General features: G+C 36.0%; 7 protein-coding genes across 31 annotated transcripts; 5 read left to right on the top strand and 2 right to left on the bottom strand.

Annotated features, from left to right (window-relative positions):
* Positions 1 to 8571: 8571 nt before the first annotated feature.
* LOC106056779 (protein inturned-like) lies at positions 8572 to 29235 on the top strand. Of its 8 annotated transcripts, none has more exons than XM_056038011.1 (21): positions 8572 to 8712; positions 9466 to 9569; positions 10578 to 10650; positions 11816 to 12402; positions 12504 to 12586; positions 13675 to 13872; positions 14179 to 14291; positions 14638 to 14727; positions 15136 to 15213; positions 15744 to 15924; positions 16038 to 16094; positions 16433 to 16495; positions 17852 to 18067; positions 18849 to 19000; positions 20161 to 20267; positions 21241 to 21303; positions 21473 to 21594; positions 22032 to 22135; positions 22844 to 23021; positions 23852 to 24012; positions 25181 to 29235. In XM_056038011.1, exons 3-21 carry the CDS (start codon positions 10622 to 10624, stop codon positions 25290 to 25292), a joined length of 2694 nt encoding a protein of 897 aa, XP_055893986.1. In that variant the 5' UTR covers positions 8572 to 8712; positions 9466 to 9569; positions 10578 to 10621; the 3' UTR covers positions 25293 to 29235. The 8 variants fall into 8 exon arrangements, with proteins under 8 accessions (XP_055893986.1, XP_055893982.1, XP_013069082.2 ...); XM_056038007.1 differs by having other exon boundaries at positions 10525 to 10650; XM_013213628.2 differs by having other exon boundaries at positions 9466 to 9605.
* Positions 29236 to 32141: 2906 nt separating this feature from the next.
* On the bottom strand, positions 32142 to 57424 carry LOC106056785 (magnesium transporter NIPA2-like). Of its 4 annotated transcripts, none has more exons than XM_056038014.1 (7): positions 46535 to 46664; positions 44014 to 44665; positions 40631 to 40865; positions 37185 to 37241; positions 36973 to 37063; positions 36340 to 36500; positions 32142 to 35576 (listed from the first exon to the last, which is right to left on the bottom strand). In XM_056038014.1, the coding sequence occupies exons 2-7, from the start codon at positions 44053 to 44055 to the stop codon at positions 34876 to 34878; spliced, it is 1287 nt and encodes a 428-aa protein (XP_055893989.1). In that variant the 5' UTR covers positions 44056 to 44665; positions 46535 to 46664; the 3' UTR covers positions 32142 to 34875. The 4 variants fall into 4 exon arrangements, with proteins under 4 accessions (XP_055893989.1, XP_055893988.1, XP_055893990.1 ...); XM_056038013.1 differs by having other exon boundaries at positions 46439 to 46661; XM_056038015.1 differs by lacking the exons at positions 44014 to 44665; positions 46535 to 46664 and adding an exon at positions 57269 to 57424.
* Positions 57425 to 58122: 698 nt separating this feature from the next.
* LOC106056786 (transcription initiation factor TFIID subunit 7-like) lies at positions 58123 to 70831 on the top strand. Its single transcript, XM_056039266.1, has 11 exons — positions 58123 to 58265; positions 63158 to 63292; positions 63449 to 63529; positions 63928 to 64024; positions 65437 to 65495; positions 65988 to 66116; positions 67002 to 67080; positions 67175 to 67357; positions 68252 to 68361; positions 68560 to 68619; positions 69642 to 70831. Exons 1-11 carry the CDS (start codon positions 58164 to 58166, stop codon positions 69672 to 69674), a joined length of 1068 nt encoding a protein of 355 aa, XP_055895241.1. The 5' UTR covers positions 58123 to 58163; the 3' UTR covers positions 69675 to 70831.
* Positions 70832 to 72732: 1901 nt separating this feature from the next.
* LOC106054877 (magnesium transporter NIPA2-like) lies at positions 72733 to 92711 on the top strand. 9 transcript variants are annotated; one of them, XR_008779413.1, is made up of 8 exons: positions 72733 to 72922; positions 77536 to 77874; positions 81146 to 81410; positions 84787 to 84843; positions 85054 to 85144; positions 86185 to 86345; positions 87990 to 90603; positions 90638 to 92711. XR_008779413.1 is itself a non-coding variant. In XM_056038670.1 (7 exons), exons 2-7 carry the CDS (start codon positions 77803 to 77805, stop codon positions 88697 to 88699), a joined length of 1356 nt encoding a protein of 451 aa, XP_055894645.1. In that variant the 5' UTR covers positions 72733 to 72922; positions 77673 to 77802; the 3' UTR covers positions 88700 to 92711. The 9 variants fall into 9 exon arrangements, 7 of the variants coding, with proteins under 7 accessions (XP_055894645.1, XP_055894641.1, XP_055894646.1 ...); XR_008779412.1 differs by having other exon boundaries at positions 87990 to 91385; positions 91420 to 92711; XM_056038670.1 differs by having other exon boundaries at positions 77673 to 77874; positions 87990 to 92711.
* A 121-nt stretch (positions 92712 to 92832) lies between these two features.
* Positions 92833 to 172831, bottom strand: LOC106056780 (transient-receptor-potential-like protein). Of its 5 annotated transcripts, none has more exons than XM_056038661.1 (19): positions 172651 to 172831; positions 134702 to 134904; positions 130855 to 131061; positions 129009 to 129167; positions 126995 to 127124; positions 123913 to 124075; positions 122085 to 122270; positions 112135 to 112346; positions 108320 to 108453; positions 106907 to 107046; positions 105593 to 105727; positions 105294 to 105463; positions 103434 to 103629; positions 99749 to 99967; positions 97410 to 97451; positions 96793 to 96828; positions 95075 to 95161; positions 94727 to 94842; positions 92833 to 93896 (listed from the first exon to the last, which is right to left on the bottom strand). In XM_056038661.1, exons 2-19 carry the CDS (start codon positions 134790 to 134792, stop codon positions 93371 to 93373), a joined length of 2949 nt encoding a protein of 982 aa, XP_055894636.1. In that variant the 5' UTR covers positions 134793 to 134904; positions 172651 to 172831; the 3' UTR covers positions 92833 to 93370. The 5 variants fall into 5 exon arrangements, with proteins under 5 accessions (XP_055894636.1, XP_055894635.1, XP_055894640.1 ...); XM_056038660.1 differs by lacking the exon at positions 172651 to 172831 and adding an exon at positions 163644 to 164299; XM_056038665.1 differs by lacking the exons at positions 134702 to 134904; positions 172651 to 172831 and adding an exon at positions 163644 to 164299.
* On the top strand, positions 149561 to 150478 carry LOC129927836 (uncharacterized). The gene has a single exon (XM_056039364.1). It carries the CDS (start codon positions 149561 to 149563, stop codon positions 150476 to 150478), a length of 918 nt encoding a protein of 305 aa, XP_055895339.1.
* Positions 172832 to 183167: 10336 nt separating the features above from the next.
* Positions 183168 to 225049, top strand: LOC106056796 (cyclic nucleotide-binding domain-containing protein 2-like). Of its 3 annotated transcripts, XM_056039539.1 has the most exons (15): positions 183168 to 183424; positions 191241 to 191568; positions 193064 to 193228; positions 205867 to 205934; positions 206448 to 206577; positions 207510 to 207676; positions 215101 to 215174; positions 216167 to 216255; positions 217594 to 217823; positions 218118 to 218257; positions 219682 to 219873; positions 222229 to 222305; positions 222430 to 222546; positions 223637 to 223780; positions 224309 to 225049. In XM_056039539.1, the coding sequence occupies exons 2-15, from the start codon at positions 191278 to 191280 to the stop codon at positions 224444 to 224446; spliced, it is 2022 nt and encodes a 673-aa protein (XP_055895514.1). In that variant the 5' UTR covers positions 183168 to 183424; positions 191241 to 191277; the 3' UTR covers positions 224447 to 225049. The 3 variants fall into 3 exon arrangements, with proteins under 3 accessions (XP_055895514.1, XP_055895515.1, XP_055895516.1); XM_056039540.1 differs by lacking the exons at positions 183168 to 183424; positions 191241 to 191568; positions 193064 to 193228 and adding exons at positions 195184 to 195552; positions 203529 to 203793; XM_056039541.1 differs by lacking the exons at positions 183168 to 183424; positions 191241 to 191568; positions 193064 to 193228 and adding an exon at positions 195187 to 195552.
* Positions 225050 to 233507: the final 8458 nt, after the last annotated feature.

Genomic DNA, 233507 nt, shown 5'->3' with positions numbered 1-233507 from the left:
TCCTCTGTTTGGGACCCCCATCATCTCTAGAAAACAAAACGAAACTAGCACAGACATAAAATAGAGCCGTGAGATTTATTATAACATACAAATATTCACATTAGACTTGAGTAACATCATTAGTAGAATCACTAACTTTAGTGACACTTCAGGACAGGGAGACATGAAAGTAAAGTAGCAATAATACATAAAACACTGAACCATAATTTACTAATCTTATCTTATCTTATATAATACAGACGTTACTTCAAAAAAGAATACAAAACACAACCTTATTAAAATACCCAGAAAGGGACAAAGATAAAGTTAAATTTCTTATTCAATATGCTAGTACAAATTCGTACAAGTTACCTTTGTTCCATAAGGTCATAATGGCATGGAATTTGTTTTCCCAAATCAGCCAGGAAAACCAATGACTTGGCAAAGTTAAGGTCTAATGTTTAACATGGTCGACTAGATGAAAACATTGATACGCACGAGTAGGATGTAATTATCTTCTTTTTTTTTTAATTAACGTCTGTAGTTTATAACATGTAATTAAGTAAGCTAAGTTTTTGTTATTATGCATGAGTAATTGTTATTACCATTAGCGTAGAAAGTTTGAATTCAATAATAAACTGGTAGACCACCATTCCGTAGGTTGAATGTGACAAAATGAAGTCTTCTACTAGATCTATATGTCGGGCCAGTTACTAAAAAGCATTCTAAGAACTAGCTTTCACAAGTAAAGAGTTCATTAATATAAACTAATGTCCTTTCAGACCTTGCGATCTATAGGATCTGTTTCTGTGGCCCACGGTTGTGGCCAGCACAACGACCAACCGCCTTTACTTTTCCCCAACTAATGTCAGGTATCCATTAGAGCTGGATGGACTCAGAGGCGCCCTAAAGAGCCCGTATCAAAAGTCCCAGTGTTCACCAGGATTCGAATCCGAGACTAGGCCTACTAAGTTCGAAAGTCAAGCGCTTTACCACTCAGCCACCGAGCTAGAAAGAGATCATTGCAATCAATTTAATCACGATTTCGTGTATTTGCTTTCAGAAATGTTAGCTTAGTTCTTCCTATGGGGTGTAAACCATCTTGTTACTTTAATTTCTTGTCATTTTTTTTGTTCCGAAAGCTGTGTTCATGAAACGTGACTCTTTGATAGCTAGAGGCTTTGCTTTAAGCTTCTTTGAGCGCTGCATATTAAGTGGTATCTATGTGGGCTCGATGAAAGAGGAGGCACCACATTAAAAACCATGTTTGTGGTTAAACAAACAAAAAAAAAAGGTCCCAGGCTGGTATGCGTGATGATGAGAAAGATACGTCCAATTTTGTTCTTGGTGTTGGCTTCAGTGAGACATTCGTACACAAGTATTTACAAGAGGAGATCGATATGTATTTCATTGAAACTGTCTACATTCACCCGGACCAACCAGATCATCAACACGCGTAGTCGAGAGAGGGGAATGGGGGGAGGGTGCTGTAAAGTCACGTGTCGATATTGCTTTCTGGCGCCTTTTAATCTCAGTATCGTTTGAATGTGTCCCTGGTAGCTCCTTTGATCGAAAATACCCATTTTTTTTTATTCTTTTTTTTTGCAATATACTTATTCACTTTCAATAATTATACAGAAATAAAAAGCAACAGAATTACAGTAAATTCTGAACACGTTATTTGTACAAATGACCATTCTCTGATCAAGTTGAAACTTTGTACAATTATTCATTTTTCATTTAAAAAAAAACTAGAATCAATCAAACAAAAAAAAAAAAGCAATAGTTTATTAAATAGTGGTAATTAAGGGAAATTCATCTTACAATATTGAGGTATTTGGTTGTAAATTTGGAGTTCTTCAATTATATAATTTAGTTTTATGGATTTTTGTTCATATATTTTCCTTGTAAAAGAAAGTTAGACAGATCGAAAGAAAAGGAGAAAGAGTTAGAGAGAGGGTATAAGAGAGAAGCAAGAGAGAGTGAAGGTGAGAGCACAAAATAAGAGAACGCAGAGAGTAAATTCAAGTGTACAAGAGAGAAAGAAAAATAGAAAGAAATAAAGATAAGAAAGAGAGAGCACGAAATAAAGAGAGTAAGAGAGACAGAGAGAGAGAGACAGCCAGAGAGAGAGACAGAGAAAGAGACAGAGAGAGACAGAGCGAGTAAGAAAGAACAAGGGAGACAGAAAAAAAAAGGAGAGAGAGAGAAAGAGTAAAGAGAGAAAGAGTGAGAGTGCCAGAGGGAGTAAGAGAGAGAGAGAGACATAAAATTCTTGGACTACGTTATGACCTTAAGAAAACAGTTCGACACATTTTATCACCTCTCAACATTTTAGAAATGTAGTCCCTGGTTTTAGCCAGAGTAGAATGCAGGCTAAAGGCCAAAAAAAAAAAAAAGATCAGACTAATGCGCTCCCTGGTCATGGCCACATTCTTATATGTTTGCTAGTCTTGGAAGCTGACTGCAAAGCTAGAGAGGAGAATCCTATCAATGGAAGTGAGATGCTACAGAAGGATCCTAGGTATCACATTTAAAGGCAGACAGAAAGCGATGTGAAGACATCTAGAAATGGACATGTCTGTCATTGAAAGATATTCTACCAAAGTAAAAGGGAGAAATACGGTCGACAAATCTTGCGTGGTGCTCCAACAGACTAAGTGATCGGTAAAGGATGCAGGTCCTATGAAAATAATGTCATACATGAGAAAATAGAACATTTTAAAAACTTTTTTTTATTAGCGCATCTTTCATACATTTGGCCTCTATATAATTATTAAATGAGGTGGAGAGGGTGGAAAGGGGGGGGGGCACAAATGCAAGTCAAACAATATTGAAGAGTTGAAGAAGTCTAAATAATTAATGATTCTTAAAATTATTTGTTTTTAGAATGAAGAAAATCTCATTTTCAAAATATCATTGACATAGACATAGCTATATATGATCATTGCCTTTAAATGAGCTGACATTGTGCGTTGAGATTGTATTGAATAGTGTTTTTCTACACATATTTAAAACTCTGTTCGGTATTATCCATAAAGATGCTTATGTTTTTATGTCATAATATAAAATGCATTCCTTTTTTGTTTTGTGTGTGTTTTTAACGGGGAGACAGTCTTTCCTGGCTTTCTTTTCCCACGTTAGGGTCCGGTCTGGTGTGTCATGATCACTTCCGCCAGGGGAGAGCAACATGTTAATTAGATTGTCTCGTGATCAACGTTCTACACAGCTGGGAACTCTGGGAGAAATGGATCTCTTTCTTTCTCTCTCTCTCTCTCTCTCTCTCTGCTGTTTTATATAGGGCAATTATTCTCAAGCTAACTTTCTCTCTATTTCCTGTCCCTTGTCTCTTTTTCTTTCTGGCTCCTTTCTTTTACACATCACATTCCCTCCTCTCTCTCTTTCAAACGCTGTCACGCATTAACATTACCTTTTCTTCACTTGCCTTTCATCCTCTCCCTGTCTCTCTCCCTCCCTCCCTTCCTCCCTCTCTCCCTCCCTCCCTTCCTCTCTCTCTCCCTCCCTCTCTCTCCTTCCATCTCTCTCCCTCCCTCTCTCTCCTTCCCTCTCTTTCTCCCTCCCCTCTTGCTCCTTCCCTCGCTCTCTCCCTCCCTCCCCCTCTCTCTCTCCCTCCCGTCCCTCTCTCTCCCTCCTCCACTCTCCCTCCCTCTCTCTCCCTCTCTTCCTCTCTCTCCCTCCTGCCCCTCTCTCTCCCTCCCTCTCCCCCTCCCTCTCTCTCCCTCTATCTTCCTTCCTCTCTCTTCCTTCCTCTCTCTTCCTCTCTCTCTACCTCTCTCTCTACCTCTCTCTCCCTCCCTCTCTCTCTCCCTCCCTTTCTCTCTTCCTATTTCTTCCCCACTATCTAAATGTGTATCTGAACTAAACATTAATTACAGTCCGATCAACCCAAGGCCAGTATGCATTATGCCCAGCTGTCTTTCTCTCTGTCTTAAGGCCAATATTATCTAAATGTCTCCCATATAGCGCTCTGAAAGTTCTTTGCTGGTACAACTACAGAACAGTGTTTCTCAACTTGCGACGCCCCCACTTAGTCCTAAATATACCCCAACAATAAGATTACTAGACATCAGCACGCCCAAAGTAAACAGAAAGGAAGACAGGAGGACAGAAAGGAAGGCAGAAGGGAAGACAGAAAGGAGGATAGAAAGGAGGACAGAAAGGAGGACAGAAAGTAGGATAGAAAGGAGGACAGAAAGGAAGACGAAAAGGAGGACAGAAAGATATGCAGAAAGGAAGACAGAAAGATATGCAGAAAGGAAGACAGAAAGATATGCAGAAAGGAAGACAGAAAGATATGCAGAAAGGAAGAAAGAAAGGAAGAATAGAAAAGAAGGCAGAAAGGAGGACAGAAAAGAAAACAGAAAGGAGGACAAAAAAGAAGGCAGAAAGGAGGACAGAAAAGAAGACAGAAAGGAGGACAGAAAGGAGGACAGAATGGAGGACAGAAAGGAGGACAGAATGGAGGACAGAAAGGAGGACAGAAAAGAAGACAGAAAGGAGGACAAAAAAGAAGGCAGAAAGGAAGACGAAACAATATAAGAAATGGTTACTTGAAGAAAGTGACTATTGGTTTTGCACATTAAGCACACATTAAGCACACATTAAGCACACAAATGTCGCAAATCATCACCCTTCCAAAGAAAGGCAATTTACAACTCTGTCAAAACTTTCGCACCATCAGCCTCATAAGCCATCCCAGCAAAGTGTTTTTAAAAATTATATTAAATCGACTAAAACCAATAGCTTACAAAATTATATCAGAAGAACAAGTGGGATTTAGACAAGGTCGCAGCACAACAGAACAAATCCTAAACCTCAGAATACTCTGTGAAAAATATCTCCAACACCAAGAGAATCTTTTCCGTGTCTTTATTGATTTCAAGAACGCTTTCGATCGAGTATAGCATGAGGCACTCTGGGCGACGATGGAAAACTACAACATAAATAAAAACATAATTAAACTTATCTACAACCTCTACAAACGACTTATGACCAATAGCCAACAGGGCTTTATAAGGGGCATCAGTATTGTAGGTGAAAAGCTGACTAGTGTTAGCAGCTTCAAATATCTCGGATCCATTGTCTCAGATGAGGGAACGAAACCTAAACTACTGGCCCGAATAGCACAGTCCACAGCTGCCCTTTCAAAACTTAAAATAATATGGAAAGACAAAGGCCAAGCCCTCGGCACCAAAATAAGACTGATGCGCTCCCTGGTCATGGCTACATTTTTTTATATGCTTATGAGTCTTGGACGCTGACTGTAGAGCTAGAGAGGAGGATCCTAGCAATGGAATAGAGGTGCTACAGAAGGATTCTAGGTATCACATTTAAGACCGCATCACAAACTAAGAGATTTGAGTCAGGGTTACTGCAGCGATTGGACCTCATGATGACCTGCTAACTATCGTAAAAAAACGCAAGCTAAAAATCTGTGGCCATATAACAAGATCTTCGGGGCTCGCAAAGACCTTCCTTAGGGAACAGTACCAGGAAAAAGAAGAAGAGGCTGACAGAGAAAGCGATGGGAAGACAACATAAAAGAATGGACGGCCTGCCATTGAAAGAGGTTCTAATTAAGGCAAAAGACAGAGAGGAATAGAGAAAGACGGTCGGCGAATCTTGCATGGTGTCCCAAAGGTCCAAAAGACTAAGGGATAGGTAAAGGTAAAAAAGTCGCAAATAATTAAATTACTTGTAAATCAATTTATATTTACAAAACATTCAGGCTAGTGGTACTTTCAATTGCCATCTAAGTGTGCATTTTGAAACTCTCATTTAAAAATGTGTAGGCCTATATTCACATAGTCCACACAAACTGAATAATTCAGTAATGAGATAATATTATATTATTTAGACACTTAGTTTAGTTTTATGAGCTTTGAATATAAAATACACGTGTAGACATTTCTTCATTACTTTGACTACCTCTACTCCCTTCAGGCCTATATACTATTTGCATTTATTTTCTCCTCTTTACTTCGAAGAGTTTTTTTTTTTCTTTTTAAGAATTGCAAATATCTGCCGGCATCACGACAATCCCTAAATAATGTTTCTACTTAAAAATGATGTTTGTGTTTTTAAACACATTAATGCAGATTAGATGGCATATTTTTATATTTTTGAGCACGACGAACATGGGGGTGAAGTTAGTGTTACAAATTTACAATTGCGCTTTTTACATGAATATTCGCTATATGTTACCTATTACCTATTATGGTAGTAATTTTTATAAGGGGCCTATAGCAAACTAAGCGTAACTTTGGGTTAACGAAAAGCCATAGAAAACCTTCATGGGTCACGATAAGTGTATGTCATTTTTAACTAGGAATCTAGCAAACTAACATAATAATAATAATAATAATAATAACCTCATGACCAAACACAAGAGGTCGGTCTACTCCCTGACTCGCACCCCACACAATTGAGAAGTGCTGTTGGTGGTAGAACAAGAGGAGCCAAAAGGATCAAATGGACGAGAGAAATGAATATAGACATTATCAAATCGTTCTTCCGTGTAAACATTTGTGATGATAAACCTCTCCCAGGTTATAGGCAAAAACTCTCCCTGGAATTTAACAAATTATATCCTAACCCCTGCAGAAATTGCCCTTAACATTCCTAGGAACATCTTCGTTGCCTGTCAGAGGGCGGTACTGCTGCAGACCTGCCACATCACCAGAAAATTCCTCAGTGGAAACTGTTAAAGGGACTACGATGAATTTTGTTTCTCTTTAGCGAAACTCGACCCTGGCAGCGCCAGAGAATGACTACTCGTTCATTTCTAACATAATAATAATAATAATAATAATAATAAGGCTTGTCTTCGAGTCCGAAGATTAGTGAGGAGTGCAGTATTCCCGTGGCTGCGCAGCTCCAGCTATGACTTTCATATTTTGTCACATCCAGGGCAAGCATAACAATTGTCCGCAGGTGGTCGATTTAGATTTTCTTTTCGCGTCTGCCCTCGGCAGCGAATGTTCTTTTGGTCTCAAATGTGTATCCCGCGGCCTTCGTGAGTGACCTCCAGTTGTCTCGTTCTGAGGCGCATGCAACCAGGTGCTCTCTTCTATGTCAGCCAAGGAAAGTTGTCTCCTAAGCAGGTTTAAGCTGGTCTTTGAAGCGTTTCCGTGGGACGCCTCTGTTATGTCAACCACCTTTTAGCTCACCAAAAAAGACTGCCTTTGGCATACGTTCGTCTCCCATACGGGATACGTGCCCTACCAAGCGTAACTGCCGGACCATAAGATAACTAACATAATAACGACAATACAACATATAAAATATAGACCTGCATTTAAAATAAGATTGACACATATCTCCTTGCAGGACAAGTGAAAATAATGCATGATCCCTGTCTGAATATGATGAGCAACGTGAACAATGCAGGATTTCGAATCTATACTAGACCTACATGCTGACAGAGCGAAGAACATATAATAATGATAAATATAAGCCTACTTTGGAAATACATATGCGTCATCTATTTAACATACCATCTACATAAATATTACAGTAAAAATATTTTTTAAAAATGTCTTTCTTTTTTATCATCTCTCTTTCTTAAATTATTACTATATTTTTTCTTAGTAGGCCTAAATATATAGGGCCTACTAATAAAGATTTTTTTCTAATTAAGTAGGCCTATTGTTCTAAAAATGAAGTATTTATTTGTTATTTATGGAAAAAAAAACGAACACTGCCTATATGAGGAATTTGGTTTATTAGTAGCGCTTTTTTATATTTAGCTTTGTGGATAGAAGTAAAAAGACTCAAAAAAGTAAAGTAGCAATTATACATAGAACACCGAACCATAATCTTCAAATACAAAAACAACATTTAATAAAATACTCAGAAAGACACAAAGATAAAGGCACATTCCTCGTTCCATATGCCAGGACAAATTTGTACAAATGCTCCTTCTTCCCTAGTGCTATTAGTGCAGGCAATAGGTTGCCTGAGCTATCCAGGAAAATCAGTGACTTGGCATAATTTAGGTCATTGGTTAATAATATGCATGACTAAATGCATGACGCGTAATATATGACGCGTAGGACGTAATCATCTTCTTTTTTTTTGAAGTAACGTCTGTATTATATAAGATGTAAGAAAGCGTAGGCCTAAATTATATAGACTGTTACAGACAAAAGGAAAGACTGATGACAGGGCTGGCCTTAGATAATTGGAGACCGTAGAGAAAATAGTTAGGTGTCCCCAAACGAAATATGAAAATTTAAAAAAAAAATGAAAAAAACGAAAGAAAAATAAAAAGAGACAATAACACTGAGGACTAGTTTCGCTATGTCTTCTCTATAGGTAAGTTGCAAAAAAACAAAAAAAAAAAAAAAAAAAAAAATTGCCTGATTGTACTTTTGTAAAAAGTAAATCAAGTAATTTAAATTTAGACACTTAGCAATAAAACAAAAGGAAGAAGGAAATACGTTAATAATAAATATACGTTTGATTTTTAAATTAAAATTTATGTAAAAATACTTTATAATGAAAAAAATTATCCAGTTATAGGTCTTGTGATTGAAGTCTTCCTGATGTGGAAAAAAAAAAGACAGGCACTTGGTATGTGTCATCGTAACAAATGTAAACAAGATGGCGAAAGCATTAGCTTTGAAATTTACAAAGATAAATCTATAGTAGATCTATTTATCATCTCAAATACTTTGATAGTATTTATTACTCGATCAATGACCAGATATTGTAACTACTTTAAATTCTAAATCTAGAGACTAATACCAACTCTATATGAAATATAGATCTAGATCTAGAATCGATATCTATTTATTAGACTTATTATTATTAATTAGACAAAATAAAGACATTCTAAGTCTCTAAGACTATTTGACTAAACTAATATAATGTCACTAATTTGTATAGATCTATATTAATATTGAATATTCAAGGAACTGACAGTAACTTAACATAAACATAACTTCAAAACTTGACATAAGTCAAATAAGACATGATAAGATGATAAGTGACTAAGACCGACTAAGTCATAAGTTAAGTGGTGAGTTCGTAAGACCCGTAAGTTAGGGCGTAAGTCGACGTAAGTTCAACACTTTTTTGTGTTACGAGTTTTGTAGTTACTATCTTACTAGATCTAAGTCTTAAAGTTAAAGTTACTAGAATCTAGATCTATGATAATGTACAGTAAAAGTACTACGACTTAGTTCTCTTAGACTTAGTCTTAGTACTAGATCTAGAAGTTTAGATTTAAATTTAACATTCATTATTTAAGTCCAGATTTAGATCATTAGATGGGTTCTACTAAATTCTAGGGATCTAGTCGATAGTAGATCTATTCTATTTCACACTAACTATTAAAAGTGAGTGAGTGACACTGTTGGATAAACTATTTCAACTAGGTCTACTCTATCAATCTATTCATTTGAATTATTCATCTCTTTAAATGAAGTTGTAGAATTATTTATACAGATTTATGATATTTAGATTCTAGTCTACTGAATTGAGACTACAGTGTCGTGAGGAACCAATTTAAGTTATATTGAAGTTGGAAGTTTTTATATATTACGAGTCTAGTAGGAGTCACTGCAGTGAGTTTGAGTGAATGATTTGAATTAAAATCAAAGGTAGTTGAATGTGATTAGATTTAGACTAGATCTAACAGTAACTCTAGATTTAGACTAACATACAACTGCAACTTTATCAGCTAATTAGGTTATTTAAAGTCATGAATCATTTCTCCATCTCTTAGGCTTTCATACTCACAGATACATCATGATCATACAGACAAACTTTTCTACTAAGTTACTAATGCAAGCACCGAAGCAGAAAACAATATTATTGAATAATTTTATTTAATTTATCTTCTTCTATCATATTATTACTATACAATATGCAATGCAATGGCAATGTCTTTGATTCTGAAGATTAAGGATGAGTGCAGTGTTTCACATGGCCACGCAAACCCACATCTGATGCAGGCAAAGTCTTGTCCAGCAGGGGTCTATTTTAATGGTCTTTTTACGCCTGTCTTTGGGCCTCACATGCATCCTTTGTGAGATCTTTTCAACTGTCTCTTTTAGAGACCATCTGCTTCCAGCTACTTTCCTCTATGCCAGTGAGGCAAAATGAGTAGATCTTTATAGTACTTATGGGTTGAACCTCTGTTATGCAATCCTCTTTTAAGATTGCTTTTGGCTTGCAGTTGTCCCCCATGCAGGATAAGAATCCAACTCAGCTCAACTGTAAAATGGCACAATATACAGAGACTTATACTCTACTGGCATGAAATGATGGGTCAGGCTGATTCTGTCAATGAATTAACAACATACTAATAAGTATTGCAAGAACAACCAAAAAAATATATGCTAATTTGACTGTTGGAGCAAGAGAGATTTTAAAAATCATATCATGAGGCTAACAGATCAGTATGTGTATTAATGCTATATAAGCATGAAAGTATTGCGCTATATAAAAGCTATAATTATTATTGTTGTAACCATTTAATTGTTTTCATTAAAATCACTTCTTATTTTTTTAACTTAGTTTTCAAAATGATGGCTTATGTGTGATCTCTTCTCTGCTCTCACTGTGAAAAGAACACAATAAAAAGAAAAACAATAACAGATGATGGAATAAGGTCATGAGTGGTTACAGTAACATTAAAAACAGGTAAGACACAGATACAAAGAGTAATGATTTTTGTTTTATTTAAATGTGATACTTATCTTTAACTCTAACCAACCTGACAATGAATTTAAAAAAATAAGATAGAGACAACTTAGATCTAATTTATTTGCAAACTTGACAACAGAAAGAAAGTTTGTTATTGTTTTATAAACAAATTAAGATTATTACCTCCTAGCCACACCTCCTGGAATCTGGAATGCATGTACCACAAATTAATACAAAAATCCCAATTACAAAACTTTGTGCACATTTTTGTGATGATTGATTTCTAGGGATAGAGATAAAAAAACAATAGCTTAGAATGTTAAAGAGGTTGTCTTCTTGTGTTTTTATTATACATACATGCCTTAATTTATAATCTGGAGCATCTTAATTATAATCAACATAGAGCATTTTGGAAAATAAACAGTTAGCTAATAATTAATAAACCATTTTTTTAGACTCTTGTAAAGTTACCAATAACCAATATTATGTAACTTAGTTGATGTACTTAATTAATTTTGAAACTGATTTAATTTTTTATATAGTATAACCACTTCAACCAGAAACATAACATTGAATCTCATTTCGCTAACTTAACAGGATTCCACTTATATATATATATATATATTATTATATAATAAATTTCTGTCAATTAATCTCTTTTAAAAAGTAAATTTATGTGAAAACAAGATTTTTAAATGAGGGTCTGGAGGGTTAATAAAATGTCACACTCTTCTGCATCCTCCTAAGCCTGCATGATTCTATGAAATAAATGTTATTCATCTGTTCATGTGGTATGTGTACTGGACTGTTCATCTGTTGTCTCGATGGTCGTGCGGGAGGTTTGGGCTAGGATGTAGATTATCTTTAACTCTGAAGGAACATCAGAAACATGTAAATGATTTTTCACAAACTTAGTAGTAGATTAATATTAGTGACTATATTATCATTACTATAAAAATATAATGCAGCAACAAAATTTAGTACTCATATTTTGGATAACTATTGTAAATTTCACTTTATTAATAACAAACCATGCTGTTTTTAAACAAGCATCCTTAAAACTGTATATAAAACATAGAGTTGGGATTTTTAGTATTTATTACAGAGACACATTTTTGTGGAAAATAATTTTTTAATACTGTAAAAATATTTATTTTTACAGCTACATTAGTAGTAGCAGTTGGAGCAACCATGTAACAAATACAGTTCAACATTTTACAGAAGCCCCAAATGAAGCCTTATACAATAATTACCAATCGCACGCAAGTAGTAAAAAACAAAGTAGCCAGCAAGCTGTTTTGAAAAGGAAAAGCCAAAATGTGTATACCACCAACTGGAACTCAGATTGTCTGGAAGATGATGTTACGAGCAACTCACAAAGTGAGCTTCTGCGTAGAAAAAGCAGAGAGATTCAGGAAGTATTAAAAAAGACAAGTAGCGGACTTATGTCTGCTAGTAACAATAAAAAAACATCAACATCTGCATTTAAAACTCAGGTAAACATTTTGAATGATGACAGTTTTGATGTGAAAAGGAGTCAATTAAAACATGTACTTCTGGCTCCGGATCGCAGATCACTTACTGGCAATGAAAGCTCAGGTGTAGAAATTTTTAAAAAATTATTTGGTATTACTCTCTTTGAATACAACAATGGCAAAGCTAAATGGAATCCTTCTAAAGATCGCAAACTTGTTGTGCAGGATGTAATAGAAGGTTCAATATCATATACGACAGGGAAGATTCACAGAGGTAATTAGCTAAAAAAAAATATAATAAAAAATACAGTTTCCCTCTTTATTTTAGCTATTAATGAAGTATTAGAAAATTATCTAATTAATATTTTTTTTCAGGTGATATGTTGGTATGTATAAACGATACAGAAGTTACCTGGCGTAATTTCACTCGTCTGATTCATTCTTTAAAGAAAAGAGAAGTAAGTGATATATTATTGTTTTCTTTTGCTTGCTTGTTTTGAATGTTTTTTCAGAATTGATTATTACATCCTAGATCAAACCTCCTGCAGGATGGGGGGTGGGCAGGTTTTAAATGTAAGACTATGAAATCAACAGTTCACACAGCATAGGGTCAATTATCCCTGGTCATTTCATCCTCTAATCCATCAAATAATAAGTGTAAAAGTATGAAATTACAAATATTTCGTATATTTATTTTTATTTACATTACAAAAAGAATTAACATTAATGAATAAGAATAGAATATAATGTCTTTAATAAAAATATTAACATCTATAGTTATAGAGCTAACGTTAAATTGCTAGTAGGTACAGAAGACGTTTCTTTTATTCGTATTGCTGTACATCATTTGTAATTTCTTGGCCTGTTTTGTGTATTTCTTGAAGTCAGCGTTTATTAAAATAAATTAAACGTTATATCAGGGTTTTGAAATGACAGGCTCATATTTAAGAAAGAACGATTGACGAATAAAGTGAAAGATGACCGTCAGGAGATAAGTTATCATCAGCAAGATCATAAGTATTCTAATCGTTCTCATCTCTCAAAATATTTTCCCTACTTCCACCACACCATGGCCTTTGATATGCGCAGGATAATATTGACAACAAACAGAAACAATAGAACTAAATACAAACTCTGCATTACAATATATCTACTTATTGATATATATTCTTTCATTTCTCAACAAGTATGAAGAGAGTAGGGGGAAGACTATAATAACATGTCCAAAATATCAAAAAGTATTCTAAATAAGCTTATTTATATATTAGATGAAATGAGGATTTAAAGGCAAAGCCTTAACAGCACAATTAAACAATAACTAAGTAAAAAATATTTATTTGGGGATAAAGGATGAAATGACAGGTCATCCAGCATGGCATATCTCACGAGTGATAGAAATAGGAACATTTTATCACTCTTTTAACATATAATGTATTCTAAATATCTAGTACTACTGGTTTTCAATACTAGGCTTTCAGTAATATAAAGATGTACATAAAACTAACTCTCAAGGTTTTATTTTTATTCATCCTTTTATTTATTCTAGCCTACAAAGCTCACTTTTCAATCTCCAAAGATCATTGGACCTAAACCAGCTAGTTCTATTCTTAAAGTTCCAGAAGGGGATCTTTGCTTAGCTGTACTTGGTAAACGATTAAGTCAAATCCAGTTTGAACTCTCTCAGTTCAAGTGTGTGGCAATGTTCTTGACTCTGGTACCAAGCGATAAGGAGGAAGACTGTAAGGTAATGTGACACAATTTATGCTGCATGGATAACATTAAAAAAAAATCAACTCTAAATATATTTTTTTCTTCCTTATTCTTCTCTAAATCTGAAATCATCTCAGGGAAAAAAAAATATAATAACCTAAATTGACACTCTAAAATATAAGTTGTTTTTGGCAGAAAATATTTAATATTATTTTGTTAAACTTTGCTTTTAAGAAGAAAACAAATTAAGATTGCTCAACGTTTATCTAATTTATTGTCAGTTATCTTGCATTATAAGATGAAATGTTTTTTAATTAGTTTTCTGTTTTGGCTGTCACAGGATGATATTGTTTACTTGTTTCCTCACGATGAAGAAAAGTTGACTTCACTAAGGGGTCTATTTATGACTATCTGTTCTTTTCTAGTAGATGTTGTTGATCAGCCTGCGACATGGTAAGAAAAGATAAGATTTAACTGAACACATAGGATGTAATAATCTTTGTAAATTTTAAAATGAGAGAGTTATGGACTTATCATCACCTTGTATTGTTTTTTTTTTTTTAAATAAATAGTTTTGTTGCAATCACAAAACTCTGCATACATAAATATTATCAAAGAACATTTTTTATTCCTTGTAACACAATATTTTTATTGTCATTGATATAAGTTCAGTTTATGAGACATTTTGCTTGAGACTGAATTTATTGTAGAAGGTCAATGATACTAATGCATGTTACAGTTAAAAAACAAAATCTTTGGTTCTCACTCAATTTTTATTGGACATCAATCTATTTCTTAGCTCACATTTAACTTTTCCTGATGGTGATGTAGCTGTTACTTACAAACAGTGTGGTCGTGATGTTTTAGTCTTTGCTATGCCAGAAAACAGGTAATGGTTGATTTTTTTTCATATTTATTTGTTTTTTGTCATATTTTTAAAAAAATATAGACCAAAATATGTTACATTTGAAATTTTAACAAATTTTTATAAAAATCTTTTACTATCCTTTTTTTTTTACTTTAAATTAATGTTAATTTTTTTTAGACCAAGACTGCGTTATTGATCATTATTGAAAATTTGTTGTAATTACAATGACTCTTTTTGTCAAATAAAACATTCACATAAATTGAATAGACACAACATAAAGATTACACAGACTCTTTAAGTTATTCTTAAATATAAAACAAGTCAATCCATTTTTTGTTTTACTGTGTTCATTAATAAAAACTGCCTAATGTTTTTGTCTATGTTTAAGTATTTGATCTGTAACTTTTATAAATATTTTTCTCTTTTAAGGATAAGATCCTTAGCATTACAGTCAGTGATAGAAGCTTTTGTTGCTTTAATGGTGCTATTATTTCAAGATGTTAAAAGGTATTCAGGCTTAATAATTTTTTTGGTATGAAATGAATAAATAACAGTTGCTTTTAAAGTTTTCTGAAGTTTTAGAAACAACCAACCATCTTTGTTTAAAGAAAGCTATGGCATGCTCACTTCTTATAGGAATATAAAATTTTGTATGATTGTTTTAAGAGAATACTTTGTGGGTTTTTTTTGTGTATTTTTTTCTGTATGTTTTTATTAATTTTTTTTTTTCAAGCATATTTTTCATTTCAAAAAAAAAATTCAATCAATTTTGGGAAAAAAGCCTGTATTATCAGCTTTTGAAAGTTAAAACAATAGCTTGTTTTACATAGTTGCCACTGGCACTATGTCACAAGAAACATGTTATCAGCATAATAAATCAAACTACAGATTATAATCTAATAATAACTTTAATTGGAACATTCCAATGTCTTATAATTGTTATACCATAATTAGTCTAATTTTTAAAAGAGATCTTTTATACTGATCCTTGTAAAAACTGTAAAAATGTATCATCAAATGTTTGTGATTGACTTCAGTGCATTCTCTGAGTGTGACAGTGTGTGTTTGGACAAAGTTCTTGCGCTGATGTTTCACCAAGCTCTTGGGCTCACTTCCAGTCTTTCACCACTTACTCACTCTGCCATGTATGACACGTCACTGATGACACTGCATGACTATCACACAGCTCGGCTTATCACTTTGTCGCATGAAAATCAGGTTCACATTTTGCTTTTGTTTATTTTGTAGTACAAGAGATTTCACATTGACATAATAATAATTCTAATAATCCATCGTTTGAATTATTAAAAATTTTTTTTTTTTATCTTTAGTTACTATGTGATGAAATTTTAACAGAGTTTGAGTCCATGGACTTTGATAATTACTTGGTGAGTTCATCCTAAGTGATTGGCATCTAATTAATTAATGGTGGAATATTAATTCAAATTTTTATTCTAAACTTGTGAATTCATCTCTATATGATCAAAAATTTGTCTAAATCTTGGACTTAAATTAATCTGATAAATTGATCTTTCAAAATTGTTTGTTACATAGTGAGAGCCGTTTTTAAACACAGACCAGGTTATTTTTTTTATCTAAAAAAAACACTATTTTATTAATACAAAAATAATTTCTAACACAAAAAAAAACCAACAAATTAAGTCAGATGATATTCTGTTTGTTTGTTTTTGTTTACTGTGTTGAAATATTTTAAATTTAATTTTAGGATGCAAAAGATCTCTTCTCCAAGAGACAATATGTAATTCAAGGGACATGTCTGTTTTATAAGGTAAACTTTATATCAAATGGTTTTTAAATAATTTTAAAAGAATATCTCCTGAAATATAGGGGCAATACAGATATCTAAAACAACATTCACAAACTGTTGACAAAGATTGGGGGAAAAACTGAGTAAAATAAAAACATGTTGAGACAGTAAGTTTGTTTTTTTTTAAATTCCACTTTCTTCACATTTCTTGTACACATTTACATCCTTGTGCAGGTCTTATTCCTAGTCTCATAATGTAGTACATCTTTGTGTTAAGGGTGCTATTTATAATTAAAACTATCTATTTTAGTTCTGAGTTTACTAGTTATGTGGTTGCTAGTTCTGTGGTTACTTTAGAGCAGTGTTTCCCAGACTGTGTTCTGTGAGACCTGAATAGATGTTCCATAAACTACTAGAATAATTAATTAGTTGGCCACCATGTGTTCTGCTAACTACTCAGAATGTGTGAAGTATTGTGTTAAGGAAAACGTTTGGGAAACACTGCTTTATAGGGTTAAAAAAATAATATATATTTTTTTTTTGGTGTTGTTTTTTTTACTTGACATAAACATTAATTTTCACCTGTCCTTTTGTCTTTTGATATGTTGGGGCACCACACATGATTTTTGCTGACCATCTCTCTCTCTCCATTCTTGTGTCTTATGCCAGGATTAGTCTTTTTCATTCCGTGATGTTATTTTCATATTGCTTCTTTTGTCTACTTCTCTTTGCTTTCCCTGGTACTGTTCCTTGCAGAAAGATCTTTGCAAACCCTGTAGATCTCAGAATATGGCCATACTGTCTTAGCCTGTGTTGTTATTTTTTACATAAACATATGTAAATACTAGATTAATCTTACTAGGATTTTGTATTATGTTAAATAGCTAGTTTAGTTAGTTGGGTTGCAAACTTTGTTAGACCGACAGTGAACGTACATTTTATAGTGACGACATAGACTTTGGGTTAGAGATTAGAATAGACTTTTAGAAATCAGTTACTGCTAGACTCTTGAGGGGTAAATATCGTTGTTAGTGAACGGTCTAGACTGTGGCCCATTCTACATTAAACATTGTTTGAAGTTCACCTTGAGTCAACTTGGTCATTTGATTCTTTGTTCCTGTTGGTACCTGTTTCTTCATTCTTGTGACAGATTAGCATGCTCCAAGAGCTCGCGATTGTAATACATCATACAAGGTACTCATGCACGTAGTATAATTAAGTAACGTTAGAAATACTTAAGTACATCTGATTTACACATGCATCCGTTACAATTATTCTTCATATGTTGTTTGTTTTTCTGTCTTGTCATCCTAGAAAACTTCAAAGAATATTTATCATACCATTTAATATCAACCTGTTTTTTTATATTTCCCCCAGGAATACATTGTGTGCAGCCATTTGTTGCCTCAGCAGCAGCGGCACATCAACCTGTTCATGAACTGCCATGGTCTTCTGACGTTGTCGGCCAGACGGGATGTTAGCGAGGTGATGGTTTGGCAGGAGCTGAAGTTGTACTCTTCCAAGGATGCCTCTGACTGCCCTGTGGGCTTCAAGCCCATCAGGTCCAACACTTACCTTATGATCATTGGTCAGGTAAGCTGCATGCACTAGGGCATGATAAATTATGTATTCTTACATTTCTTTTTTGTCAGCACTGACATTTCAGATTGTGATGTTGCGTCTTTTTTTTTTAACTTATTTGTTTTTAAACACAAGTGGAGCAGATTCAAAGACTTCACAGGATCATGAAAACTAAAATATTATTTATAAAATTTGCCATTTGTCAGGTAGACTATAACATGACAGCAGCACTGTTTCTAAGGGACATAATCACTACACCAAGCTCTCTTTTGAAGGTTTTGTATTTAACTTCACAAAATCTCCATGAAACAAATATCCATCAAGGAATTTTTAAAAAATATAATAAAGTACCCCTTTCATACCTTGCAATCTTTAGGGCAGATGATGTAAAAGTCATATGTTTGTTGATGGTTTAAAATGGTATTGTGTGGCCAGAAACAGATGACCTTTACATCATCTGCCCCCATAGATCGCAAGATCTGAAAGGGGAACTTTACTTTTATGTTTTTCATGTGGCCAGCACAATGACAAACCGCCTTTACTTTCCCCAACTAAAGTCAGTTATCCATTTGAGTTGGGTGGACTCAGGGGCATTCTAAAAATCTTGAAATTCAAAATCCCATTCTTGGAACCTAAGTGACCTCAATATCTCCTGCGGCTAAATTCTTTACCAGTCCAACTGCACACAGCTGCCTTCACAAAGTTGTAAAGTAAAAAGGAAGAAAAACTTGCACTTTGTTTATTTTTTAGTTGCTTGTAAATATTTTAATTCTCTTTTTTTTTTCGATATCAGAAGCATTATTATTTGGTTGTCATTGTGGAAGGAAGTGATCAGAGTGTACCATCAGGTGTTGGTCCTTCAAGTCTCTTAGAGAAACAAGCCAGGGTAACTTTGGATCAGCTTGACACTGAGGATGTTCACATGTCAGTCTGCTGTGAAGAAAGGTAAAACTATTGAAACAGAAAGAGGGGAAACAGAAAGTGTGAATGAGGGAATGAAAAGTAGTGTCACATGATTTATTGTCTGGGAGAACTTTTAAAGAAAGGATGTGATATTGTCTATTTTACATTATTGTTTTTTGTGATTGCTTTGTGAAAACTATTCGTCAGGATGTTATGTTATAAAATGAGGCTTTTTATGACTACTCTTACTAAAGATGAAGTCTCTATTAATTTATTATTGTGTTTGTCGTTTTTTTTAAACTCACCTTAACACACGACAAAATGAATTTGTATAAACTACTTTCTTTAATTGAATTTCTTTATAGAACAAGAAAGGTCCTGAAATTGAAATATATTGTCTATAATTGAGATTGTAATTTACTTTAAAAAATACAATTTTGTAAAGTTTTATTTTTTTTTAAATTACGTTAAAATACATACTTTCCTATTTTAAAGATGTTAAATAATAAGAAGTCAATTAGGTTATACTAATGTGATTTATATTAAGGTAGCAATTTCAAAGCTAAAGTCTGCATTGTATTTAAATTTTGATATATTCAACCAGTACGTAAATGCAGATGTAATGTAATCATGTTGACTCAATAATCTGTGTGTAAATTCTATGAAAACTCAAGCAAATTTGAATAACAAGTTAAGAATATATTCCAAATTTAAAAAGTACCCCTTTCAGACCTTGCATTGAACAGGGCAGATGATGTAAAGCTCAACTGAATCTATGGCTTACAGTTAGCAGTTAGAATGTCATGTGCACAGCACAACGACAATCTTGACTTTTCCCAACTAATAATAATAATAATAATAATCTTTATTATCCGTAAGGAAATTTGTCTTACAATTTGTGCATTACTAATATCAGGTACTCATTAGAGTTGGGTGGACTCAGGGGCATCCTAAAAATCCTGAATTTCAATCAAAAGCCCATAAAATTCAAACCTAAGATATCTCGATTCAAAAGCCAAACCCTTTACCCAACATTGCCAAATACATTTCAGTAATTAGTACCTAAGAGAAAGATGAATTAGAGAAACTGGCTGAAATGTAATTGTTTTTCTTTTCTTGAAATACAAAAGAAAGAATCAAAGTTTTTCCTGATCTTCAGTACAACAAGAGTTCCTTTAAATGAAGAGTATTTTGTCTTTCAGGTTGAATTCTTTATTAGATGGTGTGTTATTAAGTTCCGCAGAGCAACTAAGCTCAGTCAGCTCACCAAGAAGAAGATCAGAGGTCTCTCGCAACTCAAGATTATCTTGTAAGTTGTCTGGGATTTATTTTTCAAAGGAATTTTTAAATACATGTATTTGATTGGTTTGATGTAAATTTGTTTATGGTTATATTCTTGTCTTTGATTGAGCAGTTAAGCATAAAACTTCAATCAAATGAACTTGGACACTTTGTTACTGAAGTGTATGACTAAAAGAGCATGTGTTCCATTGAGAGACTATAACAACTCAAACAATATATATATATATATATCTCTTAGAAGAAATCACCACATTTAAATACAAACAATTCAGACTTTCAATAATGTTCTTTGCATTTATCAGTATTGACAAGTGTAGCTTTAACAAGACAATTTAATTGTAGTGAAGAGAATGTTTAATTATTTGTATAGGTTTCCTGTGTGTAACATTTTTACAATAATTTGTTTTCTTTGTTTTGAGTAGGCTTAGAAACTGGATATTAAGTTAGTTTGTTCCATTATCTTATTGTTGTGGGCACAATACATGATCTTCATGACTTTTTGGCCTAGTGTCACAATGATTCTAAAAGTTGTTAGCAAGGACTTAAAAATCTGTATATAATCCTGAGAGTAAAAAAGTCAAGTTTCCCTTTTAGACCTTGCTATCAATCTAGATGATTTAGAGGTCATCTTTTTCTGTGGCCCAATATTAACAAGGGTGACATGTGTCCTGCACAATGATCAACTGCCTTTACTTTTCCACAACTAATGTCAGGTACCCATTAGAGATGGGTGGACTCAAAGGCGCCCTAAAGTTCCCAAAATTAAAAATCCCAATCCTCACCAAGATTCGAACTTGGGACTCCTTAATTTGGAAGCCAAACACATTACCACTCAGCCACCACACTTTCCTGAGAATTTCTTTTTAATCCATTCTTATCAATGTCTCTTCTGTTTTGTCTCTTTTCATGATTGTAGGCTTATCAAGTCTTGTAGGATAATGAGTCAATAATTCTTTGCTTAATTAAAATTTCTATTTCAGCGTCTAGCAAGTCAGCAGCAGATAGTTTATTTCTATCACGGTCTAAATCAGCTGATAGAATGGGTAAGTAGAAACTGTAATAAATGCACAAACATATTGTATTGAAGTTAGGTCTGGTTCAATAGGAATTAGTGATCTGATTAACACATAGGCTTGTATGAAACATTTATTTTATGAAGAAAAATAAAAGTGGTATATTGCTAATTACTTTGGATTTATTTCCATTGAACAGAGAAAGAGTTACCTAATCTGGGTGATTTAAACGGTGGTGTAATGATGAGGCGACACGGCAGCAAATTATCCTATGGCTCAAATGATTCAGCCGGCAGCAGCAGCAGCACTGGACCTCCAAGAGTAATGCACATTCATTTCTGTTTCATCATGCCAAATTTTTTTGTTTATTTGCTCCTTAGGAGGTTTGGAGGCAGATGATATAAAGATCATCTATTTTTATGGCCATTGGTTAACAAGGTACCATATGGCCAGCACAAAAACCAACTGCCTTTACTTTCCCCAATCAAAGTCAGGTACTCATTAGAGTTGGGTGAAACTCAAAATCCTAAACTTCACATAGATTATTTGGACCTCTCTCTTGGATACCCTAACACTTTACCACTCAGCCCCTTAGTCATCTGTATGCTAAGATAAAACTTGATAATTACATAAAATGTATTCTGTCTGTTAAGTACTCCGAGCTATTTGAAACTTTACTTACACCCTATGTTATAAAACTGTCCTATATTTTATTTTATAACTTTTTTTTTTCTAATTTCTTGATCTTCATATCACAGAGTAAAGGCAGCAGAGTCAGTTCTATAACTGATCTCACAGGTATAGCCCGCAGCCTTTCATCTTATCAAATAGAAACACCTCTAGATATTTTCAAAAATTCCAGGTAAATTTGTCTTAATCTTTGTACTAATGTCATCTACTAAGTCTCTTGTCTTTCTGCTTTGTAATTAACCAGCTCTTTTATGTTTTCTTATTCTCCATTCAGCTTGACTTTTACATTCACTTAGGTCTTACTTGGTAACTTGTCAGCTAAGGTTTTTTGTTTTATTGTAATTACTCAAAGATATCTTTAATGACTGTTACTGCTGGTGTAGTATATGGTTATTAGATAAACATATTTCTAGAAATTAATGCAGTGACATACTTTCTAAGCATAGCTGGAGATCTGTGAAATTGTATTTAATCAACACAAATCAATAAAAAAAAATTAATGATTTAATTTCATAAATTTGAATCGTAAATTACACATAATACTTTACTTTTAAAGGCATAAATAAATGAATTGAAATGATTTATTTGCAAGTGGTGAAATTAAGCACAGTGAACTAAATTCCAATTTCCTTTCTGACCCTTTTTTACTCCTTGATTGAAGAATCTAGAAATATCTAGTTCCTGGTTGTTGTGAAGTCTAAGGTTTTAGCTCCCTTGGGATTTTATGAGCTATTTTTAGCTCTATCACATGTTCTTTCATTTTGAGAAAGAAAATTGGGCAAAAAAAACTTTGAAACATTTTATCTCATGAAAGCTTAATGAATAGTTATATGGATGCAGTGTACCATCACCTGATATCACTGTTTTGTTTCTTGGACAGGTTGGGTCGTGGTAAGGAGAACACATTGTTCAGCTACATTCATTTTGAATCTGGGGAGGGCATCATGATCTGCCCAACAGAGGTAGAGCTCAGTGAGGTTCACTCAGGTCTACAGGATCAAGTCATGAGTCGATTTATAGTGTCTTGCTGTCAAATAAAGGCTTTATTTACAGAGCAGGTATGTTCACAAGATTCTTATTCACACTTATTATTATCATTTTTTTTCAAGTTGATTATAATAAACCCAAAACTGGAATTATTTTAAAACAAGCATCACCCACCAATAATTTGTGCCCAGGCTAAATATATATTGTATTTTTTGGGCGGAACGCCCACCTTTTTTTTTCTTTTCTAATAAAAGGATCTACATTTAAAGTCTCCTCCTAAGATATTTTGTAGCCTAGAATTCTAGCATCTGTTATGTTTTCAATTGAATGGCCCGCATTTTTTACAATCCCCACTCACACACAGTTTTGGCCTGTGAATTATGTTATTACTTACCTCCCCCTCACACATACACACACACACACTACATAAATCTCTGACTATTGAATAATTTAATTGGCTCCTCCGAAAGAGAAAATAGTTTATTGGCAATATTTTCTTATCTTATCTTATATAATACAGACATTACTTCAAAAAAAGAAGATCAATACGTTTGGTTTGTTTGGCAGAGCTCCTCTCCTTTTTTTTTGTCACTTCTTATGGAATGGGACACATTAGAGCACTACCCACACCCTGAATAATAGTATCTCTTTTCTCCACCCACAAAAATTACATTAAGAAAAAAACTCCTACATTCATTTTGTTTCATTTTTGTTCATTTCATCTTGTTTTTGTATAACTTGAAACACATAAACCTACCTATTCATGCAGCTTTTTTTGTACTTTGGGTGAAACAAGGAAATATCACATTGTTTTTAATGAAGTGTTAACAACTGAGAGTTAGGCACCAAAGTTATTGAGTGCTTTAAAAAAGATGTTTCACTTTGAACTTTTGTCATGCAGACTCTAGAAGAAGATGCTTCCAAGCCAGTGGTTTTCAATGCAAATACTCTAACAGAGAAAACCTGTAGGGAAGCTGGAGTGATGTTTCAATGCATGTATCAACAGCCTTATGGTCCAGATAGAAAGCAGCAAATTTCTTCACTTTGTTTTTGGGTTGTTGGGTAAGTCATACTTGCTAAATGTATTTTTTGTTAAACCTTGACATACTAGCCATCTTAAGAACTCAAATAAAATGCAACCACACAATCAAAGCACTAGCACACTGGTTCATGCACTCAATTCTTCCTTTTGGTGTTGATAAAATATTTAAAATTTTAACCTGTTTTTACTTACCATATAAATGTAACAACAAAACACTCCTGATGTTTCAAAAGATTGAATTTTACTATATGCCACAGTAATCCTTATATTTTTTCATAAAGGCCAAATATGATAGAGAAGGATATATTTGATTTTAATCTAATTTTTTTTTTAACATAGTTTGAGTAATGTAATTCCTATTACAAATTTTTGTTTTGTTTTTTTATTTTACTTGTTTATATGAAAGTAAAAAAAGATACTTTCTAAACCATTGAATTGAGAACCATTAAAAAAATAACTATTGGACATCTGTGTGTGTGAGTACAAAATGATTAAAAAGAAGTAAAGACTCAATTGTAGAAAGGGTCGTCTCCCTTTCTAATTTGTATGGTAGAAACAGCAAGATATTTGTGTATGTCTGGGAAAAGAATTAAAATGAAGATGGTTCCTTTGAAGGATAAGGCAAAAGTTTGTAGTAAATTATTAGAATAAAAGAAAGAGAGAGATAAGAATTTATTTTTTTACAACTGCATTATTAATTCTAAGCTTTAAAAAAAAAACAGAAATAAAAGAAAAGGAAATAACATTAGAAGATGCTACATTTACTAACTTATATTTGGACCACTTTCTCTATTCTTTCCATTTGAGTGAAAGCTGTCCTCGTAATTGTAAGGGTACTTATTCTAATTAGTACTGATTGGGAAAAGATCATTGTTACGCCATATTTTCCTAATATCACATTTTATAATGTGAAAGCTTTTAGAACTAAAAATATAGTTGTAAAGTAAAAAACATTGGATTCTGGAACTTGACAAATTTCAAAGACTTTCCCTAGTACATATAATAATACCTTGTTGCTTTTTAAGGTTCAATCTTCTGTATTGCTTACTAGTTACAATCAAGATGGTGGTAGAAATGACTAATTAATCTACATCTAAACCTAACACCACAATATATTGTAATAGTGAACATTTTTTGTACAGTATTTCTATATTGATAGAAAATAAAGGAGTCATTTTTATTCCCTAGGAGGCGCTTGCAGTCTTCAAAACAAGTACAGCAAGAAATGTATGTATGTTTTCATGAGTCTACAAAGCAGTCAGTGGTTGAAATGGCGTTCTCACTAGGTTTTGGAAGCTGATTGGTTTCATTAGTTTTTTAATGTCCACAATGTTTCAAGTTCTATTTTAGGATTCTGTGTTTATTCTTCAGTATTACACAACACTTTTTTGGATGAAATGCTTTTGAAAATATTTAAGAAAAAACAACATTAGCTTACTAACAGATGATAATTTTGTTTTAAAAAAAACAATTTCTAAAATTGCATTTCATTTTAAATAGAAAAACATAGTTGTAACTTATGGGTCAAAGCCCCAGAATAATGTCTTAATACTTTAAATAGTTTTATAATGGCTTTTGGGATTTTACACACAGTCATAAAGAATATGTCGACATGTCATTGGACTTAGTGTTTTGTTTTGTATAGACATACTGATTTGGATTTGACTCTTAGTGCTGCATACTGATAGCCTGGGCTTCCATTGCTAGTTAAATTATTGTAGAGTGGTTAATTACAGCATCATAAACATTTGTTCAGCAGATGGGATAAAAGATGGGATCCCTAAGGAAATTTCTGTTAAGCTATAATAATGACCTAATGACAGTTGGTTAATGATGTGCTGGCCACAAAACAGTGGTATGAATTTAAAAACTTTGGCAAATTATCAATTTTACAATTGAATGTTTCCATTAACCAATTATGATCGAATTTACTATATTTAACTTAGTTCCTCCCACGCCCATTGGCTCATGGAGCAGCTAACTCTCCTCAGAGATCGGTCCACAGCCTCTTCACAGCTGGTTACCACAGATTTACAACATCGGGCAATGTTATCTAACTTTCTCATATAAGAAATATTATTGTACAGTTCAAATTAAATGAGAACTTTCATAGATTCCAATAGGCTTAAAGAGCAGCTATGCAGCTTTCTTACATTCCACATCTACCAGACATTGGTGAACCCTATGGTCAGCCATCTTGTCGACTTTATGTGCATTACATAGAATGGTGCAATAAAAAGGTTGTTGTATGTTTGTGTTTAAAATTTGAGATTTTTATTATCCTAAAATTTGTTTATGAAAATGTACTTGTTGCTTTTCTGAAACTTTTGTTTAAAGTGTTTTGTCACCTAAAGCCAACTTCAACATTCCATTACTTTGATTTGCCAAAATTTATATTTTATACCATAAAAAAATTTGCCTTCATTTTTACACATATTTTATCCAATCAATGCATTCTGTTTTTATTTGTAAATTTGAATATATTTAAATTGTGTCATTCTTTTTTTCTTTTTTTTTTTAAATTTGAAATTTGAGGAGAATTGGAGTATTTAAATTGCATTTCTACAATCTGTGACATTTGCCATACAAATTAGCAAGATCTAATAAATGTGCATTGCTCTTCCATAGCTGTAATTATAAGATAAATCTTGTTTTGAAATGTTCAAAAAACTTTCATTTTTGTTTATTTTACACTGTTGTAGGTGATGTCATTTTTTAATGTTTGGACACTGTTTCTTATACTCCATAATGTTACACTTAGGTTGTAAATGGTTTAAAGATGCTGTAACGAGCCTGTTTAAGGTGTACCATGTCCAGTTTATTCAAAACCTTATTTAAAGGTTGTGCCTTTTTTTTTTTACAAGCTTTTAAAGAAAACATGTTTTTTTTTCAGACGTGGTAGTTGCTAAAACATTTTTTTTGGTGCTATTTCTTTTTTTTTCTGGTGTGCTGTAAAATAAAAACACGGAAATGAAACATTTGAAAAAAACACTTTCTCCCTTTTTATTACAATTTAGGAGATGCAATAGTGTTGTTTTTTTTCATCACATTCATTTTACAGATACCTTTTTTTTTATTGTTTTTATTTAGCACATCTGTCATGATTATAGCATTCTTAGTGGTCTGTAGTCCAATCTCTTTTGTGGACCAGTGGGAGAAGCGGGTATCTAGCAAAATGTTTCCATGCTGCCTTTAGGCACTTAGCAAACAACTCTGCTGGAGTCAGGAAACACAACTCTGCTGGATTCAGGATTTGAACTTGAGCCCTCTTGTTAGACAGAAGTGGTTTTAGCCTCTTAGCCACACATCCCACAACTTAGCAAGTCATGAAAAATATCTTCATCTTAGTTTTGAAATATTTTGTATAGAGATTGACTAATGTGACTCATTCTTGTATTAGTAGTAAAAGTATCCATGTCATTGTTGGTTGGCTACTGTCAAACTAGCCGAAAAATATGATATGGATATTGTAGTTCATATACGATTCTCCAAATATTATATGCCAGGGACAAATATTTCTCGGGTGCTCTAAGTGTTGCCTTTAGTTAAATCCAGCCCTCTATCTGCATAGTGTAGTCTTAAGCTTTGTCTTTCCAAGTGTTTTCCTCTGTGTCCACCTCTTTTAAATCCCTTTTAATATAATCTATGTTAATGGGATGACCAGTTATTCCTCGTATCCAACACTGGCTGCCTATGGAGAATGATGTTAGGGATTCATTTGTTCTTTATATGCTGACACAACTAGTAGAGATTTATTAGTGAATATGGGGTGTGGTTTCATTGCATTTTTCAGGGAGAAATGAAACATTAGTAACTTCTCCTGCTTGTGTTATTCAAAATGCTTTTTGGAAATCCTTATGCAACTTTCAGAAATCAATGGCATAATAATGAATGAACATTTATTTTGTATTGTTTGACTACAAAATATTTTGATATTATTTTCTATAAACTTTTCAATGCTTTAAAATTAATTTCATGCACTCACAGAGACTTATGGACAAATTAGAAGTTTTTTTCTTATTTTATGAAACTCAATAATTTTCTCTAGTGTATTTCACACAGAAAGTTTCTATTTAGAGCTTCCTCTTGGGAGTTAGCCATTTTTTAAGGCAATAACAAGAAATTAAATACAATAAAACATTTTGTTTCATGCATGCTCTTTGTGTATTATTTATACTTTTGTATCTAGCACTTCATCTGTTTACAAATTAATTCTTACTATTTCATTTATAGCATTTATATCACTCCATAATCACTCATACCTCAGAATTGTAAGCTTTTATTGTTAAAACATTTTTAACCAGAATAGTGAATGCATGTTTGGAAAATTGGTTCTAAGGTCTCAGAGTCTGTTCTTAACATAATGTATGTGTGCACATCCTGTCTTTTGATTCAGCTATATCTAAGTTTTATTGTGGTTCATGATCAAACCTATATTGTAAAAACTGGAATGTATTGAACATAATTGTATTTATTAAATATTACATTCATAGTATGTATGTACTGCTGGTTGATCTAAGATTTTAAAAAATGATGGTATTACCTATGATCGAAACATCTTTGTAATGAAATGATTTTTTTTTACAAAATCGCCCACCTTAACTTACTACAATATATATTTTGTTATTACATTTCAATAGAAGAAATCCAATTTTTTAAAATTAAACTTAACCAAAATATGAATGCAGCCCATTGTTTGTACTTTAGTTGGACACCATCCTGTTGGTATATGACTAATCATTCTCAACCATTTTTTTGTATGATGGACAATTTTCTTGTAATTATAATCTTTAAAAAAATTCATTAAGCCCTTTACAAAAAAAAAAAAATATTATATTGGTGTTAGCACTGTTAGCTAGTGGTTCCTGTTGAGAATGACAGATATTTGCAATATTGTTTTGTTTTTTTAAACTGATTCCTTCCAGATTTTGTCAGGGTTACCAGTTCTTTGAAATGATACATTGTACAGGTACCTACAATAGTTCTGAGCATGTTTAGCAATAGGTGCAAGACTTAGATATGATCATGTGATTGTTCAGTGATATTGGTGTACACAAAGATCATTGGTTTTCTTATAACATTGTATTGTATTCATGTTTGTTTTTTTTTTACATTGTCTGTGAATATAAAACTGCTTTCTAGATGATGAGAATGTCCAAACTGTTGACAACTTGACTGGAATAAGAATAAAGTTTTAATAATTTGCTATTTCAATAAAAACTAAAAAAAAAAGAAAAATAGAACACTTAGTGTTGAATGTTTATCTTCAAATATTTTATTGCATTTTTTTTATACATAAAACAAAATACTGGCAACAAAGAGATTGAAGAAAAAAAAAAGATACCCACATTTGGTTATAATTAGTATATTAAACACAATAAAGAGTAAACTTTACTTTAAAAAAAAACAAACATTGTTAAGTATTCTTGCATTCATTTTCTAATCTACTGATCCTGTACAGTTTGAGTGTATCAGTCAGGCAGATATAGTCACAATGTCTTATAGATTAAAATACTTCATTGGCAACACCTGCATCACAGAGAGAGCATCCTGAAGGAGAGCTGCTAGTCACTATATAAGAAACTGGTCAAAGCAAAGAAATTAACTTTTTAATACATCTATAAAAATTGTCTTTGCAAGACATAGGGAATTAGGTGGCACAATAAAGAAATCTACTGACAACTTTTTGGGAGAGAACCAAAGACCTGTAGTGCAAGATATTAAAAGGGACAAAATGAAAATGGAATTGGATTAGACACACGCTGCGAAAACCAACTACCAATGTCGCAAGGCAGGCACTTGATTGAAATATGCAAGAAAAGAAAGAGGGCAGACCCAAACAAAACTGGAAGTGGCCAGTCATCAGTGAAGCTGAGGGTACTGGAATGACATGGTAGGAAATGAAGAAAGTGGGCAGACCCAAACAAAACTGGAAGTGGCCAGTCATCAGTGAAGCTATGGATACTGGAATGACATGGTAGGAAATGAAAGAGGGCAGACCCAAACAAAACTGGAAGTGGCCAGTCATCAGTGAAGCTGAGGGTACTGGAATGACATGGTAGGAAATGAAGAAAGTGGGCAGACCCAAACAAAACTGGAAGTGGCCAGTCATCAGTGAAGCTGAGGGTACTGGGATGACATGGTAGGAAATGAAGAAAGTGGGCAGACCCAAACAAAACTGGAAGTGGCCAGTCATCAGTGAAGCTGAGGGTACTGGGATGACATGGTAGGAAATGAAGAAAGTGGGCAGACCCAAACAAAACTGGAAGTGGCCAGTCATCAGTGAAGCTGAGGGTACTGGGATGACATGGTAGGAAATGAAGAAAGTGGGCAGACCCAAACAAAACTGGAAGTGGCCAGTCATCAGTGAAGCTATGGATACTGGAATGACATGGTAGGAAATGAAGAAAGTGGGCAGACCCAAACAAAACTGGAAGTGGCCAGTCATCAGTGAAGCTATGAATACTGGAATGACATGGTAGGAAATGAAGAAAACTGCTCAGAACCAAGTTCGGTGGAGAGGTATACTTTCAGCCCTATGCTACCTCACAGGAATAAGTAAGTCAACAGCTGGCCAGTACATCTTATTTTACTGGTCAAAGATGAAACTATGGGTAGCCTCTCCCCACCACTTCTTGAAGATATCCTCCTACCTATTATATTTTATTATAAGATCTTTTTTTTTCTTAACAGCAGGAAATAAAACGTCTGTTTACTTCACTGAAAAATATTAAAATATGCAGAAAGTGCTCACAGAAAAAAAAAAGATTTTTTTCAAGCTATAGGTATAATTGGTTACGAGGCGCGGTGGCTGAGTGGTAAAACGCTCGGCTGCCAAACTGAGGGTTCTGAGTTCAAATCCTGGTGAATACTGGAATTTTGCTGAGTTCACCCAGCTCTAATGGGTACCTGACATTAGTTGAGGAAAAGTAAAGTTAACCATAGGCCAAAGAAACAGATGACCTTAACATCGTCTGCCCTATAGACCACAAGGTCCTAAAGGGAAACTTATCTTATATAATTACTAGTTTTTTTCTTTTTCAATACTGTAATCCATTAATTACTTTATAACTGGTAGAAGTAGAAAGAACCTTTGATAAAAAATCAGGACATAATTTAATTATTTAGCGCTAACAAACATAATATAGGCTCAAGGTATTTTGAGAATATAAAAGAAACACAAAAGTTAAAATGGCCACATAAACTAAATAAATTTCAAAATAGGTAATTGGATGACCATTAATTGGGGGTTCAGAGATTAGAACTGTGTCAAGAGAAATTCATAGAATGCAGGCTGCCTAATGCCTAGTCTAGAGCATAACAGACTAATTAAATAAATATAAGAAAAAATATTAATGTTAAAGACCTAATGTTCACACAGATGAGCTACTTTGGTTCTGAAAATACACGAACAAAGAAAAAATAATAAACATGGCCAATAAATGTGAGTTCAACAAACAAATTAAAAGTAATGAAAGACAGTTATAATATTAACATCAATTCGTTCATATGGTATCTTTTTTGTTGAATTTCTGCATATCATAAAATTGTAAGAAACAAACATTTATTTTCAGATGGCTACCACAGATCTATATCACACCAGATATAAACAGCCATCTATGTTCAGATGGCTACCACAGATCTATATAACACCAGATAGTAACAGCCATGTCTCTTTCAGACATGTCAGTACAACATGAATGAGGCACCAGATGCTGGTGAATGAGAGGACGACAAGGCACAACCTTTACAGTGTGTGAGGGAAACTTTTTGGTTTGCTCAGCTCACAAAATTAATTTCCTTTGTTCACGCACAAAACTAAACAAGAAGCAAACATTGTTAGAACCGTTAGATATAAAAGTACTGAGGACTATAAGACACTGTGGCCAATGATGTGTATCTTTGAAATGAATACAGTTGCAACACTTATTTCAGCCTTCTGGTAACTCAAAAAACCTTTATTACAACCCATGTGTACAAATGGAGACAAAAGAAATCAAACATACTCTTTGTGAGGGCAACGCAAATTTCAAAGCTGATGTATTAAACATACAATAAAAGGTCATGTTTACTGTTACTATGGCTACGAAGAATCCATTGAAGGTTTTGTTAGAAAATGAAACTTAAAATCATTTCAATGTGCACTAACTTTACCTCAACTGCCCTATAGATCACAAGGTCTGAAAGTGGAACTTGACTTTTACTTTTGAAGTACCTCTTGTTTGTAAAATGATATACACAACATTTTTAAAAAATATTCACAAATATTGTGATTTTGGTAACTTTTGTCATTTATGAAAGTAACAAAATAAAGGTACTTAAAGACCTACTTTATGTTGATGTGTCATAAGCATTATTAACCAAGATGCAATGAACATTTTGATGTCCATACTTTATTGTGTGCATGGAATGTACATTTATACAATTTGATTTTTAATATAGCATAGTCTTTTATTTATTCAATTTCTTTTTTATCTTCAGAGATTTTCCGGAATGCGTCATATACGATTTGACCACAAAGTCATGATGCTTTGGTGATGGGAAGAGGGGGAGGGAGTGGGGAAGCTGCTGAATATTTTTTTATGATAAACACAAAAATTGGTTTAAAATACTTTTTTTTCCACAAAACTTTGCTACATAATTACATTACATAAACAAGAACAATGATGATATTTATTTATTGTTGATTAATTTTTATGTTTAATTTTACATATCACACATACAAGAATAAACTATCTGTATGTGTAGATAAGAAATAAATTCTATTTCAAAATAATTATTAACAATGGGACTTCAAGTGTAGCAAAAATAATTGTAGGGCATATTTGAAGACCAGACAAAATGTCTTCTGTACGAGCGTTTTAAAGCTACAAGTCTTAAGAAGGAGTGACAGTATTCTAGGTTTAGTAAGAAAGAAACAAAGTGTAACTTTTGGTGCTGTAAATATTTCTCATCATGTAGTTATTGAATATCCAGAATATCTGCCCAGGCAATTTTGTGTCTCAACATCATGTACATTACAGAGTAAACTACCCAATATAACATAAATATATAGTTAAATGCATAAATAATGTGTCATGATAAGATCTTACATAAGTTAACCAACATGCTAGTTTACAAAATACCCCACTGAATAAATATTCTAACAATGCAAGATTATTTACACACTAAACAACCATATTTTTATTACATTTTTATTACATGCAATCTTTTAAATGAATCTGTATTTGTCATTTAGTTGAGCTCCCTGCCTTAGTGAAATGACAAAAAAAAACATTTCCAGTGTCAATGGTCAGTGCGTTGATAAGTATAAATGTCCAATCTGACAATGGACATGGACCATTCTTTTCATTTTTTTGTAAGTTGGTTAGTAATTTACCATGTACAGCCACAGGGCATGTATTGTAAAGCTGGTATTGTATTTAAGATTAAACTTAAGACTGAAGGTATGCAATGTAAAGCTGGTATTTTCCAGCCAGAGGGCATGCAATGTAAAGCTGGTATTGTATTTAAGATTAAACTTAAGGCTGAGGGTATGCAATGTACAATTTCCAGCCAGAGGGTATGCAATGTAAAGCTGGTATTGTATCAATAGGATATGTGCAAGTAAGTGATCATTAGGAACTCAGATGATTTAGAAATGTCCCACAAGTTTAGGGTAACAATGATATGTTTGCACTACACATTTTAGTAGTCTTTACCAAATTAAAACAAACTTCTGAACATTTGCACTCATTCTTAAGTAGTCCATGGCGCCACTAGTATAATAAAACAAACAATAGGCTCCAAGTTGATAGATTAACAGTTGATTAAGTTACTCAAAGATTTTTGTTGAGATAATTACTAAGCCCAGTGATTGCAGCTTCTTTCATGAATACAGATTCTCAAAGTCACCATCACCCCAATAACAACAACTATTAGTGAGTAGTGATCAATAATATGGAACAAAATTTTAATAAATTAATTCCTACTTTATGTTCAGTTAATATAGTAAACTGAACATTTATATTTAAACTTTGTCATAACTTTGTAACAATTCAAATTAATTGATATAATAAATATCACAACACAATAGTGGTAAAGCAAATCTTTTCCTTGGATTTTCAATTTTCCTTTTGATATAACTGAAAAAGACAAAGAAATGGGTCAGTATGAAAATAAAACCCACAACATTCATATATTAGCATGATGCTCTAAACAAATTAACTAACTGGTCATACAACAAACTGTCATTAATACATAGATCCAGACTTATAAGTAACATCTATATGAATCATAAAATAAAATGGTTTCCAATTTGTAACATCTATATGAATCATAAAATAAAATGGTTTCCAATTTTTTACTTTTTCCCCATATAATGTATAAAAAAATTAGTTTTTATTAAATCAAGTAATCTTTCTGAAATTTTAATAAAATATGTAGTCGTACATCACATGTTTATGAGTGAAATTTCAGCTCGACAGGATAATGAAAAGTTACAAAAAAAGATTCAAATTTTCAAAATGTAAGTGAAACAAAAATTAAAATACACCTACACTTTATCACTGAGATAAAAAATAAAGTCTATAACAAAAGAGATTACTTCATGAAATGATAAAAACACTAACTCAAACATGATTAACATAAACTACTACAATGCATATTTTCTAAAACCTTAAGAACAACTAGGACACAAAGGATATCCTGCAACAGCTCTATGTATAAATTTCACAGTAAGTTTTGCACCAAATGTGGAGACTATTAAGTTGCGTGCCTATCACAAAAACCAATGTACACAGTAGAAATATGTGGTCAATGTTAAGAATGTTTTGCACCGGAATGATTACATTAACAGGTAAACAGGAATGATCACAAGACAGCTATTACATAGACTACACATATCAAATTTCATGAATGGGACTACTGCCATTATGTTTGTCAGTGGAATACTCATTTTCATTAGAGTCAGACTCCTCAGATATTGTTCTAGTAATACAATCGGCAGACATGTTCCTTGAAATGCGAGCTTCGATTTCTCGAATGTCAGCAAAGGTGGAATTGGTGACGCCAGTACTGCCTACAGAGTCTGTTTCTGGAATTTCAGGTTCTTTAGCAGCTTTGGGCAAATTCCTCCAAGAAATTTTCATGTCTTTGAAGGCGTTGAGTAAAAATATTCCAACAACTATGACCAGAAAGCCACAGAGGTCTCCAACAATGTCCAGAGCTGGCATTTTTTCAAATTCTTGAAACAAAATGGCTGAGCCGGTGATGACAAAAGAGGTGAAGAAAACGTAGTAGATGGGAGTCACCACAGCGGTGTTAAATGTATCGAGAGCCCTGTTTAAGTAGTTCAACTGGAGCAGAATACAGACAACGATGACCCCGATGAGAAAGTAGGTCATCCAATTGGTGAATTCGTTGTTGCCTCGAAGAGTGGCATTGATGGCTGTCCCAACTCCTTTGCAGCCCATGACTGTGAAGCAGCCTAATGATGAGCATATTGTTACATAGACAAGTACATTTTTCTGACCATATTTTGGTGCAAAGTAGACTATAGACACAATTGCAACAATGAGTAGAATAGCTCCAAAGACAATAAATGCTGAAAAAAAAAGAAAAGCAATGGATTAATATCACAATTTAATTAATATGCACAAACACTAGTTAGTACACAAGTAGTCTTTATTAGAATATCTTTGGTTAACTAGTAATACATATAACATTACAACTTTTTTTCTGCTAACACACTGTAAATTACTTATATCATGATTATTGCATGCATTCACTATGTTGCAAGGATTTGATCAGTAAGGCTCAAATTTAACACATTAATATAGGTCTTTAAGTAAAAAAAAAGAAAGAAAGGTACCCCTTTCAAATCATGTGATCTATGGGTCAGATGATGTAAAACTCATCTGTTTCTATTGCTGACAGTTAACGACGGTGTCAGTGTCCAGCACAACCACCAACCCCCTTTACTTCTCCAACATAATTATTTGAGTTGGCTGGACTCAGGGGCGTCTAAAAATCCACAATCATTGGTTAGGAAACCAAGCGTTTTACTTCTCTGCCATCACACCCCATCTTATAATCTTTAGCGAACAATTTATTCATCTTCTTAGCTAATTTAAAATTAGGTTAAAATTAAACAAATAAATGTGCAAAAAGGGAGGACAAATAGAGAGAAAATGAGGTATTGAGGAGAATTATTATGACCCCTTAAAAATTACTGATTAATGAAAGTAATTACATGTATTGTTTTCTTTATGACTGACAATACACATGTATCCAAATACTAAGTACGTAGATAGGTCTGAAGCTAAAAATTAGTACATAATTTAAAAAGATAAAATCCCAAATCTTACCAGGTTCTTTCATTTTCATCATCATGTCATAGACACTGTGTATTTCCTGTTCTTTTGGGGAGTGAATGACCATCATAGTAGAGCCTAGGACACAGAGCACACAGCCCACTTTACCAAGTATGTTGAGTTTTTCTTTCAGTATACGAGCTGACAGTACAGCACTACAATAAATGGAAACAGTAAGATTAAAAATCACAATAAAATTGTAGTTTTTTTTTTATGATCAGGCTTCCAAGAGAAAAAGACAATTTCAGGGCTACTGCCTATACCTAAACGCTTTAGCTTTATCATATATATATATATATATATATCATTTATGTCCTCTGTTGATTTGTTTTTTAAAAAGTCTTCACTTAATTTTTTCCGTAAAAAAGCAGATGAAAAAAAAGGTTTGGAGGCCGGGGGGTTTTAGGGGGGGGGAATGGAAGCTATATATATATCACATATACACATTTATTTGTATGTGTTTGTGTTGATGGTAACTCTTTACTCTTTAAAGAAGTGTATATTAAAAAAAAGATGTGAAACCTTTCAATATAACACTAAACAACAGAGCAGTCTAGCCTGACTATAACATTAAACATCACAGCAGTCCAAATTGACTATAACACTAAGGAATGAGAGCAATCTAACCTGACTATAACACTCAAAGCCCCCAGTGGAGTGACTAATGTTGCTGGGGCAAAAGCATATGCAGCAAAGTTGGCACATTCTCCAGAAGTCACTGATGATGTAAAACAGATAATTGGAAATGAAAAAGTTTCAAATATATACAGTTTGTTATTTATATAAAATAACAACTAATGTATATAAATCTAAAAATAAAAAAAATATATAAAACTCACTAAGAATCATCCCAGTCCACCACATCCATTCTTTGAGATAACCATAGCCACCTTGGCCTGAAACAATTATCAGTGCACAGTTTAGAAAAATACAATTAAGATTTAGCAATAACAGAAACAAAACATGTTTATCAGGTAAACAAAAAAGTAAAAAAAAAAACAACTTGTATGCACGCATAATTACATTTTGTTACCATTTAGCATAATAGATAAAAGTTACAACAAAAATTTGGACCACACAATTTTTTAAAAATTAGCTTTGCTTTTGTATGAAAGCATCCTCATTGAGTGTGTTCAGGTCCTATCTCTCTTGTGGACGTGTGGGGAAGGGACTATCTCCAAGAAGATATATACATGCTGCCTTTAAGCAGACAGTAAACTTAGCTCAAGTCAATTCAATATGTGTCTAGTAGTCCACATCAGGACTGAAACTTGAGATCCTCAGTTAGGTGCCTCTAAGCCACACATAACATAATCTTTTTTAGAAATAAGTCTCTCTATATCCCACAAGAAAATCATCATCTATCATGCTGTAGTTCTAATAGCCATTCTACAAAGAGAATTAGATGAATTACAGAAATGGGGATCAAATTGGAGCATGTCTTTCCACCCAGAAAAATGTCAGTTATTAATAGTAAAAAAAAATAAAAAAAATAATTATTCCACTTATCTTATTCATGGTAAACCAGTAACACAGACTAAAAATGCAAAATACCTAAAACTGTCATGGAATCCCCATTTGATGAAACTATCAAAAAATCTAACAAAGCATTAGGGTTTATTAAAAGAAATTTCTATAAATCAAATAAGAACATAAAACTAAAATGTTATTTAACCTTGGTTAGGCCAATAATAGAATATGCATCCTCTGTTTGGGACCCCTGAACTCAAGAAAACATTACGAAACTGGAACAGACACAAAATAGAGTAGTGAGATTCATAACAAACAAATATTCTCATTGGACTAGAGTAACACCTTTAGTAAACTCACTAAATTTAGAAAGCCTTCAGGATAGAAGACTTAAAGTAAAGTAGCAATTATACATAAAACACTGAACCATAATCTTCAAATACAAAAACAAAATCTAATAAAATTTTCAGAAAGACACAAAGCAAAAGGCACATTCCTCGTTCCATATGCTAGGACAAATTTGTACAAATGCTCTTCTTCCCTAGGGATATTAGAGCATTGAATGGGTTACCTGAGCTAGCCAGGAAAAACAGTGACTTAGCAGAATTTAGGTCATTGGTTAATATGCACGACTAAATGCATGACGCGTAGGACATAGTCATCTTCTTTTTTGAATTAACGTCTGTATTATATAAGATAAGATAAGAAAGATTCTCTAGGTTTTAAGACCTAGTGTAACTTAGAACAAATCAACGCTACAAGTACAGTTCCACCTAAAAAAGCCTACTGTGGCATTTTACATATCGAGAGACGATCTTTTCCCTTTGCAACTTCTTGTGTGACTAAAGAGGCCAATCCTTGATACACAGCTGCGATCGCAGGTTGGGCATATATAATCACCAGGCGCCATTGCATTTTCACCCTTCTTTCTGCTTCTGTTGTGTATGACATCTGCAATCCGAGACCCTTCCTTTATGCTCTCTCTCCATGTGGATCTGTCCAGTGCCACCTCTTCCCAGTTGCCTGTGTCGATTTTGAAGAGCTTCATGTCACGTTTGCAAACATCTGTATAACGTAAAAGTGGGCGACCAGCGGCTCTCCTGCCTTCTATTAGAACGCCATACAGGAGGTCCTGTGGAAGTCGACCTACTGGTATTCTACGAATGTGACCAAGCCAGCCAAGGCGTCTGCTGCTGATAAGAGAGCGGATGTCCTGGCACCCTGCTTTTTGTAGCACTTCCTCATTGGTTATCTTATCTTGCCACCTTATTTTAAAGATCCGCCTTAGGCATCGGAGTTGAATGATATTCAGCTTTTTTTCCTGGCATGAGTAGGTTGACCATGTTTCACTTCCGTACAGCAAGGTGCTCAACACAAAGGTCTGGTAGACTAGGGCTTTAGCACTGCTAATCAGCAATATGTTGTCCCAGACTCTTTTCTGCAACCGTGACATGGTGGCCATTGCCTTGGCTATCCTGTTGTTTAAGTCTTTATTCAGTAGAGTGTTGTTGGATATGATGGAGCCAAGGTAACAAAAGTGATCAATAATTTCTAGTGGTTGGCCATTAATGCTTACTTGAGGTGCAGTGTTTGTGTTTTGGACAAGTATCTTAGTCTTGCTTTGACTGATGTTTAAGCCAAACTTCTGGCAAGCAGCAGATAGTTTGTCAACCAGGGACTGTAGCTGAATATCAGAATCAGCCACAATAGCTGCATCATCAGCATACAGGAGTTCCCTGACGAGTAGCTTCCTAACCTTGGTTTTTGCCCACAGCCTTGATACATTAAATAGTTTTCCAGAGGATCTTGTATGGAGTGTTTTCACGAAGAAACTAAATGTACTGTCAAATTCAATGGAGCCCAATCAGCACCTTTTGAGGTTTGCAGTGGTGTCAAGCAGGGATGTGTGCTCGCACCTACTCTGTTTGGCATATTCATCTCCTGTCTACTGCATTATGCGTACAACAACATTAATGAAAAAAGCCAATACTTCATTAAAGCCACAAAAATATCAAGACTACAAATCAATAATTGGTTTTCTAAGAATTTCTTTGTCATCAAAGAAAAAAAAAAGCACTCATTTCCTTTAAACTTATTATTATTATGCACCCTAAAACTGAAGCAAAAGTCTTAGGGTCAGGATATTTACTGATGCTGTAAAGTGGTGTAAAATCATGAAAAGTAGAAAGAATAATTAATTAATAATAATTAAGAATAATTAGAGATGACAACATAAAAACTATAAAATGATGATTCCAATAGTCACCTATTATAGAATGGAAATACACAGGCCACTAACATACATAGGCCTACTATAGAACAGGATAATAAAAAAAATATATGCTCATAAACATAAGTTTACACATGACTGCCTGATCCTCTGGTATGGACATCGGACTGTAATCACGATATTCTTAAGTTCAATCCCTGCCCACTACCATCACCTACAGTCCTGCAGGAGATTGGGACTAGGACAAAATAATCATTTCTGGAGAAATGCCCAAAATGTATCAAACAAAACAAAACTTGATCTTCTAAGATTATGTGGTATTTATACAAAACTGTAATTAAAAGGCTATTTGCCAATCAAACTGACAAACATTCCTGCGACTGTAATTCAATACACAGACTTGGAGTTTCAATGATAAAATTGTTCAAAACTTGTAGGCCTACATGTAGCTGCAAGAGCAGATGTTTATAGAGGAAAGTAAATCTTGAAGTCAACAAAGTCTTATATTATAGAGACCAAGTTTTAAAATTATGCTTTGAAAATTACAAACAAAGCCCAACAACAGAGTAAGTCAATAAGTCTTACCAGCTCGCATGGCCTCTTTCCTGGCATAGCGCAGCAACCCCAACTTTTTCAGGATGAAGCTTGTCCCAATGAATATAGAAGACGCTATGGCGAGGCACAGACCTATCATGAAGTCCTGAAGGTCCTTGTCACTGGTGGACATTTTCTGCGCAGTCACATTGGTCAAGTTGTTGGTCGAGTTGTGAGTTGTAAAATTAAATGTGAAATTATGGGATGTAGTTGAGAAGCTCTGAGTCTGTAAAAGAAAATATAAACAGGATGAGCAAAAATAAATATTTTAAAAATGTTTCCTTCAGTAAAATGGGAAGAGATGAAGCAGCCTAAGTATTTACACCAGGTGTGCGTCTCTGTTAGAGAGATCGTCAAAAGAAAAAGGGAAAATAATCTACTACCATAGTAATACCAACAACAACAAAAATACATGTGACATCCATCTTCGGCTCTACTAGAATAAACGTGTGACATCCATCTTTGGCTCTCGAATAAACGTAAGTGAATGGATTCAGGAATTTCTATTTCTATCTCAGTCTACTAGAAGCTTAGCTAAGTACAATCATTAGTATTGGCCTCCTTAAGTCGTAGAACGACTATGGTTCATCTCGAACGCTGTTGAGCCCTATTTTGGAGAGACATGTCTTGCAGGTCAAGGTGGCTTTCACTTTGGTGGTAGAGGAGCCGAACATTTTTCTTATGGCACGCTTTTATTCAAGAGCTAAGGCCCACATTCTCTCGCTGTCCAGAGCTGGTCACAGCCTTAGAAAAGATACCAACAAAAGAGCTAGACAGGCCTTAGAGTAGAACCCCCAGGGCCCAAGACGTAGAGGAGGACCAAAAAGAACCTGGCGACGCAGTGTACTAGATGAGGCGGAGAGGACAGGAACGTGCTGAGAAGCCATTACAAAACTAGCAAGAGACCGTGGAGAGTGGCGTGTTTATACTGAGGCCCTATGTTCTATGAGGAACGCATAAGAAAATAGTATAAAGGAACCATGATAATCAATAGCAAATAAACTATAAACAAGTAAAATATATATTTTAAAAAAGCTTATATTACATCACATTACAACATTCTGAATTCAAACTCAAACCTCCATGATGGAAGGCCGACATGTTTTGCCACTGAGCTATTTAAGTATTTAAAAAAAAGAAAAAAAAAAAGGTTTTAGTCTATTGTTAGTTTAAAATTTTGGGCGAACGACCTAATTCTTTATTCAAGTCTAATTGATTAAAAAGTTGCTTAATTTTTTGACTGATTCATCTGTCATTGCCAATAAATAATTGTGTAAAGTTTCAACTTGATCCGGGAATGGGAAGTGGGCGAAATAACATGTACAAGAGTGGTACAAGACAGGCAGACGATGTAACGGATTTTTAAGGTTTTAGCTCAACTTGGCAGTAACTAACTCTCCAATGTGTGTGTGTTTGTTTGCCTGCAGAAGTGTTTTGTCCTCTCTTACCGTCTATATACAAGACAGCTAGAGACAATGGCATACACACACACACACAATTACTAGCCAATACATCACAGAACAAAGAGCAGACAGCTTCAATAAACCAGCAGACGTATCAACACGCCTAGCACACTGCTCAGTCATGGGCTCAACTCAAAACACAAAATCGTTCGAGTCAAAATTAAAAAAAAAAAATTAAGACATAGCCAAACAATGACCCATTCTAGTAGAATGAAATTTCATGCAATTGTCTTTATTAAGGAATTTGGTGGATAGAATTTGTAAAATTGTAAAGAGCCAGTCGTGTGAAAAGTTCCTCTTTGTAACGTGATATGTAAGAAAGTTTGGTGCATAATTGTATTTTCACATACTTAAGTAAGAGTCCAGTTTAATTTTTTTTTTAAATTACTAAGAAAGTTTGTGTTATGACACAAACTCAGAGGCGTCCTCCCAAATGGCGCGCATGGGACAACAGCATATTAGGTTGGCTTACAAAAAAAAAAAAACTGACTAAAATGGATTTGTGAAATTGTGGCTCACATTTCAAAACACAGCTAGTACTTAAAGCTCAACAGCCTCATGCATCCAAACGATGTGTGTGCTAGAGCGCTTGGATGAGAGCATAAGTTTCAACAGAGATGCAGGAAGTTTTTCTAGCGTGAAATTTCAAGACATTCAGAAGGAGCATGTACTTACGGCATGAACAGAAATAAATAAATATATATATACAAAATAATATAGATATTAAATGCTTTGTTTTCAGGTAGTATGATTTTTTTTTCTCTAAAAGTGGATAAAAATGCGCTCTGACAATGGTGCTACCACTGAGGCACTGACTTTCTAGTAAGAAGGCGTGCATACATATATGGTGTGATTCAAAGATTTAACTTTTTATCGATAACAAGACAATGTTTGACTACTTTAATAACCGACCCTTGCCAACCCCGGTACTCTCAAAATAAATGGTACTCTTCAATTTTGAAAATGGAATAATATCCTACATATTATGATACCGATTTCGTAGCATGTGCATAGAATATGCTATAATCAGAATACGCTACAATCAGACTATGCTACAGTCTTCTCTTGTAATGTAACTTTCTGTTGTCTAAACTACCACTCGATAAGTTCTTTGCATTTAAGTTTTGTAATAGAATGTAACAAGTTTCTTTTTTTTTATCGCTGCATCAAAAAATTATGCGGAAATACATCACAGAAATGTAGTTTCAATTTATTTGTGCATGACATTTTTTATAGAGTTTAAAGTCTCGCAACAATTTCAAGATCTACAAATATTTCATTCTTCCTTATGTCTCTTCATTATCTACTTGTTTTGGTCCATTGAGTTTTCTGAGCTAATTTCCCTTCCAGATAGTCGGATTTCAGCGTGGAAGTTTCACAGGCATACAGAAGCACTGCTCAACTTCCACACGTCATTGGACAGGGGGCCCATACCCTCGTGTCGTAATTTTTAAAAATACATTCACAAGTTTCTCATTAATCTCTTCCGTGATGATACAGATCGATAGAAAAGTGTGTGTGGGGGGCGGGGGGGGGGGGGAAGGAAGATCTGGATCCAATTATTCAAGAATTAATCATTTAGTATTTGTCGCTGGTAATGATGCGTACCTAATGAGTTATGCAAACATATAGGGGAGAGAGGACAGGCAATAATGACTCGAAATCTCATAACTATTCTATATATTCTTTCTGGTCAAAAATGTTCTTGCAAATCCGTACATTAACACATTTCAAACGAGACATTGTCAAGTCACTGGTAGGGATGGGCTGTTCATGACAAGATGTACAAGAACCAAAACAGCTTCAAAGGATAGCCAGAGTATCTAAAATGTATAGCTTTGAGCCCAATGTTACCGAGATGAATCAAATCAACATATGTGTGTACTTATAATGAAAATAGAAAGGGCTTACCATGGCAGTGACGTTGGGCGGGGAAGTGCCGGCAGCAGACATTTTTTTTAAAAATAAAAATGTACGAGTTTGCTCTCTTGCACTTGCAAAGTATCCTTGAATATTTTTATTTTTTTAAAGAATCAATGCAAATATCTTAATGATGATATCAAGTAACGGTATCCAATGATATTTTCTTTATGATAATATCAAGTATCCATGGCTATTTTATTTAGAATGGGAAAAAGTATTTGTGGATATTTTTCATTTCGTGAAATTGTTCGAGTCACATATCCAATTCTTTTTGAGAAAACAACAAACAACCAACTGCAGATGCTATGGTTAGGTATGCGTGGTGCATGCCACAAGTGAACTCCTCCTGGTCAGGTCTAATGTGGAGAACTGCATAAAGAAACCAGGCTCTGTCAATCAATCAATCAATCAATAATCGATGGTGATATAAAGGACCCGCTCTCTATTGTCTGATGACGCAAGAGAAGCAGGCGTCAATGTGAGCTTCTCGAGAACTGCTAAGGTGGCAGCACACTTCTGGCGGCTAGGGCTTGACTCGCTGACGTCTTTTATTGTTACTAAAAGTTTAAGATTCGATGCAATACTGTAGTTAATACTAGTTGGCAACACAACCATTCATCTCCTCCGTCTATGACAATTACTGCACAAATCAAACCACTCTAATTAAAAAAGCAAGTATATCACAAGATCACTGAACAATATCCCTTTCCAATCAAGAATGACAGTTCAATACAAAACGACTCTGTAAGTATAACAATGCCAATGATTGTGTTTAGCCAGCATTTCTTTTAATCACAATTATACTTATCAGATAAGCTTCAAGAGAATTTTTTTTCTCTCTCTCATAGCATAAAAGCAAGATAAAATCTTCCAATTACCTATTGATCTATAACCAAAAAAAAAAATGGCTGACAATCTGAATCAGTAATATAAAAAATCGATACAACAAATCTAGTCTAAAATATTAAAACGAATATTAAACAGTAATCTGAAATCTGATGAAACCGATGACAAGAGTCTTAGTTACGTGTAATATAGCACCTCATAACAAGCAGGCTATAGTACTCATACACTAGTAGGCCAAAGCGAATGAATGAAAGGCATACACACATATATTTAGGTAATCGTTACGCAGATAATTTCCATGGGGAGGTGGGTGTCTTAAAATGAAAAAAAAAAATGTTGCATAGCAGAGATTTTTCATTGTCAGAAGCACTCAAAGTCATACAGAAAAGGGGGGTGCGTTATGCATGACCAATTTTAGTATGAAATAGTCACGGGTCAATGCCCAACGTGACTAGGATGGAGCAAAAAGTAGAAGCAAGAAGTACACCTTGGAAAAAAATGTTACAGCTGCCCGTGACTGCCCACAATCTAAACAGTTTACTTGGCTCATGAGACACGTGACTGCCCACAATCTAAACAGTTTACTAGGCTCATGAGACACGTGACTGACCACAATCTAAACAGTTTACTTGGCTCATGAGACACGTGACTGACCACAATCTAAACAGTTTACTTGGCTCATGAGACACGTGACTGCCCACAATCTAAACAGTTTACTTGGCTCATGAGACAGAGTGTAGATGTCCAGGAAATTCAACATGTTTCGATGTGTGCAAGCAGGGAGGACGCGATCGGTGTATTTGTTGAATATGGGTTGACAAGGATGACATGCTGCGAAGTGCGCAAGTGTTTCCTACTCTTGAGTACCATACACGATGAGGAGGCCACAAGACGTCATTTGTTTAATGCGTGTTTGATGGAGACTCAATTGTTACAGTAGGCCTGGCTGCAAACCTGTGACGTTGCAACGAGCCATTGATCTCGACTGGCCACTGGTCGTGTCGAACAAAAGTTTGACATTTTCATATATTTATTTCTCAATAAGCCACTGAAAGTGATTCACTTGATCAAATTGCTTAGTCCGTTTATCTCTATTGGTGCCATGCTAACTGATGTTAAGTTTCAAATGATGTAAGTTGATTTAAAATGTCAGCTTAAATTGGACAGCGGTTAACACATTTTTCTGATGGTCTTTGATCTGATCACTACACATGTGCTCTATTGTCATCTACCCACGAGCTATTTTCTGTCTGGACAAAACCATCTTCATTAATGATTAATTACAAGTCACATGACACAGAATACTTCCACGTGAAGGTGACCATTAATTAGTCAACAACACTGACCTAGAAAATCAAAGTCAACTATTCATTACACACTTCTTTGGTGCAAATAATCAGATGTTATAAAACAAGAACTCAATACAAATGTAGGGCATCGATTGTAATTGAATGCAATTAGTTTCATGAACGATTTTTCTTTAAAATCTAGATCTATATTGAAAAAAAAAAGTATGAATCTATGTTAATTCAAAGTTGTTTTTTTTTTTACGTAGACCTATAATCACCTATTATTAAGTACACCATCTACTTTAGCACAGTAACGCATAGACTTTGTTGACCTGCAGTCTCTACAAAAAGAGTCAAGTAAATCTAGATTCTACCAGCAATGTAAAAATCACAACTGCGAACAGACTGTCCACTGACATCCGTAGAAAATTGAAACAACTGTGATCTACACAATGGTCGAAATAAGACCGTCAAACTTCGTAAGACACGAGGGTATGCCCCCCCCCCCTTCTCCTGTACAATGACGTGTGGAAGTTGGGAGGTAAGGATAAGGGGGGGGGGGGTAGAGCACAGTTGTCAATGGACCGACACGCCACCTAACTGGAACCATGAAGGGGAACCAATCAAAGAGAGGAACACGCCAAATGCCCCTCGTGCGACGCAGGTAATTTAAATTTCCCGGAGAGCCTTCCTGGCCTGGACAATGGGATCAGTGTGTCTCGTTTCCAGTGGCACACACACACACACAGTGACACACTCAAGAAATAAGAAAAGTAAGACACTACTGTATGCAACAATCCCCCCCCCCCAGGTTTATCTGAGCCTGCCAATACAAAACCCCCAGGTTTATCTGAGCCTGCCAATACGTGACATTGGATTGCTCCCAATGCTAAGACGGATTAAACATTCAGAATCCTCCCAGCAAGGAATGAAGTTAATATACAAGCCCTGGTTCACTTCAGTTTTGAGCAGTCTAGCCCCAAATGCAGCTCTAAATGCCCCTGACATGTTTTAATCACACGAACACATACAAAACATCCAATGAATTGCCTAACAACATTTAACTGGTCAAGTTTAATGCTCTACGGCTGCCTAGTTGTGTGGTATGCGCTCTGGATTGTCGTTCGGTGGTCTCGAAGGGTTTCGGGTTCAAACCCTGCCAGCTGCCATTCTTCCTGTGTGAGGTTTGTGCTAAGATTCAATTATATTCAGAATTGAAAAAAAAACATTTTAAACGTGTACCCAAAAAAAATACGGCTGCCATTCCAATAGCTTTGAGCGCAATTGAAACAAGGTGCGGGTCGATTGGTTCACAGTTTAAACATTTAATTATCCTGAACTTCAGCGTAGCCAGGATCCGGCGCCAAGTTTATTTCCTTGTAGTCGGAACTTCAAAAATGCATTTTCTGAAGTGTCTACAGCGCAATATCCTGCTATACTTGTAACAAAAAGAAAAGTAGAAGTCTAATAACTATTTTGCAGTTCATTGCACTTTATTTTTGAAAGTTGTTCTAATACTAAAAAAAGGTAATTTCTTTAGATAGTATTGGAGTAGTGACAGGTTTCCCCCCTTCATCCTGCAAGGAATTAGGGGGAAGGGCGCTTTAAGCTACCCCTCATCGGTGTATTAATTATTTTGGATCAGTCATTTGTAATAGATCTAGCCGACACACTAAAGCCTCTGCTAGTGAGGAGCATATGACTATAGAAGATTGTATAGATATGTATGGGGGGGGGGCGGACCACAGCTTGAGAAACGCTGATCTATGTAGCTTATTCCCTAACCAGGCTTAGTATTAATAAAAAAAAAATGTCCTAATGTGTTTCTGGCCCGGACCTGCTGCAAGGGAGAAAATGAAACTTTATTGATTTCTGAAATCGATTGAAAAATATGTCTAGAATACACAGCTATAATTAGAATATAGATGATCTTTTAAAACAATCAGAATGAAAAAAAAAAGTCTAAATAAATAATCAACGCAAGTTCGCCTACTGGTCCCACTAGACTTTAGAAACACTAAAGACAACTAGAGATCGATTATCCAAGGGAGATCAATCGTGGTATGTTGTCGGGTCCATAGATCTAATTAAAGACAAGGCATCGGGGGACACCGTTATGCCTGGCTGGAGAAAGACCCAAACACGGCCAAATAGCGGAGAGGTCTTGAGAGAGGACAGAGCCGTGGCTTTCCGTGGAATGGGTTTTTAGCACAATCAATAGTCTATTTAAGAGAAGAAAGAAAGGACGAAGGTGGACACAAGGGAGGAGAGAGGGGGGGGGCAAAAGTGCAAAACTGAACGCAGTAGGACAAAATACAAGCGTGGAACAGGTCAATCCAATACAACACGAATAGCTGACTCAATAATTTGGTAGTAAGAATCGAATCCGATCAATCTGGTCACATACAGTGTATATCTATACAAACTCAACATCCCGATTGTTTGCCGAAGTACTAATAGAAAGGGTTGTCTTTGAGCCAGAAGATTAATGAGGAATGCAGTATTTCACGTGGCTACGCAGTCCCAGCTGTGACCTACATATTTTGTCACATTCGGCATGAACTTTACCAATAGACTTCATATATCAATCTAAAAAGGCACCATTCCTAATTCAAAACTGGTTGGATTCATAGTGAATGTTGAATTCCCCTGCAGATAAAATTTGTAATATACTTCATAACAAACACTATATATTATTTCAGCATAGTACAGAGATGTCTCAACTATACACATACACACACCCTGTGTATTGCATTGTCGGCCAGATTGATCGGGTTCGATTATTAGTCACCATTTGGGCAGCCATTCGTGTATGTGTTTTTGTTTACTTGCCCTGACTTAGTACCACAGACCTTTCACTCCTGACACCACATCTGTCTTCTTCCACTTGTTAGGTCTGCACTTTAGCCTCTTACACTCTCACACACACACCCTCCAGACGCCTTTTTATTTCCCATCATCAACCTTTTGTTTTTAAGAGAGAGAGAGAGAGAGAGACTATTGATTGGAAATTGTTATTAGGCCTACGGTGCAATAATTGCATTCCACGAAAAGTCACGGATCTCTTCACTCTAAAAACAACTCCGTTATTTGGCCGTGTTTGGATTTTTCTCCAGCGAGACGTAGCGGGGTCTTTACTATGAACTTAATCGTCATTAACACTCAACAAATATACATAAGACGAGACGAAGCAAGAAAGTAGAATTTTTAATCTAAACCGGTATAAGATCAATTGTCAAAAAAAAGGAAATTAATAACAATAACTACAGTATAAGGATGCTGAAATTTCAGAGAGCGCTATGATCTGGGTGAAGTCACACTGAAGTCATTATCTAAAATTAGATCCTACAAATCATATAAATATAGACCAATGTGTCAATTAAAGTACGATTTATGAAATTATGAAATGTCTCCCTTTAAAAAGATTCCACATGTCTACGCAAACCCAGTTGCGACCCGCATTATTTTGATACATTTGATAAAGAAAAAGCCGTTCTCCACCGGGTGGGGGGGGGGGGGGGTATTTAAGTTTTCGTTTCGACTTCTGCGCTTTTCTTCAGTAAACGCTTTTCATTGGGTCTCAAATGTATGACCCGCGACCTTGCGACCTTCGTTAGAGCTCTTCGACTCTTTCAAAGGCTATTAGATGTCGTACCGGCGCCTGCATTACACATAGGCAATATAGGCAGCCGCCTAGGGCCTCCGATTGATGGAGGCCTCTCGCACAAGACTCGAAACAATTTTTTTTGGGGGGAAGAAATAGCGAAACTTATGTCCAATGTTGCTTTAGAGCTGCCTGAGCACATTTTGTTTTTTTAGCACTCTCGCTAAACATCTGCAGCATCCCTTCTGGACATACTGCAGTCGTAGAACTGTAGAGATAGGGTTAATAAAAGTTGCGATAGGGTGGCACACTCCAATAGATGTCATGGGGGAAAAACGAAAGCTTTCGCTTTCTATTCATATTGCTCGGGAGTAATAAGCTGTCCTTGAGGGCCTTGATACAATCTTTCAAGAAACCTCACGCCATTCGTCTACGACTTTTGAGCACACATCTTTGTGAGACATCTTAAAAGTATTTAAAAGGTGCCTTATATTCTTGAGTTACCAGAGACATTTTTGTTTTAAGACTGGCCTTAAAGTAAAGTTTTAAAATCCTAAACTTGTATTTATCACAGCACACACTTGCTGATGAATGAAAACTACAAACAATAAGGCATGTCGTATGTAACACACGTTGGTCCTGTATTGAACTATCAGCACACAACACACAAACACATGGTAATGAACACCTGTTGCAAATACACCACAAGGCTACCTGATGTTGAAATAAACCACAAGGCTGCCTGATGTTGAAATAACAATCAACAAAACGATAAAATACATTGAGCTCACAATTTCTAATTCTCTATGTACAGAATATATTTGACTGAATGTTTGGTCTATTTCTCAAAATGTTAAACTATGAACAATGTACTTTGAGACTAATAAATCATTGAATGAAAAAATGTTTTCAATAGGGAATTACAATAATAAATGTGTGGTTACAAGAAAGGGAAGTAATAATGTTAAATAGTATAACGTGAATAATTCCCATTGCTCTCCCCTGCTCAAACCAGAAGACAAAATTTTACAATTATTTTAGACTCACAAGGACAGCTACAAGACTTAATGACATGCACTAGAAGACAGAGTATTACTACTGTGCAGTATAAGACATAGTATTACCACTTTGTGCTAGAAGACACAGTATTACCACTTTGTGCTAGAAGACACAGTATTACCACTTTGTGCTAGAAGACCACTTTGTGCTAGAAGACACAGTATTACCACTTTGTGCTAGAAGACACAGTATTACTACGTCGTGCTAGAAGACACAGTATTACTACGTAGTGCAAGAAGACACAGTATTACTACGTAACGCTAGAAGACACAGTATTACTACTTAGTGCTAGAAGATACAATATTACTACCTAACGCTAGAAGATACATTATTACTATTTAGTGCTAGAAGATGCAATATTACTACGTAGTGCTAAAAGATACAGTATTACTACTTAGTGCTAGAAGACACAGTATTACTACTTAGTGCTAAAAGACACAGTATTACTACTTAGTGCTAAAAGATACAGTATTACTACTTAGTGCTAAAAGACACAGTATTACTACCTAGTGCTAGAAGACACAGTATTACTACGTAGTGCTAGAAGATACAATATTACTACGTAGTGCTAAAAGATACAGTATTACTACTTAGTGCTAGAAGATACAGTATTACTACTTAGTGCTAGAAGACACAGTATTACTACGTAGTGCTAGAAGACACAGTATTAAGAGACTAAGAGACTAAGACTAAGACTGCTTTATTGATCCTTACGGAAATTTGTTGTGATTACAAGGACTCGTTTCTCATATAAAGACAACACAACAGAAAAATACACATAAATACAACAGACAACATAAAGAGTTCATTCAGCGACTACACACAGGTATCTTGGTGCATTTCATGTTCCCTGATCAATGAGTGGCGGTGATAGAGTCTGGCCGAGTGAGGTACGAACGAGTTTTTGTACCGCTCCGTTCTTGTTTTGATTGACAGCAGTCGCCCACTTCGCGACGACCTGGCGTAGTTCTGATGGAGCGGGTGGCTGTTGTCTTCCAAGATTTTTTCGATTTTTCTTAGGCACGTTTGTTCAAAAAGTTCCTTTAAATGTGGTAATGTTGTGAGTGTAATTTTTGATGCTTTTTTAATGATATTTTCTAGACGTTGCAACAGTTTAGATGAGGCGTTGCCTTGCCAACAACTTATTCCGTATGTTAGCAGATTTTGTACAGTCGCGCCGTAAAATGTCTCAAGGATCTTCTTGTTTAATTTAAAACTGTTGAGTTTGTATAGAAAAAAGAGTCGCTGGGCTGTTTTCTTTGTCAGAGTTCCAAGGTGGTCTTCCCATGAAAGCTTGTTGTTGATGATAACGCCTAGATATTTATATGCCTTTACTTGTTCTATAGATGTAGTGTTTATTTGCAGTTCACGTATAGTTTGTTTTTTCTTTCTAAAATCTATTATAAGTTCTTTAGTTCTTTAGTTTTAGTTTTACTACTTAGTGCTAAAAGACACAGTATTACATCTTTGCATCAAAAGACACAGTATTACTACTTTGTGTTAGATACCCAGTGTTATAATTGGGCTAGAAGACTGAGATACAAGATACTGTTTACGCCAGGATCTGGCAGTATTGGGTCCTGGCAAGACCACACACAAAATTGTATTTGAAAGTTACTATTGTATTTGTGTTTTTTAATATTCAGAAAGAAAAAAACAAACGATACACAAACTGCAGATAAACGCTTTCGTGGGAAGATCACCTTGGAACTCTGGCAAAGAAAACAGCCCAGCGACTTTTTTAAAAATACAAACTCAATAGCTTTAAACTAAATAAAAAGATGCAACGCTTCATCTAAACTGTTGCGCCGTCTAGAAACCATAAAAAGAGCATCAAAAATTACACTCACAACATTACCATGTTTAAAGGAACTTTTTGAACAAAAATGTCTTAAAAAAATCAAAAACATCTTGGAAGACAACGGCCACCCGCTCCATCAGAACTACTTCAGGTGGTCGCGAAGTGGGCGACTGCTGTCAATCAAAACAAGAACTGAGCGGTACAAAAACTCGTTCGTACTTTACTCGGTCAGACTCTATCAACGCCACACGTTGATCACGAAACACGAAAAGGATCAAAATGTCTGTGTGTAGTCGCTGAATGAACTCTTTATGTTGTGTCTGTTATGTTTATGTGTATGTTTCTGTTGTATTGTCTTTATATGAGAAAAGAGTCCTTGTAACCGCAACAAATTTTCTTATGGATAAATTAAGCAGTCTTAGTCTTAAGGTGGATTGTGAGTTTACAGATCTAGTTATTCCATGTTCATTGCTATGTTATAAGAGCTTGAAGAACTTGTGAAAGTCCAGGCTCTCATTTTGTCCTCCACAAGATGAGCCATAGTTGACTTGTTACAGAAGGGGGCCAACAACATTGGTTAGAAAACAAGGTTTAAGATATATATGCGCCTCTTTCTTCTAAGCTATTTCAGAGCATGATACATTGTGAGACAGACAAGTTAAACCAACATTGAAAAGCCTGGCCAACAAAATTGTTATGAAAATTAAATTAAATCATCAACAATATTTGAAAATAACAGCTTAAATACAAAAATTAAAGTTTTTTTCTAGAAACTAGGGAGTCTCTGGCTCAGTGTATGATACTAATAAGATTTGACCTGTTGTTATTGATGAGTCGTCTGTCCTAACTAAGACCAAGCCATAACAATGCCACCTATCTTGCACCATTCACAACCAATCCCTAATCCCGCCATCACCATAGAAACACAGACATTCTATAACACCAGTCACTTAATTCTAGTTTCTGCTTTAGATTTCTATACTTTCTGTGTGAGCACCACCTATTGATAAATATTGGGCATGTTTTTTTAAGAGTATTGGTAGATACTCATCATACAAAAACTGTACATAAACTCTTTTTTTTTAAAGTTCCATTTTGTAAACGTAAAACTCTAACCTTTACTAAAAATTCTGCCAATATATTTAGTCGCTTTCACCTCCGTTATGTTGATGTGATAAAAAGGGACTTAAAATCAGTGAACATTGATACTGACCATTGGGAAGACATAGCCCTAGACCGCACTAGTTGGAGAGAGACGGTGACCAAGAAAGCTATAGAAAGCGAGAAAACATGGGCCTCGATTCTTGAAGAAAAGCGTGCCACACGGAAACTGGCCAGCTCCTTTACCACCAAAGCGAAAGCCACATTGACCTGCAATATATGTGGACGGGAGTGTCTCTCCAAAATAGGGCTCCACAGCCATATGAATAAGTGTTCGAGATGAACCATAGGCGTTTCACGACTGAAGGAGGCCAATGATGATGATGATATTTGCATGAACAAATTACATTTAATTTAAAACTACACTATTCAAAGACAATAAAAGAAAATAATTAAATTGAATATTATTAATGACAAATTGTTGTAAAATTTAAGGGTCTAAAAACAATAAAATAACTAAAAGTAAATAAAGTAGATACATTTCTTATCTGGTTATTATTATTATCATCCATGGTCCTAAAAGAATTGTCAGAAATGCTAACAAAAATAATGAGAATATAGATCTAGATAATATATATGCATCTAGTCATTTCCGGAAACTTGATAGAGTTACATCATCTTCTCTAGATCTAGATCTAATACTGTAGTCTAGCTATTGACCAGCTAGCCATTAGATATTTAGTCACTTATGGACTAATGGCAGTCAATGACCAGTAACACAGACTAAAAATGCAAAATACCTAGGTGTTTTAATAAATGAAAAACTGTCATGGAATCCCCATATTGACAAAACTATCAATAATCAAGCAAAGCATTAGGGTTTATTAAAAAAAATTATATAAATCAAATTAGAACTTAAAACTAAAATGTTATTTAACCTTGTTTAGGCCAATAATAGAATATGCATCCTCTGTTTGAGACCCCTCAACTCAAGAAAGCAATAAGAAACTGGAACAGACACAAAATAGAGTAGTGAGATTCATAACAAATGAATACTCACATTTGACTAGAGTAACTCCTTTAGTAAAATCACTAAATTTAGAAAGTCTTCAGGATAGAAGACTTAAAGTAAAGTAGCAATTATACATAAAACACTAACCATAATCTTCAAATACAAAAAACAAAATTTAATAAAATACTCAGAAAGACACAAAGATAAAGGCACATTCCTCATCCATATATGCTAGGACAAATCTGTACAAAAGCTCATTCTTCCCTAGTGCTATTAGAGCATGGAATGGGTTGCCTCAGCTAGCCAGGAAAACCAGTGACTTGGCAGAATTTAGATCATTGGTTAATATGTATGACTAAATGCATGACGCATAGGATATAATCATATCTTCTTTTCTGAATCATATCTTCTTTTTTGAAGTAACGTCTGTATCATATAAGATAATAAGCTAATAAGTTAACTATTTGGTTAATAGATACTAGATATATAGTGAAACAGATCTATTAATCTAGATTCTAGTTCTATTCTAGACAATCTAGATCAAAATTTATAATTAGATATAGATTCCATGGGCGTAGCCAGGATTTTTTTTCTGGGGGGTTCAACTCAAAACCCTTAGGCTACGCTCATAGAATATTGAGTGTGTAATTTGCTTTTTTTATATTGAATAGGGGGTTATAAAATCAAAATCTTCCTTAACTGTGCTCTTGGAATTTGGGGATAGTCGTTTCCTTTTTTTTTTGTTTTGTTTTTAGAAGAGAGGGATTTAACTGCAAAAAAAACCCTGGTAGGGGGTTTTAAACTCAAACCCCCCTGGTAGGGGATTTTAAACTAAAAAACCCCAGGTAGGGGTTTTAAACTCAAAACCCCCTGATAGTTTTTTTTTAACTCAAAACCCCTTGGCTGTGGTGGGGCAAGTGATGTTATAGTATTAAAATGTCACCCAAAATAAACAAAATCAAAGCACAAAATCAATTACTAAATCTGATCCCCCCCTCAAGGGGGGGGGGGATTTCATTTGAGAGCCCCCCCCCCCCCCCCACGCCCATGACAGATTCTACTATAGATTTAGATATCTAGAAATCTAAGTCTAGATTCTAGATTAATAATTTCTTAATAATCAAATAGTAATAATTATCCATAAGGAAATTTGTCTTACAATTTGTGCATGACACCAAACAAAACTGAATTTACATTTTACATGTGAAATGTTTATATATTTATAATAATTTATATCAACTAGATCTATAAATATAGATTCTAGATCTAGTTGATATTGACAATATTGATATTACTTATTACAATATTAGAATTAGATCTAGTATATATATTATATTATTATTTTACATGATTATGGTACATAGTTTAATCATAATTAAATTAATACAAATATAACTTAAACTTAATAAAAGTTCATTTAACTTATTTGATGACTTAAGTGTCTAAAGTAAAATTAGTCTATAAATATAAATATTACTAAATAATATTATAATGACTTATTACTGTCATTAGTCTTAGATTGATCTATCATGTAATATGTAAATATGATGTAATAATTAATAAATAGATCTAGACCTATTCAAGTGGAGGATATTCCAGCTACCGTCGCCTCAGTGTGGCACCTCCGTGGAATCACCCGCCTGGGAAAGTGGATAGGCTAAGTATGGTAGCTAACACAGCTCTCAGTGGGCTACCACATGTACCCTCTAGTGAGGGTATATTACACGTGGTAGGGATGTAAAAAAGGCTTGCTATACCAGTCCGAAACCACCATCAGCCCATTTCACAAAGGGGCCCATACATGTGGACAGTGTGATAATGGTCCCCCCACAGGTACGATGAGACAGTATAGGCTTAAGGATGGCCCCCACGTAGGGCTTGAGCTTCCCGCCACACATGAAAGGATAAATTCATGCAGAGATTCGGAAGAACGTGCCAAAACGGGTGTGAATAAATGATCACTTAGTCGACGGGGGCCTCCTGACAGAGAGATGGTGAAGAGCCAATTTCTCATCCTGGCCAAGAGATAAAAGCCTTTCTCTGGTCACATGGTTCATAAAAGGGGCGTGCTTGCCTCGAACTATTTGGACATCTGAATCAGATATATTCTAGATCTATCTTTAACTATCTATATAGATTTTATATAGTATTTTATACTTATTATTTATAGATATATTATGTATATATATAATTTATGAAATTGAAAATAATAAATAATGAATATTTAAATGATCATTCATAATAATGACATTCATTCAATCATCAATTATGAATAATGATCAATCATTCAATGATAATAAATATTAATCTTTATAATCAATAATTTTGAATAATAATCATAATGTAAATGTGTAATCTCTTCTGGATGATCTGACCTGCTAATAAAGTAATAAGCTAGAGGAGAGCGGAGAGTAGCTAGAGTCTAGAGTAGACCTAGAATCTAGCTGGATTTTATTTTAATTAATCTAGATCTAGATCTATAACAATTTAAACAATGTCTAAATCTAGATCTAGAATAAGTAGACTCTTACCTTTATCTTATCTTATATGATACAGACGTTACTTGTATACCAGATCTAAGCTGAGCAAAAGTTCTGATTGACAGTAAGATTCTAATATTAGTAATATCCTGCATCTTGTAAATGTAAATCTTATAAATCTGTTGTCTTGACTAAGAGAGATAACTAAGAAGTGTTTGTGTCATCATTGTAGTTAGAGTAGTGTTTCTTTTATCGGCCAATTTAGTAAAATTCCTTGATTCGATGAATATTATATATTTTTATCATATTGATTTTTTAAATGTCATTCAATAAGCTAGAGTCAAAAAATAAATTTGTAGTTTACAAATAGAAAAACAAAACATAGTAAAATACTCATAAATTTTACAACAAAAAGGCACTTTTCTTATTCCATAAGATAGGACAAATTCATACAAGTGCTCCTTAATTCTTTCTTAGTGCCATTAGAGAATGGAATGTGATGCCTGAATTATCCAGGAAAACCAACGACTTAATTAGCAGAGTTTAAGTCATCGGTTAACATGTAGGCTACTGCATTTCTAGATTGACACTTGTAGCCTATATATATGTAATGAGTCTCTGAAGAATTCTGATAATTAAGATAAGATAAGAAACAACTTTACGATAAATAGAAAGAATTACTCAATTATAAAGAAAGAAATTTAGATCTAGATCTAATTTTGTAAAATCTTTATTGACTTATATATATATATATATATATATATATATATATATATATATTAGTTTCAAATCTAGACTCTATTATATAGTTAGTTTATAAGCATGCTATTGTATCCTCTCTGAAAAAAAAAAAAAAAAACTTGTTTCGTTATGAAAACAGTTGGCAGCATTACATTTAGAATTCTAACTCTAAGCTGTGAGAGTTTCATATTTTGCATTGTAGAAAATGATCAAAATGTCAGGGAAGCCAAAGAAAAAGGAATTAATTAATGCATCAACACCTGAAATATTTGACTTAGAACAACAGTTTATATTGCGTTTGCCAACTGTATGTCATAGATCATTATATATCTATTTATAGACCTAGATTAAATCTACGATCTAATTTGCTTGTATTATTAAAACTGACAGCCACTACTCTAGAAATCTTAGAATCTAATGATTCTAGATTTAGAATTTAGAATCTTTATGACTTTATCTAGCTAGATTCTAGCTATCTAGGTCTAGATAACTATTATTACTAGTATAAAGTTAATAAAGTATACTATACATCTAGATCTAGATTAGGTAGTTGCACCAAAAAATTTAAATTGATCCTATACCAACAAATGTGTAATAGTCTATAGAATGAAAGGATGAAAAATGCTTTCCAACAACACCAAATTTATTATGCTAGCATTATTGGTTCAAAAGTTATTGTGAATTTAAGTTTGTCAGAGGCGTCCTGACATCCTATGCCTATGGCAATGCCTATGGACTTTAGACTCTATATAGAGAAATAAAAAAAAAAAAGTGAAGCAAATTTTGTTTAATGTGAATATTTCAAAAACTATTGTGAATACATATACAAAAGTATATATTATATCAAATTGTACAGTTTTAAAGGAGGAATTTTAATTTATAAGTGGCAAATCAAAATGAAATTAAAATTTTAAAATATCATTAGTAAATTACGAAAATATACAATTTTTTCTAATTTTCTTACAATAGTCTATAAAAAGAAAAATGCTCCTGGTTGTCAAGTTTTCAACACAAATAAGCTTTTAAATTGATCTAGATCTATCTAGTTATAAAACAATAGATAATGTAGATTAGAAAAAGAATCTTTAGTTTTAAGATTTAGATCTATTTAATTATATTTATTTTCTTCTTCTTCTTCTTCATCGTTCTCATTGTTATGTTGGAGTGTTCATATGACTAGACCAATACATGAGATGAACTGCGCAGTGGTTTCCAAATCAGGGAGCTCTCCATATAGTTTTCTTTCTATTGGGGTGATTTGGGGCCAATGTCTTATACGGGCCTCTTGGTAGAGAGAGCAGTTTTGGAGGACGTGGTCGGCATTTTCTGGTGATACTCCACATGGGCAGATTTCACTGGTTCCAATTTTGAGCTTCCGGAACATGTGTTGTCGCATTCTGTTGTGTCCGGTCCTGAGTCGAAAGATTAGACGTTGGTCTTGTCGGGATAGCTTATAGTAAGCATCATCTTTCTTGTGATTTGGATGGGAGCTCGTCCATTTCTCATTTATTTTATCTACAATTAATTTCTTCATTTCTTCTGGAAATTTATTTGAAAGAATGTTTTAGATACCTAGATTTACAGATTTTAGCTTCGACATCGACTGACAGAAAGAACTCCCAAGAATACAGATCTTTATTATATTTTATGTTAATAAGCAGTGATTCAATCAATTTTACATGTTTTAGTGTACACTAATTTTATTTTTCTTATGTAAAAAACGGATATTAATGATAAAAGGTCATCCCGACCTTATTGAAATTCTAGTACCTGAAAAAAGTGTGCTAAGTTTTAAAATATCGTTGACTCATTTAATCATAATAAATTTGGTATCATTGGAAAGCTGAATGAATTTTCTAAGTGTATGGTTTAAAACTAAAGATGTACGGAGACCCTTTATTTTTTTCCTTGTTATTTGAAAATTTCAAATTTTTCAGATTAAAATATTTTGGACATAGTAAGAGAAAAAAAATTTTTTTTTCCCACTAGCCATTAGAGGAACCTCTTATCTTTAGAATAAACTCAAGAAAATGTCATAAAAACACTCAGTTATAAAGCAATGTCTTTTCTTAGGACATACTTAATTTCAGTTTTGTAAAACCTGAACAGGAAATTGTTTTGATGTCAAGTGTGTTTTTAGATCCAATATGGCCGCCTGTGAGAGTACCTAATCTAGATCTATATCTAAGAGACTAAGTAACTTACGTTTATCGAACAAAACTCAGTCGCCGACATTTTTTATGTTTGAATTTTTGTATCTCCGTAAAAATTAGACCTAGAAAAAAACTGATTGTATCTATGAACCCCTCATCCATTTTTCTTTAAAAGTAGACATGTTTTATTCTATTACTACTCATAGTTAAACTTATATTTGATGTTAAAGTGGGTCAGGTCGATGCTTTCAAAAACTTAAATTATCGAACATCGTTTTAACGTTATCTTATCTTATCGAACATATTAAGAAACGATCCAACACACGAGAAGTATGGTGTTTTAAAAGTGTTATAATCTTAAAATTTTGTGAAAAGTATATGATATGGTGTTTCAAAAGTGTTATAATCTATATTTTTTTTTATTTATATCATTTTCTTTTTACGCCATGTCAAGACAGACAGATTTTAGTCATTTTCACATGTTCCACATCGAAGGAATATGTCACTGATCAGCTCTGCTTAGAAACTGACGGTGCTAAGCCCAGTAACGCATTACCGACACATTACTGTACCAGTACTTATTTAGGTCTAAGCTATTTTGAGATATAATGTAAGGCCATTAATAAATCCAGATATTATTTATTTGGGGGAGAGCCTAATAAGCTTTGGTAGCCAATAGATAATCCCGCCCTCCCCAAGTCATTGCAGGACACAACAGTTGACTTGGTTGACCTAAAAACAAAACATACACAGCCCTACGTAACTAGCAGCCGATTTAGCATGCTCAGTGTAACAGCCCAAAAATCAGTGCTAGATATTTTTCTATCGTGGCGGGGAAGGGAGGGGGCTGACAAGCTATGGTAGCTTACAAGCTGTGTTACCTATAGATGTAGACAGATCCGCCCTCCCTAAACCACCTGGTTGACCAAAAAAAACACACCGTATTTTAGAGCACGATTAGCATTTGTCACACACACACAAACAACATATCTATATATCTATCACGCCTAGTGTTTGTGAACTAATTAGTGGCTTGACTGTAGGTACTCGACAGATGGCTCCTCCCCCTTTCCCCTCAACATTGTTCTTACTAAAACTTGAACAATGTTTTGGGGCTGTGTTGGTGGCCTGGTTTACACCTGTATGTTGGGCTATCACTGACCTTTTTTTTTTTTATGTTAATCTGGTGGCTGCGTTTGGATTGAGTCTTGAAATTTACGTTGTTACTTTGCACTGAAAAGTGTGAATGTTGGAGAGTGAGAGTGTAAGAAGAAAACGCAGGTAAGGGGGTGTAGGCAGAATAAGAGTGGTTAAATGTGTTATTGTTATTATTTTGTGTATTTGTGATGTTTCAAAGGAGTGTCTTTGTTGCGCATTATGAGCTTTATCATACTTTATGGCAAAAAAAAATTTTAAAAAATAAATATTTATATATATAATTTTATAGACCCGGCGCCACACGTCTAGATCGAGAAGCACAACTGACTCTATGTATTTGAGGCTGACATCACATTTTAATGATAGATCAATTATTGATGATCTCTGGATATAGTGTCTTGACTGTTTCTCTCCCCCCCCCCCCTTTTTTTTTACCTGCCAAATACATTTTTATTTCAAAATACCATATGTATTCTATACCCCCCCCCCTTTTTTTTGCTCTTTCGTTTTATTAATATCTCTTCACATCAAACTAGGTATTGGTTTATAACACATAATTCAGAAGTTAATAGAATGGGGCATCTGAAAAAAAGACACAACTGAATAGATTACTATCCCGTGGTTCCACCTCGTAATAATGTTAATAGCATCAAACTATATGTCATAAAATCAAGCTTTTAAAATGGGTACAATTAGTGCATATCGATGTAAATCTATTTACTTAAAAAAAATATAGCACATTTACGGTAAACCACAAATTGTAATACATGAGTAATTTATATCTGTAGTTTGCATTACATTATTTTGAAAAGTAACAATTAAAAAAAATGTAATTTAATTATTTTGTCTTCTTTGGGTTATATCCCTTAAATGTTTATTTTTAACATTAAAATGGTGTTCGATATTTTACGAAGCTGAGATTGCTTATATAAAAACAGCAACTATCGAACACCTCTATTTAAACCTCAATTTTCATGTTTGGATAGGACACTTTAAACAAATAGTTGCAAATATTTCTCAGCCTAATTAGAAGCATATTATATAGGTTTTGTTGAGCTGAAGCATCATTGGCATTTAAAAATACCCTTAATCCGAGACTCACTTCACTTTTCTTAAGAGGTCAAAAAAAGTGACGTTTTTATACCAATATTACCAATGCACTTTGAATATAAGTAAAAAAAATTATCCTCAGGTAAAAATGAAACTAAATATAACTTAACTATAAAGAATATAGTCTATAATTTGAGTATAATACTATTACTATTAGGGGCTGCAATATGAGTGTTTTGAATTTGGAGCCAATGTCTTGCTAGCCTCTTCAGGCTATTGACAAGAAGATTGAGAATGCTGTTCAGGGTTCTTAGTGCTCCTAAAATCTCTTAAAAAATGAAAAGTCTTCTAAAATTCTCCTAAAATTGTCAGAATTCTCCTAATTTGTGAAGAACGACCTCATGATTGAAGATGGCCTTGGCTCAAGCAAGCATTTCACCTGGTATTATTTTTCTGAAGGCAGCTTAAAAATGGTTATTTCCTTTCATTATTACGACCAGCCTAATGCTCTAATTGGCATTCTCTGGTATCATTCACATGAATTGTGATGAATAGTGGGGTGGTTATTTATAGGAATATAACTGAGGGAATTCCCCTTAGTCATCGCTGCCTTCCGAGTCTAAATTATATATATATATTCTTATTTAATTAAAATATAGATCTATATAAAAAGAAGATTTATATTTTAGGGCTGTAATCTGGATTTAGTCCAAGATTTAGATTTAAACATCTAGACATCATGTCTAAATCTAGTGGTATGTTATAAAGAATCAAGTGTTAATAGAAGGGCTAACCTGTCTGTCCGTCAGATTGTTTCAAATTTCTGTTTTATTTGCAGGAAGCAGCAGCACAACTCCATGAAGATCTTAAAGAAACTTCCAATGTCCAGCTAAAAGATAAACTAAGCATAGATATGAAATCTGACATGCGAAAAGGTTATGTCAGATATGGTGTAGATATCTTTTCTGCTAAGGTAATCATTTTCATCTATTTTTTTTTTTTTACATTTCATTCAAACTGTTTTCTTTATAAACAATCTATTTGCACTTAATAAGTTTTTAACTGAATTGAAACTGTACACTGTATTATATTCTATATATGTATGTATATGTATTTATTCTTTCCCCAGCTGTTAGATTTGCCATGTATTATTGAATCTTTAAAGACAGTGGATAAAAAAACATTTTATAAAACTGCTGATATATGTCAGGTTTGTTCCTTTTTTTTTTTTCTTGCATTGTTAGTATTATGTTTGATGGCTGGCTGGTTTTGTGGTATGCGTTTTGGTCAATCATCTTGATGGTCCTGAGTTCAAACCTTGTCCTCTGCCATCTTAAGGGAAGTTTGGGCTAGGAAGTAAATAATGTTCATTTTAGAAGGAACGTCAAAATGCTTACTACATCAATTAATAGAAAATAAGAAAAACATGCATATATGTAACCCTGCCGGACCAAGTTAAACCAAGGATGTTTGGGCCAAGAGGCCTTCATCAGCAGTAAATCTTTGTTTTTTGAGTACATCAATTAATGAATCAGTTTTGCTTTTTTTTCCCTTGTTTCTTGTGATTTTGAAGGTGTTTTCATTAAATTGTGGATTGTTTGAATGTAGATGCTGGTTTGTAAAACAGACGAGGACTGGGCTCAAGAGGAGAGAGACAGTCCCAGGAAAAAAGACAAGGAGAAAAAGTTTTCATGGAATCATGGCAGTAAGTTTTGTATTTTTATTTACTTTTTTTTTTTTTTTTTTACAAATGGAGACACTAAATGTCATTTAATGTTAAATTTTGGCATACCTTAAGCAAAAGCTTATTGGCCAATTGTGAAGGAATATATAATATTGAGTTTTATGTCACAAGACGCAAGCAGTGTGATGGCAACTGGTGGCCCGACTATTGACACTGGAACTGTGTATTGATCTTTCGTGGCTTTAGCCCTGTCGCGATTTATCTCTACTTGGTGATATTGTATTTGTGTATATAACTCACGTACACATATAACACGGAACACCAGAATGATAATTAAAACAGCGTAGAAATTTATTAATGTAGAATCATCCACAACGTTGTATATTTAGATACATCAATGAAACTGACAAACAAAACTAAGATATCCAAATGACTTTAAACTTTAGATTTAAATTGAGTTTTCTTAAATGTAGAAGTTTAGTAGAAAATGTTAGAACAACAAGAAGCGGGAATACGACCCTCCACTGTAAAAAAAAAACAAAAAAAAAACACGCCGACTGCCGCTTTGTCCCCAAAAAACCCAGGTCATCCTACCTCGTTCAAGACCAGGTCACCTGGTCACGCGACAGTAAAATAAAAGGGAAAAATATACATGTATCTTTTTCCCTTCCCAATAATAAACTAAGTCTCATTTAATTCAATAAAATAGATTAGAAACACAAATAATTAAATTAGATTAGAAATAGAAGTACCAATAAAAAAAATAAAACATTCCAAAATAACTAAGGCCATGATGGCGGGTAAGAGGTCAGTTGGGTCAACATTCCATAGCCAGGCCCGTAGTGGAGTGTTGTTGTTCTGCTACGCAAACACAAACAGGTGTGGGCACACAGTGGTTTGTGACATTTGATATTATCTGAAGAAAAAAAAAAGTTTTCCTGTAACCCTCAGTGGTGACTGGGTGGAAGGTATTTAGGCACTACTGATGTCTTTCATCATTATGATGTGTCTTCAATCAGCTTTGCCTATTTTAACATCTATATATTGTCTTGTTTGATATTTTAATATTTTTCTATACATAAATAAACTGCAGTTTATAATTTTCTTTTTAAAATTACTCACCAGTAAGTTAAGATAATTTGTCACCATTGATTAATGTGGCTAATCAGATGAGTTCATGTCTCATTTCCAGATACAGTTAAGCAGAAAATAGCTAAGTGTTTAAATTAAAAATATAATAAAATCAACTTATTCATTTTCATGTGCACAGTTGCAATGATGCTGACTCCTTCAAACAAATTTCTGCCAAGTAAAATTATAGTAAATGGTGAACTGTTTACAATTATAAAAGTAAACATGTGGGTTTAAAAAAATAATTTTAAAATGTTAAATCTATAGCTACTTTTAAAATGTTTTTCAACCTGTTTTTCTAGTCACACCGTCTTTGAAGAATGTCAGAAAGAGAAGGTTCAGAAAAACTCTGAAGAAAAAGGTTTGTATTTGTAATCGGCATTGAAATTAAAAACTTTTACATGTTTATAAAATTTGTTAAATAGATAAATGTGCCATCTCATGGCACAACTATTTTTTTTTCTGTCACGCGCAAACTTTAGCTTTTTTTTTTTGTTGCCATTATTCACCTCCAAAACACTATTTCTTACATGTTGTTTTAAACATCCAAAAAAAAAAATTCAGTTATTCAATTTTGACTGGTAACATCTTAGCTAGATTATTTAAGCATTAATAATAAGATTTACTCATGAATCTCAATCACAGGTTTTACTTTCTTATAACTTGTTTTGTTTTGTTAACTTATATTATCAAAAGCATTTTTTTTTTTTCAATTTCAGATGTCATCTTTTTTTCACAATAACTCATCAATTAACTTAGATTTTCACACTGATTAATACTTTTGTTTGTTCCTGCATGGCAAGACAAAGTAACATTAATTTCAAAAATAAATTTTGTTCACTTTGTTTCACAGTACATGGATCAGCCAGAAGTGGAGAAAGAAGTCAGACGATTGTTTCGCTATGATGCAGAGGCCATTGATGTTAAGTATGAAATAATAGTGGATGATGAGAAATCACTCTCTGACTCAGGAACATCACAGGTCTGCAAAAAAAATGATTTACTTTTCCAATTTCTATTGAACATGATACCTAAAATATCAATTCCTCTTAGCAAATTTTTCTTCCAATAAGGTTGAAACAAGAGAATTTTAACATTGCACTTTATCTTTTGAGGAGGCTGGGTGATAAAGCACTAGGCATCCAACCCGGGGGTCCCGGATTCAAAGTCTGTGAATACAGGGATTTTGAATTTCATGACCTTTAGTGCGCCTCTGGGTCCAACCAGCTCTAATGGGTACCTGATGTTAGTTGGGGAAATAGTATAGTAAAGGTGGTTGGTTGTTGTGCTGGCCACATGACACTCTCGTTAACCATAGGCCACAGAAACAGATGACCTTTACATCATCTGTCCTATAGATAGCAAGGTCTGAAAGGGGAACTTTTACTTTTTACTTTATTATTTGACATTCTCCTAGAAATGAATGTAATGCCACTGAGAATGTAATCTACAGTTCTGTAATCTTTAAAGTTATAAGCTACTCGAAATTTAGATAATTAACATTTTCTTGTTTTTCCATTGTTAATTTTTATAAGACCTTAATTTTAATTTTAAAACTGACCCTAAAGCTCTTGTAGCTTTGTAATACACTATGACCTTTAGGTTAATCCCATTTTTATTGGCTTTGGAAAAAGCTGTTTTAAATTTGGCATACAGTTAAATACTAAAGTTGCACGAGCTTGTGTTTGATCATTTATTAAGGAATTTCAAAATGATTTTGAAATACTTTCTTCAATGTTAATTTTTCAAGTCACTTTGTCCCAGCCCGACAATCAATTTTAGTAACTCTGACATACAAAAAAAAAATCATTTTAAAAAATTCTTTGTTTAGCTTTTTTAATTTAATTTTTTTTTTTTTAAATTCCAGACACAAGATGCTGCAGCTTCAGCATCCAATTCTCAACAACATTTGATGAGGACAGAAACACAGACGTCAATGGACATTGGTATGTATCTTCATTCATTAGTTTTTTCATTAAGTACCTTATATTATTGAATGGACTTAAAATGACATCAGTTTTTTTATTATGTATTGTGCAGCCTCATTCTTTGGTGATATCAGTTCCTCCGAAGAGGAAGATGATGATGAAAAGGATGTTAACATAATGGACAGTGGTGAGGACGATGCCTCCCGTGACCCCAACACGCCACGTGGTGGAATGTCTGCATTAGACAATGGGGGAGCTGAGAGTCAAGAAAGAGGAATGACGGACAATGAAACAGGTATTTACCACAAGATTACTCTAGCTGTGCCAAAGACTAATAGCACTCACTCTGATTACTCTTTCTTTGAAGCACAGAATTAGTGATTATATTTTATGTGTTTAAAGTAATATTAGTGGTCTGGGCCTGATTTCAGTAAGTGAAAGTCCCTACACTTTAAAAATAAATTTAATAAAAACTCACTTATTAATAATAATACTTATATCTAAAAGCATTTTCTAGTTGTAAATGTAATGTAATTTTCCATTTCTTTTAAAAAACATTTAATATGTATATTTTAGTTTTTAAAAATATTTGTATTTTTGAATTTGTGGAGGGTAATGCCCTTGGTTGAAGCACTGGCATAAATCTGGAGCTTCATTTCAATATTACAAGCTGACATTTCTTAACCACGAGTGTTGCCAACATTAAGATTTAAAGTATTGTTTTGTTGGTAAAAAAGCTAAAAATGTAAAAAAGAAAAAATATGTTTAGAAAAAACGTCGAAAGGCTGAATTTTTTTTTTAAAGTCTCTATTTAGAATGCTCTTGTCTTGTGGAGGCCCCGGGGCAGTGGGGCACCTGCCCTTCCATAAATCCAGACTTGTTAGTAGTAGTATTTTTTTTCCTAGAACATCTCTATGCTCCTATTATCATCATTGTTTTTAATTATTATTATTTTCATCGTACTCTTTTAACATGATCATTGCACTGTGATTCATTGTCATTGTGGACCTTTGGGAGGGAGTACCGGGTAAATGTTTTCATTTCATGACTCACAAAGCTCAACTGATCTTGAGTTAGAGCTTCATTTAAAAATCCATAGTCCCAATAGAATTTGTCTCTCTTAAACCACTTGCTGCTTAATAATTTCTTTTTAATAATTTTTTTTTTTTACTTTTATTTATTTTTCTAGCTGAATTACAAGAAAAACTTAAAGAGCTAGAAAAACAATTAGATGAAATTCGTGAAAGACGTTCGCATCAAGAGGACCAGCTAGCCACCATGGAGGATGATTCTTTGAAGGTAAGTATTGTTAGATATATATTTTTTATGAAAGCATCCTCATAAGTAGTGGTATTTCAATTTGTATGTTAACTCTGCTAGCTACAAAATTTTAGGAAATAAAATCGACTCAACTTCAGTCCTTGGAGAAAAAAAAAGTTTTGTTGTTTTCAAGTAAAACAAACTGTCTATTTACAAATATTTTCTTTGTGTCGTCAGGGTGAATTGCAAGAAGCTTTGAATCAAGTTGTCCATGAGGAAAATGAAAAAGAGAGAGAGGTAAGCGTGTTCACTTTGAATTCTACAAGAACTTTTATTTAATTTCCAAGTTCACTGAGCCTATCAAAAATGTTGCATCGTCTTAAAAAATAAAATACCTGAATTGATACAGTCTCTGTTGTTAGTCTAAGTCTTAGCCAAAAAATGGATAAGGATTAATATTTTTTCAAAGTTTTCATTTTGTAGTTGCACTATTGAATTTGTATTTATATTTATACCAAAACCTGGTCCTGTAGTATGGAGGAATGTTATGGGCTCTAACCCTTCACACTCCATCCCCTTCCGGAAGCTTTTGGCTAGGACCTAATAATCTTCATTTTTTATTAACTCATGGCCTACATGTCTCAGCACAGAGTGCCTTACTCAGCTAACCATAGTGTGCTGCACAATTAATTGTTTGTTTAATGTTTTTATGGATGATTACATTTTTAATATGTTCAGATCACAGAAACAGTTGGATTCCTAAAATCATCACAAAATTATTATAGTTATTTAAATCAGATCCTATCCAGTTATTAAAAATTTGTTATGTTAAGGATTCATATTTGGAGAAAGCCAATAGATCTATTAAACACAGACAGCAGGTACACATTTAAGATATCCTCCCCTTTTTCCAGTACAAATTGTTAAAAAGTTGATAACTTTCCTTTGCGTTCCTCATGGAACATAGGGCCTCAGAAAAAACATGCCACTCTCCACTGTCTCTTGCTGGTCTTTTAATGGCTTCCCAGCTCTTGCTTGTCCTCTCAGCTTCATCCAGTACACTTTGCCACCATGTCTATTTTGTCTTCCTCTGCCTATGTGTACAAGTTATTAATTACAAATTTCAATCTGGGTAGTGAGCAGAAGAAAAAAATGTAAACAAATAAAATTAATGAAAGAATCTGGGAAATTTATTTTGTTTGTAATCTCCATGGTGAAATGTTAGACATTAGAACTTTTTTTTTTTCATTCTACAAACTAAAGTATTTGAATCAAATTTTCTTTCAAATTTATTTTTACATTTCTTTTTTTTTTTAAAGATGGAGATATTATCAGCCATGTTGAATCAATAGTGACATCAAATCAACTAACCAATCATTGTTTTGTTGGACAGACTGCTAAAGAGGAGATTATACATTTAGCTTTGATACTCAGCTATTGCTAAAATACACAATGACATTTGCTGGAGCTTACATCCCTGTAACCTGGCTTTGTCATCTCTAGTTGAGTTAAGGAAGTCATCCTATGCTCTTTGAAGAATTCATGGCTGCACTAAATCTCGTTCTGTACTCAGTGTTACAGCATTTTATGGCTGTTCTACATGTGGATACACTCTGAGTTATAAATTCTGAATGTAATGTTATTCCATGATCAAGGCTTAAGATAAATATATTAATACTCTCTACCATGAATCATCTCGCTTGTAAAATGTTCACAATGGTGAAGATCAATAGTGATTGTTGTACAGGTTTTGATTTTTTGTGGTGACTTTAATGCTAGGAAAATAAATATTTTTTTTTTGTTTGTTTTTTTTTTGTTTGAAAATCTGAGCAAGTAATTCAAAAATTGCTTTACTGATGAGTAAATAGTTCAAATTCTGATGTAAACAATGAATTGTTTTTTTCTCCAGAAGTAAGGGCATTCTAGTCATTATGTTAGCAGCATATTGCTTTTGTGAACTGTTGACCTTTACCTTCCCTTTAGATCTTATAATATTAAAGGTAAACTATACAAAAATGTACATGAATACCATTATGTGCTTGCTATGGTCACAAAGGTTCTCAACTTTTGAAATCAAGTGAGCTTACTATGGAAATATTTTTTCTGACATGTAGTGTGAAATACACTTGGACAGGATCAAAGAAGACAACAAAATTTTGTTGTAATTTTAATTTTTTAAAAATTGTCGTCTCATTTTGCTGACGATTTTAGACCAACTTGAGAAAACAAAAACATGTTCCACATTATTTTACATATGAAAGAAAGTGAAAGATTGTTTTGGGTGAATGTTTCCATCTCATAGTTAAAAAAACATTTTGGAAAAATGGTAAATTTGTGAAGCTTTTTTTTTTAATTATTTCATGTCACAAGTAGGAGATGATTGTTTAAATACAGTCAAAGAAGTACAAGATTTTATACGTTTTTTTTAAACTACGGATATTCCTGTGTGATATTTAAACAATTTGTTTAATTGTACACCTGAAAACTGGAATAAAACAAAAGAATGTAATTTGTGTCTCTGTGTTTCATGTCATGTCTTCACATACACAAACTCTTTCAATCTTGGTCTAGGTTTAATTCCTTCTGTAACCCGACTAGCTTAATTAGTCTGACAAGCTAAATTAGTCTGACGCTGTCAGTATAGACTTAATCTATGTTTTAAGTTGCTGTAGACCCATCAGTGAAGTAGTTTTACAGAGCTTATATGATTATATCAACTCACTCTGTCTGATAAAAAAAGTTTTTTCCCGTTATTTCTCACACATAATCTCGGATCAAGTTTTTTTTTTTTCTATATGCTACTTCTGTTATTGTGTGATTGAACAACAGAATGTTAAAACTGACCTAATCTAGGTGTGGATCTAATATTGAAATTACATGGAACTCTTAAAATCTAAAACGGTCAGAATCAGAATGAAATGTTTTAAAAAGTGTTTCAAAATCGTAATGAACAAAACAAAATATTGTACTATTGTTATTAAACTTGTTCTCATGGGGTGTGTCCAAACTTTGACTTGGTAAAACTTGGTATGTTAAGAATCATGTTTTATATCATCCTTTAGCCAGCCACACAAATATGTAGAGAAGTTTAGCAACTCAATCTGTTTGACGGGGCGGATCGGCTATATGGGCGACCGGTGGGGTCGCTGAATGGGCTGCTTTGAATCACAATAAGTACCGTAAAGTGTGATTGGTATTTTACATTCCATACAAGAACCCAGAGACGTAACTGCGTTAATACTAAAAACATTACTCTTGTAAAAACAAAATTACTTAGATCTATATTCATAGACCATGCTACTGGTGATATACAATCTTCTATATACACTAAGCGATTTAAAAAAAACATCAACAAAGGGTTTACATTTTGTATAGTCCTGTAGAAGTTGCCTAAGTTTGAACGTAATAATAATTGTATTATCCATGACTCTATAATGAGACGCTGGGCTTATAAATTAGTAACGAATTTCCGCCCCTGTCTGTAATGACACATACTGTGAAGACTTAAAAGTGATCTGTTGTGAATGCCTGTGATCTATTTATAGTGCCGAGACTCATCGCTTTTCTTACGCTGTTTACAGCTTCACGTGACATGCTTTGGCCCGATACCAAACGATGACCTAGTCTTTCTAATTGTATTGTCGGGTTTTTTGTTTTTCTTTTCTAGCTCGATTAGATGTAATAGAACTGTAATAGAACTGTGCTCTTCAGGCAGACATTCAATATCACTGTAGACGGTGCACTGTTCAACTACAGTCATGAATCTCTCTTCGTTTTTTGCGCAAGCTCAGTGAAGCGTGGAATATAACCTGTGTCACGCCAATCACCTGATACTGTATAGGTGATATTGATTGACGCACGCCATTATCGATCTATTAGTCCAGCGTTTTGATCTTAGTGCAGTTCTTTTTAGTATTGTTATTATTACATGCAATTTTGTAATACCACTTTTTTGTTGATAATTTCTATATGCATTAAGTAATTTTAGTCATATTCTTAATTGTAATAAGGCTAGGAGTTTCAGAAGGCTAATATTCTTCATAAGTATTTTAGGTGTTTTGAATAGGATATGGCTAAATAAGTGTGAATGCCACTTAGAGATCTGTTCCACTGACCGCTTTTCAAAATGACCCTCCTCAAAAATGTGGTGGAAATGAGAAAAAGAGGAGACTAGGGTTTGGCTCAAATAGATTTTTCAGCCGCCCATGCCCCGAAACCTCGCTGGACCCAAACACCATTGCCCGCTCCGTTATCTCCGCAAAGCCCATGTGTCTGGTGCACGTGAACTGATTGAAAGGTGAAGCTCGAATTGATTTTATTTAGAATCAACTGCACTGTCAAACATAACGTCACCATCGATTTTTGTATATGGAAATGCCATGACCTCATTGTTCTAGTCAGGTCATATGTCGGCCTATTGGCAGCGGTGTTCCACACACAGGCCAATCCAAGACTTCAACCACACAATCACCTTTATGTTAACGTGTGCTGTATGTCGCTTGCTAGAAGGCTATTGATTCAGTACATTTTGTCTTTTGTTACCTAAGGATAAAGCAAACTATTATTCTTGACTTGTTCTAATGTGTGCTGTTTCGTTGGGGTTGGTTTCAAACTTTTTCCAGTTTTATTTTCGTTCTCTTGTCAAACGTTGTGCTAAGACAAGCTTTGCTTATCCATACCGGTATATATATCTCCATATACAAGCTTTTATAAAAGAAAAATGATTTTCTTGACTTAACGTTCAGCAATTTCTGAAAATACATTTCGGACATTAATGTTAACATCCTGGCTCTTGCATGGCGGCAGAGGGGGTAAGCGGGCAAGGGTCAAACTCTCGTGGATCTCGTGTCAGCCGTCCGGAGAGCAAACTAAACGACCAGCCAGCCATACATCCAACATTTAATGTCCATAGTTTTAACCAAAATTAAAACGAAACATTACCACCGAGACGACAAGCCACACGTCCAGACTGCTTTACATTATAGAGATTCTAGAAGTGTTTTGTTGCTCTGATTAGGTTTTGAACCAGCATCCGTGCCTAGCTGAAAGTAGGCTGTGTAGGAAACTATTAATGAGATTCTAGAAGTTTTTTTGTGCTCTGATTAAGTTTTGAACCAGCATCCGTGCCTGGCTTGAAGTAGGCTGTGTAGGAAACTATTAATGAGATTTTAGAAGTTTTTTTTTGTGCTTTGATTAAGTTTTGAACCAACATCCGTGCCTGGCTTGAAGTAGGCTGTGTAGGAAACTATTAATGAGATTCTAGAAGTTTTTTTGTGCTCTAATTAAGCTTTGAACCAACATCCGTGCCTGGCTTGAAGTAGGCTGTGTAGGAAACTATTAATGAGATTCTAGAAGTTTTTTTGTGCTCTAATTAAGCTTTGAACCAACATCCGTGCTTAGCTTGAAGTAGGCTGTGTAGGAAACTATTAATGAGATTCTAGAAGTTTTTTGTGCTCTGATTAAGTTTTGAACCAACATCCGTGCCTGGCTATAAAGTAGGCTGTGTAAGAAACTATTAATGAGATTCTAGAAGTTATCACGGAGAAACAAATCTTATATTTTTATTGACACTAGTCGACCGGCAGCGCAGCATACGCCCCTGTTTGCAGGGCCGGCCTTAGGTGACTACAGTGGGCCACACACTTGCATAGGACCCGCGCTAATTCTAGGTGTATAAATTATTAAATTAAACCATTGTATAACTTATAACAGATTTCTCGCGGCCTCCTGTCAATTTACCAGGAGCTCCTGAAGATCTCCTGAAATTGCAAAATATACGAAAAAGTCTTGGAAATATCCGGAAATTATTAAAATCTTTAGAAAACTCATACGAATCTCCTGAAATATGTAGACAAAAATTGTCATTTTGGGGTGTAATCCAATAAGGAAAATGCCAATCCTACACGCGATAAAAAAAAACGGCATTATCCCTTAATTTTGGAATCTGGTGAAAGAAGCTTCTCATGCCTTAAACTAATGAAGACTTACTTTAGTTCAACAATTCTCGTAGATAGATTGAAACATTTGTTAATTCTTGCTATTGAGCGTGATTTATTTAGGAAATAGAATTCTTATGATATACTGTATGACTTCGCTACACGCAAGGCTCGTAAAGTTCGTGGGATAACTCTATCCGCAGAAATAAAAGAATGATCTTTCCTTTACTTCTTCTTCTCGTCCAAACTCTTGAGCGAAGAAGAGAATTATATAGATAGATACAAAAAACATGAAGTAATAACACATTGCGACATCGAAACAGTTTTCTAGCATCTATCGCTGGGCCCTACAATCTATTAGTGTAAACTTTTAGTTCTGAAGATTCTTGACATTTTTTTTGGGGGGGGGGGGGGGGGTGAGGATGAGAGAAATCCAACAATAGAGAAATATATTATGGTTTAATAAAACAGGTGCCAAATTTATCCTGCCATTGAAAGAGGTTCTTTCCAAGGCAAAAGACAGAGGAATGGAGAAAGGCGGTTGACAAATCATGTGTGGTGCCGAAACGGTCCGACAGTTTAAGGAATAGGTGAAGTTGATATATATATATATATATATTATATATATATATCATGGGCGTAGCCAGGATTTTTTTTCGGGGAGGGTTTTGGGCCCCCCCCCCGACCTCCCCCCCCCCCGCGAAAAAAAATTATATATATATATATATATATATGTGTGTGTGTGTGTACCTAATTAATCTTTATTACATTCTGACCCTTTCGGAAGACGTTTATTGTTTATTGTAGACTCCCCGCTCTTGCTAGCAAGGGGGTCTGGGGGAGTTCACAACGCTCCCCCAGCGCGGGGCGAAGCCCCGCCGCCGAGCACTATTTCTGGTATTGAAAGACAACAAAATGCATATTCTGAGGTATCTACAGTGCATTATCTTGCTATTAAAAAGTTTTATTTCAAAAACCTAATGTGCTATTCTTACTGACTTTAAACCCTCTCGCGCCGTTCGGCGCATTTTCCGGCAAGATGTTTCCGCAACTCTTATTTTGCGTAATTCATTTTGTCGGAAAACATGTCCCGCAAAACCTCATGCGACGCTCTGTCATAACCTTACTAAGGATTCGACTCCTAGTTCGGCATATGATTTCTTTGATTTAGACCCGATCTCTATGACTGACTCCTAAAATCTGTCTTAGCCATCTTTGTTGAGACACATTTAATGATTTTCAATTTCGGCAGAAGACTATTCACACTTAATTAATGGAGCCCAAGCCACTGGTAGAAATTTGTAACCTTTCTTAACTACGCTCTTGGAATTGCATGCCTGTATTTCGCTTTAGATTTTATATCGAAAAAGAAAGTTTTTTCGTCAAATCATCTGTTGAGGGGTTTTAAACTAAAAAATCTCTGGGTTTTTTTGTTTTGTTTTGTTTTTAATTCAAAACCCCATTTAGCTACGATCATAGAATTTGGTGACTGTAGTTTCCTTTAAAATAATATTGAAGAGAGAGGTTTTCAACTCTAAACGCTCTGTAGGGGAATTTTAAACTCAAAACCATCTGGAGGGGTTTTAAACTTTAAAGAAAAAGCCATCTGGAGGAGGGGGATTTAAACTCAAAACCCCTTAGGCTACGCTCATAGATTTTATAGTGTGTAATTTGCTATTTTTATATTGAAGATGGGGTTATCGTAAATTTTGGATGGGGTTTTAATAATCAAAATCTTCATCAACTGTGCTGTTGGAATTTGGGGATTGTTGTTTGCATTTTTTTTTTGTTTTGTTTTATAGAAGAGGGGGATTTAACTGCAAAAACCTCTGGTAGGGGGTTTAAAATTCAAAACCCCCTGTAGGGGGTTTTAAACTCAAAGCCTCCTGGTAGAGGGATTTGTATCTCAAAACCCCTTTATAGGGGTTTTTAAAATCTCAAAACCCCCTGGTAGGGGGATTTAAACTCAAAACCCCCTGGTAGAGAGTGTGTAACTCAAAACTGCCTCGGCTGTGCTGTGGTAAGTGATGATTTAGTATTAAAATCTCACCTAAAATAAACAAAATGAAAGCAAAAATCAGTCACTTAATTCCGCCCCCCCAGGGGGGGGGGGATTTCATTTCGGGGGGGGGGGGTTGAACCCCAAGAACCCCCCCCCTGGCTACGCCCATGATATATATATATATATATATATATATATATATATATATATATATATATATATATATATATATATGGTATAATCTTATTTTGAAACTGGAATACATCTTTTTCTCCATTAAAACTTTTTAAAATAAGAATAAGTATTTAGCTTATTAAATCAATTGAAAAAGATTTGCATGTTGAGTCCATATAAACCCAAAAGGATTCATAAATGAAAATGTCACTTTTATATTTTCTTATATATTTTTTGTTGTGTTTATTGTTACGGGTTTGTTGCACTGTTGGGTTAGTGTTAGCGTTACACTGTTGGGTTAGTGTTAGCGTTACACTGTTGGGTTAGTGTTAGCGTTACACTGTTGGGTTAGTGTTAGCGTTACACTGTTGTGTTAGTGGTAGCGTTACACTGTTGGGTTAGTGTTAGCGTTACAGTGTTGGGTTAGTAGTAGCGTTACACTGTTGGGTTAGTGGTAGCGTTACACTGTTGGGTTAGTGGTAGCGTTACACTGTTGGGTTAGTGGTAGCGTTACACTGTTGGGTTAGTGGTAGCGTTACACTGTTGGGTTAGTGGCAGCGTTACACTGTTGTAACATTGTTTTCCTGTCGTCAACTATTTAATATCAGCAGCATACTTCCGAGCGGCCTGAACATTCAAATATTGTTTTAATTTTAAATTTTCAATAATGATTTTTTTTTACATGTTTCAATTGTTCCTTAAGATTTGAAGAGAATTAAATCCTAGTCCAAACCTTACGCAAGATGGCTGGTTGGGGCGGCGGGACAATCGAGACAATCCAGAGCGCACACTACTCGACCAAGTAGCTAAATGAGCGCAAAGTTTAATGGGAAATTGACTCTTTAAATGCGGGCATTAAGTTTAATTAATTAGCTAATATCGGGTGATAAACATTAAAAAGATATTTTTCTCTAGAGTCTTTTCCCATATAAATTTAGTTGTAAACTTTTAGCTCTTGTGGTTCTTAGAGTAGCATTGAATCTGATGCATTTCTGTTCAGATTTGGCACACCTTTATGCCTATATGCTTAATTTCATGTTGTACGTTTAACTTAAAAATAAAATTACTAAAATGATGTCACTGTGTTATTTTTGCTGCTAGGTCTTGAAAACATAGACCCACTAAAGTGCTCTCTCCCGATTCATTCATCGATTTTCTATTGACTGATTGATTTTTTGGTGGTGTGTTTTTTCTTATTTTCTTCCAATCTCTTCTTGCTCCCTTTGGATAATACCAAGGAATCTTCCTATCTGATGATCAACGCTTATCGTTCTACAAATGTTATAAACAGTAAATCGCTCAATTTATATTGAGTGTTCAATCTGGCATATTAGTTCGAAGTATCTGTCAATTGCAATTACAAGGAAAATGACAGAAACACAGTTTGGACAAGGGTGGAGAAACCTGACTAGCCTGGCGTCACCTGACAACTCGAATGTGGTAATGTATCTCAACAATTCTTTTAGACAAATTACTGTCATTTACTTTGAGACTTATGACATACATTCAGAATATTGTAATGTAGATCACACTGAGATGAAGACATTGAAGCTATAGTTTTACGTAAGCAGGCCATTAACGTAACGAGAAATAAAAATAATCGATAAATCAATAGCTCTTTAAGAAATAGTCTGGTTCTTGTGTAAGTCACGTGTGTCGTGTCATCTTTAACGTAGCTTACGTTTAAAAACAAATAACTCTATTTAATGTAACCAACATGTTGATGTCTGCTTTAGAATTAATACAATATCATATCGATCTGTCTGTCACATCATTTTAGAGCTATATTTGTTTATCATGTCAATAAATAGTTACATATCGAGTACAGCAACAAGATAAAAGTAAATAGAAAAAAAAAATTCATTCACTAGATTTCAATCCATTAATTTCAGAGACCATACGAGCTCTACACCTTTAACTTGGCAAGTTAGATAGCCGGGCCCTACCTGAGTTGAATTCCTTAAAAGATTGGCACTAGCAATAGCCCTAATACAACCCGCCGATTACTTCAAAGGATCATCTCAGAGGTCACGGAGGAAGCTAACTCTTTTCCTTTCAGTCTAATACCAAAATGTGAAGTTCACATATTTCTCCACCAAATCTCGTACAGAAAAAAAATCTTAAAAATGTTTTTAAAAATGCACGTCATAGGCTCAAATTTAGCCAAAAAATAATTATGATAACCAGGGCCAAGCTTAGGCCGATTAGACATTGCTCGAAACTGGGCCCTTCGTAAGGCAAGTGTAACACCATTTACATTAAACATATCACAATCAGTCATGGCTCTTGTCACAAGCTTTTAAAAATGCAGGACGTAAAGGGTTAACATGTTTAGTGCATCGTACGATTGACTTAACTTTAATTTACCCACTGGCGCCTATAACGTTTGACTTGCTTCCTATGCATGTTGTATATACATATTAATATAACGATCTAATAAATAGTCGTTACTGTAAAACATTTTAGAAGAGGGGCCCCGCAAAGATCCATTAAATTGGGCCCCAGCAATTCGTAAAGCCGGCCCTGATGATAACCAATATCTATACTGTACCTCAAAGAACATGTAGGCCTATATTATATTTATGATTTACAATAATAAAATATTCTCTTAGACTTTCATTGGTATAACATAAACAGTAGCAAAAGAAATTGATTGATCTAAACTTTGGGATATTTGCTCCATTGTTCGCCATCATAAAAGACGTAACAAAGACACTTACGAAAAATACAGCAGGTAAATTGTCTAATAGTAATCAAAGAAAGACAATCAAGGAATTATATAATAGTAATGAAAGAAAGACAATCAAGGAATTGTTTAATAGTAATCAAAGAAAGACAATCAGGAATTGTTTAATAATAATAATAATAAAAAGACAATCTAGGAATTGTTTAATAGTAATCAAAGAAAGACAATCAAGGACATGTTACCTCAAATTAACACAACAAGAATCACATCAGAAGAAGGGAGAGTTGCGTGTCAAAACGAACATTCATAGCTGAAGCATACAATATCGCCGTGTCGGATTACTAAGTGTGTCAGGAATAAAAAGTGTCAAGCTATTAATGGTCAGCTGTATACATATGACTTTCTCATTGATAACTTTGGCACTGCCGTTGAATACATATTTTGAATTGAAGCTTCATAAACCATTTTGAAAGTCTGTAGTCATTAGAGAGACAATAAATTCCATCCGTTTCCAGTCTCCTACAATTTTTATTTTTCATCCTGCCTCTTCTTCATTACAAAAAAATAAATAAAATTGCTCTTTGGTGATGCAGCCACTCGAAGTTTGGAAACTCTGAACTCCATTTTCATGATTTAAATTTAACGTCATATTTCTAAAAAAAAAAAAAAAAGAAGGATTTTCAGTAGGTGAAGAATAAACGGTACCCGTCAAAAAAGCGCGGACAAAATAGCGCGAACAAAATAGCGCGGACCAAATAGCGCCGACTAAACAGCGCGAACAAAATAGCGCTGACAAAATAGCGCAGAAAAAAAATTTTTTAGACATTTTGAGAGAAATACTTTAGGTATCGTAAAATATAATTAGAGCCAATATTTTTTTTCTTTGGTTTTAATGTTATCATAATTTTTCAGTCATTTTGCAGGAAACACTTAAGATATTGTAGGCCTAAAACATAAATAAGCAAAAATCATAATAAGGTCAAATGAATAATTTAAAAATATAGCATTAATTTACATTATAAAACTGTATTTCGAAAACACGCAAAGATACTTGTCAAATTTTCACACACACAAACTTTCACAAAGTTAAATTGAAGGAAATGTCACGTAGAAATTCCATCACTGGCTTGTTTCCGTACATTGGCAATAACGCTTCAAGTCGTCTGTTAAGTTGGAGGTACTTTGTCTTGCTTGCAGCTTTACTTCGTTCTCCAGCATTGTACCTCAGAATCTTGTTCTCAGTGTTCTGTTCTCTAAGGAAGTGAGAGATTAACTTGTAGACATTAGGGTGATGACCGTCAATAGACAGTTCAAATGCATGGTGCCATCCCTCCACTGAATTGTTTGTTCGTGACAGATTGTCCTGCACACGATCTCTAACATTCCATAATGCTATCAGAAATCTTGGAGTCACTCTGCGGTTTCGTCTCTGGCGACCAATGCAGTTGTCCTCACAATAGTCATACAAATTCCCTACAACATCTGTCCGAGCTTCATTGAAAAAGATAAAGACATCAACGAAAATGATGCCCAGGATATTAAATTACTAATAATCGGGTACTCTTTTACACATCATATATAAGTCCGCGCTATTTTGTCTTGCGCTATTTTGTCGGGAAATTTCGCGCTATTTTGTCGGCGCTATTTTGACGGGTCACCGAATTAACAATACTACATTTTCTTCACAGGGGTGTGGTGGCAGAGTTGTTAAGCGCTTTGCTTACAACACGAGGGTCTCGGGATCAAATCCAGGTGAATGCTGGCATTTCAAATTTCCGGATTTTTAGGACATCCAGGTCTAATGGACACCTGACATTGGTTGGGGAAAGTAAAGGCGGTTGGGCGATGTGTTGGCTCCATGACACCCATGTTAACCTTGAGCCACATAAACAGATGGGCTTAACATCGCCTGCTCCATATATATCGCAAGTTCTGAAGGGGGTACTTTTACTTTACAATGTTACTTTTATATTTCCTTCACAGAATGAAAGCCACCTTAACTTTACTTTTATATTTCCTTCACAGACTGAAAGCCACCTTAACTTTACTTTTATATTTCCTTCACAGACTGAAAGCCACCTTAACTTTACGTTCGAGACCTCCACCTACAACGTCTCCTTTAATGTTACTAATGGGACCACGACAGCAATGTCCTCAAGTGAAAAGGACGTTCAGGATTTCATTATTGGTCTCTGTCTCGCCATCGGGTCAGCCATGTTGACCGGAGGAAGCTTCGTCTTTAAGAAGTTGGGACTGTTAAGATATGAAAAGAAAGAGGCGTCAAGGGCAGGTAAGAAAGCTCAACAGCAGTTTTTTCTTAACCACTTTCACCTGCACGGTTCACCACTTTCATTTATCCCTTAGTCTGTTGAACCGTTGTGGCACCATACAAGCTCGGCTGAACGTCTTTCTCCATTCCTCTTTCTTTAGCCTTGGATAATACAGCAATTAGACCCAAAATCACAAGGTCCTCAGGGCTCGCAAAGACATTCAGGAAACAGTACCAGGAAAAAGAAGCAGCAGCATCAAAGGCAAACGACTGTGCAACTGGCTGTACAATTTCGCTGTGACACATTGTTATTATATTTAGCTTTACCTTGGTGATATGGCCAAGCAATTCAGTTCATTGTTATTTACTTTTGCTGTAGCTGTTCTGTTACTATAGAGAGGTTAATTATGCAGACTAATAAACACAATGAATTAATAGAGACTTCATCTCTTCACTAAAAGTAGACATCAAAGCTCTCATTTTATTACGTCACAGCCTTCCAAGTAGTTTTCACAAAACAACATTAAACAATGACGTAATACAAACAATACAAAATACAAAAAAATACAGATACAAATTGAAGCTCCCCCCCCCCCCTGTTTTTCTTCGAAGCGTTGTTTATAGAAATAATGTCTTTTTCCTTCAACAACTATTTCAGAAATATTGTAATTGAAGGGAGATAGTTTTTGAAACACTTTTATTCTAATGATATTTGGCTAACCTAGATACCAAGATGTTTATTAATCTATATTTTAGCCTAATAAAAATATGCACAGACTTAGTTACTTACTTTAATTACTGAAAGATAATAATTGGGTGATTAATTAATTTCATAATTAAAAGTACACAATGTATACACTTTAAAAGATTTTGATTTGCTTACAATAAAAAACTGTAAGACTATAAAAAATTTTGAAACTAGAAATAAAAAGGACGTTGTTATGCCCGTTAGTCCACAGAATCTAATTGAATTTAAAAAGTTTGAATGTCGCTTGGGCAGCTAAGAAGTGTGGGTTGCGTTTGAGACAATATAATTTGTGTCTATCACAGTGTGATATGTGTCTGTCACAACCTGATATCCGTATGTCACAGTGTGATATCCCTCTGTCAAAGTGTAATATTAGTCTGTCACACTATGATACATGCCTCTCACAATGTAATATGTTTCTGTTACATGTCTGTCACAGTTGAGTATGTGTTTGTCACTGCTTAATAACTGTCTTTCACAGTTGGATTAATAAAAAAAAAAACAACTAAAAGCACTATTGAACATTGGGTTCCACAAAAATTCCCTGATCTTTCTTGAAATAGACGAAATGGCCACTACCATTTGATTCATTACAAATCTTATATTAGCTCACTCTGTTATTTCTCCCACTTCCTAATCTGAGATCAATATGAAACTTTGCACACTTTCCGCTAACAAAAAAAGAATCAATCGAAAAATTAACCCTTTTAAATAATATTTAGTAATAATTAATTATATAGAGACAGTACCAACAAAGGGGATATCAACAGTGTATAGAGAATAAGATCGTCGAATTTGAAACTAAAACTAGATAAGTATAAAACATTCTATTATTATAAGCACTTTGCTGGCTCAGTGGCTACTGCGTAAACTCGAGGAGGCTTGAGCCCTCTAGTTTAAATTCAAGTCGAACAACAACTTTTAAAAATTGTTTTTAAAAAGCCATTACGAAAACCTTCTTCCAGATACCCCCCCCCCTTACTGATTTACTCAAGTGATTGCGCCATATGGATCTAATGAGTAAGCAAAAATCATGACATTGCGCTAAACAAAAACAACCAACAAAAATATTTTCAATCCTACAGATTTATTATTGTTAGCCTAGATCTATGACAAATTATCTTTTTTCACTAAAGTATGCAAACTGTTTGCTCGAATCTAAAATTAAAATGATATTACAATGCCCTTTCGTGTCTTTATTTATTGTTCTAGAAAACGTCAACGTGGATTCAAATGTATCTATTAGTGTTATTCTGCTCGAAATAGATGCATAGACTATTTAAGGTCCTCCGAAAGCAGTGGCGTCACTAGCGTGGGTGTCGCCCGGTGCGGTCAACTTAGGGTGTCCCCCCCCCCACCCCCATACCCGTTTTTTTTTTCATTAAGCCATAATACATATACTTTGTAATTACCAACTTTGATTAATTGTTAAATAACTATAAAAGAAGTGTCGATTCTATTTTAGAATTTCGTTGTTTATTACAATTTATCTATAGTTTAATTTTGCAACAATGCGGCCTTAAGTAGATTACAATTGTTTTTTTTTCTTTTCTGGATATCAAACTTATCAATAAAAATTAAAGTCTCTCTTAAATGTTCATAAACTTTAATTTATCTAAAAAATCATTTTTCACATGAAGTCCAAGATAGTAAGAAATAGCTGAAGGCTTTGTTAAATAATTCAGAGATATTCTTTAATGTCTTAGTGGCTAATGAATCGTGCACTGTCAATTGTTAGTTTCGTCTAGAAAAAAATGTTGCTGTCTTTATATGTCTTCTCAATCATGGTATATCAGTTTAAATGTCGTGTTTTAGAGAATCATTATATGCGTTTATAATTTTGAAACTTATATTTACAAGACTTCGTCGGTTCTTGAAATAAAGACTTTATGATTTATTTGCTATATCAAAGATTGCTTATAGTATGAGTAGAATGTCAGCATTATAAAAACGATCAATGCATATAGATACCGACTTTACTTTTTCACAACTAATTACCAATTAGAGCTGGGTGGACTAAAGATCAAAAATTAAAAAAAATCTCAGCCTTCACCAGGATTCGAACACGGAACCCAGGTTCATAAGCCAAGCGCTTTACCATTCAAGCTCCAAGTATCTATATGCACAATTAAGCATGAATTTTTTGATGCAAATAATTAAAACTCATTTTATTACATTCAAAAATGATTTTAAAAGTATCTTGTATTCAAAAGAAGGCATAATCCGCACACAGTAATCACATTATTCTCATTAACATTTTTAAAAAATTGCAAGTTCGATGTAAACCAAATATATATATATATATATATGAATCAATAAAGCAGTTTGAATTGTAGAAATATGGAACGGGGTATGCAAACTATTACAGAGTTAAAAATGAAGTTGAAAACGATTCTCTCACCTGTAGGCCTATTTAAGTATTAAAGATAATATTGGTCTAAAACTGTTAATAAACCGTACACAATGACCTAATAGGTAAGTGTGTATTGTAAAATGGGATTCAGGCTGGCTCTGTCTGGTAGTGTTGGTGCGTCTTTAATGTTGCGCTGGTATGGTATGAATTGCATTTTATTTTAATTAGTTCTCAAATGTATAGATTTTATTATTGATTATTTAATTGCTTATTGAAAAACGTATCTGTTGTTACAGGTCAAGGTGGTCTGGGCTACTTAAAAGAATGGATGTGGTGGGGCGGATTGGTACTTAGTAAGTAGTTTTTTGTTTTTTTTTTAATGTGCTCAAGTTTTACATCTTCGTTGAAGTTTAGTACCAGTGTATGTGTTTAGTTGATGCTTACATCTGTAATTGATATATAGTGCAAGCATTAGATTTGATTCATAATAAGGAATTAGCACACTTTTATGTATTGCGATATCGACTTTACTCTCTCAACTATTCCTTGTTTTCAAATCACAGTGGCTACTGGAGAGATTTCTAACTTTGCAGCCTACATTTTTGCCCCTGCCACTCTCGTCACACCCCTGGGAGCCTTAAGTGTTATAGTCAGGTAAGTGTAGCAATCTGCAGTGGTATAGTCAGGTAAGTGTAGCAACCTGCAGTGTTATAGTAAAGTAAGTGTAGCAATCTGCAGTGTTATAGTAAAGTGAGTGTAGCAATCTGCAGTGTTATAGTAAAGTAAGTGTAGCAATCTGCAGTGTTATAGTAAAGTAAGTGTAGCAATCTGCAGTGTTATAGTAAAGTAAGTGTAGCAATCTGCATTGTTATAGTAAAGTAAGTGTAGCAATGTGCATTGTTATAGTAAAGTAAGTGTAGCAAATAAAAAAAAGTAATAAGTGAAGCCATTAAAAAAATAGCAAGACACCGTGGAGTTTGGCGCGTATTTACTGAAGCCCTATGATGATGAGGATGAAGTGTAGCCCTCTGCAGTTCTAGATTAGTAAGAGTAGTCTTCTGAGTTTTAAAGCTAGTTAAGTGTAGCCCTCTGCAGTTCTAGATTAGTAAGAGTAGTCTTCTGAGTTTTAAAGCTAGTTAAGTGTAGCCCTCTGCCGTTCTAGATTAGTAAGAGTAGTCTTCTGAGTTTTAAAGCTAGTTAAGTGTAGCCCTCTGCAGTTCTAGATTAGTAAGAGTAGTCTTCTGAGTTTTAAAGCTAGTTAAGTGTAGCCCTCTGCCGTTCTAGATTAGTAAGAGTAGTCTTCTGAGTTTTAAAGCTAGTTAAGTGTAGCCTTCTGCAGTTCTAGATTAGTAAGAGTAGTCTTCTGAGTTTTAAAGCTAGTTAATTAGGGTTTTAGAGGGTCATTGTTAATCCAACCAAAGTTGATCATGGTCATTCTTCGAATATCAGTACTTTAAGTAGCTATTTTAAATCTACATTGTGGCCGTCGAATTTTTTTGTTAGTTTATTATGACTTGGATTATTACTGTGGCTTTTATTCCTTTTAAAGTATTGACAAAATTGAATACTTACCTTTAAAATCTGGGGGCCTTCTCTGAGTTTTTGTGATTACATAAACTCTCTTTGTAATCGTGTTAAAAAATATATTACAAGTTACTGTTTTGTCTTAATGAATCACCTTGTCTACATTCCAGTGCCGCACTGTCTGACCGCGTGTTGAAAGAGAAGCTAAATATACTGGGCAAAGTGGGCTGTGTGATCTGTGTCCTAGGCTCCACTGTGATGGTCATCCACTCTCCCAAGGAACAAGAGGTGCACAGTGTCAACGATTTGATGTTAAAGATAAAAGAACCTGGTGAGTATGGCATCTGAAAACTAAAAGGAGTCGGCACGAATTAGGATAAGCTCTCGTGACACTTTTTACACCGGGTTACCCGAAAAACTTTTAGTTGACAAGATTACTGTTTAATATAAATCAACGTTTCTCAAGCTATATAGCGCGTCCCTTGTTAGAGGAACGCCCTGCTGACAGATTGATGAGAGAGGAATTTATTTTTAAAAAGGACCAAAACCTGTTATATTATTTTTTTGTTGTTGTAAATTTATGTACGATTATTAATATTGTATTAAGTTTGAAAAATTTAACTATTAGATTAACTGACATGGGGCGCGATGACTGAGTGATTAATCGCTTGGCTTCCAAACCTGGGATCTTGGGTCCTGACTTTAGTTGGTAAAAGTAAAGGAGGTTGATCGTTGTGCTTGCCACATAACACCCTGCCCGTTAACCATTGCCCCCCCCCCCCACCAACAAAAAAAAAACAGATGAGCTTAACATCATCTGCCCTATAGATCGTAAGGTCTGAAAGGGGAACTTTACGACTAGGTGGAACTTATCATTTTTGCTAGAAACATCCGCAACCAGATCGATTTAAAAACCTTTTCTAAAGAAGACACTTCAAAACATCTTTCCAATGCGATTCTAGTATCTACCAATCTAACTTACTTTACAATGGTCGATTTGTCGCTTGCTGTTTTTTTTTTAATTTTATTTTTTGTTTCTCTTACACAAAACAGTCAAGGCACATCTTTCTAAACAAGAAATGCCCTACTGCCTTGAAGGTCTCTCATGCCCGTCCCACTACTTTTAAACTAGTTGACCTGCGCTCTCCTGAATAGGGGCATTGCTGCCTTGTAGACGCCTGGAGAATACATTTTCTGAAGTTTAGAATGTAGAAAAACGCTTCGCCTCTTACACCTTTATATGAGCTCACAGCATTCCGTTCAGCAGCGGCTGCTAAGTGGGGCGCGGACGTGTTTTTGTTTTCTTTTTTTTTGTTTATTTTTATATATATATTTGTGAGTGGCGGCATTAGCTAAAGGTCTAAGAAACACTAATCTACCTCAATTAAATAGGAGCAATTTATTTCATGGTCATAAGTCCGCCTATTAACAATTCGAAACTGTTGGTTCAGTCTCCTACATTTGATGGCGAAATTAATGCAGCTTGTATGCATAAATGATCCGGTGGTTAATAATGCACTTCTAAGATTATTCACTCAGACTTAGATAAGATGCCATAATATTCCAAATAAAATCCTTTTAATACATACACTGTCTACAATTACAATTACATATAGGACATACAAGTCCCCGAAAATGCAAGGTGTCGTAACTGTATATCTGTATGACGTAGTCAGTATGGCCATGAATTTTAATCTTATATCATTATGATTTGTGTCTCTCTGAAGCTTTACGGAACAGGTGTCATTGGTGCAATTTTATACTAAGAAGACATGGTACAATTTTGTGCGATTATTAAATATATTTATCTATGGGTGCATAACATTTCCATTTTAATGATACATTAAAACTGTTAAATATAATTAGTAATATAAGAAATCTGTTTTTAATATTTTTTGACACAATGAAGATTACTTATTTATTTATAATGAACATTATTTTGATAATAGAGCTATATTTATAAATCTGTTCACAGCCTTCATTGTCTACGCAGCTATTCTTCTTATTATCGCCCTTGTATCCATTTTCTACTTTGCTCCACGCTACGGCCAGAAGAATGTTCTCGTGTACATTACTATCTGCTCCACTTTAGGGTGCTTTACCGTCATGGGCAGTAAAGGTGTTGGAACAGCGATCAACGCCACGATTCGTGGTGACAACGAGTTCACCAACTGGATGACCTACGTCCTTCTGGCCGTCGTGATCGTCTGCATACTTCTGGAGTTGAACTTTTTAAACAGGGCGCTGGCCTCGTTCAACACCGCCGTGGTCACCCCCATTCTCTACGTCATCTTCACTTCGTTCGTCATCACTGGCTCCGCCATTCTGTTTAAAGAGTTCGAAAAGATGCCCGCTCTGGACATTGTTGGAAACTTGTGTGGCTTTTTGGTGATCATCGCTGGGATCTTCCTTCTGAACGCCTTCAAGGACATGAAAATTTCCTGGAGGAACTTGCCTAAGGCCAACAAGGGATCGGATCTTCCGGAAACTGATTCGATGAGCAGTACCGGCGTCACCAACGTCTCCTTTGTGGATGTTCAGGAGATTGAGGATAGTCTGTCCCGAAAGCTGTCCAGCGATTCCATCACCAGGAGAATGTCAGACAAGTCTGACTACAACGAGAACGGGCTGGCTAGAGACAGGTACACGTATCACGGCGGCAGTCCGAACCAGGACATTTGCTAAAGCAATGAGAACGCTAATTCTGAACCAGAATATTTTCTAGGGCAAAATCAATGGAGGTCGTTTACATTACATGTTTACCATGCTTATACCATCCATACCAGGTATTGCAGTGATCTCAGTTTTCGTGTAAAAATTTTCACTGGCCTAACGACAACACTTTAATGTGCAGCAAGGTCGTCAGGGTCAAGAGGTCATCAAGCTCCTGAGTGTATTGCTCACCAAATCGATATGGGTCAAACACTGATACATTGAAATGCTGTGATATTATACAATTCAACATTAATTAATTAATTATTTTTTTCAATATGTGTGCGTGTTATATTTTGTTGTATATAAAGTCGATCAGATGCACTGTTATAACATTCACTTAGATATTATTGTTATTTTGTTCTTATCCAAACTGCTGATGAGGAGCGATATTGCGAAAATATGTTGTCTACATTTAAAAAAAAATGTTTTGACATAGCACCAAGTCTAAAAAAAATTGTCGCGATCGCTTACTAATGAAAGAATTTAAAAAAAATGATGTGTACAAATGATGTGTATAAAGTCTGCTGAAATTACATTGTCTACCTGTACAAAAGATACCAGACGTCCGGCAAAAGGAGGACATGTCCTCCTCTTTGGGGTTGTGTCGTTTGTCCGGCAGGCAATGACCTAAAGTGTAATAATGTACGGATTTTTGCACTTCTGTTTTCTTCAACTGCATGTTATCCATTGATCTAATTGAGTTCTACGAAAAGCCGAACCTTTGGTTTAAAGTCACCAACTCATTACTGAAAGAAAGATCACGTGTTTTTGTTATTTTCAAGAGAAAATCCTTCATGAACTGGTGTTCATTGATTGAAGCCTATTCAAACGAAGGGTCATTTGTTTCTGCTGGCTTTACTTTTTCCCCATCTAATGTCAGATAGATGACATGTGCATCATCTGTCCTGTTGATCACAAGGTCTGAAAGCAGAGCTTTAATTTTTGTAATTTATTGAAAAGATAGCTGTAAGGTTTATCTTTTGGGTACTTTCATATCAGATGTTTGGTTCATCCTTAGCTAACTTCAAATCATTTGTTCATTTTATCCTTGGCTACCTTCATTTCAGATGTCATGTGTTAAGTTCATCCTTGGCTAACTTCAAATCATGTGCTAAGTTCATCCTTGGCTACCTTCATTTCAAATGTCATGTGTCATGTTCATCCTTGCTTACCATCAACTAGGGTGTTAGTGATCCTTGGCTTAGTGATCCAGAAGATGTTTTTGTTTTGTTTTTGTTCTGAAGTAATTCCTGAAACCTACGTCATCTTTTACTAAACTTTACTTTGTCCCTACCTTTAAGACTATGTCTCCCTAATTGTCCTCTTACGGGCATGTGTCTGGTAACCTTAAGTACTGTACGCCACCATCAAGCTTATTAGTAACAATGCAAATAAAAAGTTTTATCATTTCTACCATTCAGAACCAATGGATTTGTTTTATGTCAGAAGGTAAACCAGCTGAATGTTGTTGTTTTTTTTTTAATTACCTGCCTCAATATGTTCATTATATGTATTTTTCTTGTTCTTGTTCTGAAAACATGTTGAAACCTGATATATGCTTATTACCCAGATTGAAGCATGTGATGTTATATCTTCGTAAGTAATACAGTATTTGTGGGTAAACGTTTAATGTATTTGTTCTCAATCTTAAAATTGAATTATTCCTTTTAAGAAATAATTAGCTGGTTAATTCGAAACAAAAAAAAATTGTTGTTTTGGTCAAATTGTAAATATACTCTTCATTTTCTTTCATACTTCATTTCCGATATCAAGCTCATTCTTGGTTACCTTCCTTTTAGATGTCAGGTTTATACTTAGTTACCTTCATTTCAGATGTCAGGTTCATACTTAGTTACCTTCCTTTTAGATGTCAGGTTCATCCTTGGTTTCCTTCATTTCAGATGTCAGGTTCATCCTTAGTTACCTTCCTTTTAGATGTCAGGTTCATCCTTGGTTTCCTTCATTTCAGATGTCAGGTTCATCCTTAGTTACCTTTCTTTTAGATGTCAGGTTCATCCTTAGTTACCTTCCTTTCAGATGTCAGGTTCATACTTAGTTACCTTCCTTTTAGATGTCAGGTTCATCCTTAGTTACCTTCCTTTTAGATGTCAGGTTCATCCTTAGTTACCTTCCTTTTAGATGTCAGGTTCATCCTTGGTTACCTTCCTTTTAGATGTCAGGTTCATCCTTAGTTACCTTCCTTTTAGATGTCAGGTTCATCCTTAGTTACCTTCCTTTTAGATGTCAGGTTCATCCTTAGTTACCTTCCTTTTAGATGTCAGGTTCATACTTAGTTACCTTCCTTTTAGATGTCAGGTTCATCCTTAGTTACCTTCCTTTTAGATGTCAGGTTCATCCTTAGTTACCTTCCTTTTAGATGTCAGGTTCATCCTTAGTTACCTTCCTTTTAGATGTCAGGTTCATCCTTAGTTACCTTCCTTTTAGATGTCAGGTTCATCCTTAGTTACCTTCCTTTTAGATGTCAGGTTCATCCTTAGTTACCTTCCTTTTAGATGTCAGGTTCATCCTTAGTTACCTTCCTTTTAGATGTCAGGTTCATACTTAGTTACCTTCCTTTTAGATGTCAGGTTCATCCTTAGTTACCTTCCTTTCAGATGTCAGGTTCATACTTAGTTACCTTCCTTTTAGATGTCAGGTTCATCCTTGGTTTCCTTCATTTCAGATGTCAGGTTCATACTTAGTTACCTTCCTTTTAGATGTCAGGTTCATCCTTGGTTTCCTTCATTTCAGATGTCAGGTTCATACTTAGTTACCTTCCTTTTAGATGTCAGGTTCATCCTTAGTTACCTTCCTTTTAGATGTCAGGTTCATCCTTGGTTTCCTTCATTTCAGATGTCAGGTTCATACTTAGTTACCTTCCTTTTAGATGTCAGGTTCATCCTTGGTTTCCTTCATTTCAGATGTCAGGTTCATCCTTGGTTTCCTTCATTTCAGATGTCAGGTTCATCCTTGGTTTCCTTCATTTCAGATGTCAGGTTTGTACTTAGTTACCTTCCTTTTAGATGTCAGGTTCATCCTTAGTTACCTTCCTTTTAGATGTCAGGTTCATCCTTAGTTACCTTCCTTTTAGATGTCAGGTTCATCCTTGGTTACCTTCCTTTTAGATGTCAGGTTCATCCTTAGTTACCTTCCTTTTAGATGTCAGGTTCATCCTTAGTTACCTTCCTTTTAGATGTCAGGTTCATCCTTAGTTACCTTCCTTTTAGATGTCAGGTTCATCCTTAGTTACCTTCCTTTTAGATGTCAGGTTCATCCTTAGTTACCTTCCTTTTAGATGTCAGGTTCATCCTTGGTTACCTTCCTTTTAGATGTCAGGTTCATCCTTGGTTTCCTTCATTTCAGATGTCAGGTTCATCCTTGGTTTCCTTCATTTCAGGAGTTTAGTTTCTCCTTGATTACTTGACCAAATGATTTTGTTTCAAACTCATTGTCTTTCGGTTGTTGACATTTTCCATTTGCTTCATTTTATTGTTCTGCAATTTATACTTAAGCACATAGTATGCGCCCCTCTCTCTCTCTCTCTCTCTCTCTCTCACACACACACACACAAACACACACATGCATTCTTAGATTGTAACTTTCTTGCATTGAGATATACCTGTAATGGTCAAAGTGAACAATAGCACAGATTCAAACAAAGACTGAAACCTTCTCAGTTTCGTACTTTTTTTTTTTTTTTTTTAGTTTTGTCTTAGGGTTGATTTATTTTCTGCTATACATTGCGGAAGTACACCGTCTGCCCACATAGATCACAAAGTGGTACCTTTTATTTTTACCAAAATAGTCAGACTTTTACAAGGATGAACAGAAAACAGTGCAATTTTGTAAAAACAATAACAAATTTGTTGAAACAATATACTCTTCATGACTATGTTTTTTAAGTACTACAATTAAACGAAAATTAAACTGTATTTTGAGTTTCTTAGCTGCCAATTAAAGTAATTTAGTGTGTGAAGTTAAACTAATTTGTGTTTTGTGTTTCTGGCTGTTTTTCTATACACGATCTTTCTCTCTCTCTCTGTATATATATATAAAATATTTAAAGCATTTCGCTTCTAAGAAACTGAAAAAAAATCACCAGCTTAGTTCTCAAAATAAATGTAATTTATTTCTATATACAGTTCTTGTAAATGACAAACACTATACATCAGCACAAGATTATGTCTAACGACTTCATGGTTTGGCATTTTAGGTTCGACAAACTTTTTAACTATATTTAAAAATATATCAACAGTTCGGTAGCTCATCACTGACCTGTATCAATGTTACGTTCATTGTACATTGGACGACCCAAGAGATGTACAGATATGAATGTCACCTATTTAATTAGAGACGCAGCTGTTTTGACGACAACATTAAGTTGGATCATTAAAATATAAACAGAATTCTTTTCAATAAAATTCATAAACACTTGGAGTGCATTTTGTTTTAAGTTTAAGCGCAGCAGTTGGTTCGCTTTATGTCCAGTGCTCAGGCGAGAACACATGATGGTGAGATGGGTTTTTAATGATGGCACACAGTTGTCCATAGAATTCAATTATGACACCACGACTCCGTCAAGTCTTTAATGCCTGCAGTATATTGCAATAAGTACCGCTGAAAACTTTAGACAAAGCCCTATCACAGTTGGGTGTAGAGATGTGTGTGGTACAGGTCTGCCCCGTAGGGCGAGCTTGTTCCCGACTGGCTTGGCGAAATCGAAGGAGGAGGCTGACCTTGCGCCACTGCCGTCTTCGCAATGGTCTTGCACCCCGCAGGAGAGTGCAGCTGCGCCAATGTTTCTTTCAGCTCATTTTTTATCCCTGCTAGAATTTCCGCTTTTAGGCAGTCAAGGTCCAGAAGAGTCAGTCCAACACCAGACTTGGCGCATTCAGCGCCTCCGTCTTGGGAAGTGTTGTTGGAGCTTCTGCCATCCTTCTGCAGCGAAGGAGACTGCGACACACCTGAGGAAGTCATTCCACGCGGGTCAAAGATCGTCCTCCCGCAGTGCGTGGTCTGAAACAGACCGCGATTCGGAGACAGCCCGTTGATGGGAGCAGCTGTTGGGGAGAGACGGCTGATGGTGTGATGGAGGTCACGTCTGAGGTTGTCCATGTGTCCAGTGGTGCGAACCATTTCAAGTTTCCTGTCTTCTCGAAGTTCAAATCTGTTAATGATATAATTACTATATTTAAAGATTTTATTTAAAAATACCTTCTATATAAAAGTAAGACACAAGTCATTTGATTCATTTTAGTCTGGACTCAATGACGTTAAGCTTTTATCTGTTATAGTTCAATTATAATGAAAAGTTTAACTGAAAAACTGAAATGACAATAATTTAACTCTAGTTGAAAATGTATAAATATATATGTGGAAATATGGCAATATGAGTAAGTCTATATATTGCAATATGAACAAGTCTAAGGAGACATAGTAACAGAATCACAACTATAAAAAGTATTGCGGAAAACATGGTTTAAAAACAATAGGAAAGTGTTTAAAATATATATCTTTCCAGTAGATAGGCTGTCAAATCAATAGGTAGGCTGTCAAATCAGTAGGTAGGCTGTCAAATCAATAGGTAGGCTGTCAAATCAATAGGTAGGCTGTCAAATCAACAGGTAGGCTGTCAAATCAGTAGGTAGGCTGTCAAATCAATAGGTAGGCTGTCAAATAAGTTTTGACTAAGTCTGTACCATATGATCCTGGTCAGATTATTGATACTTCTTTGACATGTGGTCATTCGGTCAAGGTAGAGGAAGGGGAAAGTATTTTTTTTTATTCAGCTTGTACTAAAGCTTAAAACAACAACTATTGTGTGACACCAGTTATCGAGTGAGAAGGCAAAGACAAAACACCCAGGCCTTTTAAGCTTATAGTCAAACATAAAACGTAAGGATCACGTTCAAAATGTTCTATACACTGTAGGCAGTAAAGGCAATTTTCTTTCCTTTCAGACCTTGCGACCTATGGGGCAGATGAATCAAATGTTACCTTAGGCTTGAAATATCCTGTTTAATTTCCAACAAGTCGTCTTCATTGACACCATCTTGTCTTGACTGCTTCTTGGTTTGGTGAATGTACCGACATATAAGTTTCCTCATAACTTCCTGACAACAAACAAAACAACTTTATATAGATTATTACTGAACAAGACTAGAACTACATAGACAGCATACAGAGATCTTCTTTACATAAGGATAAATCAAACAATAGTTAAACCTTACTGAAAAAGAAAGAACGTCTTATTAATCTAAATAAAAACCTACACTGTCTCTTACTACTAAAACCTGAAATAGCTCGCAGGACACCCTTCCGGTCATAGCGACTCTATTAACCTACCTGATATTGTTGCGTACTGTCCAGCGGAGTGTCCACGTGGTCCTGGTCAAGTTGAGGTAAACTGACCATCCCATTATAAGTTGGCCTCTAGAGATAAAGCATAAAACATTTATACAGGCAAACGTCTTCATGAAGATGATCAAGAGGCGTTACGTATCATCCACAAGTCTAGTCCTCGGTGCCTTCCACAAATGAGGTCTTTTTATGTCCCATAAGTACAATATTTTTTTATCACATATTAATTAGGGTTCCGTCGTGCAAAATGTCACATATAAGTGAAGTCTCAGGTATTCTACACTAATGTCATACGCTCAAAATTTTTGGTGGCTTGATGGTTATTCTACTCTTGGAAGTAAGACTTTACATCTGGACAACACTGTACAACAAAACACACGAATAATTAGCACTAACTGCTAGACATACGCCTTTTGGAGGCTATTGGTAAGTCAAAGCCATGAAAAAAAAAAAAAAACAGAAAGGATTACATAAAGGAATTGAAAAAATAAAAGAATTATCTCAGGCAGCCTTATTCGTTTTAAGAGTTCACATTTCCATTCGGTTTGAGGCTATAAGAAACTAAAATGTAAAACAATTAATAATAGAAACAAAAAATTTTCTGGTTTTAACACTTGGTAGATAAATAGTGTAGTTTTATTCATGGATAAAATAATCATTGCTATATTTACATTTAGGCAACATAAGCTATAGCTTAAACCCTCCCCCCTCCTTGTCAACCCCTCCTCCCCTAAATATGGTTTTGAAGTAAAAGCAAAATAGTAAATTGCCTTCAGCTGATAACAAGGAGCCCATATCTCGAATAATTAAGTAATAAAAAAAGTAAAATTCCCATAAATCCGGTCCTAAAAACAATTAAAATAATTCATTAATTCAGACACTGACGGTCGGCAATCGGAGGAATTTCCTAGTATGCCCTACTGCGGCTTTCATCCCCTCCTGAGGATTTAACTTATCATGGGTTAGATAAAAAAAATGAGCCCCGTTTATCTTATCTTATATATTACAGACATTCCTTAAGAGAAAACAAAAATTTCCAACAAATATTTTTAAGTTAATTCTTGTCACGTTAAATAGATCGCGTTTAAATTCAGTATCCCACCCCCCTCTCTGTCTCTGTTCAAAAGCTTTATAGAAGTTGACACTGGGGGGCTGGACGTCAGGGACGTGACTAGACTAAATGGGCATCGAAATAAAAAAACAAAGTTCATTATTTGTGATTGTGCCTTCGTAGCACGACTAGGAGTATGATCAAAAAATAGTAATCATATTATTTAAGGCTTAATTGTGGTGGCGCTATCTGTGCATTAAAGTTGTAACACAATTAACATAGCGTAGGCGTATAGAAGTTTCTAGGACTAGGAAAAGACAATCAGCAATTTAATTAGAATGCAGTCACACACAAAGTTAATCCCCTTACAAGAGTTAAACATGAAAATGGAATTGAAGCAACCAAATGTATTATTATCACTTGTAAAAATAAAAAGATTTAGTCACTCTCAGATGACAACACGGAGTACATGCACAGTGAACGATTATTAACATCTAATTGATTATTGGCAGGTGCTTTCTTAAAAAAAACAACACACACACAATAAGTAGTTTAATCAAGCAGACAAGACAAGCATGTCTTGAAGCATGCACAAGAACACTTCCCATTCGCTAGGTGTAAGCGTTAGCAGACGAGAAGCGTCAAGACTTACTTCCCTTTGACTAAACACGTCACCACTCTCCATCGTCTGCAAAGAACAAAAATGTGGACCTGATGAAGATTATTTATTCGCGGAATTAATATCAATATAATAAATATATTGAAACATATCACTATATCTTATATTATAAGCTACATAAGCTCCTTCAGAAAGATGATAATTACATTCCAAGGGCAGTGGATTAGCAACGTACCCTTGGGCCCGGGAAGAAGAAGCATAGGCCACTTTCTTTATCTCGATGTTATTTCAGGCCACTTTCTTTATCTCAGTGTTATTGCAGCCACTTTCTTTATCTCAGTGTTATTTCAGGTCATTTTCTTCATAACTTTAGGATTAATCGATTTTTCGATTTTTCTCCAGTAAACAAACAAATTTTTCTTAGTAAGTTTCTACGAGCTAAAAGCCGACTAATTGCAATTTTATAAAGTCACGTCTTTCCGGATTGGCTGGTAATTCCCCATATACCTTTGAATAGCCTTCCTAAATGTAATGATGAATATATTAGGGTAAAAAACACGCTCAAAAGAGTAGCTGAAAGATTGGCATATCGGTTAAAAGCAACAACAAATTACCATTAGAAAAGGAATAGATGTAAAAACAACTTTTACCTTGAAAATGTCCAGCTCCAAGGGCGCAACTGTTTTCTTTGACTAGAAATTGAAGGATAAGATAAAAAAAAAATCTACCACTAACAAAAATAGCAAACAGTCAGGACACGTATGAACACAAAGCATGCATTATGTCATGCGTGATAAGAATGAAAATTCCTTTAACCTCCAGCTTTGTAATGAGTTGGCAGTATTAGTATCTCAAACGTATGTGATGTGTCTCTGTAATTGTGAGTGTATGTGTATGTGTCTGTATGCTTGTATGTGCCTACATGCTTGTATGTGTATGTGTCTGTATGCTTGTATGTGTGTCTGTATGCTTGTATGTGTATGTGTCTGTATGCTTGTATGTACCTGTATGCTTGTATGTGTATGTGTCTGTATGCTTGTATGTGTCTGTGTCTGTATGCTTGTATGTACCTGTATGCTTGTATGTGTATGTGTCTGTATGCTTGTATGTGTGTCTGTATGCTTGTATGTGTATGTGTCTGTATGCTTGTATGTACCTGTATGCTTGTATGTGTCTGTGTCTGTATGCTTGTATGTGTCTGTATGCTTGTATGTACCTGTATGCTTGTATGTACCTGTATGCTTGTATGTGTCTGTGTCTGTATGCTTGTATGTACCTGTATGCTTGTATGTGTATGTGTCTGTATGCTTGTATGTGTGTCTGTATGCTTGTATGTACCTGTATGCTTGTATGTACCTGTATGCTTGTATGTGTATGTGTCTGTATGCTTGTATGTACCTGTATGCTTGTATGTGTATGTGTCTGTATGCTAGTATATGTATGTGTCTGTATGCCTGTATGTGTATTTGTATATGTCGGTATGCTTGTATGTGCCTGTATGCTTGTATGTGTTTTTGTCTGTATGCCTGTATGTGTATGTCTGCGTGCTTGTATGTGTATGATGTGTATGATGTACATGTGTGTTTTAGATCTGTTCAAAATAACATTTGTTTCACGCGGGGAAGATTGAGATCCACTGAGCCTATCCCTCCCTTTTTTCTCCCCCATAGCTTACCTTCAAAATCTAATATATAAAGTAGAATGTAAGGAATATATGTATGTCTGTATGTCCTTTATAGAAATCAAAATCACTTGACCAGTCCTATTGAAAGATGGCAAGAAAGTTTCTTAGATAATAGCAGTGATCTTAGAGTATTTAAAGTTGCCCTACAACAAGTCTGTTCACTAGATTTAGGTCAATGAGACATCTTGACATAGATTTTAACTATTTAAAAAGTACGGATGCTTTTTACAATATACTAAAACAAAAACAGAATCGAAAAAAAAGATAAACAAATATTAGTATAGTATAAAAGAATCTTTTCTTTTACCTAATCGTATTACCTCTTGTAAACATGGAGCTACCCATTCATCAGAAAATAGCTACACTTCTAGTTTTAATTATAGGATATTTAATGGCCAAAAAACCCACAATTCTTTGAAGAAAGTTAAAAGAACTACAATACCACACCTGCACCTGTTGTTTATACTCTAAGGGTTATGTTTATTGACCACAACAGAAATAAACTATATACTCTATTCTTCGTTACTTCAATGATAAATTCAAAACATGCAGACATCGAATATGCAAGCCAGATGAATTTAATAAAATACAGACGAATGATTGCATAATTATTCTTTTTTCTAATTGCATCCTAACCTTTTGCTTCATTGAAAACACACGAACTAAGTCTCAAATATATATTTTTATAAAATAAGGAGAGAGAGAGAGAGAGAGAGAGAGATAGAGAGAGAGAGAGAGGTGTAGGGAGAGAAAAGTTCGATTCATAAAGAGATCAAGAAATAGAGAAAATGTACCGTGGCATAGACGAATTACAAAGGGAGCTCATCAGTTACAAATAGGATAATTATTTGGCTGCCCTGAGTTACCTTACCATTAAAACTAAAGGTCACTTCGAACTAAGATTTTTGGCACAACTAACATTTACGCCTCATGGTGGGTTAAATAAAAGGGAAACAACTCCTACAGTGCACAAAGAAGGAAAAAAAATGTTTATAAACTTTTGGCAGAATAAATCAGAGCAATGAATAAGTTTTGAAAAAAACAATTCAGTTTAATACGTCAAAGTAATTATCGTCACTTGACTCTTATGATTGAAGATTTGACTTAAAGAAATGGAGGCCAATAATTCCAATAGTGAACAATGTATTATCTAATTTTAATAATGTATACGATCCCCAATCTTCAAAATAGTATAAAGAACAGATTTCAAAAGATTTCAACATCTGATGCCATTATGACTCGCCTAAAATTAAATTCGTTAAAAATAAAGAGTTAGAGGTAGAAATTAATCATAGCGGTAAGTACCCGGATTGTTCCTTCAGACGATTTCCGGCGTCCCGTGTTGTACTGCGCCCTCTGCCGACAAAAGCATTCAGAGACGCCATCTTTGATCCACACAAGTAGGTAGTAGATTGACTTTGGGCTGACGATGAGGTTGAAAGGCGACGGCAGGGTGGAGCCCTCGTCAAAGTAACCCATCCACAACTTAGAGCGGGCAAACTTCCACTCCATGTCTGCGTGATTCTGAAAGTTACAGACGATACCAATTATACGTTAGATCTTTATACAAAAACGAAACAGATTCCATTGTGCGGTCGCTCTAAGAAATTTGAAACTTGATTGATGTATTTTTTATTATATGAATTTGAAAGAGTAAAGGGATAGATAAATAAATAAATAAATAAATATATATATATGTGTGTGTGTGTGTAGATAGATATATGTGTAGATAGATATATAGATAGACAGACAGACAGATATTTAGATAGACAGGCAAATAGATAGATAGATAGATAGATAGATAGATAGATAGATAGATAGATAGATAGATAGATAGATAGATAGATAGATAGATAGATAGATAGATAGATATCTCCAAAGTATAACATTTTTACACTTTTTGTTAAATTTGAAAACATTATGTATTGGAGATTTTCTTCTATATTGCAATCTTGTTTGGTGTATCCGATGTACAGAATAGAGGAAGTGCTGACTACTTGTGTAATTTATTATGTATGATTTACGATACATTCTGTGCTCTTTTAACACCTTAAAATTGTAAGTTCTTTCGCTAGTAACAAACCTTTTTTTATATTTTAGTTGGCAACAGTGATCTTTTAATATTGGCGAGTTTCATACATGGCGGAAAAAAACACTAAATTGGCAGCTTTTTGACCCAGCGTACACAAGAAAGGAAATGTGGAAAAGCTAGGCCTACAAGAGTAATATGTGTAATATGTGTGTACTTTTAGAACTAAAGAATCACATTCTCTAATCATACAATAATTTTACTCTATGACTAAAAGCCTTATTTTAAAAGAAACGTGCAATACCCGCATAGGTCTACCGTTGCATGGGCGTAGCCAGGTTTTTATTTCGGGGGGAGGGATTTTTCTCCCAGCCAATATATGTTTGTAAAATGTTTTCCAAGGACCTTCATGAAAGTGTGGCGCCAAGTTGCTCTAGGATGTCCCTGTTTGCGTTTTCCTCGTAATGACCTCCATGTCATCGCAACTCTTATTAAGCGTAATTCATTTTGTCGGTGTCCCTCAAACCTCATACGACCCTCTGTCACAACCTTACTAAGGGGTCGACAGTTCGGCATAGGATTTCCTTGATCTCTATAACTGACTCTTAAAATCCGTCTTAGTTATCTTTGTTGGGCCACATTTAGACTTTTTCAATTTCGGAAGATGACTATTTACTGCACTTTATTAATGGAGCCCAGCCACTGGTAGAAATGTGTAACCTCTGTTGGCTACGCTCTTGGAAATTGGTGACTGAAGTTTGCTTTAGAGTTTATATTGAAAAGGGAAGTTTTATCGTCAAAATCACCTGTTGGGGTTTTTAAACAAAAAAATCTCGAGTTTTTTTTTTTTTTTTTTTTTTTTTTAACAAATTCAAAAACCCCTTAGCTACACTCATAGAATTCGGTGATAGAATAATATTGAAGAGAGAGATTTTTAATTTCAAAATTCTATATAGGGGGATTTTAAACTCAAAATCATCTGGAGGGGTTTTAAACTTTTAAAAAAGCGCTCTGGAAGAGGGGGTTTAAAACCCCCAATTGTCTCATAGCATTTTGAGTGTGTAATTTGCTTTTTTTCTATATTGAAGAGGTATTTTTAAAGCTTCAAACCCCGCTGAAGGGCTGTTTAAACAAAAAACCACCTTTAACTACGCTCATAGAATTTTGAGTGTGTAATTTGCTTTTTTTATATTGAAGAGGTGGTTTTTAGCTGCAAACTCCACTGGAGGGGAGTTTTAAACATAAAACCTCTCTTGGCTACGCTCATAGAATCAGGTGACTGGTGAATGGATAGTCTTATATTGAAGAGGGGGTTTTATTGTTAATTTCAGAGGGGGTTTTAAATTCGAAATCTTCCTTAGCTATGCTCTTGGAATTTGGGGATTGTCGTTTGCAGTTTTTTGTTTTGTATTATAGAAGAGTGGGATTTAACTGCAAACCACCCAGGAAGGGAGTTTTAAATTCAAAAACCCCTTGGCTGCGCTGAGGAATGTGATGGTTTAGTATTAAAATCTCTCCTAAAATAAAAATAAACAAAATCAATGAAAAAAAAAAAAGAGTAAATTCCGACACCCCCCCTGTAGGGCGATTTTTTTTAAGGGGGGGGGGGGTTGATTGGGTCTACGATTGTACATTTTTAAATTATAGGATAGTCACCGGCCAGTGCAATTAAAAAGCGAAAATTACTCTTTGAATTTTAGTTCAATATTTTAAATTTAGTTTGCAACGTCGAGGTTAATTTAGCATCCATGGCAATGTTTAGTTTAGGATGAAAATCTCCCAGACATGGTTTAGAATCGAGAATTTATCGTGAAAATATTAAATAGCAGCCTAAAAGTCACAATAAAATAGTAGGCCATACATGCACTTTCCTAAGACAATGACCTATGAAAATTAAATAAGAAGCCATTTTTTGAAGCCAAGACTCCGAGATCAATTCCTGAGTGGCTAATCATGGGTGCTTACTAAGAGGCTAACAGCAGAGGAGAAGCCTGGAGCAAGAGAAGGTTACTTTTTTTTTTTTTGTTTACTTTCGTGCTGGAGAACAAATCATCGCTTCATTGTCTCTTACATTATCGATAGTTTACGCCTCTGGGACATTAATTATCTTTCTTAGCCGCTGTGATAGATGGATGAAAAGCTTATCACGAAATCACTGCTAAATTAGTCAGTGGAGACAAACCAGAACAAGACTTGAGTGCTGGGACTATTTTTGTGGAGAGAGAGAGAAAAAATGTTATAATGATAATTCTAGGTTTGTTTGTTCTACATGTTTCACATGTCCCTTAGAAATGAAGATAATTAGATCCTAGCCCTGGTGATGGCGGCTTGCCGGGTTTGAACGCAGGACCATCGAGATGACAGTAAAAAGCGTTTACCGCACGACCAGACAGCCATCCTTTGTTGTGTCTTGTTTGTGTTATTTTAAAAATAGCTTTTTCATGCTTATAGAATGCTAAGAACCCTACTGTCTAATTTCATTTGGAGACCAGGTGGGGGGGGGGTGTATCTGGGAGAAGTTTTTCGGTGCTGTCTTTAGGCGCTCAGTAAACAAACTCAGGTCGAGCCTCGATACCACTTAATAGGTTGCCAAGCCAAGACCAAGCGTACTTAGTCTATCGGTCACACATCCCACAATAGATATCTCTGTTGTAGGTATACAAGGGCACATAAAGAGGTTTTTATTCCATTAAGATGTGTGCTACTCTAGTACATGTTAAAGTAATCCTTCATAAAGCCTATTTAACTTTTGTTAAGCGGTTTCGAAGTTCAAGAGAAAGTTATATTACTTCTGTAGAGAGAGAAAGAGAGAGAAAGTTCCATTCACACACAGCATTTTTAATTGCAATGCAAGGCACTTCTTTTGTCACATGACAAACTTCGCGCGCAGGGATATGTGTACACTCTAGCTGTACACTGACAAACACACACGGGTAAAAGCATTCATCCCAAGCGGCTGACCTCAATTTCCTGAAAGGAGCTGGACATCATGGCGATGAGCATGTTCAGAAGGACAATGATAGCCATGGCGTGGTACGCCATAAACATCAGCTCCCCGATGGTCATCGTGAAGCTCTGTCCACTCTCTAGCTTCAACTTGCTTGGGCTATTCATGCTAAACATTGACCAGAACAACGTCACGTAGCTAGAGAACAGGCTGAAACAAAGAAAATGCATAAAACATAGTTACGTAGCTATAGAAGAGGCTGCATAAGCGTAAGGAAGAAATTAACTAATTATAAAATTCAATAGAAAGTTTACATGAATGGGATGTGTATATCAATTTTCAAACTACAAATCAATGCAAAGTGTACATTAATTCAAAGTGTACATGGATTTGAGGTGTACATATGTACATCAATAAAAAGTTTAATTTATGCAATATATATATATCAGTCCGAATTCCGAAGTGTACATCCGTATAAATTGTACACCAGTGCCAAGTACACACCAGTATAAAATGAACATTAATAATGCAAAGAAGTATCAATATGAAGTGTACATCCACAAGACAAAACAAAAGTAAAGCTTAGAATGAGATATGGTAGTTTGAGTTAATTAATCTTCAAGGAAAACATAAGATGAAGATCAATGCAAATGAAGATACTCACGTGAAGAAGACAAGAAATGATCGTGAAGAAGACAAGAAATGATAAGATACTCACGTGAAGAAGACAAGAAATGATAAGATACTCACGTGAAGAAGACAAGAAATGATAAGATACTCACGTGAAGAAGACAAGAAATGATACAATACTCACGTAAAGAAGACAAGAAATGATAAGATACTCACATGAAGAAGACAAGAAATGATAAGATACTCACGTCAAGAAGACAATAAATGATAAGATACTCACGTCAAGAAGACCAGAAATGATAAGATACTCACATGAAGAAGACAATAAAATTATAAGATACTCACGTGAAAAAGACAAGAAATGATAAGATACTCACGTGAAGAAGACAAGAAGTGATAAGATACTCACGTGAAGAAGACAAGAAATGATAAGATACTCACGTAAAGAAGACAAGAAATGATAAGATACTCACGTGAAGAAGACAAGAAATGATAAGATACTCACGTGAAGAAGACAAGGAATGATAAGATACTTACGTGAAGAAGACAAGAAATGATACAATACTCACGTAAAGAAGACAAGAAATGATACAATACTCACGTAAAGAAGACAAGAAATGATAAGATACTCACATGAAGAAGACAAGAAATGATAAGATACTCACGTCAAGAAGACAATAAATGATAAGATACTCACGTCAAGAAGACCAGAAATGATAAGATACTCACATGAAGAAGACAATAAAATGATAAGATACTCACGTGAAAAAGACAAGAAATGATAAGATACTCACGTGAAGAAGACAAGAAGTGATAAGATACTCACGTGAAGAAGACAAAAAAAATGATAATATACTCACCTAAAGAAGACAAGAAATAATAAGATACTCACGTGAAGATGATAAGAAATGATAAGATAATCACGTGAACAAGACAAGAAATGATGAGATACTCACGTGAAGAAGACAAGAAATGATAAGATACTCACGTAAAGAAGACAAGAAATGATAAGATACTCATGTGAAGAAGACAAGAAATGATATGATACTCACGTGAAGAAGACAAGAAATGATACGATACTCACGTAAAGAAGAAAAGAAATGATAAGATACTCACGTGAAGAAGACAAGAAATGATATGATACTCACGTAAAGAAGACAAGAAATGATATGATACTCACGTAAAGAAGACAAGAAATGATAAGATACTTAACTAAAAAAAATAAGAAATGATACGATACTTACGTAAAGAACATGTCTTCGTCATTCTCACCAGTTCCCTTGTAGTACCAGTACAGCTGGTTCAATCCACAAGCAAATGACGTCACAACAAGGAAAAAGATAAACAGAAACTTAGCAATGTCTATTAGCATACATCCAAGTGAAATTTGAAGCGGGCCCAGGTGTTGATTGGCCTGGTAGAGACAGTTGACACTGAGCAGGTACATTTCTATTGCAAGACAAAACTTAAACTGGCGTAAGACCAGACTCTTTCATAACAAAAACTATATTTACAACGATGCTTAAATTCTGCTGATACCAACCTGAAAGAGATAAATAATTCTTGCAAAGCTGAACACATTGGCTACAGCGAACAGACCTTCAGAGATCAAAGTCGGGTCATTGTCGGGCCAAGCTTTTCTGAGCAATTCGCGATTGCCATATTTTCCAGACTCGATCTGAAAATATTAATGTCATTGTTCTATTTTGACATGTTTTGTCATAATTCCAGTCTATTTATTTTTTTATGTCCTTATAATTAAAGCTATTTTTAAAAAGTAAATGAAATAATACAGCGCAACTTTCGTGTATGCTCAGAGAGATTTGGGCCAATCTCTTTTGTGGACAAGTAGGGGGAGGGGGGTATCTAAAAGAAGGTTTTCCTTGCTGCCATTAGAAGCTCAGTACATACAACTCTGCTAGAGTCGGGGTGTCGAAGCCAAACCCCCTTGAAAGGTAGTTAATCGACCTTGATAGGTAGAAAACGGTTTAAGCCTCTCGGCCACACATTAAAGCGATAACTTCACAAAATAAAATCGTTGCTATGTTTCAATGAAGGCTTACAGTTGCAATGCGATGCTAAAAAAACTGTAAATAAATATCATGTAAAACAATAAAATCTATTCCTTCTTTGTTTTTAAATAAAGTCAGATCCTTATATTAAAATATAACTAGTACTAGGATCGAATCCACAACATTCGCGTTGCGTTTTTAGGGAGAAAAACTTCGTAACCAGTTTCGGGAATTTCCAGACCTCCAGTTTTTGACCAACTTTTTCCCTTCCATTTCCCACCAATTAAGAGAATGTAGGCTTAGATTAGGATGGACTTATGGACAACAAAATATTCCCTGCATGGTAGAGACGAAAGACAAAACTCTTTCAGTAAAAGGTCTGCCTTTTCAGTCTAATCAAACAGCAGTCTATTTTCTCTTTCACTTCGAAGTAGTAAAGTGACCATCTCACAATCTTGATGACAGTACATCCTTATGGACTTAAGTAGACGTTTATTCTTGTGTATATCTTCATTTCTATTAAGAAAGCCAAACGAAATTGTACTAAGCATCAACACATACACTTTTTCTACATAATTAATGCTATTACGCAATGACTCTAGAGTCACATATTAAATTAATTCTAAAATCGGGCAACTTTTTTTTTCAACTAGCTTTCAATTAATAAATGAAACAAAAAAAAAGGATATTCTTTTTAAATATATGATAAACCATATACTTGGCTACAATCTGCTATCTTTTAGGTATTGCTCAATATATATTTTTTTCTCCACAGATATTCAGCCTAAAGATACTCAACTAACAAACGTTTATGTCATCTGAAGGTTCTATGCTAATAAATTTACCTGAATGTACGCCACTAATCTCAAGGCAAATGTGGCCAGATATAAAGAGAGCATGATAAAATCTAACCAGTTCCACCATTGTCGGATGTAAGCTTTCAGACCTTCGTCCCAAAGTTGTTTGCACTCAGCCCACACAAAACCTGGAAGTCACAAATACAGGATTGAAAACCAAGTCAGTAGAACGATGATCTTATTCTATCTTATAAATTGCACACGTTCCTTCAAAAGATAAGATATTTACGGTCTTATTGTATCTTATCTTATAAAATGCAGATGTTACTTCAAAAAAAGAAGTTGATTAGGTCAATCTAGTCATGCTTGTTAACCAATGACCTAAATTCTGCTAAGTCACTGGTTTTCCTGGCTAGCCCAGGCAACCTATTCCATGCACTAATAGCACTGGGGAAGAAGGAGCATTTGTACAAATTTGTCCTAGCATATGGAATGAGAAGTGTGCATTTATCTTTGTGTCTTTCTGAGTATTTTATTAAATTTTGTTTTTGTATTTGAAGATTATGGTTCAGTGTTTTATGTATAATTGCCACTTTACTTTTAAGTCTTCTGTCATGAAGACTTTCTAAATTTAGTGATTTTACTAAAGGTATTTATCTAATCTAATGTGCAAGTTAATTAGAGACTTATACTCAGTTAAGTCATTGGTTTTCGGGCAACCCGTTCCATGCTTTAAAGCAGGGGCTCTCAACCTGTGGGTAGCAACCCCTTTGGGGGTCAAATGACAAATTGCCAGGGGTCGCCTAAGACCCCCGTAAATTATGATTTTGTCTATTCATCATTTGGAAGGATTTTTGTTTTTTGTTGGTGCATTCTAACGTGCTGTAACAAGCAGATTTAAACCGCATCATTAAGTCTCCTAAGTATGCAACACGCAATAAAAAAGTAAATAAATGCAAGTCTGAATAATGACCCTTTTTTTTAAATTTAATTATGAGCACACATTTATCTGTAAACAAAAAAAATACGCATAGCCCTACTGGGACATTATATAAGGGGGTCACGGAACTAAAAAGGTTGAGAACCGCTGCTTTAAAGGCACTGAGAAAGAAGGAGCTCTTGTATGAATATGTCCTAGTATATGGAATAAGAAATGAATCTTTATGTCTTTCTGAATATTTTATTAGGTTGTTTTTTTGTTTCTAAATTATGGCTTAGTGTTTATTATTATAGCTACTTCACTTTTTAGTCTTGTGTCCTTAAATGTCTCAAAATTTAGTGATTTTACTAATGGGGTTACACCGGTTATTTTATAATTTACTATAAATCTCACAGCCCTATTTTGCATTTGTTCTACTCTCTTTATGTTGCCTTGAGTTGCGGGATTCCAAACAGAGGGCGCATAGATTGTCTATCCAAAGAGTATAATGGAAAAGATCAGAATGTCCAGGGTCTACTTACCCGTCACCCATAACACAATCAACCACTCCAGATCTGAAGGCTCTGGGCCACGGAGTCTGTCTCTCTTGGGTTCGTTGCTCATGATGTCGGTAGAGGCACATACCAATAGGAAGAGAAAGACGCCGAAGCTTGCACTGAGAAGAAGAAAGCTGCTGTCACGTGACACTGTCAAAGAAAATCTTATTTTCAAAGATAAGTAAAGACTTATAGCAGCGTTCCCCGCCCTTAGGCTATGACGTGCTGTAAAGGAGGCACATTTCCTGTTCCATAAGCTGGGACAAAGTCGTACAAGTGCTTCTTCTTAGCTAATGCAGTTAGAACATGAAATGGGTTGCCTGAATCAGCCAGGAAAACCAACGACGTAGCAGAGTTTAAGTCACTGATTAACATGTATGACTAGATTGGCGAATGAAATGCATAGGACGTAATTACCTTCTCTTTTGAAAAGCGTTTGAAATATATAAGATAAGTTAAGATAAGATAAGATAAGATAAGATAAGGAGGGCAGAAAGGAAGGCAAAGCCTTACAAATGTAAAAAAAAAAAAAAAATCTTTTCAACTTATGTTTTCAATTTATTGGATGAAATTTCTACCAAATTTAGTTAGAAAAACTACTTTACTTTGTCTAAGGTAAAAGATTGAAAACAATTAATACATCAATTAGCTCAGGGTCGTGTTACTTTTACTTGCATTGCTATGATAGTGCATCAAGAAGTCTCAGTAAGAAAGAGCTTGGATTGGATAACCTAAAAAAAGCAATTTCCAAAGACAGAAGCAGACTAAGCAAAGACAAAATGAATATATTCCTGACATGAAACGGATTAGTCTGCTTCAGATGTGTTAAAGTGTGTAGTGCACAGTTGGGACTGTGGAATCTAATGAAATGCGGCACCATTCCTTAATATTCAGACTTGACGATAGTATCAAGTATAATAACAGCATAATATAACTGCTATGGTCAAGATCAATTCAATGTATTTCACCAAAAGTGGTGATGCGTCAGGTCTGTAACAGTACGGATGTATGCAAACGCGACATGAAGCTCTTCAAAATCGACACTGGCAACTGGGAAGAGGTGGCACTGGACAGATCCACATGGAGAGAGAGCATAAAGGAAGGGTCACAGATTGCAGATGTCATACACAACAGAAGCAGAAAGAAGGGTGAAAATGCAATGGCGCCTGGTGATTTTATATGCCCAACCTGTGATCGCAGCTGTGTATCAAGGATTGGCCTCTTTAGTCACACAAGAAGTTGCAAAGGGAAAAGATCGTCTCGCGAGACGTAAAATGCCACAGGTAACAGTATCGTCCTCTGACATGAATCTTCTTAGGGATATTTTAGGCCTCGAAGGTGTCAGTGAGGTGAGTGTCACTATCCCATCGACTGATATAGCAACGGGGTTTATTGTTATATTTAATATCAACTACCATGGCCACTTTCTCTAATATTTTGTTTTCAAATTTTGTTCTTTCTCTTTCAGGTTTTTTTTTAATGTTGTGAGATGGCGATACTGTGATGTCATTGACAATAGCGATTTTTTTTGTTGTCCATAAGTTGTAAATCTGTTTGATTAAAATCCACTGTCTTGTCATGGGAAAAGCTTCGGGAGTTAACTCTGAGGAAAAATCACGAGCCGGCTACCCTTAGGCAGTCTGAAGCACACAGTGCTACATCCTGGCCGATCCTGTGATGCCGCTGACCCCAAACTGTATCGGTACTTGCAGTTTTTTTGGATACATCAGATGGAGAACGGAAAAGTAGGCGTCATTCCGACCACAGCTAATGCCCAGGCATTCATCTCAATTCCATGAGATAATCCATAGTCGTTTCGCGACCGAAGGAGGCGATATATTATTATAGAAATGATTTAAGTTTCATTCTCTGACACTGCAAGGGCCAAGCTTCGTCATTTCTATGGAAGTGAATTAATTCTCAATCTCTGGTACTATTATTATTATCATCGCTGCTATTATCGTCTATTATTTTCTATCACATTTAGTTTAGTTTACCATCGTAACAAAGCGAGTTATCAAGCATTTTAATTAAATGCATAGTCTGAAAGAACGCAAACAATACAATCATATTGTTTCCACTGGATTGACTTTGTGTCTTGAGACTTTGGTGGATGACATCTAAGTGGTTTATTTTTAGCAACCCATTACTGCGTTGTTCTATATTTTATAATACCAAGGATTTTTAGACTGGCATCAAAAGTTGGAAAGTATGTTATCTTTAGAGGCGTTCCTGTCTAGTGGGTCATCTTTAGAGGCATTCCTGTCTAGTGGGTCATCTTTAGAGGCATTCCTGTCTAAGTTGGTCATCTTTAGAGGCTAGAGGCATTCCTATATAATTGGTCCATCTTTAGAGGCATTCCTGTCTAGTGGGTCATTAGAGGCATTCCTGTCTAAGTGGGTCATCTTTAGAGGCATTCCTGTCTAAGTTGGTCATCTTTAGAGGCTAGAGGCATTCCTATATAATTGGTCCATCTTTAGAGGCATTCCTGTCTAGTGGGTCATTAGAGGCATTCCTGTCTAAGTTGGTCATCTTTAGAGGCATCCCTGTCTAGTGGGTCATTAGAGGCATTCCTGTCTAAGTTGGTCATCTTTAGAGGCATTCCTGTCTTAGTTGGTCATCTTTAGAGGCATTCCTGTCTAAGTTGGTCATCTTTAGAGGCTAGAGGCATTCCTATATAATTGGTCCATCTTTAGAGACATTCCTGTCTAGTGGGTCATCTTTAGAGGCATTCCTGTCTAGTGGGTCATCTTTAGAGGCATTCCTGTCTAAGTAGTTCATCTTTAGAGACGCTCCTGTCACGGTAAGGCGATGATAATGTAATAAAATGATAATGCTGCTTATAGCAGACCGCGCTATACACAAATTGCTTTTCTTATTTTTTATTTCAAAGCTTATATGAACTCTGTCTGTCTGATACTGGTTATGAACACGTAATTTGTCAGACTTCTTTTTCTCGGAACAAATTGAAAATTGGCACAATTATTTATTGTCCAAGATAGCACATGAATCAATCAAAACATCAATCAAATAGTTAATTAAATAGTGATAATTAATTAATTTAGTTTGATATTTAAATAGGGGATAAATAATAGTAAGAGAAATATTTATTAGTGGAACTATTCAGCTTAATTTAATTTACTTCCTTTTTTATCCACTTTCCAAAAGATTACATTGCAAAAAAACATAGAACAAATAAAAAAACTTTGTTAAGAAATTGTTCATAGTTCTTGCGTTCATTTGCTTGTCCTATTTTCCCTCTCTACACACGTGAAAGTCCGCATACACCCCATATGGTCTTACACCTCACACGAAATGCAACATCTTCTGTTTAATTATTTTTTTTAGGAAACCTCAGAATTTGCGCTATTCAATTTTAGCCTTGTCAACACAGGAATCCTTGGGCCTTAGAACTCTTTTCTTTGTCTCTATTTTGGGCTTTCTGTTTATACTTTTTTTTTTTAAAGGAAACCTCAGAATTTGCGCTATTCAGTTTTAGCTTTATCATCATAGGAATCCTTGGGCCTTATGCCTCTTTTTTTTGCCTCTTTTTTGGGCTTTATGTGCCTCTTTTATGGGCCATCTTGCCTCTTTTGTGGGCTTTTTTTTTTTTTTTTTTTTTATGTTTTTATTTGTAAGTTACCATAATTCACAAGTATTAAATCATATACGGTGAAATAGCCTATAGATTAGAGTAAAAACGCTAAAAGAAGATGTTATTTGGGTTGTATAAAAACATAAAGATAACAGTTTTAATTTTAGTGAAAATCAGTGTGCATATTTAAGTGTCCATACATTACCTGTGATATAGAAATTTCATGAAAGGAGATCTCAGGAGTTGTCCTATCTTGGACCTTGGAAAGATGAGGTAATAGAGTGACATGAACGGCATAATGACAATCAGACCGAAGCATGTCAAAAATTTCATCACGCCGTTTCGTTTTCTCCAGCCAGGAAGTCCAGCGTACCATATGGAGGTCAGTAGCTGTTGGCAGTGGGGGTGGGAGACGAACTGAAACAGTAACATCATAGAGTCACATCATAGAGTCACATCATAGAGTCACATCATAGAGTCACATCATAGTCACATCATAGAGTCACATCATAGAGTCACATCATAGAGTCACATCATAGAGTCACAATAAACCATAATGGTATATATTTGTCTTTTTTATTGATACTGAATGTTAAATGGCAAGAAAAAATACCAGATACTGAGGGTTTTTTAAGGATCGGGCCTGCAAATCATCCACACAATCAAATGCAGTCCCAGATGCCATGGGCAGGACACATCTGCAGAATGGAAGACCGCCGCATCCCTAAACGACTCCTGGCCAATTAAGGGAAAAAAAGCGCTCACAAGGTGGACAAAGAAAACGCTTCAGGGACAGCCTCAAAGCTTCTTTGAAAGCCTTCAGCATTGACCCAGCCACCTGGGAGACAGAAGCACATGATAGAGCATCATGGTGTCGCGCTGTGAAAACTGGCGGACAAGTGAGCGCTGGCAGAAGAAAAGCGTCAGAAAAAAAAAGCAAGGCCAATATGATACTAGTTCCAGCCCAATGTGCAGCCGAAAAATTCCGGGGTCACATAGGTCTCACCAGCCTCATGACGAGGCACAAAACCCCAGTGCAAAGCCCTCAGCCCCTTGGATGACAAAAGTGGTCATCATCGAACAACGATGGACGAATTATATATATATATATATATATATAATAATAATAATAATAATAATAATCTTTATTATCCGTAAGGAAATTTGTCTTACAATTTGTGCATTACACCAAACAAAAAACATTATAACTATAAGAAACCAAAGTGTACATTCACACCAGACTCACTCATAATTTACATGTGACAAAGTTTATACCAGATTGTTCTTATTTAATGATTTGATTGCCAGGGGAACAAAAGAGTGTTTGTGTCTGTTTGTCTTTGCTATCGGTGTCTTGTATCTCTTTTGTGATGGTAAAATCACAAAATCCTGACACAAAGGGTGATTCTTTATTTCGAGGATCTTGTTAGCTTTTTTATAGATGTTTGTCTCAAACAACTGCCCAAATGGGGTTTGTTTTTTGCCAATGATTTTGCCAGCAGCATTTAGGATTCTATTAAGTTTATTTTTATTTTTAATGCTCAGATTGCCATACCAGGCAGTGATATTGAAACTTAAAATATTGCAGATGTGAGCGTGATAAAACATAGCCAAGGCCTTTTCGCTAACATTAAACGAGGACAGTTTTCTTAGTAGTCGTACTCTTTGCTGCCCTTTTTTGCTGATATAATCAGTATTTGCAGTAAAATTTAGTTTATTGTCTAGGATAGTACCAAGGTATTTAAAGGTTTGCACAATTTCAATAGTATCTCCAGCTACAGAAACAATATCATTTTCCTTCTTGTCCCTACGAAAATCGATTATCATTTCTTTGGTTTTTTTACATTTAATAATAAAAAATTATCTTTACAGTATTCTTCAATGTGTTCTAATTCTTTGAAATACTCATTTACGTCTGAGCTCTCTGAGAGCAGGGCAAGAAGAGCCGCATCATCAGCGAATTTTGTGAAGGAGCAACAAGAACTATCGGATTGAAAATCATTGGTGTACAAAATGAACCACAATGGCGATGTCACAGCCCCCTGGGGCGCCCCTGTGTTAACTATGCGTTCATTAGATATAACATTGTTTACCCTAACCCTCTGAGCTCTCTGGGTCAAAAATTCATTAGCCCATAGTATTATGTATGGACTAATCTGCAACGCTTTCATCTTTTCAATGAGTAAATGAAGTTGTATAGTGTTAAAAGCTGATGAGAAATCCATAAAGAGCAATCTTACATAAGTGTTCGGTAAGTCCAGATGTTTGTAGACACAGTTTAAAATATTTAGGATGGCATCGTCTACACCTTTACCCTTTTGGTAAGCAAATTGTAAAGGGTCTAACTTATTACAAAGATCATTCAGAAGAAACATTTTAACCAATTTTTCTAAACATTTAGACACAATGGAAGTAAGTGAAACAGGTCTATAGTCATTCATTTCCTTCGGTTTGGAAACCTTTGGCACAGGTACAATTATAGATGACTTCCACACAGGTGGTATCTCATGGTTTAGTAATGAAGTAGAAAAAATATCTTGGAAAGGTTCAGCTAGTTGTTCAGCACATTCTTTTAAGATTCGCCCTTTTATTCCATCAGGCCCACCAGCTTTCATTGGGTTGACGTTTTTGAAAATGTTACAAACTTGCTCTTTAGTAATCGCTAATTCTAAGCAGTTGTTAACATTGACATCCTCAAGGGCTTTGAGTCTTAGATAATTAAAATCTTTCGTGTCGAAGCGACAATAGAAATCATTTAACTCGTTGGCCAATGTTTTTTCGTCTCTTGTAGCAAGATTATTTTTAATTTTGACTTGTGCTCCTGCCATTTTGTTCATGATGCCCCATGCCTGTCTCATGTCACTTGTATTAATTGAGTCTTCCAGTTTGGTGCGGTAGTTTCTCCTCCCTTCCTCAAGAACGACGTTGAGATTTCGTTGAGCTATTTTCCTTGTCTGTCCATCGCCACTCATAAATGCTCTTTTCTTTTTGATTATTTCCCGTTTTATTTTTGCAGTGACCCATGGTTTATTGTTGGGGTATATCTTGATGCTCTTACTGCTGACACACATGTTTTCACAGAATTTGATGTAATTTGTCACTGCGTCGACCCATTCTTCCAGATTTGAAGTGGTCTCTTTGAACAAATTCCAGTCAGTGCAGTCTAGACATCCCTGTAGTTTGAGAATATTGTCTTGTGTCCATTCTTGTACGTTTTTTTGAATGATTTTTCCTTCTTTAAGTTTTGTACGGTAAGTAGGCAGCAGTTGTATTGTTTTGTGGTACGATGATCCTAGTGGTGGCTTTTCACGAGATGTGAATGCTCCTTTGATGTTACAATAACATAAGTCCAGAGTTCTGTTTTCTCTTGTCGGACATGAAATGTGTTGATAGAAGGTGGGTAGGTCAACCTTCAAGGTGCATTTATTAAAATCACCCAGTATAACTACTGGTGCGTCCGGTGACCTTGTCTGAAACTCATGCACTACGTCAGCGATTATTGCAGCTGAAAATTCCGTTTTGGCTGTAGGCGGAACATAAACCAGGACTATGTAAATAACACCAAAGTCTCGTGGCAAATAAAAAGGTCTCAATGAAAGCGCCAGTAGTTCTAGATCCGGACAGCACATTCTCTTTTTAACCGTGTAGTTGGTACAGTATTTGAGGTTGATGTACACACAAAGCCCTCCACCTTTCTTCTTCTTAGACTCAGCCGTTCTGTCAGATCTCACGCAAGAGAAACCATCAATATGTCTATAAAATCATGATTAATACTGCAAATCTGTTTTAGCTATCGTATTCGCAGATCTAGAGCCCGAAATTAGGTGACCAAAGTGTCCGGATAGAAAGATTTATTTTTTTTAAATATTAGTATTACATTCACATTTGATGTCGTTATGAAGCACTAGAAGGATTGGTAGTATGTCACCTAGACATAAATATATGCCCACCACTTTGTCTTTCTATTGTTCTATTTTTGGACTCAATGGCTTTGATATCTCTCTCTCTCTCTCTCTCTCTCTCTCTCTCTATCTATCTATCTACCTATCTATCTATCTATCTATCTATCTATCTATCTATCTATCTATCTATCTATCTCTCCCCCACGCAGCTAAATTTGTTAAAGACATGTTTTTTTTTTAAATATATTTGTTATTATTAGTTTATTACTATTGGCAATGCCACTGTTGATTTTCGTTAAAGGGAAACAAAATTCATTGTAGTTCCTCTAACAGTGTCCACTTAGGAATTTTCTGCTGATGTGGCAGATCTGCAGCAGTACTGCCCTCTGACAGGTAACGATGAGGTAATAGAATCTTCTTAGGAATGTTTAGGGCCTTCAAGGAGTATAAGAGGTCATTCTACATTATCCTCTTTGTTGATATAGCAAGGTAAACTAGTATCATTGTATTACTATTAAACCAAAATAGACAATATAATTTAATAATAAATTACAGTAATATTAATCTACATTGGCTTATGAATGATTTGAATAGATTGATATCGAGATAGATATAGATATGCAATGTAGAAATATATCACATAATTATTCTAAGCGCATTGCCATTTTAATGTCTGAGGCAAATGAATTGTGAACATTTTTTGTACCTTTTGTTTCGTGTCTAGGCTGAAAATTGACATTTTTTTTTTTACTTTACAGTTACACCCAAAAAAAAAGTTTCTTGTCAGGGCTCAACATTTGTTTCAGAAAGTTTGACAACTCTAACCGTAATGCGCAAGATTTATGTCTTACTTTCCTTGAACAAAGTCACGCTATTAGAATTTCTTGATTGTAGCTGAAGAAATGGTTTGTATAACAAAAGCAAGAAACAAATGCAGCCAATAACTTCCGGAACATAAGACCTGAGCTCCCATCTCTCTTTACCCAACATAATAAATAAGAAAAATAAACAGAACGGGCACATTTTCAGTCATAGCTTAAACATCTATATCTAGCTTCTTTCTTTATAGATCTAGCTTCTTTCTTTGTAGATCTAGCTTCTTTCTTTATAGATCGACTTCTTTTATACATCTAGCTTCTTTCTTTATACATCTAGCTTCTTTCTTTATACATCTAGCTTCTTTTTTTTATACATCTAGCTTCTTTCTTTATAGATCAACTTATTTTATACATCTAGCTTCTTTCTTTGTAGATCTAACTTCTTTCTTTATACATCTAGCTTCTTTCTTTGTAGATCTAGCTTCTTTCTTTATAGATCAACTTATTTTATACATCTAGCTTCTTTCTTTATAGATCTAACTTCTTTCTTTATACATCTAGCTTCTTTCTTTGTAGATCTAGCTTCTTTCTTTGTAGATCTAGCTTCTTTCTTTATAGATCAACTTATTTTATACATCTAGCTTCTTTCTTTATAGATCAACTTATTTTATACATCTAGCTTCTTTCTATATAGATCAACTTATTTTATACATCTAGCTTCTTTCTTTGTAGATCTAACTTCTTTCTTTATACATCTAGCTTCTTTCTTTATACATCTAGCTTCTTTCTTTATAGATCAACTTATTTTATACATCTAGCTTCTTTCTTTGTAGATCTAGCTTCTTTCTTTATAGATCAACTTATTTTATACATCTAGCTTCTTTCTTTGTAGATCTAGCTTCTTTCTTTATAGATCAACTTATTTTATACATCTAGCTTCTTTCTTTATAGATCAAGTTTCTTCCTTTGCCTTTTCTTTCTTTCCCCTGAGCAGACTTTCTCCTAGCTCGTATTCTATCTCCGACACATTGGCTTTTCTCAGAAACATTGGAAATGAATTTTGACATGTGCACGCACCTTGGATTACTGAATGTCGTATAGGAAGAAAATGTGGCCTTATTTCCTGACACAACTTGCTAGAAAAAGAAGGAGAGAGAGAAAAAATACAGAGGACGGGAGAAAGGGCTAGAAACATAAGGAGGAGTGAAAGAATGAGGAGAGAAAGAGAGAGGAGAGTTGGACTGATAAGGAAAGTAAAAATGTTAAAATATAAACATGCAAATAATGAATTAAAAACACCCAAAAAATTAAAATCAATAAATAAAGATTTTAGATCTCGTTTTGTTGATATCATTACAAAAAAAAAAAAAAGCCATGACGTCATTTCGACATCAGGCTAAAAAAAAAATAATTTAAATGTCAAGCTTATTTAGGAACGCAATGAAATTTTTTGTTTGTCTGTTACAACATTTAAAGATTTCTTCAGATCAACTAAAACCTTTTAGTAAAGTAATACCAAATTCAAACAATGTGAATTAAATCATGAAGCCATCAATAGGCTCTCAACACAACTGATCAAATGTAATTCACTTGCCACATTTTTATTTACAATATATTTGTAATAAAGACTTTTGCCAATGTGTAGATGTCAATGCAAACACTGCGCTCAGAAGTGCAGATAAAACTTGCCAAAAGAGTTCCTTACAAGTCTTGATACAGAACTGGTGTCGAGATTCATCTTTATGTGTGTGGATACAAGATCTATGACCAGCCACACACTTCGAAATATTTCAGCTTCTTTCACAGATTTACAATAGAAATTTTAAATTACTTTGTCTGGATAGATTTAACATAAAACACTGAACCATAGTTTTCAAATATCAAAGACGAAGCCTAATAAAATACTCAGAAAGACACAACGATGAAGGCACATTTCTTATTCCATATGCTAGGACAAATTTATACAACTACTCCAGGGGCGGACTGGATGTCAAAATCGGCCTGGGCATTTCTATCTCATCCGGCCCATAAATTGCATATTATATGATGGACATCCAGTTCTAGGTCTACCTGTCCTCTAAATCATTGTTAAGTTTGATAATGTATCGATAGATATACACATGCATACAGTGCATACTTCGCTCAGAGGCATGGGCGCCCGCAAGGGCAACTTAGCCAGCAATGCTTCCACTGTGCAGTTGTAAGGAGAAACTATTATTGTAAAAGGCTAGAATGAGCTAATCAGGAGTTGATGGCCGACCATGTCTGTGGCATTTACTTCTCGAGAGACGATTTTTTTCCCTTTACAACTTGAGATGGAGTGACCTCTTCATTGCTGGTTGGAAGCCTGGGTAGCAAATTTGAGAGTGCTGGGCTGCCCAGCCTTTCTTCCATACCAGATCCAAAGGGATGGAGAGCCATCGCAATTTTGGGATCAGGTTGATCGAGAGATTGCCGGAGAGCAGTGAACTTACCACTGTCCACCTGCCTACAGGGCTCCAAAACAGGATTTTCTGTTAGGGTCCCTAAAACACTCAGCGTAGTGCACGATAAGAGTTCATCGCCAGCTTGTCCATCGCGACGAGAAGCCATTCTTCAATAAAGTTATTGAACGTTTCGATAGCCACAGTCCACGTTTGCAGTTTGTTTTTCGAGAGTAGGGAGGCGCGGAACGCACGGATAAACTTCACAATGTGTACAGTAAATAATTTGTTCGCTTTAGTTGTTTTATTTTTAGATAAAACAAGCGTTTAGTGCTTTTAATATCACATAAGGCAAAAAAAAAAAAAAGAGGGGAGGCGCACACGTTATTTTTTTTTAATAATCTACGTAACTAGAAAGCAATAAGAAAGTTAAAGCTACGACTAAGGCTATAGGTCGCAACTCCCTGCAAAAAAATCCTGCAGGCGCCCCTGCCCTTTTATAAAACCTTTAACAATTTAATACGTGCCTTAGTAACATCCACGCGGCCTTTATCTTATAAATACAGACGTGATTTTAAAAAAAGAAGATGATTACTGTGGTTCTACCGGCCCATTTGGGTACCGGCCCACCGGGCATTTTCCCGAATGCCCATATAGCCAGTCCGCCCCTGAACTACTCCTTCCTCCCTAGTGCTATTAGAGCATGGAATAGGTTGCCTGGATTAGGTTGCCTGTATCAGCCAGGAAAACCAATGACTTGGCAGAGTTTAAGTCATTGATTAACAGGCATGACTAGACCGACATAGGGATACGCGTAGAACGTAATCATCTTCTTTTTGAAATAACGTCTGTATTTAATAAGATAAGATTAATCATAATAATAAGAATGTGTAAACATTCCTATACGTTCCTGCTCAAGGTCCTCGGCGAGCCATGCACATCATGGACTCCGGATACATCGCATTTTCCACTCTAAACGTAAGTTTGCAGGCCTTTTCAGTACATCAAGGCCGGCCTTGGGTAGAGTCAAACCAGGCAGCCGCCTAGGGCCTCCAAGTGGTGGGGACTAAAAAAAATTACAGAACATAGGGAAAACTTAAACAGAATTCTACGACTCTATATTAAAACTGTAACTCCATCTCTAGCACGGATATTGCCAACTATGAATAACAGTTTTTTTGTTGATTTAGGGCTAAATGGCCAGGTTTTTAATAAATTTCATTACTCTATTTTTACGCTCTTTCTTTCCTTTTTTTTTTATATTTAGGGGCCACCAAAGTCACTTAGCCTAGGGCCTCTAATTATCAAAGGCCGGCCCTGTTTGTACATGGACCAACGCTTAGGGTCTCAATCCAGATTGAGCTCAGACAAACCACATACTTTATTACATTTAATAAAAATACAAGTCCAACGTGATCGCTAAACATATTTGATTTAGTTTGCCTTTTTAATATGTGTGTAATTTTACATTCCTACCAATTAACCCCAGCTTTCTTCATAGGAAAAAAGAATATCAATAATTATTAAAATTATTTTTAACAACTTTTCGTTCATAAATTTGTGTCGATGTGATTACACAGTTTACTTACATTTCAGAAAGATCAATTCATTAATTATTTAATTTCTATTTACATATTGCACCAAAGTCTGGTGTTCTATCTACGGAACCTCTATAATTTTTTTCTCTATTTTTTTTTTTTATTTTTTATTTTTAACTTTCCTTATTACTGATTATCAGTAACACAATTTTTACATACAAAGAGATAAAAGATGTATTACATAAATATAAAGAGAAATGGAAATGCTAGAAAAAAAATCGCTTTATTTTTAGCCACTAATGTGTTGTAATGCTTATATAAATAAGAAACGTCTACACTGCTATATTTTATTAACATAGTGTAGGAAATATTTGTTAAAAATACTTTCCTTGTTTATGTCTGCTCTGTCCTCAGTGTCTTGAGCCTAGATTATATGTGTTAACTGGGCTATATAAATTATAATTAATATTGTTATCTTCTATTGCATGTGACAAAATTGTGAAGATTATTTTAGTTGTATAAGGCTATAAGCCATAAAAAACGGATTTACATTTCAAGAAACAACAGTAAGCTTCCAAGATAAATTAAAAAATAGACATGTGAGATGAAAATAAGCAAGGATCTTTCAGCAGAAGATTCTGGCTCTGTCCTGGAAAGAAAAATAAGCTGGGTCGGTCAATAAAATTCAGGCTTTATGTTAAGTCAACCTTTTGCGAATTTATTATGGAAGTTAAGTTTTATCTTGCGCTAATTTATTTCTGCACCAAAACTATGACCTCCAGCATACATTAGACATTGGGTCATCAGATTGAACGTCTGGTATTTCATGTCGCAGTATCTTAACCAGTTCCATTGTAACAAGTAGTACATATGCGCGTGTTTGTGATATACAATGATGGAAATATAGTCCGCAACTAACATTACATGACACACACCAATGTAAATCTTAGATTAACCTCTAAGGGGTTACCAAACCAACTGTCCCTAGAGTCAACCACACGGATTGATTAACAATCTAGACTTCATTTATAAGTTAGGCAATCTCTGTGTAATGCAGGGTACTTTTAAGTTAGACAATCTCTGTGTAATGCAGGTACTTTCAAGTTAGACAATCTCTGTGTAATGCAGGGTACTTTTAAGTTAGACAATCTCTGTGTAATGTAGGGTACTTTCAAGTTAGACAATCTCTGTGTAATGCAGGGTACTTTCAAGTTAGACAATCTCTGTGTAATGCAGGGTACTTTCAAATTAGACAATCTCTGTGTAATGCAGGGTAGGCCTACTTATAAGTTAGACAATCTCTGTGTAATGCAGGGTACTTTCAAGTTAGACAATCTCAGTGTAATGCAGGGTACTTTAAAGTTAGACAATCTCTGTGTAATGCAGGGTAGGCCTACTTTAAGTTAGACAATCTCTGTGTAATGCAGGGTACTTTCAAGTTAGACAATCTGTGTAATGCAGGCTATTGACTCACCTGTTTCTGTTCGTATTTTAAAGCCAATTTCAGCCTGGAAAGAGTTAATTTGTCGTCGTCGGCATCACATTGGTCCTCGTACTCGGAATCTTCTTCGCTGGTCTTGTTGAGAACCGCGATGACCTCGTCACTGCTGCGGCACTGGTCAAGAAGATCACAGGCGTATTTCTTGCACTGCTGGCCTAGCTAGTGGATAGGAAGTACAATTAGTGGACACTGTTTTTATTTATAAACACAACAAGAAAGCAAAATGCAACAAATGTTTTAAATTGATTGGTTTTATTTTTTCGTTTCTATCAATTAATTCTATCAACTATGTTAATATAGAATATTATAGATCAAATAAGAGTGTAATAAATGAAACATATAGCATCAGTGTACTGTCTTAATATTAGCGCTCTGCGTTGAACACACATTTTGGCGTATTCAAAGACTTCACGTTTTAATAAGGTCATTGGTTTACGTGTGATGGACATTGTTACGTGGTCTACACGTGGTGGACATTGTTACGTGGTCTACACGTGGTGGACATTGTTCTGTGGTCTACACGTGGTGGACATTGTTCTGTGGTCTACACGTGGTGGACATTGTTACGTGGTCTACACGTGGTGGACATTGTTACGTGGTCTACACGTGGTGGACATTGTTACGTGGTCTACACGTGGTGGACATTGTTCTGTGGTCTACACGTGGTGGACATTGTTCTGTGGTCTACACGTGGTGGACATTGTTACGTGGTCTACACGTGGTGGACATTGTTACATGGTCTACACGTGATGGACATTGTTACGTGGTCTACACGTGGTGGACATTGTTACGTGGTCTACACGTGGTGGACATTGTTCTGAGGTCTACACGTGGTGGACATTGTTCTGTGGTCTACACGTGGTGGACATTGTTCTGTAGTCTACACGTGGTGGACATTGTTACGTGGTCTACACGTGGTGGACATTGTTACGTGCTCTACACGTGATGGACATTGTTACGTGGTCTACACGTGGTGGACATTGTTACGTGGTCTACACGTGGTGGACATTGTTACGTGGTCTACACGTGGTGGACATTGTTCTGTGGTCTACACGTGGTGGACATTGTTACGTGGTCTACACGTGGTGGACATTGTTCTGTGGTCTACACGTGGTGGACATTGTTCTGTGGTCTACACGTGGTGGACATTGTTACGTGGTCTACACGTGTTGGACATTGTTACGTGGTCTACACGTGGTGGGCATTGCTCTGTGGTCTAAGTGTGATGGACATTAGCAGAACAAATGTTAAAACTAAGTGAGGTTACGGAGACACTAACGTCACGGTAGAAAAAAAAAAGTGAAAATGATCAGAGAACAGTGACAAGGAATGGACCTTTTCTTGGGACGAGTAGCGTAATTAAGTATGTCTGGGGAGAGAAAGAGAGAGATGGAGAGAGAGAGAAAGAGATGGTATTAGATATCAAATGGATGAGTTTTTATTGTGAAAAGAGAGAGAGAGAGAGAAAGAGAGAGAAAATTAGTGACAAAAATGTATTAACAAAGACAGTAAGAAAAAGTATGTGGGAAGAACAGATAGAAAGTCTGAAAGAATTGAGTGAGAGAGAGAGCGAGAGAGAGAGAGCGAGAGAGAGAGCGAGAGAGAGAGAGCGAGAGAGAGAGAGAGAGCGAGAGAGAGAGAGAGCGAGTGATAGAGAGAGAGAAGGAGAGAGAGAAGGAGAGAGAGAGAGAGAGAGAGATGGTATTAGATATCAAAATGTTGACATTTTTTATCGTGAAAAAAGGAGAGAGAGAGAGAGAGAATACCGTAAATAATATACATTAAACAAAGAAAGTCGCACCTCTAAGTACGAATCCTTAAACTCATTTTCTCTCAGGGCCAAGTGGTCGAGTTCCCAAGATAGTTGGAATGCTGTGAGAACTGGATCAGAACTGGTCAGTGAAATCCAGGCCGGACTGGCCAGTGCTCTATATGTGTTGATTCTAAGTAACGAATGACGAAGGCTAAAACAGACATCATGTCTGGTCAGTTACTGGACCAGGAAACTATAAACAGTAAATAAGTGTTCAGACATCAACGAAACAGGAATAGTGAAACCATTGAGCAGTTGGCTCTGTAACTAAATAAAGCAAATATGGCAGTTGGCTCTGTAACTAAATAAAGTAAATATGGCAGTTGGCTCTGTAACTAAATAAAGCAAATATGGCAGTTGGCTCTGTAACTAAATAAAGCAAATATGGCAGTTGGCTCTGTAACTAAATAAAGCAAATATGGCAGTTGGCTCTGTAGCTAAATAAAGCAAATATGGCAGTTGGCTCTGTAACTAAATAAAGCAAATATGGCAGTTGGCTCTGTAACTAAATAAAGCAAATATGGCAGTTGGCTCTGTAACTAAATAAAGCAAATATGGCAGTTGGCTCTGTAACTAAATAAAGTAAATATGGCAGTTGGCTCTGTAACTAAATAAAGCAAATATGGCAGTTGGCTCTGTAACTAAATAAAGCAAATATGGCAGTTGGCTCTGTAGCTAAATAAAGCAAATATGGCAGTTGGCTCTGTAACTAAATAAAGCAAATATGGCAGTTGGCTCTGTAACTAAATAAAGCAAATATGGCAGTTGGCTCTGTAACTAAATAAAGCAAATATGGCAGTTGGCTCTGTAACTAAATAAAGTAAATATGACATGCTTGTTATTTACATATAAATGACTCCTTTTGTCATCCTAGACCAAACCTGCTGCAGGAAGGATATGGATGAATGCAGGAAGGATATGGATGAATGCAGGAAGGATATGGATGAATGCAGGAAGGATATGGATGAATGCAAGAAGGATATGGATGAATGCAGGAAGGATATGGATGAATGCAGGAAGGATATGGATGAATGCAGGAAGGATATGGATGAATGCAGGAAGGATATGGATGAATGCAGGAAGGATATGGATGAATGCAGGAAGGATATGGATGAATGCAGGAAGGATATGGATGAATGCAGGAAGGATATGGATGAATGCAGGAAGGATATGGATGAATGCAGGAAGGATATGGATGAATGCAAGAAGGATATGGATGAATGCAGGAAGGATATGGATGAATGCAGGAAGGATATGGATGAATGCAGGGGAAGGATATGGATGAATGGAGGAAAGGTATGGATGAATGCAGGGAGGGTTCAAACTCGGGATCTTCGTGACGACAGGCAGAAGCGTGTACCACAGTGACCAATAGGCCTCATACCCGACCCGGCAGCCATCTTTCACTTCATTTACGTTTTATTTCTTGTGTGACACCATTTATAAAATATACTTTATCAATTAATCGACTAAACTAAATTACTAAAGTTAATTAGGCCAGATGGACATTTTAAAAGGAATTAAAGAAATATAAATAAGATTTTTTAAAAAGACAATACCTCCTGTATAAAACTTACAAAGATATACTGCTGCAGGGCTGAACGACTGTATAGAAAACACAATAAACATGTATATATGTGACCCTGCTAGACCAAGTCAAACGTTTGGGCCACTAGGCCTTCATCAGCTACAAAACAAACAAAAAAACAAAAAAAAACAATTAATACAAAATAGGCCTAATGGCTCAGACGTCCTTTGTTTTACATGGTCCCACAGGGTCACTATATGCATGCTTCTTGTAGTGTTTATACAACTGAAAGAGCGATTGTTGTTCCTCTTTATAACTAAAGAATTTTATTTTAAAAAACAATGGAACATTTTTTAACCACGCCCCTCCTCCCCCACCTCCGAGAAAGAATCTTGTTTAAGCGAATGTAGAGATCCACTGCACTTTATAATATTCCAATGATAGTCCTTTACCTCTAGACTATATCACTCTTTTGTTTACACCAGTGCGTTACTAAAAATAAACTCAGAATAAAATGTAAAAAAAAAATAATAACAGCATAAATCTAATTATTGTTCGCATCTTTTTTTCTTTTCATAAATTCGTGCTGCCATTCTAAACAATTTCAACTTGCAGTTTATTATCATCGATCCATGAAAGTTAATTATCTGTCGGAATCTGTTAGTGCATTTGATTTTGTTGTTCACGTGACGTCCATTACAGGGTGAGTGCCACATCAAAGGTTCTCAAACTGAGTGCGGAATAGTTCAAAGACAAATCAAATTTTAAAATGCTATTTATGGAACTCTTTTTATTGAACTCAGTTTGATTTTAGACTGTCTGTGGTGTCTTGTGGGGGCTGCGCCTCTAATGGTAGCAGTCGTCTCCCCTACAGATGATAGCTTGGCTCACTTTTGGTCCTCGGGTTACTCAAGATAGCATAACAAGACTCCCGTTGGGTTGCCTAAGAGCTTAGTTCATTGCACTTGTCGGGGACTGAAAGAGCACCAACAGCTTTGTCATAATCCACATACCGTTAAATGGGGCCGTTTTATGGCAGCCGCAGCCACTGCGCTACATTGAATGAAAATACGGAAAGTTTCCCGGTATACTCTAGTGACAGTCTAGTCCCAAGCGTCTTAGGACACAAGGCACCTGAAGTAGGAATGTGAGGTTTTTGAGGGCAGAACAAAAAGGCCTGCGGAAATGGGCTTTTGTTGTTTCAAGAGTCTATGACTCAAACCTTATGACTCGACCCTTATGACAATACAAAATATGACCATTATGACGATAACGAATTTGGAAATTTATTTGGCCTCATGGCTTTAAAAGATTTGGCATCACTAAGCTAGCCGATTTAATTCACATTTTTTGTAGTGTTAAAAGATCTCCATGTCCAGTCTAGATATAATATATATAAGTCTATGCTAAAAACTAGGTGACCGCTGATTTCTGTACATTAAGCTTGTGGTAAGAGACTGAGCTAAAATCAATACGTCCTCTGAAACCCAAGGAGTTCTTACAGCAGTAGGCAGAACAAACAACAACATGGCCTAGACTTACCTGTCTGCGTGGACTTTAGCCTGGCATCTTTTACAGGAGCAGGACAGTTCGTGGGGGCGGTCAATGGAGGCCCCGTGGACCAGAAGAAGTTGTAAGATCTCAAACTGGTTGCAGTGGGCGGCTAGTATCACTGCCGGATTAGAGGTGAAGAAGAAATGAATATCAAAAATAAATTAACTGTGTATACTGAGAAAGACAAAATGTTTAACGCGATAAAGAAACTCGTTGGACGTCTCGACAATATCTTTTGGAAGCCACCTTTAAACTTGTAAAACTTGATTGCCTTTATTACCGGATTTTTATAAAGTAATACAAGAAATTCAATATTTACAATTAATCAATCAATGTATATTGACTATACAAGGAGTATACAGTGGTCATATAAAGGCCTGCTTTTTGTATACGATTAGTTAATCAGTGAAAATGCTAAGGCCATGGCATTAAATTAGATTACATCAGAATATATCTCTTAAAAGAAAGTTTCCTTTCAGACCTTGCGATCTATAGGGCAGGTGATGTAAAGGTCATATGTTTATGTCGCCCACGGCTAACGAGGGTGTCGTGTGGCCAGCACAACGAACAACCACCTTTACTTTTCCACATCAAATGTCAGGTAACCATTTGAAATGGTTGGTCTCAGAGGCGCCCAACATTCCTTAATAAAAAAAAGTCTTTACTTGCATTCGAACTCGGGACCCCCAGTTTGGAAGCCAAGCGCTTTACTGTGACTCGTCTTACGTCTTCTGTTATTCTGACTTCAATTGTTTTCCAAATTTTATTAGAAAGCATAAACTCATTTACTGAGTGGATAAATTGCAGTGTGACTAGTATGCTTTGACAATTAGTAATAACTGGAGTATCAAATTATTTTTGTGTTGAAATAGAAATATTTATCGCTATTGCTCGGTCTTGTTTTTTTTTCATAGCTCCAAACAGCTAGTACAACTAAACCGATGTAGGCGTTTTGTATTTTAAATACAGAACTTTAAATATAGAACTTTAAAGAAACGTTAACAAATTTACCGATTCAATAAAACTTAATGTTACTTTTATTACAAACTAAACACGGAGTCAACTTAAAAGTAGATGTATGTAGAACAAGTGACTTGATAAGTAAAACAAAATAGAACTCACTGCAAAAAAAAGTCCTTTGTGTCTCACGTCTCAAATATAAAGAAAACTCATTTACAACTAGATCTATTACCACGCTATTACCCACGCTACTTTTTTCACGTCCATTATGTCAGACCATGTCGTGATTTCAACAGAAACCTTCCAACCAAAAAACAACCGCTTCCTTTCTTCTTCGTTACCTTAGAAACACGCATTTATACGCATTAACATTTATAAAATGTAAAACAAACGGGAGAAAATTTTAAACTGTAAAAATACAGTTTAACAGATGCGTACCTTCTTTAAATATTCTTATTTTAATTGAGTTGCCTCGTCAGGGGTAGGTCCAAGATGCAAACCGCGACGAATAACATTCGAGTGGAAAAAACAACAACAACCTTTCATTTTTAATAGAAAACTATTTGTTTCCATTAGAAAACCGCACCATGTGGCACCAGCCCAGGAGACGCCACTGCTGTAACATTACTATCTGCATGAAAGTGCACATTTAACGTAATGGTTCGACACCGCATGATTGACATAACAAACAGACTTATAGAACACGCCACCTCACACAAAAATAGCCAGGCCTGTACATTATTGTTCTAATACAACAGTACAAAACAGGAATGAAATTATCAGTGACAAAACAAAATTCTATAAACCAATGGCAAGAAGGCGTCATTCTCTGTATAATCTGCATCACTATTACAATGATCTATAACGATTTTATAATTGTGTCTTGTTAGGACTAATAGAATAAAAGACTACACGAAGTGAACAGTTGTTTGCGATATTTTTCACATCCCACTTGAAGCGCCTAGCAACGGCTCTACAGAACAATACGAACAACACTCAACCCACCACGTGACAACGACGTCAGACAAAACAGGGAGATTACCAGGTGATATATCGGGGGAGTAGTCGAAACTCTCGTCATCTACGTAGCGAGTGCGGGACCACTCTGTCCCCAGCATGTTCCGGGAGATTGACGGATGGTCTATTAGCATCTCCACTATACGGTAGACTCCTTCTCGTATGGCGTACAGCAATGCATCACCTTCGCGGGGAAGAAAGAGAATAAAGAGGAATACGTATTACAGATGGTTTGAGCGATTTATTTTTTTCTTTACTAGAACCAGTGAATTAAGTTCAAGGTCGGAATGAGTGTCGAAATCGAACAGGCCCACAAGTTGTCATATGATGTACTGGTACCGGCCCTCTCAAAATTTAAATTTTGATAATCTAAAACTGAACGCAGGAATACCAACGTGTTTTTGTTTTGTTTTTGTTTTTTGAGCTAAGTATTACATTTTTAGATGTAGGTAGACTTAGAGGTTATATGTGAAATCTTACTTTGTACAAAAAAAAAACATCTACCGTAAAATCTCAACCTGAATTATTTTTAATTGAAAACTTGATTACTTGCTTTTACAACTATTTGATAATACTAAAATAGTCATACATACAGCTTGAAAATAGTTCCGACTACTAACTTCTACTGTATACATTAACATATCCACATTCACGGCATAAGGTCTCTCATTATCAAATCACGTTTAGGGGACTTGCTTTCATTTAAAGTAGCCCATTTGGGAAACCGGCCCACCGGGCATATGCCCTGATTAAGTTATTATTAGTAGTTCTAAATCTTCTCATTAATAGGGAATATATAAGAATAAATCCCACTAGAAATGCATTAAAAAGCAAACAAGCCAGTTTTTATAATTAAGGTCTATGGACCATTTTTTTTTTAGTTGTGTGACAGAAAGAGGGGAAGTAATCGGGGATTCAATATTGAGAGCTTTTGGTAGATGGAGAGGGCTGTAAACCATCGATTGAATTTCATGTAGATAGAATTTCAAACCTGAAATCTCCTAATCTGCCTTGTGGCTCTATTGAAGTCTACTCCTATCGAAAGGCTAAGTGAGTTAGCCTGGAGACTAGATAAGATAATGGAGTTACTAAGTCTGATGGGCATTAAATTAAACTAGGGTAAAACAAAATTCCTGTTTGGACTAGTTCCATACGTTTGTACATTGTAAGGAAATGAGTTTACTGTCTAAACATAAAATGTTAACAGTAGATGGTCACTTTAGGACAATCTGCAGGAAATAATTCAATTTAAAAAGATTTACGACTTAAAATGATGGTATAAATATAGCCTCAATTGTAATGCAAAACTAACAAACGAGAAACTTTGGAATTAAAAAAAAAAAATTCTTTATTAAACTCTCTCTATTTCTGTGACCTAGCATAGTTCTGAACACGTATTATGAATACATCTTAGTGTACAAATGTTACACCCAGATCTTGTATTGAAAAACCTAACAAGCGTATGTCTTTATCGCAGTGACTCATTTTAATGTTGATAGCAGTCTGTATCGGACAAATAATTATTTTAATAATTTTATTAAAAACGTGAATGAAGTTATCAACTTATCACTACGGCTAGAGCTAAATTGTTTAAGGGACAGTTGATATAAACAAAAAAATAATTAATTTAAACAAGTAGATTTTAACACTTAGAGCTTTATGTTAGACCATTTTTAAGCAAATAAATAAAGCAACTAAAATTTAAAGCCAGATGTCATTTATGATGACAAGGATATCACATCCACATTTGAAAGAAGTCTTCAAACATTTGTTCCTAAAAAAGTTTTTTTTTTTTTTTTTTTTGTATAATTTGATCAAAGTCTATAAATTTGTTTTAAAAAAATTTAAGTTTAGAGAATCCTCTCCCTGACCTATTTTGACTCCTTCTTGGCTCAGAAGCAGTTCCACCAGCTCGATGTTCTCATTGTCCACGGCTATCTGAATGGCTGACCGACCCAGCATGTCCGTGCAGTTGACACTGACCGGAGGCTCGCTACTCAGACAGCGTATCACAGTCGGCACATCCCCTTTCTCCACGGCGTCAAGAAAGACGCGCTCCTGTGGATCCATTCTGTGACCTGAACAAAATAAATCACCAGAACAAAATATATACATATTGGATATCAAAGGAAACATGGAACAGATGCATAGGCCATATGTGAGTTCTTACAAAGCGTATATCAACTCACTCTGTCTGTCGGTCTGTCTGTCTGGTATGGGTTAAGAGGATTATCCAAAGCCATGCGTAATTTTTATCAAATAAAAAAATAAGCGTATCTCTGTAGCTTTTCTCGTGCGGACATCAAATGTTTCTCTTTCCTTGGAATTTCAACGCCTCGTTTTGTCAAGAATTGATATCGACGCGGCATTAAGTCATCAATATCAATCACCTCTGTTTAAAAGTATTGATGATTGAATTGAGTTGAATGGCCAGCTCAATAACGCTTGAATGCAACTTTCTCCAGTAAACATCACTAACTATCTTTTGGAAGCAATCTTGCGAGGTCACGGTGAATGCGATCGATGCGTCCAGACATTGGTCATTTATTTTATTCTTAAAGAAATTCTTTCGATCGCCAAGTCTTAAAGGCCAGAAACCGCTTGGCTTCACTGTAATCGTATAGATCTCTCTCTCTCTCTCCGTGTCTCTACATACAGTGCTGTATTGGGGCCCTAAAAAATTTGTTCCAGTGATATTTTCAATCATTTTGAAGAAAGCAATAATGGAAAAGATGTCTTATGTTGGTTACAAGGGTCCCAATATCTTAGAAAAGCTATGGGCCTTATCAAGTCTAAATCTAAAACTAAAAAAGAACACTAGATTTAGGTGTGTTGTTAAGTTGTTTGTGTTTTTTGAATTTATACGATTGATTTATGTATGTGTAATTTTTAACATTGTCAATCAAATTTCCACAGATCTAATGTGTACCTGACATTACTTGGGGAGAAGTAAAGGCCGTTGGTCGTTGTGCTGGCCACATGCCACCCTCGTAAACCGTTGGCCACAGACAGAGAAGACCTTTACATCATCTGCTTTATAGAGCGCAAGGTCTGAAAGAGTTCTTAATTTTTCTTCTAGTATTAAGAAAATAAGTCATAAATAGAATTGTTTTTTTTTCTTTTTTGGTTTTTCGGTTTACAGAATACGAAAGTATTGATAAGAGAGTTTTTTTTTATAAAAAAAATATATAATTTGCGTGCACGTAACTGGGCTGTAAAAACAACTTTGTAAACTCTTTCGGTTCAGGGCCGGCCTTAGGCATAGTAAACAAGGCAGCCGTCTAGGGTCTCCTGTTAGTTGGGGAGCTTTCTTTTTAAAGAAGAAATAGCGAAACTTGCGCCACATGCTGGAGTACACTAGTCTGACTAGGTTCGAAATAAATTGCGTAATTATATTTTTTTCGCTGTTTATTTTATTATTTCTCTATTTTATTTGGCCCCACCAAATTCACTTCGACCAGGGCCTCCGATTATCTAAGGCCGGCCTTGTTCGCTTGTACCACAAAGTAATGCCTATTTATTAAGTTGGCATCAGTGATAGATCAATTTGGAGTCCTTGACATTGTTCGTCTGTTTCCAAATCTCTCTCATCTTTTACTTAGGTTTCATTATATCTCCTCAACATTTCTTCAGATTGTTTTCTTTTCTTTTTTTTGTCTCACACTGTAGTTTATTGGTTTAAAAAAAAGGGGGATCTTGAAAAACAAAGTGAAAACCAGATGACTGCTGTGACTGCCTTTGAGTGTTGAAATCCGCAATGACAAATATTTAACGCGCACATTTTGTACGCCACCAAACTCAGCAATGAGGAATGACATGAATAAACATTGCATTTATATACATTATACCAAATAAGCGAATAAATATTATGAAGAATTAGATATAGATCAATTAATAAAAGAACGACTGACCACATTTGATAGAACCACTGGACACTCCTGAAGATTTGGAGAGTAGAAGAAAACTTTTTTTCCTGGTTCTAGGCGTACCGGCGCTCAGGCCAATAACCCAGTAGGCCATGATCTGTTGGTTCTAGGCGTACCGGCGATCAGGCCAATAACCCAGTAGGCCATGATCTGTTGGCAGTGACAAAAACATGGGCCTGACAGTTGACAGGTCCCCTGCTCCGTCCCCTTTCTCTTCCCTCCAGGCTTTAACTCCAATTTGTCCGTCATCAAATACTGATCAATAAGGTGTCGCTCGCTGTCCTGTCCTCTTCCAGCTCGCCATGTTGCCCCCCCCCCCCTTCCTCTAGTGATGGTGTCTGTCAGGGACCTTATACAGCGTGGATCACACATGGCAGAGTTTTGGGAGAGGAAGATGGCGGACAGGGTAGGAGATCTACGTCACTTCATTTCGGTCTTTTTGTTATGCGAGTCATATGGGAAGGGGGCATCCAAAGGAGTACAATGATTCTTTGGAAGAAGTCCTCCAGAGCGTTAGCAGGTCATACGAGTGAGGTCGTCGGTTCCATTACGTCATGTAAGGGAAGACATTCATTAAATAGTACGCTCGATCAACTTTTCAGAAGCGAGGTTATTAAAGGCTCATGGAATTCGAACGAGAAAGCTTAGTCACGATGGTATTGCTATAGGATGTCAACGTTTTTATTCACACACCAAATATAAATTAAATTACACGTTTTAGACATTTGGATCTTGGAGGCAGATGATAAATAATGTCATCTGTTTCTAAGTCTGAAGGTTAACAAAGGTGCCATTAGGCCAACACAACGACCAACCGCCTTTACTGTCCCTAACTAATGCCAGGTATCAATTAGAGTTCGGTGGACTTATGGGCGTCGTAAAAATACCAGCCTTGATAAGTAAATGTATTTTGTACTCGGTTACTTGTGTACAGTATCTTGTATGTTGTTTTATATTAATAAATTGCGCGTATTTTTCTGTTTACATTTTTGTAGATTTCGTCAGAATATTTTGCTTGTTGTTTATGTTCTTACTGACAACAGTCAAGATCTTTTTAATGGTCAATGTTTATTGTTATATAGCACTTATGTAGTTGATCTTTTTTAAAAAAATACAGATATTAGAAAAGAAAAAAAAGTGAAGGTGAGAAATAGAAAGGAAGAAGGGGAAAAGTGTGGAAGAAAAGCAAGTTAGAAGAAGAAGACAAAAGAGAGTGGAAGAAGAGAAAGAATTACGAAGAAGAGAAAGAAAGAAGAAAAAAAGAGAGAAGTAATTGTAACTGTGTTATTGTTAGAACTTCTTCCAACTAAAAAGGAAGAAGAATATAATGAAAGAGTAAGAAGAGAGGGAAAAAGAAGAAGAGAAAGTAAGAAAAAAAAAGAGAGAAAAGAGAGAAAGAAGTAAGGAGAGATAGAAGTAGGAAGAATAGAAAAAAGGTGAAAGAAGAGAGAAAAAAGGAAGAAGAGATAGTAAGAAAGAAAAAAGAGAGGAAGAAGAGAAAGAGAGAAGGAAGAAGAGAAAGAGAAGATGAAGAGAGAGAAAGGAAGAGAAAGACTGAGGAAGAAGAGAAAGTTAGAAGAAGAAAAAAAAAAGAGAAAAGAAGAGAAAGTTGGAGGAAGAAGAGAAAGAGATAGGGAGAATAATTGAATAAAATAAAGAGAGAAGGAGAGAGAGAGAAGAGACTGAGAAATAGACTGAGAGAAAATGAGTGAGAAAGAGGGGACTATTTTTTTAGATCTACTTCCTACTAAAAAGTATTTCTTAAGTGTCAGTCCTACCCACAAGTACTCACCATATTTAATAGTCTCCAGCGGTATCTCTACATGACGTAGTCTAGCACGCTGGTATGGGCTTTTAGATTGAGACACAGGACCGCCCACCATGTCTTCTATGTGCAGAATCTATAGCACCACTGAAACGTGAACAGCTCTATGGCACATCTGTGACATTTTGTAGAGCTAGGACATCAATACAGGAATCCTAAGATTCATCATCCTGAATACAAACATACAAACTGAAATATGATTGGAACGAACAGATTGTTATGGAGTGTGTTTGTGTGTTCGTATTGGCTGAAAAGATTCTGACGTAACCACGAGTAGTACCATTCGGTTGAAAATAAATATGAACGGGGCTGATGAATGTCGCTGGAAGTTAGATCTGATTCTGAAGGTAGAGATTGTGAGAAGGAACTGGTGAAAGATTTGTAATGTTCTTTAAATTGTTCAAAAAATGATATTCGTTTATGACTTAAGAAATCTAATATCATATTTCCAGACAATTTCAATAATTCTTATTATGTTTCAAATAATGCAGATAAAAAAAATTGTAATATGCATTTCCAGGTGAAAAATAAGCATTTTTCGCCAAACTTTCTAAGCCTTCTATTTTCAATAAACTTGGTACCTTAGTGTCGATATTATTATATGTCACGTGTCATGTTTATTCATAGGCTAGATTTCATTAAAACATTTGACACTAAGTTGTTAACACAGACATTTTTAGCAAGCGTTATGTGTAGCGTTAACAAACCACACTAGTTAGCTATTGTCAAAGATGTTGCTATGGAAAATTTGATTTAGCCAGTCGATATCCTCAGCACTGTACAACCTGTCAAATGTCAGGGAGTTTGTACATCGAGGTTCTCGGGTTTGCCGTCTCGATGTTTTTGTTTGCAACACATTTATTTATTTCATTTTTAGCGGCCTCCGAAAGGGGAGAAGACGCTATTAGTTTTGTGTGGCCTGTCTGTCCGTCCGTCCGTCCGTCCCGTTTAGATCTCAGAAACTAGAAGAGAAAATGAAAATCGGACATTTTGATATTTTAGATAATTCAAAGTTCTGATGCAACGGCTACTTTTTTATCTTTTGTTTTTTTTTATCATGCAGCCAATGAAGCCACGTAATTGACGAAAATATTAATTTTAAAACATGAATAGAGCCATTTGGGTAGATTTGGGTAGAAGAATGAATACGCTTACACATAATTTTAATTCAAATAGTGTTGTCACTCCATTCACTCCAGAAGGAAAGGATCGGCCCCCGTCTGGGATAAGGCATTAGAGTATGGTGGATGAAAGAGAAACATTGACCCAACTGATCAGTGGGGCACACCGATACGTTATACGGACACAAAGATCAGGGCCCCTCTTGCTGGTTTGAGAATGTCTCTACCCGTCAGGGAAACAAGAAAAAAAACACCACCCACTTTGTCTCATTTCTGAAATCTTTCGTCAACTAAATGGCGCCTGTTTGATGCAACCAGGAGATAACCAGAGGTCAAAGACGGAGTTCCAACGACATCGTCATATTCATATGCTGAAACACCGATGTCGTTGAGAGATTGCATTGAAATAGAAATCCCCTCATTCAGAACACAAACCAGTGCCTTTAGAGCATATGTGGGGTTGCCTGAATCAGCCAGGAAAACCAATCACTTCATATAGTTTAAGTCTCTCTAATTAACATGCACGACTGGACTGACACATGGACACTTACATTCGTAAATTATAAGATTTGAAAAGAAGATTTATAAAGCCTAAATTTAAGTTAGTTAGTAATTAGACATTAGACTTCTGCTTATAAGTGAGATTGGGATCGCTGTACAGAGCTATAACATTACCTTGGCACGACACAGGGGAGGTAAAACATTTATTTTTGTACTGTAAAGGGAGGTAATAAACGCTTACCTTAAGAAACTGGAAATTCTCTCAGTAAAATTGTTAAGAAAGATAAAGGAAATGGAAATATTATTTTCACTTTTTTGTTTGCAAACCAGGAGAAAAAAAAAGACAGCGTTTCTCAAACTGTGTCTAGAAAATGTGCATGAGTCATAAGCAAAGCAATATAGTCGGATCAATCTTTAGTTCAACGGACACAATATTCAGTTAAGGTCCGAGACCTACAAATAAGAGGACAATACGAAACCAATCAGTTAAGGTAATTAAAGTATTAAACAAGCTAAATATATATATATATATATATATATATATATATATATATATATATATATATATATATATACCAAGGTTCATATACAGAAAAGAAACATTTTTAAGTGTAAGAACAATAATAATCATTGTTATATAACTCAAAATTGCAGAAATATTCTATATTTTTCTATATTTAAAAAAAAAAATATATATTTCCACTAATTGATTAACTAATCGGTTAATTACATTTTATTGATTCTTGTGTTGTCATTGACAATGAATGCTTGTCCAAAAATTTCAACTTGATCCGAAAATGGGATTCGGGAGGAATAATGTGTACAAAACGTTAAATTGGAAATATCTTTACATATACAGCCACGTCTCTCAATAAGTAGGATTTATTTCCATTTTTTCGATACCAACAAAAGTTACCAAAAATTAATTAGCTTATTCATTGATTTCTTGTTTGATCCATGTTTTCCACATTACAACAAATATTAGTGTAAGTTTCAACTTGATCCGATTATGAATTTGAAAGAAATAACGTGTACCAAAATTGTACCAGACAGACAGACAGACAGACAGAGTTGATATAAGCTTTGTAAACCTAAAGTTTGAAGAGGACATAAAGTAAAAGAAGAGGTTCATTAGTTATGTCTCCATTGTGTCTCACAGAATCATGTTCTCTTGCAGTTCAAGGACGGTTATAACTTTATTCTTGTAACATCTCGCTTATCTCCCTTGCATTGGACAGTCCATGAGTGCATGTCATTAGTTATCTCATCAGATATCTCCAAAAATAAACAATTTAAAATGAATATTTCAAACCTGACATATAGAAACTTTCCTGATTTGTCCTTGAACCTGTCAGATCTGACCAATAGAAAGAGTTCATAGTTCCAGTTCTGCTGCATTGATTGTCTTCAGGTGTTCAGTAACATGGATGTTTGGGAGTTTGTCAGTGGAAAGGCATCAAACGAAATGAAACAAAGTTTCTCCATCGATTCGTTTTTTTTTTAAATTCGATAATAATTTGAATCATTGTTCTTAAAAATAAAAACGTTATCTTCTGTGTGTGTGTGTGTGTGTGCGCGTGATAAAACTTTAGGAGTGCAAGTTTGCAATGTTTATTTTTGGTGATGTGTCTTAGGTCAGTCTAGGTCAGTCTTAGGTCAGTCTAGGTCAGTCTTAGGTCAGTCTAGGTCAGTCTTAGGTCAGTCTAGGTTAGTCTTAGGTCAGTCTAGGTCAGTCTTAGGTCAGTCTAGGTCAGTCTAGGTCTCTTTCATTCACATCCATTTTTTTTTCTTTTTATCCTCTCTATCCCTCTCTCTCTCTCTCTCTCCCTACTCTCTCTCTCTCTTCCTACTCTCTCTCTCTCTCTCTCTCTCTCTCTCTCTCTCTCTCTCCAAGCAAAAGCAATCCATAATAAAATTAAAATTTCTTTCTCCCTAAAACCTAAGACCATCAATTATAGCGTGAGTCATAACCAGATGCCGATACACTAGACACCAGAGAAAAGTGAATTTCTACAAAGTCATAACATCGTGTCCTGGCCCAGATCTCAGACAACTGACCACTCAGTGGTCAGTGTTTACTTTCTGGCACTGTTCAATCTAAACGCTGTAAGGAGGGACTCTTCGAGCTGTGACTAGTCTGAAGGTGAGACCCAGAGGTCCGGATTGTGTTTGATTAGCATGAATAAATAAAGTTCTCATTCTGTGTATCTGGTCTGTTGGCTCGAGAACAAGTTGTACTATCTATTCACATGTAACCCGTCTTTAGACAAGATTAGATTGAATAAGGAATAGTAAGAACCATAAACCATAAGATATATATATGTTTTTTTAATGGCTTTTATATAGTGCTTCATTAGTGCTTATAGCATGTCAAGTGCATTTGGTTCAGTCTCTTTTGTGAGCCAATGGCGATCGTAGAAGTAGCTGGGAAAGGAATGTCCGTTATGCTTTGCTAGAGTCGGGTTTGGAAATGGAGCCCCCATAACAAGTAACCAAGCCCAAACCAAGCGCCATATATAGAACTAAGAGCTTTTGATTAAAATGGTTACATTATGTTGATTCCAATGGTCTCAATAATATAATTCGTCGATTTCTTGTTTAAGTCTTTGTCGTTTCACAAATCTCTATGCAGAATCTTTTCAGTGTCTCCTAAGTCATGTATATTTTTAATGACTTAAAAAAAACAACGATTTATTCTGATATTGTTTATCGTATGGTATTTTCATATATATATATATATATATATATATATATATATATATATATATATATATATATATATATATATATATATATATATATAGACTTCGGCCTCAATATAAACACACAAAAAAGTCTCAAGTTTAATATTTGCCTGCTCCAGGTTAAAGCCTACTGTGAGATAAATGCAAAGGACAGATTCACCTCCCTTGGCAGCACTCTTTCCAAATACGGAAACATCCATAATGAAATCAACTTGCGTATCACCAAGGCCAGTGTATCCTATGGCAGACTGTCTAAAACTGTTTGGAATAAACGAGCGATTAACACTAGCAATCACACTAGTACAAAGCTATGGATCACACTAGTACAAAGCTAGGGATCACACTAGTACAAAGCTAGGGATCACACTAGTACAAAGCTAGGGATCACACTAGTACAAAGCTAGGGATTACACTAGAACAAAGCTATGGATCACACTAGAACAAAGCTAGGGATCACACTAGTACAAAGCTATGGATCACACTAGTACAAAGCTAGGGATCACACTAGTACAAAGCTATGGATCACACTAGTACAAAGCTAGGGATCACACTAGTTCAAAGCTAGGGATCTTGAGGCGGGATGACACTAAGAAACGTTTAAGAATTGTGTATCTCATTGTGTTCTATACATATGAACCAAAACACATTATTTTCATGTACATCTAGCATGTCCATATTTCATTACCTTCAGCATTGTACCTGTCACCTTGGAGACGGAAGCACATGATAGAATATCATGGAGTCGCGTTGTGAAAACTGGCGCCCACATTGCTGAGAACAAGAGAACAGCGCTGGCAGAGGGAAAGCGTCCTAGAAAAAAAAAGCAAGGCCAATGACACTAGCTCCAGCTGGAATAACCTGCCCAGTGTGGGGCCGAATATTCCGGCCTCACATAGGTCTCACCAGCCACATGAGGAGGCACAAAACCCCAGTGTCAAGCCCTCAGCCCCCTGGATGACAAAAGTGGTCATCATCTAAACATGATAAATAAAGGTAGGCTTTACCTAATCTGTCTTATGGACAGCAAGTTCTGTAAAGGAAACTTTTAATTATAACAACTAATGAACACAAAAGTATTTTAGAAAAAAAAACAACACAGCCTTCCAAAGTACTTTTAGCTTCACGCAGTGTAATGGCTGATCCAAATACGCAGAGAATGCACACACTGATCTAGACTAGAGTACTTAAAGGACTGTAATAGCGTTTAAATTGGTCACACTACAACAAGAAACAGGAGTAGAGAGCCTTGGTTGCTCTTATTGCCGTCACAACACACGCACGCAACGAGTCAGTCGGCCTCAGCGGACTAACTAAATGAGAAAGTTTTCTGATAGTCACAAGATGATTTGGTGGAGCAGAAATAAAAATAAACTCTATTTGACGTCATTAGGGCACACTAATTCGATTTCCCCTGACTTGGCTGAGATTTTTACTTTTCGAAAACATTGTGTGCTTAACACCACGGCCAAGACTTGTCTATAACAAACGGTACAGTGATAAAAGATCATTTTATAATCACATTAATTTATCTAATGTATAAAGTAGAATGAAAGGTGTGCGTGTGTCTTTAATAGAGATCAAAACGGTCGTTTGACCAATCTTGATGAAAACTGGGAGGAACGCTCCTTAGTTACCAGCGGTGATGTTACGGTTACCCTGCATCAAGAGAGTTAAAACGAAACTAGTTCAAAAATAAAATTAAAACAAATTCTTTTCAAGATTAAGAGCAGATCAGTTTCTTGTCTTGATTAATGCTTAACAAGGATGTTGCGTGAAACTTGCGTGTCTAGGACAATGATCATTCGTATTTATGCTCGGCAAACCAACCATTCGTACAAAGCTTATATCAACTCTGTCCGTCTGATAATTTTTATTTACACATAATCACTCGCACAACTAATATCAGATCAAGTAGAGAGTTTACACAAATATTTGTTGTACCAAACAAAACATGAAGCAATTAAAAAAAAATTAATAATTTATTAATTAATTATTTTGTTTGGTATCGAACAAGGGAAATAAATGCTACTCATTCGAGAGATGTGGTTGTATATGTGGAGTTATTTTCCTTTTTATTTCTCCCACATTCCATTCTCGGATCTAATTGAAATTGTGCAAAAGTTTTCATCATTAATACAATACACGGGTATAAAAATTAACCAATTAATTAATCAATTATTGGTTATTCCAGCAATTATGGCAATGATTTTGCTTTTTTTTTTTAATAAAAACGTAATAGTAATATAGTCAGAATTTAATGGGAGGCGCGGTGGCTGGGTAAAGCACTCGACTTCCGAACCGGGTGTCTCGGTTTCGAATCCCAGTGAAGACTGGATGGAATTTTTACTTTTAGGATCTTCAGGGCGCCTCTGAGTCCTCAGCTCTCAGTGAGTACCTGATATTAGTTGGGGAAAAAAGTAAAGGCGGTTGATCGTTGTGCTGGCCACATGACACCCTCGTTAACCGTGGGCCATAGAAACAGATGACCTTTACATCAACTGCCGCATAGATCACTAGGTCTGAAAGCGGAACTTTACAGAAGGTAATAATAGCTACATTTTAAACGTGGTAGTAACAGTAATTCTAACTGTAGATCTATGCCTGGTATCCGTTTAAGTAAGATTCACAGAACACAAACCTAGTTTTGAATGTTAATATCACAGACTTGAATTACAGAATAGATATATAGGTAGTTTATATTTCGATGAAGTGACAAAAAATAAATTGAAATAATGCATCCACTATGAAAGAATTGAAATGAAGCAGAATATACAAATGAGTCTTTTTGTTTTGCCCCATTCCAAAGTTAGCCATTCAATTATCTTTAGAAATGGAAAGAAAATATAGTTTTGTTTTTGTTGTTTCTACTTGTCAGTTTAAAGAGTGACACTCGATCTGTGTCAGCTCTGAAAATGTCATTTTGATAGACACAGTATTGTAAAAAATAAAAGTTTGTTTTTTCTTATGATGTTTTGCAAAGGTTCTCAAGCTAAGATGGATGCACGTAGGACATATTGAGCTTATTCCAACATTGTTCTATTTTTAAATCCCTCTAGAACGTAATTTATGTACTAATGTGAACAATAAATGTATACATTGTGGAAATACTGAAAATTTTGCCTCCTTAAAACATTAAATGTCCATGATATGAGTTTATTCTTCATACTTATGGCATTTTTAGGGCATTGTCTATATGTGTAAAATACAGGGCTGCCTGGCCGTGTGGTAGGAGCTCGTCTCGAGATTGTTCCATCCACGTCATCAAGCCAAAGGGTCGATCTAGGATCTAATGATCTTCAACTCTGAAGTAACATCCAAAACATGTACAACATACTTATATTTTAGTTGTCATTGTTGCGTGTGACCCTTGTCTCGTAAACTTAAATCTACTGGTCCCTGGTGGTCATCGACATGGGGTATATTGGAAGGCACTTCTTTTTCTTTATTTCACCTGAGACTTGATTTGACGCAGTGCTACTCAAACTGTATTTCACCGAAAGCTACAAAAATAGTACTACACCAACAGTGCTACACGAAAAGTGTAGTATAATCAGTACTACATAAACTGTGAATTGCAAACCTTGTCTTTACACAAATAAACTTTACACAAACTGTGCTCAACCAATAGTGCTACAGAAACTGTGCTTTACCACCAATAGTGCTACAAAAACTATGCTTCACCACCAATAGTGCTACAAAAACTGTGGTTCACCACCAATAGTGCTACAGAAACTGTGGTTCACCACCAATAGTGCTTCAAATCTGTGCTTCACCACCAATAGTGCTACACAAATTGTGCTTCACCACCAATAGTGCTACAAAAACTGTGCTTCACCACCAATAGTGCAACACAAAATGTGCTTCACCACCAATGGTGCTACAAAAGCTGTGCTTCACCACCAATAGTGCTACATAAACTGTGCTTCACCACCAATAGTGCTACAGAAACTGTGCTTCACCACCAATAGTGCTTCAAATCTGTGCTTCACCACCAATAGTGCTACACAAACTGTGCTTCACCACCAATAGTGCTACACAAACTGTGCTTCACCACCAATAGTGCTACACAAACTGTGCTTTACCACCAATAGTGCTACACAAACTGTGCTTCACCACCAATAGTGCTACAAAAACTGTGCTTCACCACCAATAGTGCTACAAAAACTGTGCTTCACCACCAATAGTGCTACAGAAACTGTGCTTTACCACCAATAGTGCTTCAAATCTGTGCTTCACCACCAATAGTGCTACAGAAACTGTGCTTCACCACCAATAGTGCTTCAAATCTGTGCTTCACCACCAATAGTGCTACAAAAACTGTGCTTTACCACCAATAGTGCTACACAAACTGTGCTTCACCACCAATAGTGCTACACAAACTGTGCTTCACCACCAATAGCGCTACAAAAACTGTGCTTCACCACCAATAGTGCTACACAAACTGTGCTTCACCACCAATAGTGCTACAAAAACTGTGCTTCACCACCAATAGTGCTACACAAACTGTGCTTCACCACCAATAGTGCTACAAAAACTGTGCTTCACCACCAATAGTGCTACACAAACTGTGCTTCACCACCAATAGCGCTACAAAAACTGTGCTTCACCACCAATGGTGCTACAAAAACTGTGCTTCACCACCAATAGTGCTACACAAACTGTGCTTCACCACCAATAGTGCTACACAAACTGTGCTTCACTACCAATAGTGCTAAACAAACTGTGCTTCTCCACCAATAGTGCTAAACAAACTGTGCTTCTCCACCAATGGTGCTACAAAAACTTTGCTTCACCACCAATAGTGCTAAACAAACTGTGCTTCACCAATATTTCTACACAAACTGTGCTACAGCAAATGTGACTTGCTCAAATCTTGACAACGTTGCAACTTTGCCTATCATGTACAGGGAGCTAGCGGTCCATTTAGGCCTGGAGCTAAAGATCTTCTAGATATAAAGATATCTCTATCTTTCCTTACACCGGACAGACATTTGAGGCTAATGATTGAAATGATATCCTAATCGATACCGCTATTGCGCCTTTGGCTAAAAGATTCTTCGCCTCCGCCTCTCCCTTCCAAATAATTTTTTTTTAAATTTCATACCACCAATTAAATGAAAGTACGAGGAGAAGAAAATGTCGGAGAGTCTTCTACACCAGGATATCCAACGGAGTCTAAGTTTAAAAAGAAAACACTCATGTAATTATACACAGTTTCCTAAATTAAAAAAAAAAGTTCTTTAAACTAAATAATAAAATACACTTTAAAAGGAGTTTGAGTTACGCAAACTGAAAGGCGGGAGGCGCGGTGGCTGAACGGTAAAGAGCTTGGCTTCCGAACCGGAGACCGGGGTTCAAATCCTGGGATTTTTAGTTTCGGCATCTTCGGGCGCCTCTGAGTCCACCCAGCTCTAATGGGTACCTGACATTAGTTTACAGTATTATTGAAAACTCAAAGGCTGCCCCTAAACGTCCGCTGTGCGATTAGCAATGCTGGTCAAATTGGCAAGTATTGATATCTTTTATCACGACGAAAATGAAGGTGCAATTAGATTACAAAAGCACTGATATGCTTGCTGATACATATAGAATACGTTGTATTCCAAACGAGAGAGAATGAAAAGGGACATAGGGAAATAAAAAAAAATGAGCAAGATAGAATTGAAGAGAAGTCGAAATAGGTAGAAGAAATGTAATTAAATAACAAAAGAGTTATGAATAGGAGAATTTTTCCAATCAGTATTGATATGACTATCCTTTCCAAATGAAAAAGAGAAGAATGTTTTTTGAACATTAATTACATGATAAACCTGGTGTGAAAGGGGTGTTAGGTTGTTTGAATAACTTGTAGTGCTTTGGTGCTGTAGTTAAAATCTGTTGGGATGATTTATCTCTTTTTTTCTGATGTTCTTTTAGAAATGGAAGAGAGAGGCGCTTTGAAATGGATATTCATGGTGGCCCCGGTCTCTGTTAAGCACAAGCAGAAAGTACTAAAAAAAATTAAATTAGCAACGCTTTTCCTCTACTAAAAGCGGAAATGACATCATCCCCGCACCAGCAGGACGGAAATACTTCCATTAATCGAGCTGTCGCGAGGCTTAAATTACTTCCCTTTATCGACTGCTGGGGACTAGCAGGATCTCCCATGGTCGACACAGACTTTCAAAGAGCAGGGGTTAAAGCTCGGATTTTCTCTCTTCCCATTGACTTCCATTCGCTTGTCAAAACTTTTTCATTGAAAACCTAACGGGAAGAATTTTGTTCGGGGGAGGGGGTGTAGCTGACCCAGTTATTGGTAAATATGATGTCTGAAGTGCAAGTTAATCTTATAGTGATCAATTCAAACCATCCATTTTTCTAAAGCTTATATCAATTCACTCTGTCTGTGTGTCTGTCTGTCTAAATGTCTGTTCACGTTATTTCTCTAACACCCAGTCTCGGATCAAGCTGAAATTTTGCACAATTATTTCTTTTACCCGACAACACAAGAATAAAGAAAAATAAAACCAATTAGTTAATCAACTATTGGTAATAAATTAATTTGTTTGGTATCACAAACAATGGAAATAGTAATTGACTGAAGTGGTGGTATAAGCTGAATTACTTCCCTTTAAATTAGGTTGCCGTCTTAGGCTTAGTGAACACAAACATGAAATAGAAACAAGAGATAAGTATACAATCTTCCATGTGGATAGACTCTTCGCTAGTAGTGTGGATACAGCGTTGGCCTGAGAAGGCTTGATCCATGAGGTCGAATTCTGGTCGTTTCCGCTTTTTTTATTCTTATAAATGCTTTTTTATTGTTAATATAGAATGTATAGATCATGGGAAGTAACCTTTTTTCAATCGAGGGCAACATTGATTACATATATGTAATTATAAATCAGAAAAATACGCTAGCTAACTGTGTATAATATTTTATAAATTCACATTTATACCTTTTTTTACATTTATATTTCAATTTTTTACATTCCCATTTAGGAATTACAGCAAGGACTACAATAGGTGCCAATCTTACGAAACTCTGTAAAAAAAATACACTGTATTTTGTAACATCACAGATTCTTACCACAAATGTACAGTTGTACGTAAGGTGAAGTATGCATCTGATCACACTCGTGAATAATGTTCCGAAACTGTGGAACTAACTTACTAGTTGTTCTCCTTGTGACTGATGAAGAATTACAGTCAGTCAGAATCAACTTGTTTAGTTTGAAACGAGTATAAAAATACTTGCTCACGATGTATGTGGACCAGAATACTGTGAAAGTTAAGCTGCAAAGTTGTTGTTTTTAAAGTGTGGAAATAAAGCTTCTGGCATCCATAAAACTCTCGCTGAAGAACTGACTAGAACTTCTCTTTTAGGTCGTAACTTGCTTGTAGGTATGTCCTCTGGAGCTGAATCTGATTCTGAACCAAATGGTGAGCTGAGGGTGCTGAAAACTTAATCCAAGCTCTTGACGTCTTAAAATTTGCTTTCAAATTTCACAATCAAGGAATCGGAATAAGTCTTGTACTTTTCAGCCATTTGACTAGAAATAGTTTCACCTTTCAACAATGGAAAATGACAAGCATGTTTTCAATAGCTGGCCTGGAGAAATGGGATAACTTTGTTTAAACAGATTTAACATACACATACATTTCACGTGGAAGCAACGCACTGCAATATTCCCGATGTAAAAAGTGAAGTCTGTATTTCACTCTTCATTAGAAATATCAGTCACAGTCAATGTCTTTCAAGGAACATGGTTTCTTCCTTGAGACTCCATACTCTTCTCAATACCATCTTGCATATGCTAGGCCAGTGGATACTACTGTGGTACCGAACATCGGAATGTTTTGTTTTCAAATCTTGATGTACTTTTAGGAACTACCTGGTTCTTTAGCTCTGATAGATTTGATCACTGATATATTTTGTCCAATAATATGTCTGACATTGAAGGCAGCTTTGCGCTAATTTTCCCGTTAAAAGTTTATGGTTGGGGATATTGTTATATCAGTTGTTACACTTGCTATCTTGTTCCAACACTTTCAACACAGTTCTTCATAACATTGAATAAATACTGGCCCAAGTTTGTGCCTTTGACTGTATTGAAATATTTCCAATAAGAATAATCTTCGTTTACTTTAAACTTTTCAGAATGACATGTAGAGACAATGTTTCTTTAGCCTCTTCCTCATTAGTGATAAGAATCAGAAATTTCTAAAATGTATATAGATATTTAGAATTATTTATTTTTAAATATATTTGCTTTTTTATATGTATAACCTGTGGGCACACCTGTTTTCTTTAGGTGTTCGCGGGTCGCATAAAAGACTCCGGCGGGCCGCATGTGGCCCGCTCGTCGTAATTTGCCCACCCCTGGTTTAGATCTATTACAAATGTAATTACACGACTGATCCAAGATAATTGATACAAGTACACTTAATAGAAGCTTTTTTTTTTTTTTTAAAAGTATTTTTGGTCTTCCTCCCTCTATAAGAATTGTGGCACTAAAAATGAATCACAGTAATCTGCCCTTTGATTCTTAAGCTCTATTGTACGTTCATTAAGCAATACAATTTAGTATGAGGAAAAGCAAAGAGAAAGCCAAATGAAGAAATGGGGTGGCGTAAAGAAAAACGAAAAGAAAAAAAAATATGTAGAAAGATTCAGAAAGATATAGACACAGTTAACAAACTTAAGGACGCCAACTAAATAATAAACAATTACTTTGTGTTATTAGGGTATCCCATGATTTTGAATCGGCTTCCACATTTACACATCTAAAATGTTTGAAACATGTTTCTGTGATGATACATGTTCTAAATGGTCGTTTATCTATAAGGAAGGAAAGGCGGTTAGTGGATTTCGGTTAAAAAATTTAAACATCTTTTACTTTCTGAAAATAGAAGATTGTATAGTTATCTATTGTTTGTTTCAAACTGACTTGAAAGAGGCGACCTATAAAGGGGACTAATTCAGCGTATACCACCACTTCACTCAAGTACAATTTCTTTCCCTTGTTCCATTTACCAAACAAAATAATTAATTGCCAATAGTTATTTAACTAATAGGTTAATTTTTGTTTATTGATTCTTGTTTTGTCAGATAAAAAAAATTAATTGTTCAAAATTTCAGCTTGATCTGAGATTGGGTGTTGGAGAAATAGAGCTTACGAACTTTGTACCAGACACACAGAGTGAGTTGATATAAGCTTTGAAAAAAAGGGTTCATCTAAAAAAAACTTCCATTAATTTGGTTAAAGTTGTAACAGAGCATTCAAGATGTCCTGTCTGTTCAAAGGAAGATTATTTACCTCAATCGCTGTTTGCATAGCATCTTTACAGCCACAATGTTATCATAGCTGCATAGACATTCTCTTAGTGCCAGTGTGGTTGCACGAGGTAGGCCAGAGAACAAAAATACACTCAGATCAATAGCTAAATTGAAATAACGAAGCGCTTATTGATAAAACGTATAACAACTGAGTTCTGGAAAGAACTATAGTGACAGTTCTTGTGGCAGTGCAATGACAGGCTGTCGCGAGAAGAGGATATGGATTTGCAAGTCCAGGCAGAAAAGCCAAGTGAATATGTATTTAGAAAATTACAGGCATTACATACATAGTTCGCTTTTACAGCTGCCTAGGAAACAATACATAGCTTGAAGGAAGTTATCTTAGCGTCCGACTTGAAAGTCTTGTTTTGGGAACCCACAAAATGTATGCTAGTCTAGGTAAAAAAACAAAAGAGATGAAATATTTGGGGGATCTCTTTCACTGTAAGAAATCGTTGTGAACAAAATAGGTTTCATTTCTAAACCGAAATGTAAAGTAATAGTAATTTCTGGCCTTGCGATCTTTAAAGGCCATCTGTTTCTACGGCATAAGGTGAACGAGAGCGTCATGTGGCCAGCACAATGACCAACCGCCTTAATTTTCCCCAACTTATGTCAGATACCCAAAAGAATTTGCGTTCTAAAAATCAAGAAATTCAAGAGTCTTCACCGAAAGTTGAACCCCAATACCTTTCCGTTCGGAAGCCACGTTACCACTCGGCCAGCACGCACTCTAAACCAAGATGTGCAATAGAACGTGGTTCAAATCTTGATATTATTTTAATTGCACGTTCATATTTATTCTTGACTACTCACTAGTAGCCTACAGTTAGTACATGAATATATTGACTACTCACTAGTAGCCTACAGTTAGTACATGAATATATTGACTACTCACTAGTAGCCTACAATTAGTACATGAATATATTGACTACTCACTAGTAGCCTACAGTTAGTACATGAATATATTGACTACTCACTAGTAGCCTACAGTTAGTACATGAATATATTGACTACTCACTAGTAGCCTACAGTTAGTACATGAATATATTGACTACTCACTAGTAGCCTACAGTTAGTACATGAATCTATTGACTATGTAACAAAGACTGCAGTTTCTTTGTTTTTTAGATCAGAAAGAATGGATACCAAACCATCTATTGAAAGAATGGATACCAAACCATCTATTGAAGGAATGGATACCAAACCATCTATTGAAGGAATGGATACCAAACCATCTATTGAAAGAATGGATACCAAACCATCTATTGAAAGAATGGATACCAAACCATCTATTGAAAGAATGGATACCAAACCATCTATTGAAAGAATGGATACCAAACCATCTATTGAAAGAATGGATACCAAACAATCTATAGAAAGAATGGATACCAAACCATCTATTGAAAGAATGGATACCAAACAATCTATAGAAAGAATGGATACCAAACCATCTATTGAAGGAATGGATACCAAACAATCTATAGAAAGAATGGATACCAAACCATCTATTGAAAGAATGGATACCAAACCATCTATTGAAAGAATGGATACCAAACCATCTATTGAAAGAATGGATACCAAACCATCTATTGAAAGAATGGATACCAAACAATCTATAGAAAGAATGGATACCAAACAATCTATAGAAAGAATGGATACCAAACCATCTATTGAAAGAATGGATACCAAACCATCTATTGAAGGAATGGATACCAAACCATCTATTGAAGGAATGGATACCAAACCATCTATTGAAAGAATGGATACCAAACCATCTATTGAAAGAATGGATACTAAACCATCTATTGAAAGAATGGATACCAAACCATCTATTGAAAGAATGGATACCAAACCATCTATTGAAAGAATGGATACCAAACCATCTATTGAAAGAATGGATACCAAACCATCTATTGAAAGAATGGATACCAAACCATCTATTGAAAGAATGGATACCAAACCATCTATTGAAAGAATGGATACCAAACCATCTATTGAAGATTTAAAAGATAGCTCTCGGTTTTATTTCTCTAATCGTCAATCTAAAAGCATATAATAAACTTTCACTCAATGCACAGTCTGGAGTGGAGTGTTTCGTAAACTTCAGATTCTTGTATTGAAATAGAAAACGCATTTCAATAACAATAGATTGCGGATATTTTTGGTGGAAAAAAAAACACAAAACAGCATCTCTTAATCAACGAACTACAATAAAAGATTTTTGTTTATCAAACTTTTTATTATATCTTAAAAAAAAACAAACAATATCTACTTTTTCTTAACTGAAATAAAAATTGCAATTAATTTTGACTGATCAGAAACAAACTTCCTAATTAATTTCCAAGCCAAGAAAAAATGCCAATTAGTGAACGCGTTAAAAACACATTTGTTACAGGTATGTCAGACATGAGCTGGAGAATTCTTCAAGTTAGTCTCAATGTCCATATGTGTGGAGTATACAGAAGCTAAGCCCTTACCCACTTAACCGCAGAGCCTCCATATGTTTGGAGTATACAGAAGCTAAGCCCTTACCCACTTAACCGCAGAGCCTTCATGTGTGTGGAGTATACAGAAGCTAAGCCCTTACCCACTTAACCGCAGAGCCTTCATGTGTGTGGAGTATACAGAAGCTAAGCCCTTACCCACTTAACCGCAGAGCCTCCATATGTGTGGAGTATACAGAAGCTAAGCCCTTACCCACTTAACCGCAGAGCCTCCATATGTGTGGAGTATACAGAAGCTAAGCCCTTACCCACTTAACCGCAGAGCCTCCATGTGTGTAGAATAAAATGTTTATAATCATATTCTACATTTTTAAACAAAATATCACCCCCCCCCCAAAAAAAAAAATAAAAAAATTTTAACACAAAGTTTATACGAAGTGTAATTGTAACAATTATTCCGAACAGGCATGTAATTATATGTGTAATTACGATCGTTTTTTAAATACATAAAAAAATTCCCTCAGGGCTAAATGGGAGGCGCGGTGGCTGAGTGGTAAAGCGCTTGGCTTCCGAACAGCGAGTCTCGGTTAAAGGTGGTTAATCGTTGTGCTGGCCACATGACACCCTCGTTAGCCGTGGGCCACAGACACAGATGACCTTTATATCATCTGGTCTAAATGGGAACTTTACAGGGCTTAAATAGTCCTCAAGGGGACTAATTCAACTTATTCCACCACATCTGTCAAGTACGATGTCTTTCCCTTTTTCTAGATACCAAACAATATAATTAATTACCAATACTGAATTGGTTAGTTTATTTTGATTGATTCTTTGTTGTCAGTTTAAAAAACAAATTTGCAAAAATTTCTGCTACATCCGAGATTAGGTGTGGGAGAAACAACGTGTACAAACTTTTTACCACACAAACAGACAGACAGCGCTTTGTAAAACATAAACGTCTGTCGCTTGTTCTCCCTGTCATCAGCTCTTACAGCTCTACTTTGTTACTTGAATTACGACAGACCAGCTCATGATTTCATCAGAATCTTTTCATCCACTCTCCTTCACGCATGGTTACACATGAGATAAACACCTATTGAAAAAATCAGAGCAGGAAGGACTCAATCCTCCCGTGCTCTGGAAAGAAACTGAGCCGTTCGGCGTAATGCTATCATACAAGTCTTGTGACTGCTCAGACACGTCCCCCCTTAGCTCTCGGAGCTGGGGACACTCGTACAAGATATGCGACACTGTTTCGATGCTCTCTCCACAGTGACGGCATCTTTGACATTCTATGACAGGATTTCCAGTCAGTATCTCAATACGTGGCGTGAATCGATGACTATTACAATACCACAGAGACGATCTTTACATTGCAGGTGTGACACTTTAACCATTTTTAAGGTGATCTTACCCTCGCAGCTTTAGTTGCGTGGACTTTGTGTTTGCTATGCAATTTGACAAGTTGAGACTTAAACTCGATCTTCTCACTGATTTAATCACTAGGATTTCTAAAAAAAGAATCATTCAGACGGTATCAAAATTGCCTTAATTATTTACAAACTTCAATGTGCAGAAAAGTATTGAATTTGAGTGTGTCTTGTTGGAAGAACATGGACTAGACGTTTCAGGGCATTGTATCGCATAACCGAATCATACAAAGTCGAGTACATGAAGTCAGTTACAATTTGTTGAGAAATGCTAAAAGACTTATTATGAACTTAGCTAGAACACAGTGTAAGTGCATACTGTTTTATTACAATTGGCTTATATTACAGACAATTTGTTTGTTGTTTTTTTTGGTTATCGTCTAATCATTTTCCTATAAGGTCTAGATCGAAGCAATTTATGAGATTTCAGTCATAAAACTTCCCAGATAGTCATCAATAAAACTAGAATGATCTTATTGAATGTACTTCAATGTATTAATCGGGAAATTGAGAATAGTGCTGTATTTCAATGCTATACAGAACTTTCTATTTTGGATGAAGAACCAAATCACAGAGTCTCTATCGGACATTGTGTTTTTTCCCTATCGCTATGAGCCACTAAATGTCGTGTCTTGATGAAGCTGTGGACATAATGAGGTTTAATCTCATGGCCAATTGACGCTTGGGCAAAAGAAACAATGTGATATTGCTTGAGAATATTAAGTCGCTTCTCGCGCATTCATACACAAACATATACACACTCACAAACACTCACACTCGTACTCTCTCTCTCTCACACAGACACACTAAAACGCAAAATATCACACAATACTCTCTCTCACACACAAACTGACACACAGTAACACACACGCACACATACTCAAACGAATACAGTCAGTCACACACACGGTCAAACACGCACCAACACAAATACACACACACAAAGAAGCACGCCTAAACACACATACACACTAATTTGCACACACTTACACACAAACACATACGCTCACACACGTACACCCCCACACACTTACACAAACACACTCAAGGCTCCATTCTCTGTCTTATCTTGTTTTGTCAGTAATAGGAAAACTCCTGTTTAAACTGGATGCTCAAACTGTATGAAAATGCATGTCCGTTCGTCAGACCGAGTGTAAATGTTCAATATATTTTGCTGTTAGCACAGAAGCGCTAAAGATGACCTTCCGATCTCACTGACCTAGACAACAGTGTGGTTCCAGACGGCCTGACACTGTTTGTACTTCGTGTCTTGGGTCAGATGGGGGGGAAAAAAGCCGGAGGAGACTGGTCATTTTAAGGGTCAAGCAGCTCAATCATGACAGGAAGTGGTCAGCAGGCACCAAGAGCATCATTTGATCTGACCAACACACACACGTTTAGATCCACTGGCTATCAGCTAAATTCTTCTATTAGTTCGCATATTGTAGTATGTTCTTTTATTTCTTCTCATTCTTATCTTCTCGCTAATTACTTTTATATTGCTGGACTAAAGAGGACAGAATAGAATTTTTTTACTCTTCAGCATAAAGAAACAACTATAATGTAGGTCTATGGGGCCTCCTGCACCACAGCCCCCACGGGTCATATTCGGCCTTTGATACTCGTGCGATCCGTCCACATAAGACTTCTACCCACAGTGCATAATGTAGCGGTAGTGGATCGGTAACCCCATAAGACTTCTACCCACAATGCTTATGTAGCGGCAGTGGATCGGTAACCCCATAAGACTTCTACCCACAATGCTCTATGTAGCGGCAGTGGATCGGTAATCCCATAAAACTTCTACCCACAATGCTTATGTAGCGGCAGTGGATCGGTAACCCCATAAGACTTCTACCCACAATGCTTATGTAGCGGCAGTGGATCGGTAACCCCATAAGACTTCTACCCACAATGCTTATGTAGCGGCAGTGGATCGGTAACCCCATAAGACTTCTACCCACAATGCTTATGTAGCGGCAGTGGATCGGTAACCCCATAAGACTTCTACCCACAATGCTTATGTAGCGGCAGTGGATCGGTAACCCCATAAGACTTCTACCCACAATGCTTATGTAGCGGCAGTGGATCGGTAACCCCATAAGACTTCTACTCCAACACTATCTGGGTGGCGGTAGGCATGGCAGAGTTACAACAGTAATATTATGACAGATGTGCAAACTAGGAAGTACTAGCAATGAAATGGAAATGTCAATCTCATTTAATCTTAATAACTGTAGAATGGTATTTGATTACAATGGACCTCATTCACCACGTGATCTTATTGATAAAACAATGAAAAAAACTATCACGTGACAACCATCATGAATTAAACATGAGATCGTAAATTATATAGAAGAGATAAAGCACCATGTGGCTAAATGTTGTTTGTTTATGATTGGTGAATGAGGTCCATTGTCAATTTGACAATGTCAAAATTCAACTGTTTCAATACATAATACAATTTTTATTTTAACCCATAAGAGAAACTGTAACTAGAAATCAAGAGGCGTGCCCATAATGTTAAAAAAAAAAAAGAAAAATAACTGTCCCGTGGTGTACTGGTCAAGGTTGACAGAGAAATATAAACCGGATGTTTTGTTACACATTGACTTCTAGTAGCTTCGATTTTTTACACAGGAGGGTAAATAATGTAGGGGAGATGATTAATTTTTTTAAAAGTTCACTTCCGTTACAACAACGTTTGACAACACAAACTATAAATATAGGAGACAGTTTGTTTCATGGGCCGTAATCAATGACATTGAGTGTAAAAGCTTGAAGCACAGACCTATACATATATTATACCTACAATGGAAAACCAAAACAAAGTCGTTTCATATCGTTAAGTACGTAGCTTTTTTAAAGATGTAAAAGAATACACAACGAGAGTCGGAAAATCGCTCTTTTCTGTCTTAGAAAAGTAATAATCTTTGGCTTTCAAAGTTTAAAAATAATTCAATCCCATTTTGCAGATATAATATAAGGCTACTATTCTATAATATAAGGCTACTGTTCTATAATATAAATCTACTATTCTATAATATAAAGCTACTATTCTATAATATAAGGCTACTATTCAATAATATAAGGCTACTATTCTATAATATAAGGCTACTATTCTATAATATAAGGCTACTATTCTATAATATAAGGCTACTATTCTATAATATAAAGCTACTATTCTATAATATAAAGCTACTATTCTATAATATAAGGCTACTATTCTATAATCTAAGGCTACTATTCTATAATATAAAGCTACTATTCTATAATATAAGGCTACTATTCTATAATATAAGGCTACTATTCTATAATATAAGGCTACTATTCTATAATATAAGGCTACTATTCTATAATATAAGGCTACTATTCTATAATATAAGGCTACTATTCTATAATATAAAGCTACTATTCCTTGTTACCTTCCATTAACATAATATTTAAACAATTCAAGCCTGTTGATTTTAATCCTCTTTCGATTTTATATTGTACATTTAAATAGATTGATTACCCAGGTCTTTATAGGTCTAGATTCTGCATCTAGAAATTGTAAAATAATAATCTTGAGACGAGTGTGCTCCGATTTACGGTGTTAAATTACTCGGACTGTTGGTTCAAGTGCACTTGGACTCTCGACCACGCTTATTGTTGAAATTAAACAACAATGAATGTTATTAAAGGAAGTACAGTGATTGTTTATGATTGGGAAATTAAATTCTTCTATTTCGTAAAGAGGATTTCTGTTGGTTCTTCCCCATATCCAGAACCAAGGCATACGACTGGACATTGGGTTATCAAAACTCACTTTAGAAAATACTAAGTAGTATTAACAACCTCGACAACTGTATCCAAATAAAATAAGAAAAAAAAAATAATTTTACGTTTGGAAGATAAGCGACTGTGAAAGTTGACTAAAAGTATAATATTCCCAAAGGACTTCATTCACCAAAACGAATTGTCACGTGATGTCCGTGGGTGCAACATCGAGCAATTTGGTCACGTGATATCCTTGTTTGATGCCAGTTAGGTCGAAAGTTGTATAGAAAAGCTGGGGAGCACGTGACTCGAGGGGTGTTTGTTTACGATTGGTCAATGAGGGTCCCTTGTGATATTAGCTGAAGTGGGGGTGATCACTGACCTCGCAGACAATCGTTAGGTCTGGATTATTTTGACTAACTTTTAGAGGGCAATAGCTGCTTGGGACCTGTCACATCGTTCGGGGTACTATTAAGTAAACTGCAGTATTTTCCCTTTAATACATCTCGAGTGTGGCTGTTTATGATTTAAATGATAATTAAAAGATATTGCCAGTGTAATACTACTACTACGATGTTGGAATATTAATTTTTTTTTTGAGGTATGTGGGCTTAAGCCTCTGTTTTTTGGGGCTTAACGCCTCTTTTTGGTTATTCTGTCCTCATATATTGCCATGTTTAGCAGACACCTACAACCAATATTATTTCCAATTAATATCGTGGAGATAAGGTCGCTTCTAATAATGGGAAGTAGTATATAGTACACAGCAAATAACAAGAGAATGATATACAATAGATAGTGTGTGTACCATGGGCGTTGCCGGGGGTTGGGGTTCAATCCCCCTTTACGAAATGAAAATCCCCCCCCCTGCAGGGAGGGGTGGAATTTTATGACTGATTTTTCTCTTTGATTTTGTCTATTTTAGGCCAGATTATAATATTAAACCATCACTTGCCCCAGCGCACCAATGGGGGTTTTCAGTTTAAATCCCCCTCCAGGGGGTCTTGAGGTTAAAACCCCCCTCTTCTGTCAAACAAATAAATAATACAAACGACAGTCACCGAATTCCATGAGCGTAGTTAAGGGGGATTTAACCCCCTCCAAATTTTTTATGTTAAACTCGCCTCTTTCGTGCAATATTCAATATCTTTATATATAAGCGTTTTTAAGACATATTTTAAAAAGCTATTTCTATATGCTCAGATATTCTAGTTTATACAAAAATTATTCATCAATTCATTGTTGTTTAGCAGCTGAGATACTTGTTTGTTTGTTGTTTTTTGAAGAGATATTGAATTTCCGGAAACTTTGCAATGTCAGGGAAAAAAATCGACAACATTGTTTAAACCCGGATATATCATTGGGTTCACTCCCCTTGAATTCATCACTCGGACGGAGCATAAAGAAATTGAAAAATGTTTTTGGGCGAAATGTTAGGAATGTGCCAGGAAATCTTAATGGATTACGTCGTTGTTTAATTTACATAACAGGTTCTGAATACTTAAAGTTCATTGGCAGAGTTGTCCAGCGTTTTCATTTCTTTAAAACTCATGTATAAGTTAAAATCAAATTATCAAACAAGCACTTCTGTATCGAATCTAGGATGGCGCCACGAGTCTCCATGTTTGTTTGTTTAATATATATAAATATATATATATATATTACGGAGAGTTGCAGGACCTGTCCTAATGATTTCGGGGCCCTATGCGAAACGGATTGCGCGGTGCCCAGTCTTGGTAGAGATAAGGATAATGTCAAAATTAAGATTTCGTATTAGAAAATACATTTTATTAAATGAAAGCTGAAATGCATTTTTTTTTAATCGCGCGTAGAATTGGCATCCAAAATGGCAATTTTGTCTATCTTTCAGGAGATTTTTATGAGTATTCAGGAGATTTTAATAATTTCAGTAGATTTAAAGTAATTTTTTCCTATATTTTGCCATTACAGGCGATTTCCAGGAGGCCCTGGAAAATCAGGAGGTCACGGAAACCATGTTATTATATATAAGTTATATTGGTTTAATTTTATAATTTACAGCTATAATTAGCACGGGGCCTATGAAAGTACGGGGCCTACTGCGACTGCATAAGTTATAGTGGCCTAAGTCCGGCCCTCTATTGGCTCTATGTCTACTAGCCTAGCTCTAAGTCTCAACTCTGATTCAAAGTTTATTCATGAATGTTTAGATCTACTTGTTACACTACATGTCCATTGTTTCTTCCTTTTGAGGATTTTTTTGTTAGTCTGGTGATCATGAATCGTCCATGAAGCACATTCGTGCTGTCGGACCTATATATAGATAAAGATACAGGAGGGTTTATAATTCATTGCGTATTTTCCGGTCTTAATTTTTGTTTTTGTTTCTCTATTTCATTTGGGGGCCTCCCTATTCACTTCACCTAGGGCCTTCAGTTACCTTAGGCCGGCCCTGAACAGATCATAACCTCTAAGTCGCAATCAAATGCAAACAAAAAAAAAAGTTTTATGACATGAACTAACCATCAGCGTGAATGGAATCACACAAAGTAGATTACTGAAGATTTGGACATTTCAGAGCTAAATGTAAACCTCTCGTCATTTGTTTATTTAGAAAAGAGAACCTGAATTAAGAAACGTAAATCACATTCAAGGGAGACCAGTCGGTTGCTGATCAATCTTTAGAGAACGTTGGGTTCAAAAGTCCACTTAATGGGAATCAGTTTATTGACACGAACGTGTATTCGTAGGCTTCTTTAAAAAAATTCCTTTCAGACCTTCAGATCTATAGGGCAGATCTATAGGGCAGATCTATAGGGCAGATGATGTTAAGCTCATCTGTTTCTTTGGCCTACGGTTTACAAACAGTGTGTCATGTGCCCAGCACAACGACCAAACGCTTTTATTTTCTCCAACTAAAGTCCGGTACTCATTAGAGTACGGTGGACTCAGGGGCGCCCAAAAAATCCCGAAATTCTAAATCCCAATCTTCACCTAGATTCGAACCCAGGATCCCATGTTCGGAAGCCAAGCGTCTAACAACTCATCCACCGCCCCCCCCCCCTCGTGGGCTTCTTATGTGATATTAAATATTTGGTCTAGAAATTTGCGCTCTGCACTGGTCCTGTTATTGAATACTGCCCGCTTCCATCCCCCGCCGTTCATTTCTAAAGGAATACCAGAAGATTATAAAACGCAAGATTTAAGTTGAGAAAACAAAATCTGGAATAACAGACGAGTTCAAACTGGTATCTAATGTAAAAAATACCAAACTTTTTTTGAAAAATACGTCATCTATGTCTTAGGTATCGATTCTGGCCTGCAGACAACATATTGATTTGGCAAGCAGACAACTTACTTAGTCACTAAGACTATAAAGTCATTTATCTGTGAACGCCAGACCCTGCTGGACATGAAGCAACAGCAGCGTGTCTCTACAAATGTAATGATGGGGTGAGAGATGAGATTAAAACGAGTTTCTGAGCGGAGAAAAGTCGAGAAGACGGCGGAGAGAGTACTCTATGTTCGGGAGAGTCGTCAGTGCTAGAAGGAGGTATTCCAGAGCACTACGGGAGGATTAGTCCTTCCTGTTCTGATTTTTCAATTGGAGTTCATCTCACTAGGAGGTATTTGTTTGAAAAAAAAAGGGGGGGGAGTACAATAGAGCAAAAAAACAACACAACTTTTTACAATGTAACACTTTACTTTAACTACACTTTACTTTAACTCATAAACTTTTTATAACAAAGCTTATATTAAACTCCCTCTGTCTGGTACAAATCTTGTACACATTATTTCTCCCACTTCCCATTCTCGAATAAAGTTGAAATTTTGCACAATAATTCATTGTTGAAGAGCCTAAACATAAATAAATCGAAAAAAATGACAAATTATTTAATCATTTAGTCTAATTAAATATTTTTGTTTTATATAGAGACAGTGCTAGTTAATGGGGGAGATAAGCCTTGTGTGGAGAATTAGGTCGTCTGCTAAAAATTTAAAACTTACAAAAGATAACCATAAAACTTTTTATTTTTACAAAGCTTTTATCAACACTCCAGCAGCGCGGTAAAAAGTTTGTGAACTTTAGAAAGAAATTGTACTTGACTGAAGTGGTGGTATAGGCTGAATTAGTCCCCTTTATATTATGCCGCTTTAAAGTAAGTCTGCAATAAACAATCTTCTATTTTCAGAGGCACCTCACAAGTGGAGTGGGCACCTCTTGTAGTACTTATGGAGCACTTTCCGGGGGGAATATTCTTCTTGGACGAGACGAAAACTTGGCAATGAAGCACTCAAACTTCTTGTGTACACTGCAGCTCATTTTGGCAAAAGGAACTGCAGATATCCGATTTAATTTGGGCAGATATCTGATACAGTTTGGGCAGATAACCTATTCAGTTTTGGCAGATTCAGCTTGGGCAGGTAACTAAGTCAGTTTGGGCAGACACCGATTCAGTCTGGGCAGATAACCAATACAGTTTTGGGCTCAGCAGCGTCGCATGATCTCTCAGAATGAAGAACTGTTTGCTGCAAACTGTTAGTATTACATTTTTTTTCTGGGAGTCTTTCTCATATTTGTGTTTAACCGCTATGCAGCGAAGTTTCGGATTCCGAGTTTGCCTTCTCCAAGGATAACGAACCCACGACCTGCCCAAAACGAAGAAATAGAACTTTTTCCAAGGAGAAGATTCACCATCAGTCTCAACTTACAGGCCAACCACGTCTTCTGTGTGAACATGTAATAAATTCAATCTAAAACAGATTACTGAGTGACACGTTTCACCACACTCTCTCTCTCTCTTTCTCCTTTTCTCTCTCCCTCTCTCTATCTCCGGCTCTCTGTTGATCTAGCACTCTGTTGAGTCTGAATTGATATCATCATGCTAAAGACACCGTCCGAATCTAGCTCGACGCGCGAGTGTGTGTGTGTGTGTGTTCGTATATGTCAACCGTCGGAAAAGAAAATGAAATTTGGTGAGGGGATACAACCACAGAGGACATGAACCAGACTTGGAAGAAAACTTGAGACTCGCTCACTTACTCGTGTTATTACTGGCTATTGGATACAAATACAATAACCAGAGAGGTTCTAATGTGTAAAGATAGAGAAAAAAGCACACACACAAAAAAACTTCAGAAAACACCAGAAAACATAAGAAAGAAAAGGAAAACACAAGAATACTTCAGAAAACACCAGAAAACACAAGAATACTTCAGAAAACACCAGAAAACACAAGAATACTTCAGAAAACACCAGAAAACACAAGAATACTTCAGAAAACACCAGAAAACACAAGAATACTTCAGAAAACACCAGAAAACACAAGAATACTTCAGAAAACACCAGAAAACACAAGGCAGTACCCAAAATAAATGGACAATAGAGATGGCTACATTACTGATGCTGAAAATGTTAAATGGTAAAAATACGAATAAAATGAATTGAGAAACCGAAAATGTAATCAATAATCGTGCTAAAAAATGATATTTAATTTGTTGATATATTATCTTTAAGTAATAGCGCCCTGGCTCATTACTAACAGGCATTCACGACCAGAGGCCATTCAAAGATGCAAAGAAATAATTTATATGTATATTTTTAACATAATTTTATTTCGCAAACCATATTTACTTCTCATAGTTATTTCAATGTTTTCAGCTTGATCCGGAAAATAAACGTGTACAAACTTTTATATTATCTTATAAAATGCAGACGTTACTTCAAAAAAGAAGATGATTACGTCTACGCGTCATTTAGTCATGCATGTTAACCAATGACCTAAATTCTGCCAAGTCACTGGTTTTCCTGGCTAGCTCAGGCAACCCATTCCATGCTGTAATAGCACTAGGGAAGAAGGAGTATTTGTACAAATTTGTTCTCGCATATGGAACGAGGAATGTGCCTTTATCTTTGTGTCTTTCTGAGTATTTTATTACATTTTTTTTTAATCTGAAGATAATGGTTCAGTGTTTTATGTATCAATGATACTTTACTTTTGAGTCTTCTCTCCTGAAGGCTTTCTAAATTTTACTAAAGGTGTAACTTTAGTCCAGGGGTTCTCAACCTATGGGTCGCGACCCCTTGGGGGTTGATGTCGATTTTCCACGGGTCGCCTAAGACCATCAGAAAAAAATTTTTTTTCCGTCTAAAAAACTTGACATTGTACATGGTATACTTTGAATATTTTCGAAATAAGATTTGTAACTAGTTCAATACAGAAGTAGAGTTGATGCAGAAGATGACATTTGTTCTGATCTTGCAAAGACTGACATACAATTCCTGATCTGGTCAAACAGAAACAAAGCTCAACCATGGCAATGACTTTGAGGCTTTTTTTCACAAACTGTCGCAACATTTTTGTAGCAATGTATGACTCAATAGCCGGAGTTGCTTACCTTGTCCAGTCATGTTTTCTAAATTGTCACATAAGTATCAAATCATGAATATGGGGAACAAGCAATTGTTAAGTAAATAAATACAACTCACGAAGATACAACTTCATTTAGCTGCAATTAAAGCTATTAGCAGAAATATTGAGTGTTTCTGGATTTAACATACAGCTTTGGCATTTTCTATCAGTTATTTACATTTGATTTCGATGTTATACATGACCCGAAAAAACAAGAATAGATTTTGCGGGGTCGCCGTATAGTGGACAACTGCAAAAAAAAAGGTCGCTGTACTAAAAAGGTTGAGAACCGCTGCTCTAGTCAAATGTGAATATTCGTTAGTTATGAATCTCACTGCTCTATTTTGTGTCTGTTCCAGTTTCTTAGTATTTTCTTGAGCTGAGGGGTCCCAAACAGACATACAGAGAAACAGACAGACAGGCATAATAAGTTGATATAAGCTTTGTAAAAAAAAATATAAAAAAATCACACTCTAATGCATTTAAAAAAAAAGATAATTAAACTATCTTTTTTATTACAAATAGTTAGTATACAACAAATGTCTGAATCTATAGAAACACAGAAAGAATAAAATGTTCCTAGACAAAAGATACTTGTCTGTGGATATTGAGTTTTTGTCGTTGCTGGGTAAATCTTATTGATTCTACTCTTTCCTATTCGCTACCACGGCTCTAGAATGACTTCAACCTAAGAAGTATTACATTTTTATTACGTGTTTAAAAATTACTTCAAAAACAAAAACATAAAAAAAAAAATGAAAGAGCTTAAATAAGGGGAAGAACTCCACATTTATAGCCATATAACAATAATGTGAGATTTATTAACCTTAACGAATATTAAAAAAAAATTTTTATTACCACTAATCAACTAATTATTTGGTTAATTCTTTTTTTATTGATTTATATATAGTTAGGAACTATGAGTAATTGTGTAACGTTTCAACTTGATGGGAAGGGGCAGAAACAACGTGTACAAAAATCGTATCGGACAGACAAAGTTGATATAAGCTTTAGGATTTAAAAAAAAAACATTGTATATGTAAATGATAATAGAATAAAGTGATTTTCTTGGGCTGTGCAAATAAATACAATCAAATAGACTAGCATTGGGAAAACTAGGAGAAAGAAGTGAAATAGAACAGTCTTAGCGGTATAAAAATAATATTCCAAATTTAAATATTATGTTCCATACATACCTGATAGAACTGAAAGAAAAATTTAAAAAGAAGAGAAAAAATCCCTGAGGTCAGTTAGTCCACTACGGATCATTCGACGGACCGACACTTCCAAACATTTAATCTAAATAGACGAATGTCAAAACAGGAAGAAATCAGTTTTTCCCTCGCTTTCTGAGAGCAAAGTCGCGATGCCGTCTGCACTCTTGTGTCTGCTCATTGTGTGGGAAGAAGGAGTTAGAGAGTAGGCTGGAAAAAAAAACAACAACACGTGGAAGCTTTAAGTCGAGGCTATCGATTCACTTATTGGCGGGTATGTTGTACATGTGGCTCAGGGAGGGGGAGGGGGGATTAATGAAGAGTTTGATTGATATTAATGTGCTAGATCATGGCGTAGACATCAGTAATGGTGTTGTTCCGTGGGGAGACTTGCTACACAAATCACCCTATGTCGTCTTGAATTACTCGAGATAATGACATCTTTTTACTTTCATTCACCTCTTGGTGAGAATGTGACCTTACTCTCTCCTTCTCTTTCTCTTAAAAACAATACAACACAAGAATTAAGTCAACAAGTCATTTCTTCGAAATCCGGCGGACTCGTGAACATTTCTGATCGATTCATGCGAAATTTGGCTTCGACTGAAACGGAAGTATTGTCAGACAGTTTGGTGTCAGGGGGAAGAAACGCCCACGCTCAAGTCTTCTATGCATTCGTTTTCATGTCCGCAGAGCCCTGCGCAGTGTAAGTCTTAGCACATATCACCTGAAAGGACGTTATGACATTTCGTCCAACTAGAGGCAACATAACACCCAATTGAAAAAGAGGAAACATGACAATTCACCTATGAAAGAGGCATGACATCTCATCTATGAAAGAGGCAATGACATCTCACCTATCAAAGAGGCAATGACATCTCACCTATCAAAGAGGCAATGACATCTCACCCATACAAGAGGCATAACATCTCACCTATCAAAGAGACAATGACATCACAGCTATCAAAGAGGCAATGACATCTCACCTATCAAAGAGGCAATGACATCTCACCTATCAAAGAGGCAATGACATCTCACCTATCCAAAAGGCATAACATCTCACCTATCAAAGAGGCATGACATCTCACCTATCCAAGAGGCATAACATCTCACCTATCAAAGAGGCAATGACATCTCACCTATCAAAGAGGCATAACATCTCACCTATCAAAGAGGCAATGACATCTCACCTATCCAAGAGGCATAACATCTCACCTATCAAAAAGGCAATGACATCTCACCTATCCAAGAGGCATAACATCTCACCTATCAAAAAGGCAATGACATCTCACGTATCCAAGAGGCATAACATCTCACCTATCAAAAAGGCAATGACATCTCACCTATCCAAGAGGCATAACATCTCACCTATCAAAAAGGCAATGACATCTCACCTATCCAAGAGGCATAACATCTCACCTATCAAAGAGGCAATGACATCTCACCTATCCAAGAGGCATAACATCTCACCTATCAAAGAGGCATAACATCTCACCTATCCAAGAGGCATAACATCTCACCTATCAAAGAGGCATGACATCTCACCGAAACAACAGACAACATGACACCCAACCAAAAAGAAGAGGCAAAACCTCATATAACATCGAAACGTGAACAGTTTTTTTTTCCCTTTAACCTTTCCACCTACATATGAACTGGACATTACAAGGTCCTGAATGTCCTTTATGGTTTGAGATGACCGCATCCCTTTTATGAACCATGTGACCCGGGAAGGGCTTTTATCCCGAGGCCAGGAGGAGAAATCGGCTCTTCACCAGCTCCTCTGTCAGGAGTCCCCCGGCGACTAGGTGATCATGTAATCACACCCGGCTTGTCATGTTGCACGGCCCTCCAAGCCCCGACATGAGTTCCTCCCCTCATGCTGGGCTGGAGGCCCAAGCCTCACGTGGGGGCCCTCCTTATGCCTATACTGTCCCATCGCACCCGTGAGGGGACCATCACCACTCGTATGGGCCCCCACAAGGGTCCAGCGACCATTGCAGCTTTCCATTTCCAATAACCTCTCATGATATTACTCTCAGTCGCCTCACTCAATACAACTCATGTCTACAACGATACACAGAGCTCCCGTGGTTCCTTGATTTGTATTTAACACTGTCTCTCAGGCCTGGTTAACTTCACTATCCTTCAAGCATTTTCTTTTCCATCAAAACTATCCATACAGAAATATCTTCTTTTTGTTTTATAGAGTTTTTGGCTTTAATGTGTATATGATGGAATAAAAGGGCGAATCTTAAAAGAATGTGCTGAACAACTAGCTGAACCTTTCCAAGATATTTTTTCTACTTCATTACTAAACCATGAGATACCACCTGTGTGGAAGTCATCTATAATTGTACCTGTACCATCACAAAAGAGATACAAGACACCGATAGCAAAGACATACAGACACAAACACTCTTTTGTTCCACTGGCAATCAAATCATTAAATAACAACAATCTGATATAAACTTTGTCACATGTAAATTATGAGTGAGTCTGGTGTGAATGTACACTTTGGTTTCTTATAGTCTTAATGTTTTTTTGTTTGGTGTAATGCACATATTGTAAGACAAATTTCCATACCGACAATAAAGATTATTATTATTATTATTATTATTATTATTATAAAAATGTTATATACATATGTTGATTTATACAAGGGGTAAATCCATGATTGTTCATTCCATTATTATAGATTCAACTCAGCTTCACCTTTACTATTCCTTAGTCTGATGACACTGTTGGGACATTGTCGATAATCCGTCGACCAACTTTCTCCATTCCGGTCATATTATCATGTGGTGTAACAACTATATATATATGAGAGAACTAGATTTTGAAAAGAGAAGGGTTGGCGTTGAGAAGTCTTAAGTTCCGTAGCTGCTGTTTCCAACACGATACACATGGTGGATGATAGTATTTTGAATAACGCTTTAGTTTCGGATATATAGTCGGAACAGACGAATGGACAGACGGACAACACAAAACCAATAGCGCCCTTTAAACAAACACAAAAAACGAGTGATTAGTCTCAGAGTTTAATCGACTATAACATAAACTGTATTTAATAACAATGTGTTTCGAGGGAAAGGCCGATGCCACCGAAAAGATGTAATTTCTATAAAATAAATGTTGTCTTTTCATCTTATATATATAACATAGAAACATCTATTACAATCAGCCTGGCTTGCTTTATTTTCACTATTGTAATATTACATGTATTGTTCTAGTATTCTTTGAGCTATCGAAAGATGTGAAACCGTCGAACCGCGAGATCATTATTTTTATGGTATGGTTGGTTAACGTTTTATTAAAAGAATACAGGAGCAGAAATAGCTGCCAACTCTAAATTTTCTTTCACTATGACGTCATTCGGATCAATAAACGAAAGTTAGCCAGATTTTTTTAAATGTGAATAATTCTGTAAAATTCTAAAATGTTTTTGAGGGTATAAAATCTGCAGCACAATCAAATGCATAATGTTTTTGTGACTGATTTACATTTAAATAAAATATTTTATGTTGATAGATATACGGGAAAGAAAGTCTTGGAAAGTTGTGATGGAAACAAAAGATAGATGGATTGATGGATGTTTAGAGATATAGATAGATAGATAGATAGATAGATAGATAGATAGATAGATAGATAGATAGATAGTAGATAGATAGATAGATAGATAGATAGATAGATAGATAGATAGATAGATAGATAGATAGATAGATAGATAGATAGATAGATAGACTGACATAGAGGACAGACGGAAGGACGGACGAACGAACGGACGGACAGACAGACAGAAAGACATATAGGCGGACGGACGGAGGGACGGATGGGTAGATAGATAGATAGATAGATAGATAGATAGATAGATAGATAGATAGATAGATAGATAGATAGATAGATAGATAGATAGATAGATAGATAGATAGATAGATAGATAGATGGATGAATGGATGGATGGATGGATGGATGGATAGATGGATGTGGATGGATGGATGGATGGATGGATGGATGTGGATGGATGGATGGATGGACGGACGGACGGACGGACGGATGGACGGAAGGACGGAAGGACGGAAGGACGGAAGGACGGACGGACGGACAGACAGATAGATAGATAGATAGATAGATAGATAGATAGATAGATAGATAGATAGATAGATAGAAACCATTGATAGAAAGAAGGCCCTGGTATATTCTCGCCGAAGTTGGAACATTTAAAAACGATACACGAATAAATTCGGTTATAAAAATATCGAGTATTGAAGAAGATTTGACTTATTGTGTTGATTGATCATTTCTTATTTGTCCACTTGTTGAGAGGTCACTTGTCAGTGCAGTGTACTTTCTGGAAGCAAGAGAACATTAAAAACAGAAATCTCTTGACCTTTTTCCGTCCTTTTCTATCAATATTCCCTGGTCTTTTAAATATTTATCTAATCTCTCGCTTTTTTTAAATCTATTTTCAGCACAAAAAAAACAAAAAAACAAATGTTATTAATCTCTAAGAGTCAATGAAATACGGGATGGTCTCCGGTAAGGGGAGATAAGTGGATCAAGAGCAGACGATGTCTGGTGGCTACGTGGTACATAGGTTGTAAGTAAATACCATTAGTAGATCTAGTTGGAATATAGTGAACAGGTTTAGAGATATCTATCGGTGGTAATAACAGGTTGGTTATCAATCAGTAGATATTAATGAGGAAGCCAAACATGCTTACTAAGTTTTGTAGTAAGTAAAAAAAAAAATATCAGGATTAACTTTTAACCCTAAATGAGAGGTCATGGCCACACTTAACATGTCAAAACTCTACCCTGTTTCAGTCCATAGCTATTTTTGGTAAATCTTGGCTGGTCATGGTAGTTGGTTGCCTTACTTAAAATTGTAAAGTACTTTTTTGTCTTGCAAGACTATAGGAATGTTATCCTATACAATTACTAGATATTTTAAAGTCTTGTTCTATTTTAATTATCTCAGTGAGCTTTGTCTTATTGGATTTGGTCTTGCATGATCATGTCTATTTTGATCATCGACTCATTCATAGGTGGAGCCTGTGTGGGTGGATCCTGGGCGGACACGGTTCACGAAAACGACTCTAACGATTTTCGTAGAAATTTGGAAACACAATTACTAGTTATCTGGTAAAACTCTAGTCTGACCATTTTAATTGTTCAAAGTAAACAAAAATTAATTTAAATTTGGCAAGTGGATTAGACAATCTTTACCTTGAACAGACTACTTGGGGGGTATGTTGGCCCTTTTTAGGTTTTAGATTTATAGGCCTACATACGCTTAACCAGATTTTTTTTTTCCATTTTCGTTTAACGTTTTTACTCTTTAGTTATTATGAGTTTAAATTTAATAATAATAATAATAATAATAATAATCTTTATTGTCCGTATGGAAATTTGTCTTACAATGTGTGCTTTACACCAAACAAAAAACATAACTATAAGAAACCAAAGTGTACATTCACACCAGACTCACTCATAATTTACATGTGAAAAGTTTATACCAGATTGTTCTTATTTAATGATTTGATTGCCAGGGGAACAAAAGAGTGTTTGTGTCTGTTTGTCTTTGCTATAGGTGTCTTGTATCTCTTTTGTGATGGTAAAATCACAAAATCCTGACACAAAGGGTGTCTTACGAACATTCATCAGCTTCATAAAGAATAGAAAGCCTTTTTTTTAAATATTTTTTTTATTGTGCTTGTTATAATCATGTAAATGTCTTAAACTTGATAAATCAAAAAAGTTAAAGAATTATTTCATTATTTGTTGATGATTAATTATTATCTTTCCTATAAGAGGAAAAAATGCTACTTAATGAGAGATGTTGATATATGTATAAATATATATGATGTTCTCAAACAAGGTTTGTCAAGTCCTTATTGTGTAAACCCTGGTTTGTCAGATCCTTAATGTGTAAACCCTGGTTTGTCAGATCCTTAATGTCAACTGCTATGCACGCCAAGTTAACATAGTACAACGGACCAATAACATCGCAGATCAAAGTTAATTATGTGCAGGGGTGGGCAGGGTGTCAAATTCGGTTATGGCATTAGCATACAGTCCGGTATACAAATTACGTTCCATACCACAGTCGTGGGCCCACAAATTGCGTTCCATACCACAGTCGTGGGCCCACAAATTGCGTTCCATATCACAGTCGTGGGCCCACAAATTGCGTTCCATACCACAGTCGTGGGCCCACAAATTGCGTTCCATACCACAGTCGTGGGCCCACAAATTGCGTTCCATACCACAGTCGTGGGCTTACAAATTGCGTTCCATACCACAGTCGTGGGCCCACAAATTGCGTTCCATATCACAGTCGTGGGCCCACAAATTGCGTTCCATATCACAGTCGTGGGCCCACAAATTGCGTTCCATATCACAGTCGTGGGCCCACAAATTGCGTTCCATACCACAGTCGTGGGCCCACAAATTGCGTTCCATATCACAGTCGTGGGCCCACAAATTGCGTTCCATACCACAGTCGTGGGCCCACAAATTGCGTTCCATACCACAGTCGTGAGCCAGGGCGCATTAAGCCACTTTGCGCAATTGGCTGCTACTCAAATGACTGTAAAAATACGTAAAAGATCTTTAAGGGTCAAATTATGGGGCTGCTAGGGACTCATTTACATAAGAGAATATTTAACAATCTTTTACGATCCTTGTTATCATTTAAAATTACCACTTCGGCTACCCCCACCGGCTCATTGTTTTCCGGCCCACATTTGCCCATATACCTATATAGCCATTCCGTTCCTGTTGGTGTGGTGTTTCATGAATATGGAAGACAAAGTTCAAAGTTTACGAAAACCTACAAGTTTAAACCTAGATCAAACATGTGATGTGATACTAGTTCTCTACAATACAAATCACAATTCAAGTCACTTTGATAACGTGTCACGTAGTAATAAACTCAAGAGAAAAGGATCACATTAACAATACATGTTATTCTTTTCAGAGTAATTAGTGGAGGTAAAGTAATTCTTTTCTGTGTCGCCCCTAACTTTTTTTTTTCTCTCTCTCCCTTCCACTCTCTTAACCAATCTTTCTTTCTCTCTCCTACCTCTTCTCCTCTTTCTCTCCCTCTCTGTGCCAGATAGAACAAGATTGTCACACCTGTACAACGAATGCCATTTTGGTCTCATTAAGTTTGTAATTACAGGCTCAGATGTTTAATTATAATTTCATTCTGTGATTGTGGTGTGGTTGTAGCTGTGGTGTGGTTGTTCCTTGGTTGTGATTGTGGTGATGTGGCTGTAGTGTGGTTGTGAAATGATGGTGTGGTTGTGATGTTGTGGCGTGGATGTGGTGTGAATTGGTTGTGATGTATTGGTGTCGTTGTGGCGTGGCTTTCTGTGGTTGTGATGTGGTGGTTTGGTTATGATGTGGTTGCAGGCGCGGTGGTTGAGTGGTAATGCACTTGGCTTCCAAACCGGGGTATCCTGGGTTCGAATCTTGGTGAATACTGGGATTTTAAATTTCGGGAACTTTAGGGCACTCCTGATTCCACCCAGTTCTAATGGGTACCTGAAATTAGTTGGGGAAAAGTAAAAGCGGTTGGTCGTTATTCTGGTCACACGATATTTTCGTTAACCGTAGGTCTAAAAAACAGATGACCTTTACGTCATCTGCTTTATAAATCGCAAATTCTGAAATGGGGAACTTGTGGTGTGGTTGTGGTATGGCTTTGGCGCAGTTGAAACGTTATTATATTGACTACATATTTGTTAATAAAAATTATCAATTTTTTTTTAAATAAGCGCAATTTTTTAAGAGTTTTATGATTTTACTTGGATCTTCTTTGGCTGTTGCATGTAGACAGTTACACTTCAAAATATTTCTTGATCTTATAAACTTTGTCATTTTAATTTAGTTAGAAGTACTAATTGGTTGTATATTTATTTAAATTACGATTAGTTGATTTACATAATTATTTGATTATTTAAAAATTGAAAGCCCATTTAGCTTTAAGGTAAAAATATGGACCTACAAATGTATTTTTAGTCTTAGAAAATGAAATTTAAAGGCCCGTTCTGTTTTTCTTTCCCTCTCTCTCTCTCTGTAATCCTCATTTTTTAAACCTGCCCCTTGTAATTTCTCCGACATATTTTTTTTACAATGACAAACTTTAACTTTTTAAGAATCCTCCGATTGATCGATCCTTTAACACTGACTTTTCAGCTTTTGAATTCTAAATATAGCACCTTTGTTAGTTTTACTTTTAAAAAATTTTCCCCTTTAATCTAAAAGCAACCAAATGTGCGGTATTAGAAATGGCAAACATATCTTTGGACCATCAGTTTAGGCCTAGGAAACAAAAGTGCATCTTTCAAAGTCCTAATTCAATGCCTCATTCTCATCCCCCACTATACATTTATTTTGGCTTTGTGTCCTGTAAAAGAAATCGTCACGCTGTGGAAGGATTGGGAGGGACTGGGAGTTTCTCAAGTGGACACGAAATGACCATTACTTCTCCTCGACAAAATACTATTGATTAGTGGACGTACTGAGAATAAAATAGAAGAACTGAGTGAGGTATTCAGAGTAAGCTTAAAGCCAGCCGGACACTGACTGGGGTTTAGTAGATACAACACAGTTTACAGTTTACAATAAACTTTTATGCATTCTCCAGAATTCAAAAGGCTTAGAGAAAGGTGTAATCGCAGATTGACACGGGTAAAGAACTTAAATAAATATAGAACTATATTCTAGAAGAATTCAAAAAGTGATAGAATTATTTGTGCTTTTTCATTTATGTCAATTTTTATTCATTTACTGATTGTGGTAGTCTCAAATGGCTTATATGCTGGAGCACTCTCATACAAGACGTCTTGTTCTCAATATTTATTTACATCCATTTCGTAGCTATTTTATAAGACGTGGTTCAGATTATGTTAACTGTTAAGTGTGTATATATATATATATATTGTTACGACGTGGGGTTGAACTAAAGAAAATAACTCACCGATTCTCAGATCGCTGGTATCTCTTCGATTGCAGAAGCACAATCCAACTATCATCAATCAATATCCCCGATAAAAAGAAATAATGTCACAATCTCCAAATCAAATTTACATATCCCGATTCACTAACACAATAGAAAACAATCCTCAGTCAAGAAATCCAAAAAACTATAACTAAAGTTTCTTAACACATTTACACACTAGTCAAGGTCATTTACGTCCAACAGCATAAACAAAAAATCGCCCTACTTTGCAGGTGGAAAAAAAAAAGGTTAGTCAGAGAGGAACAGGGTTACAACAATATCTTAGGGTGTATGAGCTATCTAGGAGGGGGGAAGCAACCCCAGTGGACAGGCAGTAGTACCCTCTACTGAGGTTAGCTTGGCTCACTCTTGGTCCCCACTCGGTACCCAACTCTCTGTGGCTCCCCGAAGCTATAGCATGCGCAGCGGCCACACCCTGGAAACACCTACACTGAAGCCCTGTCAAACCTAGCATGTGAAGTCTGGACTTGGCGGCCTGTGCGAAACGTCTCAAAACTAGACGAGTCGGAAAGAACGGCAACTACCAGCACAGCACTGTGGAGCAGGAAATCTCTGGTCATCCACTCCATCCAAACTTGTCCCCGGACGTCTTGACCAAACATTGCTTCTGGAAAAGGATGGGTTTTAGGGCGAGAGAGTGAGGTCGACGTGTTGCGCGAATCCTCCTCACTTTCATCAAAATTTTCACTTAGCTCCCCACACACACACCAAATATGTATATTATTTGTTTATTAAAGCGTTATTAATATTTACACCGGAAAGCAGAACATTAGAGTGAAACATATAGGAATGGAAATAAAAAGTTCAATACGAGATTGATAAAGATAAATTGTAGATCTAAGTGTTTGGTATACAATATACATATGTATGATCGTGTAACGTTTAGGTGACATGGAGGGTTGATATTTTGTTTTCGCAATCAAGCAGGAGCTACATATTGTAGAATAGACTATTGTTAGATTTGTCATTATTTAATTAATTAGATGTATGCCATTTCTGGACTCGGTTTAAGTTATTTTGTTATTATTATTATTCGGTTTTGGTTCTTTAATGCATGTAGCAGGTATTGAAAAATATACTGTTTATTAAATAATAATTTAAATATTTGAATCCTCACTGAACACTATATATCAGTGGAAGGCATTTCCGCACCGTCGGCATTCCGAAAGCTTATATTCAGGGAGAAAGAACAAGGCGTGGAAAGAGCAGCCCTCTCCCCGGCAGATTCACATCTCTAACCAGCCCCCGCGCCACATGCATGAAGCAATGCCACTCATGTGCTGTATCAGAAATGTAGGGCAATAATCAGAATATTATTATGTTTACAATCCTTACCGGCCTTGTTTTGTGTGGGATCTGATTATTTTTACGTCTCCGAGATTATATGTGTCCTCAGTGATAAAGAAGACAAATTATCGGGCTCAGTCGATGGTCAAGACTTCTAGGCCTATTTGTATTACGGATGTTATCATTTCTTTAAATATTAACACGGATAATATGTGGATAATAAAAATTATTATTTTATTATTATTTCATTTATTACATTATATTATAAATATTAGATACAAATTAATTTCAACAGATTTTGAAGAGGTGTGTCTTAATTTTGTCTACAGCTGATATTGTCTCGGTGCCTTGATAAATGAGTCAGTGTTTTAAATATCTAAGGAGCTTTATAGCGATGTCATTGAATGCAGCTTTCAGTAGCAACACTATAGGACTAATTAGAGTAACAATCAATATTGTTGTGTGAAGCCTCTTAAGGAAAAGAGGTATTTTAGTGGTCCAGATAGCAGTCTTTAGGTCAGTGCGGGTTTATTCACCTTCGATTCGTTTTTTTTTATTTTTGGGTTGTTTTTTTTTTCTTACAAGACAAGGTTACCGATAACGCTTAAAAAAATTGTTTATTCAGTATTTTTGTAGTTACTTCAGTATATTATACCCAACACAAAGGACAACAAAACAATGTGACGAAGACTTCTGAGGGTGCAGTCATTCTAATTGAATTTCCCACAATATCTGCTTCACCGGAGACATGAGTTTTGATTTATATTGTAGAGCGAATACTGTAAAGTCCAACTGCTTTTTTTTTTCAGGAAAATTGGTTACCTTCACATTGTTTACTCAAAACAGAGGACAACAAACAGTGCGGTAAAACTTCCGGTGTCAGTGTCGTTCTGACAGAATGTCTATAATCTCCACTTCACAAAGGTTACTTAGTCACAAATGCCGACAGTTCGTTGCCTACCTTTTTTATATAGTTCATGATCATTGACACTGTTCCTTGTAATAGACCCGCTGCCGCTCCTCAGTATTCATCATCGCAAATACAGGAGCATAAGCGAGTTGTCAGAAAGAAATCAGTTTTAAATGTTTATCACAAGGAACCAAGATCTGAGATATCTAAGCACACATAAATTCGAAACTGTTCATAGTTTAATAATGTTTTGAAGATTCGTAGATTTTTCCTCGGCTTTCAATACCATACAGTCACATCTAATGATAAACATACTGAGTAAGTTAAATGTCAGCCCTTACTTACAAGCATGGGTTCTAAACTTTTTAATCCAACGTCCTCAGCATGTTAAAGTCAACAACACCAAATCGTCAACTCGAGTACTATGTACGGGTGCTCCACAAGGTTGTGTACTTTCTCCTGTACTGTACACTCTTTAAACTAATGACATAAGAAGCATCTATGACTCTGTTAAACTCATTAAATTCGCTGATGATACTGCCATAGTCGGTCTTATTTCAAGAGACGAAACTCAGTATCGAAGCTCGATAGAAGAGTTTACAAACTGGTACACTGACAACTTTCTAGAACTGAATGTCACAAAAACTAAAGAACTTATAATAGATTTCAGAAAGAAAAAACAAATGATACACGAACTGCAAATAAACACTACATCTATAGAACAAGTCAAGACATATAAATATCTAAGCATCATCATTGATAGCAAGCTTTCGTGGGAAGACCACCTGGGAAGTCTGACAAAGAAAACAGCCCAACGACTTTTTTTTTATACAAACTAAATATCTTTAAACTAAATAAGAAGATCCTAGATAATTTTTACGGCGCCACTATGCAAAATCTGCTAACATACGGAATAACTTGTTGGCAAGGCAACGCTTCATCTAATCTGTTGCGCCTAGAAAACATCATAAAAAGGGCATCAAAAATCACACGCACCACATTACCATATTTAAAGGAACTTTTTGAACAAAAATGTCAAAGAAAAATTGGAAAAACTTGCTCCATCAGAACTACGTCAAGTCGTCGCGAAGTGAGCGACTTCTGTCAATCAAGACAAGAACAGAGCGGTACAAAAACTCGTTCCTACCTTACTCGATCAGACTATATCAACGCCACTCGTTGATCAGAAAACATGAAAAAGACAAGATGCCTGTGTGTAGTCGCTGAAAGAAATTTTATGTTGTGTCTGTCCTATTTATGTGTGTTTCTGTTAAGTTGTCTTTATATGAGAAAAGAGTCATTGTAATCACAACAAATTTCTATAAGGATTAATAAAGCAGTTTTAGTCTTAGTCTTAGTTCATAGTTGTGCTTGAAATTATTTGGTGAGTATCACAGTCAAAAGTTCGACGCCACACTCAAAGAGTTCTAGATAACGAAATTAGTTGAACGTTCATGTGATGTCTGCCAGTTGAGCTTTTCTTTTCAAGCGTCTCCAGGTATTAGCTAGAAATGGTTTCCTGAAATGTCACTCTGTTGTTGTCTGGTCATGTGACTGAAGCTTGTGTTCAAACCTTCCAAGCAGAGATGTGTTGAGGCTAATAACTAATACACGTCTTAAGCTAACATATATGTTAGGTCTGTTCTGGCGATAAATTTTCCCCCTTAGAAACCCGCGACAGCCAATCACTACCAGTTGACACCGAAATCCAGGAGGTCTGCTAGAATCAGCACGTCTATAGACTGCAAAGAAATAGTAAAGGTATAATCATACATAGCCTCAATGCGTTTAAATAGAACATTCAAGAGTCATCTCGCACAAGCTCATTGTAAGAATTAATTTGACCCAATATACCATTTTAACAAGGGAGATTATAATAAATATTACACCAGTAGCTTTCGGTATAGTTAACATACTTATGAAAAAACAATGAAACAATATGCGATCTTACTTAATGCTAATGGACCTCATTCACCAATAGTAAGCAAACAACGTTTAGTCACGTGATAATATTGATAAAAAAAACGACAAAAACTGTCGCGTGATAGCCATTGTGTAATAATTTAAAAATTATATCGCAGTTTGTATAGAAATGATAGAGAATCAAGTTGCTAAATCTACATCATTTACAATTGGTGAATGAGGTCCATTCATGTGTCTACAATAATAGTTAGTGAATTAGAGTTCCACTCAAAAATCTCTATGTAACAATAGAATAAAATTTGTGAATTGTGAAAAATATAACACAATATAGTAGAAACTTAATAAAGCTTTCATGCATATGCATGCATAGATACTATTAGGATGCTATAATAATTCAGTACATAAAATTACAAGTGTTTTAATACAATGAGTGCTAGAGAGAAAGATATAACATAAGGGGAAAGAAGGAGATGGATGCCCTCTTCTATCACGACAACCAATCAGCAGCTGGTATTTTCAGCCATCAAATATTGTTAATGGGAGCTTACTTTAGTTTCTTTTTTGGTAAAGATTTTTAGCTAGCGCAAAGTAAAAGCTGAGACATTTGACCATTTTTAGCGGCCCCCAAAAGGGGAAAAGACGATATTTTTATTGTGTGGAATATCCGTTCGTCCGTCCGTCCCGCTTATATCTCGTAAACTAGAAAAGATATTGAAAATCCGACATCATTATATTTTAGACCTTTCAAAGTTCTGATGCAACGGCTACTTTTTTCTTTTCTGAAAGTGAACATTTTAATTTTAAAAATCAGCTATGCAAGCAGGTTTTTTTTTTTCATAAAAATACACCACTTTTACAACTATTCACTATTAATAGTAACAAACAGGGAGGTTATGTAGTAAGGGGGCTATCTATATACCATATTTTTAACCCATTCATGCAAACGGTTTTAGATTTTTTTGTCAGAAAAAAAATATTTTCGTATTACAAATGTATTGCTAAATTATGTAAGTTCTGTTATACTAGCTAATACATTTACAAAAAAATGATTACTATTTTTTTCAAAGAGAAATAATCTATTTAATAAGTATATAGGTGTAAAATAATTTAAAACAACAATTAATAAGCAAATGGGTGTAATCAATTTCACAAAATTGAACAGTACAGGAACTATACGACACTTAACTAAGGATTTTTAGCGGCCCCCGAAAGGGGAAAAGACGCTATTAGTTTTGTGCGAAATGTCTGTCCGGCTGTCCCGTTTAGATCTCGTAAACTAGAAAAGATATTGACAATCCGACATCACAATATTTTAGACTATTCAAAGTTCTGATGCAACGGCTACTTTTTTTTTTCTGAAAGCGAAAAATCTAATTTTTAAAATCAGTTGTGCAAGCAGTTTTTTAAAGAGAAAAAGCTAATTAGTATGCATTATAAGTTAGACCTAATTTAAAATAAATAGTGATCTTATAAATTTCATTTTTCTGAACATTTTTAAATTCGGAAACTATTTTAATTAATTTTTTCTGAGGATTCGAATAAAAGATTGAGCCTTTTCAAAACAAATAGATCAATTATAAGACATCAGTTAGGCCAGGGGTGGCGCGGTGGCTGAGCGGTAAAGCGCTTGGCTTCCGAACCGGGGGTCCCTGGTTCGAATCCTGGTGAAGACTGATTTTCAACTTTGGAATCTTTGGGCGCCTCTGAGTCCACTCAGCTCTAATGGGTACCTGACATTAGTTGGGGAAAAGTATAGGCGGTTGGTCGTTGTGCTGGCTACATGACACCCTCGCTAACAGTAGGCCACAAAAACAGATGAACTTTACATCATCTGCCCTATAGACCACAAGGTCTGATCTGCGGGACCGTTGGGGCACTACACAAAATCTGTTAACCTTCTTTCTTTCTCCATTCTTATCTCTCATTTGTCTTTGATATAATTTCATTTGGATGTTCTTTCTGAAAATATTGAAGCCTGCCTGGGTGGACCTCTTCGGGGGCCCATTTTGAGTTTGTGTTTCCACACAAACTGTCTTTTGTAACCTTGTTTTTTTTTTATGAGGCTTGGAATAATAGATTGAATCTATACACAAAAAAAATTAGATCAATAAGATAATCATTTTATGAAATCAGTTAGGCCAGGTTCACATCTAATTTCAACTTCACTTTCACCTCTCTCTTGGTCTGCTGGACCGTTGGGGTACCACACAGGAGCTGTCAACCCTCTTTTTCCATTCTTCTCTGTCATTCTCCTTTGATAGAATTTCATTCTGATATTCTTTCTGAAAATATTTAAACCTGATTTTTTTACCTGCCTGGTTGGACCACTTCGGGTGCCGATTTTGAGTTTGTGTTTCCACACAAACTGTCTTTGTAACCTTGTTATCTTACTAAATGCATTAGTGAACTGAACACTAAATTGCCAACATAGTATTGTACTATTGGACGCATTCAATAAGTACAAATCCTCTACTCTGGTTTAGGCGCCAATTGTATACCATGCCCACTTGCCAGTTATAATAGTTTCATCTGAGCAACACATGAATGCCAAGGGATTAAGTTTCGTTTAAGATGATTGGCGGCTACCTACCTAGGAGAAGGAAAACTCAGTATAAATCAGCGGTCATACACAAACATAGGAAAGGTTTCGGGAGGCGACCCTGGGGAAAAAAATCAGGAGCTCGCGACCCAAATGCAGCTTGCAGCACGCAGGCAAAAGAGTTAAGCCGAAAGATCTTCGAACTCTAAGCTTGTAAGCCTGATTGAACTAACCGCTCTTTCTGGAAGAGGTAAAAGTCAATGCCCATATTAAGCACTGCTAATTCTGATGTGACAGGTACCCCAGACTAGATTACGTGCCCGAAGGCCGAGCACACCTGGAACCCCCGCCCTTTTCGTATAGTTTACCAAGCTAACTGTTTAGGACTCGCCATTGATGAAACGGTAACGAAGTGCCTAACACGCTATACAGTTATTGTTTTACTATAAGGGATTATATCTAACATAACGACAAAGCGCACTCAGTAAGAGATTATTTTGGTTTAGCTGTAATCAAAATGCAATATGTAATCAAAACAATTATGGTGGTCTGGCTTTGTTTTAGTCACATCCTTAAAACATACACGTGCAAAAATCATAGTGAGCCTTCAAAGATTTAAAACTAAAGTAGTTTCTTTTAAAATTTTTAATATAAAAAAAATGAATTACTTTCTATAAGAGAATGATGACATAAAGACGACTCCGGGGAAATGTTTAGGGCAGAAAAAGAAACTTAAAGAAAAACGTAAGAATATGAAAACATAACAACAACATAACAACTGTCAAGGACGCCATATTGAATAATCAGTGTAGCCAACTAAATATTAGTTTGTGCTAAATAAAAGAAAGTGCTTAGAAATTAGAGTTTACAGTGCTTAAAAGTGCACATAATTTATCGCAAACCTTTTCAATTACCTGTCTTAACAACTCTTCCAATTTTTCCAACACTGGAAACATCAACAAAAAAAAAGATGTTTACACTTATCTGCCCAAGATAAAAAGATGTTTACACTTATCTGCCCAAGATAAAAAGATGTTTACACTTATCTGCTCAACATGAAAATCTCAAATTTCAATCACATTAAAAAACAAAACAACAGAAAACAAGTAATTATTAGTAGTACTATTACTGTTTTTGTAAAGTACATCTTCTATTCTGTCACTGTCTGCATAAGCTGGACTGGAAATTATTAGCTACTAATAATTTAAAAAAGAGAGTCCGCCAACTTTGCTTGCTCTCTATTAGGTCTTTGTGGAGAATGAGATTTAATTGTTCGTTGGTGTGTCGCTTACAGAATAATTTCTACCCGACCCTCAGGAGCCGCCAATAAATTTATGTTAAACACAAACTCTTTGTGAAACTTCGGTTTTTTGTTTTGTATTTGTTAATATTTCTACATGTAATGTGAAACTATAAAACCAACAAATGTTCTTTTCATCAAAGTAAGCTCTGCCCTTTTGATTTATAGTCCATTGTTATTCTCAGAGAACTATTTTTAAGGGGGAGGGTCGTAGATACAATAGATACATTAGTTTAACACTGGGACATTTCATTGTTTTTACGCCAGTACCACTGACTGGATTCTATAGCTGTCACTCATTATAAAACATGCTCTTTAATACCTTTGCTCCACCGAATGGGCTCTTGTTTTAAATCAAACATATAGATTATGGCTCTAGCATGTCTAATATGGCTCTAGCATGTCTAATATGGCTCTAGCATGTCTATATGGTTCTAGTATGGCTCTAGCACAGGGGTGGGCCAATTACGAGGCCCGCCGGAGTGTTTTATGCGGCCCGCGGACACCTATAAATATTAAGTCTGCCCACACATTAAATCTATTTAAAAAATGCAAAATTATTAGAATTAAATAATTTAAACATGTATTATTTCTGTTTCTTATGATGCAGAGGCTAAAGAAACAATCACTATACATATCATTTTAAAAAGTGTAAAAAAAAAACAACGAAAATTATACTGATTGGCAATATGTCGAAATATTCAGTCAAAGACACAAACTCAGGCTAGTATTTATTTAATGCTACGAAGAAGTGTGTTGAAAGTGATGGCCAGTTGATCCACGGATGGAGCCCGTGCTTTGACTTAGGAAAAAAAAAGTTTGTTAATATAAGTAAAGAACAATATACTCATACCGCCACACGGGAAAGTTTGTGCGAGGCTGCGTTGTTGACCCCATTATCTCAGTTATCCAACTTATCTGAACTAGGGGTCTTAACAAGCAGTTTTGAGAAGTAGCCTGTTTGAAGGTTTGGAAACAAAACATTCCGTTCAGTACCACAGATGTATCCAATGGTTTGGCATGGACAAGGTATTGAGAAGAATATGGGATTTCAGGGAAGAAATTATGTCCTTTAAACGATATTGACTGTGACTTTGTTGCTGATATTTGGAATATGGAAATCATGTTTGTCAACGAGATAATTGTGTTGTTTCTACATGAAATGTATGTGCATGTTAAATCTTTTCAAACAAAACTTTCCCATTTCTCCAGGCAAGCAAGTGTTAACAGGTTTTGTCATTTTTCTTTGCTGAAATCTGAAGCTGTTTCTAGTGAAATGGTTAAAAAGTGCACGACCTTTTTGGAATTCTTATTATGGAATTTGTAAGCAAATTTTAAGACAAAATCAATACACATGCTAGAGCAGAGTGGGCAACCTTTCCCTATTAAGGGCCGCATAAATTTTTTTTAGGAATGGAGGGCCGCATATATAAAAAAAAAATTAAGCGGCCCTTAATAGGAAAAGGTTTCCCACTCTGCTCTAGCATGTCTATTATTATAGTTAATTAACTAATTAATTCATTCATTTTATTGATTCTTGTCTTATTAAGTTAAAGAAATATGTGAGCAAGTTTCAACTTAATCCGAGATTGGGTGTGGGAGAAATCACGTGTTCAAACTTTTTAGCAGACAAATTTAAGATAAACTGCGTACGCTTTATATAAACTTTGTCAAAAAAAATATTAAAAAATTTCGAGACATTAAGTAAATTTTACATGGTCGTGTATTTGGTGCATCAAATTGTTATAACAATGGTCCCGAGTTTGAACCCTGCCATCTCGTGCGATTATGTAGGAGATCTAAGCAGGAGCAAATTAATCTTCATTTTTTTTATTTGAAGTCGGAAACTTGCGAACCAAAAAAAATTAAAAAATTCAATAGACACTCTTGTTCTTCAGAAGAATACATGTATGTTACGTATGTTCCACAACCAGTTAGATCGGCTCTGTCCTTCACCTTTGTCCCCAGCTGTCTAGGGCCTGCTGTCTACTGGTGTCTATTGGGAGCATTCAACCTGTCCACCTGTTGCACCCCTTACAGGATTAAACAAAGAAAAAAAAAGCCTAGGTTTAAGTCGATTGGACACGTTGTGTTGAAGATCGTTGTTGGTGTGTGTTGGTGTTGGTGCGTGTGTGTTTGTGTGTGTCTGTGTTTGTGTAATTATTTGTTGGAAAGATCGCCGGTAAGTGAGAACTAGAAAAAATGAGGGGTGGTGGGGGGGGGGGGGGGAGAGATTATATATAATAGAAAGTGCTTAAAGTTTCTTCAGCGAACACTATAAGATCTTGTTATTTCGTTATCGGATCTCGTATCAGTCTGATTGTGTGGCGACAATCTTGTGGAATGACATTCACGTCAATAGACCCTCGTATTAAACTTGAACACAAAAAATTCGTATTTACCCCCCCCCCCTTTTTTTTTCAGCTCTCTCTCTCTCTCTCTATGTCTCTCTCTCCCACTGCCACTCTTACACTACTACGTAGACTTCTAGAGTCACACGCTCCATTGAATGAGATCGTTTCAAAACCACTGATTGATTCTGGAGATCGATAAAGTCACAATTTATCACATACCGTCGCGATGTTTGTTTCAAGATCTATCCCTTTAAAAGCATTCAAATCAAACACCAGCCAATCATTTTCGTTTTGTGGGGAAAGAGAACTATTGAGCTGTTAACATCTAATAGCGGAAATCATTTCTTTCTTTCGTTATGAAAGGGAGATGAACACTTGCGAGATAGGAAAATAACAGACAAGAGTACTAGCCCCTGTCAGTAAGTACCAACAATTACATGTGATCGTCTGGCAATTATATATTATTATTTATTCAATACTTGACGTTTATAAAACTGGATGAGCTTGCCAGAAGTATGGCCGTCATAGAGAAAGTTAGCTCAACAACAATCTTGTCACTTTCGCATCCAAATATACGGTCTCGTGCATATGTACAGATATGACATTAAAATAGTCTAGTCACTCTAGTCTCTAGAGTCTCTAGTGCAGCGATGCCCAACCTTATTCGACCTACGAGCCATTTCAATTTCCGAAGCTCGTGTCGCGGGCTACGTGACCGAAAAAGTATAAAAAAGAAAGGAAATTGACCAGAAATAATTTTATTAGCAACATGTGCATCTAGTACTTACATTACTTAATGGGGTTTTTAATGGATTCTTTTTTTTATGCGTCTGAAAATGTTTTTATTTCTCTTCTTAAAATGCGAGCGATTTTGTAACTAGTTTACCAACGACTTTTTTTCTTGTCTCTTTTTTATCCTCCAATCTCTTTGCATACTTTGACAATCTTTTTATTCGATGCTCAAACCAAGAATGACATCACATTTGTTTTATAATGTTATTTATATGTTCTTGATTAAAAAAAACAACAGACTTTCTTAACAAATCAAACATGTCGGCTTATTATCATGTTCCACACACAAAAAGTATAAAGATCGTTTACTTTTCGTGGTATTCTAAATTCAGTTTCTACACTTTCTGCACTTGCAGTTTCTTCAGGTGAGTCTCCATTTCATAAACGTAACAATGTTTAAGGTCATGGTACCAATGTTAAAAGTCATGGTACCAATGTTATAGGTCATGGTACCAATGTTAAAGGTCATGGTACCAATGTTAAAAGTCATGGTACCAATGTTTAAGGTCATGTTACCAATGTTAAAGGTCATGGTACCAATCCTTCAGAGAAAAAGTGAGATCCTAACGTTGGTAATGATACATAAAAAGGAGAGGGTGGACACCGTATTTGGGGTATCACTGCTCTAGTGTATTGTATAGGTTATAAATGTAACTTAGAATGAACACCTTAGTCTAGAGCAGGGGTGGGCAAATTACGGACCGCGGGCCACATGCGGCCCGCCGACACCTACAGAATTCAGGTGTGCTCACAGTATATACTTATAAAAATGCAAATATATTAAAAATAATATAAAAATAAATGATTGAAACTGTCATTATACAAAGTTTCAAGCAAACGAAGACTATGCTTATTGGCTATACATCAATACACTCAATACAAGACACAATCTCTGATCAGTATTTATTCAATGCTATGAAGAACTGTGTTGAATGTTGGGTATGCTTGGAACAGGATGGCAAGTGTAACAACTGATGAAGCTCGATCTTTGACTGAGTAAAATGGTGGGGTTTTTTAATACCCCAAGCATAAACTTTAAACAGGAAAGTTTGCACAAAGCTTCATAAAATTTCAACTTCATTATAGCAGGTAATGTATAGTAACCATACTTAATAGAGCTAGGGCGTATTAACCACAGGTAGTTTCGATTATGAACAAAATAATCCAATATATCCGCCATCTTAGCATGGGCAAGGTAAACGAGAACAATATAAAATCTCAAGGAAGACATTGTTCTGTTACTTGAAGGACATTGTCTGTGACTTTGTTACCAATATTTCTAATGAAGTGTGGAAGACAGATTTCATGTTTCATAATTTCAAGTTTTTTTTGCATATAAAATGTAAATGGATGTTAAATCTTTTCAAACAAGGCCTTTCCATTTCTACAAGCAAGCAAAAGAAAACAGGTTTTGTCATTTTCCTTTGCTGAAAGGTGAAATTATTTCTAGTGAAATGATTAAAAGTACAACACTTATTTAGATTCCTTAATTTTGCAATTTATAAAAGCAAATTTTAAGACGTCAAGAACCGGTTTTTAATACCATTAGCTCACCATTTAGCGAAGAAGCTGATTCAGCTCCAGAGGACATAACTCCAAGCAAAGAGAAGTTCCAGTCAGTACTACCACGGGAGTCTTATTAGTGCCAGAAGCTGTATTTGTACACTTTAAAAATGTGCTGCTGTTCACACTATTTGTGTACACATACATCTGTTCTTCTTCTTCTCTGTTCTCATTTTACATGTTGGAGGGTTCAGATCAGTAATCCTATATCTAAGATGAACTGCGCAATGCTTTCTAGATCAGGCAGTTCTCCGAATAGTTTTGGTTCTATAGGAGGGCTTTGGGGCCAGAGTCCTGTTGGGGTCTCTGATTTAGTATGCACCATTGAAGGACATGGTCAGCATTCTCTGGTGATGCTCCTAAAAGGCATGTTTCGCTCGTCCCGACATTTAACTTCCGGAACATATATTGTCTCATTCAGTGAACCAGCATTATATTTTTGGTGGGGAGAAACTAAACAAGTGTAATTACTGGTCGATTTTGACTGACTGCAGTCACAGGGGTAACAACTAGTAAGCTAGTTCCACAGTTCCGGAACATTATGCACGAGTGTAAAAAGTAAAATACTGCACATTAAGTACAATTGTATATTAGTGGGGTTATTGTAATATAAAAATACAACAGCTATTAAAAAAAAATATTAATTGATTTCAAAAATTGCAAACTTTTCTTGTAATTCCTTAACGTGGAGTGTGGAAAAAAAGAAACGTGACTCTAATGCAGTGTAAATATGAATTAAAAGTTAGTTAGAGTATCTTTCTAAGTTGTATATACATATGCGGCCCGCCATTCCCAAATTTAAAGAAATGTGGCCCTCGATCCAAAAAGGTTGCCCACCCCTGGTCTAGAGCATTCAGATAACTTTGTTTGGTCTCAAAGGGTTCACGTCCTAAGAGATGAACATTTTCAGAAGAAAAACATTTTTGAAATATATTTTTTTGAAAAGACAATACCATCTGTTATTAAACTTTCACTTTAATAAATTACTAAAAATAAAATTTAAATAAATAAAAAAACGTTAGTTCTATTCGGGTTTCGAACCCGAGACACCGTCAACTGCTAGAATTTTGAAATGTTCTGATCGGCAAGAGAGGAAGTCAAACGTTTGCGATAGTTTATTGGTATGTTCATTATATGGGCATCTAGAAGTAACACTAGACTAAAGTTTTAATTTAGAACTCTTAAGATCTAGTCTAGATCTACTCCTAGATCTAAACTCTAGATGTATACTATATTAGATTTACATAAAAATATAAGCAACACTTATAAACTTCAGAAAATTAAAGCAACTTTAAATTTACTCAGTTATACGGTAATACGTCTGACTACGCCATGTTGGCTCAAGATCTAAATATAGTCTCCAGACAAATTTAAATTTATTTGTTTTTTAATTTGAAAAATTATAACGGTCAAACTAGAGTTTTCCCAGTTTGGCCAGCGAGCTAGTAATTCTTTTCTCATGGATATACATCAATTAATACATTTCTATGAAAATCGTTAGAGTTATTTTGAGATCAGGTTCCAGGTTCCATGAAGGAGTGACTTGAATAGAGGTATTGTAATAATAATCATGATTTATAATGAAGAATTCTAACTTCAGGAGTAGAAACATATTTGTAACTAAATTCTTTACCTAGTCATGTATGAAGAACAAATAGAAGAGAATATAGTTCTTTAGAATTAGCAATCTTGTTTTTAGCGCAATAGATGCATTGGAGCTTATCTCTTTGTGAAGTTCTATAAATATACAGATTCAGGTAAATTGTCGGTTGTTTACATTGGGTGCTGTTTTTTTTTACACCTTTGGGGGCGCTTTTACACCCCAGCCTCCCAAACATACCTTCTAAAGGTTCAAGGGCCATTTCTTGCACTTTTTTTTCCATCTGTTTTCAGTATTATCTTGTCCAGTTTTTCCTCAGACTTTTTGGCCCTTACCTCAGAACATACACTGTTGTGACACGGTTACTGTGTCTGGTCAACCGTGACACACGGTCAAGTGTTGGGTATCGAGAGTTAGGGGACTTGCGGGAAGTGACGAGTGTATAAACAAGAACGAGGAAGTAAGCGAGTGAAGTAGGAGATCCGTATATAATGTCTGCCGTGTATATATGTTATGTTGAAATGTCTCACAATTAAAAGACACTTTAAATGTAAAAGGACTTGTTTCTTCACACACACTCAGTGCAGTCTATATAGGGCAGATGGTGTAAAGGTCCTGTATTTCTGTGGCACACGGTTAACGATGGCGTCATGTGGCCAGAACAACGACCAACCGCCTTTACTTTTCCCTAATTAACGTCTGGTACCCATTGGAGCTGTGTGGACTCAGAGGCGCTCTTAAGATCCCGAAATTGAAAAATCCCAGCCTTCACCAGGATTCGAACCCGGTACCCACCAAGTGCTTTACCACTCAGCCACAAACATGTATCATAATACCATCTATTGACTAAATTTGAAAATAGTATAATATTCTACTGAGGCCTGTTGAATGTTGTGGGACACAAGAATACACTGGAATTTTGGATGATAAAATAACGGATTTAACTCTGTGTTCTGTTGTCCATTGTCTGTCCAGCTTGTTCTTTAACAATGTCTTCGTCTAGTTTATGTTACCTGCTTCTCCTTCTAGTCCGTCTAGTGGTCACTTTTAGACTATCTTCGCAAGCTCTGATGACCTTCTGACATGGCTTATTGAAATGTGGACTAAAGATTAAGAGCGCATCAGTCAAATGTGTGTGTGTGTGTTGAGGACATTGAGATAAAGATCTAACTGCTCTAGAATTTGTTTTCTCAAAAAGTCCTGATTTGTTTTTTTGACCGTTGCTTGTTTGCCGCCCCCCGCCAACCCTTTTGTTTTGTCTACAAACCTTACTGTTTGAGTCTCTACCGACTGAACATACTTCTAATTCAGACACACGCTTGAATACTTTGTTGAACGCTAATAATCATGTGTTCAAGTTCGCCCTCATTTTTCTTTTGCTATTATTGCCTGTGTTAACGCTAACCCTTTCATGTGCACGTTTCCAAGTTAATCTTCAAATTAACTGATGTACATATACTTTTGTATGATGCATTTTTGGTTCTGGCACAAGCCCAATTCTAATCTTGGCATATCGTATCAACAGGAGACGGCCTTCATGGAGCCAACGTAGCGATAGAGCATCTTACCATTCAGATTTCTCCTGAGCGATTTATCTCGATTGTAGTCTGCTCTTTTTAGCCGACCTGCTTTATGTAGCGTGATCCTTTTAATTAATAATACGGCTTCGAAGCTGAAGATTCGCGAGTAGAGTATTTCACGTGGATAAGCAGTCCCAGCTTTCGACCTACATATTTTGCCACATGGAGACAGACATAATCGTTGCCTTTAATAACCTGTTTTTTTAAATGACCTTCCATCATAGTCTTCTCTTTTTTTATTGATCTTTCTTCACTAGCCTTTTCCTTTTAATTGACCTTCTCTTTTTAATTGGCCTGCCTTTATTGACCTTCTCTTTTTAATTGACTTGCCTTTATTGACCGTCTCTTTTTAATTGACTTGCCTCCATTAGCTAGTTCTTTATAGTTAATGTAGTGTGTCTTAGTTTTCGTGATTAGAGATGGGTCTTCATTTAGTTGTTAGCGACCATGGTTGGTCTGTGTCAACCGTTTCATTTCATTGTGAATAGAGCTACATATTTTCTACTGAGGATTTTTTAATCATTTTTTTTTTCTGATGTTGTTAGTCACTATCCAGGATTAACTTGGACATGACTGCATTTTTTTTTAAAGCTTTGTTTCATTTTTCTCCTTTTATTTTTCATGCTAATGTGGGATTATTGATAGATAGAATGTCTATTTGTCTTCACCAATTCCTGGATTTACTCATGTATCAGGTTCTTTTTTTAGAAGCACACCAAAATTAATGTAGCATTAGATATGATTTTTTTTACAGAGCTTATACCAACTCACTCTGTCTGTCTGTCTGTCTGACCGAGACTTTGTGCACGTTATTTCTACCACACCCACTCTCGGATCAAGATGAAAATTTGCGCAATTTCTTCTTTTATCTGACAACACTGGAATTAATTTTAAAAAATTAACCAATTAGTTAATTAACTATAGGTAATGCATTATTGTGTTTGGTATATCAAACAAGGGAAAGAAATAGTACTTCACTGAAGTGGTGGTATAAGCTAAATTTGTCCCCTTTCCAAGGGAAAGAAATAGTGCTTTATAGTGGTGGTGGTATAAGCTGAATAAGTCCACTTTAAAGATTGCAGTCTGGGGCTTATAACTAATGATGGGCAAAAGTTAACTAAAAAGTTAGAAACTTTTAGTTTAACTAAAAAAATTAGTTAAGGCCATTGTTTAACTAGATAAAAAAAGTTTAGTTAAAATCGTAGTTTAATTAATTTTTTTTGGGTATCTAACTAAAAAGTTTAATTAAAATTTGTACAACTTTTCAACATGTGGTCAGGGTTGAAACGCACATCCCTGTTTTCTGGTCATGTGATATCAATAACTTTGATTATCAAAAAAATGATGCAGTTAACAACTATTTAGTCAGTCTGCATTTAAAGAGGGTAAAGTGAGACGCTAGTAGAAGTCATGTGATTAAATATTTACAACTGAAAGTAGCAGTATAATAAAATGTTAAAAATTTTTTGCTTAAAGCTTCTTTGCATTATTATGAATGGGATTGTTCCGAAATTTATTTTTGAGCCACGTGGAGGTGTTTAATTTCTGTTTCTAGTGGGAATCTGATTAGTGAGTTAAGTCAATATTTAGTGGTTTTAATCAATTTATTTGCCGCAAACAATAACTGCAGGAACATCAAGTACATCCTTTTTATAGTCTTAAGATTTATTATTGAGATCTAAGAATCGACAGTTAGGCCTATATAGATCTTAAAGCATTAGGATAACTAACTCTATACAAAAAAAAATCTTAATCCACACCCTCTCTTGACCATAAGTGAATAGACTGTGTCCAACTGATTTTAACGTCTGGTCAGCTAGACATACACAGGTAGGCATAGTGTACTGTACGTGTGTAGTTGATGATACTACAAGACTACCTTGCATTATTTTCATTACGCGTTATGCAATAGTGTTTTTGCTTAATGTGGAGTGGTCAGACGAGGCATGGCTAGTCAAGCATGTTCTTTACACTAAAATAGTTACACACCCTCCCAGCCCAGAAAGTAAATAGTCGGTGTGTACGACTGATTTTAACAACCTGGCCAGATAGACGTACACGTGTAGGCCTATATAGTGTACTGAGTGTGCAGTCCATTATGACAAGACCACCCTGTTTTTTTCCCTTGTGCGTTTAACGATTATGCAATAGTGTTAGTTGTATTTTTAGTGGTCAGATAAAAAATAGCACATCGGCATGGTTAGTCAAGCATGTATTTTACACTATAAAATAGTTATACGGTCAAATGTTTCTTAAAACTCCAACAATTTTGATTCTATTTCATTGGTTTCTAGATCTAATTTTGAAACTCTAATTGTATGTTATTTAATGATATTTTAAACTTTATCGGTATAAGTAATTAAAATTTTCCGTTATATAATAATATAATGAAAAAAAAGAGTACCATTCTTTTCTAAAGGTTTTAATTGAAGGCAAAAATACAAGCACACATATTAATTTAGACATCTTTTTTTTAAATTTTATTGTGCATTAACGTTTATGTAAGAAACATATTCCTTAGTACTCATTTTATTTTGGATAAATATTTGTATTATTTTTTTTTTTTATTTTGCTTGTTATAAGAATTGTTGTGTTTCTTTTTTCTACTAGGCACCTTTTTTATTTCAATAGTCGTTATCCGTTTATATTTGTGAGAAATGTTTCTCTATATTTACTGGTAAAAATTATTTTGTCTTGCAGTAGCTAGCAGTAATTAAGACCACAGATATTGACGGCCATGACCTCTGTCCAGCAATACCATGCTGTCTATACGTTAACCCAGAACCAGACTCTGCAAAGTGGAAGCAGAAATGTGCCGTTTTTCTCACCTGATTTTGGCAGAGGCGCCACTGGAGAGAGCACAGCAAGAACTCAGAGTCAGCGAGATTGTTTCTCTTGGAGCCGGGACGCCGAAGACGCGAGTCATGTGCACGATGTGAACCAAGACACAACATCAAGAAGTTACTCAACCTTTGGCTGTCAAAGACACGGCGACAAAACATTGAACTATTCCATGTCGAGGTTCAAGGTAAGTAATACAACAGTCTGAACAAGCTCAAAGCTTACAACAGTCTGAACAAGCTCAAAGCTTACAACAGTCTGAACAAGCTCAAAGCTTACAACAGTCTGAACAAGCTCAAAGCTTACAACAGTCTGAACAAGCTCAGAGTCTAAGTTTAAACTTAGAAGTTACTGTAATAGTTATGTAACCTCATTATGAAATATGCCTTATCATGGTGGTCAAGTGACGAGCGCCAAGATTTCGAACCATTGGCCTCAAGTTGGAATCCTAGTCAAGGCTGAGCTTTACGATTTGGTACTTGAGGATGTCTAGTCATCTAATATGTAAGCACATTTGTTGTACCTGACATTAGTTGTACAGACATTTGTTGTACCTGATATATGTTGTATTTGACAATTATAATACATGACATTTGTTGTACCCGGCATTAGTATTACCTGACTTTTGTTGTACCTGACATTTGTTTTACCTGACATTTGTTGTACCTGACATTTATTTTCGTGGCATTTGTGGACGCTAAGAAGAAATCAGAGTTTCATTGAGAGTTTCATTGAGAGTTTCATTACTTCTAGGTCTATGAGTCTGGCCGATTATATGGGACCACCACATACAGTTTCTTGACATACGATGTATTGATTTTTGCTATTAGTTTATTTTGTGCTCGAGCATACTTAATCATTGATGATTATTCAATTTACCAGTATAATTAATCATAGATGATTATTCAATCTACCAACATTAGTTAATTATAGATGATTATTCAATCTACCAACATTAGTTAATCATAGATGATTATTCAATCTACCAATATTAGTTAATCATAGATGATTAACAATCTACTCTCGAACATAAACATATTTTTTTTCATTTCTCTCCATTTTGTTGTTGTTAAAAATGAGGGTGGTGGAGGGTTGCACACTTTCCGTCAATACGGAGAAACTGTGTTTAAAATTAATTTACATAAAATGTACAGGGCCGGATCTAATACAGGGCCGGATCTAAGCTAATAGAGACCTCAAGGAAGAGTTATTGTGGCGGCCTCTACACTTTTTTGGAGCGCTATAATAAAATAAAAATAATAAATAAATAATAAATATATAATATATAATAATATAATAATAAATAAATAATAAAAATCCACTTATTAATAATACTACGTAATATAAAAACGTATCATATTTAGGAAGACAGATCGTGTACATATAAACCCATTTTCCCTTCTTTAGAAAAGCATTTAAGTTAAAATTATTATATCAGAGTTTCTGGAAGGTAAGGCTCTGGTCTGACGCACTGCCGTGGATCTAGTGCTGCACTTATACATTACGAGCATGCTACACACGGGACACTTTTTAGCCACGTAAACAGACGAGGGGGGGGGGTGTCCGATAGCGAAGTACTGTTTGGACTCAATACTCTGGGAGACCAAAGAATTGAGTAAAGTCACTAGCATATATACAATTTAATAGTAACAATTGATCCAACAATTGAACTCTTATTACAGCGCTTGGAATCCCGCTTTCTGCTGCCTTTGACTCAGCCTCGTCACGTGACTTATCCTAAGGTGAAGGTCCAACAAGATCCCCTGGAAGAAAAAGTGTCAAGTCCTGAAGTAGAATCAACAGTAGCGTCCCCTGAAGCTTGGTCACCTGTCACTTTTTATGAAAAGGTAAACTCTACTATGGCCACTAATGCATGCAGGGCAGGATTTACCGCTAGGCGTCACTAGTTATAGCTTAGGGCCCCAAATAATACTTAGCACTTAGCACTTAGCATATAATATCTGGCTTGGGGCCCCAAGACCTTCTTAGCACTTAGCATATAATATCTGGCCTAGGGCCCCAAGAACTACTTAGCACTTAGGATATAATATCTGAATTTCTAAAGGGACCCGCAAGGGCTTCATATCTCGAGCCGCTTACGGCCTTTTGTCTAAATTCGGAACTGAATGGTTGGCCACTGAGAGAGAATACGAAACAGAGAGAGAGAGAGAAAGAGAGTTTCGATAGATATATAATTAGATTAATGAGACAAAGTTTACCTGTTGAATATTGAACCAGTCAAGTCCATTGTATTAAGTAAATGATGTACAACAGTATCCTAGCGAAGAGACATGCCTCTTACATGTTATTCTAATTAATTGTTTTGTGGGTTTTTTTTTAGGCGTCCTTTGTTTTTATGCCTGTCAATCAATTAGGAGAATTAGTTGTTGTCAACTTTCATGTCCTATGAAACCAATGAAATGATCGTTCACTTAGTCGTTTATACTAACTGTTGCTCTATTTCCCTTACGTCTCTACGTTGGTGTTGCGACTAGTTGCAACAGATTTCTGCTGACAAGTGTGATCTAATTCAAGATATTCTTTTTGTAACGTTGTTGTTGTTTTTTTCAATCCAAAACTATCCTTGGTGTTCCTTTAGTCTAATTTCCCGAGCATCAGTTGGTTATATACAAAGCTTGTATCAACTCACTCTGTCTGTCTGTCTGGTCAAAAGTTTGAACACGTTATTTCTCCCATACCCATTTCCAGATCAAGTTGAAACTTTTTACAATTATTCATTGGCGTAGACACTTTATGAATCAATAAAAATAATTAACCATCTAGTCAAATAATTACTGGTAATTAATTATTTTGTTTGATACCGACTAAGGAAATTTATTTTTTCATTCTTCAGAGCTCTGGCTAAATATTTGACGGTTTCGTTTCCTTAGATTATTGCACTCGTTATTGCTCCCACACCGCTGCCACGCCCCTGTCTCGGAAAAAGTTGAAACCCTAAAAATTTTGTATTATACCTAACACAACATGGATCAATAAAAACAATTTAACCAAATAGTCAATTAATTATTGGTAATTATTTATCTTGATATAAAATAAGAGAAATAACTTCTTCATTATTGAGAAATAAAATTGTTAGTGCGGATTTCTTTCCCTTCGGTAGCTTTGGTAAGCTTTTTATTTTACTAGAAGGTTGAGCCTGTTTGTACTTTGGGTCATAGATGGGTCATAGATGGGTCATACAGTTCGTTTTGAGACAAAAAATATTTTTTGTTGCTGTCTGAGACAAAGTGCACGTTGATTTTGTTGTACGGTAAAAACAAAATATTAATCGGGTGTTTAACACACACGACATACACACAACACAAATACAAGAATGCATATATTTTACCTTATTGTGCTAAAATAGTACTAATGTGATCGCAACTGCAAGATTGACCTAAGAAGTGTTTGTAATAAATACGCTTCAAATGTATCATAGATCTGACTTCAACTCATACAGGCTACACAAAGCTTCTCTCTACCAGTATCAAAGTCCAATCGTTTCATTCCAGTCTCCTGCTCTAAGTACTTCATTTTAACCTTTAAAAACTTCAAGGATCATATTTCACAAAATAAAATATTAAATAAATAATAAATTATAGACTTTCTAGATCTATTCATTCGATTTCTTTGACCCAAGTCCAGGTACAGTGTGTCCGTCCAAAAAGGTTGGAATTCTGGTTTCTACAAGATTCGACCAATGCCGCTACCTCGTCGTGTCTCCCCCCGTGTCTTACCCTCCCGTAGGTATGCCTCACATGATTTAATGTCACTCGGTGTTATTATTGCTGTTGTTTATGTTGTTAGGAATGCGTGTGTGTGTGTGTGTGTGTGTATGTCTGCCTCTCAGTTTATATCACTGTTGTTAAAGTGTGTGTATGTCTATGTTTCTACGCGTGCTTGTGTTGGTAAATGTGATTGTTACCATCCGTCAACGTCACAGTTTGATGTTCACTTCTATTGTTGTCCTAATGACAACCCGTGCGCTCACAAACAATTACCTATTGGTGTGGACCCGAAGATAAGATTTTTTAAACAAATGTCGACTCCCTTATAGACTGGTAGATTTCATTTGGACTAGGTCTAGGTCTCGAACGTTGCAAGGGTTAGCCTCTAGATCTAATCACTTCATCAGCGTCACAGTGTTAACATGTACCTAGCATTGTATGAGGTATGTACACGCATAGTATTATTTATAGTCTGGTGGAAGCGTTTCATATAGGGCCTTATTTAGACTTCAACAGCCCCTAAGCAAGTTGACATATGGGGCCCTAAAATGGCCATTTTATTAGTCAAGATATGTCAGGGGCTAAATATTTCTTGGTGACTCTGTGCTATAGCTCATGTTTAGCTATAGGTAAATCTGGCCCTAGTTTGGTAAAATAGTTACATGCTTATATTGAAGTGCTATTAGACAGCTTGAGACTCGGTACTTAAGTGATATTGTTTTGTGTGAGCTATTTACCTTAGTGGATTAGGAAGTGTTTCTTGTTTGTTATTTAATAGGGTTGAATAAAGCCTTGTCTGTGACTGTCTGTGTTGTGAACATCGGCCTTGTATTTTGTCTATTTTCTAGCATAAATATTTTCTACTGTACTGTACTGTAATGACGTCTCATTAATAAATAGCAAATCTTTTTCTTTGGAGTTTTCATAATATAGTAGTGAGTCACGTGTTATTATAAGTGTGATACGGTCTGTTGCAAGTGGGACAGCCAGGAACAGATTTATCTTGTAAAACTGCAGACGTCCCTGACCTCAACATTTTTAAAATGTATTTTTTGTTACAAAATATGTATTTTGAATACGAGAAAATAAGGTAAATGAGATAAAATTTACAAGCACCCTATTTCCTTCTTCACAATTATGACACATTTGAGATATGTTTATATAATTATAGAAGCAAGAGAAGGGTTGAGACATCAACACAAAAATCCTGCCAATGGCCTCCACATACTAAAATCCGGCATCGGATATAGCAGTATATATTTCTTTTTTATACTATCATGTGTGACCAGTAGCGTTATCTTTGGGCCCGTTTTTAGGAATGTTAATGAGCCCCCTCCTCCTTTATTACCATTTCTAAATTTAAACAAGGTTACAAAGACAGTTTGTGTAGAAACACAAACTCAAAATCGGCCCCAGAAGTTGTCCACCCAGGCAGGTAAACAAGCAGGTTTCAATATTTTTCGAAAGAATATTAGAATGAAATTCTATCAAAGGCAAATGACAAAAGAATGGAGAAAGAAGGTTGACAGATCTTGTGTGGTGCCCCAACGGTCCAGTAGACCAAAGGATAAATGAAAGTGAAAGAGAAGTTCAATGTGAACCTGGCCTAACTGTCTTATAATGACTATCTAGTTGATCTACTAGCTCTGTAAAGGGTCAATTTCCTATTCAAAACCAAGAAAAACAAATCTCCCTTCCTTTGGTTCAGTATTCTACATGTACAGCTACGCCCTGCAGTTCACGCGATAATATGAAGAACTACTTATTAATTGTTGTTTTAAATTATGTTCCACTTATATACATACTAAATAGATTTTTTCTCTTTACAAATAAAAGTAATTTTTTTTTGTAAATCAAGTAGTTAGTATGATAAAACGTACATAATATTTGTACTAAACAAAATAAATTTTGACAAAAAAAAACAACAACAAAAAAAAACAAAAACTAAAACATAAATAAAATGTAAAAATATGGTATATAGTAATCTCCTTACTGAATAGCAACCCCGTGTTTGTTACTATTAATAGTGAGTAGTTGTAAAAATTTTGTATTTTTATTTTAAAAAAAAAGTTGCATAGTTGATTTTAAAAATTAAATTTTTCGTTTTTAGAAGAAAAAAAAAGCCGTTGCATTAGAACTTTGTATGGTCAGATATATCATAATGTAGGATTTTCAATATCTTTTCTAGTTTATGAGATCTAAACGGGACGGACAAAAGGACAGACAGACCGCACAAAACTAATAGCGTCAATTTCCCTTTCGGGGACCGCTAAAAATTAGTATTCAGTTAGTATTGACATTTTCTTTTTTTTTTTTATTATTTTTTATTCTGGTGTAATTACTATTAAAGTCTTGAGTGCAGTCATTCTGGTTCCCACTGACCGTTATATTTGACCAATGTTGCCCAGTTTCACAGTAGTTCACTGATAAATTGACTTTCTTCTGATCACGTGATATAGCCAACCTCCTCGTCTGATAGCGACTGTTTACACCAGACTGGATTATTGACCAATCAATGTTCAATTTATTACATTCACAAGGCCCTGACATTCAAGCAGCAAAATTATGAAGGCTTTTAGGCTTTTAGTCTGGTATATGTCCACAGACCCACTAATTAGTTTCGTAAGGAACTATTGGCACAACAATTAGCTAATTAAAAGAAATTAGGAGGTGGAGGTGTTGTGATGGGCATAGAATTAATAATAAAGCTAGAAAACTTGTGGTCAACTATCTATCTATCTATCTATCTATCTATCTATCTATCTATCATCTATCTATCATCTATCTATCTATCTATCTATCTATCTATCTATCTATCTATCTATCTATCTATCTATCTATTATCTATCTATCTATCATCTATCTATCTATCTATCTATCTATCTATCTATCTGTCTGTCTATAAATCTATGTCTGTCTATAGTATGTAAATCTATCATTCTATCTGTCATTCCATCTATCATCCATCATTTAATCTATCAATAATTCTACAAATCAATCAATCAATCAATCAGTCTATCAATCAGTAAGTCTATCATCAGTCAGTCTATCAATCAGTCTATCAGTCAGTTTATCAATTAGTCTATCAATCTATCAATCAGTAAGTCTATCAATCAGTCAGTCTATAAATCAGTCTATCATTCAGTCTATCTACCTGCTATTCAATTTAAAAATATCCATTTATCGATCTATTCATCTATCCATCCATCAATCTCTTTCTTTGTATTCATGTATTTGTTTGTATTTTTCCTGAACGGGAATTACCGAAGACTTTCCACCCTGTATACAACGTCACAAGTCTTGAACCTGAAGGAGACATTTGAAAACACTATAAAATGTCTCTATTCGACTCGATGTGTGAAACAAAATAAATCTTATCTAAAAAAGAACCGCTAATTACCGTAATTTACCTTAATATGGCATGGTTTATCTCCCTTTCAGCTATATAAAACAAATTTAATTACTACTAATTAACTTACTAGCTATTTTTGTATTGATTCGTGTATTGTTCTCGACTATGACCTATGACTAACTATGCGAAATTTCAAGTTGATCCGAGAATGAGAAATGGGGGAAAAAAATTAATAAGGGAATTAGTTCCATATATACATCCACATCTCTAATTATGTAGCACTTATTCCTCTTGTTTCGATATCAAACAAAATAATTACCAATAACAAATGAACTAATTGACAAGGCAAATTGATTCTTGTGTTGTGAGGTAAAATAAATAGTTATGCCAAGTTTTAACTTAATCCGGGAACGAGAAGTGGGAGAACAAACATGCGCAAAAGTTTTACCACACTGAGTTAATAACAGCTTTGTAATGAATCTTTTTGTGTCACTTCACCACCACAAGACAATGGAAGCAGCTAAATCTAGATATGTGCACTAGGAATTCTTATTTGCCCCTGTTTCTGTAAACAAGACTTATTCTTGGTCATAATCAGTGTCAAAAGTATCAAAGTTTAACACAATAGATTGTTTCCTTGTAGATTAGCTGGATGTGCTCAATCCCACGACGTTCAGGTTAAGCGCTATCTTCAAGTTTTACCTCCCTTGTTCTGTGGTCATTATTTGTTCTAGATACATGTTTGCACGTCAACTTGGCCGCAGCAGCTGCCGCTCAATACCTTATCTTATCAGGGGCAGATATCTGATCACTCTCGCCCAATGTTACTTTATCATGCAGTTTTTTGAGAAGTAACTTAGGAGCGGAGCTAACCAAAGGCGTTGTCATGTGGGTGCGTGGTACCCCTTGCTCGATTTTATAAAGCTTATATCAACTCACTTTCTGTCCTGATTGTCTGGTAAAAAATTATTTCTCCCACACCCATTCTTAGGCCAGGCATGAATCAAAAAAAAAAATAAAATTAACCTCAATTAGTCAATTACTGGTAATTATTTTGTTTGATACAAACAAGGGAAATGAATCTTCAGTATTCATTGATACGGCTAATAAGTACGGTTTCATTCCCTTTGATAATTGAAAACGTTATTTCTCCCACATCCATTCTCGTATATAGTTGAAACATTAATTAATTATTGTACTTAAAAAAAAGATCAATTTAAAAATTAACACATTAGTTAATTAATTGCTGGTAAGTAATTATTTTGTTTGATATCGACTAAGGAAAACAAACGTCTACATTATTAAGAGAGATAGTTGTAAGTGCGAAGTTGCATCCCTTGGAAAAGGTTTTTTTTTAAAGTTTTTTTTTTTTTTTTTAAGTTTTTTTTTTATATATTGCTTTTTTTTTTTTGCAAATGATTCTGACACTACCAATCACGGAGAAAGCGTTTGCTATTCGCAGCATTGACAAAATTAACACAGTTACTTTTAGGAGATTGGCATCTCGAGGATGACTTTATACTAGAGCTGCTTACATAGTAAACGGTTTGGTTCGTAAATAGAAAAACAAAAAAAAATATTAATCACAGGATACCTCAGCTTTGTTTCGCTTTTGACGTCAGTTGTCGAGCTATTTAAATGCTATAAATCCTTGGGCTTTTGCTTCTTTTCTTTGTTCTTTTTTTTTTTTTGGGGGGGGGGGGGCTCTGCCTCTTATTTGGGTATTGGCCTATTTACTTGGCTTTTTTTTAAATATAAATTTTTTATTAATAAAAAAAAAGTACAATTTAAATAGTTACAATTTATAATAAATTACAGTGTGATCAAACATGTAGATGGAGATTATTACATTAATGTTGTCTTTGCATTTTATCGTTGTACGTTGCGTTGTACAGTATATTCATCATATTTTGTTATACAATAAAACAAAATGGATATTGTTTTTAATGGCCTATAAAGTACTTTGGATATATACATATAACAGTGAAAATAGTACGAGTGTAAAGTGTATAATCAAGCGTGATATTTTGCTACTGAAATGGTTATAAAATTTAATTACAAATTTATTTAAATAATGTTTTCAATTAGGTTTTAAAAATGTCCCTTAAAAAATACTTATTCTTTGTCCTTAATTCAAATGTCAACACTTTGAACTCGCGTGTGTATTACATTGTGTAATAAATCCGCCAATGAAAATAAAAATCAATTGGAGTGTTCGTGCGTGTGTGCGCGCGTTGACTTTCAACAAAAGTTGGCCTTTCTGCAACGTCTCACTGCCAGAGTTGTAACATTTTGTTTTTCTTTGTCGGCTAGAGATGTAGCGAATTCTTGGACAGAAACTTCTATTGAACTATTTAAAAGTTTATTTCTGGATTCATTACCTATACACTGTTCTGTGCTATATAACTAGAGTTTTGACAATATGAGCGTTTCCATAGTGTGGACCTAAGGCGCTAAAATAATTGACTTGAATATGGCGTGTGTGTTAAGGCCTACAAGGCAGACATTTACTTATGAATAAGAAATAGGGAACTTATTATTAAATGGAAAGCCTTGATTTGATATTACTTCATTCTGTCGTTTATTCAAAATCAAAGTTAGACACTTAGTAATAATTTAAAACAAAAAGGATCTATAGTAGAACAAATAGTGAAATCAGTTTGAAGGCGAATGCTGAATGAATTCATTAGGGCAGTGTTTCTCAAACCCTTTTTCCGAGGCACCCAAATGTTCCACGAAACCTTGATAGGTGTTTCACAATCTACTGGAATAACTATTAGGCCACCATGTGAATTAATCTACAGTCAAGAGACAAAATGTTCCGCTAAATACTCAGAATGTGCGAAGTGTTCCGTTAAGGAAAAATAAGGGAATATAATGTCAAAAGCAAATAGTAGTCTAATTGTCTCTTAGTTTATGTTTAAAGATAAAAGTTAAATATAAATCCGATACACGAAGTCTTCAAGCTTCAAACGCTTTGGTGCTTATCTTATTGCGCACACTTTTGGGGAACATTATATTTGGTGGCTGCCTGGTCGTGTGCTATGTGCTCTGGGCTGTCTTCTCGATGGTCTCCGGTTCGAAAACTACCCATTGCCATCCCCCTCCGTTTTGCGGGAGGCTTGGGCCAAGGATATATGCAATCTTTAATTCTCATTAAAACGTTACAGAAAGAGTGGTGTATATATCTGGAAATGTAGGAAATAATCTGCACAACGAAACAAAAATAATGGATTAAAATAGCTCACAAGCTTACTGAATAAAATTCTAGAACGTAGAATGGACACCAACAATAAATAATCTATGAAAATAACTTTTCAGAGAAATGAATCATCAAAGGAAAACTTTCATCTTGTATTGAAAAACACAAACTGTAAAGGCGTTGGAAGCAATGTCGTCTAAGCCCATCCGTCTTCGTTTCCAAACATTCACTGAAGAAAGTGTTGATGCTATTAGTAAGAATAGATTTCCGATACCCCCATTGTCGCCGATAAACGAATCGAACCATCTCTGGAGTCATATAACCCAGTCAAGCCTGTTACAACAAAAACCTAACCTTGCATTTTCTCAGCAAGTTCATCTGGCACTCAGTGATCATCCCCAGACTGACAGTAGACCAAGCAACCAAAAAGTAGCACTAGAGTTCTATTTGCAGCCAAATAATCATGCGCCACATAAATCCGTTGTAGCACACCATTCAGAACCTTCTAGAGAACGAAACATTTCCACCAAAGTCACCACTGCTAGTGAAAGTAAATGCCTTGAAGGAAGTTCATTTCGGCGTTCTAGATTATCAAAGTCAAGACATTTAATACCAAGTATAGAAATTAATCCTTCAAGCAATAAGATCATTGCTAGAAAATCTGCATTTTCCGAAGGAGGTTCTCCACAGTGTACCGGATTGTCAAAAGCATTAGATATATGGCAGCGGCAAATCGTGCTAGACGAAGAATTCCGAACCAGAAGTCGAACCACTGTGACTGGAAGCTCTGGCGTAGTCCTTAAAAACACATTTCTCGGTTTTTCTACCTTTTGGAGGTGGCGAAGACTAAAAGGTCAACGCTCCAGACAGCTAAGCTTAAAAAACAATGTAGTCAGCGATCATCCATTGAATGATCATACCGTTATGATCCTCACCGCAGAAGAAAAACCTAGAAACGAGACGATAAAACCCAGGCTGGAACTTGGACGTCCCTGCAGCACATCAACACGTAAGGCGATGTACGGGACCACACACTGCAGCCATAGCAACGATGCCTCACGCCTGATTCAGGCTAAACCAATGGAGAGCTTCAGTTCAGAAGCAGCTAAAAACTTGAAATTACCCAGCAAACTTTCTAGCTTCGAGGCTAAAGTTGAAGCCTGGAGAACATCCGAGCCTCACCAACTTCATGTAGAACAACCAAAAGTCCGTCACTCGGCCTCTCTGCCATCTCTCATGAGGTTTTAATAATCATATGAATTTTTAATTAATTTATTTTTATGCTTTTTTTTTCTTTTGAATGATTGAAATTATTTTTAACGTTAATGTTTTAATGTTATTTTCTAGTGTATCTTAGAAAAATAGTTTGTTGTTTATCTACATACTTTGTTAGAGTCAACAAAATTGTTTCTATTTCTTTGGAGGCTCAGGCGGTTGTTTAATTTGATGTTCAAGCAAATACTTAATAACAAAACGTTTGAAACTATTTAAAGTGCACAATACACAAAGTAATGTCAAAGCAGCTTTGTAACGAGATGTAATAGCAACTCCTTAACGTAATATAATTGTAACTCCCGAGACGTATTGTAATAGCTACTGCATAACGTAATGCCAGAGTAAGATGGTGGCTTTGTATTACAAAGTAACTCCTTTAAAAAAATTAAATTGCAACTTAGTAAAGTAATAACTACGTGTTGTAATGTAAGGGAAATACGCCACGTGATATGATAGCAATTTAGTTATATTTAGCTTCCCTTCCTTACGCCATCCTTTCAACCCCCCCTCCCAAACAAAACAAAAATATTGTCAAAACAAATACCAAACTCAGACATCAAATTCCCATTAAGAGATTCTGATGCTTTCAGTTTTCTGCCTCGAAACGTGCCGACTTCTTCAATCTTATCACACAACGTGGCAAAGTCTACGTCTCACCCACTTCTGGCACCACAGCACCAGGCTGTCAGGACTAAAAGAAAATTTCGTGGACACCCTACTATCGTCTTGCAGAAATCTCCATGGAAACCAGACAGGCGAACATACTTCGAGGCCGTGGTGGTTTATGGGCGAAGCAGGAGTTTGCGGAAAACAAGATCCCAGGGAGATTTCTCAAAGATGTCGTCCAATTTCATGGTCAGTTGCTCAGACAAAATGGGTGTATGAGTGTTTGTGAAATAGAAAATGGGCGTATCACGACTGCCTTATCATATTTGTATCTCGCAATCTGAAGATTTTACACTATTTTTTGACCTCTTGTCACATTTTTATTTTAACATTCTTTAAATAGTTTTTCTAATGACTTCCTGTCATCTATCTCATTCTCGATTGGAACCGAAATATATAGGTCTGTGTTCCGTGAACAATGGAAGATGTTTAAGGCCAGTGTCTTGCATCAGTTGCAGTTGAGGTTTTAGTTTTAAGCTATGATTTATATACCTTTTTGTAGGGCAGTGACGCCCTTGTTCTGCATGTGCCATAGGAATTTCAGACAGGCCATATCGACGCCAAATACAAGGTTACAAAGACAGTTTGTGTGAAGACACAAATTCAAAATCGGACCCCGAAGTGGTCAACCCAGGCAGGTAAAAAGGCAAGTTTCAATATTTTCAGAAAGAACATCAGAATGAAATGCTATCAAAGAGAAATGACATAGAAGAATGAAGAAAGAAGGTTGACGGATCGTGTGTGATGCCCCAGCGGTCCACAAACCAAAGGATAGGTGAAAGTTAGATGTGAACCTGGCCTAACTGTCTTATAATGAATATATAATTGCTCTAATTGTTTTCTAAAGGGACAATATCTTATTCCTCATGAAAAAAAAAAAAACATTTCCGTAAAGAAAAGAAAAAAAATCCTTTAGTTCAGTGTTCTGGTGATGTGAAGTACTGCAGTCCAGCGCTGCAGTTTACGCGATAATATGAAAAACTACTTATTAATTGTTGTTTTAAATTATGTTCAACTTATATGCATACTAAATAGATTTTTTTTTCTCTTTAAAAAATATTTATTTGTGTAAATGTAGTAGTTAGTATAACAGAACTTTGCTAACTTTGCAATACAAATGTAAAAAAAAAAAAAAATTGACACAAAATCTAAAACCGTTTGCATAAATGTGTTTAAAATATGGTATAGTACCATCTCCCTTACTAAGGAGCCTCCCATGTATGTTACTACTAATGGTGAATAGTGTAAAAGTGGTGTATTTTTATGAAAAAACTGCTTGCATAAGTGATTTAAAAAAAAAAAGATTTTTTAGGTTTCAGAAAAGAAAAAAGTAGCCGTTGCATCAGAACTTTGAATGGTCTAAAATATTATGATGTCGGATTATCTTTTCTAGTTAACGAGTTTACGGACGGACGGACGGACGGACGGACAATCCACACAAAACTAAGAGCGTCTTTTCCCCTTTTGGGGGCCGCTAAAAATGGACGAGTCCGATGGAGCCGATACTCCAGCTTTATGGTGCTAGATGCTTCCCTGCACAACGGATGAAGCTTTCGCCTTTTCAATGTGACATGCGATCTGTATCGTAGTGAGCTACCTAATATATGAAATACTGAGTTCTACACTTTTCTTACCCTGAGTCTAAACAAATGACAGGGCCGTAGGCTTTTTGAACCCCCTCGCTTCATTTACGAACTATTTTATCTCTTGAAAAAAAAATGTATAGGCTGTTTTAAAACTATGCATCAATGACAATGTAAAAATTATATTTCTTTTTACAACCTTGTATCAGCTCACTCTATCTTCTTGTGTGGAAAAAAAGTTTGAACACGTTATTTCTCCCACACCCCTTTTCGTATCAGGTTGAAACTTAGCGCAATTATTCAATGGCGTAGATAATACATGAATTAATAAAAAAAAATTAACCAATTAAACTAATTACTGGCAATTATTTCGTCTAATACCAACAAGGGAAATAATTCTTTTAGTGTTCACAGATAGCGATAAATATTTCTGGTTTAGTTCTCTTAGGAAACTTTCACTTAGAAGACTTGAAACAATTATTTAATGTACCTAACAAAACATGAATCAATTTAGAAATTAACCAACTTGTCAATTAATTATTGGTAATTATTTTGATATCGAATTAGGGAAATATCTTCTCTATTATATAGAGATATAGTTGTAAGTGCGGAGTAAGTATTATTATATTTTGCTTGTTCTCCAAACTTATGCTAATGTTTCTACTGTTCTTTTGTTCAGCCTCTAGTCAAATTTCGTCGTGCTATAAGGATGATCTTGATTGTACTTCGTTTCACTTCCAGTAGCAGGTAAACTTTTTAATAAATTTAACATTGCAGATAACGTTCATTACATCTACCTTTTTACCTTGACCTTGACCCCTTAAGTCTGTTGGACCGTTGGGGCACCATGCAAGACTCGTCGACAGTCCTTCTCCATTGCTCTCTGTCCTTCGCCCTAGCCAGAACTTTCTTCAATGACAGGCCTGTCCATTCTTTTATGTTTTCTTCTCATCTCTTTCTCTGTCTGCCTCTTCTTCTTTTTCCTGGTACTGTTCCCTGAAGGAAGGTCTTTGCTAGCCTCCAAGACCTTGTAATATAGCCATATATTTTTAGCTTGCTTTTTTTTTTACGATAGTAAGCAGGTCGTCATGGGATCCAATCGCTGCAGTAACCCTGCCTCTAATCTCTTGGTTTGTGATTTAATTACAACAATTAAGATTGCTAGAGTTTACTAGACTCTTGTGAAAGGAAATATAATTGATGGCTCAAAAGAAAGTGAAATTCATACAGAAGCGAAACAAATCAAAATTCTATTTCCAGAGAACGCAGCCAGCGCCTCTGTAACAATCAGTCGGCGAATTTCCTGGGCAGCAACTGGACAGCCTCAAAAAGTGCTTACGAAATGTATGGTATCAGCTTCGATCCTCAAGATTTCAAAGCCAGAAGAGAGGTCAGTAGAAAATGAAGGACCATACCGAGATCTAACAACCAGCCTATCAAAGTAAACCTTTTGTTTTGAGTTAGAAATACGTACCCAAAGGACTGTAAAATATTTTGCAATTTTATTTATAACAAAGACTTGGCTAATAAATGAACTCTTAATTTTATGTAGAATTAAAATTCCCTCCTCAGTCGCTTCCCCCCAAAAGAAAATTTAATTGGTTTTGAAAAGGCTCTTTTTATTTTAAATTCTTTAGGGGTTTTAATAATTAGAACTGCATTCCATTCTTTGCTTTTTAAATGGGCTTATACAGTGTATGCATGCGATGAAAGTGTGTGAGTATAGAATTTGGTTCAGATAGTGATGTAAATCTATATATTTTTTTTTATTATAATTTGTATGATCTTTATTTCGCTCTTTAACTGTTTAAGATATTTAAGAATGTGTTTTAAATTAAACGTTTGATCCTCATCATCAAACTCCATTTAAGTGAGGGTCTGAGAGGCTCAAATCCTCTCTTGCACAAGCCCTGGACAGAAACCCTGCTGTTTTGCGTATTTCATGTGTCGCCATAAAGGTCGAGAATTTGTGTCGAGACGGAGATCAGCAAGTCTGGGGCAGTCAAAAAGAATGAGACACGGTTTCCTCTTCTTCCCCGCAACGGAGGCACCGTGAGTCGAAATTTGGCCATAGCCGTGAGAAATATGAGTCAACACGACAGTGGCCTGTCCTGTACTGTGCTATAATAGCTTTCTCAGTCCTGGGGAAGTGCGGTCAGGGCGCCTCATGCGCTCCCAGACCCCACGGGCTTTTTGGGACTCGTCCCATCACTTTGATAGTTTGATAGACCTGTTTTAAATCTGTTATAAACAAGTTTAATAAACCAATGGTTCAGATCGTCATTTCTAAAGAAATTTACCTTTAATTCCCCATCCTTCCAGATTCCAGTTAGCGCTGAAGCTAAAGCCGTGCTGTCTCTAGAAACCAATAAAAGAACCCAACATCAGCTACGTCTGGCCCTGGTCTCCCTGCGCCAAGCTGTTAAGGAGTTTAGTGAGTTCCCCATCACAATGCAAGAATCCCTGGTCAAAGTCGGCTGGTACGAAAAGTAAGTCTGACATTACCTTAATCAGAGTGTAGAACGGCTTTTTTAAGTCACATCTGGTAAATTATGGAGGTCACTGTTGGGTCTACCTATCCATGTAAATTGTTCCTTATTGTACGAGTAGAGCTTTCAAATATCTATACTCCCTGTCCAAGTTTATCACTTGTACGATAAAACCCCTCCGTTTACTTTGAGTCTAGAGTAGTCTAGACCGACATTGTAAGATTTAAGCGAGAACCTGTTGAAAGGCTGTAACAAGCAAAATATAACAAAAAAATACAGCTGATATAAGTGGGCACATTTACAACTATATCTCTCAGTATTGAAGACTTATTTTCCTTTTTCTATATCAAAGAAAATTTAATAAATTACCACTATTTCACAAATGGGTTAATTTTTTTTATTGATTTATGTTTTGTTAAGGACAATAAATAATTATGCAAAGTTTCCGAGAATGGGAAGTGGGGGAAGTAACTTGTTTCAAATTTGTACAAGATGGAGTGAGTTGGTATATGCTTTGAAAAAATAAGTATTGACTTATAACAATGAAATCCTCATTTGCATAGTTAGTGTGCGATCTCTGATTATTAGATTCATTCTGCAGTGTGAATAAATCTGCTTTAATAGTTGAAAAACTCTTTCCTCTCCTTTCTGGTTTAGCAAACAATGCATTTATTAAGTATGCAGTTCAAACGGTTCCACTTTGTACGAACCAGTATATCGTCCCGAGACATGACGTTAAACTGCGCTCCTCTTTCCTTAGCACTTTTGGAGCTCAAAAGTGCCCTACTTCTTTTCTATCATTGTGTCTGCCTCCTCTTTTCCTAAGTCTGCCTTCATTGATCATCACACTGTCTCCTTAACTTTAAATTCTCACTACGTCCTAGACCAGTCCGTTTGCCGTGGACTGCGACGGGTAAGGGGGGATAAAGAGATCCTGGTGTTTGAGTGGTGGCTATCTGAGGATAAACCACAACAACACAATACTTTGGCTCCAAGTTCCCCTAGACCTGAGACCCAGATGGCCCGCTCTGGGTCAACCGGCTGGTCATGCCGAGCTACCAGCATAGGTCGTCGACCTATGCTGGAGGGCGGTGGCTGGAGGGTCAATCAGGGAGCTGCTGTATCGGACACATGTCCGATGTAGCAGCTGACTGAGTATAGCACCTGTGTAGCCCTGGCGGGCTCATTCTGGACATCCGAATGGCCCGTCCCCTTGTTGGACTCGATGGCGGGTGGGGAGCACAGGTGCCGAATTAACCAAAATATATATGGACAAAAAAACACACACAAAACTACTTGCCCCAGACCTATGTCTGGGCAAGAAACGCCGAATCGACGATAAAAAAGAGGAGGTCCCAAAAAGCTGTGTCACCTGGCCATCATTTCTGGTGGTTAGATGCACAGAGGAGGGAAAAAGCCTGACCAAGTTGAGCCCTTTTATTATCTATAAGGGACTCAGGTCAGTAGTGGGAGAGCCCAAGAGTGTGTCTAAGCTACACAAAACAATGGAACTCCTTGTAGAAGTAGACAGCAAGACACACTCTGATGGGCTTTTAAGATGCAGAAGACTCTGTGATCTCCAAGTGGAAGTCATGCCACACAAGAGTCTGAACACCAGCAGAGGTGTAATCAGCTCTAGGGACCTACTGGAATGTTCCGAGAAGGAAATAGTGGAGGGCATTGAAGGAGTCACCCATGCCCGGCGCATTACCAGGCGCAGGGAGGGTGAGGAGGTCAAAACCGCCACTATTATCCTCACATTCGGAACTAGGACACCGCCAGAGTATGTGAAGGCAGGATACCTACGAGTTCCAGTGAGGCCCTACATACCTAACCCCATGAGGTGCTTCAAGTGCCAGGGTTATGGACACGGCGCGGCAGTCTGCAAGAGGAACACTGTGTGTGCCAGATGTGCTGGAGAGGGTCATGAGGACAAGGGCTGCACAGCCCAGTTCAAATGCCCAAACTGTCAAGCTGGCCACTCAGCCTACTCCAAGGACTGCCCTGTGTGGAAACAGGAGGTTGCCGTGCAGGAGTACAAGGCAAGAAACGGATGTACCTTTAGCCAGGCGAAATCGGCTGTACTGGCCCTACCCAAGGGCCAATTCGGCTTGACAAAGACCTACGCCCAGGCTGTTGCTAAGAAAGGAAGATCCATAGCCACACAGACGGACACATTGACCCCACCACCCCCTCCTCCTCCCCCAACTCAGAAGAAAACACCGCCAAAGAACACACCTCTGAAGAAACAAGAAAGCCCTGTTGTCATGCTAAAGAACAGGTTCTCTGTGCTCGCTGATGAGAGCATGGAGACTGAGCAGCATGTCAAAACCAATACTCCGGGAGAACCCGGAGACATCATGTCTGACACAGGTTCTCCTCAGAGAACCCAGCCAGACACCCCAACCTCTACCGAGTTAGAGGTTGACCAACTCCCTAAGGGGAGAAATCAAAGCGGAGAGGATGCCCGAGGTGAGAGAGGAGGAAATAACTTCCGCTCTAACCAGAGGGATCTCCCCTCTCCAGAGAGAAAGACTTCCCCCAAAAGGGGGTTGTCCTCCTCTCCATCCAAACCCAAGAATAAAAATACCAAGGTCACTGGAATAAAGGGAAACCCCTCCGGGGGCCTCCCAAGGCCAAATAGCTCCAAGTAGGTCATCTAGAATAAGCCATGGATTCCAGAATTGTACAGTGGAATTGTAGAGGCCTCAAGGCCAATTACGAGGAAATGCAGCTACTGATGGACTCTGAGACTCCTGTAGCTGTCTGCTTACAGGAAACATTTCTGAAAGATTGCATCAGCTTCCGAAGCTACCGTGCTTACACCAAGAATGTTGAGGATGCAGAGAGAGCATCAGGTGGAGTCTGTATCCTTGTGAAGGATAGCATCCCCCATGAGAGGGTAGAACTACAGACCACACTACAGGCCGTAGCAGCTAGGATAACCCTTCACAAGGTTATCACTTGCTGCAGCCTGTATCTACCACCAGGCGCTCCATTAAACCGAACAGACATGGAGGACCTATTGAAACAACTCCCCCGGCCTTATTTAATCCTTGGGGATTTCAATGCCCATAACACCATGTGGGGATCCAACAATACCGACACAAGAGGTCGTATGCTGGAGGATATCTTCCTCCAACATGATTTATGCATACTTAATGATGCATCACCGACCTACTTGCACCCAGGAACTGGATCATTCACATGCATTGACCTCACCGTATGCGTCCCCGGACTTCTGGACGATTTTAAATGGTCAGTTAGCAATGATCTACGGGGAAGTGATCACTTCCCAATCATCATTACTAACAATCTCCCTTCATTGGGACGACCTCAGCGGTGGAAACTGAATAAGGCCGATTGGGAACAATTCCAAAAAAGATGCTCTGAGGATATCACAGAAAATATCCTCCATGAACAGAACCCAGCTGATACCTTTGCTAGCAAGCTACTAAGTATAGCCAGGAAAGTTGTACCCCTAACCTCTGCAAATCCAAAACGGCCTAGCAAACCATGGTTTGATACAGCTTGCAAAAGTGCTATTGGTGATAGGAAAAAACGACTGGCTGCATTTATAAAGAATCCTTCCCAGGAAAACCTAAAGCTATTCAGGATAGCTAGAGCAAAGGCTAGACAAACCATACGGTCAGCCAAAAGGAATTCCTGGAGAAGTTTTGTCGGCAGTCTGGATGCCAAAACTTCTGCTAGAGCGGTTTGGAAGGCAGTAAGGCGAATCAAAGGGAAAGAATCAAATGCAATAGGGCATTTGAAAAACCAAGGACGAACTGTCACGTCCCCCAGAGAAATAGCTGACTGCCTTGCATCCTCAATAGCAGAAAAATCATCCACTGCACACTACACGCCAGAGTTCCAAAAAGTCAAAACCAGGGAGGAAAGACACCCCATTGATTTCAGGTCAGAGAACAATGAAGACTACAACAAACCGTTCTCGCTTGAGGAACTGAGGGAATCGCTGGACAAGTCACATGACACAGCGCCTGGAGAAGACGAAATCCATTACCAGTTCCTCAAGCACCTTCCCGAACCCTCATTGGCAGTCCTACTAGGGGTCTATAACTGTGTGTGGCAAACAGGCGCTTTCCCAAACAGCTGGAGGAAAGCCACAGTTATACCGATACCTAAACCGGGAAGAGACGGCTCTGACCCAGCTAACTATCGACCAATAGCACTAACAAGCTGCATCTGCAAAACCATGGAAAGAATGATTAACAGTAGGCTGGTCTGGTACCTGGAAAAGAATAAAGTGATCTCAAACTACCAGTGCGGATTCCGGCAGGGGCGGACAACAACTGACCACCTGGTAAGGCTGGAAGCTTATATTAGAAATGCATTACTCAGAAGAGAACATCTAGTAGCTGTATTCTTCGATATAGAAAAGGCCTATGACACAACCTGGAAACATGGCATTCTACGTGACCTGGCGCTTATGGGGCTTAAGGGACACCTCCCCCGCTTTGTGGAGGAATTCCTGAAAGATCGAAAATTCCAGGTCCGAGTGGGCAACTCCGCTTCTGACACTCATGACCAGGAAATGGGTGTACCCCAGGGCAGCATTCTGTCAGTCACCCTGTTCAACATTAAAATAAATAGCATCATAAATGCGCTGTCCCCTGGCATAGAGTGCTCTTTGTATGTCGATGACTTTGTCATTCTTACTTATGGGAAAAACATGAACACCTTAGAAAGGAAATTACAGTTATGTTTAAACAAAATTCAGGGTTGGGCAAACTATAATGGTTTCAAATTCTCAGACTCCAAAACAGTTAGTATGCATTTTTGTAATCTAAGGGGACTCCACCCAGACCCTGAACTATTTATACACAAAAAGAAGATCCCTGTCGTGAAAACTACAAAATTTTTAGGCCTCACCTTAGATTCCAAATTTAATTTTCTCCCCCACATTAAGGAACTTAGGAAGAAATGCCAAAAGTCATTAAACATACTAAGAGTACTCAGCCATACGGACTGGGGAGCTGACAGAGATACCTTGCTGCTGCTCTATCGGAGTCTAATTCGATCCAAGCTAGACTACGGATCCATAATATATGGAGCAGCAAGGAAGTCGTACCTAAAAATACTGGAACCAATACAAAATGCTGCCCTGCGTCTCTGTCTCGGCGCGTTTCGTACATCACCTATCCCAAGTCTCCATGTGGAGGCTGGAGAACTCCCCATGGATATAAGAATGAAAAAGCTTGCAATGCAGTATATAGTCAAGCTAAAATCCAACCCCACGAACCCTGCTTTTGACTCCATATTTAACCCCACAGAGGTAGAATTATACAATCGAAGGCCTAACGTCATACAGCCGTTGGGCCTTCGAATGAGAGAACCCATCCAAAATTTAACCCCACCCATTGACCAAATCTCTAAAATAGAAACCCCTCAGAATCCACCTTGGCTAATGAATAAACCCAAATTAAATTTATCCCTCCTTAATTTCAAAAAAGAAAATACAGACCCAAGCATACTACAAGTCCACTTTAGGGAACTGCAGGAGAGCTACGGAGATTGTGGCACCATCTACACAGACGGATCCAAAATGGAGGGAAAGGTCGCGTGTGCCTGCTCCTTTCGGAACAAAACAATCTCCCGTAGACTCCCCGATGGCTGCTCCATCTTTACGGCCGAATTGCACGCAATATTGCTTGCACTTATGGCCGTAAAAGCATCAGAAAGGAGTAAATTTATAATCTGCTCCGACTCCAAATCTGCATTGCAAGCTTTGGGGCGGATGAAGACTGACATCCCATTGGTACATAAGAGCCTGAAGCTGTTGGACCTAATAACAGCCGACCGTAGGGATGTCACCTTCATCTGGGTCCCCTCCCATGTTGGCATTGAGGGAAACGAAGCCGCAGACAGAGAAGCAAAGAGAGCCCTAAATCATGCGGTGTCAGGAACCCAAATTCCCTACTCGGACCTGAGACAAAGTATTGCCTCTGCCACCTATCGAGAGTGGCAGAACCGATGGGAGGCTGAGACTCACAGTAAACTCAGGCAGATTGTGGCGGATGTCAGGTGGCGGCCCACATCTAAGGGTCTGACAAGGCGTGGTAGCACAACCATGTCCAGACTTAGGATTGGCCACACCTACATCACGCACTCTTTTGTACTGAAGAGAGAGGAGCCCCCACTTTGCGAGTACTGTGACTCTCGCCTCACCGTGGAACATATCCTCGTTGATTGCCCCAGATACCAGGATGTCAGGGCGAAACATTTTAGAGCCACTAATCTAAAAACACTATTTAATAATGTCGACCCTGGGAAGGTACTGGGCTTTATTCGGGAAGTGGGGCTATCTACGAAGATCTGATTTCTGAATTTGTGAACATGCACTATTTACATTAGATTTTTACCAAATATTTAAATTTTTACTACCTTTACTATTTTAACTGTGAATAGACCTTAATTTTAATTATATTACTGTATAGAGTCTGGCCCTTGTTGTTTGGAGAGAGAGTGGTCCTTGGGGGACTGCGGGCACGACATGGCCTAAATTGTGCCGATGTGCCTCAAATCAACAAATCAAATCAAATCAAATCGAACCAGTATAACGTATGGCATTACCAATTAAATAACTAAAATAAAATGTACAAGAGAAAAGCTATAAAGACATTATGAACCAAAAGACAACACACGCGTTTGCCATCCAAATAGAGCAATTATAGAGAGGTGTCTTGTCACAGAGAAGCTCATGTTAGATACCAGCGTATTATAGAGAGGTGTCTTTTCACAGAGAAGCTCATGTTAGATACCAGCGTATTATAGAGAGGTGTCTTTTCACAGAGAAGCTCATGTTAGATACCAACGTATTATAGAGAGGTGTCTTTTCACAGAGAAGCTCATGTTAGATACCAGCGTATTATAGAGAGGTGTCTTTTCACAGAGAAGCTCATGTTAGATACCAGCGTATTATAGAGAGGTGTCTTGTCACAGAGAAGCTCTTATTAGATACAAGCGTATTATAGAGAGGTGTCTTTTCACAGAGAAGCTCTTATTAGATACAAGCGTATTATAGAGGTGTCTTGTCACAGAGAAGCTCTTATTAGATACAAGCGCATTATAGAGAGGTGTCTTGTCACAGAGAAGCTCTTATTAGATACAAGCGTATTATAGAGAGGTGTCTTGTCACAGAGAAGCTCTTATTAGATACAAGCGTAGAGACGAAAAACTAACTTTTGACAAAACGGTCAGTGACATCATTGGTTGACAGTGGCAATGTGTTACATCATGGCTGATTTATCCTAACGCTGAAGCCGTAAATTCGCAATCACACGTTCCTTTGTAATATTCAGACGATTTGATTGGAATTATGTTTATCTTAAAATAACTAACTCAAAGCATGCGCTAGTTGTCCAATCTTGTGCTATATTTAGATTTATTTCTTTTACTTTCAGTTTTGAAGCGAAACGTGTGATTATACGACAAGGTCACACAGCGGAGAATTTTTACTTTATACTGTCTGGCACAGGTATGTCAGTCTGATACTGTCTGGCACAGGTATGTCAGTCTGATACTGTCTGGCACAGGTATGTCAGTCTGATACTGTCTGGCACAGGTATGTCAGTCTGATACTGTCTGGCACAGGTATGTCAGTCGGATACTGTCTGGCACAGGTATGTCAGTCTGATACTGTCTGGCACAGGTATGTCAGTCTGATACTGTCTGGCACAGGTATGTCAGTCTGATACTGTCTGGCACAGGTATGTCAGTCTGATACTGTCTGGCACAGGTACGTCAGTCTGATACTGTCTGGCACAGGTATGTCAGTCTGATAGTTAGGACCATTACATCTAGTGTCCGGTACAGGTATGTAGGTCTGATAGTTAGGACTATTACATCTACTGTCTGGCACAGGTATGTAAGTCTGATAGTTAGGACCATTACATCTAGTGTCCGGTACAGGTATGTAAGTCTAATAGTTAGGACCATTACATCTAGTGTCTGGCACAGGTATGTTAGTTTATGTTAAGTGTTACATTTCATCCACTTGAAGAAAGTATTACATTTCATCCGCCTGAAGAAAGTATTACATTTCATCCACCTGAAGAAAGTATTACATTTCATCCGCCTGAAGAAAGTGTTACATTTCATCCGCCTGAAGAAAGTGTTACATTTCATCCGCCTGAAGAAAGTGTTACATTTCATCCGCCTGAAGAAAGTGTTACATTTCATCCGCCTGAAGAAAGTGTTACATTTCATCCGCCTGAAGAAAGTGTTACATTTCATCCGCCTGAAGAAAGTGTTACATTTCATCCGCCTGAAGAAAGCATTACATTTCATCCGCCTGAAGAAAGTGTTAGATTTCATCCACCTGGAGAAAGTGTTACATTTCATCTGCGACAAGAAAGCATTCCATTTCACTTTTAGTCTACATTAAGTCTGAAATCTTTTCTGTACTGCAGTTTTAGCTGAAAACTTCTACAATCTTAATGCTCCTTTGGCTTGGCTTTTCTTCCACAGCCGCTGTGGTGATTCTAGAATCAGACAAGCAAACAGGAGAACAGGTTCCTAGAACGGCAGCATTCCTTGGCAGAGGTAAAAGTTTTGGGGTAAGCATTTTGCTGTTCTAGTTCCAACCTCCCAACATTTCAAAGTTTATTTTTCAAGAAATCTATTTATGTGACATTGTAATTGAGATGTTACTAGAGATCCTCATTAGAGTTACAAAGCCAATGGGGTGAAGTGAAGGGTTAAGTTACAGGATATACAGTTATAAGGATAGCCTCCTAACCAAATGTCATGAGCCGAATATAATTATATTTTGGTAATTATTCATCGGTATTAGATGACTATCGTTAGATGACTGTCGTTAGATGATTGTTATTATATGATTATAGTTAGATGAATGTCGTTAGGTGAATGACGTAAGATGATTGTCGTAAGATGATTGGTTGTCGTTAGATGAATGTCGTAAGATGATTGTCGTAAGATGATTGGTTGTCGTTAGATGAATGTTGTAAGATGATTGTCGTAAGATGATTGTCGTAAGATGATTGGTTGTCGTTAGATGAATGTCGTAAGATGATTGTCCTGTTCTAAGAAAAAATTGTTTTAAGCTTTTATTGTGACTAGAACATTTCTAAAATCTCTCTCTCTGTCTCTCTCTCTCTCTCTCTGTCTCTCTCTCTGTCTCTCTGTCTCCGTCTCTGTCTCTGTCTCTGTCTCTCTCTCTCTGTCTCTCTGTCTCTCTCTCTGTCTCTGTCTCTCTGTCTCTCTCTCTCTGTCTCTTTCTCTCTCTCTGTCTCTCTCTGTCTTGTAAAACGTTTGAACATATTATTTCTCCCACACCCAATCTCGAATCAAGTTGAAACTTTGCACAATTATTCATAGGCGTAGACAAGACATGAAGTTATAAAAAAAAAACAACCTATTAGTGAATAAATACTTGTTATTATTCTGTTTGATACCAATTAGGGAAATTAATCCTTCAATATTCACAGCTATGGCTAAATTTGTAGGGTTTTGTCCACATAGATAATTGATTGATATTGTACCTAAAAAAATTAAATCAATAAAAAAATTAACCAATTAGTCAATTAATTATTAGTAATTATTTTGTTTGGTATTAAATAAGGGAAATAACTTTTATATTATTTAGATATAACGTTGTATGGCCGGAGATCCTCCCCTTAAATAAGCTTTTTCTTTTTTTTTTTTTTGTTTATTTTATTTTTTAATATTTTACTTGTTCACTAATTATATTACGCACAAGTCTTTATATTGATTATTGATCATATATAATATATCATCGTTGAAACACCTACACCCAAGCACTATAAAGCACGATGTATATTAACCTTTTTAGTGCCCATCAGACAGCTCATCCACTTCAACACCATTATATAATGCCTTTTCTCTAATCTCACAAACCTCCAAAATGTCTTCAGGAGTTGGCACTGATGCACAAGTCACGCCGCTCTGCCACCGTCACGTGCAAGGATGACGTAGAGCTATTGGCTGTTGGCCGCGAAGATTTCATCGACATCTTCATGCACGTGAAGGAAGGGGTGGAGCCAGAGCACGTGAGCTTCTTGAGGACTGTGCCCATTCTCCGAGAATGGCCCATACACGTGTTGCCTCTGGACGATCCCACAGCTCTTCTGTTCACGTATGTAAGGTAAGATCAAGGAACACGGGACAGGCTCTGGAAATACTGCTTAAAAACTCATTTTCAGTTATATTTCAGTTATATTCTCAATTTAAATGCCTTTTTTAAGTATTTTGATAACTGGATATAAGGATTTATTCTCCTGGACGCTTTTTTCTGGCGCACGGTTAGTAATTTTGTTTTATAAACCAGAAAGGGAGCTAAACCCTGTCACCTTGAGATAAATTGCTCTAATTAGCGATTTTTTCCCTTAGATAAGCATTTTTTAAAGTATTTTTTCAATTGTTTGTCTTCTTTGGACAGACGCGGGGTGCTACTTTGTAAAGACAGCAACACTTCCACCTGGCTCTACGTGGTCAAAAGTGGACACTGCCGAGTGATCAAAGCCCTTCGAGCTGTCAGCCCTGTCAAAAGGACTACGCCAAGAGACCTTTCTAAACTAGGTAACAAGTCATTACACAGAGACTTGAGATAGTACTTTACAAATAAATCATACGACCTTCAGTGAAAACAAAACGTCTATAGAGATACATACAACTTTCAGTACAGACCTAGTTTGACTCTTATTTCACTGTTAAATGTCTATCGTTAATTGCTACTTATCTTATCTTATCTTATATAATACAGACGTTACTTCAAAAAGATGATTACGTCCTACGCGTCATGCATTTAGTCATGCATATTGGTTTTCCTGGCTAGCTCAGGCAACCCATTCCATGCTCTAATAACGCTAGGAAAGAAAGAGCGTTTGTACAAATTTGTCCTAGCATATGGCATGAGGAATACGATATTATCTTTGTGTCTTTCTGAGTATTTTATTAAATTTTGTTTTTGTATTTGAAGATTATGGTTTAGTGTTTTATGTATAATTGCTACTTTACTTTTAGTCCTCTATCCTGAAAGCTTTCTAAATTTTGTGATTTAACTAAAGGTGTTACTCTAGTGACTAGTCAAATGTGAATATTCATTTGTTATGAATCTCACTGCTCTATTTTGTGTCTGTTCCAGTTTCCTAATGTTTTCTTGAGTTGAGGGGTCCCAGACAAAGGATGCGTATTCTATTATTGGCCTAACCGAGGTTAAATAACATTTTTGTTTTATGTTCTTATTTGATTAATAGAAATTTCTTTTAATAAACCCTAACGCTTTGTTTGATTTTTATGATAGTTTCATCAATATGGAGATTCCATGACAGTTTTTCATGTATTATAATATAACACCTAGAGGTATTTTGCGTTTTTAGTATGTGCTACTGAAATGTATTTCTACGCGTAGTTTAACCGATTAACACTAGCATGTCACAATCTACATCAGGAACTCTATGGCTAGACCTCGTTCATTATTTACAGTACAAACACAGGAGCTAAACTGTATGTAGTGTGTCAACTGGATGTTATGTCAACTGGATGTAATGTGTCAACTGGATATAGTGTGTCAACTGGATGCAGTGTGTCAACTGGATGCAGTGTGTCAATAGTGTGTCAACTGGATGCAGTGTGTCAATAGTGTGTCAACTGGATGCAGTGTGTCAATAGTGTGTCAACTGGATGCAGTGTGTCAATAGTGTGTCAACTGGATGCAGTGTGTCAATAGTGTGTCAACTGGATGCAGTGTGTCAATAGTGTGTCAACTGGATGCAGTGTGTCAATAGTGTGTCAACTGGATGCAGTGTGTCAATAGTGTGTCAACTGGATGCAGTGTGTCAATAGTGTGTCAACTGGATGCAGTGTGTCAATAGTGTGTCAACTGGATGCAGTGTGTCAATAGTGTGTCAACTGGATGCAGTGTGTCAACTGGATAAATATCTATGGGGGGGGGGAAGCTGATTTATATCTTACTTTCCTCGTTGTTTTTCTTTCCATTACAGATTCGCCCAAGTCCAAGTCCAGTCTGTCTCCATTCCCACGTCTACCAAACATTGGGGAAGCAAAGGCTAAAAAAGGGGCACTAGGAGGAGGTGGTGTTGAACATGTTGGGGCGCACAGTGGTGCTCATGGTGGTGCACATGTGCAGGCATATCGCCCTTTGAGTTTATTGAGCAACAGAGATCCCTGGATAGGTAAATGTTAAAAAGACCTTATATGAACCAGCCCAAAAGGCTGTTTAAGTCCCCAAAAGATTCCTTTGCTTAGTATACACCAAATACACCAACAATTTATAGGCCTCCGTTTTTTTAAAGCACATAAACGGTTTAACATCTTTATGTGCGCCCTCTAAAAAGTCCAATCTCAGCTCTTATTTAAACTCTATAAGAGGTTTGTCTTAGAGTCTGGGGACTAGGGGAGGAGTGCATTAATTTACGTGGCTACGCAGTCCGAACCCTGATCTACCATGATCAACATATTTTGATCTACATATTTGAACCATGATCTACATATTTTGATCTACATATTTGAACCATGATCTACATATTTTGATCTACATATTTTGATCTACATATTTGAACCATGATCTACATATTTGAACTATGATCTACATATTTTGATCTACATATTTGAACCATGATCTACATATTTTGCCACATCCAGCGCATCCGTTATCTCAATAGAATATATAAAGATCCAAAGTACAAGTTCCTTCGTTTTGGTCTTATTTACTGTGTTCTGAAGATGGCTATGGCTTAAAGCGCCGTGAATCCCGTTGGTTGTTGGAAAGGCTTTTATCTAACAACCAGGCCTCGACATTGGGACTCTTCATACCGTGTCTTGTCTGAGGGCTCCCAGCGGTAGACGGCCATATCGATTGACTGGGCCGGGCCGTGCCGCGTACACAGCGCACCGTACCCGTTCCTGGGTCCACTCACTATATGTGGTCGAGAACAGTGCTAACTGCGGGGAGCTTGTCTCATATTCCTATACTGTTACCGCCACTGTCCCGTGCGAGGGCCGCCACTCCAGCTAACGGGACACTGATGACGACCCTCTTTGTGGAAAGGTGTGACCGACTTGTGGAGAGGGTTGCAGGTTACTTGTTCCATCCCCACCCCGAGTGAGATAAAAAAAACAAAAGCTCACCCAGGGAGACCTGCTAGAAGGCCTGGTTCGCTACTCGTTCTTTGCCTATCCAGTTCCACCCCTGGACGTTTCCACCGGAGGGCCACGCTGAGGCGACGGGTAGCTGGAATATCCTCCGGGGCCTCGTAACCTGACATGCCCACACTTACGGCCCTATGCAGTGGAGAGCAATCAAGGGCAAGTTTTCAAATTCATTGGTGTTGATTCAGTATTTAAGGATAACCTGGTAAACTGATACTATGAGCAGCAATCAAGGGTCAGTTGTTTTTTTTTCAAATTCATTGTTGATTCCAATTAGTAACGGAAGTTGTTGGGTGTATCTTATCTATTGTCTTGACTTCCTTGACAATGTCTCCCACTGCACAGCTTCTCCAGAAGCTAGTCAAGAGACGTTTATCAGGAAATGTCCAGGCCATTGTTGCTAAATGGAGATGAAATGTTTTGTTTAACCTTTTAAGGATTGTATAATTTACTTAAGTGTTTACTTTTCTAAGTCGTTTAATGGTTTGTGAAACGAAATATTTAACAGATAGAAAATGATTTAATTTTTACAAAAGCTTCAATCAACTCACTCTGTCTCTGCACAATTATTTATTGTTGAAGAGAAAAAATTAATCAAATAATTAACTAAATATAATATTTATAATGGCAATTAATTAATTAATTTTTTATATTGATAAAGGAAATAGTTATCACAGTATTGAGAGATATGAATGTAAATGTGGAGTTATGTTACTTAGATAAGAGCCTTCTTTTAAAAGTACTTTTATAGTTTGCTTGTTTGTTTGTATCTTTAAATTTGACATCTCCACCCAGAAGTGTTTGCAATAAATCAAGTGTGGCCTCAATTACAAGTAGCTAGACCAATTAAAAATACTTACGATAAAAAAAAAGTATTTTATATATAGCATAAGAGAGGAGACGATCAATGTACTTTTAATTTCTTTTGTTTAATTTTTTCTCCTTAGGATAAAGTGGGATGACTTGTCTCTCTCCTTAGGATAAAGTGGGTTGACTTGTCTCTCTCCTTAGGATAAAGTGGGTTGACTTTATCTCTATAGGATAAAGTGGGTTGACTTTATCTCTATCTCCTTAGGATAAAGTGGGTTGACTTTTCTATCTCTTTAGGATAAAGTGGGTTGACTTACCTCTATCTCCTTAGGATAATGTGGGTTGACTTGTCTCTATCTCCTTAGGATAATGTGGGTTGACTTGTCTCTATCTCCTTAGGATAATGTGGGTTGACTTGTCTCTATCTCCTTAGGATAAAGTGGGTTGACTTGTCTCTATCTCCTTAGGATAAAGTGGGTTGACTTATCTCTATCTCGTTAGGATAAAGTGGGTTGCCAATTATTCTTCCAATTACTTCACGTTATACCAGTACGTAACATTATTTTCAGATGAGAGAAACAGATTAGAGCACCTGCAGACACTGGATGCTATTTTAGAACAGCAAAACATACATTTTCAATATATGGTAAGACCAGTCTAAATAGAATACAAGATATGTAGATTTTTAAACAAAAGCATACCATAACAAAAAAATAACAAAACTAAAACAACATAACAAAAAATAATATATATATATATTAAATTGCTAGGCTCAGAATAGATCTAGTGGAAATCTCGACTCGCCTTCCAAAAGCCCAACCCGTGACAACAAGGACCGCAAAGTGGTGTTTGTTGAGGTTATGAAACTAGGTCAACAAGATATCTACGTAAGTTTTGATGACGCAATTTGCAAACTATTTTTCTTTCGCAATTATTTAAATAGATACTTTGTTTTGGATCATTAAGTAGTAGTAAACAATGGATGGAATTTTGACCCCACATTCTTTTTTGCTAGTCCCCATGTCTCAACCCCTTTCTCAGATTTATCTATTGTATCGATAACTCTATAGCCTTGTAGCTCGTTTACAATTTAATAGTAAAAAATTTCAATTACAAAAAATTAAGAGTAATAATTTTATTCCTTGCCTTAAACTCCTTTTACGGAGCTTTGCAGTTTTAGTTATGTAACAAAACGAAGTTTCCTACCGACATTAAACAAAATTACTTAATTCTCAACGTCTTTTTGAAATATAATTTTCTGAAGACCATTTTTTTTTGTTGTTGTTGTTTTCGTAGGCAACTTTTCAACTCGATTTTCTATGTAGTTAGAGCCTATACATTTACGTTTGAATTTTAATCAAGTAAAACCATTATTGTAATTGTTTTTTTTTTTAAATTATTCATTTTAATACGGATCCACCAATCCAATTCTACCCGTTTGCTCGCGTTAAAACGGTTGAATACTTCCCGAGCGTTGTGCCAACGTTCTGTTGACGTGTTCTGCTGACAAATGACAGTTCAACAAGAAGTTTCGGTTACAATGAGGATCTTACGATGACCATGCCAAATAGTTACACTTCGTCTACATGCGCATCGATTGTCACTCACACTTCAATATCGGCCCTGCTCAACCTGACATTATTTCATTTAATTTTACTTGCTTTATTAATAGGGTTCATAGTGAAGATATAGACGGCAGGAGAATGCGTTTGTGCATATAAGAATGACACTTTAAAATCTTTTCGAGATTTCTACTTCAAAGTGAATTGAATTGTTATATTTCGTAAAGAGGGTTTCTGTTAAATCACTAAAACAAATCTCTGGTATATTTGCCGTATACATTGGAAATTGGGTCATCAGATTTATTGGTCTGAAGATTGTAGCATACACGAGTCACACCATTCAATATTAACACTAAGTCTTCGTTCTCACTTGACCTGCACATTTCCAAAGACTGTTTTGTACAATGTATTTTAGGGTCTTGAGTCGTGTGTTTTCGGGCCTCTAAAGGAAACCACTAGCACGAGTCTTGTATCTGAAGGGGCGGAGGTCATCATGATAGACAGAAAGTATTTTATGGACCGCACCTCGGAGGAATTGAGGAAGAAAATACGTGGAGAGGTCAGTACGAGGGTAACATTCATTATGGGGTGGGGTGGGTGGTTTCAACAAAATGGTAACTGGGACGGGGTCAACAAAGTCTAAAAATGAATACCTAATAATAATTATATACAATTCATATTTATAGTATGTATGCATATGTGTTATGTATGTATATTATTATTGTATTCTTCATTAATCTTCGGGCTTGAAGACAAACCTAATTATTATTATTATTATTATTATTATTGCATATGTATGTATGTATATGTATGAAAATGTATGTGTTTGTCACTGTATGTATATTGTTAGGCTCTTTCGCGCTGTGTCTTATGCAGTTAAATCGAACGGAAGTAACACTCAAATAACGAAATCCATTAGCACAGGCAAAAGGCCAACAAATATATGATTGTCCACGCTGATAGTGAATGTTTGTGTATGTATATATATGTAGATGTATATAGTATATTATATATATACATGTCTGTGTGTGTATGTATTTCAATTTCTCAGATATACATTAACAAATAAAACTCTTTTTATCCGCAGATCCGACCGCTTCCTTCTACAGAGACGCTACAGGCCCAACTGGACACCATGGTCAACTGGGAAGTGTACAAACAGCAAACGCTGAAGGAGGCTCTTGACTCCAGGAGGAGGAAGAAGTCCAATTCTGATAAACGATGACACAAGATCTGACCACTTCTACCAACTCAGCATTTTATCCAAACTCAGGACTAAAGAATTAAAAAGATCAACCGTTGTTCAACTAACCTATTCACATCATTCTTCAATTGACCTATTCACATCAATCTTCATATGACCTATTCACATCATTCTTTAACTGATCTATTCACACCATTCTTCAACTGACCTATTCGCACCATTCTTCAACTGATCTATTGACAACATTCTTCAACTGACCTATTGACAACATTCTTCAACTGACCTATTGACAACATTCTTCAACTGACCTATTGACAACATTCTTCAACTGACCTATTGACAACATTCTTCAACTGACCTAGTGACAACATTCTTCAACTGACCTATTGACAACATTCGCTGAATCATCTTATCCTTATCTACTCACTCATTGTAATGGAACCCGATGTTACATGTATAAAAATAGTGTAACTACCATAAAACCTTTGACCTCTGAGAGGTCACCACTTGTGACGTCATTGCAATCCAAGTTTGTGACGTGGTCTGTTAGACTGAAGTGATGAAATGTTTAGTTTTTATTTCGTTTAGTTTCTATTGTTACATGTGAAATAAATAAAGATAAATAATTTAATCTTGTTTTGTCTCAAACAAAATTTCAACTAAGTTATTTTCTATTGCTGTAAAGGCCAAAGTCTATTATTATGGTTTGACTCATCTAATCAATTTGAGAAGTGGTCTGTGTTTACTAAAGTGGTCTGCGTTTGCTAAAGTGGATCTAAACTAAACCACTCCTTCTTACCCATTGACCATTTATGGCGCCCCGCTATCCTACAAAAAAATCTTGTTAAATCAATACTCTGGGAGCAGGTATCAAGTAAGCTTAGGCCCAGTATGCATTTCTTGGAGACTCCTGTTTCAGCAGACTTGGTCTTCAAATCGTCCCTGGCATACAGTCCAGCCCAGTGCAGCCATATAATCATGGGCGTCCTTTCGTTTGTGTCCTCACAATAATTATGTACTTAAATAGTGCATCGAAAACTGGAAGCATTGTTTATATTACTTATTGTAATTCTAATCTAGGGAGGCTGGTAGACTATAAGCACAATATTATTTTTACAAAGCTTACATCAACTCACTCTGTTTGTGTGTCTGGTAAAAAGTTTGTACATGTTATTTCTCCCACACTCAATCTCGGACCAAGCTGACACTTTGCAAAAATAATTCTTTTACCTGACAACACAATAATCAATTTTACAAAAATAACAAATTAGTTAATTAGCTATTGGGAATTAATTATTTTGTTTGATATCTTGAACAAGGGGAAAAAAATTACTTGACTGAAGCTGAATTAGTCCCTTTGTAGGTTGCGGCTTTAAATTGAAGCAAACAATATATAACTATAGTCTTCTCACTAGCAGAGTGGTTAGAACGTCGGCAGGAGGAGAGGTGAACCACTAGTTCGATTTCAGGTCGTTCCTTTTTTTTTTTTTTTAAATTGTTATAGGATCATAAAGTATTGAGAAAGCTAAAAGCATAAAATAGCGATAAACTAAAATAATTGGTAACAATATTATTAATAGAACAGATCTATTGTTGTTGGTCTAGATTTATTGCAAACTTACATGGCTGATCCAAACTAATCAATACAAGTACACTTTTTTTTTGTTTTTTTTTTCTTGTCAGCTACTTTATGATCGCTAACAAGAATTCTGTATTACTTCATATAGAATTGAAGCTTTCCTGTAAACAGTATAAATATAGCAATGGTTGAAATAATAATAATGTTTATTATGCATGAGAAAATTTGTCTTACGATTTGTGCCTTTAAAAAAATACATAACTATGCTACGATAGAGACACAAGAAACATTCACACTAGTTCCACTCAAACGTGTTTAACGTGTAAATTTTTACATCCGATCAATTCTATTCAATGATTAGGTTGCCATAGTAACAAGTGGATCTTTGTGTTCGACGTATATAAATAATATTAAAAGAAATATTTTACTTTATTACGGCCCTTTCTGTAATTACATGCGCCCTTTCAGCGCCCATCCGCCAGGCAGTTTAGACTTGGTCCCTCCCATCTTTCGAAGGTTTTAATAGAATGTACTTCACTAATATGTACTATAGTTTTAAAAAGCTTTAAAAATATTGGGCATATAATCTAATCAATTGTATTGAAAGACAATTTTATGAGACTTGAATTGTTTAATATTCTAGGTATGCTTATTAAAAATAGTCGATCATAGAGTATCATACTAATTGGTTTTTTTTTTTTTGTCTCTCATTTTTCAACTTCTGAATGTGTTTTTGATTAGATGTCATTGATTACACGACACATCTCTCTCTCCATGAACCGAGCACCAAGAACCACTTGTAGCATGTCCCTTACAATTAGAAATGTCAAACTATTTTGTCCACAAAATTTCTTCCGCTGTTTTTTTTTCCCAAGTTCTACATTTTTAGTTTGTTTAAACCTTCCTCAAGGGAGAGGGCCTTAAGGAATTCACGGGCTCTACGATCGTAAATCCGGCTCTGCGAATGCAACTAATTGACAAATGTATTAAATCTAGGGTTATGGAAGTTATGGAACTAGTAATAAGTAGGTCATGAAAGGCTGCTAACCTTCCGACTCTTAGAAGTTGTACTTAGTAACTCACTCTAGTAAGTTATATGTCAGAGAAATAGACAAACATTGAGGTACTCCAGTAAATGATTACAGAGATCAGTAAAAGAATAGTTGAATTATTGAAAAGTGAAAAATGTTTTAGTTTGATCAACTTTATCAACGTATACATTATTCATCTCTAACCCTGATCAAAACAAACTTCAAACACTATTCCCTACTGGCAATGATTCTTACCGATTGTAAAACACTTTTTAAAAACTTTTTGAGTTTACAAAACTACAGCAGGATATCATACTTCACCTTCGACCATTCCTTAGTCTGTTGAACCGTTGGGGTACCAAATTCAATCTGTTGACAGTCTTTCTCCATCCCTCTCCGTCCTTTGCTTTGTCATAGAATTTCATTCAATGACAGGCCCGTCCATTCTTTGATGTCTTCTGTAATAGACGTCCTTAGCTTAGCGACGCGCTACAGTTGACCGACCTAGAGCGCGGCATTTAAAGACGTCACAGGCAGTGGGCTTTAGTTTGTTTATTTATTCAGTTGGCATTAGGACTTCGACTCGAGGCGACAAAATCAATTACAGACAGAGACTCGACTGTGGCCCTTCTGTATTAAACTTTATTTAAATTTGTTTAATTTGGTCTTTCTGCTTGTGCTTGTAATGGTATTGTGTTGATTGAATCGCATTCTTCATCTGTAATACGCCTGCACAAGACACTCAAACATCAGCTGAATAATTGAAGTCTTTCAACTGTTAAGTTACCAAGGCATTAAACACCTTCCATCGCTTTCTCTGTCTGCCTGTTCTTCTTAGCAAATAAACTATAATAAGAGTTAGAAATATTGAGAACAGGTGGGTCAATGTCTCGCAATACAATACTGTTGTAACCCTGCCTTGCACCAGTGCTTGAGGTGCGCACTAGCGCACTAGTGAACGTAAACAGGAAGAGACTAGAATGGAGAGAAGAACAGTGCATCAGGGATTGTGAAGAGTCTGAATGTTTGGAAACTAAGAAGCCAGCTTTTGGTGCTGCCTGAAGGTTGTAGAAGGGACCTGGAGCGAAGCGGGGAAGGCTGTCGTTGGTCCACATTCGGGTTGCTGTCTAAAGGACTGGTAAATTAGTAGAAAGACTCTGAGGAAGCTGAAGGATGCTATGTGTTTTTCCTAGTGAATAAACACTTGTCTTTATTTCCTGTTACACTGTGTTGTGTTGCCTGCCATTACGTTGAGTGCCTACCCAAGAGTTACAACAATACTTTATCCGTTTGTTTATCTTAACCGAAATGAAGTGAATATCACTGTTTAGAATGTATGGACTACACTAAAATGATCTGTTAATCTGTTATAAAATATATTACATTGAAAGTTTTTTAAAAAGTAAGAAAATCAATTACTTATCAGACATCTAGCTTACTTATGGTTATCATGCAAAGGGATATAATCAGTTTATTATCTAATGTGTAAAATTCTCTTCTGTTGCTTTCCCTTTGAAACTATTTGTCAAGAGAGAAATAGCCGTTTCCTGTCTATTTTACCGTGGTCTTGACTGGATCTATACTGATGAATATACAAGTTTTAAAAATATTTTGATCTTAAAGATCTGTATTTTGGCTCTCTATCATTAAATGTAATGAAATCTAAAGGAGCGATTTTGGACATGGATATAAACATTGAAAAAAAACAACTTTCAAATATCACAGCGATTGAAAAATTAATTAAATAAATTGAAAAATAAACACAAACAAACCCTGAGACCTTTTTTAACCAGTGACTTATTAATACTGTATACAAGCAACTTCGTGCAATAATTTATTCAATAAGTCTTATACGAGACAGATGTATCCAGATATACTAAAATGTAAAAAAAAATGTTTTACATGTTTCGGATGTTCTTTCAAAGATAATTTACTTCCTAGTCCAAACCTCCCGCAGGACGACGGGATACGGGAGCGGGCAGGGTTTGAACCCGGGACTATCGATAAGTCCAAACGACAGTCCAGTACGCAAACCGCACGACCAGGCAGCCATACTAGATAGATTTATCATGTAATGTTCAGTATAGCTAGAAAATCTAATACAGGGGCGTAGCTAGTATATATGCGGATAGTGTAGGCCGCATGGGGCACTAAACTTTTCCCCCAGTCTGTATTTAAATGTTAAGCGAACGACCCAATTTTCTACATAAGGCTTATCTCCACTTAGTTTAATACATGTCTGTATAAAACAAAATTAAATTTTACGACTAATTGATTAAAAAATTAGTTAATGTTTTTTTTTATTGATTCGTGTGTTGTCATCGACAATTAATAATTGTGCAAAGTTTCAACTTGATCCGAGAATGGGAAGTGGGAGAAATAACGTGTCCAATATTCCATCCAGACAGACAATATAATTTATTTGAAAAAAAAAAGGATTTGCTTTAATATCTACTACTTTTAGTTCTGTTTTGGTATATGATTAAAGAGTCTCGTCAGCTCGTAACAGCTAACATTTAAGAAAGAGTAAAGTGGACAATCAATAAATAGTTTGCTTTTGTTCATGTATGTACGATGCTTATTTCTTTATTTTTTTTACTGTAAACTGTAAAGGCTTAGGGCAATAGAAGCTTAAACGAACTCTAGACTATAAAACCGTGTATTTTTACAAAGCGTATATTAACTGTCTGTTTGATACAAATTTCAATGACGTTATTTCCCCCATTTCCCATTCTCGGATCAAGCTGAAACTTCGCACAATTATTCATTGTGGAAGACATATGAATAAACAAAACAAATTAAGTAGTCAATTAAATATTGGTAATAAATTGATTTTGTTTGATATCGAAAAGAGAAATAAGTAATACAGTGTTGAGACATATGCTGTAAATGTGGAGTTATTCCCCTTGGATCATTTTTTTTTTTTTTTTTTCTCAAAGTATTTTTTATATTTTGCTTTTTTGCAATGACTTGAATAGCACAGTGGCTAAAGACGTTGACCTTCCATCGTATAGGCTTGAGACATCAAGTTCGAATTCAAACTAGGACAATTTTTATTTTTGAATAGCTTTTGAAAAGGCAGCACGGAAACCTTCTCCCAGACACATCCTCCCTCCGCCGCCCTCCCCAACTGGTCCATATAAGTGATTAGGTAGACCAAAGAACACTGAGCACTCTTCTAATAAGCATGATGCTAGTATTAAACAAAACAATGGAAAGTGTATCTTCGGTCGCTGAAACGAGTAATTGTTAGTCTAGAATCAGAGGCGTAGTGAGGGCGGGGCCAAGGGGGGGCACGATGCCATGGGCGCCACTCTTAGTGGGCGCAACATGCAGTCTATATTTCTATGTGATGTTCATGGAAAATGGGGGGGGGGGCACCACTAAGGTACCTTGCCCCGGGCTCACTTCGCCTCTGTCTAGAATAGTCTAGAATCTAGATCTATAACAAAAATTAATTACACAATTAATTCTAAATAAAAGTGAAGTTGACGAGCAGGGTGTCATGTGACCAGCACAACGATCAAACCGCCTTCACTTTCCCGTTAAAATGACAAAATTCGAAATCCCAGTCTTCACCGAGATTTGATCACAGGACCCCAGGTCCCGAAGCCAAGCGCTGAACCCTTAGCCACCGTGAGTGAGTGAACTAGATGATCTCATTATGCTGATTGTATTGATTCCAAATAATTGACTCAATAATTCACTCAATATAAGCTATGTTTTTAAAGCATTATTTAATTTTCAAAAATATTTTATATGCAATCTATATGGAAAAAAAAACAGCTGAAAAAAACAAGAATAGATGCTTTAAAAGGTAAAAGTATAAACCAAGAAGTATTAATCGCTCGGCACCCAGATATACAACGACAGGTCACACACACACACTCTCTAACGTAGTGTAGTTTCAAACCCTACCAACCCCCTCAACAAGTTTCCAACTGTTGTTGTTCTTGCTTCGTCCCCCACACATTGCTCGTGTGCTTGTACTTTAACCAATTCATCCTCAAAAACCTATTTACTTTTCGCCGAAAAAAAAAATGCAACCGTTTCAAGTGTTCTTTTATGTCCTGGGTCTATATACGTCCTGTTGTGTTGCATTAAATGTATAGACATTTTCCACATTATTATTTAAATATATTGTTATGTCTAGTTTTTATTCACAATTTTTTTGTAAAAAAAGCTTAGCACACTTTTAAAAACTTACTAATTGAGCGTTTTAGGTTTGGTCGGTTTCAAATGATTTCCAACATATTTACAAATACATGAAGGACCACCAGATGCACCAAAAAGCGAGCTATTTATAGTTTTTCCGCCTTGTATGGAAATTGCTTTTTGATATTCCTGCTGAAAATATCAAAAACTGCATTTTTACCTGAAAAGGCTTCCAAAACGGATCCATCAAGACACTCCGACAAACATGGGCGTAGCCAGGAGGGAGGGGGGGGGTTGGGGTTCAACCCCCCCCACCTCCCGAAATGAATCGGAATTTAGTGATTGATTTTTTGCTTTGATTTTGTTTATTTTTGGTGAGATTTTAATACTAAACCTTCACTTGCCCCAGCACAACCAAAGGGGTTTTGAGTTTAAAACCCCCTACCAGGGGGGGTTCGAGTTTTAAAAACCTCTTCCGGGGGGGGGGGTTCTAGTTTAAAACCCCTACCAGAGGGGTTCGATTTTAATAACACCTACCAGGGGGTTTGAGTTTAAAAATCCCTACCAGGGGTTTTGAGTTTTAAACCCCCTACCTGGGGTTTTTGCAGTTAACTCCCCCTCTTCTATAAAACAAAACAAAAAAAAATGCAAACGCAAATCCCCTAATTCCAAGAGCACAGTTAAGAAAGATTTTGATTTTAAACCCCCCTCTAAAATTAACGATAAACCCCCTCTTCAACATAAAAAAAAAACTAATTACGCACTCAAAATGTTATGAGCGTAGCTAAATGGGTTTTGACTCAGTTTTGAGTTTAAATCCCACTTCAGCGGGGTTTGAAGGTAAAAAAATACCTCTTTAATATTAAAAACAAAGCAAATTATACACTCAAAATGTTATGAGTGTAGTCAAAGGGAGTTTTGAGTTTAAACTCCTCTCCAGTGTAGTTTGAAGCTAAAAAGTACCTCTTCAATATAAATAAAAGCAAATTACTCACTCTTAAATCTATGAGCGTAGCCAAAGGGGTTTTGAGTTTAAACCCCCCGCCAGGGGGGTTTGAGGCTAAAAAATACATCAGTGTAAGAAAAAAAGCAAATTACGCACTCAAAATGCTATGAGCGTTTTGAGTTTAAACCCCCATTCAGAGGGGTTTGATGTTAAAAATACCTCTTCAATATAAAAAAAAAGCAAATTACACGCTAAAATTATTTCAGCGTAGCGAATCCAATCGGGATGTTTGAGTTTAAACCCCTCTTCTACAGATGGCTTTTTTTTAAAGTTTAAAACCCCTCCAGATGGTTTTGAGTTTAAGATCCCCCTACAGAGCATTTTGAGGTGGAAAACCCCCAACAGATTATTTTGACGATAAAACTTCTCTTTTCGATATAAAATCTAAAGCAAACTACAGTCACTTAATTCCAAGAGCGTATTCAAGAGAGTTTACACATTTTTACCAGTGGCAGGGCTCCATTAATAAACTGCAGTGAATAGTCATCTGCCGAAATTGAAAAACACTAAATGTGGCTCAACAAAGATGGCTAAGACAGATTTTAGGAGTCAGTTATAGAGATCGGGTCTAAATCAAGGAAATCCTATGCCGAACTGGTAGTCGACCCCTTAGTAAGATTGTGAGAGAGCGACGCATGAGGTTTGCGGGACATGTTCTCTGACAAAATAAATTACGCATAAGAAGAGTTACAATGATATCCTAGTACAACTTGACGCCACTCATTCATGGAAGTCCTCATGGCAGGTGGGAAAAGGCTTCAGACATTACCAGTGACAGATTTTTATGGAAACAGCTTGACAGCAAATGCGCCGAACGGCGCGGGAGGATCTAAGTCAGTAAGAATAGCACATTAGGATTTTAAAATAGAAATTTTTAATAGCAGGAAAATGCACTGTTGATACCTCAGAATATGCATTTTGTTGGCTTTCAATATCAGAAATAGTGCTTGGCGGCGGGGCTTCGCCCCGCGCTGGGGGAGCTCCTAGCGCTCCCCCAGACCCCATTGCTAGTAATGGCGGGGAAACCTACAATTTTTCCACTAACTCATGGAAGAACCTATTGTAGGGCACATTAATCGTCTTCCGAAAAAATGAAGGGTCAGAATGTAATAAAGATTATGTAGGCACACACACATAAATACATATAAAAAAAAATCGCGGGGTGGGGGGGGGGGCGGGGGGGAGAAAAAAATCCCCCCCCCCCAACCCGAAAAAAAATCCTGGCTACGCCCATGCCGACAAATCACTCCGACCAATTGCAACGCCTTCAGAGTCTATCAAGACTCAAGTTGGCAACTACTAGATTTAGAT

The sequence above is a fragment of the Biomphalaria glabrata genome, chromosome 8, assembly GCF_947242115.1.
Source record: "Biomphalaria glabrata chromosome 8, xgBioGlab47.1, whole genome shotgun sequence".
Lineage (NCBI taxonomy): Eukaryota > Metazoa > Mollusca > Gastropoda > Planorbidae > Biomphalaria > Biomphalaria glabrata.
The sequence above is the reverse complement of the archived record's forward strand: the minus strand, read 5'-3'. Positions and strand labels throughout refer to the sequence as shown.

Coding starts and splice junctions, on each gene's coding strand:
- LOC106056779 (XM_056038011.1), top strand. CDS start 10,622: ATGAGTGGTTACAGTAACATTAAAAACAG. Junction 12,403..12,503: donor GACAGGGAAGATTCACAGAG/GTAATTAGCTAA, acceptor ATTTTTTTTCAG/GTGATATGTTGGTATGTATA. Junction 18,068..18,848: donor ACCTTATGATCATTGGTCAG/GTAAGCTGCATG, acceptor TTTCGATATCAG/AAGCATTATTATTTGGTTGT.
- LOC106056785 (XM_056038014.1), bottom strand. CDS start 44,055: ATGTCTGCTGCCGGCACTTCCCCGCCCAACGTCACTGCCATG. Junction 37,242..40,630: donor GAAAGAGGCCATGCGAGCTG/GTAAGACTTATT, acceptor TAATTGTTTCAG/GCCAAGGTGGCTATGGTTAT. Junction 36,501..36,972: donor GCTTTGAGTGTTATAGTCAG/GTTAGATTGCTC, acceptor CATTTATTGTAG/TGCTGTACTGTCAGCTCGTA.
- LOC106056786 (XM_056039266.1), top strand. CDS start 58,164: ATGATCAAAATGTCAGGGAAGCCAAAGAAAAAGGAATTAATTAATGCA. Junction 63,530..63,927: donor AAACTGCTGATATATGTCAG/GTTTGTTCCTTT, acceptor GTTTGAATGTAG/ATGCTGGTTTGTAAAACAGA. Junction 65,496..65,987: donor GAAAAACTCTGAAGAAAAAG/GTTTGTATTTGT, acceptor TTTGTTTCACAG/TACATGGATCAGCCAGAAGT.
- LOC106054877 (XM_056038670.1), top strand. CDS start 77,803: ATGACAGAAACACAGTTTGGACAAGGGTGGAGAAACCTGACTAGCCTG. Junction 84,844..85,053: donor GTGGGGCGGATTGGTACTTA/GTAAGTAGTTTT, acceptor TTCAAATCACAG/TGGCTACTGGAGAGATTTCT. Junction 85,145..86,184: donor GCCTTAAGTGTTATAGTCAG/GTAAGTGTAGCA, acceptor TCTACATTCCAG/TGCCGCACTGTCTGACCGCG.
- LOC106056780 (XM_056038659.1), bottom strand. CDS start 133,003: ATGGCCTACTGGGTTATTGGCCTGAGCGCCGGTACGCCTAGAACCAGG. Junction 127,125..129,008: donor CTCCCCCGATATATCACCTG/GTAATCTCCCTG, acceptor CTAATCCGGCAG/TGATACTAGCCGCCCACTGC. Junction 93,897..94,726: donor CAGGATATTTCAAGCCTAAG/GTAACATTTGAT, acceptor TATCATTAACAG/ATTTGAACTTCGAGAAGACA.
- LOC129927836 (XM_056039364.1), top strand. CDS start 149,561: ATGGATACCAAACCATCTATTGAAAGAATGGATACCAAACCATCTATT.
- LOC106056796 (XM_056039539.1), top strand. CDS start 191,278: ATGACCTCTGTCCAGCAATACCATGCTGTCTATACGTTAACCCAGAAC. Junction 206,578..207,509: donor ATTTCAAAGCCAGAAGAGAG/GTCAGTAGAAAA, acceptor CCATCCTTCCAG/ATTCCAGTTAGCGCTGAAGC. Junction 207,677..215,100: donor AAAGTCGGCTGGTACGAAAA/GTAAGTCTGACA, acceptor TTTTACTTTCAG/TTTTGAAGCGAAACGTGTGA.